The sequence below is a fragment of the Ranitomeya imitator genome, chromosome 1 (assembly GCF_032444005.1).
Source record: "Ranitomeya imitator isolate aRanImi1 chromosome 1, aRanImi1.pri, whole genome shotgun sequence".
Classification (NCBI taxonomy): Eukaryota; Metazoa; Chordata; class Amphibia; order Anura; family Dendrobatidae; genus Ranitomeya; species Ranitomeya imitator.
In genome coordinates, this window is record NC_091282.1 from 2,154,347 (window position 1) to 2,396,797 (window position 242,451).

The 242,451-nt window shown below is 47.1% G+C and overlaps 2 protein-coding genes across 2 annotated transcripts; one reads left to right on the forward strand and one right to left on the reverse strand.

Moving 5' to 3' along the window:
• Positions 1-19,924: 19,924 nt before the first annotated feature.
• Positions 19,925-140,529, forward strand: TMEM8B (transmembrane protein 8B). Its single transcript, XM_069745419.1, has 12 exons — positions 19,925-20,166; positions 40,672-40,879; positions 42,896-43,029; positions 96,283-96,554; positions 96,623-96,963; positions 97,374-97,470; positions 99,399-99,522; positions 99,618-99,760; positions 100,451-100,629; positions 100,710-100,856; positions 119,893-120,009; positions 139,884-140,529. Exons 1-12 carry the CDS (start codon positions 19,955-19,957, stop codon positions 140,217-140,219), a joined length of 2,310 nt encoding a protein of 769 aa, XP_069601520.1. The 5' UTR covers positions 19,925-19,954; the 3' UTR covers positions 140,220-140,529.
• Positions 140,530-158,405: 17,876 nt separating this feature from the next.
• On the reverse strand, positions 158,406-197,821 carry LOC138657557 (glutathione hydrolase 6-like). Its single transcript, XM_069745324.1, has 4 exons — positions 197,745-197,821; positions 195,407-195,702; positions 183,784-183,897; positions 158,406-160,775 (listed from the first exon to the last, which is right to left on the reverse strand). Exons 1-4 carry the CDS (start codon positions 197,819-197,821, stop codon positions 159,589-159,591), a joined length of 1,674 nt encoding a protein of 557 aa, XP_069601425.1. The 3' UTR covers positions 158,406-159,588.
• Positions 197,822-242,451: the final 44,630 nt, after the last annotated feature.

The following is a 242,451-nucleotide window of genomic DNA, read 5'->3' on the forward strand; positions in this document are numbered from 1 at the left end:
ACTACTCCTCCATCATCACTATAGAGGTCTGCTGGGGGTCATCCCTGTATATTATAGAGGTAATATCCTCTGTATAATGACATCACACAGGACTACTCCTCCATCATCACTATAGAGGTCTGCTGGGGGTCATCCCTGTATATTATAGAGGTAATATCCTCTGTATAATGACATCACACAGGACTACTCCTCCATCATCACTATAGAGGTCTGCTGGGGTCATCCCTGTATATTATAGAGGTAATATCCTCTGTATAATGACATCACACAGGACTACTCCTCCATCATCACTATAGAGGTCTGCTGGGGGTCATCCCTGTATATTATAGAGGTAATATCCTCTGTATAATGACATCACACAGGACTACTCCTCCATCATCACTATAGAGATCTGCTGGGGGTCATCCCTGTATATTATAGAGGTAATATCCTCTGTATAATGACATCACACAGGACTACTCCTCCATCATCACTATAGAGATCTGCTGGGGGTCATCCCTGTATATTATAGAGGTAATATCCTCTGTATAATGACATCACACAGGACTACTCCTCCATCATCACTATAGAGGTCTGCTGGGGGTCATCCCTGTATATTATAGGGGTAATATCCTCTGTATAATGACATCACACAGGACTACTCCCTCCATCATCACTATAGAGATCTGCTGGGGGTCATCCCTGTATATTATAGAGGTAATATCCTCTGTATAATGACATCACACAGGACTACTCCTCCATCATCACTATAGAGATCTGCTGGGGGTCATCCCTGTATATTATAGGGGTAATATCCTCTGTATAATGACATCACACAGGACTACTCCTCCATCATCACTATAGAGATCTGCTGGGGGTCATCCCTGTATATTATAGGGGTAATATCCTCTGTATAATGACATCACACAGGACTACTCCTCCATCATCACTATAGAGATCTGCTGGGGGTCATCCCTGTATATTATAGGGGTAATATCCTCTGTATAATGACATCACACAGGACTACTCCTCCCATCATCACTATAGAGATCTGCTGGGGGTCATCCCTGTATATTATAGGGGTAATATCCTCTGTATAATAACATCACACAGGACTACTCCTCCATCATCACTATAGAGGTCTGCTGGGGGTCATCCCTGTATATTATAGAGGGTAATATCCTCTGTATAATGACATCACACAGGACTACTCCTCCATCATCACTATAGAGATCTGCTGGGGGTCATCCCTGTATATTATAGAGGTAATATCCTCTGTATAATGACATCACACAGGACTACTCCTCCATCATCACTATAGAGATCTGCTGGGGGTCATCCCTGTATATTATAGAGGTAATATCCTCTGTATAATGACATCACACAGGACTACTCCTCCATCATCACTATAGAGATCTGCTGGGGGTCATCCCTGTATATTATAGAGGTAATATCCTCTGTATAATGACATCACACAGGACTACTCCTCCATCATCACTATAGAGATCTGCTGGGGGTCATCCCTGTATATTATAGAGGTAATATCCTCTGTATAATGACATCACACAGGACTACTCCTCCATTCATCACTATAGGGATCTGCTGGGGGTCATCCCTGTATATTATAGAGGTAATATCCTCTGTATAATGACATCACACAGGACTACTCCTCCATCATCACTATAGGGATCTGCTGGGGGTCATCCCTGTATATTATAGGGGTAATATCCTCTGTATAATGACATCACACAGGACTACTCCTCCATCATCACTATAGAGGTCTGCTGGGGGTCATCCCTGTATATTATAGGGGTAATATCCTCTGTATAATGACATCACACAGGACTACTCCTCCATCATCACTATAGAGGTCTGCTGGGGGTCATCCCTGTATATTATAGGGGTAATATCCTCTGTATAATAACATCACACAGGACTACTCCTCCATCATCACTATAGAGGTCTGCTGGGGGTCATCCCTGTATATTATAGAGGTAATATCCTCTGTATAATGACATCACACAGGACTACTCCTCCATCATCACTATAGAGATCTGCTGGGGGTCATCCCTGTATATTATAGAGGTAATATCCTCTGTATAATGACATCACACAGGACTACTCCTCCATCATCACTATAGAGATCTGCTGGGGGTCATCCCTGTATATTATAGAGGTAATATCCTCTGTATAATGACATCACACAGGACTACTCCTCCATCATCACTATAGAGATCTGCTGGGGGTCATCCCTGTATATTATAGAGGTAATATCCTCTGTATAATGACATCACACAGGACTACTCCTCCATCATCACTATAGAGATCTGCTGGGGGTCATCCCTGTATATTATAGGGGTAATATCCTCTGTATAATAACATCACACAGGACTACTCCTCCATCATCACTATAGAGGTCTGCTGGGGGTCATCCCTGTATATTATAGAGGTAATATCCTCTGTATAATAACATCACACAGGACTACTCCTCCATCATCACTATAGAGATCTGCTGGGGGTCATCCCTGTATATTATAGAGGTAATATCCTCTGTATAATGACATCACACAGGACTACTCCTCCATCATCACTATAGAGATCTGCTGGGGGTCATCCCTGTATATTATAGAGGTAATATCCTCTGTATAATGACATCACACAGGACTACTCCTCCATCATCACTATAGAGATCTGCTGGGGGTCATCCCTGTATATTATAGGGGTAATATCCTCTGTATAATAACATCACACAGGACTACTCCCCCATCATCACTATAGAGATCTGCTGGGGGTCATCCCTGTATATTATAGGGGTAATATCCTCTGTATAATGACATCACACAGGACTACTCCTCCATCATCACTATAGAGATCTGCTGGGGGTCATCCCTGTATATTATAGGGGTAATATCCTCTGTATAATGACATCACACAGGACTACTCCTCCATCATCACTATAGAGATCTGCTGGGGGTCATCCCTGTATATTATAGAGGTAATATCCTCTGTATAATGACATCACACAGGACTACTCCTCCATCATCACTATAGAGATCTGCTGGGGGTCATCCCTGTATATTATAGGGGTAATATCCTCTGTATAATGACATCACACAGGACTACTCCTCCCATCATCACTATAGAGATCTGCTGGGGGTCATCCCTGTATATTATAGAGGTAATATCCTCTGTATAATGACATCACACAGGACTACTCCTCCATCATCACTATAGAGATCTGCTGGGGGTCATCCCTGTATATTATAGAGGTAATATCCTCTGTATAATGACATCACACAGGACTACTCCTCCATCATCACTATAGAGATCTGCTGGGGGTCATCCCTGTATATTATAGGGGTAATATCCTCTGTATAATAACATCACACAGGACTACTCCCCCATCATCACTATAGAGATCTGCTGGGGGTCATCCCTGTATATTATAGGGGTAATATCCTCTGTATAATGACATCACACAGGACTACTCCTCCATCATCACTATAGAGATCTGCTGGGGGTCATCCCTGTATATTATAGGGGTAATATCCTCTGTATAATGACATCACACAGGACTACTCCTCCATCATCACTATAGAGATCTGCTGGGGGTCATCCCTGTATATTATAGAGGTAATATCCTCTGTATAATGACATCACACAGGACTACTCCTCCATCATCACTATAGAGATCTGCTGGGGGTCATCCCTGTATATTATAGGGGTAATATCCTCTGTATAATGACATCACACAGGACTACTCCTCCCATCATCACTATAGAGATCTGCTGGGGGTCATCCCTGTATATTATAGAGGTAATATCCTCTGTATAATGACATCACACAGGACTACTCCTCCATCATCACTATAGAGATCTGCTGGGGGTCATCCCTGTATATTATAGAGGTAATATCCTCTGTATAATGACATCACACAGGACTACTCCTCCATCATCACTATAGAGATCTGCTGGGGGTCATCCCTGTATATTATAGAGGTAATATCCTCTGTATAATGACATCACACAGGACTACTCCTCCATCATCACTATAGAGATCTGCTGGGGGTCATCCCTGTATATTATAGAGATAATATCCTCTGTATAATGACATCACACAGGACTACTCCTCCCATCATCACTATAGAGATCTGCTGGGGGTCATCCCTGTATATTATAGAGGTAATATCCTCTGTATAATAACATCACACAGGACTACTCCTCCATCATCACTATAGAGATCTGCTGGGGGTCATCCCTGTATATTATAGGGGTAATATCCTCTGTATAATGACATCACACAGGACTACTCCTCCATCATCACTATAGAGATCTGCTGGGGGTCATCCCTGTATATTATAGAGGTAATATCCTCTGTATAATGACATCACACAGGACTACTCCTCCATCATCACTATAGAGATCTGCTGGGGGTCATCCCTGTATATTATAGGGGTAATATCCTCTGTATAATGACATCACACAGGACTACTCCTCCATCATCACTATAGAGATCTGCTGGGGGTCATCCCTGTATATTATAGAGGTAATATCCTCTGTATAATGACATCACACAGGACTACTCCTCCATCATCACTATAGAGGTCTGCTGGGGGTCATCCCTGTATATTATAGAGGTAATATCCTCTGTATAATGACATCACACAGGACTACTCCTCCATCATCACTATAGAGATCTGCTGGGGGTCATCCCTGTATATTATAGGGGTAATATCCTCTGTATAATGACATCACACAGGACTACTCCTCCATCATCACTATAGAGGTCTGCTGGGGGTCATCCCTGTATATTATAGAGGTAATATCCTCTGTATAATAACATCACACAGGACTACTCCTCCATCATCACTATAGAGATCTGCTGGGGGTCATCCCTGTATATTATAGAGGTAATATCCTCTGTATAATAACATCACACAGGACTACTCCTCCATCATCACTATAGAGGTCTGCTGCGGGTCATCCCTGTATATTATAGAGGTAATATCCTCTGTATAATGACATCACACAGGACTACTCCTCCCATCATCACTATAGAGATCTGCTGGGGGTCATCCCTGTATATTATAGAGGTAATATCCTCTGTATAATGACATCACACAGGACTACTCCTCCATCATCACTATAGAGATCTGCTGGGGGTCATCCCTGTATATTATAGAGGTAATATCCTCTGTATAATGACATCACACAGGACTACTCCCCCATCATCACTATAGAGATCTGCTGGGGGTCATCCCTGTATATTATAGAGGTAATATCCTCTGTATAATGACATCACACAGGACTACTCCTCCCATCATCACTATAGAGATCTGCTGGGGGTCATCCCTGTATATTATAGAGGTAATATCCTCTGTATAATGACATCACACAGGACTACTCCTCCCATCATCACTATAGAGGTCTGCTGGGGGTCATCCCTGTATATTATAGGGGTAATATCCTCTGTATAATGACATCACACAGGACTACTCCTCCATCATCACTATAGAGATCTGCTGGGGGTCATCCCTGTATATTATAGAGGTAATATCCTCTGTATAATGACATCACACAGGACTACTCCTCCATCATCACTATAGAGATCTGCTGGGGGTCATCCCTGTATATTATAGAGGTAATATCCTCTGTATAATGACATCACACAGGACTACTCCTCCATCATCACTATAGAGATCTGCTGGGGGTCATCCCTGTATATTATAGAGGTAATATCCTCTGTATAATAACATCACACAGGACTACTCCTCCATCATCACTATAGAGATCTGCTGGGGGTCATCCCTGTATATTATAGAGGTAATATCCTCTGTATAATGACATCACACAGGACTACTCCTCCATCATCACTATAGAGATCTGCTGGGGGTCATCCCTGTATATTATAGAGGTAATATCCTCTGTATAATGACATCACACAGGACTACTCCTCCATCATCACTATAGAGATCTGCTGGGGGTCATCCCTGTATATTATAGAGGTAATATCCTCTGTATAATGACATCACACAGGACTACTCCTCCATCATCACTATAGAGATCTGCTGGGGGTCATCCCTGTATATTATAGAGGTAATATCCTCTGTATAATGACATCACACAGGACTACTCCCCCCATCATCACTATAGAGGTCTGCTGGGGGTCATCCCTGTATATTATAGAGGTAATATCCTCTGTATAATGACATCACACAGGACTACTCCTCCCATCATCACTATAGAGATCTGCTGGGGGTCATCCCTGTATATTATAGAGGTAATATCCTCTGTATAATGACATCACACAGGACTACTCCTCCATCATCACTATAGAGGATCTGCTGGGGGTCATCCCTGTATATTATAGAGGTAATATCCTCTGTATAATGACATCACACAGGACTACTCCTCCATCATCACTATAGAGATCTGCTGGGGGTCATCCCTGTATATTATAGAGGTAATATCCTCTGTATAATGACATCACACAGGACTACTCCTCCCATCATCACTATAGAGATCTGCTGGGGGTCATCCCTGTATATTATAGAGGTAATATCCTCTGTATAATAACATCACACAGGACTACTCCCCCATCATCACTATAGAGATCTGCTGGGGGTCATCCCTGTATATTATAGAGGTAATATCCTCTGTATAATGACATCACACAGGACTACTCCCCCATCATCACTATAGAGGTCTGCTGGGGGTCATCCCTGTATATTATAGAGGTAATATCCTCTGTATAATGACATCACACAGGACTACTCCTCCCATCATCACTATAGAGGTCTGCTGGGGGTCATCCCTGTATATTATAGAGGTAATATCCTCTGTATAATGACATCACACAGGACTACTCCTCCATCATCACTATAGAGGTCTGCTGGGGGTCATCCCTGTATATTATAGGGGTAATATCCTCTGTATAATAACATCACACAGGACTACTCCTCCATCATCACTATAGAGATCTGCTGGGGGTCATCCCTGTATATTATAGAGGTAATATCCTCTGTATAATGACATCACACAGGACTACTCCTCCATCATCACTATAGAGGTCTGCTGGGGGTCATCCCTGTATATTATAGAGGTAATATCCTCTGTATAATGACATCACACAGGACTACTCCTCCATCATCACTATAGAGGTCTGCTGGGGGTCATCCCTGTATATTATAGGGGTAATATCCTCTGTATAATAACATCACACAGGACTACTCCTCCATCATCACTATAGAGGTCTGCTGGGGGTCATCCCTGTATATTATAGAGGTAATATCCTCTGTATAATAACATCACACAGGACTACTCCTCCATCATCACTATAGAGATCTGCTGGGGGTCATCCCTGTATATTATAGAGGTAATATCCTCTGTATAATGACATCACACAGGACTACTCCTCCATCATCACTATAGAGGTCTGCTGGGAGTCATCTCTGTATATTATAGGGGTAATATCCTCTGTATAATAACATCACACAGGACTACTCCTCCATCATCACTATAGAGGTCTGCTGGGGGTCATCCCTGTATATTATAGAGGTAATATCCTCTGTATAATAACATCACACAGGACTACTCCTCCATCATCACTATAGAGGTCTGCTGGGGGTCATCCCTGTATATTATAGAGGTAATATCCTCTGTATAATGACATCACACAGGACTACTCCTCCCATCATCACTATAGAGGTCTGCTGGGGGTCATCCCTGTATATTATAGAGGTAATATCCTCTGTATAATGACATCACACAGGACTACTCCTCCATCATCACTATAGAGGTCTGCTGGGGGTCATCCCTGTATATTATAGGGGTAATATCCTCTGTATAATGACATCACACAGGACTACTCCTCCCATCATCACTATAGAGGTCTGCTGGGGGTCATCCCTGTATATTATAGAGGTAATATCCTCTGTATAATGACATCACACAGGACTACTCCTCCCATCATCACTATAGAGATCTGCTGGGGGTCATCCCTGTATATTATAGAGATAATATCCTCTGTATAATGACATCACACAGGACTACTCCTCCATCATCACTATAGAGATCTGCTGGGAGTCATCCCTGTATATTATAGAGGTAATATCCTCTGTATAATGACATCACACAGGACTACTCCTCCATCATCACTATAGAGATCTGCTGGGAGTCATCCCTGTATATTATAGAGGTAATATCCTCTGTATAATGACATCACACAGGACTACTCCCCCATCATCACTATAGAGGTCTGCTGGGGGTCATCCCTGTATATTATAGAGGTAATATCCTCTGTATAATGACATCACACAGGACTACTCCTCCATCATCACTATAGGGATCTGCTGGGGGTCATCCCTGTATATTATAGAGGTAATATCCTCTGTATAATGACATCACACAGGACTACTCCTCCATCATCACTATAGAGATCTGCTGGGGGTCATCCCTGTATATTATAGAGGTAATATCCTCTGTATAATGACATCACACAGGACTACTCCTCCATCATCACTATAGAGGTCTGCTGGGGGTCATCCCTGTATATTATAGGGGTAATATCCTCTGTATAATAACATCACACAGGACTACTCCTCCATCATCACTATAGAGATCTGCTGGGGGTCATCCCTGTATATTATAGAGGTAATATCCTCTGTATAATGACATCACACAGGACTACTCCTCCCATCATCACTATAGAGGTCTGCTGGGGGTCATCCCTGTATATTATAGGGGTAATATCCTCTGTATAATGACATCACACAGGACTACTCCTCCATCATCACTATAGAGATCTGCTGGGGGTCATCCCTGTATATTATAGAGGTAATATCCTCTGTATAATGACATCACACAGGACTACTCCTCCATCATCACTATAGAGGTCTGCTGGGGGTCATCCCTGTATATTATAGGGGTAATATCCTCTGTATAATAACATCACACAGGACTACTCCTCCATCATCACTATAGAGATCTGCTGGGGGTCATCCCTGTATATTATAGAGGTAATATCCTCTGTATAATGACATCACACAGGACTACTCCTCCATCATCACTATAGAGGTCTGCTGGGGGTCATCCCTGTATATTATAGGGGTAATATCCTCTGTATAATAACATCACACAGGACTACTCCTCCATCATCACTATAGAGATCTGCTGGGGGTCATCCCTGTATATTATAGAGGTAATATCCTCTGTATAATGACATCACACAGGACTACTCCTCCATCATCACTATAGAGGTCTGCTGGGGGTCATCCCTGTATATTATAGAGGTAATATCCTCTGTATAATGACATCACACAGGACTACTCCTCCATCATCACTATAGGGATCTGCTGGGGGTCATCCCTGTATATTATAGAGGTAATATCCTCTGTATAATGACATCACACAGGACTACTCCTCCATCATCACTATAGAGGTCTGCTGGGGGTCATCCCTGTATATTATAGAGGTAATATCCTCTGTATAATGACATCACACAGGACTACTCCTCCCATCATCACTATAGAGGTCTGCTGGGGGTCATCCCTGTATATTATAGAGGTAATATCCTCTGTATAATGACATCACACAGGACTACTCCTCCATCATCACTATAGAGGTCTGCTGGGGGTCATCCCTGTATATTATAGAGGTAATATCCTCTGTATAATGACATCACACAGGACTACTCCTCCATCATCACTATAGAGGTCTGCTGGGGGTCATCCCTGTATATTATAGAGGTAATATCCTCTGTATAATAACATCACACAGGACTACTCCTCCATCATCACTATAGAGGTCTGCTGGGGGTCATCCCTGTATATTATAGAGGTAATATCCTCTGTATAATGACATCACACAGGACTACTCCTCCCATCATCACTATAGAGATCTGCTGGGGGTCATCCCTGTATATTATAGGGGTAATATCCTCTGTATAATAACATCACACAGGACTACTCCCCCATCATCACTATAGAGATCTGCTGGGGGTCATCCCTGTATATTATAGAGGTAATATCCTCTGTATAATGACATCACACAGGACTACTCCTCCATCATCACTATAGAGGTCTGCTGGGGGTCATCCCTGTATATTATAGAGGTAATATCCTCTGTATAATGACATCACACAGGACTACTCCTCCATCATCACTATAGAGATCTGCTGGGGGTCATCCCTGTATATTATAGAGGTAATATCCTCTGTATAATGACATCACACAGGACTACTCCTCCCATCATCACTATAGAGGTCTGCTGGGGGTCATCCCTGTATATTATAGAGATAATATCCTCTGTATAATGACATCACACAGGACTACTCCTCCCATCATCACTATAGAGATCTGCTGGGGGTCATCCCTGTATATTATAGAGGTAATATCCTCTGTATAATGACATCACACAGGACTACTCCTCCATCATCACTATAGAGATCTGCTGGGGGTCATCCCTGTATATTATAGAGGTAATATCCTCTGTATAATGACATCACACAGGACTACTCCTCCCATCATCACTATAGAGGTCTGCTGGGGGTCATCCCTGTATATTATAGAGATAATATCCTCTGTATAATGACATCACACAGGACTACTCCTCCCATCATCACTATAGAGATCTGCTGGGGGTCATCCCTGTATATTATAGGGGTAATATCCTCTGTATAATGACATCACACAGGACTACTCCTCCATCATCACTATAGAGGTCTGCTGGGGGTCATCCCTGTATATTATAGAGGTAATATCCTCTGTATAATGACATCACACAGGACTACTCCTCCATCATCACTATAGAGATCTGCTGGGGGTCATCCCTGTATATTATAGAGGTAATATCCTCTGTATAATGACATCACACAGGACTACTCCTCCATCATCACTATAGAGATCTGCTGGGGGTCATCCCTGTATATTATAGAGGTAATATCCTCTGTATAATGACATCACACAGGACTACTCCTCCATCATCACTATAGAGGTCTGCTGGGAGTCATCCCTGTATATTATAGAGGTAATATCCTCTGTATAATGACATCACACAGGACTACTCCTCCATCATCACTATAGAGGTCTGCTGGGGGTCATCTCTGTATATTATAGAGGTAATATCCTCTGTATAATAACATCACACAGGACTACTCCTCCCATCATCACTATAGAGATCTGCTGGGGGTCATCCCTGTATATTATAGGGGTAATATCCTCTGTATAATAACATCACACAGGACTACTCCTCCATCATCACTATAGAGATCTGCTGGGGGTCATCCCTGTATATTATAGAGGTAATATCCTCTGTATAATGACATCACACAGGACTACTCCTCCCATCATCACTATAGAGATCTGCTGGGGGTCATCCCTGTATATTATAGGGGTAATATCCTCTGTATAATAACATCACACAGGACTACTCCTCCATCATCACTATAGAGGTCTGCTGGGGGTCATCCCTGTATATTATAGAGGTAATATCCTCTGTATAATGACATCACACAGGACTACTCCTCCCATCATCACTATAGAGATCTGCTGGGGGTCATCCCTGTATATTATAGGGGTAATATCCTCTGTATAATAACATCACACAGGACTACTCCCCCATCATCACTATAGAGATCTGCTGGGGGTCATCCCTGTATATTATAGAGGTAATATCCTCTGTATAATAACATCACACAGGACTACTCCCCCATCATCACTATAGAGATCTGCTGGGAGTCATCTCTGTATATTATAGGGGTAATATCCTCTGTATAATAACATCACACAGGACTACTCCTCCATCATCACTATAGAGGTCTGCTGGGGGTCATCCCTGTATATTATAGAGGTAATATCCTCTGTATAATAACATCACACAGGACTACTCCTCCATCATCACTATAGAGGTCTGCTGGGGGTCATCCCTGTATATTATAGAGGTAATATCCTCTGTATAATGACATCACACAGGACTACTCCTCCATCATCACTATAGAGGTCTGCTGGGAGTCATCCCTGTATATTATAGAGGTAATATCCTCTGTATAATGACATCACACAGGACTACTCCTCCATCATCACTATAGAGATCTGCTGGGGGTCATCCCTGTATATTATAGGGGTAATATCCTCTGTATAATAACATCACACAGGACTACTCCCCCATCATCACTATAGAGATCTGCTGGGGGTCATCCCTGTATATTATAGAGGTAATATCCTCTGTATAATGACATCACACAGGACTACTCCTCCCATCATCACTATAGAGGTCTGCTGGGGGTCATCCCTGTATATTATAGAGGTAATATCCTCTGTATAATGACATCACACAGGACTACTCCTCCATCATCACTATAGAGGTCTGCTGGGGGTCATCCCTGTATATTATAGGGGTAATATCCTCTGTATAATGACATCACACAGGACTACTCCTCCCATCATCACTATAGAGGTCTGCTGGGGGTCATCCCTGTATATTATAGAGGTAATATCCTCTGTATAATGACATCACACAGGACTACTCCTCCCATCATCACTATAGAGGTCTGCTGGGGGTCATCCCTGTATATTATAGAGGTAATATCCTCTGTATAATGACATCACACAGGACTACTCCTCCATCATCACTATAGAGATCTGCTGGGAGTCATCCCTGTATATTATAGAGGTAATATCCTCTGTATAATGACATCACACAGGACTACTCCTCCATCATCACTATAGAGGTCTGCTGGGGGTCATCCCTGTATATTATAGAGGTAATATCCTCTGTATAATAACATCACACAGGACTACTCCTCCATCATCACTATAGAGGTCTGCTGGGGGTCATCCCTGTATATTATAGAGGTAATATCCTCTGTATAATGACATCACACAGGACTACTCCTCCATCATCACTATAGAGATCTGCTGGGAGTCATCCCTGTATATTATAGAGGTAATATCCTCTGTATAATGACATCACACAGGACTACTCCTCCATCATCACTATAGAGATCTGCTGGGAGTCATCCCTGTATATTATAGAGGTAATATCCTCTGTATAATGACATCACACAGGACTACTCCCCCATCATCACTATAGAGATCTGCTGGGAGTCATCCCTGTATATTATAGGGGTAATATCCTCTGTATAATAACATCACACAGGACTACTCCTCCATCATCACTATAGAGATCTGCTGGGAGTCATCCCTGTATATTATAGAGGTAATATCCTCTGTATAATGACATCACACAGGACTACTCCCCCATCATCACTATAGAGGTCTGCTGGGGGTCATCCCTGTATATTATAGAGGTAATATCCTCTGTATAATGACATCACACAGGACTACTCCTCCATCATCACTATAGGGATCTGCTGGGGGTCATCCCTGTATATTATAGAGGTAATATCCTCTGTATAATGACATCACACAGGACTACTCCTCCATCATCACTATAGAGGTCTGCTGGGGGTCATCCCTGTATATTATAGGGGTAATATCCTCTGTATAATAACATCACACAGGACTACTCCTCCATCATCACTATAGAGATCTGCTGGGGGTCATCCCTGTATATTATAGAGGTAATATCCTCTGTATAATGACATCACACAGGACTACTCCTCCATCATCACTATAGAGGTCTGCTGGGGGTCATCCCTGTATATTATAGGGGTAATATCCTCTGTATAATAACATCACACAGGACTACTCCTCCATCATCACTATAGAGATCTGCTGGGGGTCATCCCTGTATATTATAGAGGTAATATCCTCTGTATAATAACATCACACAGGACTACTCCTCCATCATCACTATAGAGATCTGCTGGGGGTCATCCCTGTATATTATAGAGGTAATATCCTCTGTATAATGACATCACACAGGACTACTCCTCCATCATCACTATAGAGGTCTGCTGGGGGTCATCCCTGTATATTATAGAGGTAATATCCTCTGTATAATGACATCACACAGGACTACTCCTCCATCATCACTATAGGGATCTGCTGGGGGTCATCCCTGTATATTATAGAGGTAATATCCTCTGTATAATGACATCACACAGGACTACTCCTCCATCATCACTATAGAGATCTGCTGGGGGTCATCCCTGTATATTATAGAGGTAATATCCTCTGTATAATGACATCACACAGGACTACTCCTCCATCATCACTATAGAGGTCTGCTGGGGGTCATCCCTGTATATTATAGAGGTAATATCCTCTGTATAATGACATCACACAGGACTACTCCTCCATCATCACTATAGAGGTCTGCTGGGGGTCATCCCTGTATATTATAGAGGTAATATCCTCTGTATAATGACATCACACAGGACTACTCCTCCATCATCACTATAGAGGTCTGCTGGGGGTCATCCCTGTATATTATAGAGGTAATATCCTCTGTATAATGACATCACACAGGACTAGTCCTCCCATCATCACTATAGAGGTCTGCTGGGGGTCATCCCTGTATATTATAGAGGTAATATCCTCTGTATAATGACATCACACAGGACTACTCCTCCCATCATCACTATAGAGGTCTGCTGGGGGTCATCCCTGTATATTATAGAGGTAATATCCTCTGTATAATGACATCACACAGGACTACTCCCCCATCATCACTATAGAGGTCTGCTGGGGGTCATCCCTGTATATTATAGAGGTAATATCCTCTGTATAATGACATCACACAGGACTACTCCTCCCATCATCACTATAGAGATCTGCTGGGGGTCATCCCTGTATATTATAGAGGTAATATCCTCTGTATAATAACATCACACAGGACTACTCCTCCATCATCACTATAGAGATCTGCTGGGGGTCATCCCTGTATATTATAGAGGTAATATCCTCTGTATAATAACATCACACAGGACTACTCCTCCCATCATCACTATAGAGATCTGCTGGGGGTCATCCCTGTATATTATAGAGGTAATATCCTCTGTATAATGACATCACACAGGACTACTCCTCCATCATCACTATAGAGATCTGCTGGGGGTCATCCCTGTATATTATAGAGGTAATATCCTCTGTATAATGACATCACACAGGACTACTCCTCCATCATCACTATAGAGATCTGCTGGGGGTCATCCCTGTATATTATAGAGGTAATATCCTCTGTATAATAACATCACACAGGACTACTCCTCCATCATCACTATAGAGGTCTGCTGGGGGTCATCCCTGTATATTATAGAGGTAATATCCTCTGTATAATGACATCACACAGGACTACTCCTCCCATCATCACTATAGAGGTCTGCTGGGGGTCATCCCTGTATATTATAGAGGTAATATCCTCTGTATAATGACATCACACAGGACTACTCCCCCATCATCACTATAGAGGTCTGCTGGGGGTCATCCCTGTATATTATAGGGGTAATATCCTCTGTATAATGACATCACACAGGACTACTCCCCCATCATCACTATAGAGGTCTGCTGGGGGTCATCCCTGTATATTATAGAGGTAATATCCTCTGTATAATAACATCACACAGGACTACTCCCCCATCATCACTATAGAGATCTGCTGGGGGTCATCCCTGTATATTATAGAGGTAATATCCTCTGTATAATGACATCACACAGGACTACTCCTCCATCATCACTATAGAGATCTGCTGGGGGTCATCCCTGTATATTATAGAGGTAATATCCTCTGTATAATGACATCACACAGGACTACTCCTCCCATCATCACTATAGAGGTCTGCTGGGGGTCATCCCTGTATATTATAGAGGTAATATCCTCTGTATAATGACATCACACAGGACTACTCCTCCATCATCACTATAGAGGTCTGCTGGGGGTCATCCCTGTATATTATAGAGGTAATATCCTCTGTATAATAACATCACACAGGACTACTCCTCCATCATCACTATAGAGATCTGCTGGGGGTCATCCCTGTATATTATAGAGGTAATATCCTCTGTATAATGACATCACACAGGACTACTCCTCCCATCATCACTATAGAGGTCTGCTGGGGGTCATCCCTGTATATTATAGAGGTAATATCCTCTGTATAATAACATCACACAGGACTACTCCTCCCATCATCACTATAGAGGTCTGCTGGGGGTCATCCCTGTATATTATAGAGGTAATATCCTCTGTATAATGACATCACACAGGACTACTCCTCCCATCATCACTATAGAGGTCTGCTGGGGGTCATCCCTGTATATTATAGAGGTAATATCCTCTGTATAATGACATCACACAGGACTACTCCTCCATCATCACTATAGAGATCTGCTGGGGGTCATCCCTGTATATTATAGGGGTAATATCCTCTGTATAATGACATCACACAGGACTACTCCTCCCATCATCACTATAGAGATCTGCTGGGGGTCATCCCTGTATATTATAGAGGTAATATCCTCTGTATAATGACATCACACAGGACTACTCCTCCATCATCACTATAGAGGTCTGCTGGGGGTCATCCCTGTATATTATAGAGGTAATATCCTCTGTATAATGACATCACACAGGACTACTCCTCCCATCATCACTATAGAGATCTGCTGGGGGTCATCCCTGTATATTATAGGGGTAATATCCTCTGTATAATAACATCACACAGGACTACTCCTCCATCATCACTATAGAGATCTGCTGGGGGTCATCCCTGTATATTATAGAGGTAATATCCTCTGTATAATGACATCACACAGGACTACTCCTCCATCATCACTATAGAGGTCTGCTGGGGGTCATCCCTGTATATTATAGGGGTAATATCCTCTGTATAATGACATCACACAGGACTACTCCCCCATCATCACTATAGAGGTCTGCTGGGGGTCATCCCTGTATATTATAGGGGTAATATCCTCTGTATAATAACATCACACAGGACTACTCCTCCATCATCACTATAGAGATCTGCTGGGGGTCTTCCCTGTGTATTATCGGGGTAATATCCTCTGTATAATGACATCACACAGGACTACTCCTCCATCATCACTATAGAGATCTGCTGGGGGTCATCCCTGTATATTATAGAGGTAATATCCTCTGTATAATGACATCACACAGGACTACTCCTCCATCATCACTATAGAGGTCTGCTGGGGGTCATCCCTGTATATTATAGGGGTAATATCCTCTGTATAATGACATCACACAGGACTACTCCTCCATCATCACTATAGAGATCTGCTGGGGGTCTTCCCTGTGTATTATCGGGGTAATATCCTCTGTATAATGACATCACACAGGACTACTCCTCCATCATCACTATAGAGATCTGCTGGGGGTCATCCCTGTATATTATAGAGGTAATATCCTCTGTATAATGACATCACACAGGACTACTCCTCCATCATCACTATAGAGGTCTGCTGGGGGTCATCCCTGTATATTATAGGGGTAATATCCTCTGTATAATGACATCACACAGGACTACTCCCCCATCATCACTATAGAGGTCTGCTGGGGGTCATCCCTGTATATTATAGGGGTAATATCCTCTGTATAATAACATCACACAGGACTACTCCCCCATCATCACTATAGAGATCTGCTGGGGGTCATCCCTGTATATTATAGAGGTAATATCCTCTGTATAATAACATCACACAGGACTACTCCTCCCATCATCACTATAGAGGTCTGCTGGGGGTCATCCCTGTATATTATAGAGGTAATATCCTCTGTATAATGACATCACACAGGACTACTCCTCCCATCATCACTATAGAGGTCTGCTGGGGGTCATCCCTGTATATTATAGAGGTAATATCCTCTGTATAATGACATCACACAGGACTACTCCTCCATCATCACTATAGAGATCTGCTGGGGGTCATCCCTGTATATTATAGAGGTAATATCCTCTGTATAATGACATCACACAGGACTACTCCTCCCATCATCACTATAGAGATCTGCTGGGGGTCATCCCTGTATATTATAGAGGTAATATCCTCTGTATAATGACATCACACAGGACTACTCCCCCATCATCACTATAGAGGTCTGCTGGGGGTCATCCCTGTATATTATAGAGGTAATATCCTCTGTATAATGACATCACACAGGACTACTCCCCCATCATCACTATAGAGATCTGCTGGGGGTCATCCCTGTATATTATAGAGGTAATATCCTCTGTATAATGACATCACACAGGACTACTCCCCCATCATCACTATAGAGATCTGCTGGGGGTCATCCCTGTATATTATAGAGGTAATATCCTCTGTATAATGACATCACACAGGACTACTCCCCCATCATCACTATAGAGGTCTGCTGGGGGTCATCCCTGTATATTATAGAGGTAATATCCTCTGTATAATGACATCACACAGGACTACTCCTCCCATCATCACTATAGAGGTCTGCTGGGGGTCATCCCTGTATATTATAGAGGTAATATCCTCTGTATAATGACATCACACAGGACTACTCCTCCATCATCACTATAGAGGTCTGCTGGGGGTCATCCCTGTATATTATAGAGGTAATATCCTCTGTATAATAACATCACACAGGACTACTCCTCCCATCATCACTATAGAGGTCTGCTGGGGGTCATCCCTGTATATTATAGAGGTAATATCCTCTGTATAATAACATCACACAGGACTACTCCTCCCATCATCACTATAGAGATCTGCTGGGGGTCATCCCTGTATATTATAGAGGTAATATCCTCTGTATAATAACATCACACAGGACTACTCCTCCATCATCACTATAGAGATCTGCTGGGGGTCATCCCTGTATATTATAGAGGTAATATCCTCTGTATAATGACATCACACAGGACTACTCCTCCCATCATCACTATAGAGGTCTGCTGGGGGTCATCCCTGTATATTATAGAGGTAATATCCTCTGTATAATAACATCACACAGGACTACTCCTCCATCATCACTATAGAGATCTGCTGGGGGTCATCCCTGTATATTATAGAGGTAATATCCTCTGTATAATGACATCACACAGGACTACTCCCCCCATCATCACTATAGAGGTCTGCTGGGGGTCATCCCTGTATATTATAGAGGTAATATCCTCTGTATAATGACATCACACAGGACTACTCCTCCATCATCACTATAGAGATCTGCTGGGGGTCATCCCTGTATATTATAGAGGTAATATCCTCTGTATAATGACATCACACAGGACTACTCCTCCCATCATCACTATAGAGATCTGCTGGGGGTCATCCCTGTATATTATAGAGGTAATATCCTCTGTATAATGACATCACACAGGACTACTCCTCCATCATCACTATAGAGGTCTGCTGGGGGTCATCCCTGTATATTATAGAGGTAATATCCTCTGTATAATGACATCACACAGGACTACTCCTCCATCATCACTATAGAGGTCTGCTGGGGGTCATCCCTGTATATTATAGAGGTAATATCCTCTGTATAATGACATCACACAGGACTACTCCTCCATCATCACTATAGAGGTCTGCTGGGGGTCATCCCTGTATATTATAGAGGTAATATCCTCTGTATAATGACATCACACAGGACTACTCCTCCCATCATCACTATAGAGATCTGCTGGGAGTCATCCCTGTATATTATAGGGGTAATATCCTCTGTATAATGACATCACACAGGACTACTCCTCCATCATCACTATAGAGGTCTGCTGGGGGTCATCCCTGTATATTATAGGGGTAATATCCTCTGTATAATGACATCACACAGGACTACTCCCCCCATCATCACTATAGAGGTCTGCTGGGGGTCATCCCTGTATATTATAGGGGTAATATCCTCTGTATAATAACATCACACAGGACTACTCCTCCATCATCACTATAGAGATCTGCTGGGGGTCATCCCTGTATATTATAGAGGTAATATCCTCTGTATAATGACATCACACAGGACTACTCCTCCCATCATCACTGTCGCGGTCTGCTGGGGGTCTTCCCTGTGTATTATCGGGGGTAATGTCGTCTCTTCCCCCCACAGACGGCCTCTTTGTCACGGATTACTTTACCCGGACTCCTCGGAAGCTCAGTCCTTTCCGTTCGGTCGGCAGCGTTGAGCTTTTCCACTTCCACATCCCAGAAGACACCGTCATCGCCGTGTGGAACCTCATTACCTTCAAGGAGCAGGGAGGAACGTTTGGTGACCACTGTCCAGACCGCAGCGTGACGGTGTAAGTGGCAGGAGTGGACGGTGTCAGGAGGAGGCAGCAGACCGTGGTCTCCTCAGAGAGGTTGTCGGCTCTGTCAGTTTTGCAGGGTCGTCGTTGTTGGAGATAATCTGCTTTGTGTCGGTTTCGCAATCCCCGGCCGGCAATTACCGGTGGAAATGCTGAGGGTGAGATGGTGACAGGTGTGCGGACCCACACGACGGTGCCAGAGAAGGAAAATGCCTACAGGTAGGTCCATATATATTTGGACAGAGACAACATTTCTCTAATTTTGGTTATAGACATTACCACAATGAACTTTAAACAAAACATTTCAGATGCAGTTGAAGTTCAGACTTTCAGCTTTCATTTGAGGGTATCCACATTAAAATTGGATGAAGGGTTTAGGAGTTTCAGCTCCTTAACATGTGCCACCCTGTTTTTAAAGGGACCAAAAGTAATTGGACAGATTCAATAATTGTATATAAAATGTTCATTTCTAGTACTTGGTTGAAAACCCTTTGTTGGCAATGACTGCCTGAAGTCTTGAACTCATGGACATCACCAGACGCTGTTTCCTCCTTTTTGATGCTCTGCCTTCACTGCGGTGGTTTTCAGTTGCTGTTTGTTTGTGGCCTTTCTGTCTGAAGTTTAGTCTTTAACAAGTGAAATGCTGCTCAGTTTGGTTGAGATCAGGTGACTGACTTGGCCATTCAAGAATATTCCACTTCTTTGCTTTAATAAACTCCTGGTTGCTTTGGCTTTATGTTTTGGGTCATTGTCCATCTGTAGTATGAAACGACGACCAATCAGTTTGGCTGCATTTGGCTGGATCTGAGCACACAGTATGGCGGCTCTGAAGACCTCAGAATTCATTCCTGTGTCACATCATCAATAAACACTAGTGACCCAGTGCCACTGGCAGCCATGCATGCCCGTGCCATCACACTGCGTCCACCGGGTTTATGCATGCCCGCGCCATCACACTGCCTCCGCCGGGTTTATGCATGCCCGCGCCATCACACTGCCTCCGCCGGGTTTATGCATGCCCGCGCCATCACACTGCCTCCACCGGGTTTATGCATGCCCGCGCCATCACACTGCCTCCGCCGGGTTATACAGATGATGTGGTATGCTTTGGATCATGAGCTGTACCGCGCCTTCACCATACTTTTCTCTTTCCATCATTCTGGTAGAGGTTGATCTTGGTTTCATCTGTCCATAGAATGTTGTTCCAGAACTGTGCTGGCTTTTTTAGATGTTTTTTAGCAAAGTCCAGTCTAGCCTTTTTCTTCTTGATGCTTATGAGTGACTGCACCGTGCAGTGAACCCTCTGTAGTTACTTTCATGCAGTCTTCTCTTTATGGTAGATTTGGATATTGATACGCCGACCTCCTGGAGAGTGTTGGTCACTTGGTCGGCTGTTGTGAAGGGGTTTCTCTTCTCCATGGAGATTATTCTGCGATCATCCACCACTGTTGTCTTCCGTGGGCGCCTAGGTCTTTTTGCATTGATGAGTTCACCAGTGCTTTCTTCTTTCTCAGGATGTACCAAACTGTAGATTTTGCCACTCCTAATATTGTAGTAATTTCTCGGATGGGTTTTTTATGTTTTCGCAGCTTAAGGATGGCTTGTTTCACCTGCATGGAGATCTCCTTTACCGCATGTTTACTTCACAGCAAAACCTTCCAAATGCAGCACCGCACCTCAAATCAACTCCAGGCCTTTTATCTGCTTAATTGAGAATGACATAACGAAGGGATTGCCCACACCTGTCCATGAAATAGCCTTGGAGTCAATTGTCCAATTACTTTTGGTCCCTTTAAAAACAGGGTGGCACATGTTAAGGAGCTGAAACTCCTAAACCCTTCATCCAATTTTAATGTGGATACCCTCAAATGAAAGCTGAAAGGGAAAAATGGTAACAAAATTCTCATTGGGGTCTGTTACAAACCCCCAAATATAACAGAAAGCATGGAAAGTCTACTTCTAAAGCAGATAGATGAAGCTGCAACCCATAATGAGGTCCTGGTTATGGGGGACTTTAACTACCCGGATATTAACTGGGAAACAGAAACCTGTGAAACCCATAAAGGCAACAGGTTTCTGCTAATAACCAAGAAAAATTATCTTTCACAATTGGTGCAGAATCCAACCAGAGGAGCAGCACTTTTAGACCTAATACTATCTAATAGACCTGACAGAATAACAAATCTGCAGGTGGTCGGGCATCTAGGAAATAGCGACCACAATATTGTACAGTTTCACCTGTCTTTCACTAGGGGGACTTGTCAGGGAGTCACAAAAACATTGAACTTTAGGAAGGCAAAGTTTGAACAGCTTAGAGATGCCCTTAATCTGGTAGACTGGGACAATATCCTCAGAAATGAGAATACAGATAATAAATGGGAAATGTTTAAGAACATCCTAAATAGGCAGTGTAAGCGGTTTATACCTTGTGGGAATAAAAGGACTAGAAATAGGAAAAACCCAATGTGGCTAAACAAAGAAGTAAGACAGGCAATTAACAGTAAAAAGAAAGCATTTGCACTACTAAAGCAGGATGGCACCATTGAAGCTCTAAAAAACTATAGGGAGAAAAATACTTTATCTAAAAAACTAATTAAAGCTGCCAAAAAGGAAACAGAGAAGCACATTGCTAAGGAGAGTAAAACTAATCCCAAACTGTTCTTCCACTATATCAATAGTAAAAGAATAAAAACTGAAAATGTAGGCCCCTTAAAAAATAGTGAGGAAAGAATGGTTGTAGATGACGAGGAAAAAGCTAACATATTAAACACCTTCTTCTCCACGGTATTCACGGTGGAAAATGAAATGCTAGGTGAAATCCCAAGAAACAATGAAAACCCTATATTAAGGGTCACCAATCTAACCCAAGAAGAGGTGCGAAACCGGCTAAATAAGATTAAAATAGATAAATCTCCGGGTCCGGATGGCATACACCCACGAGTACTAAGAGAACTAAGTAATGTAATAGATAAACCATTATTTCTTATTTTTAGGGACTCTATAGCGACAGGGTCTGTTCCGCAGGACTGGCGCATAGCAAATGTGGTGCCAATATTCAAAAAGGGCTCTAAAAGTGAACCTGGAAATTATAGGCCAGTAAGTCTAACCTCTATTGTTGGTAAAATATTTGAAGGGTTTCTGAGGGATGTTATTCTGGATTATCTCAATGAGAATAACTGTTTAACTCCATATCAGCATGGGTTTATGAGAAATCGCTCCTGTCAAACCAATCTAATCAGTTTTTATGAAGAGGTAAGCTATAGGCTGGACCACGGTGAGTCATTGGACGTGGTATATCTCGATTTTTCCAAAGCGTTTGATACCGTGCCGCACAAGAGGTTGGTACACAAAATGAGAATGCTTGGTCTGGGGGAAAATGTGTGTAAATGGGTTAGTAACTGGCTTAGTGATAGAAAGCAGAGGGTGGTTATAAATGGTATAGTCTCTAACTGGGTCGCTGTGACCAGTGGGGTACCGCAGGGGTCAGTATTGGGACCTGTTCTCTTCAACATATTCATTAATGATCTGGTAGAAGGTTTACACAGTAAAATATCGATATTTGCAGATGATACAAAACTATGTAAAGCAGTTAATACAAGAGAAGATAGTATTCTGCTACAGATGGATCTGGATAAGTTGGAAACTTGGGCTGAAAGGTGGCAGATGAGGTTTAACAATGATAAATGTAAGGTTATACACATGGGAAGAAGGAATCAATATCACCATTACACACTGAACGGGAAACCACTGGGTAAATCTGACAGGGAGAAGGACTTGGGGATCCTAGTTAATGATAAACTTACCTGGAGCAGCCAGTGCCAGGCAGCAGCTGCCAAGGCAAACAGGATCATGGGGTGCATTAAAAGAGGTCTGGATACACATGATGAGAGCATTATACTGCCTCTGTACAAATCCCTAGTTAGACCGCACATGGAGTACTGTGTCCAGTTTTGGGCACCGGTGCTCAGGAAGGATATAATGGAACTAGAGAGAGTACAAAGGAGGGCAACAAAATTAATAAAGGGGATGGGAGAACTACAATACCCAGATAGATTAGCGAAATTAGGATTATTTAGTCTAGAAAAAAGACGACTGAGGGGCGATCTAATAACCATGTATAAGTATATAAGGGGACAATACAAATATCTCGCTGAGGATCTGTTTATACCAAGGAAGGTGACGGGCACAAGGGGGCATTCTTTGCGTCTGGAGGAGAGAAGGTTTTTCCACCAACATAGAAGAGGATTCTTTACTGTTAGGGCAGTGAGAATCTGGAATTGCTTGCCTGAGGAGGTGGTGATGGCGAACTCAGTCGAGGGGTTCAAGAGAGGCCTGGATGTCTTCCTGGAGCAGAACAATATTGTATCATACAATTATTAGGTTCTGTAGAAGGACGTAGATCTGGGGATTTATTATGATGGAATATAGGCTGAACTGGATGGACAAATGTCTTTTTTCGGCCTTACTAACTATGTTACTATGTTATGTAAAGTCTGAACTTCAACTGCATCTGAATTGTTTTGTTTAAAATTAATTGTGGTAATGTCTATAACCAAAATTAGAAAAATGTTGTCTCTGGCCAAATATATATGGACATAACTGTATAATGGTTACTGGGGATGTGTAAATGGACTCGTATGATGGTGCCTAGGAAAGACAGACCCATGCGGTAGTTTCTGGGGGAGTGTGCGCAGACTCGTATGATGGTGCCCGGGAAGGACAGACCCATGTGGTAGTTTCTGGGGCAGTGCGTGGACTCGTATGATGGTCCCGGGGAAGGACGGACCCATGTGGTAGTTTCTGGGGGAGTGTGCGCGGACTCGTATAATGGTGCCCGGAAAGGACGGACGTATGCAGTCGTTTCGAGGGAGTGTGCACGGACTCGTATGCTGGTCCCTGGGAAGGACAGACCCATGCGATAGTTTCTAAAGCAGAGTGCGCGGAGTTGAATGATGGTGCCCGGGAAGGACGAACCTATGCAGTCGTTTCTGGGGTACTGTGTGCGCGAACTCGTATGATGGCTCCCGGTAAGGATGGTCCCATGCGGTAGTTTCTGGGGGAGTGTGTGCGGACTCGTATGATGGTGCCCCAGAAGGATGGTCCCATGCGGTAGTTTCTGTGGGAGTGTGTGCGCAGACTCGTATGATGGTGCCTAAGAAGGACGGACCCATGCGGTCGTTTCTGGGGGAGTGTTTGATGGTGCACAGGAAGGGCGTTCCCATGCGGTAGTTTATGGGGGAGTGTGTGCGCAGACTCGTATGATGGTGCCCGAGGAGGACGGACCCATGCGGTCGTTTCTGAGGGAGTGTCACGATAATGTAAAATACCATGGTCTGAGGGATATTTGCACATGTGACCATGGTCCTAGACACCCACGCTGCAGTTTCGACCCCCTTTTCTCTCCCCCCTCTGCACTCACACAAACAAAGCCCTACGAGGATACACTGTGCAACTCCATACTAGTGTGTGAGCAGGTTGTGGCTATTAAACTGCAGGCGACCAATCCTGTAAAGCCCCTCATTCGCTCCTCCCCTTGGCAAAAGAATGCCTTTGTTAGGTGGACTCCAAAACATAAATTCTGAGAAAAGCAGTGCATATCATTACTCAGCCCACTTAGTGATGTCACAACCAGAGGGCATATCTTTTACGCCTGCTGAGTAGTGGTTTAGTCTTGGTCCAAGAAGCGAGCTAATAGCAGCTCAGCAAAGCTCTGCTAATGCACCTGGATGTATCTCCTGAGCACACGGCCGCCATGCTGATTTGAAATGAGCTGAACGACCTGTAAGTGTGTTTTTCTTCTATTAATCCTATTTTATTTTGTAATCTGTAATGTATGCATATACTGTCTCCTTTATAATATCTTTTTAATACTTTGTAAACATTGCCTACCTCTTTATGGAGTAAAATAGAAAATTACTAGTTTGTCTCTTCGTGCTCTATAACGAACTGTGTGTCCTCTGAGGTGAATTACGCTACTGATTTGGTTTGGCTCCAGACCCGTTATCCTTGGGTGAAAATCGGAGCTGGTGGCAGCATACTTTGTTCTGTGCGATTGGAAGCTTTCTAGCGATGGTGGCGTTGATAATTATTGTTACTGTCTGTGTGGGAGTAGTTATATCGCCCTTGCTGCAGTGAGCCCAATAGCAAGTACATGGCAGGCAGCCTTTCCGGCGACTAATTACCCTAGGTGGAGTACCTAATTAGACCTGAGGGTAAGGGGGGCGCCAGAGAGCTGCAAGTTCCAAACCGGAACTGGGAAGTGGGATATAGATAAATCCCCTTCAAAGAAGGAACCAGGGGCAACCAAACAACCCCGGTTCGTGACAAACTGGTGTGAGTAGTGGGGACGATAAAGGTATCCTCCCCGGGATCCCTGACATATTGCTGGGATCAGTGACATAGTGTTGGCAGCACGGTGTGAACATATTGGTGGCCGAGCTTTGGGATAATAGAGCATTAGTGATCTGGTTTGAGCAATCATTCCTCTCACTAAAAACTTGCCCAGTTCTTGCGAGGACTCAGCGCAATAAGTTTGGAGAGCAAGCTCAGTGTTTACTAGTGTTGAGACATTACCTTCTGTACTTGCGATTACCCCCTACCCTTCTCTTTGTTTTTCTATCCTATCTTTTCTTTGGCAATGATGGCTGCAAGAGGAGAAGGCTGGTATAAGCAGCATAACAAGGGCTAATAGGCAAAGCTCTGAAGGCGTTTGTTTCTCTCCCGCCAGACCAAGATGATGACTGAGGCCATCAAGCAGGCCCTGATAACCAATTACCAGCTCACACCTGAGGTTTACCGTAGAAAGTTCCGGAACCTCCAACGTGGCCCACATGACAGCTACGGCGATGTGGTGCATGGACTCAGGACCCACTTTTACCAGTGGATCCAAGGACTGTCAGTGACCACCTTTGTGCAGCTGGGAGACCTGATCATCAAAGACCAGTTCTTTCATCTTTGCCCAGCTGAGGTGCGACAGTTCGTGATGGACAGAGAACCCAAAGACGTGACTAAAGCAGTGCAGATTGCCGATGCCTATGTGGCTTCTAGACTTTCAATCTACGGTTGGCCTGTCACCGCCAGCTGGAGAGGGGGTAAGCCTGCAACCAACGCCAGTTCCCCTGCCAGCCATCTCACCAGAGGCCCTGTCCTCGTTGCCAACAGCACCAGACCTACCACCGACCTTCGCCATTGTTTTTCCTGCAAACGGACTGGTCATATCAGCGCCAACTGTCCAGAGAAGCAGAAGAATCCCTCAGCCAAGGCCCCAGGGCCTAATGCACCAGTTCTTTTGCTGGGTGTTGTGGTTGGGAGGGTGTGTGACAATGTGCAGCACGTCACCGTGGGGGGGTCTCGTTGCTACAGGCCTCAAGGACACCGGGGCTGAACGGACCCTCATCCGACCCGAACTGGCGGCCCCTGAAGAAATCATTCCGTGGGAAACCCTGACTGTCACTGGGATTGGAGGCATCAGCTGTCCCCTGCCAATGGCCCGGGTGTATCTAGATTGGGGTGCCGGGAGCGGGGTGAAGGAAGTGGGGTTGTCTGATAATTTGCCCACTGATGTTATGTTGGGGACTGATCTGGGAGAACGGTTACATACTACGTCCCTGACACCCCTCCCCAATCGAATGCTGATAATAGCAATGGGAAATTGCAGGTGTTACCTGACAATATTTTACCGGTTAATGATGTGCCTGATAATAATTTTTCTGAAAATGCCGAGGGTAATACCGATAATGCTAATGATGAAAATATGCGTATTTTACCTGATAACCATTAACAAATGGAATAATGTGTTCACGTGTGCAGGAGTGCTCAGCCACATCACTCTGCGGGTGGGATGGCTGAGGAACCCCTAACAGGAGTCAGCGATGGTGCTCAGAGAAATGGGGAGATGCATGGGAACCATGAGGAAGGTGATGCCATGCAACTGATCAGTGCCACAGAGGAAGGTAACTGGCCCATAAGTAGCACTGCCCCTGGAGTGTTGGGGGTGGATGGGGAGGTAGAGCCCATGGCAGTGCCGGCTGATGGGTCTGTAAAGATCTTGGGGAGACAGCCTACATAGCTGCTGTCACCCACAGTCAGAGTGCCCGGAATGCAGATAAGATTCTGCCCTCTGGACCCTCAGTCTCAGGCGTGACTGAATCAGAGATGGATCCAGAGCAGGTCCCAGAGGGTTCCCGTGGGGAAGGGACCCTGACATCGCTTCTGGCTTCCCCTAGCCAGGAGTTTTAGGCCGTTCTGCACTCAGATGCGAGCCTGGAGAGTTTGAGACAACTCGCCGAGACGCCCACCTCCGTGACGGATAAGGAGAGGGTGTTCTGGGAACGAGGGAGGTTGTACCTGGGACAGTACCCGGAAATTCCAAAAGGAGTGGTTGAGGAAAAGACAGCTGGTCGTCCCGCAGCAATTCCGGGGTGAGTTGTTGCGGATTTCCCATGAGATCCTGCTCGCTGGACACTTGGGGGTCAGCAAAACTAAGGCCCGGCTGTCTCAACACTTCTATTGGCCTAAGATGGGGACAGATGTGTCAAACTACTGCCGCTCTTCTATCACCTGTCAAAGAGTGGGGAAGGCGGGGCCGGCTCTTAAGGCTCCCCTGATCCCTTTACCAGTGATAGAGGAGCCTTTCCAGAGGATCGCGGTGGACATTGTGGGCTCGCTGGCCATCCCCAGCAGTTCTGGAAAGCAATACATCCTTACTGTGGTAGACTATGCTACCCAGTATCCAGAAGCAGTGGCACTGTCCTCAACTAGGGCAGATAAGGTAGCGGATGCACTGTTGGCCATCTTTTCAAGGGTAGGATTTCCCAGGGAGATGCTTACCGATCAAGGGACCCAATTCATGTCTCGCCTAATGGAGGCTCTCTGTAAGAGAATGCAGGTGAAGCGTCTGGTATCGAGTGCGTATTACGCACAGACCAAAGGCTTGTGTGAGCGCTTCAATGGTACCCTCAAACAGATGCTACGCATGCTGGTTGAGACCCAAGGATGTGATTGAGAGCGGTACCTCCCACACCTGCTATTTGCTTGCCGAGAGGTTCCGCAGGCCTCGACGGGGTTCTCCCCCTTCGAGCTCCTGTATGGCAGGCGAGTCCGGGGACTCCTTGTGTTGGTAAGGGAATCCTGGGAAGAGGAGCCGAACCTGTCTGAAGTGTCCATAGTGGAGTATGTCATGCTCTTCCATGACAAAATGTAGACCTTGACTCAGTTGGTGCATGACAACATGACGCAGGCTCAGGCTGACCAGAAGCACTGGTACGACCCAAACGTACGGGAGCGGACCTACCATGTGGGTCAAAGGTGTGGGTGCTGGTCCCCATACAAAAGGATAAGTTTCAGGCAGCCTGGGAAGGCCCGTACGTCGTCCACCAACAGCTCAACCCAGTCACCTATGTGGTCATGCTTCACCACGCACGAGGTAGGCGCAAGGCCTTTAACGTCTACTTGATGAAGGCTCATCACGAACGTAACGTGAACCTTATGTCCTACTGGTCTGCAGCCTGCCCGAAGACGGGGAGGAAGACCCCCTCCTGGACATTCTGGCCCAAGCCAAGGCTGGTGGGTCCATTGAGGACGTGGAGGTAAGCACTTCGCTAACCGAACCCCAGCGGTTGCAGTTGCAGACCAAGCTGGAACCCTTCCGGGCCATGTTCACCTAACCGACCTGGAAGGACTGAGTTAGCGGTCCACGAGGTGGACACCAAGAATCATGCCCCACTACTACCAGGGATTCAAGCTTGAGGAGGCTAATTTGCATATTCCAGGTGCCTTCTGGGAAAGCGAAGAGTCTCCCTAAGCTAGAAGATCGTTGGGTACAGCCGGGACCAGCTGCTTGGAAAGAATCATCAAACCAGGGATTCAAGCTTGAGGAGGCTAATTTGCATATTCCAGGTGCCTTCTGGGAAAGCGAAGAGTCTCCCTAAGCTAGAAGATCGTTGGGTACAGCCGGGACCAGCTGCTTGGAAAGAATCACCAAACCAGGGATTCAAGCTTGAGGAGGCTAATTTGCATATTCCAGGTGCCTTCTGGGAAAGCGAAGAGTCTCCCTAAGCTAGAAGATCGTTGGGTACAGCCGGGACCAGCTGCTTGGAAAGAATCATCAAACCAGGGATTCAAGCTTGAGGAGGCTAATTTGCATATTCCAGGTGCCTTCTGGGAAAGCGAAGAGTCTCCCTAAGCTAGAAGATCGTTGGGTACAGCCGGGACCAGCTGCTTGGAAAGAATCACCAAACCAGGGATTCAAGCTTGAGGAGGCTAATTTGCATATTCCAGGTGCCTTCTGGGAAAGCGAAGAGTCTCCCTAAGCTAGAAGATCGTTGGGTACAGCCGGGACCAGCTGCTTGGAAAGAATCACCAAACCAGGGATTCAAGCTTGAGGAGGCTAATTTGCATATTCCAGGTGCCTTCTGGGAAAGCGAAGAGTCTCCCTAAGCTAGAAGATCGTTGGGTACAGCCGGGACCAGCTGCTTGGAAAGAATCACCAAACCAGGGATTCAAGCTTGAGGAGGCTAATTTGCATATTCCAGGTGCCTTCTGGGAAAGCAAAGAGTCTCCCTAAGCTAGAAGATCGTTGGGTACAGCCGGGACCAGCTGCTTGGAAAGAATCACCAAACCAGGGATTCAAGCTTGAGGAGGCTAATTTGCATATTCCAGGTGCCTTCTGGGAAAGCGAAGAGTCTCCCTAAGCTAGAAGATCGTTGGGTACAGCCGGGACCAGCTGCTTGGAAAGAATCACCAAATTTTTGCCTGTAGGACATTATTGCAAGAGAGCTTGGCTGAGTAGATTACACAAGAAGGAAAACACACAGCAAGTCAGCAGGATCTAGGAGCAACATGGCAGATGTGACAACCTACATGGTGAGCTGCAGCATGTGCTACATGTTCACAGATCGACCAGAAGAAGAATTAAATTTCACCTGTCAGAAGTGTAGACTAGTGGCCCTTTTAGAAGAAAAGGTGCGGGGTCTGGAAGAAAGAATAGCAACCTTGAAACTCATCAAAGAGAATGAAGACTTTCTAGACAGAACAGAAGCATCTCTACTGGTCACAGAAGGTGAAAAAAGTGTCAGAGAACCTCCAAAAGCAGATGAGTGGAAGCATGTGACCAAAAGAAGCAAGAAGACCATGGAGAAATCACCAACCACACAACTGAAGAACCGATATCAAATCTTTGTAGAGGATGAAGATGGCACACCTAAGGATGAAGCAATACCAGCAAGCAAAAAAGAAAAGGGCACACAGCAACAAGTGACAGCAAAAAGTACAGCCAAGAAGCAACGAAGAGTGGTGGTGGTGGGAGACTCACTACTGAGAGGCACCGAAGCAGCCATCTGCAGACCGGACATAACTGCAAGAGAAGTATGCTGCCTTCCAGGTGCGATGATCAAGGATGTGACCGATAGGATACCAAAGCTGTTCAGCTCCAAGGACGTCCACACATTTCTTCTGATACATGTTGGCACCAATGACACGGCAAGGAAAGACCTACCGACAATCTGCAAAGACTTTGAAGAGTTGGGGAAGAAAGTAAAGGAACTGGATGCACAGGTAGTTTTTTCTTCTATCCTTCCAGTAGACGGGCATGGCACCAGGAGATGGAACAGGATCCTTGATGCAAACAACTGGCTAAGACGATGGTGCAGACAACAAGGATTTGGATTCCTGGACCACGGTGTGAATTACTGGTATGATGGACTCCTCGCCAGAGACGGACTACACCTCAACAAACCTGGGAAACACACATTCGCCAGAAGACTCGCTACACTCATCAGGAGGGCGTTAAACTAGAAGAAGAGGGGACGGGAAGAAAAACATTAGACTTGAACAAAGAAGACCCAGGAAAACTTACTCAGAAGGGAGGTAAGAACATTTCTAAAACAATCCACAGTGAGGAGATTGGAACAAAACAAAATCCTCTAAACTGCATGCTCGCAAACGCCAGAAGCCTGACAAACAAGATGGAAGAACTAGAAGCAGAAATATCTACAGGTAACTTTGACATAGTGGGAATAACCGAGACATGGTTAGATGAAAGCTATGACTGGGCAGTTAACTTACAGGGTTACAGTCTGTTTAGAAAGGATCGTAAAAATCGGAGAGGAGGAGGGGTTTGTCTCTATGTAAAGTCTTGTCTAAAGTCCACTTTAAGGGAGGATATTAGCGAAGGGAATGAGGATGTCGAGTCCATATGGGTCGAAATTCATGGAGGGAAAAATGGTAACAAAATTCTCATTGGGGTCTGTTACAAACCCCCAAATATAACAGAAACCATGGAAAGTCTACTTCTAAAGCAGATAGATGAAGCTGCAACCCATAATGAGGTCCTGGTTATGGGGGACTTTAACTACCCGGATATTAACTGGGAAAGTGAAACCTGTGAAACCCATAAAGGCAACAGGTTTCTGCTAATAACCAAGAAAAATTATCTTTCACAATTGGTGCAGAATCCAACCAGAGGAGCAGCACTTTTAGACCTAATACTATCTAATAGACCTGACAGAATAACAAATCTGCAGGTGGTCGGGCATTTAGGAAATAGCGACCACAATATTGTGCAGTTTCACCTGTCTTTCACTAGGGGGACTTGTCAGGGAGTCACAAAAACATTGAACTTTAGGAAGGGAAAGTTTGACCAGCTTAGAGATGCCCTTAATCTGGTAGACTGGGACAATATCCTCAGAAATAAGAATACAGATAATAAATGGGAAATGTTTAAGAACATCCTAAATAGGCAGTGTAAGCGGTTTATACCTTGTGGGAATAAAAGGACTAGAAATAGGAAAAACCCAATGTGGCTAAACAAAGAAGTAAGACAGGCAATTAACAGTAAAAAGAAAGCATTTGCACTACTAAAGCAGGATGGCACCATTGGAGCTCTAAAAAACTATAGGGAGAAAAATACTTTATCTAAAAAACTAATTAAAGCTGCCAAAAAGGAAACAGAGAAGCACATTGCTAAGGAGAGTAAAACTAATCCCAAACTGTTCTTCAACTATATCAATAGTAAAAGAATAAAAACTGAAAATGTAGGCCCCTTAAAAAATAGTGAGGAAAGAATGGTTGTAGATGACGAGGAAAAAGCTAACATATTAAACACCTTCTTCTCCACGGTATTCACGGTGGAAAATGAAATGCTAGGTGAAATCCCAAGAAACAATGAAAACCCTATATTAAGGGTCACCAATCTAACCCAAGAAGAGGTGCGAAACCGGCTAAATAAGATTAAAATAGATAAATCTCCGGGTCCAGATGGCATACACCCACGAGTACTAAGAGAACTAAGTAATGTAATAGATAAACCATTATTTCTTATTTTTAGGGACTCTATAGCGACAGGGTCTGTTCCACAGGATTGGCGCATAGCAAATGTGGTGCCAATATTCAAAAAGGGCTCTAAAAGTGAACCTGGAAATTATAGGCCAGTAAGTCTAACCTCTATTGTTGGTAAAATATTTGAAGGGTTTCTGAGGGATGTTATTCTGGATTATCTCAATGAGAATAACTGTTTAACTCCATATCAGCATGGGTTTATGAGAAATCGCTCCTGTCAAACCAATCTAATCAGTTTTTATGAAGAGGTAAGCTATAGGCTGGACCACGGTGAGTCATTGGACGTGGTATATCTCGATTTTTCCAAAGCGTTTGATACCGTGCCGCACAAGAGGTTGGTACACAAAATGAGAATGCTTGGTCTGGGGGAAAATGTGTGTAAATGGGTTAGTAACTGGCTTAGTGATAGAAGGCAGAGGGTGGTTATAAATGGTATAGTCTCTAACTGGGTCGCTGTGACCAGTGGGGTACCGCAGGGGTCAGTATTGGGACCTGTTCTCTTCAACATATTCATTAATGATCTGGTAGAAGGTTTACACAGTAAAATATCGATATTTGCAGATGATACAAAACTATGTAAAGCAGTTAATACAAGAGAAGATAGTATTCTGCTACAGATGGATCTGGATAAGTTGGAAACTTGGGCTGAAAGGTGGCAGATGAGGTTTAACAATGATAAATGTAAGGTTATACACATGGGAAGAGGGAATCAATATCACCATTACACACTGAACGGGAAACCACTGGGTAAATCTGACAGGGAGAAGGACTTGGGGATCCTAGTTAATGATAAACTTACCTGGAGCAGCCAGTGCCAGGCAGCAGCTGCCAAGGCAAACAGGATCATGGGGTGCATTAAAAGAGGTCTGGATACACATGATGAGAGCATTATACTGCCTCTGTACAAATCCCTAGTTAGACCGCACATGGAGTACTGTGTCCAGTTTTGGGCACCGGTGCTCAGGAAGGATATAATGGAACTAGAGAGAGTACAAAGGAGGGCAACAAAATTAATAAAGGGGATGGGAGAACTACAATACCCAGATAGATTAGCGAAATTAGGATTATTTAGTCTAGAAAAAAGACGACTGAGGGGCGATCTAATAACCATGTATAAGTATATAAGGGGACAATACAAATATCTCGCTGAGGATCTGTTTATACCAAGGAAGGTGACGGGCACAAGGGGGCATTCTTTGCGTCTGGAGGAGAGAAGGTTTTTCCACCAACATAGAAGAGGATTCTTTACTGTTAGGGCAGTGAGAATCTGGAATTGCTTGCCTGAGGAGGTGGTGATGGCGAACTCAGTCGAGGGGTTCAAGAGAGGCCTGGATGTCTTCCTGGAGCAGAACAATATTGTATCATACAATTATTAGGTTCTGTAGAAGGACGTAGATCTGGGGATTTATTATGATGGAATATAGGCTGAACTGGATGGACAAATGTCTTTTTTCGGCCTTACTAACTATGTTACTATGTTACGGCGAACACCCTATTGGATCTCGGACGAGGTGCAGCAGGTTATGTGTTGTGAATCCTGTTGTCGAACTCCCTCCTGTGGTCGTGAATGGTACTTCGGCGAGTTCTGTCTATGGGCTCCCTCTGGTGGCTGTGAGTGAAGCTGCTGCTTCTGAGGTTCCTTACACAGGTGACGTGGTTTATCCTTTGGTTGGCTGCTCTATTTAACTCCTCTCAGATCGTTACTCCATGCCAGCTGTCAATGTTTTTGCATTTGTTCAGTTCGCTCCTGGATCTCTCTGGTGACCTGCCTTCTCCTGCAGAAGCTAAGTTCCTGATAGTAATTATTTGTTCACTGTTTTCTTGTCCAGCTGGTTATCATGATTTTGTCTTGCTAGCTGGAAGCTCTGGGATGCAGAGTGGCTCCTCCGCACCGTGAGTCGGTGTGGAGGTCTTTTTGCACACTCTGCGTGGTCTTTTGTAGGTTTTTGTGTCTATTTAGTAAGTCTGGCCTCCCTTTGCTGAAACCTGTTTCATTTCTGCGTTTGTGACTTTCATCTTTACTCACAGTCAATATATGTGGGGGGCTTCCTTTACCTTTGGGGAATTTCTCTGAGGCAAGGTAGGCTTTATTTTCCATCTCTAGGGCTAGATAGCTCTTAGGCTGTGACAAGGTGCCTAGGTCTGGTCAGGAGCGCTCCACGGCTATTTCTAGTGTGTGTGATAGGATTAGGGCTTGCGGTCAGCAGAGTTCCCACATCCCAGAGCTCGTCCTGTATGAGGTTTAACTATCAGGTCATTCCGGGTGCTCCTAACCACCAGGTCATAACAGTTATGTGCCAGGAGATCGATGAGATGTTACAGCTGGGGTTGATTCAATGGTCAAAGAGCGCATGAGCCTCACCTGTAGATCTCGTGCCAAAGAAGGATCAGACCACCCGGTTATGCATGGACTACAGGGGACTCAACGCCATCACTGCCTCTGACGCACACCCAATGTCACGCATCGAGGAGCTGCTTGAGCGGTTGGCTGGGGCAGAATATTTGACCATAATGGGTCTGAGTCGAGGATATTGGCAGATTCCGCTGAGCCCCGAGGCACAGAAGTCCGTCTTTATCACATCCTTCGGACTGTACGAGTCCACGGTCATGCCCTTCGGCATGAAGAATGCCCCTGCCCCTTTCCAGCAGACGGTCAACCACCTGCTTCAGGGACTGGAGAAGTACGCGTTGGCGTACTTGGATGTCATTGCCATCTTCAGTTCCTCCTGAGGTGACCACCTGCAGCATCTTGAGGAGGTGCTCAGGCGAATTCACCAAGCAGGACTGACTATCAAGCCGGAAAAGTGTCAGATGGGCATGATAGCGTTTGATACCGTGCCGCACAAGAGGTTGGTACACAAAATGAGAATGCTTGGTCTGGGGGAAAATGTGTGTAAATGGGTTAGTAACTGGCTTAGTGATAGAAAGCAGAGGGTGGTTATAAATGGTATAGTCTCTAACTGGGTCGCTGTGACCAGTGGGGTACCGCAGGGGTCAGTATTGGGACCTGTTCTCTTCAACATATTCATTAATGATCTGGTAGAAGGTTTACACAGTAAAATATCGATATTTGCAGATGATACAAAACTATGTAAAGCAGTTAATACAAGAGAAGATAGTATTCTGCTACAGATGGATCTGGATAAGTTGGAAACTTGGGCTGAAAGGTGGCAGATGAGGTTTAACAATGATAAATGTAAGGTTATACACATGGGAAGAGGGAATCAATATCACCATTACACACTGAACGGGAAACCACTGGGTAAATCTGACAGGGAGAAGGACTTGGGGATCCTAGTTAATGATAAACTTACCTGGAGCAGCCAGTGCCAGGCAGCAGCTGCCAAGGCAAACAGGATCATGGGGTGCATTAAAAGAGGTCTGGATACACATGATGAGAGCATTATACTGCCTCTGTACAAATCCCTAGTTAGACCGCACATGGAGTACTGTGTCCAGTTTTGGGCACCGGTGCTCAGGAAGGATATAATGGAACTAGAGAGAGTACAAAGGAGGGCAACAAAATTAATAAAGGGGATGGGAGAACTACAATACCCAGATAGATTAGCGAAATTAGGATTATTTAGTCTAGAAAAAAGACGACTGAGGGGCGATCTAATAACCATGTATAAGTATATAAGGGGACAATACAAATATCTCGCTGAGGATCTGTTTATACCAAGGAAGGTGACGGGCACAAGGGGGCATTCTTTGCGTCTGGAGGAGAGAAGGTTTTTCCACCAACATAGAAGAGGATTCTTTACTGTTAGGGCAGTGAGAATCTGGAATTGCTTGCCTGAGGAGGTGGTGATGGCGAACTCAGTCGAGGGGTTCAAGAGAGGCCTGGATGTCTTCCTGGAGCAGAACAATATTGTATCATACAATTATTAGGTTCTGTAGAAGGACGTAGATCTGGGGATTTATTATGATGGAATATAGGCTGAACTGGATGGACAAATGTCTTTTTTCGGCCTTACTAACTATGTTACTATGTTACTATGAGTGAGCTCCTCTACCTGGGGCACCGATTAGGCGGGAGCTCCATAAAGCCAGAGCCTGGGAAAGTGGACGCAATCGTGTCCTGGCCCACCCCCAGGACCAAGAAACAGGCGTTGTCCTTCCTGGGCACTGCAGGATACTATAGGCACTTCGTACAGCACTATAGTAGCCTGACAAAACCCTTGACGGATCTCACCAAGAAGAAGCTACCCCACATAGTCAACTGGACCAACGGCTGTGAGGGGGCCTTCCAGGCGTTGAAAACAGCACTGTGCAATGCCCCTGTGTTGAAAGCAGTCGACAGCAGTGGAGACCGACGCCAGAGAGTTAGGCCTCGGTTCTGTGCTCAGCCAGGTCGACTCTGGAAACCACGAGCACCCCGTGTTGTATCTGAGCTGGAATCTTCTGCCGAGGGAAGTGGCCTATTCCACCATCGAGAAGGAGTGCCTGGCCATACTCTTGGCCCTGCAATGCTGGCAGCCCTACTTGTACGGTCACACTTTCACTGTGGTGACCGACCACAATCCTCTTCCCTGGCTACACGCCATGTGTGGAACCAACGGAAGGTTGCTACGCTGGAGCCTTGCCCTCCAGCAGTATGACTTTACCATCGAACACAAAACGGGCAGGGAACATGGCTATGCAGATGGGTTGTCCCGCCATGCTGAGGTGCGCATGGAGGAGTACCGAGAGGTTCTGCCTCTGTAGCGCCGTCCAAAAGGGTGAGGTGTCACGATAATGTAAAATACCATGGTCTGAGGGATTTTTGCACATGTGACCATGTTCCTGGACACACCCGCTGCAGTTTTGACCCCCCCTTTCTCCCCCCTCTGCACTCGCACAAACCACGCCCTATGGCGATACACTGTGCAACTCCATACTAGTGTGTGAGCAGGGTGTGGCTGTTAAACTGCAGGTGCCCAATCCTGTAAAGCCCCTCATTCTCTCCTCCCCTTGGCAAAAGAATGCCTTTGTTAGGTGACTCCAAAATGTAAATTCTGAGAAAAGCAGTGCATATGATTACTCAGCCCACTTAGTGATGTCACAACCACAGGACGTATATTTTACGCCTGCTGAGTAGTGGTTTAGTTTTGGTCCAAGAAGCGAGCTAACAGCAGCTCAGCATAGGCTCTGCTAATGCACCTGGATGTACAGTATCTCCTGAGCACACGGCCGCCATGCTGATTTGAAATGAGCTGAACGACCTGTAAGTGTGTTTTTCTTCCGTTGGTCTTATTTTATTTTGTAATCTGTAATGTATGCATGTATTGTCTCCTTTATAATATCTTTTTAATACTTTGTTAACACTGCCTACCTCTTTATGGAGTAAAATATAAAATTACTAGCTTGTCTCTTCCTGCTCTATAACGAACTGTGCATCCTCTGAGATGAATTACGCTACTGATTTGTGTTGGCTCCGCACCTATTAACCTTTGGTGAAAATCGGAGCTGGTGGCAGCATACTTTGTTCTGTTCGATTGGGAAGCTTTCTAGCGATGGCGGCGTTGTTGATTATTGTTCCCGCCTGTGTGGGAGTAGTTAATTGCCCTCACTGCAGTGAGCCCAATAGCCAGTACATAGCAGGTAGCCTTTCTGGCGACTAATTATCCTAGGTGCAGTACCTAATCTTACCTGAGGGTAAGGGGGCGCCAGAGAGATGCAAGTTCCAAACCGGGACTGGGAAGTGGGATATAGATAAATCCTGTTAAAAGAAGGAACCAGGGGCAATCAAACAACGCCGATTTGTGACAAACTGGTGTGAGTAGTGGGGACGATAAAGATATCCTTCCTGGGATCCCTGACATATTGCTGGGATCCGTTGCATAGTGTTGGCAGCACGGTGTGAACCATGACAGGGAGTGTGAGCGCAGACTCGTATGATGGTGCCCGGGAAGGACGGACTTATGCAATCGTTTCTGGGGGAGTGTGTGTGTGGACTGGTATGATGGTGTCCGGAAACGACGGACCCATGCGGTAGTTTCTAAGGGTGTGTGAGCACGGACTCGTATGATGGTGCCCAGGAAAGTTGGACCCATGCGGTAGTTTCTGGTGGAGTGTGGGCATGGACTCGTATGATGTTGCCCGAGAAGGATGGACCCATGCGGTAGTTTCTGGAGGAGTGTGGGCACGGACTCGTATGATGGTGCCCGGGATGGACGGACTGATGTGGTCTTATCTGGGGGAGTGTGCGCGGACTCGTATGGTGGTGCCCGGGAAAGACGGTCCCATGCGGTAGTTTCTGGAGGAGTGTGTGCGCGGACTCGTATGATGGTGCCCGAGAAGGATAGACCCATGTGGTAGTTTTTGGTGGAATGTGCGCGGACTCGTATGATGGTGCCCTGGTAGGATGGACCCATGTGGTGGTTTCTAGGGAAGTGTGTGTGCGGACTCGTATGATGGTGCCTTGAAAGGACAAACCCATGCGGTAATTTCTGGGGCAGTGTGCATGAACTCGTATGATGGTCCCCGATAAGGATGGACCCATGTGGTAGTTTGTGGGGGAGTGTGTGCGTGGTCTCGTATGATGGTGCCTGAGAAGGATGGAACCATGCTGTGGTTTCTGGGGGAGTGTGTGCAGACTCGTATGATGGTGCCAAGGAAGCTCGGACCCATGCGGTAATTTCTGCGGGTATGTACGCGTGAACTCATATGATGGTGCCCGGGAAGTTCAGACCAATGCGGTAGTTTTTGGAGGAGTGTGCGTGGACTCGTATAATGGTGCCCGGGAAGGACGGACCTATGCGGTAGTTTCTGAGGGATTGTGTGGAGACTCGTATGATGTTGTCCAGTAAGGACAGACCCATGCGGTAGTTTCTAGGGGAGTGTGGGCGTGGACTCGTATGATGGTGCCTGGGAAGGACGGGCCCATGCATTTGTTCCTGGGTGTGTGTGAATGGACTCGTATGATGGTACCGGCGAAAGACGGAACCATATGGCAGTTTGGTAGGGGGGAAAGACCTGTATAGCAATGTCAGTCGAGGGTGTGTGGCAACATACAACGGTGCTGGGAGTAGGTGTACAGAAATGTTTGACATCATCGAGATTTTGAAGACTGGGCCGCCGGCAGCCATTGTGGTGTGGATACAGGGTGCAGGTCTCTGATGCTCTGTCATTTCTGAGTGTTTTTTACATGAACCGTTCGATCTCTTTCTTCTCCTCTTGTAGATACTTCAGACCCGGTGCACCCCCTGTGATTAACCCCCTGGGCGCACACTTCCCTCGTGACACTGCCGTTCCGGGGTCTTTCACACTGACGCTCACCTGGACTCTTCCCAACCGAACCACTGGAGTCTTTAACATCACTAGCCCCCTTCCCGGAGACTGGTTCCTGGCTGCCCACCTGCCAAAGGATGAGGGGAAAATTACAATCAAGGTGCGTCCTCCAGCCATGGCCGCACACAACAGCACTGATGTCATGGGGGTCTCACATATACAGTGGGGCAAAAAAGTATTTAGTCAGTCAGCAATAGTGCAAGTTCCACCACTTAAAAAGATGAGAGGCGTCTGTAATTTACATCATAGGTAGACCTCAACTATGGGAGACAAACTGAGAAAAAAAAATCCAGAAAATCACATTGTCTGTTTTTTTAACATTTTATTTGCATATTATGGTGGAAAATAAGTATTTGGTCAGAAACAAAATTTCATCTCAATACTTTGTAATATATCCTTTGTTGGCAATGACAGAGGTCAAACGTTTTCTGTAAGTCTTCACAAGGTTGCCACACACTGTTGCTGGTATGTTGGCCCATTCCTCCATGCAGATCTCCTCTAGAGCAGTGATGTTTTTGGCTTTTCGCTTGGCAACACGGACTTTCAACTCCCTCCAAAGGTTTTCTATAGGGTTGAGATCTGGAGACTGGCTAGGCCACTCCAGGACCTTGAAATGCTTCTTACAAAGCCACTCCTTCGTTGCCCTGGCGGTGTGCTTTGGATCATTGTCATGTTGAAAGAGCCAGCCACGTTTCATCTTCAATGCCCTTGCTGATGGAAGGAGGTTTGCACTCAAAATCTCACGATACATGGCCCCATTCATTCTTTCATGTACCCGGATCAGTCATCCTGGCCCCTTTGCAGAGAAACAGCCCCAAAGCATGATGTTTCCACCACCATGCTTTACAGTAGGTATGGTGTTTGATGGATGCAACTCAGTATTCTTTTTCCTCCAAACACGACAAGTTGTGTTTCTACCAAACAGTTCCAGTTTGGTTTCATCAGACCATAGGACATTCTCCCAAAACTCCTCTGGATCATCCAAATGCTCTCTAGCAAACTTCAGACGGGCCTGGACATATACTGGCTTAAGCAGTGGGACACGTCTGGCACTGCAGGATCTGAGTCCATGGTGGCGTAGTGTGTTACTTATGGTAGGCCTTGTTACATTGGTCCCAGCTCTCTGCAGTTCATTCACTAGGTCCCCCCGCGTGGTTCTGGGATTTTTGCTCACCGTTCTTGTGATCATTCTGACCCCACGGGGTGGGATTTTGCGTGGAGCCCCAGATCGAGGGAGATTATCAGTGGTCTTGTATGTCTTCCATTTTCTAATTATTGCTCCCACTGTTGATTTCTTCACTCCAAGCTGGTTGGCTATTGCAGATTCAGTCTTCCCAGCCTGGTGCAGGGCTACAATTTTGTTTCTGGTGTCCTTTGACAGCTCTTTGGTCTTCACCATAGTGGAGTTTGGAGTCAGACTGTTTGAGGGTGTGCACAGGTGTCTTTTTATACTGATAACAAGTTTAAACAGGTGCCATTACTACAGGTAATGAGTGGAGGAAAGAGGAGACTCTTAAAGAAGAAGTTACAGGTCTGTGAGAGCCAGAAATCTTGATTGTTTGTTTCTGACCAAATACTTATTTTCCACCAAAATATGCAAAAAAAATGATAAAAAAACAGACAATGTGATTTTCTGGATTTTTTTTCTCAGTTTGTCTCCCATAGTTGAGGTCTACCTATGATGTAAATTACAGACGCCTCTCATCTTTTTAAGTGGTGGAACTTGCACTATTGCTGACTGACTAAATACTTTTTTGCCCCACTGTATTTGTGTGTTTGCCTCCTAACCTATGGTGTACAGCGCCCCCCATTGTGTGCGACCCATCCTGTGAAGGTGCTGTGTGGTCAGACCCCTCTTACATGTAAAGGCTGCCCCCCCAGTGTGTGCGGCCCATCCTGTGAAGGTGCTGCAGAAGAGTGCTAGTGAATGGAGCATAATTTTCAATCTGTACGTGTGCAGTGTTTCTTCATGAACTACTGTGAAGGTGCCGAGTGGTCAGACCCCTCATGCATGTTATGTCTGGCCATCCCCACTATGTTGATTCTTGTGTGACATTCTGGTTGCTATGGACTCAGTCTGGGGGCTGTTGCCTAGTAACCAGTACTTTTCTTTCAGGGGCTCCATGATGAGTGTCAGTATCTCTTCCAGCCGCAGCTCATTGTGCAGCGGGCAGTAGCGGTGCCCGTCCTGTACCCGGGATACGTCACCGAGCAGGTGCTGCCACCGCACAACCGCTCAGCTCTGTACAAGTAAGTGCTATGGTGCTCGACTCAGGGAACCGGTCCATGGGTGTAACAGATGAATGATGGCTCGTGATAGTTCGGCAGGCATCTGATGGGTGTGGGACGGGTCAGGGTCAGTGATGTGTGTGTGACGGGTTAGGGTCAGTGTCAGGAAATAAGAATTTCTTATTATTTCAATTACACATACAGAGCTTTCAGCTGCAGTTTCCTCTGCCTGCATGTGCCTGTGTACGATTTCACCTTCCCCCTCCCCCCCGCTATTCAGCTCTAATGTGAGACCAGCGTGCCAGCAACCTTCACTGAGCAGTGTTTATGGATTGAAGCTGGAAAAGCCAGTGCCTTGTCTGAAAACATGAGGTTCTTTGTGTATCAGAGAGTTATTCAAGATGGAATAATTCCACCCCAATTAGTGACAGAGATATGAAAGTTACATATTTGGTATGTGCGACAATAGGGCTACACGCCGGTGCGTTTTCTGAGCGCAGCGCCTCGCAGGGACTAAGAGACGAATTGCAGTTTAAGCGGGTCATATATCTACCCCATGTTTACACTTAAAGGGACCCCCATGATCATCGTGTCATCTTTCTATGAGGTTCATACGCCAAGATATGTGGGATGATGATTTTTCATATTCTCACGAAAGAGGAGTGCATTCCACAGCTCTGCCCACCCCATTAGGTCATCCGGGGGGACCCTTAGTTTTGGGCAAAGGCATAAGACTCAGAGGCCCAGACAAGGGGGTCTTTTGCTGGGGGATTCAGCTACGACAGGCTGTGCAATCTGACCTGAAGGTAAAAGGGGAAGGTCCCCTCCCCCGCCACAACATGGCGTACCATTGAATGATATGAAAGAACTGTAAGTGTTTTTTTTCAACTTTAATCCCTTTTTATTTGTAATCATCTGTATATACAAAATCGTCTCATTTTATAATATCTTTTTACCCTTCTGTAAACACTGCCTATCTTTTTGGAGAAAAATATATAAAATTACTAGCTTCATTTCTCCTTGTTATTAGTGTTGAGCAATACCTTCCGATATCCAGAAGTATCGGTATCGGATTGGATCGGCCGATATCCAAAAAATATCGGATATCGCCAATACCGATACCCGATACCAATGCAAGACAATGGGACACAAATATTGGAATTTAAATAAACCCTTTCTGTCCTTCTACATCCTGTTCCGGAGGGGGGAAGAGTATGGGCGGACACTGTGCGTGTCTGTGTGTGCGTGCGGGGTCTGTGCGGGCCTGCCGGGGATCTATACGGGCCTCTCTGAGCTCTGTGCGGGCTGCTGGGCATCTGTGCGGGCTGCCAGGGGTCTGTACGAGCCTGCTGGGGCTCTGTGCGGGCTGCCAAGGGTCTGTACGAGCCTGATGGGGCTCTGTGCGGGCTGCCTGGGCTCTGTGTGAGCTGCCGGGGGTCTGTACGGGCCTGCCGTGGCTATGTGTGCGCCTGCCGGGGCTCTGTGTGGGCTGCCGGGGGTCTGTACGGGCATGCCGGGGGTCTGTGTGGGCTGCGGGGGCTCTGTGCGGGCTGCCGGGGGTCTGTACGGGCCTGCCGGGGGTCTGTGCGGGCTGCCTGGGCTCTGTGCGGGCTGCCGGGGGTCTGTACGAGCCTGCTGGGGCTCTGTGCGGGCTGCAGGGGGTCTGTGCGAGCCTGCTGGGGCTCTGTGCGGGCTGCAGGGGGTCTGTGCGGGCTGCCAGGGAGCTGTGCGGGTTGCCGGGGGTCTGTGCAGGCCTGCTGGGGCTCTGTGCGGGCTGCTGGGGCTCTGTGCGGGCTGCAGGGGGTCTGTGCAGGCTGCAGGGGTCTGTGCGGGCTGCCAGGCGTCTGTGCGGGCCTGCCGGGGCTCTGTGCGGCCTGCCGGGGATCTGTGCGGCCTGCCAGGGCTCTGAGCGGGCTGCCGGGGGTCTGTCCGGGCCTGCCGGGGGTCTGTCCGGGCCTGCCGGGGCTCTGTGCGGCCTGCCGGGGCTCTGAGCGGGCTGCCGGGGGTCTGTACGGGCCTGCTTGGGGTCTGTACGGGCCTGTCGAGGCTCTGTGCGGGCTGCCGGGGCTCTGTGCGGGCCTCCAGGGGTCTGTGCGGGCCTGCTGGGGCTCTGTGCGGCCTGCCAGGGCTCTGAGCGGGCTGCCGGGGTTCTGTACGGGCCTGCTGGGGGTCTGTACGGGCCTGCCGGGGCTCTGTGCGGGCTACCGGGGCTCTGTGCGGGCTGCCGGGGATCTGGGCGTGTGTGCAGGCATCGTCCGATGGGACTACAAGTCCCATCAGACGATGCCTGCTACAGTGACAGTGATTGACACATTAGCCAATGATGGGACAGTAGTAGTCCCATCATCCGGCTAATGTGTTGAATGAAAAAAAAAAAACATACATACTACATACATACAACATACATACAACATACTACATACATACATACATACATACTACATACATACATACATACTACATACAATACATACACATAGACATACAGTACATTAAACATAGAGTACATACTCACCATTACTTGTCATTTTGATCCCCTAAAACCAGTGTCACCTGTAAAAAATATTAAAATAACAAATAACCAATATACTCCCTGTCCGCAGAAATCCACGAGTGTCTCACGACGATCTCCCGTGGAGAACGGCAGCATCAGCTGATACGACCGCTCTACAGGGGCCCCAGGAACACAATGACGGGAGGAAGGTATCCTTACGCACTGTATTCCTCCGCCGCTGTAAAAATATAGTCCCTACTCTCACTTTTGGCATTGCTGTGTGAGACATTTTCCCATGCAGCAATTGCCATAAAGTGAGACTTTGAACTATAGTAACCTCTCAGTGATGCACTGCAGGGGCCATTGTCTCCTGTCAGTGTGTCACTGAAGAGAGAAAACACCGTGTGCACTGCTACAAAACTGGTGCTAAGACTTAGGTTCCCAAACCATCAATATACATATAACATAGAAGTCTAGCACTCAACTTCAGTAACCGTAGAAACGATTTTTATTGGTAGCACAAGAAACGTTTCAGTCCCTTGGGACTTTTATCAGTCACGTGCCTATGAAGGCCAATAGGGTCAGTAGGAGTAAACTGAAAAAATGTCGCTGACTATGGCGCATAGGTAAAACGCCCTAGTAGCATAGATACAAGGCTTGAGAGCACAGGAAATATGGTAGGGAATGATCACCTATCGGGTAGAACACCCGCAATGCTGAGGATGCTGGATGGGGAGGGGAAGACGAACCACCTCTAGACACGGCGTCCACCGCAAGTGACTTGCGGTGGACGCCGTGTCTAGAGGTGGTTCGTCTTCCCCTCCCCATCCAGCATCCTCAGCATTGCGGGTGTTCTACCCGATAGGTGATCATTCCCTACCATATTTCCTGTGCTCTCAAGCCTTGTATCTATGCTACTAGGGCGTTTTACCTATGCGCCATAGTCAGCGACATTTTTTCAGTTTACTCCTACTGACCCTATTGGCCTTCATAGGCACGTGACTGATGAAAGTCCCAAGGGACTGAAACGTTTCTTGTGCTACCAATAAAAATTGTTTCTACGGTTACTGAAGTTGAGTGCTAGACTTCTATGTTATAAGTGTGTCACTGAAGGTCCTATAGAGCAGTGACATCACCCGATGTCACTGTTCTATAGGGGAGATCGTCGTGGGACACTCGTTATTAATTGGACTACAGCGGACAGGTAGTATACGGTTTATTATTTTATATTTTTTGCAGGAGCTGAAGTATGGTAAGTTGTTGTGAATTCTGCTTTTGGGCTCCCTCCGGTGGTTGTAGGTGGTAATGCAGTTGTCCCTGGGCTGCAGTCATGGTCAGGTGTATCTGCTGATTGCAATTCTGACTGGGGTATTTAGGTTTGCAGGATTCATTAGTCCTTTCCAGTTGTCAATGGTTTTTGGGAGGTGTTGGACCTCTGTCTGGTTTCTCCTGCTTGCTGCCAATTCAGCAAAGATAAGTGTCTGTTTTTTTTTCTATGGCACACATGCTGTGTGCTGGATTTTTGATTGTATTTCTGCTCTGTGTGTAGGATTCTCTGGAGTTGCAGATATACGTTCCACGTCTTTAGTTAGATGGAGGAATTTTTTGTATAATCTGCTGTGGATATTTTTGGAAGGGTTTTAATACTGACCGCACAGTATTCTGTCCTATCCTTTCCTATTTTAGCTAGAGTGGCCTCTTTTGCTAAATCCTGTTTTCTGCCTACGTGTGTCTTTCCTCTCCTACTCACAGTCAATATTCGTGTGGGGCTGCCTATCCTTTGGGGTTCTGCTCTGAGGCAAGATAGTATTCCTTTTTCCATCAGTACAGTTACCACCTACTCCAGTGAAAGTTATTCATGCGGCTCCAAGGTCACCGACCGGATCATAACAGCACAACTGGCCCATAATGAGTTAAATGCATCTCAGAAGAAGGGAAGAAAGATGTTGAGCAATTTTTTTTCTGCAGTCTGCTTTGTCTTTTCTTTTCCCTTTATCTCTGGGTGGCTGAGGAGTCTTGTGTTAGCATGAATGTTTAGCTTCTCGTGTAGACCAGCTTGCTGCTAGGGTACAGGGTATTTCTGATTATATTGTTCAGACTCCTGTTTTAGAGCCGAAGATTCCTACTCCTGATTTGTTTTTTGGTGACAGATCCAAATTTTGGAGTTTTAAAAACAACTGTAAACTATTTTTTGCTCTGAGACCTCGATCCTCTGGTGATTCCATTCAGCAAGTTAAAAACGTCATCTCCCTGCTGCGTGGCGATCCACAGGATTGGGCATTTTCCCTGGAATCTGGGAATCCGGCTTTGCTTAATGTAGACTCCTTTTTTCAGGCTTTGGGATTATTATATGATGAACCTAATTCTGTGGATCAAGCTGAGAAGACCTTGTTGGCCCTGTGTCAGGGGCAAGAGGCGGCAGAATTGTATTGTCAGAAATTTAGAAAATGGTCTGTGTTGACTAAATGGAATAATGATGATTTTCAGAAAGGGTCTTTCTGAATCCGTTAAAGATGTTATGGTGGGTTTTCCCACGCCTTTCGGTCTGAGTGATTCTATGTCTCTGGCCATTCAGATTGATCGGCGCTTGCAGGAGCGCAGAACTGTGCGCGCTGTGGCGTTGTCCTCAGAGCAGATTCCTGAGCCAATGCAGTGTGATAGGATTCTGTCTAGAACGGAACGACAAGGATTCAGACGTCAGAATAGGTTGTGTTATTATTGTGGTGACGCTTCTCATGTAATTTCAGTCTGCCCTAAGCGGACAAAGAGGATCGCTAGTTCATTTACCATCAGCACTGTACAACCTAAATTTCTGTTATCTGTGTCCTTGATCTGCTCATTGTCATCATTTTCTGTCATGGCGTTTGTGGATTCAGGCGCCGCCTTGAATTTAATGGACTTTGAGTTTGCCAGGCATTGTGGTTTTCCCTTGCAGCCTTTGCAGAACCCTATTCCTTTAAGGGGCATTGATGCTACACCCTTGGCTAAAAATAAGCCCCAGTTTTGGACACAGGTGACCATGCGCATGGCGCCAGCCCATCAGGAAGATTGTCGATTTCTGGTGTTGCATAATTTGCATGATGCTTTTAGGAGCTTAGGGACTGCGGTCAGTACAGTTACCCCTTCCTTCAGAGCTCGTTCCATGTTGCTCCTAAACCACCGCATCATAACACAGGTGTATCTGCTGATTGCAATTCTGACTGGGGTATTTAGGTTTGCAGGATTCATTAGTCCTTGCCTGTTGTCAATGATTTTTGTGAGGTGTTGGACCTCTGTCTGGTTTCTCCTGCTTGCTGCCAATTCAGCAAAGATAAGTGTCTGGTTTTTTTCTATGGCACACATGCTGTGTCTGTGTGCTGGATTTTTGATTGTATTTCTGCTCTGTGTGTAGGATTCTCTGGAGTTGCAGATATACTTTCCACGTCTTTAGTTAGATGGAGGAATTTTTTGTATAATCTGCTGTGGATATTTTTAGAAGGGTTTTAATACTGACCGCACAGTACTCTGTCCTATCCTTTCCTATTTTAGCTAGAGTGGCCTCTTTTGCTAAATCCTGTTTTCTGCCTACGTGTGTCTTTCCTCTCCTACTCACAGCCAATATTTGTGGGGGGCTGCCTATCCTTTGGGGTTCTGCTCTGAGGCAAGATAGTATTCCTTTTTCCATCTATAGGAGTATTTAGTCATCCGGCTGTGACGAGGTGTCTAAGGTTTGTTAGGCACACCCCACGGCTACTTCTAGTTGCGGTGTTAAGATCAGGATTTGCGGTCAGTATAGTTACCACCTACTCCAGTGAAAGTTATTCATGCGGCTCCAAGGTCACCGGTTCATAACAGTAAGTATGGTAAATGAAGAATATTAAATTACTTTTTTCCTAATGTGTGTGTTTTTTTAACCCTTTATTACTATTGGATTAATAATGGATAGGCGTCTTATTGACGCCTTTCCGTTATTAACCCGGCTTAACCCCTTTCTGACCTCGGACAGGATAGTACGTCCGAGGTCAGATCCCCTGCTTTGATGCAGGGCTCCGCGGTGAGCCCGCATCAAAGCCGGGACATGTCAGCTGTTTTGAACAGCTGACATGTGCCCGTAATAGGCGCGGGCAGAATCGCGATCTGCCCGCACCTATTAACTAGTTAAATGCCGCTGTCAAACGCAGACTGCAGCATTTAACTACCGCTTCCAGCCGGGCGGCCGGAAATGACGTCATCGCCGACCCCCTGTCACATGATCGGGGGTCGGCGATGCGTCTCCATTGTAACCATAGAGGTCCTAGAGACCTCTATGGTTACTGATCACCGGTGGCTGTGAGCGCCACCCTGTGGTCGGCGCTCACAGCACACCTCCATTTCTGCTACATAGCAGCGATCAGCAGATCGCTGCTATGTAGCAGAGGCGAACGAGTTGTGCCTGCTTCTAGCCTCCCATGGAGGCTATTGAAGCATGGCAAAAGTAAAAAAAAATGTGAAAAAAATAAAAAAAATATAAAAGTTTAAATCACCCCCCTTTCGCCCCAATCAAAATAAATCAATAAAAAAATACCAAATCTACACATATTTGGTATCGCCGCGCTCAGAATCGCCTGATCTATCAATTAAAAAAAAAGCATTAACCTGATCGCTAAACGGCGTAGCGAGAAAAAAATTCGAAATGCCAGAATTACGTTTTTTAGGTCGCCACAACATTGCATTAAAATGCAATAATGGGCGAACAAAAGAACGTATCTGCACCAAAATGCTGTAATTAAAAACGTCATCTCGGCACGCAAAAAATAAGCCCTCAACCGACCCCAGATCATGAAAAATGGAGACGCTACAAGTATCGGAAAATGGCGCAATTTTTTATTTTTTTTTAGCAAAGTTTGGAATTTTTTTTCACCCTTTAGATAAAAAAATAACCTAGTCATGTTAGGTGTCTATGAACTCGTACTGACCTGGAGAATCATAATGGCAGGTCAGTTTTAGCATTTAGTGAACCTAGCAAAAAAGCCAAACGAAAAACAAGTGTGGGACTTTTTGCAATTTCACCGCACTTGGAATTTTTTTCCCGTTTTCTAGTACACAACATGCTAAAACCAATGATGTCGTTCAAAAGTACAACTTGTCCCGCAAAAAATAAGCCCTCACATGGCCAAATTGACGGAAAAATAAAAAAGTTATGGCTCTGTGAAGGAGGGGAGTGAAAAACGAACACGGAAAAACGAAAAATCCCAAGGTCATGAAGGGGTTAATGTCACCTTACAACAGCAAGGTGACATTAACCCCTTATTACCCCATATCCCACCGCTACACGGAAGTGGGAAGAGAGGGGCTAAGTGCCGGAATTGGCGTGTTAAATATGCTTATTTTGCACATTTATTTAATCAAGACTTTACCAGGTGCGTTACTCTTAAAGAAAAATGTCATGATATTTTCATAAAAAATGTAGTGGTTTATTAAATTGTCCACAGAAAAACCACATTGCAGCAAAATATAAAAATAAAGTTCTGAATGGTAAAATCCGTCTGTCTGTGTGAAGTCTGAAGTCATCATGGCTACCAGCTGTTCCTTCCTCGTGTGACTTGTCTGATGTCCATGGAGAATGATGGTGAAGGCCGGAGGTGACAGCCCCCACGTGACAAGTCCCCACACCCTCCTAAGAGACGTTATTTATATGTCCCACAGATCACGTGTTCCCTCTATATGGTGTTGACTTATACTCTGAGCTATATATATACAAATAGCTTTTTGTAACGTCAGCAAGAAGCAATGTGCTCAGTACAGAATTGAGAATAAGAATAATTCAATTAATAATTAATATTTAACAATTCCCCTTTTGAGGGTGACAGACATTGATTGGAACGCTCAAATTAGACATATTAATAAGATCTTTCTTCTTTTTCTTCTTCTTTGGTAAAATAATTTAATAAATAATAATAATATTATTATACGTACTCAATAACATAATGATATGTAAATTCATGTTATGGTAAGCCGTGACTAATTCATATAAAATATATAATTATACTTCCCTATATATATATATATTTGAAGCATCTCAGATCTGATCATCATCTGATGTCATCTGGTCTTCATCTTGGTTCTTCTTCTTGATTCTTTTAAAACAATCTTTATTATAATTCTTTTGAAATAGTTGATGGCATGTAGATATGTAGAGACTGTGTGTCATGTGTCAATCAAAGTCCATAAATTCAAATGTTCATAAGAAAACAAAGTCCATAGATGAAATGTCACTTTAATATCTGTGCAGTGTCACCTTTAGAGACCTGGACTTACATTGGCTCGCCTTGGAAATCATCTGGAATCCTCATATCGTCCGCACTGGTCTTGGAACAGGTGTGACGTCTTTGGTCAGCACAGCAAGGGTTACATTGACTCTTCCTTGCCAAATATAGCACCATAACCAGTCCTTAGTGCACAGGACACATGTCAGGGTTATTACCTGAGTGTTCACCAGCTTTCATGGAAGTCTTATAGGTGATAGGAAACCACTGGTGTTATGAACAGGTAATTCAGAACCACAGTGGACCTTGAAGTTCAGAGCACACAAGGTGACCTGACATTTACCAAAAACATAGGACAAGCTCTGAGACGTGGAAACTCTGCTGACCGCAATCCCTAATCCTAACACACCACACTAGAGGTAGCCGTGGATTGCGCCTAACGCTCCCTATGCAACTCAGCACAGCCTGAGAAACTAGCTAGGCCTGAAGATAGAAAAATAAGCCTACCTTGCCTCAGAGAAATTCCCCAAAGGAAAAGGCAGCCCCCCACATATAATGACTGTGAGTAAAGATGAAATACAAACACAGAGATGAAATAGATTTAGCAAAGTGAGGCCCGACTTACTGAATAGACCGAGGATAGGAAAGATAGCTTTGCGGTCAACACAAAAACCTACAAACAACCACGCAGAGGGGCAAAAAGACCCTCCGCACCGACTAACGGTACGGAGGTGCTCCCTCTGCGTCTCAGAGATTCCAGCAAGCAAGAAAAAACCAATATAGCAAGCTGGACAGAAAATATAGCAAAAAATAACACAAGCAGAACTTAGCTTATGCAGGATAGAGAGGCCACAGGAATGATCCAGGAGGAAGCAAGACCAATACTAGAACATTGACTGGAGGCCAGGATCAAAGCACCAGGTGTAGTTAAATAGAGCAGCACCTAACGACTTAACCTCATCACCTGAAGAAGGAAACTCAGAAGCCGCAGTACCACTCTCATCCACCAAAGGAAGCTTATAGACAGAACCAGCCGCAGTACCACTCACGACCACAGGAGGGAGCTTGGCCACAGAATTCACAACACACTGGAACGTGATAAACACATAATAACACAGTTATAGGATCATCATCCTCTCCAATTGTGGTTGTCAGTTTAGATACTGTACTCATAGTTGTCAGTGATGGATGCTGCAGTTGTTGTCAGTAGTGACATGAATTGCAATTGACACAGTCTATTATTATTCAGAAATCAGAGCATTGTTACCTTGTGGAACTTCTGGATAACTGCTTTTCTTCTTGCAACTTTTAATAATCAATTGAATTTAGATATATGAAAAGTCTTTATTAACGGAACTTCAGTATCTTGATTGAAGTCTTCATTCCCTATTCTATACCAAATCTGGCAATTTTCCTCACTTATAATATCACAGCGTACCATAGCAATCAATACTATCCATATAATTATTATCAAAATATTAATATGGAATTTATATTTGGAAAAATTAAATAATACATTATTAACCATATTCTTCATGTGATTGGACATTTTTATGTCCTAGGTGTAATTTCTTTTTGAACCCATAGATGTCAGTGTGTCTTTTTATGTAACAAGTATTTTCATCTTTATTACTAAAACTTTATTAATAAACTATATTTATTAGACCAATAATATGTAAGAATGTATAGCCATGAACCAAAATAAGAATATATATGAATAAATGAGTGAAAGAATTGTTGTATTTAACTCAGAATTGAAACACTTCTCTTATAATGAAACCATATGATCACTATATTTAATAAAGCAATATTCTTGTAGACATTACTTTATTAAATATTGATTTTTTTTTTCTTCTTGAGATAAAAAATAAAAATTAAGAATAAAAAAATGAAGTAAGAAAAAATTAGTGTTAAATATATATACTGGTAATCATGCAATTATTATAACTTCCTGTATAAATAAAGACATAAATCCATGTAAGAGGTTTTTTTTTTCAATTCCTGCTTTGAAATGAAAATTCTAAAGAAAAATAAAAGATAAAGGTTAATTTCTTATTTATTTAAAAACAAAATAATTTAAATATCTTATACATCTGTATATATTTAATAAATGTATTTAATGTAATTCTAAATATTATTACTGGAGTAAATTTTAATTATTTCACTATACATATAAAAATACAGTTAATATAATCTCTACTTATACAAATGTTACAATATTTACTGTATATTATAGTAATATATATATAACTGCAGAATTATATTGTATAAAATAATTACATATTAATAAATAATACATTGCATAACTCATTTTCACATCATATAATATAATTACATTTTTAGCCAATTTCTAAACCTAAATTCAACTCTCTGTCGATAATTTGTTGAAAATCCCTATTTAAAGGGAAGGTGCCATCAAAAAAATTTTTTTTTCAGAAATTGTAAAAATGTAAAGAATTAATGATTACATTTTCTTAAAAAATATTATCATTTGTTTATAATTTAGTAAAGTATGAAAAATAATTTGAAAAGTTTTGGAATTTCCACTTTTAAACACTAGGGGGAGCAGCTGCTGAAATTTCAGAAAAACCTAGTGTAGAACTAGCTCACATTACTGCACTGCAGTAAATATGGGCGGAGTCTGCTGACCTGTGTGATGTCTCCTCCCCTCCTGGGTGTTTGCTAAGGGATTAGAGAGGATGAGATTCAGGAACCCAGTGAGCAGCCATTTTGTTGGTGACTGCAGAGTATGGCTGCCGTCACACTATCAGTATTCGGTCAGTATTTTACCTCAGTATTTGTAGCCAAAACCAGGAGTGGAACAATCAGAGGAAAAGTCTAATAGAACCATCTGCATCACTTCTGGATTTATCACCCACTCCTGGTTTTGGCTACAAATACTGAGGTAAAATACTGACCAAATACTGATAGTGTGAAAGCAGCCTTATACTGACAAGTAGACAGTCACCGAGGATGGCAGGCAGCAAGGATTCTGGGAGATATGTGGTGGAGGGAGCAGGGTGACAGCAGCACAGAGTATTTCAGGAGAGCAGTGTGCTGGTCTATGGGGGCCCCCTGTTCGGTGTGCGGAGCAGCCAGGGATTGTACATAGGGCGCTGTCTTTTATACTCATGGATGGACCGTCTGCTCCACAGAAATCCAGGAAACATTTCTGCGGATTGATGGCCTGGTCTGATCCAGACTTTGCATGCAGACCCCATTCCCCTCCTCAGATCCTGTCTTCTCCATCCTGTCCTGGCGATGTGTGAAAGCGAGGTGACAGGCGAAGTACGGGGTGACGCTGGGAAGGAAATGTAGCCATATAGTAACAATAAAAATGAGACCCCTCTCTTCAGCCGCCTCACCAGCCCTGACTGCACCTAACTGGAGGTCCTGCTGCCCCCTCTATTACCCCAGACCCGCGTGCAGGTGCTCAGCCAGAACCACCATAGAATGGGTCCGCTTTCTGAAGATAATACTGCCATAGTGTTCTCGCATAATACCGCCATATAGATCACACATAATACTGCCATAGTGTTCTCACATACCGCCATATAGATCACACATAATACTGCCATAGTGTTCTCACATAATACCGCCATATAGATCACACATAATGCTGCCAGTGTTCTCACATACCGCCATATAGATCACACATAATACTGCCAGTGTTCTCACATACCGCCATATAGATCACACATAATACTGCCAGTGTTCTCACATAATACCGCCATATAGATCACACATAATACTGCCAGTGTTCTCACATACCACCATATAGATCACACATAATACCACCAGTGTTCTCACATACCACCATATAGATCACACATAATACCACCAGTGTTCTCACATAATACCGCCATATAGATCACACATAATACCACCAGTGTTCTCACATACCACCATATAGATCACACATAATACCACCAGTGTTCTCACATACCACCATATAGATCACACATAATACCGCCAGTGTTCTCACATACCACCATATAGATCACACATAATACCGCCAGTGTTCTCACATACCACCATATAGATCACACATAATACCGCCAGTGTTCTCACATAATACCGCCATATAGATCACACATAATACCACCAGTGTTCTCACATACCGCCATATAGATCACACATAATACCGCCAGTGTTCTCACATAATACCGCCATATAGATCACACATAATACCACCAGTGTTCTCACATACCGCCATATAGATCACACATAATACCGCCAGTGTTCTCACATAATACCGCCATATAGATCACACATAATACCACCAGTGTTCTCACATACCGCCATATAGATCACACATAATACCGCCAGTGTTCTCACATAATACCGCCATATAGATCACACATAATACCACCAGTGTTCTCACATACCGCCATATAGATCACACATAATACTGCCAGTGTTCTCACATACCACCATATAGATCACACATAATACCACCAGTGTTCTCACATACCACCATATAGATCACACATAATACCACCAGTGTTCTCACATACCACCATATAGATCACACATAATACCACCAGTGTTCTCACATACCACCATATAGATCACACATAATACCGCCAGTGTTCTCACATACCACCATATAGATCACACATAATACCGCCAGTGTTCTCACATACCGCCATATAGATCACACATAATACCGCCAGTGTTCTCACATACCACCATATAGATCACACATAATACCGCCAGTGTTCTCACATACCACCATATGCTTCTCACATAATACCGCCATATAGATCACCCATAATGCCGCCACATAGATCTCACATGTATTGTAAATAAATACTCGGCCAGAATAAAGTCCTTTATTAATCTTTTTTATACCATACTGAGCGCATAATCCTCGACTCCCTCATCTCCCACAACAAAAATTATAAACCACAATGGGGAAAGACACGCAGGGGGGAGAGGAGTGCATAGGAGAGGATTAGATACTGACTGCTGAGCCGTGTATCTAATCCTGTCCTGTGTGATACTGTGCTGCGCCGTGTATCTAATCCTATCTTGTGTGATACTGTACACAGGACAGGATTAGCTACACAGGACAGAGGTAGCAGTGGTAGATGGTATATAGAGGCAGGCAGCAGTGGTAGATGGTATATAGAGGCAGGCAGCAGTGGTAGATGGTATATAGAGGCAGGCAGCAGTGGTAGATGGTATATAGAGGCAGGCAGCAGTGGTAGATGGTATATAGAGGCAGGCAGCAGTGGTAGATGGTATATAGAGGCAGGCAGCAGTGGTAGATGGTATATAGAGGCAGGCAGCAGTCGTAGATGGTATATAGACGCAGGCAGCAGTGGTAGATGGTATATAGAGGCAGGCAGCAGTGGTAGATGGTATATAGAGACAGGCAGCAGTGGTAGATGGTATATAGACGCAGGCAGCAGTGGTAGATGGTATATAGAGACAGGCAGCAGTGGTAGATGGTTTTTAGAGGCAGGCAGCAGTGGTAGGTGGTATACAGAGGCAGGTAGCGGTGGTATACAGAGGCAGGTAGCGGTGGTATACAGAGGCAGGTAGCGGTGGTATACAGAGGCAGGTAGCGGTGGTATATTTGGGCAGGTAGCAGTGGTATATAGGGGCTAGTAGCAGTGGTATATAGGGGCAGGTAGCAGTGCTATATAGGAGCAGGTAGCAGTGGTATATAGGGGCTAGTAGCAGTGGTATATAGGGACAGGTAGCAGTGGTATATAGGGGCTAGTAGCAGTGGTATATAGGGGCAGGTAGCAATGGTATATAGGGGCTGGTAGCAGTGGTATATAGGAGCAGGTAGCAGTGGTATATAGGGGCAGGTAGCAGTGGTATATAGGGGCTAGTAGCAGTGGTATATAGGGACAGGTAGCAGTGGTATATAGGGGCTAGTAGCAGTGGTATATAGGGGCAGGTAGCAGTGGTATATAGGGGCTGGTAGCAGTGGTATATAGGAGCAGGTAGCAGTGGTATATAGGGGCAGGTAGCAGTGGTATATAGGGGCAGGTAGCAGTGGTATATAGGGGCAGGTAGCAGTGATATATAGGGGCAGGTAGCAGTGGTATATAGGGGCTGGTAGCAGTGGTATATAGGGGCAGGTAGCAGTGGTATATAGTGGCTGGTAGCAGTGGTATATAGGGGCAGGTAGCAGTGGGATATAGGGGCTAGTAGCAGTGGTATATAGGGGCTAGTAGCAGTGGTATATAGGAGCATGTAGCAGTGGTATATAGGAGCAGGTAGCAGTGGTATATAGGGACAGGTAGCAGTGGTATATAGGAGCAGGTAGCAGTGGTATACAGGGGCAGGTAGCAGTGGTATATAGGGGCAGGTAGCAGTGGTATATAGGGGCTAGTAGCAGTGGTATATAGGGGCTAGTAGCAGTGGTATATAGGAGCAGGTAGCAGTGGTATATAGGGGCAGGTAGCAGTGGTATATAGGGGCAGGTAGCAGTGGTATATAGGGGCTAGTAGCAGTGGTATATAGGGGCTAGTAGCAGTGGTATATAGGGGTAGGTAGCAGTGGTAGATGCATAAGAAAATAAAAACTCTGTACTTACCTTCAGTCCTCTTCCAGGAAGTGCTGAGTCATGTTCAGGGCAGAGCAGTGTGACGATCTCCCTGCTCTGAACAGGTCGGCAGTGAGCAGTGATTGCAGCCTGTGCTGTAATACTAAGTACAGGCTGCAATCACAGCTCCTGGCTGCAGATACTCACCCCGACCCTCGCTCCCAGCAGCAGCTTCTCCCTGGCAGCTCCTGCTATGATCGCACACACTCGGCTGTGTGTGCGATGACAGAGGAAAAAAACAAAATGGCCGCGATCTCCTCTCACAGCTGTGACGTAGCAGCCCAGGGGGCGTGCCCAGGTCCCAGCTGAGAGGCAGGAGGAGCGGTCGGAGCCCGACTGTTGGCTCCTATGTCCATGGCTGCCGTAAGTGAGGTGTGCAAGTGTCGTGTCCAGACACTTACACCCACACTAATGAAAATGGCGGCCTCCAGTGGCAAAAGTAAAAATGAATAAATAAAAAAGTATTAAAGTACTACATTTACTTTTGTATTAAAAATAATTGATTATATAATCAATAATTATTAATACAAAAACTAAAATCACGGCACCCTCCCTTTAACCCCTTCATGACCCAGCCTATTTTGACCTTAAAGACCTTGCCGTTTTTTGCAATTCTGACCAGTGTCCCTTTATGAGGTAATAACTCAGGAACGCTTCAACGGATCCTAGCGGTTCTGAGATTGTTCTTTCGTGACATATTGGGCTTCATGTTAGTGGTAAATTTAGGTCAATAAATTCTGCGTTTATTTGTGATAAAAACGGAAATTTGGCGAAAATTTTGAAAATTTCGCAATTTTCACATTTTGAATTTTTATTCTGTTAAACCAGAGAGATATGTGACACAAAATAGTTAATAAATAACATTTCCCACATGTTTACTTTACATCAGCACAATTTTGGAAACAAAATTTTTTGTTTGCTAGGAAGTTATAAGGGTTAAAATTTGACCAGCGATTTCTCATTTTTACAACGAAATTTACAAAACCATTTTTTTTAGGGACCACCTCACATTTGAAGTCAGTTTGAGGTGTCTATATGGCTGAAAATACCCAAAAGTGACACCATTCTAAAAACTGCACCCCTCAAGGTACTCAAAACCACATTCAAGAAGTTTATTAACCCTTCAGGTGCTTCACAGCAGCAGAAGCAACATGGAAGGAAAAAATGAACATTTAACTTTTTAGTCACAAAAATTATCTTTTAGCAACAATTTTTTTATTTTCCCAATGGTAAAAGGAGAAACTGAACCACGAAAGTTGTTGTGCAATTTGTCCTGAGTACGCTGATACCTCATATGTGGGGGTAAACCACTGTTTGAGCGCACGGCAGGGCTTGGAAGGGAAGGAGCGCCATTTGACTTTTTGAATCAAAAATTGGCTCCACTCTTTAGCGGACACCATGTCACGTTTGGAGAGCCCCCGTGTGCCTAAAAATTGGAGCTCCCCCACAAGTGACCCCATTTTGGAAACTAGACGCCCCAAGGAACTTATCTAGATGCATAGTGAGCACTTTGAACCCCCAGGTGCTTCACAAATTGATCCGTAAAAATGAAAAAGTACTTTTTTTTCACAAAAAAATTCTTTTAGTCTCAATTTTTTCATTTTCACATGGGCAACAGGATAAAATGGATCCTAAAATGTGTTGGGCAATTTCTCCTGAGTACGCCGATACCTCATATGTGGGGGTAAACCACTGTTTGGGCACACGGCAGGGCTCGGAAGGGAAGGCGCGCCATTTGACTTTTTGAATGGAAAATTAGCTCCAATTGTTAGCGGACACCATGTCGCGTTTGGAGAGCCCCTGTGTGCCTATGCATTGGAGCTCCCCCACAAGTGACCCCATTTTGGAAACTAGACCCCCCCAAGGAACTTATCTAGATGCCTAGTGAGCACTTTAAACCCCCAGGTGCTTCACAGAAGTTTATAACGCAGAGCCATGAAAATAAAAAAAAAAAAATTATTTTCTCAAAAATGATCTTTTAGCCTGCAATTTTTTATTTTACAAAGGGTAACAGGAGAAATTTGACCCCAAAAGTTGTTTTCCAGTTTCTCCTGAGTACGCTGATACCCCATATGTGGGGGTAAACCACTGTTTGGGCACATGCCAGGGCTCGGAAGTGAAGTAGTGACATTTTGAAATGCAGACTTTGATGGAATGCTCTGTGGGCGTCACGTTGCGTTTGCAGAGCCCCTGATGTGGCTAAACAGTAGAAACCCCCCACAAGTGACCCCATTTTGGAAACTAGACCCCGAAAGGATCTTATCTAGATGTGTGGTGAGCACTTTGAACCCCCAAGTGCTTCATAGAAGTTTATAATGCAGAGCCGTGAAAATAATAAATACGTTTTCTTTCCTCAAAAATAATTATTTAGCCCAGAATTTTTTAATTTTCCCAAGGGTAACAGGAGAAATTTGACCCCAATATTTGTTGTCCAGTTTCTCCTGAGTACGGTGATACCCCATATGTGGGGGTAAACTACTGTTTGGGCACATGCCGGGGCTCGGAATTGAAGTAGTAACGTTTTGAAATGCAGACTTTGATGGAATGCTCTGCGGGCGTCACGTTGCGTTTGCAGAGCCCCTGATGTGCCTAAACAGTAGAAACCCCCCACAAGTGACCCCATTTTGGAAACTAGACCCCGAAAGGAACTTATCTAGATGTGTGGTGAGCACTTTGAACCCCCAAGTGCTTCATAGAAGTTTATAATGCAGAGCCGTGAAAATAATAAATACGTTTTCTTTCCTCAAAAATAATTATTTAGCCCAGAATTTTTTATTTTCCCAAGGGTTACAGGAGAAATTGGACCCCAAAAGTTGTTGTCCAGTTTCTCCTGAGTACGCTGATACCCCATGTGTGGGGGTAAACCACTGTTTGGGCACACGTCGGGGCTCAGAAGGGAAGTAGTGACTTTTGAAATGCAGACTTTGATGGAATGGTCTGCGGGCGTCACGTTGCGTTTGCAGAGCCCCTGGTGTGCCTAAACATTAGAAACCCCCACAAGTGACCCCATTTTAGAAACTAGACCCCCCCAAGGAACTTATCTAGATATGTGGTGAGCACTTTGAACCCCCAAGTGCTTCACAGACGTTTACAACGCAGAGCCGTGAAAATAAAAAATCATTTTTCTTTCCTCAAAAATGATGTTTTAGCAAGCATTTCTTTATTTTCACAAGGGTAACAGGAGAAATTGGACCCCAGTAATTGTTGCGCAGTTTGTCCTGAGTATGCTGGTACCCCATATGTGGGGGTAAACCACTGTTTGGGCACACGTCGGGGTTCGGAAGTGAGGGAGCACCATTTGACTTTTTGAATACAAGATTGGCTGGAATTAATGGTGGCGCCATGTTGCGTTTGGAGACCCCTGATGTGCCTAAACAGTGGAAACCCCTCAATTCTACCTCCAAAACTAACCCCAACACACCCCTAACCCTAATCCCAACTGTAGCCATAACCCTAAACACAACCCTAACCGCAACACACCCCTAACCACAACCCTAACCATAACCACAACCCTAATTCCAACCCAACCCTAGCCCTAAGGCTATGTGCCAACGTTGCGGATTCGTATGAGATTTTTCAGCACCATTTTTGAAAAATCCGCGGGTAAAAGGCACTGCGTTTTACCTGCGGATTTACCGCGGATTTCCAGTGTTTTTTGTCCGGATTTCACCTGCGGATTCCTATTGAGGAACAGGTGTAAAACGCTGCGGAATCCGCACAAAGAATTGACATGCTGCGGAAAATACAACGCAGCGTTCCCGCGCGGTATTTTCCGCACCATGGGCACAGCGGATTTGGCTTTCCATATGTTTACATGGTACTGTAAACCTGATGGAACACTGCTGCGGATCCGCAGCGGCCAATCCGCACCGTGTGCACATAGCCTAATTCTAAAGGTATGTGCACACGCTGCGGAAAACGCTGCAGATCCGCAGCAGTTTCCCATGAGTTTACAGTTCAATATAAACCTATGGGAAACAAAAATCGCTGTACACATGCTGCGGAAAAACTGCACGGAAACGCAGCGGTTTACATTCTGCAGCATGTCATTTCTTTCTGCGGATTCCGCATCGGTTTTACAACTGCTCAAATAGAAAATCGCTGTTGTAAAACCGCATTGAAATGCGTAGAAAAAACGCGGTAAATCCGCCATAAATCCGCAGCGGTTTAGCACTGCGGATTTATCAAATCCGCAGCGGAAAAATCCGCAGAGGACCAGAATACGTGTGCACATACCGAAACCCTACCCCTACCCCTACCCCTACCCCTAGCCCTACCCCTAACCCTACCCCTAGCCCTACCCCTAACCCTAACCCTAACCCTAGTTCTTACCCCAACCTTAGTGGAAAAAAAAATATATATATATTTTTTTAATTGTCCCTACCTATGGGGGTGACAAAGGGGGGGGGGGTCATTTACTTTTTTTTTTTTATTTTGATCACTGAGATAGGTTATATCTCAGTGATCAAAATTCACTCTGCAACGAATCTGCCTGCCGGCAGATTCGGCGGGCGCACTGCACATGTGCCCGCCATTTTGGAAGATGGCGGCGCCCAGGAAAGAAGACGGACGGTCCCCGGGAGGCCAGGTAAGTATAAGGGGGGGAGATCAGGGCACAGGGGGGGGCGTCGGAGCACTGGGGGGGTGGACCAGAACACGGGGGGGTGGATTGGAGCACGGAGTGGGGGATCGCTGTGCGGGCGGGTGAATCGCTGTGCGGGGGGGATCGCTGTGCGGGGGGGTTTGATTGGAGCACGGGGGGTGTGATTGGAGCATGGGGGGAGCGGGCAGGAGGACGGGGGAGCGGAGCACAGGACGGAGGGGAGCAGACCGCAGATCGGGGGGCTGGGGGGGCGATCGGAGGAGTGGAGTGGGTGCACATTAGTGTTTCCAGCCATGGCCGATGATATTGCAGCATCTGCCATGGCTGGATTGTAATATTTCACAATTTTTTTAGGTGAAATATTACAAATCGCTCTGATTGGCAGTTTCACTTTCAACAGCCAATCAGAGCGATCGTAGCCACGGGGGGGTGAAGCCACCCCCCCTGGGCTAAACTACCACTCCCCCTGTCCCTGCAGATCGGGTGAAATGGGAGTTAACCCTTTCACCCGATCTGCAGGGACGCGATCTTTCCATGACGCATATGCTGCGTCATGGGTCGGAATGGCACCGACTTTCATGACGCAGCGTATGCGTCAAAGGTCGGGAAGGGGTTAATAATGTCATTTTTAGCCCTATGGATTCTTTGAAGAGCTGTGATAATGGAGGGTTCAGCTCACCCCCTATGCTCACCTGTTTCTGTCTGTCAATTTCCGCCATCTTTACAGACAGATCTGAACCTTCAGCTTTTAACCCTTTCAGTGGAGGACTCCTGCATTGTTTTTATAGGGCTTATAACAAATATGTAATTTTCTTCGTACTTCATAGATGTGATTTTGGGATTAACTCAGATCTGGAAATGTTGATTTTGGCTTCTGATAAGATTTAATTGTATCTGTTTTAGTATAATTCGATTTCCTTTCAAAATTCTCATGTTTTCTAGAAAAATCAAGGGATTGCGCACATTCAAATAAAGAATCTTTTTGTGACGCAATAACACGAGATGAAGGATTTAGGAATCCAAATTTGTTTACAAAACAATTTATCATTGATTTGTTTATTGAAATTAGTAATTACCGTTTTCTGCATCCTTTCAAATATGGACATGAATGTAAAAGTACATTCTTTCCGGCCAATCCTTAATTTTAGAAGAATATCAATATCTGGATGATTTTCTTTTAATCCACAGAATATCAACATTTTTAATCTTTCTATATCAGTCATTTCTTCATGGAACTCATCATTCTGCATTTTTAATGAGAACCTTCTGGAAAAAATTACTGGAAGCCACATTTTAAACAACTGATTTTTCTCCTCATTAGTCAAATCAAACTCATCAGCAAAACTCTCAAATATCTCTGAATTTCTGCACACATGGATTTTATCATCATATGCAGGAATGATTTTGCATAATTTTAACAAGTTTTTCCTAACTTTAATTTGGAGTTGGGCTTCTGAGTTGTCTTCTATTTTTAGTGGCCCTTGTACATCTGTTCCTTGTACATCATCTTTGTCAGTTGTCATGTCTCCTACGTTTCCTCCATATTGTTTTTCATCATGAGACACAAGGTCACCTTGAGTGGCCATTACGGACACGTGTGTCATATCTTGTTCACTCTCCACATTACAGTCAATCTTGGGAACATCATTAATTTCCTTAGAAATTCTTTCTACACTGTCTTTTTTGGACTTCTCTGTCATAATCTTGTTAAATACATAAACCATATGTAAAACATTTTTAATTTGCTCTTTTTCTTTTTTCCTAGATATTAGCTTAGAATCTATCTTTAGATTTGCTATCTTGCATTCTGCAAATAAAGAAAGCCAAAATATTTCTAAGCTAGATTTGTACAAACTTACAAATTCCATCTGACTTGATTTAGCATACGAATTAATTAAATCCATTTTTCTTACCTTGAAATATATCCGCTTGTAGTTCCTTTGTTAAACAACGCTGGGCTCTGATAATCAGCACGTCTTTTTTCAGCACTTCCAATGCTAGTGCTTGTCAATCCGTCTGGCACCTGCTAATCTCTGTTACTCATAGGTTCTCTGAGATCTTTGTGACTTGAAGTTTTGAAGTGGAATTCCTGAAAACTTGCACAATTAACGTTTAGCGAAGCTTTTCTTTTCCCCCCGTGTGCAAGGTGAAGGAAGTTCACACAAAAATATCTCAAAAAATCAAAACTGGCTGGCTTGGCCAATGTTAAATATGCTTATTTTGCACATTTATTTAATTAGGACTTTACCAGGTGCGTTACTCTTAAAGAAAAAATATCATGATATTTTCATAAAAAATGTAGTGGTTTATTAAATTGTCCGCAGAAAAACCACATTGCAGCAAAACATAAAAATAGATGAAATAGTTACGAACAGATTGTCCATATGTAAATATCAGTGCTTGTTACTCATCTTTCCCAAAGTTCTGAATGGTAAAAGCCGTCTGTGTGAAGTCTGAAGTCATCATGGCTACCAGCTGTTCCTTCCTTGTGTGACTTGTCTGATGTCCATGGAGAATGATGGTGAAGGCAGGAGGTGACAGCCCCCACGTGACAAGCCCCCACACCCTCCTAAGAGACGTTATTTATATGTCCCACAGATCACGTGTTCCCTCTATATGGTGTTGACTTATACTCTGAGCTATATATATAGAAATAGCTTTTTGTAACGTCAGCAAGAAGCAATGTGCTCAGTACAGAATTGAGAATAAGAATAATTCAATTAATAATTAATATTTAACATGGCGCATCCGTTTTTTTCAAAACTTGTCGGATTGTCCCTGACGGCAAAAACCTGATGTGTGAAAGCAGCCAGATATATTTATAGATAGATATATCTATAGATACATTGATGTATCTATAAATATATCTATAGATAGATATATCCATAGATATATAATAGAAAGGCCGATGATTCTAAGGCTACTTTCACACTTGCGTTTTTAGCAATCCGTCGCAATCCGTCGTTTTGGGAAAAAAACGGATCCTGCAAATGGGATTGTAGACTTGTATTAGCGATGGATGGCCACACGTCGCGTCCGTCGTTCAAAGGATCCGTCGTGTTTTGGCGGATGGTCGGTACGAAAAAACGTTCAAGTGAACTTTTTTTTGTCCGTCGTGTCCGCCATTTTCTACCACGCATGCGTGGCCGAAACTCTGCCCCCTCCCCCCGGACTTCAGAATGGGCAGCGGATGCGTTGAAAAACTGCATCCGCTGCCCACTTTGTGCACAAATTTCACAACGTGCGTCGGTACGTTGGCCCGACGCATAGCGACGGACCCCTACTGACGCAAGTATGAAAGAGGCCTCAACCCCTTCCTGACCTGTGACGCCACGTAGGCATCATGAAAGTCGGTGCCAATCCGACCTGTGATGCCTATGTGGCGTCATGGAGGGATCGCGTCCCTGCAGATCGGGTGAAAGGGTTAACTCCAATTTCACCCAATCTGCAGGGACAGGGGGAGTGGTACTTCAGCCCGGGGGGGGGGAGAGGGGGTGGCTACAATCGCTCTGATTGGCTGTTGAAAGTGAAACTGCCAATCGGAGCGATTTGTAATATTTCACCTATGAAAATTGATATTGCAGCATCGGCCATGGCTGGAAACCCTGATCTGCCCCCACCCCCCCACCGATCTCCTCCGAAGTCCTCCGTCCTGTGCTCCGCTCCCCTCCGTCGTCCTGTCTGCCCCCCCCCGTTTTCCTGTCTGCTCCCCCCAAGCTCCGATTCCCCCCCCCCGTGCTCCGATCTCCCCCACCCCCTCATATTTACCGAGCCTCCCGGTGTCCGTCCGTCTTCTCCATGGGCGCCGCCATCTTCCAAAATGGCGGGCGCATGCGCAGTGCGCCCGCCGAATCTGCCGGGAGCCAGATTCTTTCCAGGTACATTTTGATCACTGTGACAAAACCTATCACAGTGATCAAAATAAAAAAAATAGTAAATGAACCCCCCCTACCTTTATCACCCCCATAGGTAGGGACAATAATAAAATAAAGAAAATATATATATATATTTTTTTTTTCCACTAGGGTTAGGGTTAGAACTAGGGTTAGAATTAGGCTATGTGCACACGGTGCGGATTTGGCTGCGGATCCGCAGCGGATTGGCCGCGGATCCGCAGTGGATCTGCAGCAGTGTTCCATCAGGTTTACAGTACCATGTAAACCTATGGAAAACCAAGTCCACTGTGTGTATGGTGCGGAAAATACCGCGCGGAAACGCTGCGTTGTATTTTCCGCAGCATGTCAATTCTTTGTGCGGATTCCTCAGCGTTTTACACCTGTTCCTCAATAGGAATCCGCAGGTGAAATCCGCACAAAAAACACTGGCAATCCGCTGTAAATCCGCAGGGAAAACGCAGTGCCTTTTACCCGCGGATTTTTCAAAAATGGTGCGAAAAAATCTCACACGAATCCGCAACGTGGGCACATAGCCTTAGGGTTAGGGTTGGAATTAGGGTTAAGATTAGGCTTGTGGTTAGGGTTATGGATAGGGTTAGGGGTGTGTTGGGGTTAGGGTTGTGGTTAGGGGTGTGTTGGGGTTAGGGTTGGAGGTAGAATTGAGGGGTTTCCACTGTTTAGGCACATCAGGGGTCTCCAAACGCAACATGGCGCCACCATTGATTCCAGCCAATCTTGTATTCAAAAAGTCAAATGGTGCTCCCTCACTTCCGAGCCCCGACGTGTGCCCAAACAGTGGTTTACCCCCACATATGGGGTACCAGCATACTCAGGATAAACTGGGCAACAACTATTGGGGTCCAAATTCTCCTGTTACCCTTGCGAAAATAGAAAATTGCTTGCTAAAACATCATTTTTTAGGAAAGAAAAATGATTTTTTATTTTCACGGCTCTGCGTTATAAACTTCTGTGAAGCACCTGGGGGTTCGAAGTGCTCAACACACATCTAGATAAGTTCCTTGGGGGGTCTAGTTTCCAAAATGGGGTCACTTGTAGGGGAGCTCCAATGTTTAGGCACACAGGGGCTCTCCAAACATGACATGGTGTCCGCTAAAGATTGGAGACAATTTTTCATTGAAAAAGTCAAATGGCGCTCCTTCCCTTCCTAGCCGTATTGTGCGCCAAAACAGTGGTTTACCCCCACATATGAGGTATCGGCGTACTCAGGACAAATTGTACAATAACGTTTGGTGTCCAGTTTCTCCTTTTACCATTGGGAAAATAAAAAAATTGTTGCTAAAAGATAATTTTTGTGACTAAAAAGTTAAATGTTCATTTTTTCCTTCCATGTTGCTTCTGCTGCTGTGAAGCACCTGAAGGGTTAATAAACTTCTTGAATGTGGTTTTGAGCACCTTGAGGGGTGCAGTTTTTAGAATGGTGTCACTTTTGGGTATTTTCAGCCATATAGACCCCTCAAACTGACTTCAAATGTGAGGTGGTCCCTAAAAAAAATGGTTTTGTAAATTTTGTTGTAAAAATGAGAAATCGCTGGTCAAATTTTAACCCTTATAACTTCCTAGCAAAAGTTTTTTTTTCCAATATTGTGCTGATGTAAAGTAAACATGTGGGAAATGTTATTTATTAACTATTTTGTGTCACATAACTCTCTGGTTTAACAGAATAAAAATTCAAAATGTGAAAATTGTGAAATTTTCTAAATTTTCGCCAAATTTCCATTTTTTTCACAAATAAACGCAAAAATTATCGACCTAAATTTACCACTAATATGAAGCCCAATATGCCACGAAAAAACAATCTCAGAACCGCTAGGATCCGTTGAAGCGTTCCTGAGTTATTACCTCATAAAGGGACACTGGTCAGAATTGCAAAAAATGGCCAGGTCATTAAGCTCAAAATAGGCCGGGTCATGAAGGGGTTAATGAGCGTTGAATTTAAAAAAAACAAAAAAAGAAACGGCGGGGCCAATATTTGTAGCCTGCTATGAACATCAGCCCGCAGCTGTCTGCATAGCCTTTACTGGCTATTAAAATAGAGGGACCCCCCAAAAAATGACGTGGGGTCCCCCTATATTTTTTATAGCCAGAAAGGCTACGCAGACACCTGCGGGCTGATATTCATACCCTAGAGAGGGGTCATGGATATTGCTTCCCCCCCCCCCCCCGGCTACAAACACCAGTCCGCAGCCGCCCCAGAAATGGCGCATCTGTAGGATGCGCCAATTCCGGCACTTATCCCCTCTCTTCCCACTCCCGTGTAGTGGTGGGATATGGGGTAATAAGGGATTAATGTCACCTTGCTATTGTAAGGTGACATTAGGCCTGGTTAATAACGGAGAGGCGTCAATAAGACGCCTATCCATTATTAATCCAATAGTAAGAAAGGGTTAATAAAACACGCACACATTAGAAAAAAGTATTTTAATATTCTTCATTTAACCATACTTACCATACTTCAGCACCTGCAAAAAACGTAAAATAATAAACCATATACTACTTGTCCGCCGTAGTCCAATTAATAACGAGTGTCCCACGACGATCTCCCCTATAGAACAGTGAAATCGGGTGATGTCACTGCTCTATAGGACCCTCAGTGACACACTGACAGGAGACAATGGCTCCTGCAGTGCATCACTGAGAGGTTACCTTAGGACAAAGTCTCACTTTAGGCTAGGTTCACATTGCGTTAGTGCAATTCGTTTAGCGCGTACGCTAACGGAATGCACTAACGCAATGTCCAAAAAGGGATTGCATTTAGCGATCCTACTAGCGCAGATGCCTGATCTGCGCTAGCGAGAACGGACCAAAAAACGCTGCAAGCAGCGTTCGAGGTACGTTGGATAATAACGGGACATCGCTAGCGCACGCCAAAAATGGCATACGTTAGCGATGCGTTACTTACATTGCGGTCAATGGGTGCGCTAACGGATCCGTTACATTGCGTTAGTGGCGCTATGTAACGGATCCCGTTAGCGGACTGCCACTAACGCAATGTGAACCCAGCCTTATGGCAATTGCTGCGTGGGAAAATTTCTCACACAGCAATGCCAAAAGTGAGACTAGGGACTATTTTTTTTTACAGCGGCGGAGGAATGCAGTGCGGAAGGATACATTCCTCCCGTCATTGGTTTCTTGGAGCCACTGGAGAGCGGTCGCATCAGCTGATGCTGCCGTTCTCCACAGGAGATTGTCGTCGGACACTCGTCGATTTCTGCGGATCAGGGAGTATATTGGTTGTTTGTTATTTTAATATTTTTTGTAGATGATACTGGCTTCAGGGATCAAAGTCACAAGTGATGGTGAGTATGTACTCTATGTTATATGTACTGTATGTCTGTATGTATTGTATGTAATGTATGAATGTATTGTATGTAGTATGTATGTAGTATGTATGTTGTATGTATGTAGTATGTATGTATGTATGTAGTATGTATGTTGTATGTATGTAGTATGTATGTAATATGTATGTATGTAGTATGTATGTATGTATGTAGTATGTATGTATGTAGTTTTTTTTTTTTACATTCAACACATTAGCCGGATGATGGGACTACTACTGTCCCATCATTGGCTAATGTGTCAATCACTGTCAATGTAGCAGGCATCGTCCGATGGGACTTGTAGTCCCATCGGACGATGCCTGCACACACGCACAGAGCCCCGGCAGCCCGCACAGAGCCCCGGCAGCCCGCACAGAGCCCCGGCAGGCCCGTACAGACCACCGGCAGCCTGCACAGAGCCCCGGCAGGCCCGTACAGACCACCGGCAGCCTGCACAGAGCCCCAGCAGGTCCGCACAGAGCCCCAGCAGCCCGCACAGAGCCGCGGCAGGCCCATACAGACCACCGGCTGTTGTGAATTCTGTTGTCAAGCTCCCTCCTGTGGTCATGAATGGTACTTCGGCTGGTTCTGTCCATGGGCTTCCTCTGGTGGTTGTGAGTGGGGCTGCGGCTTCTGAATTTCCTTCCACAGGTGACGAGGTTAATTCGTTAGCTGCTGCTCTATTTAACTCCACTTAGATCATTGCTCCATGCCACCTGTCAATGTTCCAGTATTGGTCTGTTCGCTCCTGGATCGTTCTTGTGACCTGTCTTCTCCAACAGAAGCTAAGTTCCTGCTTGTTTTTCTCTTGTTTGCTATTTTTCTGTCCAGCTTGCTATTTTGATTTTTGTCTTGCTTGCTGGAAGCTCTGGGACGCAGAGGGAGCGCCTCCGCACCGTGAGTCGGTGCGGGGGTCTTTTGCGCCCTCTGCGTGGTTTTTTTTGTAGTTTTTGTGCTGACCGCAAAGTCACCTTTCCTATCCTCTGTCTGTTCAGTAAGTCGGGCCTCTCTTTGCTAAATCTATTTCATCTCTGTGTTTGTGAGTTTAATCTTAACTCACAGTCATTATATGTGGGGGGCTGCCTTTTCCTTTGGGGAATTTCTCTGAGGCAAGGTAGGCTTTATTTTTCTATCTTTAGGGCTAGCTAGTTTCTTAGGCTGTGACGAGTTGCATAGGGAGCGTTAGGCGCAATCCACGGCTATTTCTAGTGTGTGTGATAGGATTAGGGATTGCGGTCAGCAGAGTTCCCACGTCCCAGAGCTTGTCCTGTATTATTATTAACTATCAGGTCTTTCCGTGTGCTCTTTACCACCTGGTCCATTATTGTCCTGTTACTATTTTTTTTATTGTTTTTTTTTGGAGCTAGTATTTATATTAATAAGATCCGATCTTTGTTTGGTATCCACTATATTAAAGGCACGTTCTATGCTCCAATTCGGATAATGTCTGGTATTTAAACGTTTCTTAATGGTGAGTTTTTCTTGTTCAAAGGCTTTATTATTGTTGCAATTTCGTTTGGCTCTAAGTGCTTCACCCAGTGGAATGGATTGTATGGTGTGAATGGGGTGAAAGCTTTTAGCATGTAAAATGGTATTACCTGCAGTCCTCTTACGATAGGTATGGGTTTGAATTGAATCATCATGTGTGCCTGTGAGAACTAAATCCAAAAAAGTTATACATGCTTTGTCACAAACATAAGTAAATTTGAGATTAAAAGGATTATTATTGATGTAAGAGACAAATTGTAACATGGAGTTATGATTACCAGACAAAACCAGCAATAAATCATCTATATATCTAGAATACCACTTAATGTGTTCAAAAAATGGATTATTGGAAGAATAAATATAGCTCTCCTCCCACCAAGACATTACCAAATTTGCTACGGATGGGGAAAATTTCGCCCCCATAGAAACTCCATTGTTCTGAATGAAATATTTCCTGTCAAACATAAAATAATTATGTGATAATAAAAATGCGAGCACAGAAATGATAAATGATTGAAACTCCTGAGAAAAGTCGCTATATTTAGCCAAATGAAATTGAATTGCATATAATGCGACTTTATGGGGAATTGAAGTGTACAATGCAACAATATCACAAGACAACCATGTCCACTGTGAATCCCATACAATGCCCTCGAACATATATAAGACATCCCTAGAGTCTTTCAAATAACCCGGGACTCTTTGCGCCAGAGGTTGCAATATAGTATCCAGCCATTCACCTAGGTGCTCACTATATGAGCCAATTCCCGAGATTATAGGTCTCATGGGAGGTGGAAAAATGTTCTTGTGTGTTTTAGGTAGAGCATGTAGAAAAGGAATCATAGGATTGTCAATGTAAAGGTAATCAGCCTGTTTTTGAGAGAAAAAACCTTGATTGAGACCATTGTCAATGATTTTTTTTAGATAATGCTAAATATTCTGTAGTTGGATCAGATTTCAATTGACTATAGTCATTATTCGCTGATAACATGCTATAGATGGCTTCAAAATAATCACTTTTATTCAAAACAACAACAGATCCTCCTTTGTCTGACATTTTTATAACGATGTCAGAAATATTTTTGATTTTTTTCCAAGGATTCACGTTCCAGTTTAGATAAATTAAACTTGTGAAATTGATGCGAAGAATTAGACATGAGTTTACGAATATCCCGTTCAATGTTCTCCTGAAACCGATCCATGGAATCTGTTCGTGTGTGTACAGGGTAGAACATTGGATTTTTTGTTTTGAAAAAGGATAAACAGTTAATATCCTGTTTTTGTTTATTTTCCGTATCCATGAATCTCCACGAATCTTCCATGAATCTCATGTATAACATTGAGAAATTGTCTCTGAACGAGACACATATTTGGTGGGATTACACACCCTTACAGAATTACTTAGAACAAAATATAATTCCAAGGGGTCTGAGAATTAAAAAAATTCCAACTACTGTATATAATGATACGTTTGTAATGGAGTGGAATTCAATATTATCCACATGTTCCTTACAACTCATGCAACTTATAACCAAATATGAAAATGAGGAATTATTAAGAATTAAAAGCAGTCTGGATAAAGATCTTACATCCTATAAATCTGCTGTTTCTGACCAAGAGTTCAAAGACTTTCAAAAAGACCTCAAAGCAAAATTACATGCTTTAGAAGAATCTATTATAGTGGTCAAGAAACGGAAATTTAACAGAGACATATTTGATTATACCAACAATCAGATCTATGAGTGGGGCAGATGGGACAAACAACCATTTACTCCAAAGCCAATTTTGAAGAAACGTAATCGCACTTTTTTTCCAGCAATCGCAATCAAGTTACTTTTTCTTCCTCTGATGTGGAAACTTCTGACGCTTCAGGGGATTCATCTCATCAGGATACAAGTCTACCAGATATGGCCACACAGACAGGCTCTAGCTATTATCGCAAGCCTAGACAAAATCGCTCTGGTTTTTCAAAAAACGGATCAAGAAACGCACGAGGAGGAGCGGCAGGAAACACCACAAGCACTCCTGTTCCTCCCGTCTTTCAGAATCGACTGAGGAGCCACAACAGGACACCACATTAGATGTCCTGAATTTATCTGTGTATACCTTTTCGGACATAGAAATAAAACTTTTGTAACGTGGTTTGAACTTTGCTCCAACTAATATGAGTCTTAATATTTTTTCCACTCTTAAAGACATAAATAAATTTGTCAGAGATCTAACAGTCAAGAAGCATTTTTTTTCTACAGAAAAACAAGAATTGGTCACACCTAATGCTTCATCTTCAACTAATAATGAATTTTCAGGAATGGATTTCTCCGAACAAAATTGTCTATCGTCTCTTTTAGAGTTGGATACGGAAAATAAACAAAAACAGGATATTAACTGTTTATCCTTTTTCAAAACAAAAAATCCAATGTTCTACCCTGTACACACACGAACGGATTCCATGGATCGGTTTCAGGAGAACATTGAACGGGATATTCGTAAACTCATGTCTAATTCTTCGCATCAATTTCACAAGTTTAATTTATCTAAACTGGAACGTGAATCCTTGGAAAAAAATCAAAAATAATTCTGACATCGTTATAAAAATGTCAGACAAAGGAGGATCTGTTGTTATTTTGAATAAAAGTGATTATTTTGAAGCCATCTATAGCATGTTATCAGCGAATAATGACTATAGTCAATTGAAATCTGATCCAACTACAGAATATTTAGCATTATCTAAAAAAATCATTGACAATGGTCTCAATCAAGGTTTTTTCTCTCAAAAACAGGCTGATTACCTTTACATTGACAATCCTATGATTCCTTTTCTACATGCTCTACCTAAAACACACAAGAACATTTTTCCACCTCCCATGAGACCTATAATCTGGGGAATTGGCTCATATAGTGAGCACCTAGGTGAATGGCTGGATACTACATTGCAACCTCTGGGGCAGAGTCCCGGGTTATTTGAAAGACTCTAGGGATGTCTTATATATGTTCGAGGGCATTGTATGGGATTCACAGTGGACATGGTTGTCTTGTGATATTGTTGCATTGTACACTTCAATTCCCCATAAAGTCGCATTATATGCAATTCAATTTCATTTGGCTAAATATAGCGACTTTTCTCAGGAGTTTCAATCATTTATCATTTCTGTGCTCGCATTTTTATTATCACATAATTATTTTATGTTTGACAGGAAATATTTCATTCAGAACAATGGAGTTTCTATGGGGGCGAAATTTTCCCCATCCGTAGCAAATTTGGTAATGTCTTGGTGGGAGGAGAGCTATATTTATTCTTCCAATAATCCATTTTTTGAACACATTAAGTGGTATTCTAGATATATAGATGATTTATTGCTGGTTTGGTCTGGTAATCATAACTCCATGTTACAATTTGTCTCTTACATCAATAATAATCCTTTTAATCTCAAATTTACTTACCGTATATACTCGAGTATAAGCCGACCCGAGTATAAGCCGACCCCCCTAATTTTGCCACAAAAAACTGGGAAAACTTATTGACTCGAGTATAAGCCTAGGGTGGAAATGCAGCATTTACCGGTGAATTTCAAAAATAAAAATAGATCATTATTTCCCCATAGCTGTGCCATATAGTGCTCTGCACCGTTCATATTTCCCCATAGGTGTGAACCATATAGTGCTCTGCACCGTTCATTGTGCCCCCTAGCTGTGCCATATACGGTGCTCTGCACCGTTCACTGTGCCCCATAGATGTGCCATATACGGTGCTCTGCACCGTTCACTGTGCCCCATAGCTGTGCCATATACGGTGCTCTGCACCGTTCACTGTGCCCCATAGCTGTGCTGTGCCATATACGGTGCTCTGCACCGTTCACTGTGCCCCATAGCTGTGCTGTGCCATATACGGTGCTCTGCACCGTTCACTGTACCCCATAGCTGTGCTGTGCCATATACGGTGCTCTGCACCGTTCACTGTGCCCCATAGCTGTGCTGTGCCATATACGGTGCTCTGCACCGTTCACTGTGCCCCATAGCTGTGCTGTGCCATATACGGTGCTCTGCACCGTTCACTGTGCCCCATAGCTGTGCTGTGCCATATACGGTGCTCTGCACCGTTCACTGTGCCCCATAGCTGTGCTGTGCCATATACGGTGCTCTGCACCGTTCACTGTGCCCCATAGCTGTGCTGTGCCATATACGGTGCTCTGCACCGTTCACTGTGCCCCATAGCTGTGCTGTGCCATATACGGTGCTCTGCACCGTTCACTGTACCCCATAGCTGTGCTGTGCCATATACGGTGCTCTGCACCGTTCACTGTGCCCCATAGCTGTGCTGTGCCATATACGGTGCTCTGCACCGTTCATTGTGCCCCATAGCTGTGCTGTGCCATATACGGTGCTCTGCACCGTTCACTGTGCCCCATAGCTGTGCTGTGCCATATACGGTGCTCTGCACCGTTCACTGTACCCCATAGCTGTGCTGTGCCATATACGGTGCTCTGCACCGTTCACTGTGCCCCATAGCTGTGCTGTGCCATATACGGTGCTCTGCACCGTTCACTGTGCCCCATAGCTGTGCTGTGCCATATACGGTGCTCTGCACCGTTCACTGTGCCCCATAGCTGTGCTGTGCCATATACGGTGCTCTGCACCGTTCACTGTGCCCCATAGCTGTGCTGTGCCATATACGGTGCTCTGCACCGTTCACTGTGCCCCATAGCTGTGCTGTGCCATATACGGTGCTCTGCACCGTTCACTGTGCCCCATAGCTGTGCTGTGCCATATACGGTGCTCTGCACCGTTCACTGTGCCCCATAGCTGTGCTGTGCCATATACGGTGCTCTGCACCGTTCACTGTACCCCATAGCTGTGCTGTGCCATATACGGTGCTCTGCACCATTCACTGTGCCCCATAGCTGTGCTGTGCCATATACGGTGCTCTGCACCGTTCACTGTGCCCCATAGCTGTGCTGTGCCATATACGGTGCTCTGCACCGTTCACTGTACCCCATAGCTGTGCTGTGCCATATACGGTGCTCTGCACCGTTCACTGTGCCCCATAGCTGTGCTGTGCCATATACGGTGCTCTGCACCGTTCACTGTGCCCCATAGCTGTGCTGTGCCATATACGGTGCTCTGCACCGTTCACTGTGCCCCATAGCTGTGCTGTGCCATATACGGTGCTCTGCACCGTTCACTGTGCCCCATAGCTGTGCTGTGCCATATACGGTGCTCTGCACCGTTCACTGTGCCCCATAGCTGTGCTGTGCCATATACGGTGCTCTGCACCGTTCACTGTGCCCCATAGCTGTGCTGTGCCATATACGGTGCTCTGCACCGTTCACTGTGCCCCATAGCTGTGCTGTGCCATATACGGTGCTCTGCACCGTTCACTGTGCCCCATAGCTGTGCTGTGCCATCTACGGTGCTCTGCACCGTTCACTGTGCCCCATAGCTGTGCTGTGCCATATACGGTGCTCTGCACCGTTCACTGTGCCCCATAGATGTTCCACATAAATTTGTGCCGCCGCTGCCGCAATAAAGAAAAAAAAACACATACTCACCTCCCTTGATTGCAGCTCCCGGCGTCTCGTTCCGGCGCCTCCATCTTCCCGGCGTCTCTGCTCTGACTGATCAGGCAGAGGGCGCCGCGCACACTATATGCGTCATCGCGCCCTCTGACCTGAACAGTCAGAGAGCAGACGCCGGGAAGATGGAGGCGCCGGCCGGGAAGATGGATCGGCGCCCGGCGGCTGGAACGAGGACAGGTGAATATGCTATACTTACCTAGTCCTGGCGATCCTCGCGCTGTCCCCTCCTGTCTTCGGTGCCGCAGCTTCTTTCTCTATCAGCGGTCACCGGCACCGCTGATTAGAGAAATGAATAAGCGGCTCCGCCCCTATGGGAGGTGGAGCCGCTTATTCATTTCTGTAATGAGCGGTCCCACGTGACCGCTGAAGAGAGGAAGAAACTGCAGCGCCGAAGCCCGTGGGACGGCAGGGACAGCGCGAGGATCGCTGGGACTAGGTAAGTATACCTCAGCGCCCTCACCCCCTCACCCGCCGACCCCACCGCTACCGTGACTCGAGTATAAGCCGAGGGGGGCACTTTCAGCCCTAAAATTTGGGCTGAAAATCTCGGCTTATACTCGAGTATATACGGTATGTTTGTGACAAAGCATGTATAACTTTTTTGGATTTAGTTCTCACAGGCACACATGATGATTCAATTCAAACCCATACCTATCGTAAGAGGACTGCAGGTAATACCATTTTACATGCTAAAAGCTTTCACCCCATTCACACCATACAATCCATTCCACTGGGTGAAGCACTTAGAGCCAAACGAAGTTGCAACAATAATAAAGCCTCTGAACAAGAAAAACTCACCATTAAGAAACGTTTAAATACCAGACATTATCCGAATTGGAGCATAGAACGTGCCTTTAATATAGTGGATACCAAACAAAGATCGGATCTTATTAATATAAATACTAGCTCCAAAAAAAACAATAAAAGAAATAGTAACAAAACATCTGTGGATCCACCAACTTTAATACTTACATATAGTACATATTTTAAATCCATTTCGGATATTGTTTTTCGTAATCTTAATATTCTCAGAGATGATGACATCATGGATACCATTCTTCAAAACGGTATTAAAATTGTACCAAGACGAGCCCCTACTTTGGGCAACGTCTTATCTCCCAGTTATTTAGATTCCAAAATTAGTAAAAACTCTACCACTTGGTTATCCACTAAGGGATTTTATGGTTGTGGTTCACACCCATGCAAAACTTGTCCATATATCAAAAAAACTGCTACATTCACTTGTTCTGACAATCAAAACATTTTTTCCATCAAAAGCTTTCTTAATTGTAACACAAATTTTATTGATTATGTAATTGAATGTACTGAGTGCAAACTATTGTATATTGGATCTACCATTAGAAGACTCGAGGACAGATTTCGTGAACATCTTTATGATATCACACAACCAACATTGAGACATGTATCAAATGTTTCTAATCATTTCATTAAAATTCATAACAGGCAAACCAAAAGTTTAAAAGTCTATGCGATTGAACAGATCTATAGGAACAACAGAGGAGGAGACAGAGAAAGGAAATTACGCGATAAAGAAGCATTTTGGATTTATTTGCTTAATACCCGTGTACCCACAGGATTAAATCTGAGGAAGGAAGCGATCTTGCATTATTAACTTGTGTTTTACAATGTTTTCTTGCATTTGTTTCATATATGTTTGTCATGCCCTTTTTTTTTTTTTTTTTTAAGTTGGTTCTGGATTTCTTTCTCGCCGCTGATAATGATTCACATTAGACTGATTATACTCACCTGTTGTATTGCTTTTTATATCCGGGACTTTTCTGTTCATTCTTATGCTGAAGTTTAAGAGCGCTTTTGGCGCTCAAAACGCGTCCAGCGAATTGATGTTTGTCTTCATCCTTATTTTGTGATTTATATTTTTGGTAAGCAGCTTTCCAATTTTTAAAGATATTTAATAAAAATTTTTGTTTAATTTTACTCCTGGAGCTGGATTTTTTTTTCTTTTTTGCTCATTTACCTCAGCGTTGGACAGAGACGCTTTCCGTGCTCGGATTACATTTGGACTATGATAAATTCTGCCATGCGGGTGAGCTGAAATACAATGTTTTTTTCTTTTCATTATTGTCCTAACCACCAGGTCATAACAGTACAGGTGGCCCAAAGTATTAATATGTCTCAATAGAGGGATAAGAGAAGTTCTGAGACCATTTTTTTTTCTTTGCAGTGTGTTTTGCCTTTCTTTTATCCTAGACCTCTGGGTGGTTCAGGACACAGGTGTAGATATGGACATTCAAGGTCTGTCCTCTTGGATGGATAATCTCACTACAAGGATACAAAACATCCAAGATTTTGTGGTTCAGAATCCTATGTTAAAGCCTAGAATTCCAATTCCTGATTTGTTTTTTGGGGATAGATCTAAGTTTCTGAATTTCAAAAATAATTGTAAACTGTTTCTAGCTTTGAAACCCCGCTCCTCTGGTGACCCTGTTCAACAAGTGAAAATCATTATTCCTTTGTTACGTGGCGACCCTCAAGACTGGGCATTTTCCCTTGCGCCAGGAGATCCGGCATTGCGTGATGTTGATGCGTTTTTTTCTGGCGCTTGGATTGCTTTATGATGAACCAAATTCAGTGGATCAGGCAGAGAAAATCTTGCTGGCTCTGTGTCAGGGTCAAGATGAAGCGGAGATATATTGTCAGAAGTTTAGAAAGTGGTCTGTGCTCACTCAGTGGAATGAATGTGCCCTGGCAGCAATTTTCAGAAAGGGTCTCTCTGAAGCCCTTAAGGATGTCATGGTGGGATTTCCCACACCTGCTGGTCTGAATGAGTCTATGTCTTTGGCCATTCAGATCCATCGACGCTTACGTGAGCGTAAAGCTGTGCACCATTTGGCGGTACTATCTGAGCAATGGCCTGAGCCTATGCAATGTGATAGAACTTTGACCAAAGCTGAACGGCAAGAACACAGACGTCGGAATGGGCTGTGTTTTTACTGTGGTGATTCCACTCATGCTATCTCCGATTGTCCTAAGTGCACTAAGCGTTTCGCTAGGTCTGCCACCATTGGTACGGTACAGTCGAAATTTCTTTTGTCCGTTACTCTGATTTGCTCTTTGTCATCCTATTCTGTTATGGCATTTGTGGATTCAGGCGCTGCCCTGAATTTGATGGACTTGGAGTATGCTAGGCGCTGTGGTTTTTTCTTGGAGCCCTTGCAGTATCCTATTCCATTGAGAGGAATTGATGCTACCCCTTTGGCCAAGAATAAGCCTCAGTACTGGACCCAATTGACCATGTGCATGGCTCCTGCACATCAGGAGGATAGTCGCTTTTTGGTGTTGCATAATCTGCATGATGTGGTCGTTTTGGGGTTGCCATGGCTACAGGTTCATAATCCAGTATTGGATTGGAAATCTATGTCTGTGTCCAGCTGGGGTTGTCAGGGGGTACATGGTGATGTTCCATTTTTGTCTATTTCGTCATCCACCCCTTCTGAAGTCCCGGAGTTTTTGTCGGATTACCGGGATGTATTTGATGAGCCCAAATCCAGTGCCCTACCTCCTCATAGGGATTGCGATTGTGCTATTAATTTGATTCCTGGTAGTAAGTTTCCTAAGGGTCGACTGTTTAATTTATCTGTGCCAGAACACGCTGCTATGCGGAGTTATATAAAGGAATCCTTGGAGAAAGGTCATATTCGCTCGTCGTCATCACCGTTAGGAGCAGGGTTCTTTTGATTATTGATTACCGCCTTCTTAATAAAATTACAGTCAGATTTCAGTATCCTTTGCCGCTGCTGTCTGATTTGTTTGCTCGTATTAAAGGGGCTAGTTGGTTCACCAAGATAGATCTTCGAGGGGCGTATAATCTTGTGCGTATTAAACAGGGCATTTAATACGCCCGAGGGCCATTTTGAGTACCTGGTTGTGCCATTCGGGCTTTCCAATGCTCCATCAGTATTTCAGTCCTTTATGCATGACATCTTCCGAGAGTACCTGGATAAATTCCTGATTGTATATTTGGATGATATTTTGGTCTTCTCGGATGATTGGGAGTCTCACGTGAAGCAGGTCAGAATGGTGTTCCAGGTCCTTCGTGCTAATTCTTTGTTTGTGAAGGGGTCAAAGTGTCTCTTTGGAGTTCAGAAGGTTTCATTTTTGGGTTTCATTTTTTCCCCTTCTACTATCGAGATGGACCCTGTTAAAGTCCAGGCCATTTATGATTGGACTCAGCCGACATCTGTGAAGAGCCTGCAAAAGTTCCTGGGCTTTGCTAATTTTTATCGTCGCTTCATCAGTAATTTTTCTAGTGTTGCTAAACCGTTGACTGATTTGACCAAGAAGGGTGCTGATGTGGTCAATTGGTCTTCTGCGGCTGTGGAAGCTTTTCAGGAGTTGAAGCGTCGTTTTTCCTCTGCCCCTGTGTTGTGCCAGCCAGATGTTTCGCTCCCGTTTCAGGTCGAGGTTGATGCTTCTGAGATTGGAGCAGGGGCTGTTTTGTCGCAAAGAAGTTCTGATGGCTCGGTGATGAAACCATGTGCCTTCTTTTCTAGAAAGTTTTCGCCTGCTGAGCGCAATTATGATGTTGGCAATCGAGAGTTGTTGGCCATGAAGTGGGCATTCGAGGAGTGGTGTCATTGGCTTGAAGGAGCCAAGCATCGCGTGGTGGTCTTGACGGATCATAAGAATTTGACTTATCTCGAGTCTGCCAAATGGTTGAATCCTAGACAGGCTCGTTGGTCGCTATTTTTCTCCCGTTTTGATTTTGTGGTTTCGTACCTTCCGGGCTCTAAGAATGTGAAGGCTGATGCCCTGTCAAGGAGTTTTGTGCCCGACTCTCCGGGTGTTCCTGAGCCGGCGGGTATTCTCAGAGAAGGGGTAATTTTGTCTGCCATCTCCCCTGATTTGCGGCGGGTGCTGCAAAAGTTTCAGGCTGATAGACCTGACCGTTGCCCAGCGGAGAAACTGTTTGTCCCTGACAAATGGACTAGTAGAGTTGTCTCTGAGGTTCATTGTTCGGTGTTGGCTGGTCATCCTGGAATCTTTGGTACCAGAGATTTGGTGGCTAGATCCTTTTGGTGGCCGTCTTTGTCACGGGATGTGCGTTCTTTTCTGCAGTCCTGTGGGACTTGTGCTCGGGCTAAGCCCTGCTGTTCTCGTGCCAGTACTGTTATGAACAGGTAATTCAGAACCACAATGGACCTTGAAGTTCAGGGCACACAAGGTGACCTGACATTTGCCAAAAACATAGGACGAGCTCTGAGACGTGGAAACTCTGCTGACCGCAATCCCTAATCCTAACACACCACCCTAGAGGTAGCCGTGGATTGCGCCTAACGCTAAGACACCACCCTAGAGGTAGCCGTGGATTGCGCCTAACGCTCCCTATGCAACTCGGCACAGCCTGAGAAACTAACTAGCCCTGAAGATAGAAAAATAAGCCTGCCTTGTCTCAGAGAAATTCCCCAAAGGAAAAGGCAGCCCCCCACATATAATGACTGTGAGTTAAGATGAAATACAAACACAGAGATGAAATAGATTTAGCAAAGAGAGGCCCGACTTACTGAATAGACCGAGGATAGGAAAGATAGCTTTGCGGTCAACACAAAAACCTACAAACAACCACGCAGAGGGGCAAAAAGACCCTCCGCACCGACTAACGGTACGGAGGTGCTCCCTCTGCATCTCAGAGCTTCCAGCAAGCAAAAAAACAATATAGCAAGCTGGACAGAGAATATAGCAAAACAAAAATAACACAAGCAGAACTTAGCTTATGCAGGATAGAGAGGCCACAGGAATGATCCAGGAGGAAGCAAGACCAATACTAGAACATTGACTGGAGGCCAGGATCAAAGCACCAGGTGGAGTTAAATAGAGCAGCACCTAACGACTTAACCTCATCACCTGAGGAAGGAAACTCAGAAGCCGCAGTACCACTCTCATCCACCAAAGGAAGCTTATAGACAGAACCAGCCGCAGTACCACTCACGACCACAGGAGGGAGCTTGGCCACAGAATTCACAACACAGTGGGTTGCTTTTGCCCTTGCCGGTCCCGAAGAGGCCCTGGACGCATATTTCTATGGATTTTATTTCAGATCTCCCTGTCTCTCAAAAGATGTCGGTCCCTTGAGGAGGGGTCACCGAACCCTCACCAGAGCCCCCAGGCCGACCAGGATGAGCCACATGAAAGGCACGAACCAGATGGGCAGCATGGACATCAGAGGCAAAGCCCCAGGAATTATCTTCCTGACCATAACCTTTCCACTTAACCAGATACTGAAGTTTCCGTCTCGAAACACGAGAATCCAAAATCTTCTCCACAATATACTCCAATTCCCCTTCAACCAAAACCGGAGCAGGAGGATCAATAGATGGAACCACAGGTGCCACGTATCTCCGCAACAATGACCTATGGAACACGTTATGGATGGAAAAAGAAGCCGGAAGAGTCAAACGAAAAGACACAGGATTAAGAACCTCAGAAATCCTATATGGACCAATGAAACGGGACTTAAATTTAGGAGAGGAAACCTTCATAGGAATATAACGAGATGACAACCAAACCAAATCCCCAACACGAAGTCGGGGACCCACACAGCGCCTGCGGTTAGCGAAACGTTGAGCCTTCTCCTGGGACAAAGTCAGATTGTCCACTACATGAGTCCAAATCTGCTGCAACCTATCCACCACAGTATCCACACCAGGACAGTCAGAAGACTCAACCTGCCCTGAAGAGAAACGAGGGTGGAACCCAGAATTGCAGAAAAACGGCGAAACCAAAGTAGCCGAGCTGGCCCGATTATTAAGGGCGAACTCAGCCAAAGGCAAAAAGGACACCCAATCATCCTGATCAGCAGAAACAAAACATCTCAGATATGTTTCCAAGGTCTGATTGGTTCGTTCAGTCTGGCCATTAGTCTGAGGATGGAAAGCCGAGGAAAAAGACAAATCAATGCCCATCCTAGCACAAAAGGCTCGCCAAAACCTCGAAACAAACTGGGAACCTCTGTCAGAAACGATGTTCTCTGGAATGCCATGTAAACGAACCACATGCTGAAAAAACAATGGCACCAAATCAGAGGAGGAAGGCAATTTAGACAAGGGCACCAAATGGACCATCTTAGAGAAGCGATCACAAACCACCCAAATGACCGACATTCTTTGAGAGACGGGGAGATACGAAATAAAATCCATAGAGATATGCGTCCAAGGCCTCTTCGGGACCGGCAAGGGCAAAAGCAACCCACTGGCACGAGAACAGCAGGGCTTAGCCCGAGCACAAATCCCACAGGACTGCACAAAAGAACGCACATCCCGCGACAGAGACGGCCACCAAAAGGATCTAGCCACCAAATCTCTGGTACCAAAGATTCCAGGATGATCAGCCAACACCAAACAATGAACCTCAGAGATAACTTTATTCGTCCACCTATCAGGGACAAACAGTTTCTCCGCTGGGCAACGGTCAGGTCTATTAGCCTGAAATTTTTGCAGCACCCGCCGCAAATCAGGGGAGATGGCAGACAAAATCCCAGAGAATCGGGCACAAAACTCCTAGACAGGGCATCCGCCTTCACATTTTTAGAGCCTGGAAGGTACGAAACCTCAAAGTCAAAACGGGAGAAAAACAGCGACCAACGAGCCTGTCTAGGATTCAACCGTTTGGCAGACTCGAGATAAGTCAAGTTTTTGTGATCAGTCAGGACCACCACGCGATGCTTAGCTCCTTCAAGCCAATGACGCCACTCCTCGAATGCCCACTTCATGGCTAGCAACTCTCGATTGCCAACATCATAATTTCGCTCAGCAGGCGAAAATTTCCTGGAAAAGAAGGCGCATGGTTTCATCACCGAGCAATCAGAACTTCTCTGCGACAAAACAGCCCCTGCTCCAATTTCGGAAGCATCAACCTCGACCTGGAACGGAAGCGAAACATCTGGTTGGCACAACACAGGGGCAGAAGAAAAACGACGCTTCAACTCCTGAAAAGCTTCCACAGCAGCAGAAGACCAATTGACCACATCAGCACCCTTCTTGGTTAAATCAGTCAACGGTTTAGCAATGCTAGAAAAATTAGCAAATCCCATGAACTTCTGCAGACTCTTCAGAGATGTTGGCTGAGTCCAATTATAAATGGCCTGAACTTTAACAGGGTCCATCTCGATAGTAGAAGGAGAAAAAATGAACCCCAAAAATGAAATCTTCTGAACACCAAAGAGACACTTTGACCCCTTCACAAACAAAGAATTAGCACGCAGGACCTGGAACACCGTTCTGACCTGCTTCACATGAGACTCCCAATCATCCGAGAAGACCAAAATATCATCTAAGTATACAATCAGGAATTTATCCAGGTACTCTCGGAAGATGTCATGCATAAAGGACTGAAACACTGATGGAGCATTAGAAAGTCCGAATGGTATAACCAGGTACTCAAAATGGCCTTCGGGCGTATTAAATGCTGTTTTCCATTCATCGCCCCGTTTGATACGCACAAGATTATACGCACCACGAAGATCTTGGTGAACCAACTGGCCCCCTTAATCCGAGCAAACAAATCAGACAGCAGCGGCAAGGGGTACTGAAATTTGACCGTAATTTTATTTAGAAGGCGGTAATCAATACAAGGTCTCAGCGAAACATCCTTCTTGGCCACAAAAAAGAAACCCGCTCCCAGTGGCGACGATGACGGGCGAATATGACCCTTCTCCAAAGACCCCTTCACGTAACTTCGCATAGCGGCGTGCTCAGGTACAGATAAATTAAACAGTCTACCCTTAGGAAACTTACTACCAGGAATCAAATCGATAGCACAATCACAATCCCTATGCGGAGGTAGGGCATTGGACTTGGGCTCATCGAATACATCCCGGTAATCAGAGAAGAACTCTGGGACCTCAGAAGGGGTGGATGATGAGATAGACAGAAATGGAACATTACCATGTACCCCCTGACAACCCCAGCTGAACACAGACATTGATTTCCAATCTAATACTGGGTTATGGACTTGTAGCCATGGCAACCCCAACACGACCATATCATGCAGATTATGCAACACCAGAAAGCGAATATCCTCCTGGTGCGCAGGAGCCATGCACATGGTCAGCTGGGTCCAATACTGAGGCTTATTCTTGGCCAAAGGCGTAGCATCAATTCCTCTCAATGGAATAGGACACTGCAAGGGCTCCAAGACAAACCCACAGCGCCTAGCATACTCCAAGTCCATCAAATTCAGGGCAGCGCCTGAATCCACAAATGCCATGACAGAATAGGAAGACAAAGAGCAGATCAAAGTAACGGACAAAAGAAATTTCGACTGTACCGTACCAATGGTGGCAGACCTAGCGAACCGCTTAGTGCGCTTAGGACAATCAGAGATAGCATGAGCGGAATCACCACAGTAGAAACACAGCCCATTCTGACGTCTGTGTTCCTGCCTTTCAGCTCTGGTCAAAGTCCTATCGCACTGCATAGGCTCAGGTTTATGCTCAGATAATACCGCCAAATGGTGCACAGATTTACGCTCGCGCAAGCGTCGACCGATCTGAATGGCCAAAGACATAGACTCATTCAGACCAGCAGGCATAGGAAATCCCACCATGACATCCTTAAGGGCTTCAGAGAGACCCTTTCTGAAAATAGCTGCCAACGCACCTTCATTCCATTGAGTGAGCACGGACCACTTTCTAAACTTCTGACAATAAATCTCTATCTCATCCTGACCCTGACACAGGGCCAGCAAATTTTTCTCTGCCTGATCCACTGAATTAGGTTCGTCGTACAGCAATCCAAGCGCCAGAAAAAACACATCAATGTTACATAATGCAGGATCTCCTGGCGCAAGGGAAAATGCCCAGTCTTGAGGGTCGCCACGTAATAAAGAAATAATGATTTTAACTTGTTGAACTGGGTCACCAGAGGAGCGGGGTTTCAAAGCCAGAAACAGTTTACAATTATTTTTAAAATTCAAAAATTTAGCTCTATCTCCAGAAAATAACTCAGGAATAGGAATTCTTGGTTCTAACATAGGATTCTGAACCACTAAATCTTGAATGTTCTGTACTCTTATAGTGAGATTATCCATCAAAGAGGACAGACCCTGAATGTCCATGTCCACACCTGTGTTCTGAACCACCCTGATGTATAGGGGAAAAGAAAGACAGAACACAGTGCAAAGAAAAAAAAATGGTCTCAGAACTTCTCTTTTCCCTCTATTGAGAAGCATTAGTACTTTGGGCCTCCAGTACTGTTATGAACAGGTAATTCAGAACCACAATGGACCTTGAAGTTCAGGGCACACAAGGTGACCTGACATTTGCCAAAAACATAGGACAAGCTCTGAGACGTGGAAACTCTGCTGACCGCAATCCCTAATCCTAACACACCACCCTAGAGGTAGCCGTGGATTGCGCCTAACGCTCCCTATGCAACTCGGCACAGCCTGAGAAACTAACTAGCCCTGAAGATAGAAAAATAAGCCTACCTTGCCTCAGAGAAATTCCCCAAAGGAAAAGGCAGCCCCCCACATATAATGACTGTGAGTTAAGATGAAATACAAACACAGAGATGAAATAGATTTAGCAAAGAGAGGCCCGACTTACTGAATAGACCGAGGATAGGAAAGATAGCTTTGCGGTCAACACAAAAACCTACAAACAACTACGCAGAGGGGCAAAAAGACCCTCCGCACCGACTAACGGTACGGAGGTGCTCCCTCTGCATCTCAGAGCTTCCAGCAAGCAAAAAACCAATATAGCAAGCTGGACAGAGAATATAGCAAAACAAAAATAACACAAGCAGAACTTAGCTTATGCAGGATAGAGAGGCCACAGGAACGATCCAGGAGGAAGCAAGACCAATACTAGAACATTGACTGGAGGCCAGGATCAAAGCACCAGGTGGAGTTAAATAGAGCAGCACCTAACGACTTAACCTCATCACCTGAGGAAGGAAACTCAGAAGCCGCAGTACCACTCTCATCCACCAAAGGAAGCTTATAGACAGAACCAGCCGCAGTACCACTCACGACCACAGGAGGGAGCTTGGCCACAGAATTCACAACACAGTGGGTTGCTTTTGCCCTTGCCGGTCCCGAAGAGGCCCTGGACGCATATTTCTATGGATTTTATTTCGGATCTCCCTGTCTCTCAAAAGATGTCGGTCATTTGGGTGGTTTGTGATCGCTTCTCTAAGATGGTCCATTTGGTACCCTTGTCTAAATTGCCTTCCTCCTCTGATTTGGTGCCGTTGTTTTTCCAGCATGTGGTTCGTTTACATGGCATTCCGGAGAACATCGTTTCGGACAGAGGTTCCCAGTTTGTTTCGAGGTTTTGGCGATCCTTTTGTGCTAGGATGGGCATAGATTTGTCTTTTTCCTCGGCTTTCCATCCTCAGACAAATGGCCAAACCGAACGAACTAATCAGACTTTGGAAACATATCTGAGATGCTTTGTTTCTGCTGATCAGGATGATTGGGTGTCCTTTTTGCCTTTGGCTGAGTTCGCCCTTAATAATCGGGCCAGCTCGGCTACTTTGGTTTCGCCATTTTTCTGCAATTCTGGTTTCCATCCTCGTTTCTCTTCAGGGCAGGTTGAGTCTTCGGACTGTCCTGGTGTAGATACTGTGGTGGATAGGTTGCAGCAGATTTGGACTCATGTGGTGGACAATTTGACATTGTCCCAGGAGAAGGCTCAATGTTTCGCTAATTGCCGGCGCTGTGTGGGTCCCCGACTTCGTGTTGGGGATTTGGTTTGGTTGTCGTCTCGTTATGTTCCTATGAAGGTTTCCTCTCCTAAGTTTAAGCCTCGTTTCATTGGTCCGTATAAGATTTCTGAGGTTCTTAATCCTGTGTCTTTTCGTCTGACCCTTCCAGCTTCTTTTTCCATCCATAATGTATTCCATAGGTCGTTGTTGCGGAGATACGTGGCGCCTGTGGTTCCATCCGTTGATCCTCCTGCCCCGGTGTTGGTTGAGGGGGAGTTGGAGTATGTGGTGGAGAAGATTTTGGATTCTCGTATTTCGAGACGGAAACTCCAGTACCTGGTCAAGTGGAAAGGTTATGGTCAGGAAGATAATTCCTGGGTCTTTGCCTCTGATGTTACATAGTAACATAGTAACATAGTAACATAGTTAGTAAGGCCGAAAAAAGACATTTGTCCATCCAGTTCAGCCTATATTCCATCATAATAAATACCCAGATCTACGTCCTTCTACAGAACCTAATAATTGTATGATACAATATTGTTCTGCTCCAGGAAGACATCCAGGCCTCTCTTGAACCCCTCGACTGAGTTCGCCATCACCACCTCCTCAGGCAAGCAATTCCAGATTCTCACTGCCCTAACAGTAAAGAATCCTCTTCTATGTTGGTGGAAAAACCTTCTCTCCTCCAGACGCAAAGAATGCCCCCATGTTCATGCTGCCGATCTGGTTCGTGCCTTTCATTTGGCTTGTCCTGGTCAGCCTGGGGGCTCTGGTGAGGGTTCGGTGACCCCTCCTCAAGGGGGGGGGTACTGTTGTGAATTCTGTTGTCAAGCTCCCTCCTGTGGTCATGAATGGTACTTCGGCTGGTTCTGTCCATGGGCTTCCTCTGGTGGTTGTGAGTGGGGCTGCGGCTTCTGAGTTTCCTTCCACAAGTGACGAGGTTAATTCGTTAGCTGGCTGCTCTATTTAACTCCACTTAGATCATTGCTCCATGCCACCTGTCAATGTTCCAGTATTGGTCTGTTCGCTCCTGGATCGTTCTTGTGACCTGTCTTCTCCAACAGAAGCTAAGTTCCTGCTTGTTTTTCTCTTGTTTGCTATTTTTCTGTCCAGCTTGCTATTTTGATTTTTGTCTTGCTTGCTGGAAGCTCTGGGACGCAGAGGGAGCGCCTCTGCACCGTGAGTCGGTGCGGAGGGTCTTTTGCGCCCTCTGCGTGGTTTTTTTTTAGTTTTTGTGCTGACCGCAAAGTCACCTTTCCTATCCTCTGTCTGTTCAGTAAGTCGGGCCTCTCTTTGCTAAATCTATTTCATCTCTGTGTTTGTGATTTTAATCTTAACTCACAGTTATTATATGTGGGGGGCTGCCTTTTCCTTTGGGGAATTTCTCTGAGGCAAGGTAGGCTTTATTTTTCTATCTTTAGGGCTAGCTAGTTCCTTAGGCTGTGACGAGTTGCATAGGGAGCGTTAGGCGCAATCCACGGCTATTTCTAGTGTGTGTGATAGGATTAGGGATTGCGGTCAGCAGAGTTCCCACGTCCCAGAGCTTGTCCTGTATTATTAACTATCAGGTCTTTCCGTGTGCTCTTTACCACCTGGTCCATTATTGTCCTAACCACCAGGTCATAACACCTGGCAGCCCGCACAGAGCCCCGGCAGGCCCGCACAGACCCACGGCAGGCCCGCACAGACCCCCGGCAGCCCGCACAGAGCCAGGGCAGGCCCACACAGAGCCACGGCAGGCCCGTACAGACCCCCGGCAGCCCGCACAGAACCTCGGCAGGCACGCACAGACCCCCGGCAGGCCCGTACAGACCCCCCACGGTCACGCACAGACCCCGCCCACACACACAGACACGGTCTCCGCCCACACTCCATTATAGTGCATCATTGCACTATGGGAACTTCCGATTCCGGTATCCGATATCGCAAAAGTATCGGAACTCGGTATCGGAATTCTGATACAGCGAATATCGGCCGATACCCGATATTTGCAGTATCGGAATGCTCAACACTACTTGTTATATAACGTACTTTCACGCCCTCTGAAGTGAATTATGCTACTAATTGGGATTGGCTCCGGACCCTTTATTATTTAAGAATCGGAGCTGGTGGCAGCAGAAATTGTCCTGTGCTTTTGGGGAAAAGTGGCAGCGACGGACGCCGTTGATAATTATTGTTCCTGCCTGAGTGGAAGTAGTTATATCGCTCTTGCTGCAGTGTGCCCAATAGCCAGTACATAGCAGGCAGCCTTTCTGGCGACTAATTATCCTAGGTACAGTACCTAATCTGACCTGAGAGTAAGGGGGGCGCCAGAGAGCTGCCAGTTCCAAACCGGAACTGGGAAGTGATAAATAGATAAATCGCCTTCAGAAAAGAACTGGTCAACCAAACAACCCCAGTTCATAACACATTAATGTGAACGGCGTGGATGATAAAGATATCCTCCCTGGGATCCGTGACAGTTAGTGATGGGTGTGTGATGGGTCAGGGTCAGTGATGGGTGTGTGATGGGTCAGGGTAAGTGATGGGTGTGTGACAGGACAGGGTCAGTGATGGGTGTGTGACTGGTCAGGGTCAGTGATGGGTGTGTGACAGGTCAGGGTCAGTGATGGGTGTGTGAGAGGTCAGGGTAAGTGATGGGTGTGTGACAGGTCAGGGTCAGTGATGGGTGAGTGACAGATCAGGGTCAGGGATGGGTGTGTGACAGGTCAGGGTCAGTGATGGGTGTGTGACAGGTCAGGGTCAGCGATGGGTGTGTGACAGATCAGGGTCAGTGATGGTGTGTGAGAGGTCAGTAAGTGATGGGTGTGTAACAAGACAGGGTCAGTGATGGGTGTGTGACAGGTGAGGGTCAGTGTCACGGTTCACTGGGAGGATACCTTTATCTTCCCCCACCACTCACACCCATTTGTCTTGAACCGGGGTTGTTTGGTTGCCCCTGGTTACTTTCTGAACCGGATTTATCTATATCCCAGTTCCGGTTTGGAACTTGCATCTCTCTGGCGCCCCCTTACCCTCAGGTCACACGGGGTACTGCACCTAGGATAATTAGTCGCCAGAAAGGCTGCCTTACTTTGTACTGACTAATGGTCACACTGTAGCGAGGGCAATATAACTACTCGCACTCAGGCAGGAACAATAATTATCAATGCCGCCAGTTGCTACAAAGCCTCCCAAACGCACAGGACAAATCCGCTGCCACCAGCTCCGATTCCTCAATTATTAATGGGTCCGGAGCCAACCCAAATTAGTAGCGTAATTCACTTCAGAGGACGTGACTGTACATTATAGAGCAAGGAGAGACAAAGCTAGTCATTTTATATATTTTACTCCAAAAAAAGGTAGAAAGGTAGGCAGTATTTACAGAAGTATAAAAAGATATTATAAAGAAGACAGGTATCATATGTACAGTACATTTACAAATAAAATGTAATTAAAGTTGAAAAAACACTTAGATTTCACTCAGATCATTTAATCTCATGACTGACCATGTGCTCAGGGGACACATCAAGATGCATTACATCCCTGTCTCACAGCTAGACCCTGGACAAAAGACACGTGAAGACTGCTGTCTCACTCACTTATCTCCCAGCCTAAAACCAAGGCACTCCCCCTGTGGTGACCTCACTCAGAGGCTGAATACTCCCTTTTCTTAGAATTATGACAAACCATTTCTATACATAACTCGCTGTATGAACCTCGTATGAGAACGACACTATGATCAGGATGTTCACCACGTCAGGGGGGTTCTTTTAAGTATAAACTCGGTGTAGATACATGACATGCTTACGGAGAATTTCGCTCCTTGCATTTCGTTGTTTTAGATCCTAGTGATTTCAGTGAGTTATAGATTTCTCGGTGGACATCCGGAATATGTAACTTGTATATCTCTGTCACCACCTGGGGTCGAATTATTCATCATGAAAAACTCACACAAATCAGGAAGCACATGGCTGCAAACAAAAGAGCTGAACTCTGCTAATTAACATTCCTGAAGGAAGGGGGAAGGGGTATAGGATTACACACACAGGCAGAGTGAGAAGGAAAAAAGCTATTTTTTCCTCAGGCAAAGGGGTGCTGCCATCACCCACAGGCATGTGCCTGCCATAGGGCTTTGCTTTTGTAACAGGAAATGCAGTGGAAAGTTCCAGAAGTGCAATTGGGACAACAAGACATTCTCAGGTCAGGGTAAGTGATGGGTGTGTAACAGGACAGGGTCAGTGATGGGTGTGTGACGGGTCAGTGATGCGTGTGTGACAGGTCAGGGTCAGTGATGGATGTGTGAAAGGTCAGGGTCAGTGATGGGTTTTTGACGGGTCAGTGATGGGTGTGTGACAGGACAGGATAAGTGATGGATGTGTGAAAGGTCAGGGTCAGTGATGGGTGTGTGATGGTTTGGGGTCAGTGATGGGTGGTCGATGGTTTAGGGTTAGTGATGGGTGTCGCAGGAGTGTGTAATGGCTCTGGGTCAGTCACTGGTGTTTGATGTGTCAGGGTCAGTGGTGGGTGTGTGATGAATGTGGTGGCTTTGTATGCAGTGGATGTGTGACAGGTGTTTGGATTGTGGCCACTTTGCCCGTACTCCGTCCCCTCTCTCTAGTCCTGTATAAACAGTGCTGTGCAGTGATAAGGAAAAAATTGTCACCTCCATCTTCAGTATCTGGTGACCATCCTTCGCTTCCATCATCAATATCTGGTTACCGCCTGTCGCTTCCATCATCAGTATCTGGTGACCGCCCGTCTCCTCTATCATCAGTATCTGGTGACCGCCCATCACCTCCATCATCAGTATCTGGTGACCGCCCATCACCTCCATCATCAGTATCTGGTGACCGCCCGTCACCTCCATCATCAGTATCTGGTGACCGCCCATCACCTCCATCATCAGTATCTGGTGACCGCCTGTCGCTTCCATCATCAGTATCTGGTGACCGCCCGTCTCCTCCATCATCAGTATCTGGTGACCGCCTGTCACCTCCATCATCAGTATCTGGAGACCGCCCGTCTCCTCCATCATCAGTATCTGGTGACTGCTCGTCGTCTCCATCATCAGTATCTGTTGACTGCTCGTCGCCTCCATCATCAGGCGCATGTCTTTTTTAAATCATTTTGTTGATAATATAAATAACTTCTTATTGGGAAGATTTTCCTTCTTCCTCCTTACTTCCTCCTTCCCTCCCTCTCTCCTTCCTCCCTCTCTCCTTCATCCCTCTCTCCTTCCTTCCTCTCTCTTTTCTCCCTCCCTCTCCCTTCACCCTCCCTGTCCCCTCTCCTTCCTCCCCCCTCCCTTTCTCCATCCTCCCTCCCTCCCTCTCTTTTTCCTCCCTCCCCTCCCTTCTTCCTCCCTCCCTCTCTCCTTCCTTCCTCTCCTTCCTCCCTCTCCCGTCTCTCTCTTATTCCTCCCTCTGTCCTCCCTCCCTCTCTTCTCCCTATACCCTCCCTCTCTCCCTCTCCCCCCTCTCCCTTCTCCATCCCTCACCCCCCTCTCATCCCCCTCTCCTTCCTCCCTCTCTACTTCCTCCCTCCATCTCCCCTCTCTCTCTTATCCCTTCCTCTCTCATCTCTCCCTCTCTCTCCTCCCTGTATCTTTATCTCCTCAATCTCTCCTCCCTCCTTCCTCTCTCTCTCTTCTTCCTTCTTTTCTCTATCTCCTCCCTCTCCTGTCTCCCTCTCTCCTCCCTCCCTCCCACTCTTTTCTTCCTCCCTATCTCCTTTTCCTCCCTGTCTCCTTTTCCTCTGTCTCCTCTTCCTCCCTCCCTCTCTCCCCTTCCTCCCTCCCTCTCCTCTTCCTCCGTTTCCCTCTCTCCACTTCCTCCCTCTCTCCTGACTCCCTCCCTCCGTCAGCTATCCCTCTCCTCTTCCTCCCTCCCTGCTCTTCATCTCACCTTTCCTTCATCTTTTCCTCTCTCTTCCTCCCTCCATCTTTCCCTCTCTCCTCTTTCCCTCTCTTTATCTCTCTTTCCCTCTCTTCTTCCTCCCTCTTTCCCTCTCTCTCCTTTTTCTCCCTCCCTCTCTCCTCTTCCTCCACCACTCCCTCCTCTCCTTTCCCCACTCCCTCCTCTTCCTTCCTCTTATCTCCTTTTCTAATCTCTCCCTCTCTTTTCTCTCCCTCTCCTCCCTCACCCCTCTCCCATCCCTCCCCTCATCCTTCCCCTCTCTCTCCTTCCTCCCTCTCCCCTCTCCCTCAAACTTACCTCTCTTGTATCCCTTCTATCTCTCAACCCTCCTTCCTCTCCCCCTCCCTGCTTCCCTTCCTCTTGTTCCTCTCTCCCTCCTCCCCTGTCTCCTTTTCCTCCGTTTCCTTTTCCTCCCTGCCTCCTTTTCTTCCCTGTCTCCTTTTCCTCCCTCCCTCTCTCCTCTTCCTCCCTTTCGCCCTCTCTCCTCTTCCTCCCTTTTTCCCCCTCTCCTCTTGCTCCCTCTTCCTCTCCTCCCTCTTTCATCCCTCTCTCTCCTCTTCCTCCCTCCCTTTCAGCTCTTCCTCCTCTTCCTCCCTCCCTCTCATCCTTCCTCCATCTTTCCCTCTCTCCTCTTCCTCCCTCCTATTCCCCTCTCTCCTTTTTTTCCTCTCTCTCCGCTTCCTCCCTCACTCCCTCTTCTTCCTTCCTCCTCTCTCCTTTTTCCCCCTCCCGCTTTCCTTTTCCTCCCTCCTTTTCCTCCCTCCCCCTCTATCCCTCTACTCCCTCCAGCTCTTTCTTCCCTCCCCCTTTTGTCAGCCTGACCTAAAGCAGGCCATTAGGGTGATAACTGTGCAGAGACAGACTAAAAGCAATAATAATTAGAATTATGGTCCTATAGTAATAAAGATTATAACATAGATCAATAGTGACTTGTGATAATTATTAAATTGGAAAAACCCATGATGTAATGTACTAAGACCACCTGATTTTTCTTATAAAAGAGCTGTATTCGCCAGGCAATAAATCAGAAATAATTTGAGACACGATTGCTTGCATTTGTACTCTGATTTCTCCGGCCATAAACATACATTCAATTTGGCAGCAGACTATTAAGATGAGAACACTCGCATCCCGTGTGCCCTAACACTTCATCCTTCTCTCCTCCTCTAATCTCGCTCTTTTCTCCCCCTCTCCTCCCTCAATCTCTCTCCTCCCTCAATCTCTCTCCTCCCTCTCTCTGTTTCCTCCCCTCTCTCCTCCTCACTCTCCTACTCAACTCCACACCCTCTCTCCTCCCTCTTCTCTCCTCCCTTCCCCTCTCTACTTTCTCCTTTCCCTTTTTGTCCTCCCTCCTTCTCTACTCTTCCTCTCTTCCTCCCTCCCTCCTCTTCCTTCGTCCCTCTTCTTCCTTCTCTTTATTTATATATATATATATATATATATATATATACATACACACACGCACATATAGCATGTATATGGTGGGGTAATTATACGTGGCTTTTTTTCCAGGGTCTTCGTTCCTCAGTTTACCTCTGGGCTGCGGGTCCAGCTTCTCAGTTGCCACATTGGTCAGCGATCCGTTGAGAGCTGCCCCCTTCTCCTGAAGCTCCGCTCCAAGGCTCCCCCTTTACATAACTCCTCCAGCCAGGAGTGCTCGGGCCTCATGCCATGTCAGCTGCTGGTGGCTTTGCCCTTGTGGCAGCACTGGTATTACGTGCTGGTGGAGCGGGCGGCCCTCTCTGCTGCTGCCGTTTACTTCCAGCTGACTGCACAGCTACAAGGTGGGTACGGTATTCTTTGCGATGTGGGTTGGATCGGGCTGTCTCACATTCATGTCGTCTCTTTCTAGACTGCTCTCGGCCCGGGCTGTCTCGTTCCTCCGGCTCTTCTCTGAACATGCCGCAGTCTTTTGGTGCTGCGGGTGGGCTGTCCTCACTAGATGGCCTCCCTGCCCCTGGCTTCTCTCTCTCGGCAGTCAACATGTCCTGGGCTGACCCCGTCCCCCTGCGCTCCTGCTGGCCAGTGCGCCCCACCTTGAGGAATGAGCTGGACACTTTCTCCGTTCACTTCTACATCTTTTTTGGGCCCAATGTGGCCGTTCCACCCGATCGGCCGGCAGTGTTTAGTATTAATCTGCTGCCAGTCCTGGACAGTGGTGGGGTGCTGAATATGGAGCTGCGTCTCAATGTCGTGAGTAAGGGATGGGGAAGGGGTATGGAATGGGGCAAGATGTGATGAGAATGGGAGAAGGGCAAGATTAAAAAAAGGAAGCAAACAAAATGCAGGAGGGCACGGAAAGAATTAGGAGAGGAATAGGGTTTTGTGTAAGGAATAAGGGATGGGTGAGAAAAGAAATGGGGGAGAGAAGGGGGTAGGTGTAGTTATGTGGGAGGGACAAGTAATGGGAAAAAGCAATGAAAGTTATAGGGGAGGGACGATGGGAGGAATGTGAGAGAAACAAGAATGGACGGGGCGAGGAAATGAATGGGCCATACTTGGGATAGCAGGAACACTGAGCCAGGATTGTTGAGATTATGGGGTTCTTCTCTGGTTGTTTGAGATTGTTGTGTTTGGTGGATTCCAACTCTCTTGTCTTGTAGACGTCGGCTCAAGGTGAGAATATGACCATTTTTGGGTGTCTGAACCATGGAGTCCCACTGATTTCTGGAGATTACTTGTCAATCAACTGCAAATCAGGTCAGTCAACACAATGGCTAGACAGCCTGCAACCGTCTATCTAGTATCAAGACCACAGGAAGAATGAAAATAGGAACCCTAACTTTGTACTGCTGATTCCTGCTGTCCCTAGGATTACTGCTGGTTCCCGCCCCCTCCTTAGGTCTCCACTGGTTCCCGCGCTCATTCTCTAGTTCCTGCCCTCCTCTTGGGGTCTCTGGTGGTATCTGCACTCGTCCTGGGGATTCCACTGGTTCTCGCCCTCGGGTTCCAGCCCCCTCTTCGTGTCGCCTTTTGGTTCTCGCCCTCCTCGGATCTCCGCTAGTACCTGCCTCCTCTTCTGGTTTAGACCTCTTCCAATGCTCTCAGCTGGTTGCTATCCACCTTATCAGATCCCCAGTGGTTTCTGCTCTTCGCTGGCTCTTGCCTCCTCTGTTCTCTCTGATACCTGCCCTTGTTTTTGGGTTCCTACTTTCCTCATCGGGATCCCACCTTTCACATAAGTTTCCTGCCCTCTTCTGCTTCCTGGCCGCCTCCTCGGGTCCCTGCTAGTTCTTGCCCTCCTCCCCAGTCCACGCTGTTTCTTGCCCTCCTCCTCAGATCTCTGCTGGTTCCCGCCATATTCTTTGGGTCCCCGCTCATTCCTGCCCTCCTCCTTGGGTGTCCGCTTGTTCCCACCTTTCCTCTTGGGCCTCCTCTGGTTTCTGCTCTCCTTTCTGGGCTCCTGCTAATTTCTGCCCTCCTCCTTGGTTTCCTGCTGTTTCCCCCCTCCCTTTCAGGTTCCCGCCATTTCCCATTCTCCTCTTGGGTTCCTTACTTGTTCCTTCCTTCCTCAAAGGTTTCCTGCTTGTTCCCGCCCTCCTCCTGGGGTCATTTACTTGAGGTTCCTGCTGGTTCCCGTCCTCTAATCGGGTCCCTGCTGGTTCCTACACTTCCTGGGATTCTGACCCTCCTCCTGGGGTCCCCACTAGTTCCCATCTTTCACCTTAGTTCCATGCTGACTCTCATCCTCCTCTGGTCCCCACTGGTTCCCTTCTTCCTCCTCCTCTGGTTCCCTTCCTCCTCCTCCTCTGTTTTCCTTCCTCCTCCCTCTCTTATCCCCCCTGGTTCCTTTCCTCCTCCTCCTCTGGTCCCCAATGGTTCCTTTCCTCCTCTGGTTCCCTTCCTCCTCTTTCTATCATCCCCAATGGTTCCCTTCCTCTTCCTCCTCTGGTTCACTTCCTCCTCCTCTTCTGCTCCCCTGCTGGTTCCCTTCCTCCTCCTCCTCGGGTTCCCTTTTATCTCCTCCTCTGGTCCCCACTGGTTCCCTTCCTCTTCTTCTGGTTCCCGTCCTCTCCCTATGGTCCCCGATTCAGTCCTTCTCCTCTGTGCTCAGCTGGCTTTCACCCTCCTCCTCTTCTGCTCCCCTGCTGGTTCCCTTCCTCCTCCTCTGGTTCCCTTTTATCTCCTCTTCTGGTCCCTGCTGGTTCCCTTCCTCCTTTTTTCATCCCCACTGGTTCCCTTCCTCCTAATTCTCTCTTTCCCGCTGGTTCCCTTCTTCTTCCTCTGGTCCTTACTGGTTCCAATCCTCTCCCTATGGTCCCTGAGTCAGTCCTTCTCATCTGTGTTCAACTGGCTTTCACCCTCCTCCTCTGAGCTTTGCTGGTTCCCGTCCTTCTCCTTGGGTCACTGCTGGATCTCATCCTTTGTCATCGGGTCCCTACTGGATTTCACCTTTGTCCTCTGGTCCCTGTCCTGCTCCTCGAGTTCCTGCTGGATCTCACCTTTGTCCTCTGGTCCCTGTCCTGCTCCTCGAGTTCCTGCTGGATCTCACCTTTATCCTTGAGTCCTCGCCCTGCTTCTCGGGTCCCTGCTGGATCTCACCTTTGTCCTCGGATCCTTGCCCTTCTCCTGTGCTCCTGCTCATGCTAGGAGCTGCTCTCATATCCATGTGATGCTTTTCTCTTTAGCTTCACTCTCTGGCTTTTCCTTATCGGTAAACACAACAAATGGCATCAGCCGCTTGCGAATCCCGTACCCCCAGACCGGCACCTGGTACCTGAGCCTACACTCCCTCTGCAGCTCCGAGCATGGGTGAGGACTCCGGACATGCATGATTGTAACGCTCATCATGGACTGCTCCCCTGTGTGATTCTGACTCTCATGGTGGACCTTTCCTGTTTTGGTAGGTGGCGACAGTGCGGTAACATCAGTGCTGAGCTCAGCCTTCGCACCTTCCTGTCTCCGTGTATCAGTGAATGTGGCCCCTACGGACAGTGCAAACTGCTGCGCACCAACAACTACCTGTTCGCTGCCTGCGAGTGTCGAGCAGGTAAAAGTTGGTTAAACCAGGAGGTTGTGATGTCACAGAGAAGTGATGATGTCAAGACTAGTGTGTGGGGTTGCTGGATGCAGGCACTCTGTGGGATGCGGGAAGTCTGGGGGCCGGGGGATTCGGGCGGTCTGTGGCCCGGGGAATGCAGGTGGTCTGTGGGCTAGGGAACGCATGCGGTCTGTGAGTCTGGGGGACAGCAGGGGTCAGAGGGACCGCGGTCAGTAGGTCCGGGGGACCGTGGGCGGTCTGTGGAGACTGCGGGTGGTCTGTGGGTCTGAGGGACTGCGGGCGATCTGTGGGGACAGCGGGCGGTCTGTTGGCCTGGGAACACAGGCGGTCTCTGGGGACAGCAGGCGGTCTGTGGGCCTGAGAACATAGGTGACCTGTGGGTCCGGGGGACCGCAGGTGGTCTGTAGGACCATGGGCGGTCTTTTGGTCCTCGGGTGACCTGTGGGGATTGCGGGCGGCATGTGGGTCTGGGGGACCATGAGCGGTCTGTGGGGACTGTGGGTGGTCTGTGGATTTAGGGTCCCGCAGGCGGTCTGTGAGTCTGGGGTAACCACAGGCACAGTCAGTCTATGGGCTGGTCTCAGAGGAGCAAGCCGGCAGTCTGGGGGCCTGTGGACGCGGGCGGTCTGGGGGTCGGGTTGGGGGTGCAGGCAGTGACTCCCTCATTGTGTATCGCAGGTTGGAATGGCTGGGGCTGCACAGATAACTCTCAAGCCTTCACTTATGGCTTCCAGCTTCTGTCCACACTGCTCCTCTGCCTCAGTAACCTGATGTTCCTCCCGCCCGTTCTCATCGCCCTGCGTGGTCGTTACCTCCTGGAAGCCTCCGTCTACATTTTCACCATGTTCTTTTCCACAGTGGGTATTAGACAATGGTTACAGCTCCAGTGTCCCCTGAGCAGTATGGTCACCGCCATCATCCTCTTCCTCTCTTGCAGTTCTATCACGCTTGTGACCAGCCGGGCATCGTTGTCTTCTGTATAATGGAGTATGACGTGCTGCAATTCTGTGATTTCCTCGGTTCCCTCATGTCTGTGTGGGTGACGGTCATCAGCATGGCGCGGCTACAACCAATCATCAAACAGGTAATGAGCTGTGTATGTGTGTGCACCCGTATGTAGGGAATGAGCATATGTTTGTGCACCCGTATGTAGGGTGTGTGCATACGTGTGTTGTAGTGCGACGGTGTTCACACAGTGCGGTAATGACCCAGTTTAGTTCAAAGCAAAATGTCTTTAATGTCCAAAAACTCACAAATGAAAAGCAAACGGTATCCTCTGGATCGCATCCGGGGCATCAAAACAGTCCGTTTCCGAGACCGGTTGCCGTGGACGACTGCACCACCGTGTCATGCTGAGGGGGCGCCAGGCATACCCTTCCCTTGGCTCTGTGTTGACTGCACACATAAGACGTATGTTGCGGAGTCACTTGCTTTACAGTTTGCAAACCAACACTGACACTCCCAACCCTTTGCTGCAGGGTTTTTAAATGGAATCTGTGACCATGGGCCACGTATAAGACCTGGCTGGAGGGAGCAAACCGCGCCACTACCATCCTGTAGTTCACTCCAAAAATAAAATCCCATACCAGGTTTTCTTAAATCTTCCTTGGGCAAATAGCTTGTCCAAGACCAAACTTACTTTTTTCTGCACTTCAGCCGGCCTCAATACATTTCTATGCGCATTCTGGGGGATGCATACCTTCCCTCGCGTATGATCCCACTCACTGCCTCACATATCCTCCCCTCTGTTCAAACTTGTGAGGTTGAACATTTGGCACCTTACAGGGGGCCCGTGACAGGGCATCCGCATTTCCCTGCGACTTTCCTGCCCGATGTTCCACCGAAAAACTAAAATTTTGTAGAGACAGGAACCATCTGGTGACCTGTCCATTGCTCTTCTTTGCATTATTCATCCAGACGAGGGGTGAATGGTCCGTTAGCAAACAAAACTAACGCCCGAGTAAAAAGTAGCGTAGAGACTCCAAAGCCCACTTAATCGACAAGGTCTCCTCCTCTACGCTAAAATTTTTCTCAGCTGGGGTCAGTTTCCAGCTCAAGTAGATGACTGGATCTTCATCCCCATTCACCTAAGCGTAAGTGTGGACGGCGGTAAGTGTGACTTGTGATTCAGTGACTTTGGAGTCAGGGAGTTTTCAGGGGAGGAATTACTGAATTGCTGTCTGATTTTTATTAATACTTTGTATTTATTTATTTTTTTTATTGAACTGTTCTGTCTGGTGCAATCCCCATTAGGAAATGTGCTCCACGATTGTTAATGCCATCCAGTGCACATCTTGCCACATGTATGCAGTCCTTGAGCAGCCGATCGAGGGTGCATACTGCTGTGCGAGATGTGAGCACGTTGTGCATTTGGAAACCCAGATTTTGACTCTAAATGTGCAGCTGGCAACACTGAGATCCATAGACAACATGGAGAGGAGTCTTCTGCTCACGGAGCAGACGCTCAATGGGACAGATGAGGGGGGGGATGGTGGGATGGAGCTGCAGGACAGTGAAGTAGCAAGCTGGGTGACAGTTAGGAAGCGGGGTAGAGGGAAGAGTGCCAGGGAGGCTAGTCCTGATCTGGAACACCCCAATAAGTTTGCTAAGTTGGCAGATGAGGGGGGTGCCAGTACAGGGGTAGCACTGCTGCAGCCAGGCATGTCCTCTGAAAGCCGGAGGAGTGACTGCTCCAGTAAGGAGGGAAATAGGAGAGCAGGGCAGGCCAGACAGGTGCTGGTAGTGGGCGACTCAATTATTAGGGGAACAGATAGGGCAATCTGTCACAAAGACAGGGATCGTCGAACGGTGTGCTGCCTACCTGGCGCTCGAGTCCGACACATCGCTGATCGGGTGGACAGATTATTGGGAGGGGCTGGTGAGGACCCAGCGGTCATGGTGCACATTGGCACTAATGACAAAGTTAGAGGTAGGTGGAAGGTCCTTAAAGATGATTTCAGGGAATTAGGCTGCAAGCTGAAAGCAAGGACCTCCAACGTGGTATTTTCCGAAATACTACCTGTACCACGTGCCACGCCAGAGAGGCAACGGGAGATTAGGGAGGTTAATAAGTGGCTCAAGAATTGGTGTAGGAAAGAGGGGTTTGGGTTCCTGCAGAACTGGGCCGACTTCTCAGTTGGCTACAGGCTCTACGCTAGGGACGGGCTGCACCTCAATGGGGAGGGTGCAGCTGTGCTGGGGGAGAAAATGGCTAGAAGGTTGGAGGAGTGTTTAAACTAGGAATTGGGGGAAGGGTATTCATTTTATAGGAGGGGAAGATAGTGCAGACAGAGACCTGGGCACAAATAAGGAAGTTGGGGGTGGCGGTGGCATGGGGGGTGGGGTCAGAACAGTTAATAATTTAAGAAATAGAAGTACAGAGAGGAACATAAAGTGCATGTATACTAATGCCAGAAGCCTCGCCAACAAAATGGACGAATTAGAACTAATGTTGTTGGAGCATAATGATGACATGGTGGGGATATCTGAAACGTGGCTGGATGAGAGCCATGACTGGGATGTTAACTTGCAAGGCTATAGCCTGTTCAGAAATGACCGTACAGATAAGCGAGGGGGTGGGGTGTGTCTATATGTAAAATCGTCCTTAAAACCCATCCTGCGCGATAATATAGGTGAATCTAATGAAAATGTAGAATCCTTGTGGGTGGAGATAAGGGGAGGGGGAAAAAATAATAAATTACTGATAGGGGTTTGTTATAAATCTCCAAAAATAATGGAAGCAATGGAGAATATCCTAGTAAAGCAAATAGATGAAGCTGCGACTCAAGGAGAAGTCATTATTATGGGGGACTTCAACTACCCTGAAATAGATTGGGGAACAGAAACCTGCAGTTCCAGCAAAGGTAATCGGTTTTTGACAATTATGAGAGACAATTACCTTTCACAACTGGTTCAGGACCCAACAAGAAGGGGGGCACTGCTAGACCTAATATTAACCAACAGGCCAGACCGCATATCAAATATAAGGGTTGGGGGTTACTTGGGAAATAGCGATCACAAAATAATAAGTTTTCATGTATCCTTTAAAAAGATGTGTAGTAGAGGGGTTACAAGGACACTAAACTTCAGGAGGTCAAATTTCCAACGGATGAGAGAGGATCTTGGTGCAATTAACTGGGACGATATCCTGAGACACAAAAATACACAGAGAAAATGGGAGACGTTTATTAGCATCCTGGATAGGACCTGTGCACAGTATATACCGTATGGGAATAAACATATTAGAAATAGGAGGAAATCAATATGGCTAAATAGAGCTGTAAGGGGCGCAATAAGGGACAAAAAGAAAGAATATAGAGAATTAAAGGAAGTAGGTAGTGAGGAGGCATTAAATAAATACAGAAAATTAAATAAATTCTGTAAAAAGCAAATCAAGGCAGCAAAGATTGAGACAGAGAGACTCATTGCCAGAGAGAGTAAAAATAATCCTAAAATATTCTTTAACTACATAAATAGTAAGAAACTAAAAAATGATAGTGTTGGCCCCTTAAAAATAGTCTGGGTGAGATGGTGGATGAGGATGAGGAAAAAGCCAATATGCTAAATGACTTTTTTTCATCAGTATTTACACAAGAAAATCCCATGGCAGACAAAATGTCTAGTGATAAAAATTCCCAATTAAATGTCACCTGCTTAACCCAGCAGGAAGTGCGGCGGCGTCTAAAAATCACTAAAATTGACAAATCTCCGGGCCCGGATGGGATACACCCTCGAGTACTGCAGGAATTAAGTACAGTCATTGATAGACCATTATTTTTAATCTTTAAAGACTCCATAATAACAGGGTTTGTGCCACAGGACTGGCGTATAGCAAATGTGGTGCCAGTATTCAAAAAGGGAACAAAAACTGAACTCGGAAACTATAGGCCAGTAAGCTTAACCTCTACTGTGGGTAAAATCCTGGAGGGCATTCTAAGGGATGCTATACTGGAGTATCTGAAGAGGAATAACCTCATGACCCAGTATCAGCACGGGTTTACTAGGGACCGTTCATGTCAGACTAATTTGATCAGTTTCTATGAAGAGGTAAGTTCCGGATTGGACCAAGGGAACCCAGTGGATGTAGTGTATATGGACTTTTCAAAAGCTTTTGATACGGTGCCACACAAAAGGTTGATACATAAAATGAGAATAATGGGGATAGGGGAAAATATGTGCAAGTGGGTTGAGAGCTGGCTCAGGGATAGGAAACAAAGGGTGGTTATTAATGGAGCACACTCGGACTGGGTAGCGGTTAGCAGTGGGGTACCACAGGGGTCAGTATTGGGCCCTCTTCTTTTTAACATATTTATTAATGACCTTGTAGGGGGCATTCAGAGTAGAATTTCAATATTTGCAGATGACACTAAACTCTGCAGGGTAATCAATACAGAGGAGGACAATTTTATATTACAGGATGATTTATGTAAACTAGAAGCTTGGGCTGATAAATGGCAAATGAGCTTTAATGGGGATAAATGTAAGGTCATGCACTTGGGTAGAAGTAATAAGATGTATAATTATGTGCTTAATTCTAAATCTCTGGGCAAAACCGTCAATGAAAAAGACCTGGGTGTATGGGTGGATGACAAACTCATGTTCAGTGGCCAGTGTCAGGCAGCTGCTACAAAGGCAAATAAAATAATGGGATGCATTAAAAGAGGCATAGATGCTCATGAGGAGAATATAATTTTACCTCTATACAAGTCACTAGTTCGACCACACTTAGAATACTGTGCGCAGTTCTGGTCTCCGGTGTATAAGAAAGACAGAGCTGAACTGGAGCGGGTGCAGAGAAGAGCGACCAAGGTTATTAGAGGACTGGGGGGTCTGCAATACCAAGATAGGTTATTACACTTGGGGCTATTTAGTTTGGAAAAACGAAGACTAAGGGGTGATCTCATTTTAATGTATAAATATATGAGGGGACAGTACAAAGACCTTTCTGATGATCTTTTTAATCATAGACCTGAAACAGGGACAAGGGGGCATCCTCTGCGGTTGGAGGAAAAAAGGTTTAAGCATAATAACAGACACGGATTCTTTACTGTAAGAGCAGTGAGACTATGGAACTCTCTGCCATGTGATGTTGTAATGAGTGATTCGTTACTTAAATTTAAGAGGGGACTGGATACCTTTCTGGAAAAGTATAATGATACAGGGTATATACACTAGATTCCTTGATAGGGCGTTGATCCAGGGAACTAGTCTGATTGCCGTATGTGGAGTCGGGAAGGAATTTTTTTCCCCAATGTGGAGCTTACTCTTTGCACATGGGTTTTTTTTGCCTTCCTCTGGATCAACATGTTAGGGCATGTTAGGTTAGGCTATGGGTTGAACTAGATGGACATATAGTCTTCCTTCAACCTTAATAACTATGTAACTATGTAACCTCTTGCGACAGCACCGCTCCTAAGCCTACCTCTCAGGCATATGTTTGCACGATAAAGATTTTCCTGAAGTTGGGGCTTATGAGGACCGGCTGTCCACACAATGCCGACTAAAGGGACTGGAATGCTTTCTCCGCTCGAGGGTTCCACCAGACCATAACTGACTTCTTACCCTTTAATAGGTCAGTTAGGGGTGCTGATCTCCCAGCAAAATTGTGTGTAAACGTAAAGAAGTACCCAATAATTCCAAGGAACGCTCTCATCTGTTTTGTACTTACAGGCCTGAGCCAGTTTTGGATGGCCTCAATCTTATTTATTTGGGGTTTGATAATCACACGGCCGATCACGTACCCTAAGCACCGGGCTTTCGTGAGTCCTATCGCACATTTTCGCTGTTAAACCCATGATTCTGAGAGAATTCAACACTTCCTTGTACCTGGAACAGATGGGTATGCCAGTCGGTACTGAAGATGACGATATCATCTATATACGCCGACGTGTACTTCCGATGAGGCTCTAACACTATGTCCATCAGCCTCTGAAATGTAGTTGGAGGGCCGTGTAATCCAAAAGGCAAGATGACATAGTGATAGAGACCCTCGGGCGTTGTAAAGGCGGTCTTTTCTTTTGTCGATTCTGTCAGTGGCACCTGCCAGTAACCTTTGGTGAGATCGAGTGTGGTGAAGTACTGGGCTTTCCCCAGTCTGTCAATTAGCTCTTCCACCTGGGGCATTGTATAGAGGTCAAATTTTGACACCTCATTCAATTTCCGGAAGTCATTACAAAATCGTAATGACCCATCTGGCTTCAGAATTAGCACATTGGGCTAGCTCACTCACTCCGGAAATTCGCAGTGAGTGTGGTGAGTTGACAGTCGGGGCATGACTCACAATACCTCTGCACTTCAGCATAAACCCAGGGGCAAAAAAAGCTGCAGTATTCGTTCTTGGGTTTTCTTTCCCCCCAAGTGTTCACCCAGAATGTGTGTGTGCCATCTCTAGCACTGCCCGACTGTATTACTGGGGTACCACCAGCTGTTCTGCCACTTCATCCCAGATTTTATCAAACCCGTATAACAACTCCTGGTTGACAGCCATGCGGGGGAAGACAGCCTCTGCATCCGGTTGCCTAGGCACCCCATTTCTATCACCCTTACTCGTGCCCGGTCCAGGGTGGGATCCTGGAGCTAAGCTGTCCAACATACCATGGAATACTTCAAGCTCGGGGATTGTCGGGGTCTCCTTGATCTCTCCTGCCAATACCTCTAGGGAAAACCTATTGGGGTTACACTCTGTCCCTAGGTTGGTGACCCCTATGGCAGGAACCCCTGATTTCAAATCTTCGGGTTCCGCTCCCAGTATCACACTTATCCTGTTCTCCCACAGGGACCAGAACAGGGGTGTGAGGACAATGTATAAAATCGGTAGTAGTTTCTCTGCCTTCTAGCACCATAGCTGAGGGAATTCGGCACCGCTAACCATGGTGCTGTGAAACACATGGTCGCTGTAAAACCCCCCCTCTTTTTTCCCTTCCTGAATACAACCAATCAGCTCTAGGACAAACATTGGGTAACCTGAAGCTGTGTGTGAGCAGGGTGTGGCCTTACACTGCAGGTGACCAATCATGCAAAGCCACCGGTGGTCCCTCCCTTCTTAGTCAGGAATGTCTTTGTCCTGAGAGTCTCACAACGTAAATATCTCGGAGACCTCAGTGAATATCATTAGTGATGCCCCAAGGCTGGAGTATATAAGCCCCCACACTTAACCCAGCCAGCAGTTGGAGTTTTGTTGCCTGAGGACTTGATCTGTACTATGCATTGGGACATCTGGGGGTCTGCCTGCTGCATGGTTTTGCCTGACCTGAACTGAGAACATGTGAGTGTTACCTTTTCTTATTTACTCCCTGTTTATTTCATAATTACCCTTGTACATATTTGCAATTGTCTCATTTATAACATCTTTATAAAATATTTTTGATAAAGCACTGCCTAATTTTTTATGGGATATAATATTATATATTAGTCCGTTCTCCTGTTCTAAACCGTACCCTAAGTCTCTTGAAGGGAAAATACGCTACTGTTACTGTTGTGTTAGCTTCGGACCCGTTTAATCGAAGCTGGTGGCGGCGATACCGTGTGCAGACTGTTGAGTGATGCTGCAGTGACTGCGGCGTTGATAATTATTGTTCCTGCCTGAGTGGGAGTAGTTATCGCGTCGCTGCAGCGTGCCCAATAGCCAGTACATAGCAGGCAGCCTTTCTGGCGACTAATTACCCAGGGTGCAGTACCTAATCTGACCTGAGAGTAAGGGGGCGCCAGAGAGCTGCAAGTGTTAAGTGGAACTGTAAGCGGGATATACATAAATCCCTGCAGTTCGTGGTATATAGAAAACAGTGGGATACCTAGAATAAGCCCCTGCTGTAAGCTAAGAGGTCAATAGCCCTGTGTGTGGTTTTTCATCACATCGTGGAGTGGAGGGATAACTAAGATAAGCCCCCCTGCACATGTGATAGCCGTCTGTTGGCCTAAAGTCACCTCAATCCGTGACGTAGGGGTGACGGTCACGGTGTGAATCCTGACCCATTGGTGGCAGCGGTCAGGGGAATCGTGACAAGGGGCAAGTCTCTTCCCAACCCAGTCCCATATGGAAGGATTAACGACCCATGTACCAGTGTTTATGGATTGGCGCACTGTGGTTGTTATTGTTTATGGGTGTGGGGCACTGTGGTTGTTATTGTTTATGGGTGGAGGGTACTGTGGTTGTTATTGTTTATGGGTGGGAGGCACTGTGGTTGTTTATGGGTGGAGGGCACTGTGGTTGTTATTGTTTATGGGTGGAGGGTACTGTGGTTGTTATTGTTTATGGGTTGGGCACTGTGGTTGTTGTTTATGGGTGGAGGGCACTGTGGTTGTTATTGTTTATGGGAGGAGGGCACTGTGGTTGTTATTGTTTATGGGTTGGGGCACTGTGGTTGTTATTGTTTATGGGTTGGGGCACTGTGGTTGTTATTGTTTATGGGTTGGGGCACTGTGGTTGTTATTGTTTATGGGTGGAGGGCACTGTGGTTGTTATTGTTTATGGGTGGGAGGCACTGTGGTTGTTTATGGGTGGAGGGCACTGTGGCTGTTATTGTTTATGGGTGGAGGGCACTGTGGTTGTTATTGTTTATGGGTGGAGGGTACTGTGGTTGTTATTGTTTATGGGTGGGAGGCACTGTGGTTGTTTATGGGTGGAGGGCACTGTGGTTGTTCTTGTTTATGGGTGTGGGGCACTGTGGTTGTTATTGTTTATGGGTGTGGGGCACTGTGGTTGTTATTGTTTATGGGTGGAGGGCACTGTGGTTGTTCTTGTTTATGGGTGTGGGGCACTGTGGTTGTTCTTGTTTATGGGTGCGGGGCACTGTGGTTGTTATTGTTTATGGGTGTGGGGCACTGTGGTTGTTATTGTTTATGGGTGGGAGGCACTGTGATTGTTGTTTATGGGTGGAGGGCATTGTGGTTGTTATTGTTTATGGGTGTGGGGTACTGTGGTTGTTATTGTTTATGGGTGTGGGGCACTGTGGTTGTTATTGTTTATGGGTGTGGGGCACTGTGGTTGTTATTGTTTATGGGTGGAGGGCACTGTGGTTGTTATTGTTTATGGGTGGGAGGCACTGTGATTGTTGTTTATGGGTGGAGGGCACTGTGGTTGTTATTGTTTATGGGTGTGGGGTACTGTGGTTGTTATTGTTTATGGGTGGAGGGCACTGTGGTTGTTATTGTTTATGGGTGGAGGGCACTGTGGTGGTTGTTATTGTTTATGGGTGGGAGGCACTGTGGTTGTTTATGGGTGGAGGGCACTGTGGTTGTTAATGTTTATGGGTGGAGGGTACTGTGGTTGTTATTGTTTATGGGTGGGAGGCACTGTGGTTGTTTATGGGTGGAGGGCACTGTGGTTGTTATTGTTTATGGGTGGAGGGCACTGTGGTTGTTATTGTTTATGGGTGGGAGGCACTGTGGTTGTTGTTTATGGGTGGAGCGCACTGTGGTGGTTGTTATTGTTTATGGGTGGGAGGCACTGTGGTTGTTTATGGGTGGAGGGCACTGTGGTTGTTAATGTTTATGGGTGGAGGGTACTGTGGTTGTTATTGTTTATGGGTGGGAGGCACTGTGGTTGTTTATGGGTGGAGGGCACTGTGGTTGTTATTGTTTATGGGTGGAGGGCACTGTGGTTGTTATTGTTTATGGGTGGGAGGCACTGTGGTTGTTGTTTATGGGTGGAGCGCACTGTGGTTGTTATTGTTTATGGGAGGAGGGCACTGTGGTTGTTATTGTTTATGGGTTGGGGCACTGTGGTTGTTATTGTTTATGGGTTGGGGCACTGTGGTTGTTATTGTTTATGGGTTGGGGCACTGTGGTTGTTATTGTTTATGGGTGGAGGGCACTGTGGTTGTTATTGTTTATGGGTGGGAGGCACTGTGGTTGTTTATGGGTGGAGGGCACTGTGGTTGTTATTGTTTATGGGTGGAGGGTACTGTGGTTGTTATTGTTTATGGGTGGGAGGCACTGTGGTTGTTTATGGGTGGAGGGCACTGTGGTTGTTCTTGTTTATGGGTGTGGGGCACTGTGGTTGTTATTGTTTATGGGTGTGGGGCACTGTGGTTGTTATTGTTTATGGGTGGAGGGCACTGTGGTTGTTATTGTTTATGGGTGGGAGGCACTGTGGTTATTGTTTATGGGTGGAGGGCACTGTGGTTGTTATTGTTTATGGGTGTAGGGCACTGTGGTTGTTATTGTTTATGGGTGGGAGGCACTGTGGTTGTTGCTTATGGGTGGAGGGCACTGTGGTTGTTATTGTTTATGGGTTGGGGCACTGTGGTTGTTATTGTTTATGGGTGGAGGGCACTGTGGTTGTTATTGTTTATGGGTTGGGGCACTGTGGTTGTTATTGTTTATGGGTGGAGGGCACTGTGGTTGTTATTGTTTATGGGTGGGAGGCACTGTGGTTGTTTTATGGGTGGAGGGCACTGTGGTTGTTATTGTTTATGGGTGTGGGGCACTGTGGTTGTTATTGTTTATGGGTGTGGGGCACTGTGGTTGTTTTATGGGTGGAGGGCACTGTGGTTGTTATTGTTTATGGGTGTGGGGCACTGTGGTTGTTATTGTTTATGGGTGGGAGGCACTGTGGTTGTTGTTTATGGGTTGGGGCACTGTGGTTGTTATTGTTTATGGGTGGAGGGCACTGTGGTTGTTATTGTTTATGGGTTGGGGCACTGTGGTTATTGTTTATGGGTGGGAGGCACTGTGGTTGTTGCTTATGGGTGGAGGGCACTGTGGTTGTTATTGTTTATGGGTTGGGGCACTGTGGTTGTTATTGTTTATGGGTGCAGGGCACTGTGGTTGTTATTGTTTATGGGTTGGGGCACTGTGGTTGTTATTGTTTATGGGTGGAGGGCACTGTGGTTGTTATTGTTTATGGGTGGGAGGCACTGTGGTTGTTTTATGGGTGGAGGGCACTGTGGTTGTTATTGTTTATGGGTGTGGGGCACTGTGGTTGTTATTATTTATGGGTGGGAGGCACTGTGGTTGTTGTTTATGGGTGGAGGGCACTGTGGTTGTTATTGTTTATGGGTGTGGGGCACTGTGGTTGTTATTGTTTATGGGTGGGAGGCACTGTGGTTGTTGTTTATGGGTGGAGGGCACTGTGGTTGTTATTGTTTATGGGTGGGAGGCACTGTGGTTGTTGTTTATGGGTGGAGGGCACTGTGGTTGTTATTATTTATGGGTGGGAGGCACTGTGGTTGTTGTTTATGACCTTAGCGACCGCCGATACGCCTTGTAACTAACGGCGCTGTGGAAAAAGTAAATAGCGCCCCCCAGAGTTAGATTTTCTCCTGGGTCTCGGCTGCCGGGGGTAGCCGAGACCCCAGAGAACATGATTCGGGGTTTTTTTTACCGACCCCGCTTTTGCGATCGCCGGTAATTAACCGTTTACCGGCGATCGCAAAAAAAAAAAAGCGATTTCTTTTTAATTTCTCTGTCCTCCAATGTGATCGCACATCAGAGGACAGAGAAAAGGGGTCCCCGATCGCCCCCCGATACTCACCTATCTCACCCGATGCTCCTCGTGGCTCCCGGTGGGCGCCGCCATCTTCAAAATGGCTGGCGCATGCGCAGTGCGCCCGCCGGCCGGCCCCGGGTGAATCTTTGGGGTCTCGGCTACCGGGGGTAGCCGAGACCCCAAAGAGCATGATCGGGGTCGGTTTTAGCGACCCCTGCTTTGCGATCGCCGGTAATTAACTGTTTACCGGCGACCGCAAAAAAAAAAAAAAAAGCAAAGTGTAATTCTCTGTCCTCTGATGTGATCGCACATCAGAGGACAGAGAAATAGGGGGATTCGGGGACCCAATTATACTTACCGGTGTCCCTGGGTCCTCCTGCTGCTCCTCCTGGCCGCCGGCGTCTTCTGGGGAAAAGAAAATGGCGGGCGCATGCGCAGTGCGCCCGCCATCTGTCTCCGTCTGCCGGCCGGCAGGAGAAAGCAGTTGGGGCTAAAATTAGGGTTAGGGTTAGGGCTAGGGTTAGGGCTAAATTTAGGGTTATGGTTGGGGCTAAATTTAGGGTTAGGGTTGGGGCTAAATTTAGGGTTAGGGTTGGGGCTAAATTTAGGGTTAGGCTTCTTTCACACTTACGTCGGTACGGGGCCGTCGCAATGCATCGGCCCGACATACCGACGCACGTTGTGAAAATTGTGCACAACGTGGGCAGCGGATGTAGTTTTTCAACGCATCCGCTGCCCAATCTATGTCCTGGGGAGGAGGGGGCGGTGTTACGGCCACGCATGCGTGGTCAGAAATGGCGGATGCGACGTACAAAAAAACGTTACATTGAATGTTTTTTGTGCCGACGGTCCGCCAAAACACTGATCCAGTGCACGACGGACGCGACGTGTGGCCATCCGTCACGATCCGTCGGCAATACAAGTCTATGGGCAAAAAACGCATCCTGCGGGCACATTTGCAGGATCCGTTTCTTGTCCAAAACGACGGATTGCGACGGATGCCAAACGACGCAAGTGTGAAAGTAGCCTTAGGGCTAGGGTTAGGGTTGGGGCTAAAGTTAGGGCTAGGGTTGGGGCTAAAGTTAGGGTTAGAGTTGGGATTAGGGTTAGGGTTTGGATTAGGGTTGGTATTAGGGTTAGGGTTGGTATTAGGGTTAGGGTTGGCATTAGGGTTACGCTTGGGATTAGGGTTAGGTTTGGGATTAGGGTTAAGGTTAGGGTTGTGATTAGGGGTGTATTGGGATTAGGGTTAGGTTTGAGGTTAGGGTTGAGATTAGGATTAGGGGTGTGTTGGATTTAGGGTTTTGATTAGGGTTATGGTTAGGGTTGACATTAGGGTTGTTTTGGGGTAAGGGTTGTGATTATGGTTAGGGTTAGTGATTAGGATTATGGATCAGGTTGGGATTAGGGTTAGGGGTGTGTTGGGGTTAGGGTTGGAGCTAGAATTGGGGGGTTTCCACTGTTTAGGTACATCAGGGGGTCTCCAAACACGACAGCCAATTTTGCGCTCAAAAAGTCAAATGGTGCTCCCTCCCTTCTGAGCTCTGCCGTGCGCCCAAACAGTGGTTTACCCCCACATATGGGGCATCAGCGTACTCGCGATAAATTGAACAACAACTTTAGTGGTCCAATTTCTCCTGTTACCCTTGTGAAAATAAAAACTTGGGGGCTACAATATCTTTTTTGTGGAAAAAAAAATATTTTCTATTTTTACGACTCTGCATTCTAAACTTCTGTGAAGCACTTGGGCATTCAAAGTTCTCACCACACATCTAGATAAGTTCCTTGGGGGGTCTAGTTTCCAAAATGGGGTCACTTGTGGGGGGTTACTACAGTTTAGGTACATCAGCGGCTCTGCAATCGCAACATAACGCCCACCGACCATTCTATCAAAGTCTGCATTCCAAAACGGCGCTCCTTCCCTTCCGAGCTCTGCCGTGCGCCCAAACAGTGGTTTACCCCCACATATGGCGCATCAGCATACTCGGGGTAAATTGGACAACAACTATTGCAGTCCAATTTCTCCTGTTACCCTTGTGAAAATAAAAACTTGGGGGCTACAATATCTTTTTTGTGGAAAAAAAAATATTTTCTATTTTCACGACTCTGCATTCTAAACTTCTGTGAAGCACTTGGCCATTCAAAGTTCTCACCACACATCTAGATAAGTTCCTTGGGGGGTCTAGTTTCCAAAATGGGGTCACTTGTGGAGGGTTTCTACTGGTTAGGTACATCAGGGGCTCTGCAAACGCAACATAACGCCCGCAGACCATTCTATCAAAGTCTGCATTTCAAAACGGCGCTCCTTCCTTCCAAGCTCTGCCGTGCGCCCAAACAGTGGTTTACCCCCACATATGGGGTATTGGCGTATTAAGGAGAAATTGCATAACAAAATTTATGGTTACATTTCTGTTTTTACACATGTCAAAATAAAAAAAATGGTTCTGAATTAAGATGTTTGCAAAAAAAAGTTAAATGATCATTTTTTCCTTCCACATTGTTTCAGTTCCTGTGAAGCACGTAAAGGGTTAATAAACTTCTTGAATGTGGTTTTGAGCACCTTGAGGGGTGCAGTTTTTAGAATCGTGTCACACTTCATTATTTTCTATCATATAGACCCCTCAAAATGACTTCAAATGTGATGTGGTCCCTAAAAAAAATGGTGTTGTAAAAATGAGAAATTGCTGGTCAACTTTTAACCCTTATAACTCCCTAACAAAAAAAAAATTTTGTTTCCAAAATTGTGCTGATGTAAAGTAGACATGTGGGAAATGTTATTTATTAACTATTCTTTGTGATATATTTCTCTGATTTAAGGGCATAAAAATACAAAGTTTGAAAATTGCAAAATTTTAAAAATTTTCGCCATATTTCCGTTTTTTTCATAAATAATCGCAAGTAATATAGAAGAAATGTTACCACTAACATGAAGTACAATATGTCACGAAAAAACAATCTTAGAATCAGTGGGATCCGTTGAAGCGTTCCAGAGTTATAACCTCATAAAGTGACAGTGGTCAGAATTGTAAAAATTGGCCTGGTCATTAAGTACCAAATTGGCTCTGTCACTAAGGGGTTAAGGGTGTGGGGCACTGTGGTTGTTGTTTATGGGTTGGGGCACTGTGGTTGTTATTGTTTATGGGTTGGGGCACTGTGGTTGTTATTGTTTATGGGTTGGGGCACTGTGGTTGTTATTGTTTATGGGTGGAGGGCACTGTGGTTGTTATTGTTTATGGGTGGGAGGCACTGTAGTTGTTGTTTATGGGTGGAGGGCACTGTGGTTGTTATTGTTTATGGGTGGAGGGCACTGTGGTTGTTATTGTTTATGGGTGGAGGGCACTGTGGTTGTTATTGTTTATGGGTGGGAGGCACTGTGGTTGTTTATGGGTGGAGGGCACTGTGGTTGTTGTTGTTTATGGGTGGAGGGCACTGTGGTTGTTATTGTTTATGGGTGGGAGGCACTGTAGTTGTTGTTTATGGGTGGAGGGCACTGTGGTTGTTATTGTTTATGGGTGGAGGGCACTGTGGTTGTTATTGTTTATGGGTGGGAGGCACTGTGGTTGTTGTTTATGGGTGGAGGGCACTGTGGTTGTTATTGTTTATGGGTGTGGGGCACTGTGGTTGTTATTGTTTATGGGTGGGAGGCACTGTGGTTGTTATTGTTTATGGGTGGAGGGCACTGTGGTTGTTATTGTTTATGGGTGTGGGGCACTGTGGTTGTTATTGTTTATGGGTGGGAGGCACTGTGGTTGTTTATGGGTGTAGGGCACTGTGGTTGTTATTGTTTATGGGTGGGAGGCACTGTGGTTGTTATTATTTATGGGTGGGAGGCACTGTGGTTGTTTATGGGTGGAGGGCACTGGTTGTTATTGTTTATGGGTGTGGGACACTGTGGTTGTTATTGTTTATGGGTGGGAGGCACTGTGGTTGTTGTTTATGGGTGGAGGGCACTGTGGCTGTTATTGTTTATGGGTGTGGGACACTGTGGTTGTTATTGTTTATGGGTGGGAGGCACTGTGGTTGTTGTTTATGGGTGGAGGGCACTGTGGCTGTTATTGTTTATGGGTTGGGGCACTGTGGCTGTTATTGTTTATGGGTGGAGGGCACTGTGGTTGTTGTTTATGGGTGGAGGGCACTGTGGTTGTTATTGTTTATGGGTTGGGGCACTGTGGCTGTTATTGTTTATGGGTGGAGGGCACTGTGGTTGTTATTGTTTATGGGTGGAGGGCACTGTGGTTGTTATTGTTTATGGGTGGGAGGCACTGTGGTTGTTTATGGGTGGAGGGCACTGTGGTTGTTGTTGTTTATGGGTGGAGGGCACTGTGGTTGTTATTGTTTATGGGTGGGAGGCACTGTAGTTGTTGTTTATGGGTGGAGGGCACTGTGGTTGTTATTGTTTATGGGTGGAGGGCACTGTGGTTGTTATTGTTTATGGGTGGGAGGCACTGTGGTTGTTGTTTATGGGTGGAGGGCACTGTGGTTGTTATTGTTTATGGGTGTGGGGCACTGTGGTTGTTATTGTTTATGGGTGGGAGGCACTGTGGTTGTTATTGTTTATGGGTGGAGGGCACTGTGGTTGTTATTGTTTATGGGTGTGGGGCACTGTGGTTGTTATTGTTTATGGGTGGGAGGCACTGTGGTTGTTTATGGGTGGAGGGCACTGTGGTTGTTATTGTTTATGGGTGGGAGGCACTGTGGTTGTTATTATTTATGGGTGGAGGGCACTGTGGTTGTTATTATTTATGGGTGGGAGGCACTGTGGTTGTTTATGGGTGGAGGGCACTGTGGTTGTTATTGTTTATGGGTGTGGGACACTGTGGTTGTTATTGTTTATGGGTGTGGGGCACTGTGGTTGTTATTGTTTATGGGTGTGGGGCACTGTGGTTGTTATTGTTTATGGGTGGGAGGCACTGTGGTTGTTTATGGGTGTAGGGCACTGTGGTTGTTATTGTTTATGGGTGGGAGGCACTGTGGTTGTTATTATTTATGGGTGGGAGGCACTGTGGTTGTTGTTTATGGGTGGAGGGCACTGTGGCTGTTATTGTTTATGGGTGTGGGACACTGTGGTTGTTATTGTTTATGGGTGGGAGGCACTGTGGTTGTTGTTTATGGGTGGAGGGCACTGTGGCTGTTATTGTTTATGGGTTGGGGCACTGTGGCTGTTATTGTTTATGGGTGGAGGGCACTGTGGTTGTTGTTTATGGGTGGAGGGCACTGTGGCTGTTATTGTTTATGGGTTGGGGCACTGTGGCTGTTATTGTTTATGGGTGGAGGGCACTGTGGTTGTTATTGTTTATGGGTGGAGGGCACTGTGGTTGTTATGGTTTATGGGTGGGAGGCACTGTGGTTGTTTATGGGTGGAGGGCACTGTGGTTGTTGTTGTTTATGGGTGGAGGGCACTGTGGTTGTTATTGTTTATGGGTGGGAGGCACTGTAGTTGTTGTTTATGGGTGGAGGGCACTGTGGTTGTTATTGTTTATGGGTGGAGGGCACTGTGGTTGTTATTGTTTATGGGTGGGAGGCACTGTGGTTGTTGTTTATGGGTGGAGGGCACTGTGGTTGTTATTGTTTATGGGTGTGGGGCACTGTGGTTGTTATTGTTTATGGGTGGGAGGCACTGTGGTTGTTATTGTTTATGGGTGGAGGGCACTGTGGTTGTTATTGTTTATGGGTGTGGGGCACTGTGGTTGTTATTGTTTATGGGTGGGAGGCACTGTGGTTGTTTATGGGTGGAGGGCACTGTGGTTGTTATTGTTTATGGGTGGGAGGCACTGTGGTTGTTATTATTTATGGGTGGAGGGCACTGTGGTTGTTATTATTTATGGGTGGGAGGCACTGTGGTTGTTTATGGGTGGAGGGCACTGTGGTTGTTATTGTTTATGGGTGTGGGACACTGTGGTTGTTATTGTTTATGGGTGGGAGGCACTGTGGTTGTTGTTTATGGGTGGAGGGCACTGTGGCTGTTATTGTTTATGGGTGTGGGACACTGTGGTTGTTATTGTTTATGGGTGGGAGGCACTGTGGTTGTTGTTTATGGGTGGAGGGCACTGTGGCTGTTATTGTTTATGGGTTGGGGCACTGTGGCTGTTATTGTTTATGGGTTGGGGCACTGTGGTTGTTATTGTTTATGGGTTGGGGCACTGTGGTTGTTATTGTTTATGGGTGGAGGGCACTGTGGTTGTTATTTTTTATGGGTTGGGGCACTGTGATTGTTATTGTTTATGGGTTGGGGCACTGTGGTTGTTATTGTTTATGGGTGTGGGGCACTGTGGTTGTTATTGTTTATGGGTTGGGGCACTGTGGTTGTTATTGTTTATGGGTGTGGGGCACTGTGGCTGTTATTGTTTATGGGTGGAGGGCACTGTGGTTGTTATTGTTAATGGGTGGGGCACTGTGGTTCACAGTGTTTATGGGTGGAGGGCACTGTGGTTGTTATTGTTTATGGGTTGGGGCACTGTGGTTGTTATTGTTTATGGGTGGGGCACTGTGGTTGTTATTGTTTGTGGGTTGGGCACTGTGGCTGTTATTGTTTATGGGTGTGGGGCACTGTGGTTGTTATTGTTTATGGGTTGGGGCACTGTGGTTGTTATTGTTTATGGGTGTGGGGCACTGTGGCTGTTATTGTTTATGGGTGGAGGGCACTGTGGTTGTTATTGTTTATGGGTTGGGGCACTGTGGCTGTTATTGTTTATGGGTGGGGCACTGTGGTTGTTATTGTTAATGGGTGCAGGGCACTGTGGTTCACAGTGTTTATGTGTGGAGGGCACTGTGGTTGTTATTGTTTATGGGTTGGGGCACTGTGGTTGTTATTGTTTGTGGGTGGGGCACTGTGGTTGTTATTGTTTGTGGGTGGAGGGCACTGTGGTTGTTATTGTTTATGGGTGCAGGGCACTGTGGTTCACAGTGTTTATGGGTGGAGGGCACTGTGGTTGTTATTGTTTGTGGGTGGGGCACTGTGGTTGTTATTGTTTGTGAGTTGGGCACTGTGGTTGTTATTGTTTATGGGTTGGGGCACTGTGGCTGTTATTGTTTATGGGTGGGGCACTGTGGTTGTTATTGTTTATGGGTTGGGGCACTGTGGTTGTTATTGTTTATGGGTTGGGGCACTGTGGTTGTTATTGTTTATGGGTGGGGCACTGTGGTTGTTATTGTTTATGGGTTGGGGCACTGTGGTTGTTATTATTTATGGGTTGGGGCACTGTGGTTGTTATTGTTTATGGGTGGAGGGCACTGTGGTTGTTATTGTTTGTGGGTGGGGCACTGTGGTTGTTATTGTTTATGGGTGGAGGGCACTGTGGTTGTTATTGTTAATGGGTGGAGGGCACTGTGGTTGTTATTGTTTATGGGTGGAGGGCACTGTGGTTGTTATTGTTTATGGGTGTGGGGCACTGTGGTTGTTGTTTATGGGTGGAGGGCACTGTGGTTGTTATTGTTTATGGGTTGGGCACTGTGGTTGTTATTGTTTATGGGTGTGGGGCAGTGTGGTTCACAGTATTTGTGGGTGTGGGGCACTGTGGTTCACAGTGTTTATGGGTGTGGGGCACTGTGGTGGCACAGGAGGCGCCATGCAGTTGTGTGACCGGAGGCCAGTGTGGGTGTACTAGTCTTTCTCGTTTTTGGACAGATGACTGGTAAGGTGATTTGTCGCTCAGTTACTGATAAAAATCCGATTGCTCTTCTCTTTTTGTTCCAGGTTCTTTACCTCCTTGGGGCCATGTTGTTGTCCATGGCTCTCCAGCTGGATCGACATGGCTTGTGGAACCTCCTCGGGCCCAGTTTGTTTGCTGTGGGCATCATGGCCATTGCATGGGTAAGTGAAACACTTTTCCTGGTCAGACATTTGGGCAAATGAGTGGGGTAAAAAACCCAGAACAAAAAAATTTAGGGGTATATTCAATATAGCAACCAAAAAAGAAAAATGACCCTAAAAAATACCTTTTACTGAATAATATATAAAATCTGATAAATCATAAACACATAATAACTACCAACACCATAAACGCCAGTCCTGTGCGGGGTATGATAGGTCGCTGGAGGAACTCTTAATGAAGAGATATATTCCTGACTCAGACCCTATTGATCACCCTAATGGACCTCACTCCTTCCTGACAGCCGAGGTTGGCACCCTAAAATTCGATGTGGCGCCCCCACTCAGCGACAGCTGCCCCTTCTTGCCCTAGTCGGGCCCTAACTACCCACACACCATGCACACAACTATCCAGGTCATGCTATCAATGTGAAAAGTGATATAAAAGCAGCACAAGGTTTGTTGCTGCAACAACTAAATATAAAGCCGTGCACAATAATATGAACCCTATCAACAATATACTCTGTACATTAGAGGCCAAAACAACCAGTATAGTTTGTATCAGTCAACTCTTAATAGTCATCTCCAAAATCTGTATAGTGATGAGATATTTATTACTCAAAGGTACAGATGTGTCACGATTCCCCTGACCGCTGTCACCACTGGGTCAGGATTCACACCGTGACCGTCACCCCTACGTCACGGATCAGGGTGACTTTAGGCCAACAGACGGCTATCACATGTGCAGGGGGGCTTATCTTAGTTATCCCTCCACTGCTAACAATGTGATGAAAAACCACACACAAGGCTATTGACCTCTTAGTTTACAGCAGGGGCTTATTCTAGGTATCCCACTGCTTTTCTATATACCACGAACTGCAGGGATTTATGTATATCCCGCTTACAGTTCCACTTAACACTTGCAGCTCTCTGGCGCCCCCCTTACTCTCAGGTCAGATTAGGTACTGCACCCTGGGTAATTAGTCGCCAGAAAGGCTGCCTGCTATGTACTGGCTATTGGGCACGCTGCAGCGACGCGATAACTACTCCCACACAGGCAGGAACAATAATTATCAAACCCGCAGTTGCTTCAGCATAATCCAACCGTCAGCACACTTTCGCTGCCACCAGCTTCGATTAAACGGGTCCGAAGCTAACCCAACACAACAGTAACAGTAGCGTATTTTCCCTTCAAGAGACTTAGGGTACGGTTTAGAGCAGGAGAACGAACTAATATATAATAGTATATCCCATTCAAAATAACTAGGCAGTGCGTTATTAAAAATAGTTTATAAAGATGTTATACATGAGACAATTGCAAATATGTACAAGGGTAATTATAACATAAAGGGAATAAATGAGAAAAGATAACACTCACATATTAAAAGCATTGCAGGCATCCAGGCTAGTGCAGTTTCCATACATCCCAGTCCATGGGAGGTACTCAGCTCTTCCAGGACAATAGGACAAAACAGTCCAGAAGGAGAAATCAGCAAAAAGTCACTCCTCAGAGCCTGCCAGACACTTAAAACATTAAGGCTGTGACATCACAGAAAGGCTGGCTTATCCAGACCCTCCTCTCTCTACATTCTGCCTAAACTTTAAACTATTTCCTCTGATTTCTATAACTTCACTACAAAACATGACAGAGTCATACCAAACTCATAAATCATCTCGGATTAACGTGAGCATTCTAATGAGATCAAATATGTCCTATCTGGGATACATATTTACAGAGAAAACCCTACTTCTTTACCAGATGGAGTTAGAAGCCCGAGATTCATGGGATGTGTAAATACACGGAGTGAGACTAAGAATATATATTTTCGTATTTCTAGCTTAAATCGTTTGCCTAATATCTAACAAAAACTAAACAAAGAATCTTTCATGAATTTTTGGAGCCATTTTCCTGTTCTAGCTGGAGCGAGATTCTACCCTGGCCGTAAATTCCTCTCGGCCATAAAACTTCCCCCAGTGCAGGGGCAAAGCAGCTCTTGGCTGAATGAAAGGGAAGGGGGGCTTGTTAGCCCACAGCCTTGAGCAAGAGAACTACTTATGATATTTCATACCATATCGTGACACCTCCCCCTTTTGGTGTGCGCTAGGGAGGCAGGACCTGATGGTTCTCCTCCATGCGCACCTCAGCAGGTTCACCCTGGTGGGCCAACCCATCACCATTGCCATGCTCTGGCTCCATGGTGCCTTCGCCTACCCGGTGCCCCAGGTAGGGAACCTCCCTCATGCCCATCTGACACTTTCCCGGCTTGATAGTCAGTCCTGCTTGGTGAATTCGCCTGAGCACCTCCTCAAGATGCTGCAGGTGTTCCTCCCAGGAGGAACTGAAGATGGCAATGTCATCCAAGTACGCCACGGCGTACGTCTCCAGTCCCTGAAGCAGGAGGTTGACCATCCGCTGGAAAGTGGCAGGGGCATTCTTCATGCCGAAGGGCATGACCGTGGACTCGTACCGTCCAAAGGGTGTGATAAAGGCGGACTTTTCCTGCGCCTCGGGGCTCAGGGGAATCTGCCAGTATCCTCGACTCAGATCCATTATTGTTAGGTAATCGGCGCCAGCTAACTTCTCAAGCAGTTCCTCCATGCGCGGCATTGGGTGCGCCTCCGAGGCTGTGATGGCGTTGAGCCCCCTGTAGTCCACGCAGAACCGGGTGGTCCGGTCCTTCTTTGGCACGAGAACTACAGGTGATGCCCACGCGCTCTTTGACCGCCGAATCACCCCCAGCTGTAACATCTCATCGATCTCTTGGCGCATAGTCTGCTGCACCTGGTCAGAGATTCGATAGGGTGTTCGCCGTAGTGGGGCGTGATTCCCGGTGTCCACCTCGTGGATGGCTAACTCAGTCCTCCCAGGTCGGTTGGAGAACACGACCCGGAAGGGTTCCAGTGTGGTTTGCAACTGCAACCGCTGGGGTTCAGTTAACGAGGCGCTTACCTCCACGTCCTCAATGGACCCATTGGCCTTGGCTTGGGCCAGCATGTCCAGGAGGGTGTCTTCCTCACCGTCTTCGGGCAAGCTGCAGACCGGTAGGACGAAAGGTTCACGTTCGTGATGAGCCTTCATCATGTTGACGTGAAAGGCCTTTCGCCTACCCCGAGCGTGGTCAAGCGTGACCACGTACGTGACCGGGTTGAGCTGTTGGTGGACGACGTACGGGCCCTCCCAGGCTGCCTGAAGCTTATCCGTTGGTACGGGGACCAGCACCCACACCTTTTGACCCACGTGGTAGGTCCGCTCCCGGGCGTTCTGGTCGTACCAGTGCTTCTGATCAGCCTGAGCCTGCGTCATGTTGTCATGCACCAACTGCGTCAAGGTCTGCATCTTGTCACGGAAGCGCATGACATACTCCACTATGGACACTTCAGAAGGGTTCGGCTCCTCTTCCCAGGATTCTCTTACCAACCCAAGGGGTCCCCGGACTCGCCTGCCGTACAGGAGCTCGAAGGGGGAGAACCCCGTCGAGGCCTGCGGAACTTCTCGGTAAGCGAACAGCAGGTGTGGGAGGTACCGCTCCCAGTCGCGCCCTTGAGTCTCAACCAGCATGCGTAGCATCTTTTTGAGGGTACCATTGAAGCGCTCACACAAGCCATTGGTCTGTGGGTGATACGCACTCGATACCAGGTGCTTCACCTGCATTCTCTTACAGAGAGCCTCCATTAGGCGAGACATAAATTGGGTCCCTTGATCAGTAAGCATTTCCCTGGGAAATCCTACACGTGAAAAGATGGCCAACAGGGCATCTGCCACCTTATCTGCCCTAGTTGAGGACAGAGCTACTGCCTCTGGGTACCGGGTAGCGTAGTCTACCACAGTAAGGATGTATTGCTTTCCAGAGCTGCTGGGGACGGCCAGCGGGCCCACAATGTCCACCGCGATCCTCTGGAAAGGCTCCTCTATCACTGGCAAAGGGATCAGGGGAGCCTTAATAGCAGGCCCCACCTTCCCCACTCTTTGACAGGTGACACAGGAGCGGCAGTAGTTTGACACATCTGTCCCCATCTTAGGCCAATAGAAGTGTTGAGACAGCCGGGCCTTAGTTTTGCTGATCCCCAAGTGTCCAGCTAGCGGGATCTCATGGGCAATCCGCAACAACTCACCCCGGAATTGCTGCGGGACGACCAGCTGTCTTTCCCTCAACCACTCCTTTTGTGATTCTCCGGGTACTGTCTCCCGGTACAACCTTCCTTGTTCCCAGAACACCTTCTCCTTATCAGTCTCGGAGAAGCGCGTCCCGGCGAGTTGTCTCAAACTCTCTAGGCTCGCATCTGTGTGCAGAGCGGCCTGAAACTCCTGGCTAGGGGAAGCCAGAAGCGACGTCAGGGTCCCTTCCCCACGGGAACCCTCTTGGACCTGCTCTGGGTCCACCTCTGGTTCAGTCACAGTGATGACTGAGGAGGGTCCGGAAGGCAGACAGTTATCTGCGTTCCGGGCACTCTGACTGCGGGTGACAGCAGCTACATAGGCTGTCTCCCCGGGGGTTTCTACAGGCCCATCAGCCGGCGCTGCTATGGGCTCTACCTCCCCATCCACCCCCAACACTCCAGGGGCAGTGCTACTTATGGGCCAGTTACCTTCCTCTGTGGCACTGGTCACTTTCATGGCGTCACCTTCCTCACGGTTCCCATGCATCTCCCCATTTCCTGTAGCACAGACACTTGCCCCTGTTAGGGGTTCCTCAGCCGTCTCACTCCGCAGAGCGACGTGGCTGGGCACGCCTGTACCTATGGACACATTAACCTTCACAGAAAAATCATTATCAGGTTCCGCTGGCACAGGTACAACATTTTCACCCTCAATCCTAGGGAAAAAATGGTTATTAGATGCATCATTACAAGATAAAGCATGGTCAGGTAACACATGCGATTTCCCATCATCATCATCATCATCAGGGTTAACGTCACCCTTATTAGTAGATTGGGGAGGGGTGTCAGGGACGTAGTATGCAAACATCCTCCCCAAATCAGTTCCCAACAAAACATCAGTGGGCAAATTATCCGACAGCCCCACTTCCTTCACCCCGCTCCCAGCACCCCAATCAATAAAAACCCGGGCCATCGGTAAGGGACAGCTGATGCCCCCAATCCCAGTGACAGTTAGGGTTTTCCCCGGAATGATTTCTTCAGGGGCCGCCAGTTCGGGTCGGATGAGGGTTCGTTCAGCCCCGGTGTCCTTGAGGCCTGTAGCAACATGGCCTCCCACAGTGACGGGCTGCACGTTGTCACACACCCTCCCAACCACACCACCCACCAAAAGAACTGCTGCATTAGGCCCTGGGGCCTTGGCTGGGGTGTTCTTCGGCCTGTCTGGACAGAAGGTACTGATATGCCCAGGCCGCTTGCAGGTGTGACACGTGCGAGGTTCGGTGGTAGGTCTGGTGCTGTTGGCCACAGGGCCAGGACCTCGGGTGTGCTGGCTGGCAGGGGTACTGGCGTTGGTTGCAGGCTTACCCCCTCTCCAGCTGGTGGTGACTGGCTTCCGCACTTCCGATCTACGGTTGGCCTCATAGGCATCGGCAATCTGCGCTGCTTTCGTCACGTCTTTGGGTTCTCTGTCCATCACGAACTGTCGCACCTCAGCTGGGCAAAGATGAAAGAACTGGTCTTTGATCATCAGGTCTCGCAGCTGCGCAAAGGTGGTCACTGACAGTCCTTGGGTCCACTGGTCAAAGTGGGTCCCCAGTCCATGCACCACATCACTGTAACTGTCGTGTGGGCCACGTTGGAGGGTCCGGAACTTTCTACGGTACACCTCGGGTGTAAGCTGGTACTTGGCTATCAGAGCCTTTTTGATGGCCTCATAGTCGCCATCTTGTTCTTGAGGGAGGGCAGCAAACGCCTCCAGAGCTTTACCTCTCAGCCCTGGTGTCAGGTATCGGGCCCATTCATCTGTAGGCAGCTGGTACTGCCTGCAGGCTTTCTCAAAGGCCCGCAGAAAAGTGTCCAAATCTCCGTCCTTCTCCATAACAGGAAAGTGATCAGGCCGGGGCTTCGGTGTCTGAGCGCTGCTAGGCTCACGGTTGGTCTGAGACAACCCCTGCATTTGCAGTCGGGCTAACTGCAGCTGGTACTCCCGCTCAGCTTGCCGCTCGGCTCGCTGGGCCTGTGCCTCTCTCTCAGCTCGGGCCTCTCTCTCAGCTCGGGCCTCTCTCTCGGCTTGCTGGGCCTGGGCCTCCTGCCGGTATTGCTGAATCAGCTGCCGACGTCCCTCATGGTCGTCAATGGGGAATTCTTTCAAGGCCGCCTGCAGGTGGGGGTCCAATTCGCCCGGATTGCTAACAGGGCCAGCATTCAGTGGTTGGACCTCTGCTGCAGCACCATGTTCGCTTGTGCTGGCTTCTGCGGCCTCTGAGCTCTGAGATTGGTCTCGAGCGGCTTCCCATTGCACCAGATCTGCGACCAGTTGGGCTTTGTTTTTGCTTGCAGAGTCAATGTGCTGTGACTTGCATAAGGCGACAAGGGTGTCTCTGGTCTGCTGCTCATAGAAGGTTTCTCCCAGCACAACCATGGTTGCCAAATAAAAGATAGGATAGAAAAACGAAGAGAAAGGGAGGGGATAATTACCAGTACGCAATTGTCTCACAACTAAAAAGCACTGAGTTCGTTCTCCAAACTTATTTGCGCAGAGTCCTCGCAAGAACTTTCTGCAAGTTTTTAGTGAGAGGAATGATTACTCAAACCAAATCACTAATGCTCTAAGATATCCCACCGCCTTGCCACCAATTGTCACGATTCCCCTGACCGCTGTCACCACTGGGTCAGGATTCACACCGTGACCGTCACCCCTACGTCACGGATCAGGGTGACTTTAGGCCAACAGACGGCTATCACATGTGCAGGGGGGCTTATCTTAGTTATCCCTCCACTGCTAACAATGTGATGAGAAACCAAACACAAGGCTATTGACCTCTTAGTTTACAGCAGGGGCTTATTCTAGGTATCCCACTGCTTTTCTATATACCACGAACTGCAGGGATTTATGTATATCCCGCTTACAGTTCCACTTAACACTTGCAGCTCTCTGGCGCCCCCTTACTCTCAGGTCAGATTAGGTACTGCACCCTGGGTAATTAGTCGCCAGAAAGGCTGCCTGCTATGTACTGGCTATTGGGCACGCTGCAGCGACGCGATAACTACTCCCACACAGGCAGGAACAATAATTATCAAACCCGCAGTTGCTTCAGCATAATCCAACAGTCAGCACACTTTCGCTGCCACCAGCTTCGATTAAACGGGTCCGAAGCTAACCCAACACAACAGTAACAGTAGCGTATTTTCCCTTCAAGAGACTTAGGGTACGGTTTAGAGCAGGAGAACGAACTAATATATAATAGTATATCCCATTCAAAATAACTAGGCAGTGCGTTATTAAAAATAGTTTATAAAGATGTTATACATGAGACAATTGCAAATATGTACAAGGGTAATTATAACATAAAGGGAATAAATGAGAAAAGATAACACTCACATATTAAAAGCATTGCAGCCATCCAGGCTAGTGCAGTTTCCATACATCCCAGTCCATGGGATGTACCAGCTCTTCCAGGACAATAGGACAAAGCAGTCCAGAGGGAGAAATCAGCAAAAAGTCACTCCTCAGAGCCTGCCAGACACTTAAAACATTAAGGCTTTGACATCACAGAAAGGCTGGCTTATCCAGACCCTCCTCTCTCTACATTCTGCCTAAACTTTAAACTATTTCCTCTGATTTCTATAACTTCACTACAAAACATGACAGAGTCATACCAAACTCATAAATCATCTCGGATTAACGTGAGCATTCTAATGAGATCAAATATGTCCTATCTGGGATACATATTTACAGAGAAAACCCTACTTCTTTACCAGATGGAGTTAGAAGCCCGAGATTCATGAGATGTGTAAATACACAGTGAGACTAAGAATATATATTTTCGTATTTCTAGCTTAAATCGTTTGCCTAATATCTAACAAAAACTAAACAAAGAATCTTTCATGAATTTTTGGAGCCATTTTCCTGTTCTAGCTGGAGCGAGATTCTACCCTGGTCGTAAATTCCTCTCGGCCATAAAACTTCCCCCAGTGCAGGGGCAAAGCAGCTCTTGGCTGAATGAAAGGGAAGGGGGGCTTGTTAGCCCACAGCCTTGAGCAAGAGAACTACTTATGATATTTCATACCATATCGTGACAAGATGTGACCTCCAAAATCTGTACAATACAGAAGATCTAGAAAAGTACAGATGAGCAAAAAAGAGTCTCCCAATGTCCAATAATTGGAGACTATAGTAGTATTAAAGTGCTCTTGTGTAAATGGCATTATCCTACCATCATAGTTGTACAGTACTTAGCTCTGCCCCAGTAATAACCATCGCAGGCATGGACCGAGAATGGTCACTGGTTACTCATCGCCATAATGTTCCGTTTGCTCCCATTTATTGTTACATTACTGCAACCACAGGTGACTATTACATTTATCGATATAGCACCATAAATAACATGTCGGTGCCAAATCGCAAACATGCACAAACAAGCCTCATATTGAGCCGTATCACTGGTGTCTCGTGGCCACCACGCCGTAGAGCAGTGGTCCCCAACTCCAGGCCTCAAGGGCCGCCAACAGTGCAGGTTTTCAGGATTTCCTTAGTATTGCACAGGGGTTGGAATCATCACCTGTGCAGATGATCACATTACCACCGATGCAATACTAAAGAAATCCTGAAAACCTGCACTGTTGGCGGCCCTCGAGGCCTGGAGTTGGGGACCCCTGCCGTAGAGTAAGGCGCTGAATATACTCCTGCCATGATGAGCCAGGCACAGTCTGCTAGGATTCTACTTATCTGAATATATATGACCTCGTGTGTCCCATATCACCATCCCTACGCGTTTCGCCCTTTCCCAGTGTAGGGGCTTATCGGGGGACCATTGGGGATATAGCAGCAATGGCTTCAGAAGTGGATGTGGACGGATCGAGGATAAGAGCCTGCCTTTAGAGAGTTTATTACCGTAATTGCTCTAGATAGCTGCCGTTTGGGGAACGTAGTAGGCACATACCGTAATAGTATCAAATGTCTGCGCCGCTACTATATTCAAAAAGCGCACACTTGCCTTGTATAGTGAGATGGAACGCACGCCACCTCATGTTCCAGACCTCGCTCTGTATCGTACTTCCGCAGATGCGTCTGAAGGAACAGGGCATGCGCGATACTCTGTCTTAGACCACGCCTCCTCCTAGGACTCCTATCTCCCAGGAGTCCGCTCATGCGCACAACGCTTGCCCGCAATCAGTGGACGCGCAGCCAGAAATGATCCTAGCCTTGCAGCCCCGATGCCAGGCTCAAAGTACATCTCATATCTTCCCGCAACACAGAGCAAACGCACAGACTCAAAAGGTGCAGATTTAACTGTAAAGCACCCCAAAATAGGTAAACCTCGATCATAGAGTATATAGACCCATTATACACACCCATAATCAGTGTGTTGTGCATATCGTGCTGTGCACTCCAGGGCAAACTTGCCCAGACCATTAAACGCCCTCAAGCCATTGTACTGATGAAGGTACTACTGCATGGATACCTTCTTGAACTGGGGCTTTGGATAAGGGGGTGGCAATTATGAACAGAATAAATATCAATCAAATTTACCCTTTTGGCCTCTGCTGAAAAGCTGAAGATGAGGAGGAATTTCACCTTTCAGCGCAACAATGACCCTAAGTGACCTCCAAATCACCAAAAGAATGGCTTCTCTAGAAGAAGATGGAAGTTCTGGAACAGCCGATCCCAACCCAGATCTGAACTTATGTGACAATCTGTGGTGACCTGAAGAGGGCGCTGTACACGGGAGATGCCCCTGCAATCTGACACGTGGAGCTACTACGAGGAGAAGCCAGCGAAAATCACCATTTCTAGATGTGCTGCGATGGTAAATTCTGACCCAAAAAGACTGAACACTGCCAGAAATTCACAGGAGACTGCAACAAAGTATTAGTGTAAGGTTTTGCAGATTTATGCTACCACATTATTTTACAGAATTTTTCTTTTTTCACCTGAAAAGATTTTAATTTAATTTTTAATCGAATTGTACAGATTAAGGGTGATATTAAAGGAGGAAAAGAAGATCTGAAATTATTCTTCTTTGTAGTGTTTTTTTACATGACAAAAATATCGGGAACACCTACTGACAGCACTCTGGTCAGTTCATGTGTCCAGCTGGGTGCAAGACAAGCGGCGCTCGTAGCTCATGGAGAGTCGGCCGGGTTGAGACGCGACTGCCGGCATGCAGGACCTGCAGCACGTGACCGCAGATGGAGGGACTGGGGCGGAGCCAACACATTCCCGAAGGAGGTAGCGGAGAGCGGCAGGGACCAGGAGGACAGAAGGGAGGTCAGGAGAGCTGAGGTCAATACCGGGAGGACAGCGAGGTACAAGCGCGAGATACAGAAGAGAGGTCAGGTACAGGCCAAGTGTCAGAAACCGTGGAGGGCAGCAGAGGTAATGGAAATATGCAAAATGGGCAGTCAAGGCGGAGCAAAAGTCAGAAACCAGGTAAACAAACAGACAATACTGACTCAACAGACAAAAGCCAAACGGGGAGACAGACCAAGTCAGAAACAGGAGATCATACCAGAAGCATGCACAAGCACACAGGGGTCAAATAACTCAGCCGAGGGCAGAAGTAAAACTGACAAGGAACGAAGCCCAATAGAGGCTATTTAAAGCCCTCCCATAGCCAGAAAGAGACAAACAGCATTAACCCCTGACGCACAAGCCAAGAACTTTCACACAAACTGTCACGGATCCCTACTCCATGGTGTCACTAATTCGTCACGTGCCTGCTCTCACACATGACTTAAGTTAACCCTTGCAGGCACAACCCCATCTCCCCACTCTCAGTCCAGCATTCAACATCTGTCCTTTGCTTTAATGGGAGCATAAATCACACACCGACCCAGGCCACACACCCGCTCATACGCGCTGCCACCACTCACCGAATACACAGGCGATGAGTCCCAGAAATAATAATACTAATAAAAATATGTCTATCACTCATAAGGCTCACACACCTTAGGCTATGGATTCTTTTAGAACATTCAAGGTTCAACTTGTTAAAGTTTTATACTTTAATAACAAAAGGGTCAGTGCTTCCAATAAGAAAAGGTATAAAAATATGACAATAAAAAGACATACAACTTATGCAAAACAGTATCAAAATAAACAGGAGAAAACTTACAGAAATTATCTAACTGGTAGTTGCTTTCTGCTCCCTAAGGGGGGTGAATGGAGTTTGTGGAACACATCAGCTTCTCAGGCTGCCCTCACATGTGAACACAATTCTCTGTCGGCAGCCTAAATTTATAACTTTGGTCTGAGGTCAGGTTTCTAGACTGGCCCCTCAGGTTAATATCATAATTGCAGTCTGTTTGATTGGCCACGGCTGCTCTACTAATGAATATATTATTTTTTCTTTTGAGATACTTGTGAAAAGGTTCTCAGGAATAGATCACCTCAGGCCGCAATTAGCATCTCCCCACCAAGACCTAAGAGGTGCCAAATGTTACCTTCTTCTTGGCTCTAGCTAGACCTCCTGTTGAGATATGGAGATGCAATTTCTACTAGTCCCAAGGAAGTACCTATTAACACCTAGGTGCGACTTGCCTTCAGGACAGATGTTACATTATCACTAGTCACACATATAACCCTAGACATATGTCACTACACACATATAAATATATATACACATATTTCACCACACAAACCATGACAAAATCTTTGATTTTAACAAAAGGGGTGTAGATTTTTTTATATCCACTGTAGGCTAGAAATCACCCTTTGTGTCTCTCCTAGTGATGTAGGCTGAACATAAACCTTGTGTGTCCCTCTCTCAGTAATATAGGCTGGATGTAAGGCATTCATGTCTCCCTCCCAGTAATGTAGCCTGGATGTGAGACCTGTGTTTCTACCAGTAATATAGACTGTATGTGAGGCTATGTCTCTCTGACAGCAATACAGATAGGACAAGAATTCTGTGTGTCTTTCACAGTAATACAGGCTGGATGTGAGATCTGTGTTTTTCTCAGTTATATAGGCTGGATGTGAGATCTGTGTGTTTTTCTCAATAATACAGGCTGAATGTGAGATCTGTGTGTTTTTCTCAATAATACAGGCTGAATGTGATATCTGTGTGGTTTTTCTCAGTAATACAGGCTTGATGTGAAATCTGTGTGTTTTTCTCAGTAATACTGGCTGGATGTGAGATCTGTGTGTTTTTCTCAGTAATATAGACTGAATGTGAGATCTGTGTTTTTCTCAGTAATATAGACTGGAGGTGAGGCCTGTGTCTCTCCCAGTAATGTGGACTGAACATGAGGTGTGTGTATCTCTCTCTTAGTAATATAGGCTGGATGTGAGACCTCTATATCTACCAGTATTACAGGCTGGATGTGAGGTGTGTGTAATATAGACTAAATGTAAGGCCTGTCTCACATCCAGCCTATATTACTGGGAGAGACACACACCTCACATCCAACCAATATTACTTTGAGAGAAGCATGTGTGTCTCTCCCAGTAATACAGGCTAGATTTGAGGCTATGTCTCTCTCCCTTAGTACCATAGGCTGGATGTAAGGGCTATGTCTCTCCCAGTAATAATACAGGCTGGACGTGAGGCCCGCATATCTCGAGGTAATAATACCGGATGGACACGAGGCCCGTGTATCTCGCTGTAAAAATACAGGATGGACTCAAGGCCTGTGCATTTTGCAGGAATAATACCAGATGGATGTGAGGCCCACGTATTTACCAGTAATAATACTGGATGGATGTGAGATCCGCATATCTTGCAGTAATAACACAGGATGGACTCCAGTCCCGTACATAACGCGGTAATAATACTGGATGGACGTGAGACCCGTGTATCTTCTGGTAATTATACCAAATGGACGTGAATCCCCATGTATCTCCCGGTAATAATACAGGATTAATGTGAGACCTGTGTATCTCGTAGTAATAATACCGGATGCACACCAAGCCAGTGCATCTTGCGGTACCAACACCGGATGTATGCGAGGCCTGTGTATCTCTCGGTAATGATGCTGGATGGACGTGAGGCCCGAGTATCTCGCAGTAATAAAACCGGATGGACGCAATACCCGTGGATCTCGTGGTAATAATACCGGATGGACACGAGGCCAGTGCATATGGCAGTAATAATACCGGATGGACGTGAGGCCCGAGTATCTTGCGGTAATAAAACCGGATGGACGCGAGTCCCATGTATCTCGTGGTAATAATACCGGATGGACACGAGGCCAGTGCGTATGGCGGTAATAATACCGGATGGACGTGAGGCCCGAGTATCTTGCGGTAATAAAACCGGATGGACGCGAGTCCCATGTATCTCGTGGTAATAATACCGGATGGACACGAGGCCAGTGCGTATGGCGGTAATAATACTAGATGGACGTGAGGCCCGAGTATCTTGCGGTAATACAGGATGGATGTGAGGCCCGTGTATCTTGCGGTAATATATGATGGATGCGAGGCCAATGTATCTCCTGGTAATACATGTTGGATGTGAGGCCCACGTATCTCGCTGTATGTCACGAATCCCACCGTGCTGCCACCAATATGTCACGGATCGTGGGTGACGTTTGGCCAGCACATGGCTATCACATGTGCAGGGGGGCTTATCTTTGTTATTCCACCACTGCTAACGTGATGAAAACACAACCAAGGCTATTGACCTATCAATTTACCGCAGGGGCTTATTTTAATTATCCACTGCTGCTACAACATAACACGAACTGCAGGGATTTATGTATATCCCACTTTCCAGTTCTGCTTCGGAACTTGCAGCTCTCCGGCGCCCCCCTTACCCTCTGGTCAGTCAGGGAACTACACCTAGGATAATTGGTCGCCGGATGGGCCACTTCACTGTGGACTGGCTAGCAGGCACGCTGCAGCAAGAGAATTATAAATGCTCAGGCCACAGCCAGACGATAGCTTATAAAACCCCGTTCCGTCGCTGCCAGCTCACCTGCCTAGCCCAGAACACACTTTGCTACCACCAGCTCAGATTTCTCCAGAGGGGTTTAGAGCCAACCCAAATTAGTAGCGTAATTAACTTCAGAAGACTTAGGGTACGTTTTAGAGCAAGGTAACGAAGGTAGTAAATATTTAACTTTTACTCCATAAAAAGATTAGGCAGTGTTTATAAAAGGTATATCAAGATTTTACAAGATGAGAATTTAAAGTATGTACAGCAATTATAAAAAAAACAAACAGGGATTAAAACAGAAAGTAACACTCACATGTGCTCAGATCATTTCAGCTAACCAGGCTGTAACAGCTCCTCAGGCAAGACTTGCTTAATACTTGCAGGCCTGTGACATCACTAAAGGGGCTGGTTTACCTGCACCCTCTCCTCAAAGTTACAGATTTTACCAGCAATACTTATAATTCTCATAACTTGGCTTGCGTATCTAGCAGAGTAACGGCACACACCTCACTCATCTTATTTTGAAATTAGCTTTCTAATGATACCACATTTGTACTCAGTGTTCCACACGGTTGAGGAGAAATCCGCACTTTGTACTCATTGTGTTTAGCTGCTAGCACTTACAGTGGTTGACAGATCTATGGAAATTCGCAATATGTACTCCTTATTTTTCTAGCCCAAATCGGTGGCCCAATATCTTACTATAATAGAACAAAGAACCTCATGTCTTTTGAGAGAGACTATACCAGTTTTAGGTGGTACTAGATGGGAGAATTGTCTACCGCAGCTACAAGAGCAATAAACATTCTTTTAGTGGGAGGGACTGAGAGGTTTGGGATTCACACACACACACAGCAGCAGAAGCGAAGAGAGACGGAGGGGTCAGAGCCCACAGCATGTGTGATAATGGGGAAAATGAAAAATCCTGCTCCATTTGTGACGATATTGTATGAAATATAATATGATGTTGTAGCTTTGCCCTTCAGCCCATGCTGGGGGCTAAACCCCCCCCCCCCCTTCTCTCTCTGGCTCTCTTTGCCTCTTTGTGTCGGAATGTATGGTAGAAGAGGGTTTTATTGCCCTGGCCATAAATTTCAGGTTAGGAGCAACTTACTCGCCCCTCCCATCTGTACTAGCTGAAACTGGTATAGAAGTTCTTTTAAAACATAGGCTCTTTGTTCTAATATGATAAGATTCTGGGCCAACGACTTGGGCTAAGAGAATAATAAATACATATTGCTAACGTCCATCGGCGCATCTATCCATCACTGTAAGCAGGAGTCTCCAAGTCCAACAGGGACAGAGTACGGATTTCTCTGGAACGGAGTGTCCCCACTAGCCTGAATTTAGTATCTATAGAGGGCAGATCCTAATAAAAGATGAATGCTGGGTGTGTTATGATTCTGACATGTTCTGGACTGAAAATACACAAATTATAAGAATTGTTGGAGAAAACTAGAAGGCTGAAGATAGAGGAGGGTCTGGGTAAGCCAGCCCTGGTGGTGATGTTTATAAGTTTCTGACAGACCCCAGCAGTTAGTTTTTTCACCTGAGGAGCCTGACTGCCATTCCTAATGCATTGGGACATATGGGAACTAGCCTGGTTGCCTGCAATGTCCTGAACACATGTAAGTGTTAATTTCTCATTTAACCCGTTATTTTTATAATTACCTTGTACATATTTTCAATTGTCTCATATTGTAACATCCTTTATATAACGGTTTATAAACACTGCCATAAACCTTTGATGGAGTATAATATTTAATACTAAATTCATTCTTCCTGCTCTAAAACGTACCTTAAGTCTTCTGAAGGGAATTACGCTACTGTTTTGGGTTAGCTTTGGACCCGCTTAATCTAAGCTGGTGGCAGCATACCGTGTGCGGGCCTTTGGGTGTCGTTTTAGCGACTGCGGCGTTGATAATCATTGTTCCTGCCTGAGTGGGAGTAGTTAATCGCGTCGCTGCAGCGTGCCCAATAGCCAGTACATAGCAGGCAGCCTTTCTGGCGACTTAATTACCCTAGGTGCAGTACCAAATCTGACCTGAGAGTAAGGGGGCGCCAGAGAGCTGCAAGTTTCAAGTGGAACTGTAAGTGGTATATACATAAATCCCTGCAGTTCGTGGTATATTGAAGAGCAGTGGGATACCTAAAATAAGCCCCTGCTGTAAACTAAAAGGTCAATAGTCTTGTGTGTTTTTCCATCACATTGTAGCAGTAGAGGGATAAGCCCCCTGCACATGTGATAGCCGTCTGTTGGCCTAAAGTCACCCAGATCTGTGACGTGGGGGGGTGACGGTCACGATTCACCATTTTATACATTAACGCCACAATTCATAATGGATGTGAGGCCCATGTATCTCCCGGTAATACATGATGGATGAGAGGCCCGCGTATCTCACGGTAATACATGATGAATGTGAGGCACGCGAATCTCGCAGTAAGGCCGGGATCACACATGCGAGAAACACGTCCATGTCTCGCATGTGAAATCCAAGCTCTGACGCCGGCACTGTGGAGCGGAGCGTGCGGCCGCATAGGAAAACATGGAGCCACACGCTCTGCTCTGAAGTGCCGGCGCCAGAGCTTGGATTTCACATGCGAGACACGGACGTGTTTCTCGCATGTGTGATCCCGGCCTAATACAGGAAAGACATGAAGCCCGCATCTCTCCTGCTAATACAGGATGGATTTGAGGCCCCTGTATCTCCCGGTAATACAGGATGGATGTGAGGCCTGCGTATCTCCCGGTAATACATGAAGGATCTGAGGCCTGCGTATCTCCCGGTAATACATGAAGGATGTGAGGCACGCGAATCTCCCGGTAATACATGAAGGATGTGAGGCACGCGAATCTCGTGGTAATACAGGAAAGACACAAAGCCCACATCTCTCCTGGTAATGCAGGATAGATTTGAGGCCCCGCGTATCTGACAGTAATACATGATGGATGTGAGGCCCGAGTATGTCGGGATAATAATACAGGATGGATGGGAGGCCTGCGTGTCTTCTGGTAATACATGATGGATGTGAGGCCCGTGTATCTAGCCGTAATATATTATGGATGCGAGGTCCATGTATCTCCTGGAAATACATGTTGGTCGTGAGGCCCGCGTATCTCGAGGTAATACATGATGGATGTGAAGCCCATGTATCTCCCAGTAATACATGATGGATGAGAGGCCCGCGTATCTCACGGTAATACATGATGGATGTGAGGCCTGTGTATCTTGCGGTAATACATGATGGATGTGAGGCCCATGTATCTTGCGGTAATACATGATGCATGTGAGGCCCATGTATCTTGTAGTAATTCATGATGGATGTGAGGCACGCGTATCTCACGGTAATACATGATGGATGTGAGGCCTGTGTATCTTGCGGTAATACATGATGGATGTGAGGCCTGTGTATCTTACGGTAATATATGATGGATGTAAGGCCCGTATATCTCCCGGTAATAATACATGATGGATGTGAGGCCCGAGTATGTCGGGATAATAATACATGATGGATGAGAGGCTCGCCTATCTCACGGTAATAATACAGGATGGACATGAGGCCCGCGTATCTCGCTATAATGCATAATGAATGAGGCCCATGTATCTCGCTATAATAATACAGGATGGATGTGAGGCCCGTGTATCTCGTAGTAATTCATGATGGATGTGAGACCCGCGTATCTCACGATAATACATGATGGATGTGAGGCCCGTGTATCTTGCGGTAATATATGATAGATGTAAGGCCCGTATGTTATGATCTGGTGGCCTTGGAGCAGCATGAGACGTACTCTGGAGAAGGTGGTCCCTGTACAGACCGCAAACCCTGAACCTAGCAGCGCAACTAGAAGTAGCCGTGGGGGGTACCTAACACTCCCTAGACCCCTCGGCACAGCCTAAGATCTAACTACCCCTAAAGACAGAAACGGGAAAACTATCTTGTCTCAGAGAAAATCCCCAAAGGATAGACAGCCCCCCACAAATATTGACTGTGAGAGGAGAGGGAAAAAACATACGCAGACATGAAATCAGTTTTTAACATAGGAGGCCATACTAGCTAAAAAGAAAGAATAGGACAGAGTACTATGCGGTCAGTATTAAAACACTAGAAAATATCCACCACAGAAAATACAAATCACCACATCTGACTAAAGACATGGAGGGTATATCTGCATCTCCAGAGACACAGCTTGGCTGCAAAAAATCCTAACACAGACAAAGCTGGACAAGACAAAACATGAAAATGCACAGAACTATAAGGTCCACAGCAGGTGGACAGCAAAAACAAAGCCAGGACTTATCTTTGAAGAAATGTAAAAAAGAGGGACAGCACCACAGCAGTTGTGAAAAAAGAACCACTTGTTTATTCCACCTCTTGCAACGTTTCGGTCCTTAAGACCTTTGTCAAGCATAAATCATCAGCATCAATCCATAAAGATAGCACATGTTTAGGGTGCGGCTGGACTACTATTCTGTGGAGTATTATCTTTGAAGAAAAGCACAGCGAACAGGAGAGACCAGAAGGGATGTGAATACTCCAAAAACAATGGACAACTGGCACAAACTAAAGGATCAAGCAAGGCTATATAGCCCAGCCCAAATTGCAAAAAATAGATACACCTGATAAATGGTGCGAAACTACCGCAGCACTACCACTCATAACCACCGGAGGGAGCCCAAGAGCAGAATTCACAACACCCGTATATCTCACGGTAATACAGGATGGATGTGAGGCCTGAGTGACGGGATAATACATGATGGATGAGAGGCTCGCGTATCTCATGGTAATAATACAGGATGGATGTGAGGCCCGAGTATGTCGGGATAATAATACATGATGGATGAGAGGCTCGCGTATCTCGCTGTAATACATGATGGATGTAAGAACCGGATCTCTCCCAGTAATACATTATTATTATTATTATACATTTTTATAGCGCCATTTATTCCATGGCGCTTTACATGTGAATACGGGGCAAATATAGACAAATACATTAAACATGAGCAGATAACAAGGCACACAGGTACATAAGGAGGGAGGACCCTGCCCACGAGGGCTCACAGTCTGCAGGGGATGGAGGATACACTAGGAGAGGGAAGAGCTGGCCGTGCGGCTGTTCAGTAGGTTGAGATGATGGATGTGAGGCCTTTCGGTCATGTGAACTGTGTGTAAATCCAGGGCACTGTCGTTACTGTTTATGTAACTCCACTCCTTCTACCCTGTACCTACCTTCTGTGCTTTTCTCCTTGTCCATTGCGTATGTGGTTCATCCACCCTGCAATACTTTCTCCCCTCTCCACTATCTCATCACAGAGAGCAGTCAGGCCTGGGCAGTTGTGACAGATTAGCATTCGACTTCAAAACTGTATCCACAAAACAGTAGAACATTTTTCATGAAGACAATCTAGAAAGTTGCTTAAAGCCCAGTATGTGGAGAAACCTTTTAAAATTCTTTTTCACGTCTTGTAAAATAAAACAGCGAGTACTCACCACCCTATTATTGCTGTTCCAGCAACATTGGGTTTTCTGGCATTTGTGTGACATTTATATGCCACGTGAACAGTGCAGGCCATTAGAGGTCGCTGATCGTCTGCAGCGTTCGTGTGACATTTCAGGAGGGTCAGGAGCCCCTGCACCCAATGCCAGAGGGGTGGGCTCTTTTGCGGTGAGGGAATACATCATCTAAGAAGGGGTTGACCAAGTAGTGGACAGTCCTCTGAACCGTGCCTTTAAGGCTCATGTACATTAGTGTAATCCGGGCCATAGATTCCTTGGCAGAGATCCCCGTTCTCAGCACTATGCAGTATAATGAGCAGGACCCTTCATCTAGAGCTCGGGGGTCTCACGGATATGTCAGGAGGTAGCGGGACCAATAATGCTCTTCTCTTTCAGACTTTCCGCACCATCCGGAGACGGCACTGTTACCCACCCACCTGGAAGCGATGGCTCTTCTACCTGTGCCCAGGGACCCTCATTGCCAGCTCCGCTGTTGCGCTCTATGCCTTTGTGGAGACGGAGGAGAACTACTTCTACATCCACAGCATCTGGCACATGCTGATCGCAGGCAGCGTGGGCTTCCTTCTGCCTCCACGGGCCAAGCCTGATGGGAGGGTGGCCCCCTTGGCTCGCAGGAAGGGCTGTGGGTACCAGCTGTGTGTAAATGAGCAGGAGGAGCTAGGACTGGTGGACCCCGGCGCCGTCTCCATCAACAGCATCTGCACCAGCTGACATGTGCGGAGTGAGGACACGTGCGATGTTAGTGCCACAGATGGCGTTCCGCCATCAGTATTACCTCATTCCGGCTGTGCCTGGTGGCGGAGGACATCGGAGGGATGCGCTGCGCCTGGGACAGACCTGAACTCTTCATCTCTTCCACATTTACTTGAATAGAAGGCTCCATGGACTCCAGGTCTTCATGTCCTGCACACGGCTGGTGGTCGGGGTCCACCAGTGCCAGACACAGTCTTGTGTGACACTCGGATGAGCCGCATGTTGGGGCAAATGTTTACATTTTACAATAAAACCAGACAGTGTAATAAATGGCGGCAGCGCCTTTAATTGTGTTCTGCTCACCCCTGTACACACCCGTCGTGGCGTCACTAGTGGGGAAAGCCGCTGCAGGGTAAGAAATGGGAGACTGTGCTGTCGGGCAGGGTAAGTAATGGGGGACTGTGCAGTCAGGCAGGGTAAGTAATGGGAGACTGTGCTGTCGGGCACGGTAAGTAATGGGAGACTGTGGTGTCGGGCATGGTAAGTAATGGGGGACTGTGCTGTCGGGCATGGTAAGTAATGGGGGACTGTGCTGTCAGGCAGGGTAAGTAATGGGGGACTGTGGTGTCGGGCATGGTAAGTAATGGGGGACTGTGCTGTCGGGCATGGTAAGTAATGGGGGACTGTGCTGTCGGGCAGGGTAAGTAATGGGGGACTGTGCAGTCAGGCAGGGTAAGTAATGGTGGACTGTGCTGTCGGGCAGGGTAAGTAATGGGAGACTGTGCTGTCGGGCACGGTAAGTAATGGGAGACTGTGGTGTCGGGCAGGGTAAGTAATGGGGGACTGTGCTGTCGGGCAGGGTAAGTAATGGGGGACTGTGCTGTCGGGCAGGGTAAGTAATGGGGGACTGTGCTGTCGGGCAGGGTAAGTAATGGGGGACTGTGCTGTCGGGCAGGGTAAGTAATGGGGGACTGTGCTGTCAGGCAGGGTAAGTAATGAGGGACTGTGCTGTCGGGCAGGGTAAGTAATGGGGGACTGTGGTGTCGGGCAGGGTAAGTAATGGGGGACTGTGCTGTCGGGCACGGTAAGTAATGGGAGACTGTGCTGTCGGGCAGGGTAAGTAATGGGGGACTGTGCTGTCGGGCACGGTAAGTAATGGGAGACTGTGCTGTCGGGCAGGGTAAGTAATGGGGGACTGTGCAGTCAGGCAGGGTAAGTAATGGTGGACTGTGCTGTCGGGCAGGGTAAGTAATGGGGGACTGTGGTGTCGGGCAGGCATGGTAAGTAATGGGGGACTGTGCAGTCAGGCAGGGTAAGTAATGGTGGACTGTGCTGTCGGGCAGGGTTAGTAATGGTGGACTGTGGTGTCGGGCAGGGTAAGTAATGGTGGACTGTGGTGTTGGGCAGGGTAAGTAATGGGGGACTGTGCTGTCGGGCAGGGTAAGTAATGGGAGACTGGTGTCGGGCAGGCATGGTAAGCAATGGGAGACTGTGCTGTTGGGCAGGGTAAGTAATGGGGGACTGTGGTGTCGGGCAGGGTAAGTAATGGTGGACTGTGGTGTTGGGCAGGGTAAGTAATGGGGGACTGTGCTGTCGGGCAGGCATGGTAAGTAATGGGGGACTGTGCAGTCAGGCAGGGTAAGTAATGGTGGACTGTGCTGTCGGGCAGGGTTAGTAATGGTGGACTGTGGTGTCGGGCAGGGTAAGTAATGGTGGACTGTGGTGTTGGGCAGGGTAAGTAATGGGGGACTGTGCTGTCGGGCAGGGTAAGTAATGGGAGACTGGTGTCGGGCAGGCATGGTAAGCAATGGGAGACTGTGCTGTTGGGCAGGGTAAGTAATGGGAGACTGTGCTGTCAGGCAGGGTAAGTAATGGGGGACTGTGCAGTCAGGCAGAGTAAGTAATGGGGGACTGTGGTGTCGGGTAGGGTAGATAATAGGGGACTGGGCTGTCGGGCAGGGTAAGTAATGGTGGACTGTGCTGTCGGGCAGGGTAAGTGATGGGAGACTGTGCTGTCGGGCAGGGTAAGTAATGTGGGACTGTGCTGTCGGGCAGGGTAAGTAATGGGGGACTGTGCTGTCGGGCAGGGTAAGTAATGGGGGACTGCTGTCGGGCAGGGTAAGTAATGGGACACTGTGCTGTCGGGCAGGGTAAGTAATGGTGGACTGTGGTGTCGGGCAGGGTAAGTAATGGTGGACTGTGGTGTCGGGCAGGGTAAGTAATGGTGGACTGTGCTGTCGGGCAGGGTAAGTAATGGTGGACTGTGGTGTCGGGCAGGGTTAGTAATGGTGGACTGTGGTGTCGAGCAGGGTAAGTAATGGTGGAATGTGGTGTTGGGCAGGGTAAGTAATGGGGGACTGTGCTGTCGGGCAGGGTAAGTGTTGTGAATTCTGTGGCTGAATTCACTCCTGTGGTCACAAGTGGTACTGCAGCTTCTGAGCTTCCTCCCTCAGGTGTTCTGGTGAGCTCGTTAACTGCTTCATTACTTAACTCCGCCTGATGCTGCTATCCTTGCTCCTTGTCAATGTTTCAGTGTTGGATCTGAGCTTCTCCTGATTGTTCCTGTGACCTGCTGCTCTGTATAGCTAAGTGCTTTTTGCTTTTTTGTTGCTTTTTTTCTGTCCAGCTTGTCTTTTGTTTTGCTGGAAGCTCTGAGACGCAAAGGGTGTACCGCCGTGCCGTTAGTTCGGCACGGTGGGTTTTTTTTGCCCCCTTTGCGTGGTTTTGCTTTAGGGTTTTTTGTAGACTGCAAAGTTCACTTTACTGTCCTCGCTCTGTCCTAGAATATCGGGCCCCACTTTGCTGAATCTATTTCATCCCTACGTTTTGTCTTTTCATCTTACTCACAGTCATTATATGTGGGGGGCTGCCTTTTCCTTTGGGGAATTTCTCTGGGGCAAGTCAGGCCTATTTTTCTATCTTCAGGCTAGCTAGTTTCTTAGGCTGTGCCGAGTTGCCTAGGTAGTTGTTAGGCGCAATCCACAGCCGCTTTTAGTTGTGTTTAGGATAGGATTAGGTGTGCAGTCTACAGAGTTTCCACGTCTCAGAGCTCGTTCTTGTATTTTTTGGTATTTGTCAGATCACTGTGTGCGCTCTGATCGCTAAGCACACTGTGTTTCTGGATTGCCTTCATAACACCTGTCATTAGCAAACATAACAGTACAAGGAGCCAAAACTAATGATTCTCAATAGAGGGAAAGAAAAAGTTCTGACATTTTTTTTTTTTTTTCTGCTCTGTGTTCACTTTTTTTTTTTCCCCTAGACATTTGGGTGATTCTGGACACAGGTGTGGACATGGATATTCAGGGTCTGTGCTCTTCAATGGATAATCTCGTTATAAATGTACAAAAGATTCAAGATACTATTGATCAGAAATCTATGTTAGAACCAAGAATTCCTATTCCTGATTTGTTTTTTGGAGATAGAACTAAGTTTCTAAGTTTCAAAAATAATTGTAAGCTATTTCTGGCCTTGAAACCTCATTCTTCTGGTAATCCTATTCAACAGGTTTTGATTATTATTTCTTTTTTGCGCAGCGACCCTCAAGACTGGGCATTTTCTCTTGCGCCAGGAGACCCTGCATTGAGTAGTGTCGATGCGTTTTTCCTGGCGCTCGGATTGCTGTATGATGAGCCTAATTCAGTGGATCAGGCTGAGAAAAATTTGCTGGCTTTGTGCCAGGGTCAGGATGATATAGAAGTATATTGTCAGAAATTTAGGAAATGGTCAGTACTCACTCAGTGGAATGAATCTGCGCTGGCAGCTTTGTTCAGAAAGGGTCCAAGCCATCCAGGATTGGATTCAGCCGACATCTCTGAAAAGTCTGCAAAAGTTCCTGGGTTTTGCTAATTTTTATCGTCGCTTCATCTGTAATTTTTCTAGTATTGCCAAACCATTGACCGATTTGACCAAGAAGGGTGCTGATTTGGTTAATTGGTCTTCTGCTGCTGTGGAAGCTTTTCAGGAGTTGAAGCGTCGTTTTTGTTCTGCCCCTGTGTTGTGTCAACCAGATGTTTCTCTTCCGTTCCAGGTCGAGGTTGATGCTTCTGAGATTGGAGCAGGGGCGGTTTTGTCACAGAGAGGTTCTGATTGCTCAGTGATGAAACCATGTGCTTTCTTTTCCAGGAAGTTTTCGCCCGCTGAGCGTAATTATGATGTGGGCAATCGAGAGTTGCTGGCCATGAAGTGGGCATTCGAGGAATGGCGTCATTGGCTTGAAGGAGCTAAGCATCGCGTGGTGGTATTGACTGATCATAAGAACTTGACTTATCTCGAGTCTGCCAAGCGCTTGAATCCTAGACAGGCCCGTTGGTCGTTATTTTTTGCCCGCTTCGACTTTGTGATTTCGTACCTTCCGGGCTCTAAAAATGTGAAGGCGGATGCTCTGTCTAGGAGTTTTGTGCCCGACTCTCCGGGTTTATCTGAGCCAGCGGGTATCCTCAAGGAAGGAGTCATTGTGTCTGCCATCTCCCCTGATTTGCGGCGGGTGCTGCAAAAATTTCAGGCGAATAAACCTGATCGTTGTCCAGCAGAGAAACTGTTCGTCCCTGATAGGTGGACTAATAAACTTATCTCTGAACTTCATTGTTCGGTGTTGGCTGGTCATCCTGGAATCTTTGGTACCAGAGAGTTAGTGGCTAGATCCTTCTGGTGGCCATCTCTGTCACGGGATGTACGTACTTTTGTGCAGTCCTGTGGGATTTGTGCTAGGGCTAAGCCCTGCTGTTCACGTGCCAGTGGGTTGCTTTTGCCCTTGCCGGTCCCAAAGAGGCCTTGGACACATATTTCGATGGATTTCATTTCTGACCTTCCCGTTTCTCAAAAGATGTCAGTCATTTGGGTGGTCTGTGATCGCTTTTCTAAAATGGTCCATCTGGTGCCCTTGGCTAAATTGCCTTCCTCCTCTGATTTGGTACCTTTGTTCTTTCAGCATGTGGTTCGGTTGCATGGCATTCCTGAGAATATTGTTTCTGACAGAGGTTCCCAGTTTGTTTCAAGGTTTTGGCGAGCCTTTTGTGGTAGGATGGGCATTGACCTATCCTTTTCCTCGGCTTTCCATCCTCAGACTAATGGCCAGACCGAACGAACCAATCAGACCTTGGAAACATATCTGAGATGTTTTGTTTCTGCAGACCAGGATGATTGGGTGTCCTTTTTGCCGTTGGCTGAGTTCGCCCTTAATAATCGGGCCAGCTCGGCTACCTTGGTTTCTCCATTTTTTTGCAATTCTGGGTTCCATCCTCGTTTCTCTTCAGGACAGGTTGAGTCTTCGGACTGTCCTGGTGTGGATTCTGTGGTGGATAGGTTGCAGCAGATCTGGACTCAGGTAGTGGACAATTTGATCTTGTCCCAGGAGAAAGCTCAACTTTTCGCTAATCGCAGACGCCGTGTGGGTCCCCGACTTCGTGTTGGGGATCTGGTTTGGTTATCTTCTCGTCATATTCCTATGAAGGTTTCCTCTCCTAAATTTAAACCTCGTTTTATTGGTCCGTATAGGATTTCTGAGGTTCTCAATCCTGTGTCTTTTCGTTTGACCCTCCCAGACTCCTTTTCCATACATAATGTATTCCATAGGTCGTTGTTGCGGAGATACGTGGCACCTATGGTTCCATCTGTTGAGCCTCCTGCTCCGGTTTTGGTGGAGGGGGAATTGGAGTATATTGTGGAGAAGATTTTGGATTCTCGTGTTTCTAGACGGAAACTCCAGTATCTGGTTAAATGGAAGGGTTATGCTCAGGAAGATAATTCCTGGGTTTTTGCCTCTGATGTTCATGCTTCCGATCTTGTTCGTGCCTTTCATGCGGCTCATCCTGGTCGGCCTGGGGGCTCTGGTGAGGGTTCGGTGACCCCTCCTCAAGGGGGGGGTACTGTTGTGAATTCTGTGGCTGAATTCACTCCTGTGGTCACAAGTGGTACTGCAGCTTCTGAGCTTCCTCCCTCAGGTGTTCTCTGGTGAGCTCGTTAACTGCTTCATTACTTAACTCCGCCTGATGCTGCTATCCTTGCTCCTTGTCAATGTTTCAGTGTTGGATCTGAGCTTCTCCTGATTGTTCCTGTGACCTGCTGCTCTGTATAGCTAAGTGCTTTTTGCTTTTTTGTTGCTTTTTTTCTGTCCAGCTTGTCTTTTGTTTTGCTGGAAGCTCTGAGACGCAAAGGGTGTACCGCCGTGCCGTTAGTTCGGCACGGTGGGTTTTTTTTGCCCCCTTTGCGTGGTTTTGCTTTAGGGTTTTTTGTAGACTGCAAAGTTCACTTTACTGTCCTCGCTCTGTCCTAGAATATCGGGCCCCACTTTGCTGAATCTATTTCATCCCTACGTTTTGTCTTTTCATCTTACTCACAGTCATTATATGTGGGGGGCTGCCTTTTCCTTTGGGGAATTTCTCTGGGGCAAGTCAGGCCTATTTTTCTATCTTCAGGCTAGCTAGTTTCTTAGGCTGTGCCGAGTTGCCTAGGTAGTTGTTAGGCGCAATCCACAGCCGCTTTTAGTTGTGTTTAGGATAGGATCAGGTGTGCAGTCTACAGAGTTTCCACGTCTCAGAGCTCGTTCTTGTATTTTTTGGTATTTGTCAGATCACTGTGTGCGCTCTGATCGCTAAGCACACTGTGTTTCTGGATTGCCTTCATAACACCTGTCATTAGCAAACATAACAGGTAAGTAATGGGAGACTGGTGTCGGGCAGGCATGGTAAGCAATGGGAGACTGTGCTGTTGGGCAGGGTAAGTAATGGGAGACTGTGCTGTCGGGCAGGCAGGGTGAGTAATGGGGGACTGTGCTGTCGGGCAGGGTAGGTAATGGGAGACTGTGCTGTCGGGCATGGTAAGTAATGGGAGACTGTGGTGTCGGGCAGGGTAAGTAATGGGAGACTATGCTGTCGGGCAGGGTAAGTAATGGGAGACTATGCTGTCGGGCAGGGTAGGTAATGGGAGACTGTGCTGTCGGGCAGGGTAAATAATGGGAGACTGTGCTGTCGGGCATGGTAAGTAATGGGAGACTGTGCTGTCGGGCATGGTAAGTAATGGGAGACTATGCAGTCGGGCAGGGTAAGTAATGGGAGACTATGCTGTCGGGCAGGGTAAGTAATGGGAGACTGTGCTGTCGGGCAGGGTAAGTAATGGGGGACTGTGGTGTCGGGCAGGGTAAGTAATGGGGGACTGTGGTGTCGGGCAGGGTAAGTAATGGGAGACTGTGCTGTCAGGCAGGGTAAGTAATGGGGGACTGTGCTGTCGGGCAGGGTAGATAATGGGAGACTGCTGTCGGGCAGGGTAAGTAATGGGAGACTGTGCTGTCGGGCAGGGTAGGTAATGGGGGACTGTGCTGTCGGGCAGGGTAAGTAATGGTGGACTGTGGTGTCGGGCAGGGTAAGTAATGGTGGACTGTGGTGTCGGGCAGGGTAAGTAATGGTGGACTGTGCTGTCGGGCAGGGTAAGTAATGGTGGACTGTGGTGTCGGGCAGGGTAAGTAATGGTGGACTGTGCTGTCGGGCAGGGTAAGTAATGGGGCACTGTGGTGTTGGGCAGGGTAAGTAATGGGAGACTGTGCTGTCGGGCAGGGTAAGTAATGGGGGACTGTGGTGTCGGGCAGGGTAGATAATGGGAGACTGCTGTCGGGCAGGGTAAGTAATGGGAGACTGTGCTGTCGGGCAGGGTAGGTAATGGGGGACTGTGCTGTCGGGCAGGGTAAGTAATGGTGGACTGTGGTGTCGGGCAGGGTAAGTAATGGTGGACTGTGGTGTCGGGCAGGGTAAGTAATGGTGGACTGTGCTGTCGGGCAGGGTAAGTAATGGTGGACTGTGGTGTCGGGCAGGGTAAGTAATGGTGGACTGTGCTGTCGGGCAGGGTAAGTAATGGGGGACTGTGGTGTTGGGCAGGGTAAGTAATGGGAGACTGTGCTGTCGGGCAGGGTAAGTAATGGGGGACTGTGGTGTCGGGCAGGGTAAGTAATGGGAGACTGCTGTCGGGCAGGGTAAGTAATGGGAGACTGTGCTGTCGGGCAGGGTAGGTAATGGGGGACTGTGCTGTCGGGCACGGTAGGTAATGGGGGACTGTGCTGTCGGGCAGGGTAAATAATGGGAGACTGTGCTGTCGGGCATGGTAAGTAATGGGAGACTGTGCTGTCGGGCATGGTAAGTAATGGGGGACTGTGCTGTCGGGCAGGGTAAGTAATGGGAGACTGGTGTCGGACAGGCAGGGTAAGTAATGGGGGACTGTGCTGTCGGCCAGGGTAGGTAATGGGAGACTGTGCTGTCGGGCAGGGTAAATAATGGGAGACTGTGCTGTCGGGCAGGGTAAGTAATGGGGGACTGCTGTCGGGCATGGTAAGTAATGGGAGACTGTGGTGTCGGGCACGGTACGTAATGGGAGACTGTGCTGTCGGGCAGGGTAAGTAATGGGAGACTATGCTGTCGGGCAGGGTAGGTAATGGGGGACTGTGCTGTCGGGCACGGTAGGTAATGGGGGACTGTGCTGTCGGGCAGGGTAAATAATGGGAGACTGTGCTGTCGGGCATGGTAAGTAATGGGAGACTGTGGTGTCGGGCAGGGTAAGTAATGGGAGACTGTGCTGTCGGGCAGGGTAAGTAATGGGAGACTGTGCTGTCGGGCAGGGTTAGTATTGGGAGACTGTGCTGTCGGGCAGGGTAAGTAATGGGAGACTGTGCTGTCGGGCAGGGTAAGTAATGGGAGACTGTGCTGTCGGGCATGGTAGGTAATGGGAGACTGTGCTGTCGGGCACGGTAGGTAATGGGAGACTGTGCTGTCGGGCAGGGTAAGTGATGGACTGTTCTGTTACATTTCAAAAAACTGACCATCACATCCAAACATAGACTAAGTGTGAACAGGTGCTGAACCTAGAGTCGCCAACTCGTATACAGTCAAATAAATAAGGCAGCACACTGCAGCGCTGAAACATGCAAACATGAAACACGAAAATTGAACTGCATTACTGCACTAGAAATATGAAAAATGAGAGCGTTTAGCGCATAAATTGGCCAATTTTATGTGTACCTGGTAGCCACATTAGAGCATCTCTCTTATACCAGGTCCTACACTTTCCTTTCCTCGCTGAGAATAAACGTCTCCATCTGAATGGGTACCTGTGAAACCTCTTCTTAGACTAAGACTAGAGAGAGAGAATTTTAGTCTAAGAAGAGGTTTCACAGGTTCCCATTCAGATGGAGACGTTTATTCTCAGCGAGGAAAGGAAAGTGTAGGACCTGGTATAAGAGAGATGCCCTAATGTGGCTACCAGGTACACATAAAATTGGCCATTTTTATGCGCTAAACGCTCTCATGTTTCATATTTCTAGTGCAGTAATGCAGTTCAATTTTCGTGTTTCATGTTTGCATGTTTCAGCGCTGCAGTGTGCTGCTTTATTTACTGGACTGTTCTGTTAGGCATGGTAAGTAATGGGAGACTGCTGTCAGGCAAGCATGGTAAGTAATGGGAGACACTGGTGTCGGGCAGGGTAAGTAATGGGAGACTGTGCTGTCAGGCAGCAAAAGTAATGGGAGACTGTGCTATCGGGCAGCGTAAGTAATGGGAGACTGTGCTGTCAGGCAGGGTAAGTAATGGGAGATGGTGCTGTCGGGCATGGTAAGTAATGGTGGACTGTGCTGTCAGGCAGGGTACGTAATGGGGGACTGTGCTGTCGGGCACGGTAGGTAATGGGAGACTGTGCTGTCAGGCAGGGTACGTAATGGGAGACTGTGCTGTCAGGCACGGTAGGTAATGGGAGACTGTGCTGTCAGGCAGGGTAAGTAATGGGAGACTGTGCTGTCGGGCAGGGTACGTAATGGGGGACTGTGCTGTCGGGCACGGTACGTAATGGGAGACTGTGCTGTCGGGCAGGCACGGTAAGTAATGGGAGACTGTGCTGTCAGGCAGGGTACGTAATGGGGGACTGCTGTCGGGCATGGTAAGTAATGGGAGACTGTGCTGTCGGGCACGGTAAGTAATGGGAGACTGTGCTGTCAGGCAGGGTACGTAATGGGGGACTGTGCTGTCAGGCAGGGTAAGTAATGGGAGACTGTGCTGTCGGGCAGGGTACGTAATGGGGGACTGTGCTGTCGGGCACGGTACGTAATGGGAGACTGTGCTGTCGGGCAGGCACGGTAAGTAATGGGAGACTGTGCTGTCGGGCAGGGTACGTAATGGGGGACTGCTGTCGGGCATGGTAAGTAATGGGAGACTGTGCTGTCAGGCAGGGTATGTAATGGAGGACTGTGTTGTTGGGCCAGGTACGTAATGGGGTTCTGTGTTGTCGGGCCAGGTACGTAATGGGGGACTGTGCTGTCGGGCACGGTACGTAATGGTGGACTGTGCTGTCGGGCACAGTAAGTAATGGGAGACTGTGCTGTCGGGCAGGGTACGTAATGGGAGACTGTGCTATCGGGCAGGGTAAGTAATGGGAGACTGCTGCCAGGCAGGCATGGTAAGTAATGGGAGACTGTGGTGTTGGGCAGGCATGGTAAGTAATGGTGGACTGTGCTGTCAGGCAGGGTAGGTAATGGGGGACTGTGCTGTCGGGCACGGTAGGTAATGGGGGACTGTGCTGTCGGGCAGGCAGGGTAAGTAATGGGGGACTGTGCTGTCGGGCAGGGTAGGTAATGGGAGACTGTGCTGTCGGGCAGGGTAAATAATGGGAGACTGTGCTGTCGGGCATGGTAAGTAATGGGAGACTGTGGTGTCGGGCACGGTACGTAATGGGAGACTATGCTGTCGGGCATGGTAAGTAATGGGAGACTGTGCTGTCGGGCAGGGTAAGTAATGGGAGACTATGCTGTCGGGCAGGGTAAGTAATGGGAGACTGTGCTGTCGGGCAGGGTAAGTAATGGGAGACTATGCTGTCGGGCAGGGTAAGTAATGGGAGACTGTGCTGTTGGGCATGGTAGGTAATGGGAGACTGTGCTGTCGGGCACGGTAGGTAATGGGAGACTGTGCTGTCGGGCAGGGTAAGTGATGGACTGTTCTGTTACATTTCAAAAAACTGACCATCACATCCAAACATATGTAGACTAAGTGTGAACAGGTGCTGAACCTAGAGTCACCAACTCGTATACAGTCAAATAAATAAAGCAGCACACTGCAGCGCTGAAACATGCAAACATGAAACACGAAAATTGAACTGCATTACTGCACTAGAAATATGAAACATGAGAGCGTTTAGCGCATAAAAATGGCCAATTTTATGTGTACCTGGTAGCCACATTAGGGCATCTCTCTTATACCAGGTCCTACACTTTCCTTTCCTCGCTGAGAATAAACGTCTCCATCTGAATGGGTACCTGTGAAACCTCTTCTTAGACTAAGACTAGAGAGAGAGAATTTTAGTCTAAGAAGAGGTTTCACATGTACCCATTCAGATGGAGACGTTTATTCTCAGCGAGGAAAGGAAAGTGTAGGACCTGGTATAAGAGAGATGCCCTAATGTGGCTACCAGGTACACATAAAATTGGCAATTTTTATGCGCTAAACGCTCTCATGTTTCATATTTCTAGTGCAGTAATGCAGTTCAATTTTCATGTTTCATGTTTGCATGTTTCAGCGCTGCAGTGTGCTGCTTTATTTATTGGACTGTTCTGTTAGGCATGGTAAGTAATGTGAGACTGCTGTCAGGCAGGCATGGTAAGTAATGGGAGACACTGGTGTCGGGCAGGGTAAGTAATGGTAGACTGTGCTGTCAGGCAGGCTAAGTAATGGTGGACTGTGCTATCGGGCAGCGTAAGTAATGGGAGACTGTGCTGTCAGGCAGGGTAAGTAATGGGAGACTGTGCTGTCGGGCAGGGTAAGTAATGGGAGACTGTGCTGTCGGGCACGGTACGTAATGGGAGACTGTGCTGTCGGGCAGGCACGGTAAGTAATGGGAGACTGTGCTGTCAGGCAGGGTAAGTAATGGGAGACTGTGCTGTCGGGCAGGGTACGTAATGGGGGACTGTGCTGTCGGGCACGGTACGTAATGGGAGACTGTGCTGTCGGGCAGGCACGGTAAGTAATGGGAGACTGTGCTGTCAGGCAGGGTACGTAATGGGGGACTGCTGTCGGGCACGGTAAGTAATGGGAGACTGTGCTGTCGGGCACGGTAAGTAATGGGAGACTGTGCTGTCAGGCAGGCATGGTAAGTAATGGGAGACTGTGGTGTCAGGCAGGCATGGTACGTAATGGGGGACTGTGTTGTCGGGCCAGGTACGTAATGGGGTTCTGTGTTGTCGGGCCAGGTACGTAATGGGGGACTGTGCTGTCGGGCACGGTACGTAATGGGAGACTGTGCTGTCAGGCAGGCATGGTAAGTAATGGGAGACTGTGGTGTTGGGCATGGTAAGTAATGGGGGACTGTGCTGTCGGGCACGGTACGTAATGGTGGACTGTGCCGTCGGGCACGGTAAGTAATGGGAGACTGTGCTGTCGGGCACGGTAAGTAATGGGAGACTGTGCTGTCAGGCAGGGTACGTAATGGGAGACTGTGTTATCGGGCAGGGTAAGTAATGGGAGACTGTGCTGTCAGGCAGGCATGGTAAGTAATGGGAGACTGTGGTGTTGGGCAGGCATGGTAAGTAATGGTGGACTGTGCTGTCAGGCAGGGTAGGTAATGGGGGACTGTGCTGTCGGGCACGGTAGGTAATGGGGGACTGTGCTGTCGGGCAGACAGGGTAAGTAATGGGGGACTGTGCTGTCGGGCAGGGTAAATAATGGGAGACTGTGCTGTCGGGCATGGTAAGTAATGGGAGACTGTGGTGTCGGGCACGGTACGTAATGGGAGACTGTGCTGTCGGGCAGGGTAAGTAATGGGAGACTAAGCTGTCGGGCAGGGTAAGTAATGGGAGACTGTGCTGTCGGGCAGGGTTAGTATTGGGAGACTGTGCTGTCGGGCAGGGTAAGTAATGGGAGACTATGCTGTCGGGCAGGGTAAGTAATGGGAGACTGTGCTGTCGGGCATGGTAGGTAATGGGAGACTGTGCTGTCGGGCACGGTAGGTAATGGGAGACTGTGCTGTCGGGCAGGGTAAGTAATGGGAGACTGTGCTGTCGGGCAGGGTAAGTAATGGGAGACTGTGCTGTTGGGCAGGGTAAGTAATGGGAGACTGTGCTGTCGGGCAGGGTTAGTATTGGGAGACTGCTGTCGGGCAGGGTAAGTAATGGGAGACTATGCTGTCGGGCAGGGTAAGTAATGGGAGACTGTGCTGTTGGGCATGGTAGGTAATGGGAGACTGTGCTGTCGGGCACGGTAGGTAATGGGAGACTGTGCTGTCGGGCAGGGTAAGTGATGGACTGTTCTGTTACATTTCAAAAAACTGACCATCACATCCAAACATACTGTAGACTAAGTGTGAACAGGTGCTGAACCTAGAGTCACCAACTCGTATACAGTCAAATAAATAAAGCAGCACACTGCAGCGCTGAAACATGCAAACATGAAACACGAAAATTGAACTGCATTACTGCACTAGAAATATGAAACATGAGAGCGTTTAGCGCATAAAAATGGCCAATTTTATGTGTACCTGGTAGCCACATTAGGGCATCTCTCTTATACCAGGTCCTACACTTTCCTTTCCTCGCTGAGAATAAACGTCTCCATCTGAATGGGAACCTGTGAAACCTCTTCTTAGACTAAGACTAGAGAGAGAGAATTTTAGTCTAAGAAGAGGTTTCATAGGTTCCCATTCAGATGGAGACGTTTATTCTCAGCGAGGAAAGGAAAGTGTAGGACCTGGTATAAGAGAGATGCCCTAATGTGGCTACCAGGTACACATAAAATTGGCAATTTTTATGCGCTAAACGCTCTCATGTTTCATATTTCTAGTGCAGTAATGCAGTTCAATTTTCGTGTTTCATGTTTGCATGTTTCAGCGCTGCAGTGTGCTGCTTTATTTACTGGACTGTTCTGTTAGGCATGGTAAGTAATGGGAGACTGCTGTCAGGCAGGCATGGTAAGTAATGGGAGACACTGGTGTCGGGCAGGGTAAGTAATGGTGGACTGTGCTATCGGGCAGGGTAAGTAATGGGAGACTGTGCTGTCAGGCAGGGTAAGTAATGGTGGACTGTGCTATCGGGCAGGGTAAGTAATGGGAGACTGTGCTGTCGGGCAGGGTAAGTAATGGTGGACTGTGGTGTTGGGCAGCGTAAGTAATGGGAGACTGTGCTGTCAGGCAGGGTAAGTAATGGGAGACTGCTGTCGGGCAGGGTAAGTAATGGGAGACTGTGGTGTTGGGCAGGGTAAGTAATGGTGGACTGTGCTGTCGGGCACGGTAAGTAATGGGAGACTGTGCTGTCAGGCAGGGTAAGTAATGGGAGACTGTGCTGTCAGGCAGGGTAAGTAATGGGAGACTGTGCTGTCGGGCACGGTAAGTAATGGGAGACTGTGCTGTCAGGCAGGGTAAGTAATGGGAGACTGTGCTGTCGGGCAGGGTAAGTAATGGGAGACTGTGGTGTTGGGCAGGCATGGTAAGTAATGGTGGACTGTGCTGTCGGGCACGGTACGTAATGGGGGACTGTGCTGTCGGGCACGGTAAGTAATGGGAGACTGGTGTTGGGCAGGGTAAGTAATGGTGGACTGTGGTGTTGGGCAGAATTAGTAATGGTGGACTGTGCTGTCGGGCAGGGTAAGTAATCGGGGACTGTGGTGTCGGGCGGGGTAAGTAATGGTGGACTGTGGTGTCGGGCAGGGTAAGTAATGGTGGACTGTGGTGTCGGGCAGGGTAAGTAATGGTGGACTGTGCTGTCGGGCAGGGTAAGTAATCGGGGACTGTGGTGTTGGGCAGCGTAAGTAATGGGAGACTGCTGTCAGGCAGGGTAAGTAATGGGAGACTGCTGTCGGGCAGGGTAAGTAATGGGAGACTGTGGTGTTGGGCAGGGTAAGTAATGGTGGACTGTGCTGTCGGGCACGGTAAGTAATGGGAGACTGTGATGTCAGGCAGGGTACGTAATGGGGGACTGTGCTGTCGGGCACGGTAAGTAATGGGAGACTGTGCTGTCAGGCAGGGTAAGTAATGGGAGACTGTGCTGTCGGGCAGGGTAAGTAATGGGAGACTGTGGTGTTGGGCAGGCATGGTAAGTAATGATGGACTGTGCTGTCGGGCACGGTACGTAATGGGGGACTGTGCTGTCGGGCACGGTAAGTAATGGGAGACTGGTGTTGGGCAGGGTAAGTAATGGGGGACTGTGCTGTCGGGCAGGGTAAGTGATGGACTGTTCTGTTAGGCATGGTAAGTAATGGGAAAAAATATATATATCCACTTATAGTGTTACTGAACATGGTACATTAATAATAGTAAAATATTTTTAGTACCACAGATAGGACTATACAACACCCTATCATCGAATATCAAAACCATACCAAGAAAAAGATGACATAAGGTGAAAATTAGAGTATAAAAAACAATACTTTATTGATTAAAACATTATAGACCATTAATGATTGGAGACAACAAAACAAGCTGAGTGTCACAAAACAATGGCAGGAGACGGATTATGTACTAGGACCTTTCTCTAACCCAACAATAAAAGGGATAGAGTCCTCATATAATTACTACTACAGACGGCGGGATGCCCACTCCCATAAAATCGGAAGTAAGTGGTAAGAACAACAGTTACCAAAACTAGCAACATACGGAGTAATCCCCACACATAATAAGTATGAGCGGCCAAATGTAAACCCTAAGTGGTTATGCTGCCGCAAAATATACCGCTGTTAATACCACTTGCATACTAATAATGTGCGCATACCAAAGTCAATAAATAACCATGAGGCTTACCCACCGCAATGTAGGGACCTTCCACGAACCTGCCTCCGCCCCAACGCGCGTTTCGGCAAAAACAACCTTCGTCAGGGGGCATTGAAGTAAACTACAGCCGTGTATATATAGGAACAACCCCGGAAGTCAAAATCGGCAATGAACCGGATGTGACAGACGCCGCCATAGCAACCACCAAAGCCGAACACTACAGGAACTCCAGGCAGAGACCAGCGACCACGGGGACCATGGTAAGTAATGGGAGACTGTGGTGTTGGGCAGGGTAAGTAATGGTGGACTGTGCTGTCGGGCACGGTAGGTATGGGGGACTGTTCTATTAGGCATGGTAAGTAATGGGAGACTGTTCTGTTAGGCATGGTAAGTAATGGGAGATGGTGCTGTCGGGCACGGTAAGTAATGGGAGACACTGGTGTTGGGCAGGGTAAGTAATGGTGGACTGTGCTGTCGGGCACGGTAGGTAATGGGGGACTGTGCTGTCGGGCACGGTAGGTATGGGGGACTGTGCTGTTGGGCAGGGTAAGTGATGGACTGTTCTGTTAGGCATGGTAAGTAATGGGAGACTGTGCTGTCGGGCAGGCATGGTAATTAATGGGAGACTGTGCTGTCAGGCAAGCATGGTAAGTAATGGGAGACACTGGTGTTGGGCACGGTAAGTAATGGTGAACTGTGCTGTCGGACAGGCTAAGTAATGGGAGACTGTCCTGTCAGGCAGGGTAAGTAATGGTGGACTGTGCTGTCGGGCATGGTAAGTAATGGGAGACTGTGCTGTCAGGCAGGCATGGTAAGTAATGGGAGACACTGCTGTCGGGCAGGCATGGTAAGTAATGGTGGACTGTGCTGTCGGGCAGGCATGGTAAGTAATGGTGGACTGTGCTGTCGGGCATGGTAAGTAATGGGAGACTGTGCTGTCAGGCCGGGTAAGTAATGGGGGACTGTGCTGTCGGGCACGGTAGGTAATGGGGGACTCTGCTGTCGGTCAGGGTAAGTAATGGGAGACTGTGCTGTCAGGCAGGCATGGTAAGTAATGGTGGATTGTGCTGTTGGGCTGGGTAAGTATGGGGGACTGTACTGTCAGGCATGGTAGGTAATGGGGGACTGTGCTGTCGGGCAGGCATGGTAAGTAATGGTGGACTGTGCTGTCGGGCAGGCATGGTAAGAAAATGGTGGACTGTGCTTTCGGGCATGGTAAGTAATGGGAGACTGTGCTGTTGGGCCGGGTAAGTAATGGGGGACTGTACTGTCGGGCACGGTAGGTAATGGGGGACTGTGCTGTCGGGCAGGGTAAGTAATGGGAGACTGTGCTGTCGGGCAGGCTAAGTAATGGGAGACTGTGCTGTCGGGCAGGGTTAGTAATGGTGGACTGTGGTGTCGGGCAGGGTTAGTAATGGTGGACTGTGGTGTCGGGCAGGGTTAGTAATGGTGGACTGTGGTGTTGGGCAGGGTAAGTAATGCAGGACTGTGCTGTCGGGTAGGGTAAGTAATGGGAGGCTGTGGTGTTGGGCAGGGTAAGTAATGGTGGACTGTGCTGTCGGGCACGGTAGGTAATGGGGGACTGTGCTGTCCGGCAGGGTAAGTGATGGACTGTTCTGTTAGGCATGGTAAGTAATGGGAGACTGTACTGTCGGGCAGGCATGGTAAGTATTGGGAGACACTGCTGTCGGGCAGGCATGGTAAGTAATGGTGGACTGTGCTGTCGGGCAGGCATGGTAAGTAATGGTGGACTGTGCTGTCGGGCATGGTAAGTAATGGGAGACTGTGCTGTCAGGCAGGCATGGTAAGTAATGGTGGACTGTGCTGTCGGGCAGGGTAAGTAATGGTGGACTGTGCTGTCGGGCAGGGTAAGTAATGGGAGACTGTGCTGTTGGGCTGGGTAAGTAATGGGGGACTGTACTGTCGGGCAGGTAGGTAATGGGGGACTGTGCTGTCGGGCACGGTAGGTAATGGGACACTGTGCTGTTAGGCAGGCATGGTAAGTAATGGGAGACTGTGCTGTCAGGCAGGGTAAGTAATGGTGGACTGCTATCGGGCATGGTAAGTAATGGGAGACTGTACTGTCAGGCAGGCATGGTAAGTAATGGGAGACTGTGCTGTCGGGCAGGGTTAGTAATGGTGGACTGTGTTGTCGGGCAGGGTTAGTAATGGTGGACTGTGGTGTTGGGCAGGGTAAGTAATGCGGGACTGTGCTGTCGGGTAGGGTAAGTAATGGGAGGCTGTGGTGTTGGGCAGGGTAAGTAATGGTGGACTGTGGTGTCGGGCAGAATTAGTATTGGTGGACTGTGGTGTCGGGCAGGGTAAGTAATCGGGGACTGTGGTGTCGGGCAGGGTAAGTAATGGGAGACTGTGCTTTCGGGCAGGGTAAGTAATGGAGTGTGGTGTCGGGCAGGGTTAGTAATGGTGGACTGTTGTGTCGGGCAAGGTAAGTAATCGGGGACTGTGGTGTCGGGCAGGGTAAGTAATGGGAGACTGCTGTCGGGCAGGGTAAGTAATGGTGGACTGTGTTGTCGGGCAGGGTTAGTAATGGTGGACTGTGGTGTTGGGCAGGGTAAGTAATGCGGGACTGTGCTGTCGGGTAGGGTAAGTAATGGGAGGCTGTGGTGTTGGGCAGGGTAAGTAATGGTGGACTGTGGTGTTGGGCAGAATTAGTAATGGTGGACTGTGCTGTCGGGCAGGGTAAGTAATCTGGGACTGTGGTGTCGGGCGGGGTAAGTAATGGTGGACTGTGGTGTCGGGCAGGGTAAGTAATGGTGGACTGTGGTGTCGGGCAGGGTAAGTAATGGTGGACTGTGCTGTCGGGCAGGGTAAGTAATGGTGGACTGTGGTGTCGGGCAGGGTTAGTAATGGTGGACTGTGGTGTCGGGCAGGGTAAGTAATGGTGGACTGTGGTGTCGGTTAGAATTAGTAATTGTGGACTGTGGTGTCGGGCAGGGTAAGTAATGGGAGACTGTGCTGTCGGGCAGGGTAAGTAATCGGGGACTGTGGTGTCGGGCAGGGTAAGTGATGGTGGACTGTGGTGTCGGTTAGAATTAGTAATGGTGGACTGTGGTGTCGGGCAGGGTAAGTAATGGTGGACTGTGGTGTCGGTTAGAATTAGTAATTGTGGACTGTGGTGTCGGGCAGGGTAAGTAATCGGGGACTGTGGTGTCGGGCAGAGTCTGCTTCTCACCATAACATTCTACTGTTCCTGTTTTCGAAGACAAGCAGATATGTGAATACAGCACACCCCCCCCCCCCATGTCCGGGTTGTAACAGAGTAGAACGGTACTAGAGGAAAGCGAGAGGGGGAAGTAGGTGACACCATCGAGGAGAGGCTGGTAGGAGGTGGCTAATAGCAGCGAGAGCGGGGTGGATAAACCTGGTGGTGGTTGATGTCTGAGGAGGGGGAGTCAGCAGTCTCACAGGTGGGATTAGTATTATTATATGCTTGTGGACCATATAAATGAGCGTCATGGTCTTTTATATCAGCTCTTACAGCCCTGAGAAGATGATGGGAGTGGTTGTACAGTTTAGCACCCAGACGCCCTCTGTACCAGCAGCCACATCCAGCCCTCAGCCTCATCGTCCTGAGGAGATGATGGGAGTGGTTGTACAGTTTAGCACCCAGATGCCCTCTGTACCAGCAGCCACATCCAGCCGCCTTCCTCACAGTCCAGCATGGTGGCAGGAGCAGCTTGGTGCCATCACCACGTGTATATGCTCTGCCCGCACCTCTATGGCTATAGGTGCCTCGGGTTCACTGCCCTGCAGACCAAAGTACCTCAGCCATGGGTCAGAGTCTGCAGGGGTAACATTCGGCACAGTCCTGTTGATGGATTCTGGAAGGTCTGTCTGCAGTAGAATCTGACTTAAAAGGACTTGTGCCAAAGAGAAAGGCAGAGAGCTTCCCCCTCGCCCGGCCAGGCCCATCACCTCATTATCGCTTCCTAATAAAACTGAGGGACAGGCCCAGAACGAGACGGTGGATGACGCCACAGAAGCCGCCCCCTGCACAAAGTCACTGAGGAGGATTCCTGTGGATGGAGACAGAAATCCAGAACCAAATGTGCTGTTGAGTGTGAGGGAAATCACCAGAATGTCTCCATGAGAGTCTGCTACTAGGACATTACTTCCCACTGGGGCCATGTCCTGCTGCCTCCGTACCCCCGCTGAGCCATTGTCAGTAGTGCCTGGAGGCCACGCACCGACCACCCTGTACATGGTTTTCAAGGTATTGATGAGCATCTCGGAGATGGTGGCAGAAGACATATTCTTGTGTTTCTGGTACACATCCTGGACAGAACTGGAGAGTATTCCCCCCGATGAGGGCACAGAGGAGCTGAATAGCGTCATCCCATCGAGATGAAGTCCTATCGGATCTGAACTCATTGGGTGCACCATGGAAAGTGTGTCTCGGAACATCTCTCTGTCGGTGTCAATGTCACTCAGTAATTTCTGGATGAGTGTGTCAGGCAGGGCCGCATCAACCATGGTGCGGGCAATCTCCAGTACATTTGCCAGCTGGACATTTGCAACTGTTGCACCAACACTTTTGAGGCCATTATGATCATAGAAGAGATGCTGCAGACCCTTGGATGACGTGGTCTTCATCTGATTCTTCTGCAATGCTGCATGTAGGTTGTTGTCCATCAAGAAGCCCTGACTGGCCAGATGGATTGCTGGACTAAACAGCTCTGACCACGGCATCCTGCCATGTGCCTGGTGGAGCGACCACAGACCCTGGAGCACAGTGGGAATCCCATATGGAATGGGGGAGGCATCAATGGGAATTGCATTCAAAACCGATGCATTCTGGGTTATTCCATTAAAATAAACGGAGGTAAAAACACCACCTGTAATGAAAAATATAGAAGAAACTTGGAATCAGAAGCAAAACTTGTAGGTGATGAAACCGCTAATCTCTGCTTGGCCTACTAACCTCATCTAATGAGGAGCCACTATCTAAGTACCCAAAGTCCGGAGGAATGAAAGACATCAGAAAAAGTGATGACTATGGGCGGTCTACTGCCACGGAAGGTAATGAAGATAAAAGTTATTAGGCAATGTGTTTCAGAGGAGAATGGTAATGGTGGAGGATGCCCGTGGACCTCCGACAACTACAGCCATTCTATGCACATATCTGTACAGGGAAATGTGATCCTACAGAAAGTGAAGACCCTAAAAACTCATCTGTGCAATGACGAGGATCGGATACATTATATAATAAACCTCTATTAATATGGAGAAGCTTGTCTGCCCCTGAACTGTCCCGTCACCAACCTGCTCTTTTACTGGGTCAGACGCGTTCCATATTTAATCTCGGATAAGCCGAATGGATCACATTTGCTGTAGATCAGTGTTCTGTGCAGTAAGGATCCACTCCTCAGATAGGATCATTCCGTTACTTCTCCATATTAACATCGGGATTCGGATCTTATCTTTATCACTCAAACAACAAGGAGGTTTATGAAGATCGTTCCAGTACAAACCATGGAGAGACCGTCTCAGCCAGAAATCACACCAATGTGAACGCGGCTCTACGGGACTTCATATTTTGGATGGATGCCTTGTAACCGGGTGGACCCTCTCTCAGAGATAGCAATAGTGTGACCACAGGTCTGTACAATCTGCCCCTTCTCTAGCATTGAATGGACTCAACGGTTTAATCCAATGGGTATGAGACCTTGAGAAGAGGAGAATCTTCTCGAATATTGTGATGGCCTCATGTTCTTGTATCTGCTCGATAGGAGTTACAGTGATATTAGAAAAGTCTTCATTGTGATCATTCGTTACATGTTTAGGTTACAGAACCCTCTCCCGTTCTAGTTGTCGGCTTTCACATTCGTGTCCGTACAGTCTTCCCGGGGCATCCACTGTATGTAGTCTGCAGCGGCTATAACTGGACTACACACTGCGACCGCCATCCATCTGGGACTTCCAGGTCTATATTCCGGTCAGGTTGCCATCTACAGCCCACATTGGTGGTAGATGCTCTCGCAGTCCCCGGAGTTACATTTATAAGACCCTTTCCCTCGGAGTTGTAAACCTTATAGACGTTTTAGGCGACTAGTAGCATCTGCACATTGGCTGCTCTGTCGGTTACTCTGGGATTTGGTTTCACAATCTGCTTTAATAATGGCTCCTTTAGGATTAGTGACCAATGCTATTTTTTCATTATTGCAGATATACTCGTGTGCAGAATTTAATGTGGTAACAAAATTACAAGTATAATCCGCTCCCATCAGTTTAATGAGTTTGTATTTCTCCATTAATACCTCCCTGGATAATCCCTTTGCTTTATGATCGGCTCCTTCTACCAGTTTTTTAGGGTACTTTTGTTCATTATCTAATTCTTGATAATTTTCACTCAAGATTCAAAACCCTGCCATTGGGAAGAATTCTTACAGGTATACTGGAGTTGCCTCAATGGTTTATTATTTATCCGAGGCTTATAATGCGCCCTTGTAAATTCCAGATCATTATTCACATCCAACTCCTTTAAATGGGTCTTACAAAGGATTTGAAATCCTGGAATATTTCCTGATCAAGATACAATTCAGTCTTGCAACATGTGAATGCTGGACCCCAGCTAATCTACATTCAATTCTACCAGTTGTCCTCTCCAAGTCAAGAAGAGGTCATCTCTGAACCTCCAATAATAAATTGTGCCATGCGTAAAGAAGAAGGTATTTAATGGGGGGACTTGAAACGCTTCATACAGAAGTTTGCAAAGCGAGTCCCCATCGCTGTCCCACAAGTCCCCACGTGTCCATTTGTAAATATGGGACTGAACAGAAAATGTCTTGAGTTCATGAAGTGAATACACTAACAGAAATTCGAACACGGGTGGATACTGATCCAAAAGATATGCCACTGCTTCTATGCCTTGGATATGTGAATAACGTGCTGCCATATCTACTGTGACACACGGTATGTCCGCTAACTCGTAAATAAATTGAATACTAATTTTTAGGTAAGAAGATAGTCCCCCAAAATAGTCTCATAGTTATAAATCTAAAAAATTGTGGAGCTTACTGCTCATGGTATTAATTCCTGAAATAATAGGGCACCCTGGAAAGTTAGATTAGACTGTTATAGAGTTTTAGGAGGTGGTAGAAAAAGGCTAGTAGAGGTCCCAGTATTATCAAGAAAATGGAGTTAATTCTTATTAAAGGGAAACTGTCAGCAATATTTGCTATGTAATCTGAGAGCAGAATAATATAGGGATGTCTCACTTAAGAGGCTGCATGTGGTAGTTTCAATACAATCACCTTGTTTGGAGAGCGTGCTTCGTTCCACGGGCCAACCTTGTTTGGAGCGCGCTTCATTCCACGGGCCTGCCTTGTTTGGAGTGCACACTTCGTTCCACGGGCACACCTTGTTTGGAGCGCACTTCGTTCACGGGTCCGCCTTGTTTGGAGCACATTTCCTTCGTGGGCCCACCTTGTTTGGAGCGTGCTTCTTTCACAGTCCCACCTTGTCTGGAGCACACGCTTCATTCCACGGGCTCACCTTGTCTGGAGCGCACGCTTCATTCCACAGGCCCACCTTGTTTGGAGCACGCTTCGTTCCACGGGCCCACCTTGTTTGGAGCGCACTTCGTTCCATGGGCCCACTTTGTTTGGAGCGCGCTTCATTCCACGGGCCTACCTTGTTTGGAGTGCACACTTTGTTCCACGGGCACACCTTGTTTGGAGCGCACTTCGTTCACGGGTCCGCCTTGTTTGGAGCACATTTCCTTCGTGGGCCCACCTTGTTTGCAGTGCGCTTCGTTCACAGTCCCACCTTGTCTGGAGCACACGCTTCATTCCACGGGCACACCTTGTTTGGAGCGCGCTTCGTTCACGGGTCTGCCTTGTTTGGAGCGCGCTTCGTTCACAGTCCCACCTTGTCTGGAGCACACGCTTCATTCCACGGGCACACCTTGTTTGGAGCGCGCTTCGTTCACGGGTCTGCCTTGTTTGGAGCGCGCTTCGTTCACAGTCCCACTTGTCTGGAGCACACGCTTCATTCCACGGGCCCACCTTGTTTGGAGCGCGCTTCGTTCACGGGTCTGCCTTGTTTGGAGCGCGCTTCATTCCACGGGCCTACCTTGTTTGGAGTGCACACTTCGTTCCACGGGCACACCTTGTTTGGAGCTCGCTTCATTCCACGGGCCTACCTTGTTTGGAGTGCACACTTCGTTCCACGGGCACACCTTGTTTGGAGCGCACTTCGTTCACGGGTCCGCCTTGTTTGGAGCACATTTCCTTAGTGGGCCCACCTTGTTTGGAGCGTGCTTCGTTCACAGTCCCACCTTGTCTGGAGCACACGCTTCATTCCACGGGCTCACCTTGTCTGGAGCGCACGCTTCATTCCACGGGCCCACCTTGTTTGGAGCACGCTTCGTTCCACGGGCCCACCTTGTTTGGAGCGCACTTCGTTCCACGGGCCCACCTTGTTTGGAGCGCGCTTCATTCAACGGGCCTACCTTGTTTGGAGTGCACACTTCGTTCCACGGGCACACCTTGTTTGGAGCTCGCTTCATTCCACGGGCCTACCTTGTTTGGAGTGCACACTTCGTTCCACGGGCACACCTTGTTTGGAGCGCACTTCATTCACGGGTCCACCTTGTTTGGAGCACATTTCCTTCGTGGGCCCACCTTGTTTGCAGTGCGCTTCGTTCACAGTCCCACCTTGTCTGGAGCACACGCTTCATTCCACGGGCACACCTTGTTTGGAGCGCGCTTCGTTCACGGGTCTGCCTTGTTTGGAGCGCGCTTCTTTCACAGTCCCACTTGTCTGGAGCACACGCTTCATTCCACGGGCCCACCTTGTTTGGAGCGCGCTTCGTTCACGGGTCTGCCTTGTTTGGAGCGCGCTTCGTTCACAGTCCCACCTTGTCTGGAGCACACGCTTCATTCCATGGGCCCACCTTGTTTGGAGCGCGCTTCGTTCATGGGTCTGCCTTGTTTGGAGCGCGCTTCGTTCACAGTCCCACCTTGTCTGGAGCACACGCTTCATTCCACGGGCCCACCTTGTTTCGATCGTGCACTGCGTTCCAGAGCATATTAAGTATATAGGTCATTAGGTGACGTTGCAGAAACGACATCACTTCCACAGCATGTCATTGTATCTCCTTGCGGCCAAAGGAGAATACATTCTTACGGACAGCATTTCTCTATTCATTAGTCCTCTGATGAACTCAGACTCTTGGGGGAGGGAGGAAACGTCGGGACGAGGGACATAAGGAATATGCATTATTTCAGATCACATTGGTGCGATTTCCGGCTGAGACGGTCTCTCCACGGTTTGAAATAGAACTATCTTAATAAAGCTCCTTGTTGTTTGAGTGATAAAGATTAGATCAGAATCCCGATGTTAACATGGAGAAGTAACGGAATGATCCTATCTGGTGAGTGGATCCTTACTGCACAGAACACTGATCCGGTGATCCACTCAGATTATTAGAGACTGAAGATGGAACTTGTCGAATCCAGCAGAAGAGCAGGATGGTGATGGGACATACTAGAACCTTCTACATATTAATATTGATTTAACCCCTGAGTGACCAATAACTCTGGAAGGTTTCAGGACACATTGTATTTTATGTTAATGGTAGAATTAGGTTGATATGTTTTGCATTTATTTATAAAAACATCAGAAATTTGACAAATTCCTAAAAATTAGTTTAATAATTATCACTTTTGTCCAGACAGAACACAAAATAGTTAATCCCATTTCCCTCATGTTGGCTTCACATATAATATTGAAATAAGGCGCACAACCCAAATAAACGCAATTGAAGGGAGGTGTAAAAAAGCCGGTAGTGCTTTTCTGTCCCTTTTTCTTATACATTGTTATTTACTACCGTAGTGCCTGCACACTACACCACACAAATAGAATATGAAAAAATGTAATAAGCTTTATTCGGCACACAATAACAAAAAAGCATAAAACATAAGTAAAACCATATGGGAACCCCCCACAATAGACCATATAAACATATATATAGGATGCCAAAAAGGCAATCAAATAAATACATAGAAGATAAGTATATGACGGTAAAAGACACATACAGACCAGACATGTGTATATCTGATGCACCCAAGACAATATATAGATATGATAATACGGTGGACCTCCAAAATGACCCCGGAAAAAACTCCGAACAAGTTATAGCATACGCCAGTAATGTAATGTCATCTGTAATCTTGCCTGAAGAAGGAGCCTCTGTGCTCTGAAAGCTGCAAACATATTTTCTGGTTAGCCAATAAAGGTATCACTCCGAGAATACTTCTGTCATCATTGGGCAGAAAATTATTCACATCCATACGCCAGTAGGAAATTCCTGCATGAGCGTCACCTAATAAACATGGAAACTATATCCAGACCTTGCCCAAACTTAATGCTGGTGCATGTGAGATGGCCAAAAAACAGTAGCACATGTGCGGATAGGGCCAGAAAGTTATAAACGGTGGTAACCACCCATAGTATTAAGAAGGACACTTGCCAGAGACAAGTGGAGCGTCCAACCGGATGGGGGACCAAGCAGGATGGATCAAGGAGCCGGCGCCATCGGCACCATCTGTAAAAAGGACTTTGTTGCTAGGATAAAAACAATGAGAAAAGAGCCTGCAGTAAATAAAAAGCAACAGTACATGGAACTAATATAGGGGGCTTAATGTAAAAGCCATCCCACCCCATCACGGTGACCCTATTTGGGGTGGTCCTGACCTCTAGTATTAAAACCTTATTATTTGTCAGGTGACGTACCTGTGAATAAGGGCCGAGCAGGACCGAGATCCGGCTAATGAACACCCGGTCATGGGGAACTAGATGAATGGAATGTCCAGCTCAAAAAAAAAAAAAAAGAGGGCAGGCACCACGGTCCTAAATAGGGTCACCGTGACATGGTGGGATGGCGTTTACATTTTTTGGATAAATTATGTTATCTAAGCCCCCTCTATTATTTTCATGCACCATTGCGGTTTAGTTACTGCAGGATGTTTGCTCATTATGTGTTTATCTTGGGTTTCGTCTGTTTCCCAGTGTGAACATGCACCTACACTGAATGCATGCCAACTTATATTCCAGCTCATCTCTTTACGTTTTCTGTTTTATTAGGATCTCAAACGCTTTAAAATTGTAGCAGCATCATCTCATTTTTTCAAGGAAATTTACAAAACTTATTTTTCTATGGGCCATTTCAGCTTTGAAGTAAAATTGGGGTCCTATATATTGGAAACCCCCCAAAGTGATTCAATTGTACTAACCATTTAGGGGCTTTTTAGGAATTAATGCAAAGTGGTATGAAGGGAATGATAAATGTTATTTTTACCACCTAAGTGTTGCTAATGTCTGAACAGGTCCCTACAGCTGGCAGACTCCAAGGCCGGTATTTAGCCAGGAATTGCCATGATCGCCATCAGAACCAGACAGTCATGATCTCAGGCTGTAGCCACTATTGACAGCAGCATCTAAGTGGTTAAACAGCCATGGTCCGTGCTAACATTCATCGTGGCCGATGCAGCAAGATGTCGGATACCGTGGACAGCCGCTGCATTTGCACCCATCTGGGGCACTATTCTCAGTCAGTAAAAAGACGTATTGGTTGTCATTACGGGGTTAATAGAGATACTACTTTGACACTGACATCTTTCCATTAGCGATGATCGGATATATAATGGGTTTTTAGGATTCGAACTCTCTGTATAAACACATTGCCTAATAAGTTTTATCTTCATTACCTTCCTTTGGAAGCAGACGTGGAGGACATTGGCCTCTCAGTTTTCTCTCTATTCCACATCTCTTGCCATTACGGGGTTGAACGCGACCACCGGATTCCCCGAGTCGGAGCTTCCACTAGCTGTGTTCAATGGAACGTTTTTAACTGTGAATACCTTGGTCAGATAAGCGGTAAACCACCGCACCTTGGTACATAGAGTATCCGGCCTACATTGACTACCTTAGAAAAGCACTGCAGCTTTGATTGGGGGGGAAAGCTGTAAAGACATTTCTACAACACCACATACGAGAAACAACATCACCAGCTCTCTAGACACTGCCCATCATGTCACAGTCACCTCCCGCTATAATCAACCCATCATGTCACAGTCACCTCCCGCTATACTCGGCCTATCAAGTCACCATCACCTCCCGCTATACTCAGCCCATCATGTCACTTTCCCCTCCCTCTAGACTCGGTCCATCAAGTCACCGTCGCCAGTCCTCTGCCGCTATACTCAGCCTTCATGTCACAGTCACCTCCCCCTCCCTCTAGGCTCTGCCCATCAAGTCACCGTCACCTTGCTCCACTCGGCCCAGCACATCACCATCAACCCTCCTTCTATACTTGGCCCATCAAATCACCATCACCTCCCTCCAGACTCGGCCCATCACGTGACAGTCACCTCCTCCTCCCTCTAGACTCAGACCATCAAGTCACTGTCACCACTCCCCTCCCGCTATAGTCAGCCCATTATATCACCGTCATCTACCCCCCATCTAGACTCGGCCCATCAAGTCACAGTCACCTCCCCCCTACCTCTTGACTCGGCCAATCAAGTCACTGTCACCACTCCCCTCTAGACTCGGCACATCAGTCACCACTGCCCCTCTCTCCAGACTCTGCCCATCACATCACCATCACCTTCCCCCTCCCTTCAGACTGGGCTCATCACATTACCGTCCCCTCTTCCTCCCTCTAGACTCCGCCTATCAAGTCACCGTTCCCTCTTCCTCCCTGTAGGCTTGGCCTATCAAGTCACGGTCACCACTCTTCTCCCGTTATATTCAGCCCATCATGTCACCTACCCCTTCCTAGAGACTTGGCCTATCAAGTCACCATCACCACTCCCCTCCCGCTATACTCAGCCTATCATGTCACCTCCCCCTCCCTCTAGACTGGGCCCATCAAGTCACGGTCTCCACTCTTCTCCCGTTATATTCAGCCCATCGTGTCACCTACCCCTCCCTCTAGACTGGGCCCATCAAGTCACCATCACCACTCCCCTCCTGCTATACTCAGCCTATGATGTCACCTCCCCCTCCCTCTAGACTGGGCCCATCAAGTCACGGTCTCCACTCTTCTCCCGTTATATTCAGCCCATCGTGTCACCTACCCCTCCCTCTAGACTCGGCCCATCAAGTCACCATCACCACTCCCCTCCCGCTATACTCAGCCTATCATGTCACCTCCCCCTCCCTCTAGACTCGGCCCATCACGTCACCGTTAGCGTTGAGCAAATTTGTTCGGATTCGGTCGCCAAATCTGAATTTGCCATATTCGTGCCATATTGGTTCCCTATTCATGCAAAATGTATGTTTATTGATCAGTTCCGAACATATTCGGTAATTTCTACTCCCATTGATTCTAATGACGTTCGTTTGTGCTCGACAAATATTGCAAAAACAATATTCGCTGCCAATCATATTCGGAACCAAATCCGAACAAGTTCGCTCAACTCTAATCACAGTCACCACTCTTCCCTCCAGATTCGGTCCATCACATCACCTCCCCCTCCCCCACGTTTTAGACATGGCTCATCGCATCACCATCACCCTCCACGCGCTCTAGACTCAGCCCATCATGTCACAATCACCTCCAATGTCCTCTAAACTCAACCCATCTCTTTGCCATGACCCACCCCTAGGATGAGGGGCAGGCACCTGCCTAGGGCACTACCTCCTGCCTACCCATGGCGGGGAAGGGGGGCATTTCGGGTAAGAAATAAAAAACTTTGACATAGTTGAATGATGCCGGTCAGTCCAGTGACGGCCGAGACATGGGCACACAGGGAAGCAGTGTTATCACTGACACCGCTCACCCCTGTCTCTGCCTGTGCCCCCGCTGTAACTCCTTCCCTGCATTCAATTGTACGTGCATCAGTAAGACGCAAATACAATTAATGTCGGCGCTGCCCTGGACAGGAACAGAGGGAGCTCTGGCACATGCAGAGGACATTGTTTTGCAATGAAGTCAATGCGACGTCCAGTGCCCACAGCAGCACCAGATGGAAGAGGAGACGGTGCTGCCCTGGACAGAGCCTGGGGGTGTGATGAATACACTGGGTGGGGACATTATACTGTATCAGTGACTGTGGGGGACATTATACTGTGTCAGTGACTGTGGGGGACATTATACTGTATCAGTGACTGTGGGGGACATTATACTGTATCAGTGACTGTGGGGGACATTATACTGTGTCAGTGACTGTGGGGGACATTGTGCTATATATAAGGGGCTGTGTGCCCATTATACTGTAACAGTGACTTGGGGCCATAATATTGTATCAGGTGCTGCGGAGACCACCACACTATGTAATAGGAGTCTGTAGTAGACATCAAAGTAAGCAAGTGCTTCTCACTAAATTAGAATATCAAAAACTTAATTTATTTCAGTTCTTCAATACGAACAGTGAATCTAATATATAGAGTCATTACAAACAGTGATCTATTTTACGTGTTTATTTCTGTTAATGTTGCTGATTATGGCTTACAGCCAATGAAAACCCAAAAGTCATTATCTCAGTAAATTAGAATACTTTATAACACCAGCTTGAAAAATGATTGTAAAATCTGAAATGTTATCCTACTGAAATGTCTGTTCAGTAAATGCCCTCAATACCAACCTCTATTGTTGGTAAAATATTTGAAGGGTTTCTGAGGGATGTTATTCTGGATTATCTCAATGAGAATAACTGTTTAACTCCATATCAGCATGGGTTTATGAGAAATCGCTCCTGTCAAACCAATCTAATCAGTTTTTATGAAGAGGTAAGCTATAGGCTGGACCACGGTGAGTCATTGGACGTGGTATATCTCGATTTTTCCAAAGCGTTTGATACCGTGCCGCACAAGAGGTTGGTACACAAAATGAGAATGCTTGGTCTGGGGGAAAATGTGTGTAAATGGGTTAGTAACTGGCTTAGTGATAGAAAGCAGAGGGTGGTTATAAATGGTATAGTCTCTAACTGGGTCGCTGTGACCAGTGGGGTACCGCAGGGGTCGGTATTGGGACCTGTTCTCTTCAACATATTCATTAATGATCTGGTAGAAGGTTTACAGAGTAAAATATCGATATTTGCAGATGATACAAAACTATGTAAAGCAGTTAATACAAGAGAAGATAGTATTCTGCTACAGATGGATCTGGATAAGTTGGAAACTTGGGCTGAAAGGTGGCAGATGAGGTTTAACAATGATAAATGTAAGGTTATACACATGGGAAGAGGGAATCAATATCACCATTACACACTGAACGGGAAACCACTGGGTAAATCTGACAGGGAGAAGGACTTGGGGATCCTAGTTAATGATAAACTTACCTGGAGCAGCCAGTGCCAGGCAGCAGCTGCCAAGGCAAACAGGATCATGGGGTGCATTAAAAGAGGTCTGGATACACATGATGAGAGCATTATACTGCCTCTGTACAAATCCCTAGTTAGACCGCACATGGAGTACTGTGTACAGCTTTGAGCAGCGGTGTGTTGTGAATTCTGTTCTCAAGCTCCCTCCTGTGGTCATGAATGTTACTTCGGCTGGTTCTGTCCATGGGCTTCCTCTGGTGGTTGTGAGTGGGGCTGCGGCTTCTGAGTTTCCTTCCACAGGTGACGAGGTTAATTCGTTAGCTGGCTGCTCTATTTAACTCCACTTTGATCATTGCTCCATGCCACCTGTCAATGTTCTAGTATTGGTCTAGTTCGCTCCTGGATCGTTCTGATGACCTGTCTTCTCCAGCAGAAGCTAAGTTCCTGATTTTCTCTTGTTTGCTATTTTTCTGTCCAGCTTGCTATTTTGATTTTTGTCTTGCTTGCTGGAAGCTCTGGGATACAGAGGGCGCGCCTCCGCACCGTGAGTCGGTGCGGAGGGTCTTTTGCGCACTCTGCGTGGTTTTTGTAATTTTTGTGCCGACCGCAAAGTTACCTTTCCTATCCTCTGTCTGTTCAGTAAGTCGGGCCTCTCTTTGCTAAAATCTATGTCATCTCTGTGTTTGTGATTTTCATCTTTACTCACAGTCATTATATGTGGGGGGCTGCCTTTTCTTTTGGGGAATTTCTCTGAGGCAAGGTAGGCTTTATTTTTCTATCTTTAGGGCTAGCTAGTTCTGAGGCTGTGCCGAGTTGCATAGGGAGCGTTAGGAGCGCTCCACGTCTATTTCTAGTGTGTGTGTGATAGGATTAGAGATTGCGGTCAGCAGAGTTCCCACTTCCCAGAGCTCGTCCTGTATTATTGTAACTATCAGGTCATTCCGTGTGCTCTTAACCACCAGGTCCATTATTGTCCTAACCACCAGGTCATAACACCGGTGCTCAGGAAGGATATAATGGAACTAGAGAGTACAAAGGAGGGCAACAAAATTAATAAAGGGGATGGGAGAACTACAATACCCAGATAGATTAGCGAAATTAGGATTATTTAGTCTAGAAAAAAGACGACTGAGGGGCGATCTAATAACCATGTATAAGTATATAAGGGGACAATACAAATATCTCGCTGAGGATCTGTTTATACCAAGGAAGGTGACGGGTACAAGGGGGCATTCTTTGCGTCTGGAGGAGAGAAGGTTTTTCCACCAACATAGAAGAGGATTCTTTACTGTTAGGGCGGTGAGAATCTGGAATTGCTTGCCTGAGGAGGTGGTGATGGCGAACTCAGTCGAGGGGTTCAAGAGAGGCCTGGATGTCTTCCTGGAGCAGAACAATATTGTATCATACAATTATTAGGTTCTGTAGAAGGACGTAGATCTGGGGATTTATTATGATGGAATATAGGCTGAACTGGATGGACAAATGTCTTTTTTCGGCCTTACTAACTATGTTACTACTATGTATGTTACTTGGTCGGGGCTCCTTTTGCATCAATGCGGCGTGGCATGGAGGCGATCAGCCTGTGCACTGCTGAGGGGTTATGGAAGCCCAGGTTGCTTTGATAGCAGCCTTCAGCTCGTCTGCATTGTTGAGTCCGGTGTCTCATCTTCCTCTTGACAATACTCCATAGATTCTCTGAAGGGATAAAGTCAGGCGAGTTTGCTGCCAATAAAGCCCAGTGATACTGCTGTCTGTAAACCAGGTATTGGTACTTTTGGCCGTGTGGACAGGGGCCAAGTCCTGCTGGAGAATGACATTTCCATCCCCAAAAAGCTTGTCGGAAGAGGGAAACATGAAGGGCTCTACAATGTCCTGGTAGACGGCTGCGTTGACTTTGCTCTTGATAAAACACAGTGGTCCTACATCAGCAGATGACGTGGCTCCTCAAACCATCACTGATTGTGGAAGCTTCACAATAGAACTCCAGCAGCTTGGATTGTGGCCTCCACTCTTCCTCCAGACTCTGGGACCTTGATTTCCAAATGAAATGCTAAATTTACTTTCATCTGAAAACACCTTGGACCACTGACAACAGTCTGGTTCTTTTTTTCCTTGGCCCCGGTAAGAGGCTTCTTACGTTGTCTATTGGGCGACAAGTGTCACATTCCTTGTGTCAAGCCACTCATGACCATGTCCTGGATGCCTCTGTGTGTGGTGGTCTTGAAGCAATGACTCCAGCAGCAGCCCACTCCTTGTGAATCTCCCCCACATTTTTGAATGGCCTTAACAATATTTTCCAGGCTGCGGTTATCCCGGTTGCTTGTGCACCTTTTCTAACCACACTTTTTTCTTCCACTCCACTTTCCATTAATATGCTTGGACACAGTACTGTGAACAGCCGGCTTCTTTAGCAATCACCTTTTGTGGCTTATCCTCCTTGCGGAGTGTGTCAATGGCTTGCCTTCTAAGGATAATGAATATAAGTGGTGCACCCCTGCACAACACATGGAGACGGGTGCAAAAACCTGGTCAGTAAATAGAATGCTATAAACACAAAAGAAAAAAGACTCGACCAATAATGGTATGCACCCCTATAAAATATGTGAAAATATCAAAATATGTTTAATTACACCTCAAAGAACATGACAAACATATAAAACCATTTAAAAAGGTCTGAATACAGAACCACAAGTCACCACCCCTAAGCACAAATATCATGAAATAACAACACTGCATAGATAAAGTGCTATATATGTACAAGATGTGTCCTGTGTAAACATGTAACAGTCCAATATGACATACATGAATATATAAAGGCCGAAACAAATGCAGACGTAAACCGGTAGTCGCACACTGACAGATAATCCAGCAAATTACTGCAATTCAGTGTTTGGTATATAACAATGTGAAGTGTTATATCAGCATGCTGTTTGGCCAAGATGATGGCAGTACCAGGATGGGTATATAAATGCGGGGTACAGGCATGTGCCAGAAAGCCTCGAATAGGCATAAACTGCTGCTCCCCTGCAATCAAATAATAACCCAATGGGTGCCAAGATGTAAGAAAAAATGAGGGGAGTAAAGAGAGGAAAAAATGTTCCAAAGGAACAGCATGAACACTGAACAATGGTATACCATGAGCCCAGATGCCTAATGGAGACAGGCTTAAGGGGTGAGGCGAGAGCCCCACGCGTATCGCTGCGGACACAGCCTGTTCGGAGGTATATATAGATGCGATAATGATAGAAATGAGTCAAGTACTAACCGGTGTGTAGTGCTGACGAGACGCACACAGGAGGCCGCCGCATGGAGTGTGCAGGAAATGGCTATAGCCAGGAAGTGTACACCGTCGTCATGGTGCAAATAATGTTATTCCATTATTATATGGATGCCAGTTCATTTTTGTAACCACCGCATTATGGTTTTTCTCTTTGATTTATTGTTTTTCCAATATATGTTACAGGTTTTTACATTATGTCATCCTATTTCTTATTTTCAAACATGAACTGATAGTGCATCTATGGTCCGCATGCATTTATTTGGACCTAGTTTCCCAATTTCTTTCACCTGCGGCCTATGTATGCCGTCCTCCATCATGCAGGGATTTCTGCGCATACATCTGTCTCCCCCTAGTGTTGCCGTCTCGCATGTGCATCTGCAGCATGACGACGGTGTACACTTCCTGGCTATAGCCATTTCCTGCACACTCCATGCGGCGGCCTCCTGTGTGCGTCTCGTCAGCACTACACACCGGTTAGTACTTGACTCATTTCTATCATTATCGCATCTATATATACCTCCGAACAGGCTGTGTCCGCAGCGATACGCGTGGGGCTCTCGCCTCACCCCTTAAGCCTGTCTCCATTAGGCATCTGGGCTCATGGTATACCATTGTTCAGTGTTCATGCTGTTCCTTTGGAACATTTTTTCCTCTCTTTACTCCCCTCATTTTTTCTTACATCTTGGCACCCATTGGGTTATTATTTGATTGCAGGGGAGCAGCAGTTTATGCCTATTCGAGGCTTTCTGGCACATGCCTGTACCCCGCATTTATATACCTATCCTGGTACTGCCATCATCTTGGCCAAACAGCATGCTGATATAACACTTCACATTGTTATATACCAAACACTGAATTGCAGTAATTTGCTGGATTATCTGTCAGTGTGCGACTACCGGTTTACGTATGCATTTGTTTCGGCCTTTATATATTCATGTATGTCATATTGGACTGTTACATGTTTACACAGGACACATCTTGTACATATATAGCACTTTATCTATGCAGTGTTGTTATTTCATGATATTTGTGCTTAGGGGTGGTGACTTGTGGTTCTGTATTCAGACCTTTTTAAATGGTTTTATATGTTTGTCATGTTCTTTGAGGTGTAATTAAACATTTTTTGATATTTTCACATATTTTATGGGTGTGCATACCATTATTGGTCGAGTCTTTTTTCTTTTGTGTCAATGGCTGCCTTCTAGACATCTGTCAAGTCAGCAGTCTTCCCCATGATTGTGGAGCTACTGAAACAGACTAAAGGACCTTTATAAACGCTTAGGAAGACTTTGTGGGTGTTTTTGTTAATTATTCTAATTTACTGAGACAATGACTTTTGGGTTTTCATTGGCTGTAAGCCATAATCATCAACATTAACAGAAATAAACATGTGAAATAGATCAGTGTGTGTAATGACTCTATAGAATATATGAGATTCACTTTTTGTATGGAAGAACTGAAATACATTAACTTTTTGATGATATTCTAATTTAGTGAGAAGCACTTGTATATTGGGGGAGGCTGTGGTGACCATCATACTGCCTAGGTGGACAGTGTGAGGAGGGGGTACAGTTTGGAGAGGATAATGTGGTGGGCAGGATGAGGACAGTCTAAAACAAGGGGCACAATATGGAGAGCGGGAAATGGGACACAGTATGGAGAGAGGTTAGCATGCGGGGGAACAATGTGGACATATAGAGAGCGTGTAAGGGAAAACTGGAGAGGGGACAGCCATTATATAGGCCATGGTCATATATGGGCAGAAGGTGTGGCGGGTCTAACTGATAATGGCAGACAGTGGGGCGGTTATACCTCGTTAAGGTGGACAGTGTGGATACCATAGGTGGCTTATTTAGGTCATAATATGGACAGATTTTTATGCAGAGGGCATTTTAATACTTATTTTTAAGGGCACTGTGTCGGGATGTACTACAGAAGACCTGACAAGAGGGAGGTCTGCAGAGAAAAGCTGTGAAAGTGAAAAGTTTCCATAGCATCTGGACAATATGGAGACGAAAAGAAAGAAACTACTCAGAGAAGATCTCGCCTATAAAAAGGTACCTGAATGTAATGTTTACTTCTTGATACTGACTAGATCTCATCAGTGCTTCGATTCCTGTACTGTCCACAGTCTGATAATGACCGATAACAATAGTAATGAGATGCTGGGAGTTGTAGGTTTATGATATACACATGTGAAGGAGCGACCCTGCCTGCCATCAATATTACGTCAGGAGGATGACTGGGTGAGGTCTACCAACTTGGACCAACGTGATGTTCCGCACCCCTAGGGACACGTAAGGTCAGCTTGGTACAGTTTTACACAGACACCTCCCTGTCCACACAGGCCTAGGGATGCATGGGGAGTGACAGAAAGTGGCCCAAGCAGTCACTGACTGACACCACTCTCGCCCACAGCCCTGACAGGCTGAGAGGCCCGTTTCACTAGCCCCAGTGAAGCAGAACCTTAAGTAAGACTGCCACCAGTTGGTGGGGTTGCCACATTTGAGACTTGTGTTCCCCTCTGTGTGGAACTTGTCCTCACACTATGTCCTTGTGACCTCCTAGAGAAAAAGCTGCACACAAGCATTAAACCCTCTAGGTCACTCCTCTTCTGCCCTCTGCGGTGAACTTAAATCTCATCCCCTGGAGGTTTGGAGCTAAATCTCCCAAAACCTACGAAAGATCATACAGTAAGTCCTTTCTGGGCTTTCCTAGGGCAGCGTTCTGACGCCATCGGATCCGACCGGGCCCCTGCTACTCAGACTAAACACAATTTTGCTACCTAGCTGCTAGTGGCTGTTCTATATATCTTCATTCCCATGCATGTTAGAATGACTCGAAAACTAGGCAGGAGCTTGCCCTGGTCTGGGGATCTCAGAAATATGTACGATGTACACCTAGGATCTATGGTATTTCCATACCTCCTTTCTGAAATCCTAGCTGGCTGAATAAAGGACTCAGGCCTCATGGTTTGGATCCACAGGGGGTCTGCCTTCTGAAGGTTGCATACCAGCTGCTAGTGAGGGTGTGAATCCTTTGTTTGAGCTGGCCAGGTGTCTTGTTACCACACCATGGGATGAAGGATTTTTCTTTTATAATTCTGTGCCCAATAGTATACAGATGATTGACATGGAATTAGGTCTCCAATAATCTTCACATCTCTCCTTCCGAGGGTGCTGGGGAGCAGCACTTCCAGGTATACCAGCGTGCGCTCGTCCGCAACCTATCCTCGGCAAGATAACTCGTCATCAATACTATGGTCACGGCCCTTCTTGTGGTAAATGGCAAAGTGGTACTACTGGAGCGCAGAGCTCCAGCGTTGCAACCTCCCATTCATTCTGGATATGGTGTGTAATCAGCTGAGGGGGTTGTGAATTGGCATCCGTACAAGTATGGCTGCAGACACTGCAGGGCCCACACAATTGCAAGACATTCCTTCTCCATCGTGGAGCAGGCCACCTCCCTTGGCAGGAGCTTTCAGATCAGGTACAAAATGGGGTGTTCATGACCCATAGTGTCTACCTGGCTGAGCACAACACTGAGGCTGTCTGTACTGCAAACGGCCATGTTAAGTCTGTTATCGGGAAGCTGGAAATGGCAGTCTTCAGTTCTCGGAAGGCCGTCTCACATTCATTTGTCCAATCGACTGCGGAGGGCAGCTTCTCTGTGAGGTTAGTCAGGGACATTGCCAGGCTACTATAAGTGAGGGATGAAACTCCTATAATACTCGGCGGTGCCCAAGAAGGACATCACCTGTTTCTTGGTCCTGAGGGTGGGGGACAGGTTGCGATAGCATCCACCTTCCCGGGCTCTGACTTTAGAGCCCCCCGCCTACCCAATGTCCCTGGTAATGGATCTCACTCATGCCCAGCTGACACTGCTCCGTCTTGATGGTCCTGTTCGAAGGATCTGCCGAAGTACCTGCACCATACGCTCTAGGTGATCCTCTCAGGTGGAACTGAAGATGGCAATGTCGCCCAGGTAAACTGCCGTTCAAGTCCTTTGAGCAACATGTTGGCCATCCACTGAAAAGTGGCAGGGGCATTCTTCATCTCGAATGGCATGACCGTACAGTCCAAATGGTGTGATAAAGGCAGAGCGTGCTCAGGGTCAGGGAAATCTGCCTATATCCCTGGCTCAGATCCATGGTTCTCAGGTACTTGGCCCCGGCCCACTGGTCGAGCAGGTCATCGATGGCTGGCATTGGATACGCATCAGTGACCGTAACAGCGTTGAGCACCCTGTAGTCCACGCAGAACCGGGTTCACCAGTCCTTTGGGATGATGATTGCAGGTGAGGTCCATGCGCTGCTGGATGGTTGGATGACCCCCAGCATTTTGTCAATCTCCTGGCACATGTTCTGCTGTAGCTCCAGGGAGACCCAATATGCTGAACATCGGATAGGGAGGTGATCCCCAATGTCCACGTGATGGACAGCAGACTTTGTTCTTCAGGGCTTATTGCTGAACAAATCCTAGAAGGGGTTCAGGGTTGCCCACAGCTGGGACCATTGGTCTGACAAAAGTTGGTTGCAAACCTCCACCTCTCCGATGCTCCCACCCATCTTAGCTTGGGCGGGCAAATCCAGGAGGGTCTCAGCCTCTCCCTCTTCTGGTAGGTTGCATATGGGGAGGGTGCAGGCTCTTCCATTAATGATGGGCTTTCATCATGTCCACTTGGAAGGCCTTCCGCCTTCCCCGGGTGTGGTTCAGAGTGACCAGGTACGTTATGGCATTGAGCTGCTGGTGCATGAGATACGGGCCCTCCCAGGTCGCATGAAGCTTGTCCTGGGGTACAGGGACCAGTACCCACACCTTTTACCCAACCTGGTAGGTCCTCTTATGAGCATTCTGTTTGTACCGTCGCTTCTGATCGGCCTGGGCTCGCGTTATTATCATACACCAGCTGCGCCAGGGATTGAAAGTTGTCACGAAAGCGCATGACATACTCGACGACCGACACTCCAGGAGTTGCCAAGTCTCCTTCCTAGACGTCTTTCACCAGAACTAGGGGCCCTCCTTTGTACTCACAGTACTCCATGTGCGGTCTAACCAGGGACTTGTACAGAGGCAGTATAAGGCTACTTTCACACATCCGTCCCGCGCCATCAGGCATAATTTTCCGCTGGATCCAGAATACTCACCTTCCGGTGGCGCCAGCACCCTTCCCGATCCTCACGATGCACCCGTTCCCAGGGATGCATTGCGCGATGACCTGTGATGACGTAGCAGTCTGGCGTGATGCCAAGTCATCTGGGGTCATTTCGCAATGCATCCCTGGGAACGGGAGCATCGCAAGGAGCGGGAAGGCTGCTAGGGCCGCCGGAAGGTGAGAATATCACGATTTTTAAATTTTATTTTTAACATTATATCTTTTTACTATTGATGCTGCATATGCGAAGAGGGCATGCTCAGTCTGGAAGGTGGACTCCGGTGCCGGAAACCATCATATGATGTATCCGACGCCCATAGGCGTCCATTGTAAGAAAAGCGAGACGGCGCGGTCAGGTTTTTTGCTGAAACAAAAAGACGTTCCTCTGTACGTTTTCTTAATCTGCCGGAAACCGCTTTTTTGACGGATCTGGCAAAATACGGATGAAACATGTGGCCATCAGGCGCAGTCCAGCACTAATACAACTCTGAGAAAAAAACGTATCCTGCGGAGAAAAAAAAACGGATCCGTTTTTTCAAAACTCGACGGATTGTGCCCGACGGCAAAAACCTGATGTGTGAAAGTAACCTAATGTTCTCATCATGTGTACCCAGACCTCTTTTAATGCACCGCATAATCCTGTTTGCCTTGGCAGCTGCTGCCTGGCACTGGCTGCTCCAGGTAAGTTTATCATTAACTAGGATCCCCAAGTCCTTCTCCCTGTCAGATTTACCCAGTGGTTTCCCGTTCAGTGTGTAATGGTGATATTGATTCCTTCTTCCCATGTGTATAACCTTACATTTATCATTGTTAAACCTCATCTGCCACCTTTCAGCCCAAGTTTCCAACTTATCCAGATCCATCTGTAGCAGAATACTATCTTCTCTTGTATTAACTGCTTTACATAGTTTTGTATCATCTGCAAATATCGATATTTTACTGTGTAAACCAGAGGTGTCAAACTGCATTCCTCAAGGGCTGCAAACAGGTCATGTTTTCAGGATTTCCTTGTACTGCACAGGTGATTATTACAGCACCTTGTGCAATGCTAAGGAACTCTTGAAAACACGCATGGTTTGCGGCCCTCGAGGAATGCAGTTTGACACCCCTGGTGTAAACCTTCTACCAGATCATTAATGAATATGTTGAAGAGAACAGGTCCCAAAACTGACCCCTGCGGTACCCCACTGGTCACGGCGACCCAGTTAGAGACTATACCATTTATAACCACCCTCTGCTTTCTATCACTAAGCCAGTTATTTACCCACATTTTCCCCCAGACCCAGCATTCTCATTTTGTGCACCAACCTCTTGTGTGGCACGGTACCTCTCACAATCGCGCCCATGGGAGTCGGCCAACATCTTAACCGTTAGCAGCAGGGTGCCATTAAACCGTTCAACTCCATCAGCTGACAGTGGCCACCTTTCTGGCCTGAATAGACAACAAGGCTACCGATTCCGGGGTCCAGGTGGCCCAAGCCTGCCTGGCTAGGGGGATGGGCAGGTGGTGAGTGGCCCACTGCAGGACCGACTGCCAGTGACGGACTTCTTGGGGATCCTGGGCTGAACTCCCCCTCTGTTTGAGCAACATCGACTTTCATCTCCTCTCCACCTTTCATGGCATTGGCCATCTCCCTGGCTTTAACCTTGGTGCCACTGGCCATCCTTGCACTGGTTACTGACACAGAGTTGCAACCTGATGCACCACAACACCTAACAGTATTTGCACTCGGACTGTCTACTGCTGTTAGTCCTTAGTGTCTAGGAGTATGCGTCACACACACTATTCTCTTGATCCCATCATGCTGCCACCACTTGTGAAGGAGCCACAACTCGCCACCCCGCCTGACGTCAATATTACATCAGCGGGATCACATGGTAAGGTCTCCCCAACTTGTACCAACATGATGTCCCGCACCCCCTGGGGATATGTAAGGTCAGCTTGGAACAGTTTTACACAGACACACCCCTGTCCACACGCACCCAGGGAGAGACGGAGAGTGAGAAGGTGGCCCACACAGTCACTGGTGTGGCACCACTCTCGCCCACAACCCTGACAGGCCCTTTGCACTAGCAACAATAAGACTGCCACCAGTTCCACGTTCAATTCAGGGTTATTTCGGGCCAGGAACCAGCCCCCAGTAACATGCGAGATTAGGCCGAGAAGCAGACGTGTGGATTAGTGGATAGAGATAAGAGACCAGCCCAAGGATAAATTATATATTTAATCGCCTTAAGGGCACACTAGATAATACACTATATGCACAATGGCTGTACGTATAGAATGGTCAGATATGCAAATACAATGGTGGTAGGACAAAGGGAATAAACAGAACATATAGTCAGTTACCAGTTAGATGAAAGGCCTGGTTGCAGGGGAGAGGCTGCCACATAGGAGGCTTGTGTTCCCCTCCGTGTGTCCTCACATTATGTCCTTGTGTCTCCAAACTTCTTCACAACATGGATATGGGCCTCACTTAGCATTACAATTGATTGCTGCATTGGTGATGTAATCAGGTATGGATGGTGGTTGTGGTCACATGTTCATGTACTGATGATGGTACTGGTGTATTTATTTATCGACAGTGCTGGATGTGATGTATTCATGCATCGATAGAGGTTCTGGTGATGCATTTATCTACTGTTGGTGGTTCTAGTGACCTATTAATTTACAGATGCTGGCTCTTGTTCAGTTTTTATACACTGCTGCTGGCTCTAGTGATGTATTCATAGTGATGGTGGTTTTGGTGCTGTATTCATCACCAGAACCATCATTAGTACATGAATACAGGACACAAACAACCATCAGTACATTAAGATGTCACCACAACCACGATCAGTACAGGAATAAGAGACCAGAACCACTATCAGTGCATGATTATGTCACCAAAACAACTATCCATACAGGAATATGGCACCAGAACCCCCATCAGTTTTATTACAAACCGTATTTGTTGAATGACTGACATAGGCAAACTTATGTTTTTTGTTTTTTTTTTTTATAATGGGGTTGCTTCCATTAGGATATCAACCAAATGCATACCCATAAGGAAACAACCTTACCAAAACTTGTCAGAAGACAAATATACTAGCAGGATTGCACACAGGTTGCACACATTATCATCACTGTCCCCGTTGGGGCTCACAATCTAAATTCCCTATCAGTATGTCTTTGCATAGTGCCCAGAGGAAAGTGCCCGGAGGAAACCCACGCAAACACAGAGAACATACAAACTCTTTGCAGATGTTGTCCAAGGTGGGATTTGAACCCAGGACTCCAGCGCTGCAAGACTGCTGTGCTAACCACTGCGCCACCGCGCTGCCCTGACAGGTTTTGGGGAGGCTGTTTCCTTATGGTAGGTTTTTCTCAATTTTTGCTATGTTAGATATCCGCCAAATACTGCACAACTTAAATGGAATCAAACAGCCCCTTTATATAGTTAAGTAAAAGTAGTTTCCATGACTGGTTTGATATTTAAAAAATAGGATATCGGGGATGAATTTCGTTATTTTTCGCTGGAATCATATAAGTGGTCTGCAACCAATGAAAACACACTTATTGTGCCTCGCCTCTAAAATACTCTTTTTTTACTTTTGCTGTTTTGTTTGTTAAAAACAGGTAACAATTCTAGTGGAAGTGGTCGTCAGAGATTGTTATCTGACTCATTGGAGGGGAGCTGCCTTAAAGGTCCTGTTGAATTAGTCTTTGACCCATCCCTTTACATAGGTCCTCTACATAGTGCCCTCTAGACTCAGCCCATCAAGTCACCTCCCCCCACCCAATAGTCTTGGCCAATCAAGTCACCTCCCACCACCCTATAGCCTTGACCAATCAAGTCACCTCCCCCGGCCCTATAGCCTTGGCCCATCACGTCAGTCATCTCCTCCGCCCTATAGCCTTGGCCCATCAAGTCACCTCCCACCACCCTATAGCCTTGGCCCATCAAGTCACCTCCCACCACCCTATAGCCTTGGCCCATCAAGTCACCTCCCCTGCACTCTAGACTCGGCCCATGCCGTCACCATTACATACCCCTCCCCATCACATTTCCACAGAATACACCCATCTTTTATATGTTTAGTAACCATCCACTGTGGTTACTGTAATCTAACAATGGGATTCTGTAGACAACTTACCTAAACTTACGGAGTGTGAATGCAAAACAGCAAGACACAGGACGGCAGCAACACCAGCGTCAACCACTGAGCCTTCAGACTCCAAGACATCTCGAGCCACCCGGGAACATGACTCTGTGATCAAGGAACATAAGAGGAGACATCACTATACAATACAGAGCTAGATACACGAGGAGTCCTGACCACAGGAGCTTACACTCTATAGATACAGGAGGAGGAGGAGTCCTGACCACAGGAGCTTACACTCTATAGATACAGGAGGAGGAGTCCTGACCACAGGAGCTTACACTCTATAGATACAGGAGGAGGAGGAGGAGTCCTGACCACAGGAGCTTACACTCTATAGATACAGGAGGAGGAGGAGTCCTGACCACAGGAGCTTACACTCTATAGATACAGGAGGAGGAGGAGTCCTGACCACAGGAGCTTACACTCTATAGATACAGGAGGAGGAAGAGTCCTGACCACAGGAGCTTACACTCTATAGATACAGGAGGAGGAGGAGTCCTGACCACAGGAGCTTACACTCTATAAATACAGGAGGAGGAGGAGTCCTGACCACAGGAGCTTACACTCTATAGATACAGGAGGAGGAGGAGTCCTGACCACAGGAGCTTACACTCTATAGATACAGGAGGAGGAAGAGTCCTGACCACAGGAGCTTACACTCTATAGATACAGGAGGAGGAGGAGTCCTGACCACAGTAGCTTACACTCTATAGATACAGGAGGAGGAGGAGTCCTGACCACAGGAGCTTACACTCTATAGATACAGGAGGAGGAAGAGTCCTGACCACAGGAGCTTACACTCTATAGATACAGGAGGAGGAGTCGTCCTGACCACAGGAGCTTACACTCTATAGATACAGGAGGAGGATTCCTGACCACAGGAGCTTACACTCTATAGATACAGGAGGAGGAGGATTCCTGACCACAGGAGATTACACTCTATAGATACAGGAGGAGGAAGAGTCCTGACCACAGGAGCTTACACTCTATAGATACAGGAGGAGGAGGAGTCCTGACCACAGGAGCTTACACTCTATAGATACAGGAGGAGGAGGAGTCCTGACCACAGGAGCTTAAACTCTATAGATGCAGGAGGAGGAAGAGTCCTGACCACAGGAGCTTACACTCTATAGATACAGGAGGAGGATTCCTGACCACAGGAGATTACATTCTATAGATACAGGAGGAGGAAGAGTCCTGACCACAGGAGCTTACACTCTATAGATACAGGAGGAGGAGGAGTCCTGACCACAGGAGCTTACACTCTATAGATACAGGAGGAGGAGGAGCAGTCCTGACCACAGGAGATTACACTCTATAGATACAGGAGGAGGAGGAGTCCTGACCACAGGAGTTTACACTCTATAGATACAGGAGGAGGAAGAGTCCTGACCACAGGAGCTTACACTCTATAGATACAGGAGGAGGAAGAGTCCTGACCACAGGAGCTTACACTCTATAGATACAGGAGGAGTCCTGACCACAGGAGCTTACACTCTATAGATACAGGAGGAGTCCTGACCACAGGAGCTTACACTCTATAGATACAGGAGGAGGAAGAGTCCTGACCACAGGAGCTTACACTCTATAGATACAGGAGGAGGAGGAGTCCTGACCACAGGAGCTTACACTCTATAGATACAGGAGGAGGAAGAGTCCTGACCACAGGAGCCAACACTCTATAGATACAGGAGGAGGAGTCCTGACCACAGGAGCTTACACTCTATAGATACAGGAGGAGGAAGAGTCCTGACCACAGGAGCTTACACTCTATAGATACAGGAGGAGGAGGAGTCCTGACCACAGGAGCTTACACTCTATAGATACAGGAGGAGGAAGAGTCCTGACCACAGGAGCCAACACTCTATAGATACAGGAGGAGGAGTCCTGACCACAGGAGCCAACACTCTATAGATACAGGAGGAGGAGTCCTGACCACAGGAGCTTACACTCTATAGATACAGGAGGAGGAGGAGGAGGAGTCCTGATCCCAGGAGCTTACACTCTATAGATACAGGAGGAGGAGGAGTCCTGATCCCAGGAGCTTACACTCTATAGATACAGGAGGAGGAGGAGTCCTGATCCCAGGAACTTACACTCTATAGATACAGGAGGGGGAGGAGTCCTGACCACAGGAGCTTACACTCTATAGATACAGGAGGAGGAGGAGTCCTGACCACAGGAGCTTACACTCTATAGATACAGGAGGAGGAAGAGTCCTGACCACAGGAGCTTACACTCTATAGATACAGGAGGAGGAGGAGTCCTGACCACAGGAGCTTACACTCTATAGATACAGGAGGAGGAGGAGTCCTGACCACAGGAGCTTACACTCTATAGATACAGGAGGAGGAGGAGCAGTCCTGACCACAGGAGATTACACTCTATAGATACAGGAGGAGGAGGAGTCCTGACCACAGGAGTTTACACTCTATAGATACAGGAGGAGGAAGAGTCCTGACCACAGGAGCTTACACTCTATAGATACAGGAGGAGGAAGAGTCCTGACCACAGGAGCTTACACTCTATAGATACAGGAGGAGTCCTGACCACAGGAGCTTACACTCTATAGATACAGGAGGAGTCCTGACCACAGGAGCTTACACTCTATAGATACAGGAGGAGGAAGAGTCCTGACCACAGGAGCTTACACTCTATAGATACAGGAGGAGTCCTGACCACAGGAGCTTACACTCTATAGATACAGGAGGAGGAGGAGTCCTGATCCCAGGAGCTTACACTCTATAGATACAGGAGGAGGAGGAGTCCTGATCCCAGGAGCTTACACTCTATAGATACAGGAGGAGGAGGAGTCCTGATCCCAGGAGCTTACACTCTATAGATACAGGAGGGGGAGGAGTCCTGACCACAGGAGCTTACACTCTATAGATACAGGAGGAGGAGGAGTCCTGACCACAGGAGCTTACACTCTATAGATACAGGAGGAGGAAGAGTCCTGACCACAGGAGCTTACACTCTATAGATACAGGAGGAGGAGGAGTCCTGACCACAGGAGCTTACACTCTATAGATACAGGAGGAGGAGGAGTCCTGACCACAGGAGCTTACACTCTATAGATACAGGAGGAGGAAGAGTCCTGACCACAGGAGCTTACACTCTATAGATACAGGAGGAGGAGTCCTGACCACAGGAGCTTACACTCTATAGATACAGGAGGAGGAGTCCTGACCACAGGAGCTTACACTCTATAGATACAGGAGGAGGAGGAGGAGTCCTGACCACAGGAGCTTACACTCTATAGATACAGGAGGAGGAGTCCTGACCACAGGAGCTTACACTCTATAGATACAGGAGGAGTCCTGACCACAGGAGCTTACACTCTATAGTGTTCCCAACAAAATCTTCAAATCAATTCCCAAAAAAAGCACGTTGGTCATCAGTTAACGGATATATAGAGGACTTCCATGTCACTGGTAGCACAAAGACTCTGGAAAAGCTAAATGGCTCCTTGACCCCAAAAGAGATTCAGCAAATTCTGTGCTCCCAAATCCACATGCTCTCCTCCTTCTGAGCCCCAGTGTGTCTAAACCACATTTAGTGCCCACATGTTTGGAATTTCTGTAGCTATGACAGGGCACCTAATCTACAGGTGCATGTGCTGGGCACAATATATACGGGCACTACAATGTACTGTGCAGGGGCGGACATGCAGCCGACGCAACTGCACCGGGGCCCGGAGGTGGAGGGGGGCTCCTGCAGGCAGCGGTCGAGTATGTAGCCGCTATGGGGCCACTGAATCAAGTGAGAGGGGCCCAGTGTCATGCAGCATCGGGCCACTGTCAATCCCTCCATTACTCATGCGAATACCCAGAGCCAAGGAGAGAGTGGTGCGCAGAGTGCAAGGAGTTCAAAAAGGGGGCGTGTCAAGGAGGGAGAGACGCTGACCAATGAACACTTTCCTCACCAGACTGAAGAGAGCGCTCACTGGCTGTCTGTCCTCCTGCATGGTGCGTCCCAATGGTGAGTACTCATAACTAGTAAGGGGCCGCACAGCACAGAGGAGACAGCAGTGGAGGAAGAGCAGGGCTTACAGGGGGTCCGGGCCGCACAGCACAGAGGAGACAGCAGTGGAGGAAGAGCAGGGCTTACAGGGGGTCCGGGCCACACAACACACAGGGGACAACAGTGGAGGAAGAGCAGGGCTTACAGGGGGCCCGGGCCACACAACACACAGGGGACAACAGTGGAGGAAGAGCAGGGCTTACAGGGGGCCCGGGCCACACAGCACACAGGGGACAACAGTGGAGGAAGAGCAGGACTTACAGGGGGCCCGGGCCACACAGCACACAGGGGACAACAGTGGAGGAAGAGCAGGGCTTACAGGGGGCCCGGGCCACACAACACACAGGGGACAACAGTGGAGGAAGAGCAGGGCTTACAGGGGGCCCGGGCCGCACAGCACACAGGGGACAACAGTGGAGGAAGAGCAGGACTTACAGGGGGCCCGGGCCACACAGCACACAGGGGACAACAGTGGAGGAAGAGCAGGACTTACAGGGGGCCCGGGCCACACAACACACAGGGGACAATAGTGGAGGAAGAGCAGGGCTTACAGGGGGCCCGGGCCACACAACACACAGGGGACAACAGTGGAGGAAGAGCAGGGCTTACAGGGGGCCCGGGCCACACAACACACAGGGGACAACAGTGGAGGAAGAGCAGGGCTTACAGGGGGCCCGGGCCACACAGCACACAGGGGACAACAGTGGAGGAAGAGCAGGACTTACAGGGGGCCCGGGCCACACAGCACACAGGGGACAACAGTGGAGGAAGAGCAGGGCTTACAGGGGGCCCGGGCCACACAACACACAGGGGACAACAGTGGAGGAAGAGCAGGGCTTACAGGGGGCCCGGGCCACACAGCACACAGGGGACAACAGTGGAGGAAGAGCAGGACTTACAGGGGGCCCGGGCCACACAGCACACAGGGGACAACAGTGGAGGAAGAGCAGGGCTTACAGGGGGCCCGGGCCACACAACACACAGGGGACAACAGTGGAGGAAGAGCAGGGCTTACAGGGGGCCCGGGCCACACAGCACACAGGGGACAACAGTGGAGGAAGAGCAGGACTTACAGGGGGCCCGGGCCACACAGCACACAGGGGACAACAGTGGAGGAAGAGCAGGGCTTACAGGGGGCCCGGGCCACACAACACACAGGGGACAACAGTGGAGGAAGAGCAGGGCTTACAGGGGGCCCGGGCCGCACAGCACACAGGGGACAACAGTGGAGGAAGAGCAGGACTTACAGGGGGCCCGGGCCACACAGCACACAGGGGACAACAGTGGAGGAAGAGCAGGACTTACAGGGGGCCCGGGCCACACAACACACAGGGGACAATAGTGGAGGAAGAGCAGGAGTTACAGGGGATCGGGCCACACAGCACACAGGGGACAACAGTGGAGGAAGAGCAGGACTTACAGGGGATCGGGCCACACAGCACACAGGGGACAACAGTGGAGGAAGAGCAGGACTCACAGGGGGCCCGGGCCTCACAGCACACAGGGGACAACAGTGGAGGAAGAAAATCATTCTCTTTACCACATAAAGATAACAAGGTGATTAACCTGACTCAACATGTATTGTCTGCTACTGATCTATCTCTACTTGGGAGAGGCCTGTCCTTTGCTCCCACCTCGGGTTTCGATTTATTTTCTACAATCAAGGATTTGCACATTTTTGCGAGGTCATTGTTGTTCAAAAGATATTTTAACACCAATAATTTACATTCTCTTTTTCCCACAGAGGAGGCACAGGAGGCTCTAAGGATACTCGAGGAATTGGCCAGTGAACATATAGGTGAAGGAGGTAAGGTTCCACCTTCTATTCGTCCACGGTCCACAAGGTTCCCTCCGCTGTCATCTTGTTCCAGCATTGACTTGTTTGTCCGGGTGGTGATGGAGGACTTGTATAAAATACCACACTTTCGTGTTAATGATAATCTGACACGGGAGGAGAGGCTGAGGCTAAGTTATCTGCAGGGACTACCTGATACAGTGATTAAACCTGCCGACAAAGGTGGCAATGTCGTCCTGTGGCCCACCAATATGTACGAGAGGGAGGCATATCGTCAACTCAATAATACAACTTGCTATAGACGGCTTACATATAATCCCCTCTTGGCATATTGTGGTCAACTAGATAATATTCTTTAACGGGCCCTCCAGGATGGCATTGTCACCAAAGAACTAGCATCGGCGTTGGTGGTCCCTGAGCCAACTGTTGCCACTTTGTACCTCCTCATGAAGATACACAAGAATACCTCCTCACCGCCCGGCAGACCTATTGTGTCTGGCAGAGGGAACTTCTTGGACCACATTAATAAGTGGATTGATCACCACCTCCAACCTCTTGTGGTGAGCCTCCCTTCCTTTCTGCAGGATACGGGCGATCTTTTGCGCAGGGTCGACGGGTTGTGCTTGGAGGGTGATTCTCTTTTGGTTTCAGCAGACGTTGAATCGTTATATACTAATATCAGGCATAAGGATGGCATTTCTGCCGTACGGTATTTTTTGGGTACATCATCTTTACCAATTGGCCTACGAGAGCTTCTGCTGGAACTTCTGAAGTTCACCCTCACCCACAATTTTTTCGTGTTTAAGGGGTCCTTCTACCTTCAGCTCCAGGGGACCGCTATGGGTGCGGCCTTTGCGCCCGCCTATGCCGGTCTTTTCCTGGGGCTCTGGGAGAGGGACCTCTTCCTGTCAAATGAACAGGGGTTAATGGACCGTGTCCCTTTTTGGACACGGTACATTGACAACATCTTCTTCATTGGGCAGGGCACCCCCGTCGACCTTGGGCAATTGATACAGACCCTGAACAACAATGACCTCAATGTGCATTTGACGTTTACCTTTGATTGTAGGTCTCTTGATTTTCTGGATGTCACCATCAGGCGGGACAGTTCTGGTTGTTTACAAACGGATATTTATAGAAAAGAGACGGCCACTAACACACTACTTCTTGCCTCCTCGGGTCATCCTAAGCACATGATTCGTTCTGTGCCAGTGGGGCAATTCCTCCGTCTTCGCAGAATATGCTCGTCTGATGGTGACTTCGAGACTCGGGCTGAGGAGCTTAGGCAGCGCTTTTACGCACGTGGTTATAGTCATAGGATGGTGAAGGTGGCATACCATCGAGCTAAATATGCTTCTCGCCACAACCTCCTATATAATAATACACCTAGGCAGAAGGCGGATGATACTGTGAGGTTTGTAACTACATTTAGTTCTCGTGCTGACATGGTTCGCTCCAGTTTGCAAAGGGCATGGCCGATTCTGAAGGTTGACCCTGTTCTTAAGAAATTGATTCCTCCGGCACCATTGATGTCCTTTAGGAGAGCTAAGATTCTGAGAGACCATTTGGTCTCCAGCCATTATCCTGAACAGGTGATGCCTACCTTTTTGGACAAATTTCCTATCAGGGGTGGGTGTGTTCCGTGTGGCCGATGTGTTGCCTGTCCCAATGTGGTGCGGTGTGATAGGTTTGTTAACGCTGATGGTACAAAATCTTTCAACATTCGTCAGCGTATCACATGCACCACAAGATACGTCATCTACTACGCTACGTGCCCATGTAACCTTATTTACGTTGGGTTAACCACACGCCAACTTAAGGTGAGAATTCGTGAGCACGTATTGGGTATTCAGGCGGCAGGCGGTCACGCGGACACCTCTACCCTGAAAACAATACCACGCCACTTTAAAGATTTCCACAATTGTGATGGTACTCTCTTGAAGGTGCGTGGTATTGAGTCCTTGAAAATTAACATTCGTGGTGGCGGATTATCTAAGCGTCTGTCTCAGCTTGAGACTAGATGGATTTGGGCTCTGAATACTGTTCATCCCAATGGTTTGAATGAGTGTCTCTCATTTGCTCCCTTCCTGGGGTCCCCCTGCTGATGTATTATACGGGTGGTGCTGCATATTCACTTCCGTGTTTTTATTACTTTTTTACTAATTTTGTTTTTTATTGTAGTGTTTTCATTGATCTTGATGTCTTGCGGTGCCCATGATGGATGGCTGAACTATCAAGATGAAGATGTGTCGCAATTTTTGCAATTTTGTATATGCTTTTTTGTATATTTATGTATTATTCTTTCTGCTTATAAAATTGACGTGTCTGATTATTCTATGTAGCGGATTGTGTACTTTTGTACACTATTGTATTTTTATCTCATCTTGTAACTATACTGGTTTGCTTAATTCGGCCATATTGGCCGTTTGGCTTACAGTATAGAGAAACATATAAAGTGAAATACACGCTCAGGTACCGATATAATGTATGGGTTTATTCTGTGGATTTTTTTCATTATTTCATTTTTTTCGATATTTTCTATGTGGGTATTTATGTTTCTTATGTTTATCATGTTTGCATTATTGTCTCCTTGCATATACAGTAAGTGTTTATCCTTTGTTATGTGTCCTGTTTTATTATATGTTGCGGTGCAGTGCCGAGCTGCGATCTGCAGCGAGGTACTGGCAGGTTCCCCATAGTTAATATGGCCGCCAATTGCTGTGAGGTTCCTCCTCTTGCCCATCGCTGCTCGCCGCTTGGTGTCATGGTCACATGGGGCCCCATGTGATCTCGCATCAGCGGTGATGTCAGCGCAGGGCGGTGGGGGAGTGTGTCTCCAGCGTCTTACAGGTGCGATCATATCCGGCCCCTCTTGCTCATATACCGCTCTGTTGTCCTGCATGGCACACCCCCTGAGGAAGGAAGTCTTGCACTTCCGAAACGCGCGTCGGGGGAGGGTGTGAGCCCACACGTGCCGGGTCTACATACCACTGGGTAGGTCACACTAATGCCTTGATTATTGTGCTGCGCACTTGTGCTAGTGACCGATCTTTACTATGTGTAGGCTCTCGCCGGTGACGTGGTGATGTGTTTTATTGCCTGTTCTAGTCTCGCCCCTGTCTTATACCTGTATGTATGTTTTATTAATAAAGTTGTTTCTACTTTGGGTTAATTGTGGACGGTTTCCACCATTTTTTCTGTGGTTGTTTTCAGTGGTTTCTGGTGGGTCCTTATTGTCCTATTATCTGGGTGTGCATGCCTCCTATTCACTACATTTGTAGTTACGTAGATTTACTATGAGGTATTCCTCCCACTGTGTGCGTTTTTCTGCTTGTTATTAACCACGTAGTATGTAGCAGCCATGTAGTATATAGTACTGCTCACGTAGTATATAGCAGCCATGTAGTATATAGTACTGCCCACGTAGTATGTACCAGCCATGTAGTATATAGTACTGCCCACGTAGTATATAGCAGCCATGTAGTATATAGTACTGCCCACGTAGTATATAGCAGCCATGTAGTATATAGTACTGTCCACGTAGTATACAGCAGCCATGTAGTATATAGTACTGTCCACATAGTATATAGCAGCCATGTAGTATATAATACTGCCCACGTAGTATACAGCAGCCATGTAGTATATAGTACTGCCCATGTAGTATACAGCAGCCATGTAGTATATAACACTGCCCACGTAGTATGTAGCAGCCATGTAGTATATAGTACTGCTCACGTAGTATATAGCAGCCATGTAGTATATAGTACTGCCCACGTAGTATGTAGCAGCCATGTAGTATATAGTACTGCTCACGTAGTATATAGCAGCCATGTAGTATATAGTACTGCCCACGTAGTATGTAGCAGCCATGTAGTATATAGTACTGTCCACGTAGTATATAGCAGCCATGTAGTATATAGTACTGCCCACGTAGTATATAGCAGCCATGTAGTATATAGTACTGTCCACGTAGTATACAGCAGCCATGTAGTATATAGTACTGTCCACGTAGTATACAGCAGCCATGTAGTATATAGTACTGTCCACATAGTATATAGCAGCCATGTAGTATATAGTACTGCCCACATAGTATATAGCAGCCATGTAGTATATAGTACTGCCCACATAGTATATAGCACAGCCATGTAGTATATAGTACTGCCCACGTAGTATATAGCAGCCATGTAGTATATAGTACTGTCCACGTAGTATACAGCAGCCATGTAGTATATAGTACTGTCCACATAGTATATAGCAGCCATGTAGTATATAGTACTGCCCACATAGTATATAGCAGCCATGTAGTATATAGTACTGCCCACGTAGTATATAGCAGCCATGTAGTATATAGTACTGCCCACATAGTATATAGCAGCCATGTAGTATATAGTACTGCCCACGTATATAGCAGCCATGTAGTATATAGTACTGTCCACATAGTATATAGCAGCCATGTAGTATATAGTACTGCCCACGTAGTATATAGCAGCCATGTAGTATATAGTACTGTCCACGTAGTATATAGCAGCCATGTAGTATATAGTACTGCCCACGTAGTATATAGCAGCCATGTAGTATATAGTACTGCCCACATAGTATATAGCAGCCATGTAGTATATAGTACTGCCCACGTAGTATATAGCAGCCATGTAGTATATAGTACTGCCCACATAGTATATAGCAGCCATGTAGTATATAGTACTGCCCACGTAGTATATAGCAGCCATGTAGTATATAGTACTGTCCACATAGTATATAGCAGCCATGTAGCCCACGCAGTATTTAGCAGAGTGGGCACATATCCCTGTTAAAAAAAAAAAAAAAAAAAAAAGGAATTAAAATAAAAAAAAGTTACATACTCATCCCCTGGGTTCCAACGGCACTGTGGCGATGGGCGCGCGGCTGCCGCCATCTTCCATTCCCAGGATGCATTGTGAAATTACCCAGAAGACTTAGCGGTCTCGCAAGACCGCTACGTCTTCTGGGTAATTTTGCAATGCATCTCTGGGACCAGAAGCTGGCGGAAGGCGAGAGCGCATCCTCGGACTACGGAAGGTGAGTATAGCAGGTTTTTTTTGTTTTTTTATTATTTTTAACATTAGATTTTTTATTACTATTGACGCTGCATAGGCAGCATCAATAGTAAAACGTTGGGGACACACAGGGTTAATAGCGGCGGTAACGGAGTGAGTTACCCGTGGCATAATGTGGTCCGTTACCGCCGGCATTAACCCTGTGTGAGCGGTGACTGCGGGGAGTATGCGGGCGACATGCACTGACTGCGGGGGAGGGACTAATCGGACTGTGGCTGTCGTTGATTGATCCCGGCAGCCATGACAGACAGAGGCCGCGACCAATGAATATCCGTGACAGACAGACAGACGGAGGTGACCCTTAGACAATTCTACAGTAGATTAGTTGACCGATGCCTTGGGCATCCCATTTACTCCACAGCCTGGCACCGGATCATCTGTCCTACTACTAAACCTTCTCTTTCTGGATCTCTCAATATCAATATGATTTATTACTCTGTTATGATTTTAGCATTTCCCTCATTATTCAGGATTTTAGTGATCACACAATTTTCCTAGCGTGGTTTAGGATTCTATATACATTGATATCAGGGACTTTGCGGTGTGCCGTGGTCACACGGTGTGGGGTGACGAGGTTGTCACTGGCGCCGACCTGCTGTCGATAACACGGTCACCCTGTAAAATCTGGAGAATGATGACATAAGAAACAAGCGGGAATGGTTCTGGAAGCGGAAGACACACGGTCCGTATGATGGGTACTCACCAGAATCGGTGACCGCGGCAGCCCGGTGGTACGTGCCTGCAGAATGACTGTGCTCATCGTCTCCACGCGGATGATGGGAGTTAGGACTTATGGTGACAGTCGAGGAGCTTTCCAGGTCGCTGATGTTCCGGGGTTCGCCCTTCTGGCCATAGAAGCTTGGCTGTGCCGAGGGAGCAGCAAAAGCCCCAGATTCATACAGGACAAAACCAACGGCTACAGCCAAAAGGAGCAAAGAAGAGCAGATCCGAAGACTGGCATCTCTGCCGTGGGCACCAGCAACCGGGCGCGATGAACGACTGCAAAACAATACAATGAACGGGTATTAGAACCTGCCTATGGGGGGCACCACATAATAAATATATTCATTATACAGCTCGGTGCAACCAATACGCTGAAATATGAAAGCAGGACAAGAGGAAGAAAGAGCGCAAAATAGTGCAAGAATGGTGAACAAGAAAGGAGACCAACACTAAAAACAACTAAAACCATCGATGGAGCGATGCAAAGAAGTGGTGAAGAAATGCACCTCATGTACAATATAGAAACAATAATGCAACAATGAAAGATCACGAATAATGCAAAGAGTGCACCGTTAGGGGAAACAATGAAGCCACGGAAAAAAATAACAGGAAGGCAAAAATCTGCGCAGGGTTCGCTAAATGCACTTATTCCTCACTAGATGGTGGCCCAGATCTATCGCATCGGGTATTCTACAATATGCATGTCCACGTAGTATATTGCCCAGCCACGTAGTATATTGCCCAGTCACGTAGTATATTGCCCAGTCACGTAGTATATTGCCCAGCCACGTAGTATATTGCCCAGTCACGTAGTATATTGCCCAGTCACGTAGTATATTGCCCAGTCACGTAGTATATTGCCCAGTCACGTAGTATATTGCCCAGTCACGTAGTATATTGCCCAGCGACGTAGTATATTGCCCAGCGACGTAGTATATTGCTCAGTCACGTAGTATATTGCTCAGTCACGTAGTATATTGGCCAGACACGTAGTATATTGCTCAGTCATGTAGTATATTGCTCAGTCACGTAGTATATTGCCCAGTCACGTAGTATATTGCCCAGCCACGTAGTATATTGCCTAGCCACGTAGTATATTGCCCAGCCACGTAGTATATTGCCCAGCCACGTAGTATATTGCCCAGCCACGTAGTATATTGCCCAGTCCACGTAGTATATTGCACAGCCACGTAGTATATTGCCCAGTCACGTAGTATATTGCCCAGCCACGTAGTATATTGCCCAGCCACGTAGTATATTGCCAAACCACGTAGTATATTGCCCAGCCACGTAGTATATAGCACAGCCCACGCAGTATATTGCCCAGCCACGTAGTATATTGCCCAGCCACGTAGTATATTGCCCAGCCACGTAGTATATTGCCAAACCACGTAGTATATTGCCCAGCCACGTAGTATATTACCCAGCCACGTAGTATATTGCCCAGCCACGTAGTATATTGCCAAACACGTAGTATATTGCCCAGCCATGTAGTATATAGCACAGCCCACGCAGTATTTAACAGTGGCCACGTAATATATAGCACAGACCACGGAGTATATCACACAGTATATAACACTGCCTATGTAGTATACAGCTCAGAGCCACACGGTATGTAACACAGCCAACGTGTATACAGCAGTGTGGGCACCATATTCCTGTAAAAAAAAAAAAAAAAAAGTTATATACTCACCCCTGGGATCCAGCGGAGCTCCGGCGATAGGCGCGCGTCTGCCGCCATCTTCCGTTCCCAGGATGCATTGCAAAATTACCCAGATGACTTAGCGGTCTCGGTCTTCTGGGTTATTTCGCAATGCATCGCCAGGAACGGAAGATGGCGGCAGGCTCTGCGGACAATGGAAGGCGAGTATAGCAGGTTTTTTGCTTTTTTAAATTATTTTTAACATTACATTTTTTGCTATTGATGCCGCATAGGCAGCATCAATCGTAAAAAGTTGGTGATACACAGGGTTAATAGCAGCGGTTATGGAGTGCGTTACTCGCGGCATAATGCAGTCCGTTACCGCCGGCATTAACCCTGTGTTAGCGCTTAGCGGTGACTGGAGGGAAGTATGCGGGCGCCGGGCAGTGACAGCGGGGAGTAAGGAGCGGCCATTTTCTTCCGGACTGTGCCCGTCGCTGATTGGTCGTGGCTGTTTTGCGGCGACCAATCAACGACTTGGATTCCATGACAGAGGCCGTGCCCAATGAATATCCGTGACAGACAGAAGGACAGACAGACGGAAGTGACCGTTAGACAATTATATAGTAGATAAAGGTCCTATAACCAGGCAAAAGACGCTAACAATCATATTTACCCAGTGGAGTGTAACACTGTCCGCTCTACCCAACGCGTGTCGCTGCCTATAGCAGCTTCGTCAGGGGAAGTCGTCATGGTCATTGTCAGGCGACTATAAATACCGTGCAAGTATTCCCTTAACACATGGGAAGTACTGACACCTGTGTGCGGCATTAGCTGCGTGTTCCAGTCCGGAAGAGTCATAATACAGGTGGTAGATTGTGCTTGCGCAGACATACTATATACGTTCCAAATCACAGGAGATGTCGCGCTTGTATTCCACAAACCTGAAGGAACGTCCGGATTCAAGCTGCAGAGGCGCAGACGTGCTATATGCGTTCCAAATCACAGGAGATGCCGCGCTTGCATTCCACAAACCGTAAGGAACATCTGGATTCAAGCTGCAGAGGTGCAGACATGCTATATGCGTTCCAAATCACAGGAGATGTCGCGCTTGCGTTCCACAAACCGTAAGGAACGTCTGGATTCAAGCTGCAGAGTCGCAGACATGCTATATGCGTTCCAAATCACAGGAGATATCGCGCTTGCATTCCACAAACCGTAAGGAACGTACGGATTCAAGCTGCAGAGGCGCAGACGTGCTATATGCGTTCCAAATCACAGGAGATGTCGCGCTTGCATTCCACAAACCGTAAGGAACGTCCGGATTCAAGCTGGACAGGCGCAGATGTGCTATATGCGTTCCAAATCACAGGAGATGCCGCGCTTGCTTTCCACAAACCGTAAGGAACGTCTGGATTCAAGCTGCAGAGGCGCAGACGTGCTATATGCGTTCCAAATCACAGGAGATGTCGCGCTTGCGTTCCACAAACCGTAAGGAACGTCTGGATTCAAGCTGCAGAGTCGCAGACATGCTATATGCGTTCCAAATCACAGGAGATATCGCGCTTGCATTCCACAAACCGTAAGGAACGTACGGATTCAAGCTGCAGAGGCGCAGACGTGCTATATGCGTTCCAAATCACAGGAGTTGTCGCGCTTGCATTCCACAAACCGTAAGGAACGTACGGCTTCAAGCTGCAGAGGCGCAGACGTGCTATATGCGTTCCAAATCACAGGAGATGTCGCGCTTGCATTCCACAAACCGTAAGGAACGTACAGATTCAAGCTGCAGAGGCGCAGACGTGCTATATGCGTTCCAAATCACAGGAGATGCCGCGCTTGCGTTCCACAAACCGTAAGGAACGTCTGGATTCAAGCTGGACAGGCACAGACGTGCTATATGCGTTCCAAATCACAGGAGATGTCGCGCTTGCATTCCACAAAACGGAAGGAACGTCTGGATTCAAGCTGCAGAGGCGCAGACGTGCTATATGCGTTCCAAATCACAGGAGATGTCGTGCTTGCGTTCCACAAACCGTAAGGAACGTACGGATTCAAGCTGCAGAGGCGCAGACGTGCTATATGCGTTCCAAATCACAGGAGATGTCGCGCTTGCATTCCACAAACCGTAAGGAACGTCCGGATTCAAGCTGGACAGGCGCAGATGTGCTATATGCGTTCCAAATCACAGGAGATGTCGCGCTTGCATTCCACAAACCGTAAGGAACGTCCGGACTCAAGCTGGACAGGCGCAGATGTGCTATATGGGTTCCAAATCACAGGAGATGCCGCGCTTGCTTTCCACAAACCGTAAGGAACGTCTGGATTCAAGCTGCAGAGGCGCAGACGTGCTATATGCGTTCCAAATCACAGGAGATGTCGCGCTTGCGTTCCACAAACCGTAAGAAAAGTCTGGATTCAAGCTGCAGAGTCGCAGACATGCTATATGCGTTCCAAATCACAGGAGATATCGCGCTTGCATTCCACAAACCGTAAGGAACGTACGGATTCAAGCTGCAGAGGCGCAGACGTGCTATATGCGTTCCAAACCACAGGAGATGTCGCGCTTGCATTCCACAAACCGTAAGGAACGTACGGATTCAAGCTGCAGAGGCGCAGACGTGCTATATGCGTTCCAAATCACAGGAGATGTCGCGCTTGCATTCCACAAACCGTAAGGAACGTACAGATTCAAGCTGCAGAGGCGCAGACATGCTATATGCGTTCCAAATCACAGGAGATGTCTGTCACGATATGGTATGAAATATCATAAGTTTAGTTGCTCGTCAGCCCATGAGGTGGGCTAAACCCCCCCTTCACTAGCTGACTCTACTTGTTTCTCTTTGGGCTACGGACTGTATGCTAGAAGGGGGTTTTATTGCTCTGGGGTCGTAAATTCCAGGCTCAGAGGAAAGTCCCTCACCCCTCCCACATTCTCTAGTTCAAACTGGAAAAGTGGCTCCAAGATTCAGGAAAGATTCTTTGTTTAGTTTTTGTTAGATATTAGGCAAACAATTTAAGCTAGGAACATGAAAATATATATTCGTAGTCTCACTCGGTGTATCTGCACCTCCCATGAGACTCGGGTTTCTAACTCCGTCTGGTAAAGAAGTAGGGTTTTCTCTGTAAATATGTATCCCAGATAGGACATATTTGATCTCATTAGAATGCTCACGTTAATCCGAGATGAATGATAGGTTTGGTCTGACTCTGACACGTTTTGTAGTGAAGTTATAGAAATTAGAGAGAATAGTTTAAAGTTTAGGCAGAATGTAGAGAGAGGAGGGTCTGGATAAGCCAGCCTTTCTGTGATGTCACAGCCTTAATGTTTTAAGTGTCTGGCAGGCTCTGAGGAGTCGCTTGCTGCTTGATTTCTTGTCTTGTCCTGGAAGAGCCCTGCTCACGTCCAAATGAGCTGGGACGTATGGGAAAAACTGCCCTAGCCTGGTTGCCTGTCATGCTTTGAACATGTAAGTGTTGCTTTTTCTCATTTATTCCCTTTATGTTATAATTACCCTTGTACATATTTGCAATTGTCTCATTTGTAACTTCTTTATAAAATATTTTTGGTAAAGCACTGCCTAATTAATTTCAATGGAATATACTATTATATATTAGTTCGTTCATCCATGCTCTAAACTTACCCTGTCTTCTGAAGGGAAATCCGCTACTGTTACTGTTGTGTTGGGTTAGCTTCGGACCCGTTTAATCGAAGCTGGTGGCAGCGAAAGTGTGCTGACTGTTGGATTATGCTGAAGCAACTGCGGGTTTGATAATTATTGTTCCTGCCTGAGTGGGAGTAGTTATCGCGTCGCTGCAGCGTGCCCAATAGCCAGTACATAGCAGGCAGCCTTTCTGGCGACTAATTACCCAGGGTGCAGTACCTAATCTGACCTGAGAGTAAGGGGGGCGCCAGAGAGCTGCAAGTGTTAAGTGGAACTGTAAGCGGGATATACATAAATCCCTGCAGTTTGTGGTATATTGAAAGCAGTGGGATACCTAGAATAAGCCCCTGCTGTAAGCAAGAGGTCAATAGCCTTGTGTGTGGTTTTTCATCACATCGTGGAGTGGAGGGATAACTAAGATAAGCCCCCCTGCACATGTGATAGCCGTCTGTTGGCCTAAAGTCACCCCAACCCGTGACGGTCACGGTGTGAATCCTGACCCATTGGTGACAGCGGTCAGGGGAATCGTGACAATTGGTGGCAAGGCGGTGGGATATCTTAGAGCATTAGTGATTTGGTTTGAGTAATCATTCCTCTCACTAAAAACTTGCAGAAAGTTCTTGCGAGGACTCTGCGCAAATAAGTTTGGAGAACGAACTCAGTGCTTTTTAGTTGTGAGACAATTGCGTACTGGTAATTATCCCCTCCCTTTCTCTTCGTTTTTCTATCCTATCTTTTATTTGCAAACCATGGTTGTGCTGGGAGAAACCTTCTATGAGCAGCAGACCAGAGACACCCTTGTCGCCTTATGCAAGTCACAGCACATTGACTTTGCAAGCAAAAACAAAGCCCAACTGGTCGCAGATCTGGTGCAATGGGAAGCCGCTCGAGACCAATCTTAGAGCTCAGAGGCCGCAGAAGCCAGCACAAGCGAACGTGGTGCTGCAGCAGTGGTCCAACCACTGAATGCTGGCCCTGTTAGCGATCCGGGCGAATTGGACCCCCACCTGCAGGTGGCCTTGAAAGAATTCCCCACTGACGACCATGAGGGACGTCGGCAGCTGATTCAGCAATACCGGCAAGAGGCCCGAGCTGAGCGAGAGGCCCAGCGAGCCGAGCGGGAGGCTGAGAGAGCCGAGCGCGAGGCTGAGAGAGCCGAGCGCCAAGCCCAGCGAGCTCATGAACTGGAGATGCTCCGGCAGGGGGGGATGCCCTCCACCGCCCAGAGACGTGAGCCCAGCAGCGCTCAGATACCTAAGCCCCGGCCCGATCACTTCCCTGTTATGGAGAAGGACGGGGACTTGGACACTTTTCTGCGGGCCTTTGAGAAAGCCTGCAGGCAGTACCAGCTGCCTACAGATGAATGGGCCCGATACCTGACACCAGGGCTGAGAGGTAAAGCTCTGGAGGCGTTTGCTGCCCTCCCTCAAGAACAAGATGGTGACTATGAGGCCATCAAAAAGGCTTTGATAGCCAAGTACCAGCTTACACCCGAGGTGTACCGTAGAAAGTTTCGGACCCTCCAACGTGGCCCACACGACAGTTACAGTGATGTGGTGCATGGACTGGGGACCCACTTTGACCAGTGGACCCAAGGACTGTCAGTGACCACCTTTGCACAGCTGCGAGACCTGATGATCAAAGACCAGTTCTTTCATCTTTGCCCAGCTGAGGTGCGACAGTTCGTGATGGACAGAGAACCCAAAGACGTGACGAAAGCAGCACAGATTGCCGATGCCTATGAGGCCAACCGTAGATCGGAATGGCGGAAGCCAGTCACCACCAGCTGGAGAGGGGGTAAGCCTGCAACCAACGCCAGTACCCCTGCCAGCCAACACACCAGAGGTCCTGGCCCCGTGGCCAACAGCACCAGACCGACCACCGAACCTCGCACGTGTTACACCTGCCATCAGACTGGTCATATCAGTCTCTCCTGCCCAACCAAGCAGAAGAACACCCAAGCCAAGGCCCCAGGGCCTAATGCAGCAGTTCTTTTGGTGGGTGGTGTGGTTGGGAGGGTGTGTGACAACGTACAGCACGTCACTGTGGGAGGCCATGTTGCTACAGGCCTCAAGGACACCGGGGCTGAACGAACCCTCATCTGACCCGAACTGGCGGCCCCTGAAGAAATCATTCCGGGGAAAACCCTAACTGTCACTGGGATTGGGGGCATCAGCTGTCCCTTACCGATGGCCCGGGTTTTTATCGATTGGGGTGCCGGGAGCGGGGTGAAGGAAGTGGGGCTGTCTGATAATTTGCCCACTGATGTTTTGTTGGGGACTGATTTGGGGAGGATGGTTGCATACTACGTCCCTGACACCCCTCCCCAATCTACTAATAAGGGTAAAGTTAACCCTGATGATGATGATGATGGGAAATCGCATGTGTTACCTGACCATGCTTTATCTTGTAATGATGCATCGATTAACCATTTTTTCCCTAGGATTGATGGTGAAAATGTTGTACCTGTGCCAGCTGAACCTGATAATGATTTTTCTGTGAAGGTTAATGTGTCCATAGGTACAGGCGTGCCCAGCCACGTCGCTCTGCGGAGTGAGACGGCTGAGGAACCCCTAACAGGGGCAAGTGTCGGTGCTACAGGAAATGGGGAGATGCATGGGAACCGTGAGGAAGGTGATGCCATGAAAGTGACCAGTGCCACCGAGGAAGGTAACTGGCCCATAAGTAGCACTGCCCCTGAAGTGTTGGGGGTGGATGGGGAGGTAGAGCCCATAGCAGCGCCGGCTGATGGGTCTGTAGAAACCCCCGGGGAGACAGCCTACGTAGCTGCTGTCACCCGCAGTCAGAGTGCCCGGAACGCAGATAACTGCCAGCCTTCCGGACCCTCCTCAGTCACCACTGTGACTGAACCAGAGGTGGACCCAGAGCAGGTCCAAGAGGGTTCCCGTGGGGAAGGGACCCTGACGTCGCTTCTGGCTTCCCCTAGCCAGGAGTTTCAGGCCGCTCTGCACACAGATGCGAGCCTAGAGAGTTTGAGACAACTTGCCGGGACGCACTTCTCCGAGACTGATAAGGAGAAGGTGTTCTGGGAACAAGGAAGGTTATACCGGGAGAGAGTACCCAGAGAATCACAAAAGGAGTGGTTGAGGGAAAGACAGTTGGTCGTCCCCCAGCAATTCCGGGGTGAGTTGTTGCGGATTGCCCATGAGATCCCGCTAGCTGGACACTTGGGGATCAGCAAAACTAAGGCCCGGCTGTCTCAACACTTCTATTGGCCTAAGATGGGGACAGATGTGTCAAACTACTGCCGCTCCTGTATCACTTGTCAAAGAGTGGGGAAGGCGGGACCTGCTATTAAGGCTCCCCTGATCCCTTTGCCAGTGATAGAGGAGCCTTTCCAGAGGATCGCGGTGGACATTGTGGGCCCGCTGGCCGTCCCCAGCAGCTCTGGAAAGCAATACATCCTTACTGTGGTAGACTACGCTACCCGGTACCCAGAGGCAGTAGCTCTGTCCTCAACTAGGGCAGATAAGGTGGCGGATGCCCTGTTGGCCATCTTTTCACGTGTAGGATTTCCCAGGGAAATGCTTACTGATCAAGGGACCCAATTTATGTCTCGCCTAATGGAGGCTCTCTGTAAGAGAATGCAGGTGAAGCACCTGGTATCGAGTGCGTATCACCCACAGACCAATGGCTTGTGTGAACGCTTCAATGGTACCCTCAAAAAGATGCTACGCATGCTGGTTGAGACTCAAGGGCGCGACTGGGAGCGGTACCTCCCACACCTGCTGTTCGCTTACCGAGAAGTTCCGCAGGCCTCGACGGGGTTCTCCCCCTTCGAGCTCCTGTACGGCAGGCGAGTCCGGGGACCCCTTGGGTTGGTAAGAGAATCCTGGGAAGAGGAGCCGAACCCTTCTGAAGTGTCCATAGTGGAGTATGTCATGCGCTTCCGTGACAAGAAGCAGACCTTGACGCAGTTGGTGCATGACAACATGACGCAGGCTCAGGCTGATCAGAAGCACTGGTACGAGCAGAACGCCCGGTAGCGGACCTACCACGTGGGTCAAAAGGTGTGGGTGCTGGTCCCCGTACCAACGGATAAGCATCAGGCAGCCTGGGAGGGCCCGTACGTCGTCCACCAACAGCTCAACCCGGTCACGTACGTGGTCACGCTTGACCACGCTCGGGGTAGGCGAAAGGCCTTTCACGTCAACATGATGAAGGCTCATCACGAACGTGAACCTTTCGTCCTACCGGTCTGCAGCTTACCCGAAGACGGGGAGGAAGACACCCTCCTGGACTTGCTGGCCCAAGCCCAATGGGTCCATCGAGGATGTGGAGGTAAGCGCCTCGTTAACTGAACCCCAGCGGGTGCAGTTGCAACCACACTGGAACCCTTCCGGGTTGTGTTCTCCAACCGACCTGGGAGGACTGAGTTAGCCGTCCACGAGGTGGACACCGGGAATCACGCCCCACTACGGCGAACACCCTATCGAATCTCTGACCAGGTGCAGCAGATTATGCGCCAAGAGATCGATGAGATGTTACAGCTGGGGGTGATTCGACGGTCAAAGAGCGCGTGGGCATCACCTGTAGTTCTCGTGCCAAAGAAGGACCGGACCACACGGTTCTGCGTGGACTACAGGGGGCTCCACGCCATTACAGCCTCTGACGCGCACCCCATGCCGCGCATCGAGGAGCTGCTTGAGAAGTTAGCTGGCACAAATTACCTAACAATAATGGATCTGAGTCGAGGATACTGGCAGATTTCCCTGAGCCCCGAGGCGCAGGAGAAGTCCGCCTTTATCACACCCTTTGGACTGGACGAGTCCACGGTCATGCCCTTCGGCATGAAGAATGCCCCTGCCACTTTCCAGCGAATGGTCAACCTCCTGCTTCAGGGACTGGAGACGTACGCCGTGGCGTACTTGGATGACATTGCCATCTTCAGTCCCTCCTGGAAGGAACACCTGCCGCATCTCGAGGAGGTGCTCAGGCGAATTCACCAAGCAGGACTGACTATCAAGCCGGGAAAGTGTCAGATGGGCATGAGGGAGGTTCACTACCTGGGAAACCGGGTAGGCGAAGGCACCATGAAGCCAGATCATGGCAATGGTGATGGGTTGGCCCACCAGGGTGAACCTGCTGAGGTGCGCATGGAGGAGAACCATCAGGTCCTGCCTCCCTAGCGCACACCAAAAGGGGGAGGTGTCACGATATGGTATGAAATATCATAAGTTTAGTTGCTCGTCAGCCCATGAGGTGGGCTAAACCCCCCCCTTCACTAGCTGACTCTACTTGTTTCTCTTTGGGCTACGGACTGTATGCTAGAAGGGGGTTTTATTGCTCTGGGGTCGTAAATTCCAGGCTCAGAGGAAAGTCCCTCACCCCTCCCACATTCTCTAGTTCAAACTGGAAAAGTGGCTCCAAGATTCAGGAAAGATTCTTTGTTTAGTTTTTGTTAGATATTAGGCAAACGATTTAAGCTAGGAACATGAAAATATATATTCGTAGTCTCACTCGGTGTATCTGCACCTCCCATGAAACTCGGGTTTCTAACTCCGTCTGGTAAAGAAGTAGGGTTTTCTCTGTAAATATGTATCCCAGATAGGACATATTTGATCTCATTAGAATGCTCACGTTAATCCGAGATGAATGATAGGTTTGGTCTGACTCTGACACGTTTTGTAGTGAAGTTATAGAAATTAGAGAGAATAGTTTAAAGTTTAGGCAGAATGTAGAGAGAGGAGGGTCTGGATAAGCCAGCCTTTCTGTGATGTCACAGCCTTAATGTTTTAAGTGTCTGGCAGGCTCTGAGGAGTCGCTTGCTGCTTGATTTCTTGTCTTGTCCTGGAAGAGCCCTGCTCACGTCCAAATGAGCTGGGACGTATGGGAAAAACTGCCCTAGCCTGGTTGCCTGTCATGCTTTGAACATGTAAGTGTTGCTTTTTCTCATTTATTCCCTTTATGTTATAATTACCCTTGTACATATTTGCAATTGTCTCATTTGTAACTTCTTTATAAAATGTTTTTGGTAAAGCACTGCCTAATTAATTTCAATGGAATATACTATTATATATTAGTTCGTTCATCCATGCTCTAAACTTACCCTGTCTTCTGAAGGGAAATACGCTACTGTTACTGTTGTGTTGGGTTAGCTTCGGACCCGTTTAATCGAAGCTGGTGGCAGCGAAAGTGTGCTGACTGTTGGATTATGCTGAAGCAACTGCGGGTTTGATAATTATTGTTCCTGCCTGAGTGGGAGTAGTTATCGCGTCGCTGCAGCGTGCCCAATAGCCAGTACATAGGCAGCCTTTCTGGCGACTAATTACCCAGGGTGCAGTACCTAATCTGACCTGAGAGTAAGGGGGGCGCCAGAGAGCTGCAAGTGTTAAGTGGAACTGTAAGCGGGATATACATAAATCCCTGCAGTTTGTGGTATATTGAAAGCAGTGGGATACCTAGAATAAGCCCCTGCTGTAAGCAAGAGGTCAATAGCCTTGTGTGTGGTTTTTCATCACATCGTGGAGTGGAGGGATAACCAAGATAAGCCCCCCTGCACATGTGATAGCCGTCTGTTGGCCTAAAGTCACCCCAACCCGTGACGTAGGGGTGAATCCTGACCCATTGGTGACAGCGGTCAGGGGAATCGTGACAATGTCGTGCTTGCGTTCCACAAAACGGAAGGAACGTCTGGATTCAAGCTGCAGAGGCGCAGACGTGCTATATGCGTTCCAAATCACAGGAGATGCCGCGCTTGCGTTCCAGATGCCGGGAGTGGCGTGTACCACCATCTCCAAGGATACGCAACACATTAGAAAGCATCAAGATTTAAACTGCGCATAAATATACGACATACGCCAATCATAAAACAACAAATGTTAAGTAGATATGGGGCACATGAATGGTATATAAATAATCCCAATGCGCTTCACACCGCCGGGGATAAGGTGTCAACGTTCCATATGTGGTAAATCATTACCAGAGTTACACCACAGAACTGAAACCTATGTGTTACTCATTCATGGCACATTCACATTATCGTATGTACCTAAAAGTACCTTGGCTTTTCAGACACACGCTGTGGGCCTTTCCGACCCCCCTCTGCCTGTGTGTGTAATCCAAAACCCCTCATTTCCCCCCTTCCTCAAGATTTTATATGGCTTCAAAGTGAAAGCACAAGTAGAAACACATGGGAAAAAAACACACCAAAAAACAAGTTTCTTTGTCTCTGGTAATGTAAATATCAGCACCAATTAATGATATAAGTCGGACAAATACATTTTTTGACATGGGCTTTGGTAGAACTATCAGTCAGTGAGTTTTCTAGGTTCCAGAACAAGCACAATTAAGAAAAGGATTACTACGGAACTGGGTCACCCAGCCACCCCATATACTTAAACAAATCCCTATACCACGCTGAGCACAACAACACGGGTGTCGTCTTTTTACGAGGTTTCTAGGCCAAGATATGTGTGATGAGGATTTTTCATACTGCTAAGACAGGGGAGTATCCAGCCTCTAAGTGAAGTCACCACAGGGGGAGGGCTTTGGTTTTAGGCTGAGAGATAACAGAGATGCAGGAGTCTTCACGTGTCTTTGTCCGAGGTCTAACTGCTATAAAGATGTGCTATGCATCTAGATGTGTGTCCCCTCCTCCACAGCACACGGTCGGCCATGAGAAGATGACTTAAAATGTGTTTATGTTTAACCTTAATCCCATTTTAGGGTGGTTTCACATTTGCGTTTTTTTTTTTGCGTTTTTGCGGTAAACGCAAAAAAACGCATGCGTTTTTTCCCCCTATACGTAACATTAAAAACGCATGCGTTTTTTGCATGCGTTTTGACGCGTTTTTGCAACGCATGCGTTTTTTCTCTGCATGCGTTTTGTTGCAGAAATGCAACATGTAGTAATTTTAGCAGCGTTTAGCGGCGTTTTTTTGCCGCGAAAAAAAACGCATGCGTTTTTTCGCGGTAAAAAAACCCATTGATGTCTATGGCAACGCATGCGTTTTTAAGCACATGCGTTTGCATGCGTTTTTATAGAAAAACACAAGAATACACACTTATAAGCCATCCCCCAACCCTAACCCAAACCCTAACCCAAACCGTAACCCAAACCCTAACCCTAACCCTAACCCTAGGTATCCTAACCCTAACCCACAAACTGTAACACAAACTGTAACACAAACTGTAACACAAACTGTAACACAAACTGTAACACAAACTGTAACACAAACTGTAACACAAACTGTAACACAAACTGTAACACAAACTGTAACACAAACTGTAACACAAACTGTAACACAAACTGTAACCCTAACCTTAACCCTAGGGATCCTTAACCCTAACCTTAACCTAGGGATCCTTAACCCTAACCTTAACCCTAGGGATCCTAACCCTAACCTTAACCCTAGGGATCCTAACCCTAACCTTAACCCTAGGGATCCTAACCCTAACCCACAAACTGTAACACAAACTGTGACACAAACTGTAACCCTAACCTTAACCCTAGGGATCCTTAACCCTAACCTTAACCTAGGGATCCTTAACCCTAACCTTAACCCTAGGGATCCTAACCCTAACCTTAACCCTAGGGATCCTAACCCTAACCTTAACCCTAGGGATCCTAACCCTAACCCACAAACTGTAACACAAACTGTGACACAAACTGTAACCCTAACCTTAACCCTAGGGATCCTTAACCCTAACCTTAACCCTAGGGATCCTAACCCTAACCCACAAACTGTAACACAAACTGTAACACAAACTGTAACACAAACTGTAACCCTAACCTTAACCCTAGGGATCCTTAACCCTAACCTTAACCCTAGGGATCCTTAACCCTAACCTTAACCCTAACATAGTAACATAGTTAGTAAGGCAGAAAAAAGACATTTGTCCATCCAGTTCAGCCTATATTCCATCATAATAAATCCCCAGATCTACGTCCTTCTACAGAACCTAATTGTATGATACAATATTGTTCTGCTCCAGGAAGACATCCAGGCCTCTCTTGAACCCCTCGACTGAGTTCGCCATCACCACCTCCTCAGGCAAGCAATTCCAGATTCTCACTGCCCTAACAGTAAAGAATCCTCTTCTATGTTGGTGGAAAAACCTTCTCTCCTCCAGACGCAAAGAATGCCCCCTTGTGCCCGTCACCTTCCTTGGTATAAACAGATCCTCAGCGAGATATTTGTATTGTCCCCTTATATACTTATACATGGTTATTAGATCGCCCCTCAGTCGTCTTTTTTCTAGACTAAATAATCCTAATTTCGCTAATCTATCTGGGTATTGTAGTTCTCCCATCCCCTTTATTAATTTTGTTGCCCTCCTTTGTACTCTCTCTAGTTCCATTATATCCTTCCTGAGCACCGGTGCCCAAAACTGGACACAGTACTCCATGTGCGGTCTAACTAGGGATTTGTACAGAGGCAGTATAATGCTCTCATCATGTGTATCCAGACCTCTTTTAATGCACCCCATGATCCTGTTTGCCTTGGCAGCTGCTGCCTGGCACTGGCTGCTCCAGGTAAGTTTATTATTAACTAGGATCCCCAAGTCCTTCGCCCTGTCAGATTTACCCAGTGGTTTCCCATTCAGTGTGTAATGGTGATATTGATTCCTTCTTCCCATGTGTATAACCTTACATTTATCATTGTTAAACCTCATCTGCCACCTTTCAGCCCAAGTTTCCAACTTATCCAGATCCATCTGTAGCAGAATACTATCTTCTCTTGTATTAACTGCTTTACATAGTTTTGTATCATCTGCAAATATCGATATTTTACTGTGTAAACCTTCTACCAGATCATTAATGAATATGTTGAAGAGAACAGGTCCCAATACTGACCCCTGCGGTACCCCACTGGTCACAGCGACCCAGTTAGAGACTATACCATTTATAACCACCCTCTGCTTTCTATCACTAAGCCAGTTACTAACCCATTTACACACATTTTCCCCCAGACCAAGCATTCTCATTTTGTGTACCAACCTCTTGTGCGGCACGGTATCAAACGCTTTGGAAAAATCGAGATATACCACGTCCAATGACTCACCGTGGTCCAGCCTATAGCTTACCTCTTCATAAAAACTGATTAGATTGGTTTGACAGGAGCGATTTCTCATAAACCCATGTTGATATGGAGTTAAACAGTTATTCTCATTGAGATAATCCAGAATAACATCCCTCAGAAACCCTTCAAATATTTTACCAACAATACAGGTTAGACTTACTGGCCTATAATTTCCAGGTTCACTTTTAGAGCCCTTTTTGAATATTGGCACCACATTTGCTATGCGCCAGTCCTGCGGAACAGACCCTGTCGCTATAGAGTCCCTAAAAATAAGAAATAATGGTTTATCTATTACATTACTTAGTTCCCTTAGTACTCGTGGGTGTATGCCATCCGGACCCGGAGATTTATCTATTTTAATCTTATTTAGCCGGTTTCGCACCTCTTCTTGGGTTAGATTGGTGACCCTTAATATAGGGTTTTCATTGTTTCTTGGGATTTCACCTAGCATTTCATTTTCCACCGTGAATACCGTGGAGAAGAAGGTGTTTAATATGTTAGCTTTTTCCTCGTCATCTACAACCATTCTTTCCTCACTATTTTTTAAGGGGCCTACATTTTCAGTTTTTATTCTTTTACTACTGATATAGTTGAAGAACAGTTTGGGATTAGTTTTACTCTCCTTAGCAATGTGCTTCTCTGTTTCCTTTTTGGCAGCTTTAATTAGTTTTTTAGATAAAGTATTTTTCTCCCTATAGTTTTTTAGAGCTTCAATGGTGCCATCCTGCTTTAGCTGTGCAAATGCTTTCTTTTTACTGTTAATTGCCTGTCTTACTTCTTTGTTTAGCCACATTGGGTTTTTCCTATTTCTAGTCCTTTTATTCCCACAAGGTATAAACCGCTTACACTGCCTATTTAGGATGTTCTTAAACATTTCCCATTTATTATCTGTATTCTTATTTCTGAGGATATTGTCCCAGTCTACCAGATTAAGGGCATCTCTAAGCTGGTCAAACTTTGCCTTCCTAAAGTTCAGTGTCTTTGTGACTCCCTGACAAGTCCCCCTAGTGAAAGACAGGTGAAACTGTACAATATTGTGGTCGCTATTTCCTAGATGCCCGACCACCTGCAGATTTGTTATTCTGTCAGGTCTATTAGATAGTATTAGGTCTAAAAGTGCTGCTCCTCTGGTTGGATTCTGCACCAATTGTGAAAGATAATTTTTCTTGGTTATTAGCAGAAACCTGTTGCCTTTATGGGTTTCACAGGTTTCTGTTTCCCAGTTAATATCCGGGTAGTTAAAGTCCCCCATAACCAGGACCTCATTATGGGTTGCAGCTTCATCTATCTGCTTTAGAAGTAGATTTTCCATGGTTTCTGTTATATTTGGGGGTTTGTAACAGACCCCAATGAGAATTTTGTTACCATTTTTCCCTCCATGAATTTCGACCCATATGGACTCGACATCCTCATTTCCTTCGCTAATATCCTCCCTTAAAGTGGACTTTAGACAAGACTTTACATAGAGACAAACCCCTCCTCCTCTCCGATTTTTACGATCCTTTCTAAACAGACTGTAACCCTGTAAGTTAACTGCCCAGTCATAGCTTTCATCTAACCATGTCTCGGTTATTCCCACTATGTCAAAGTTACCTGTAGATATTTCTGCTTCTAGTTCTTCCATCTTGTTTGTCAGGCTTCTGGCGTTTGCGAGCATGCAGTTTAGAGGATTTTGTTTTGTTCCAATCTCCTCGCTGTGGATTGTTTTAGAAATGTTCTTACCTCCCTTCTGAGTATGTTTTCCTGGGTCTTCTTTGTTCGCGTCTAATGTTTTTCTTCCCGTCCCCTCTTCTTCTAGTTTAACGCCCTCCTGATGAGTGTAACCCTAACCTTAACCCTAGGGATCCTAACCCTAACCTTAACCCTAGGGATCCTAACCCTAACCTTAACCCTAGGGATCCTAACCCTAACCTTAACCCTAGGGATCCTAACCCTAACCTTAACCCTAGGGATCCTAACCCTAACCTTAACCCTAGGGATCCTAACCCTAACCTTAACCCTAGGGATCCTAACCCTAACCTTAACCCTAGGGATCCTAACCCTAACCGTAACCCTAACCGTAACCCTAATCGTAACCCTAACCGTAACCCTAACCGTAACCCTAACACAAACCCTAACACAAACCCTAACACAAACAATAACCCAAACAATAACCCTAACCCTAGGGATCCTAACCCTAACCCTTAGGGTTAGGGTTAGGATCCCATAGGGTTAGGGTTACGGTTAGAGTTAGCGTTTGTGTTAGGGTTAGGTTCCCTAGGGTTAGAGTTTGTGTTAGGGTTAGAGTTTGTGTTAGCGTTTGTGTTAGGGTTAGGATCCCTAGGGTTAGGGTTTGTGTTAGGGTTAGAGTTTGTGTTAGGGTTAGGATCCCTAGGGTTAGGGTTTGTGTTAGGGTTAGGATCCCTAGGGTTAGGGTTTGTGTTAGGGTTAGGATCCCTAGGGTTAGGGTTAGAGTTTGTGTTAGGGTTAGGATCCCTAGGGTTACTAGGGATCCTAACCCTAACCCTAAGTATTTATGTTTATAGTGGGTTTTCTAGTTGATTTTGATGATTGGCAGCTGTCACACACTTCTCATCATGCGTTTCAAAAACGCAAACGCAGGAAAAACGCGATTAAACGCAAAAAATGCATGCGCTTAAAAAACGCTGCGTTTAAACGCGTTTTTGCACCAAATGCGTTTGCGTTAAAAACGCTGCGTTTTAAAACGCAAGTGTGAAACCAGCCTTATTTGTAATTGTAAATGTGAAATTTGTCGTCTTTATGATATAATATCTTTTTATACTTCTGTAAAAACTGCCTACTTTTTTTTTTTAGAGTAAAATGTATAATTACTAGCTCGTCTCTCCTTGCTCTATAACAGACTGTCACGTCCTCTGAAGTGAATTACGCTACTAATCTGTGTTGGCTCCGGACCCGTTAATAATTAGGAAATCAGAGCTGGTGGCAGTATAATTTGTCCTGTGCAACTGGGAGTCTTTGCAGCGACCGGCAGCGTTGATAATTATTTTTCTGCCTGAGTTGAAGTAAGTATATCACCCTCGCTGCAGCGTGCCCATTAGCCAGTATAAAGTAAGGCAACCTTTCTGGTGACTAATTAGCCTAGGTGCAGTACCCTGACTGACCTGAGGGTAAAGGGGCCCCCAGAGAGCTGCAAGTTCCAAACCAGAACTGGGAAGTGGGATATAGATAAATCCCCTTCAGAAAGAACCAGGGGCAACCAACAACCCCGGTACACTCCTGTATATATACAGTCTTCCTCCTCCTCCCCGTACACTCCTGTATATACACTCCTCCTCCTCCCCGTACACTCCAGTAAATATACACTCCTCCTCCTCCCCGTACACTCCTGTGTCACGATATGGTATGAAATATCATATAAGTTTAGTTGCTCTTCAGCTCATGAGGTGGGCTAAACCCCCCCATTACTAGCTGACTCTCCTTGTTTCTCTCTGGGCTACGGACTGTATGCTAGAAGGGGGTTTTATTGCCCTGGGGTCATAAATTCCAGGCTCGGAGGAAAGTCCCTCGCCCCTCCCACCTGCACTAGTTGGAAACTGGAAAAGTGGCTCCAAAACTCATGAAAGATTCTTTGTTTGGTTTTTATACGATATTATGCACCATATTTACGGTAAGAACACGAAAATATATATTCGTATTCCCACTCGGTGTATGTACCCATCCCTTGAAACTCGGGCTTCTAACTCCGTCTGGTAAAGAAGTAGGGTTTTCTCTGTAAATATGTATCCCAGATAGGACATATTTGATCTCATTAGAATGCTCACGTTAATCCGAGATGATTGATGGGTTTGTTTGAACTATGACGTGTTTTGTAGTGAAGTTATAGAAATTAGAGAAAATAGTTTAAAGTTTACTCAGAATGTAGAGAGAGGAGGGTCTGGATAAGCCAGCCTTTCTGTGATGTCACAGCCTTAAGGTATTAAGTTTGTGGCAGGCTTCCCCAGCTCAGATTTCTTCCTGACTTCTTGTCTTCTCCTGAAGCCAGCAGCACGTCCAATGAGTTGGGACGTATGGAAAACTGCCCTAGCCTGGTTGCCTGTCATGCTTTGAACATGTGAGTGTTGCTTTTTCTCATTTATTCCCTTTATGTTATAATTACCCTTGTACATATTTGCAATTGTCTCATTTGTAACATCTTTGTAAAAATTTTGATAAAACACTGCCTAAAACTTTTGATGGGGTATATTATTTAATACCAGTTCTTTCTCCTGTTCTAAACCGTACCCCAAGTCTCTTGAAGGGAAAATACGCTACTGTTGTGTTGGGTTAGCTTCGGACCCGTTTAATCGAAGCTGGTGGCAGCGAGAGTGTGCTGACTTTTGGGGTTATGCTGAAGCGACTGCGGCGTTGCTAATTATTGTTCCTGCCTGAGTGGGAGTAGTTATCGCGTCGCTGCAGCGTGCCCAATAGCCAGTACATAGCAGGCAGCCTTTCTGGCGACTACTTACCCAGGGTGCAGTACCTAATCTGACCTGAGAGTAAGGGGGCGCCAGAGAGCTGCAAGTCTTAAGTGGTACTGTAAGTGGGATATACATAAATCCCTGCAGTTCGTGGTATATAGAAAAGCAGTGGGATACCTAGAATAAGCCCCTGCTGTAAACTAAGAGGTCAATAGCCTTGTGTGTGTTTTTTCATCACATCGTGGAGTGGAGGGATAACTAAGATAAGCCCCCCTGCACAGGTGATAGCCGTCTGTTGGCCTAAAGTCACCTCAATCCGTGACGTAGAGGTGACGGTCACGGTGGGAATCGTGACAATTGGTGACAGCGGTCAGGGGAATCGTGACATCCTGTATATATACAGTCTTCCTCCTCCTCCCCGTATACTCCTGTATATATACACTCCTCCTCCTCCTCCCCGTACACTCCTGTATATATACACTCCTCCTCCTCCTCCCCTGTTGTGAATTCTGTGATCAAGCTCCCTCCTGTGGTCACGAGTGGTACTGCAGCTTCTGAGTTTCCTTCCTCAGGTGATGAGGTTAAGTCGTTAGGTGCTGCTCTATTTAACTCCACCTAGTGCTTTGATCCTGGCCTCCAGTCAATGTTCTAGTATTGGTCTTGCTTCCTCCTGGCTCGTTCCTGTGGCCTGTCTGCTCAGCATAAGCTAAGTTCTGCTTGTGTTTCTTTTGTTGCTATATTTTCTGTCCAGCTGGCTTTTTTGGGTTTGCTTGCTTGCTGGAAGCTCTGAGATGCAGAGGGAGCACCTCCATACCGTTAGTCGGTGCGGAGGGTCTTTTTGCCCCTCTGCGTGGTTGTTTGTAGGTTTTTGTGTTGAGCGCAAAGCTATCTTTCCTATCCTCGGTCTATTCAGTAAGTCGGGCCTCACTTTGCTAAATCTATTTCATCTCTGTGTTTGTATTTTCATCTTTACTCACAGACATTATATGTGGGGGCTGCCTTTTCCTTTGGGGAATTTCTCTGAGGCAAGGTAGGCTTATTTTTCTATCTTCAGGCCTAGCTAGTTTCTCAGGCTGTGCCGAGTTGCAAAGGGAGCGTTAGGCGCAATCCACGGCTGCCTCTAGTGTGGTTTGATAGGTTTAGGGATTGCGGTCAGCAGAGTTCCCACGTCTCAGAGCTCGTCCTATGTTTTGTGGTTTTTGTCAGGTCACTTGTGTGCTCTGAACTTCAAGGTACATTGTGGTTCTGAATTACCTATTCATAACATAGTAACATAGTAACATAGTTAGTAAGGCCGAAAAAAGACATTTGTCCATCCAGTTCAGCCTATATTCCATCATAATAAATCCCCAGATCTACGTCCTTCTACAGAACCTAATTGTATGATACAATATTGTTCTGCTCCAGGAAGACATCCAGGCCTCTCTTGAACCCCTCGACTGAGTTCGCCATCACCACCTCCTCAGGCAAGCAATTCCAGATTCTCACTGCCCTAACAGTAAAGAATCCTCTTCTATGTTGGTGGAAAAACCTTCTCTCCTCCAGACGCAAAGAATGCCCCCTTGTGCCCGTCACCTTCCTTGGTATAAACAGATCCTCAGCGAGATATTTGTATTGTCCCCTTATATACTTATACATGGTTATTAGATCGCCCCTCAGTCGTCTTTTTTCTAGACTAAATAATCCTAATTTCGCTAATCTATCTGGGTATTGTAGTTCTCCCATCCCCTTTATTAATTTTGTTGCCCTCCTTTGTACTCTCTCTAGTTCCATTATATCCTTCCTGAGCACCGGTGACCAAAACTGGACACAGTACTCCATGTGCGGTCTAACTAGGGATTTGTACAGAGGCAGTATAATGCTCTCATCATGTGTATCCAGACCTCTCTTAATGCACCCCATGATCCTGTTTGCCTTGGCAGCTGCTGCCTGGCACTGGCTGCTCCAGGTAAGTTTATCATTAACTAGGATCCCCAAGTCCTTCTCCCTGTCAGATTTACCCAGCGGTTTCCCATTCAGTGTGTAATGGTGATATTGATTCCTTCTTCCCATGTGTATAACCTTACATTTATCATTGTTAAACCTCATCTGCCACCTTTCAGCCCAAGTTTCCAACTTATCCAGATCCATAACAGATCCATAACAGTACTGGAGGCCTAAGTACTATGCTTCTCAATAGAGGGAAAAAAGAAGTTCTGAGACCATTTTTTTTTCTCTGCACTGTGTTTTGCCTTTTTTTTCCCCTAGACATTTGGGTGGTTCAGGACACAGGTGTGGTGATGGACATTAAAGGTCTGTCTTCATGTGTGGATCTTCTCACTGCAAGAGTACAAAATATTCAAGACTTTGTGGCTCAGAATTCTATGTTAGAACCAAGAATTCCTATTCCTGATTTGTTTTCTGGAGATAGAGCTAAATTTCTGAGTTTCAAAAATAATTGCAAACTGTTTCTGGCGTTGAAACCTCGCTCCTCTGGTGACCCAGTTCAACAAGTTAAGATCATTATTTCTTTATTACGTGGCGACCCTCAAGACTGGGCATTTTCCCTTGCGCCAGGAGATCCTGCATTATGTAATATTGATGCGTTTTTTCTGGCGGTCGGATTACTGTATGATGAACCTAATTCAGTGGATCAGGCAGAGAAAAATTTGCTGGCTCTGTGTCAGGGTCAGGATGAGATAGAGATTTATTGTCAGAAGTTTAGAAAGTGGTCTGTGCTCACTCAATGGAATGAATGTGCGCTGGTAGCTATTTTCAGAAAGGGTCTCTCTGAAGCCCTTAAGGATGTCATGGTGGGATTTCCTATGCCTGCTGGTCTGAATGAGTCTATGTCTTTGGCCATTCAGATCGGTCGACGCTTGCATGAGCGTAAATCTGTGCACCATTTGGCGGTATTATCTGAGCCTACTGAGCATAAACCTGAGCCTATGCAGTGCGATAGGACTTTGACCAGAGCTGAAAGGCAAGAACACAGACGTCAGAATGGGCTGTGTTTCTACTGTGGTGATTCCACTCATGCTATCTCCGATTGTCCTAAGCGCACTAAGCGGTTCGCTAGGTCTGCCACCATTGGTACGGTACAGTCGAAATTTCTTTTGTCCGTTACTTTGATCTGCTCTTTGTCTTCCTATTCTGTCATGGCATTTGTGGATTCAGGCGCTGCCCTGAATTTGATGGACTTGGAGTATGCTAGGCGCTGTGGGTTTGTCTTGGAGCCCTTGCAGTGTCTTATTCCATTGAGAGGAATTGATGCTACGCCTTTGGCCAAGAATAAGCCTCAGTATTGGACCCAGCTGACCATGTGCATGGCTCCTGCGCACCAGGAGGATATTCGCTTTCTGGTGTTGCAAAATCTGCATGATGTGGTCGTGTTGGGGTTGCCATGGCTACAAGTCCATAATCCAGTATTAGATTGGAAATCCATGTCTGTGTCCAGCTGGGGTTGTCAGGGGTACATGGTGATGTTCCATTTCTGTCTATCTCATCATCCACCCCTTCTGATGTTCCAGAGTTCTTGTCGGATTACCGGGATGTATTCGATGAGCCCAAGTCCAATGCCCTACCTCCGCATAGGGATTGTGATTGTGCTATCGAGTTGATTCCTGGTAGTAAGTTTCCTAAGGGTCGACTGTTTAATTTATCTGTGCCTGAGCACGCCGCTATGCGGAGTTACGTAAAAGAATCCTTGGAGAAGGGTCATATTCGGCCGTCGTCATCGCCATTGGGAGCAGGGTTCTTTTTTGTGGCCAAGAAGGATGGTTCGTTGAGACCTTGTATTGATTACCGCCTTCTAAATAAAATCACGGTCAAATTTCAGTACCCCTTGCCGCTGCTGTCTGATTTGTTTGCTCGGATTAAGGGGGCTAGTTGGTTCACCAAGATAGATCTTCGTGGTGCATATAATCTTGTACGTATTAAACGGGGCGATGAATGGAAAACTGCATTTAATACGCCCGAGGGCCATTTTGAGTACCTAGTTATGCCATTCGGACTTGCCAATGCTACATCAGTATTTCAGTCCTTTATGCATGACATCTTCCAAGAGTACCTGGATAAATTCCTGATTGTGTACTTGGATGATATTTTGGTCTTCTCGGATGATTGGGAGTCTCATGTGAAGCAGGTCAGAATGGTGTTCCAGGTCCTGCGTGCTAATTCTTTGTTTGTGAAGGGATCAAAGTGTCTCTTTGGTGTTCAGAAGGTTTCATTTTTGGGGATCATTTTTTCCCCTTCTACCATCGAGATGGACCCCGTTAAGGTCCAGGCCATTTATGATTGGACTCAGCCGACATCTCTGAAGAGTCTGCAAAAGTTCCTTGGCTTTGCTAATTTTTATCGTCGCTTCATCTGTAATTTTTCTAGTATTGCTAAACCATTGACCGATTTGACCAAGAAGGGTGCTGATGTGGTCAATTGGTCTTCTGCTGCTGTGGAAGCTTTTCAAGAGTTAAAGCGTCGTTTTTCTTCTGCCCGTGTGTGGTGTCAACCAGATGTTTCGCTTCCGTTCCAGGTTGAGGTTGATGCTTCTGAAATTGGAGCGGGGGCTGTTTTGTCGCAAAGAAGTTCTGATAGCTCAGTGATGAAACCATGCGCCTTCTTTTCCAGGAAGTTTTCGCCTGCTGAGCGAAATTATGATGTTGGCAATCGAGAGTTGCTGGCCACGAAGTGGGCATTCGAGGAGTGGCGTCATTGGCTTGAAGGAGCTAAGCATCGCGTGGTGGTCTTGACTGATCACAAGAACTTGACTTATCTCGAGTCTGCCAAACGGTTGAATCCTAGACAGGCTCGTTGGTCGCTGTTTTTCTCCCGTTTTGACTTTGTGGTTTCGTACCTTCCGGGCTCTAAAAATGTGAAGGCGGATGCCCCGTCTAGGAGTTTTGTGCCCGACTCTCCGGGTTTGCCTGAGCCGGCGGGTATTCTCAAAGAGGGAGTAATTGTGTCTGCCATCTCCCCTGATTTGCGGCGGGTGCTGCAAAAATTTCAGGCTAATAGACCTGACCGTTGCCCAGCGGAGAAACTGTTTGTCCCTGATAGGTAACATAGTAACATAGTTAGTAAGGCCGAAAAAAGACATTTGTCCATCCAGTTCAGCCTATATTCCATCATAATAAATACCCAGATCTACGTCCTTCTACAGAACCTAATAATTGTATGATACAATATTGTTCTGCTCCAGGAAGACATCCAGGCCTCTCTTGAACCCCTCGACTGAGTTCATAGTAACATAGTTAGTAGTAGACGAATAAAGTTATCTCTGAGGTTCATTGTTCGGTGTTGGCTGGTCATCCTAGAATCTTTGGTACCAGAGATTTGGTGGCTAGATCCTTTTGGTGGCCGTCTCTGTCGCGGGATGTGCGTTCTTTTGTGCAGTCCTGTGGGATTTGTGCTCGGGCTAAGCCCTGCTGTTCTCGTGCCAGTGGGTTGCTTTTGCCCTTGCCAATCCCGAAGAGGCCTTGGACACATATCTCTATGGATTTTATTTCGGATCTCCCCGTCTCTCAAAAAATGTCGGTCATTTGGGTAGTTTGTGATCGCTTCTCTAAGATGATCCATTTGGTACCCTTGTCTAAATTACCTTCCTCCTCTGATTTGGTGCCATTGTTCTTCCAGCATGTGGTTCGTTTACATGGCATTCCAGAGAACATCGTTTCTGACAGAGGTTCCCAGTTTGTTTCAAGGTTTTGGCGAGCCTTTTGTGCTAGGATGGGCATTGATTTGTCTTTTTCCTCGGCTTTCCATCCTCAGACAAATGGCCAGACTGAACGAACCAATCAGACCTTGGAAACATATCTGAGATGTTTTGTTTCTGCTGATCAGGATGATTGGGTGTCCTTTTTGCCGTTGGCTGAGTTCGCTCTTAATAATCGGGCCAGCTCGGCTACCTTGGTTTCACCATTTTTCTGCAATTCTGGGTTCCATCTTCGTTTCTCTTCAGGGCAGGTTGAGTCTTCGGACTGTCCTGGTGTGGATACTGTGGTGGACAGGTTGCAGCGGATTTGGACTCATGTAGTGGACAATTTGACCTTGTCCCAGGAGAAGGCTCAATGTTTCGCTAATCGCAGACGCTGTGTGGGTCCCCGACTTCGTGTTGGGGATTTGGTTTGGTTGTCATCTCGTTATATTCCTATGAAGGTTTCCTCTCCTAAGTTTAAGCCTCGTTTCATTGGTCCGTATAGGATTTCTGAGGTTCTTAATCCTGTGTCTTTTCGTTTGACCCTTCCAGATTCTTTTTCCATCCATAACGTGTTCCATAGGTCATTGTTGCGGAGATACGTGACGCCTGTGGTTCCATCTGTTGATCCTCCTGCCCCGGTTTTGGTGGAGGGGGAGTTGGAGTATATAGTGGAGAAGATTTTGGATTCTCGTGTTTGGAGTCGGAAACTCCAGTATCTGGTTAAGTGGAAGGGATATGGTCAGGAAGATAATTCCTGGGTCTTTGCCTCTGATGTCCATGCTGCCGATCTTGTTCGTGCCTTTCATATGGCTCATCCTGGTCGGCCTGGGGGCTCTGGTGAGGGTTCGGTGACCCCTCCTCAAGGGGGGGGTACTGTTGTGAATTCTGTGATCAAGCTCCCTCCTGTGGTCACGAGTGGTACTGCGGCTTCTGAGTTTCCTTCCTCAGGTGATGAGGTTAAGTCGTTAGGTGCTGCTCTATTTAACTCCACCTAGTGCTTTGATCCTGGCCTCCAGTCAATGTTCTAGTATTGGTCTTGCTTCCTCCTGGATCGTTCCTGTGGCCTGTCTGCTCAGCATGAGCTAAGTTCTGCTTGTGTTTCTTTTGTTGCTATATTTTCTGTCCAGCTGGCTTTTTTGGTTTTGCTTGCTCGCTGGAAGCTCAGAGACGCAGAGGGAGCACCTCCGTACCGTTAGTCGGTGCGGAGGGTCTTTTTGCCCCTCTGCGTGGTTGTTTGTAGGTTTTTGTGTTGAGCGCAAAGCTATCTTTCCTATCCTCGGTCTATTCAGTAAGTCGGGCCTCACTTTGCTAAATCTATTTCATCTCTGTGTTTGTATTTTCATCTTACTCACAGTCATTATATGTGGGGGGCTGCCTTTTCCTTTGGGGAATTTCTCTGAGGCAAGGTAGGCTTATTTTTCTATCTTCAGGCTAGCTAGTTTCTCAGGCTGTGCCGAGTTGCATAGGGAGCGTTAGGCGCAATCCACGGCTACCTCTAGTGTGGCGTGATAGGATTAGGGATTGCGGTCAGCAGAGTTCCCACGTCTCAGAGCTCGTCCTATGTTTTTGGTAATTGTCAGGTCACTTGTGTGCTCTGAACTTCAAGGTCCATTGTGGTTCTGAATTACCTGTTCATAACACTCCCCGTACACTCCTGTATATATACACTCCTACTCACCCCGTACACTCCTGTATATATACACTCCTCCTCCCCGTACACTCCTGTATATATACACTCCTCCTCCCCCCGTACACTCCTGTATATATACACTCCTCCTCACCCCGTACACTCCTGTATATATACACTCCTCCTCCTCCTCGTACACTCCTGTATATATACACTCCTCCTCCTCCCCGTACACTCCTGTATATATACACTCCTCCTCCTCCCCGTACACTCCTGTATATATACACTCCTCCTCCTCCCCGTACACTCCTGTATATATACACTCCTCCTCCTCCCCGTACACTCCTGTATATATACACTCCTCCTCCTCCCCGTACACTCCTGTATATATACACTCCTCCTCCTCCCCGTACACTCCTGTATATATACACTCCTCCTCCTCCCCGTACACTCCTGTATATATACACTCCTCCTCCTCCCCGTACACTCCTGTATATATACACTCCTCCTCCTCCCCGTACACTCCTGTATATATACACTCCTCCTCCTCCCCGTACACTCTTGTATATATACACTCCTCCTCCCCCCGTACACTCCTGTATATATACACTCCTCCTCCTCCCCGTACACTCTTGTATATATACACTCCTCCTCCCCCCGTACACTCCTGTATATATACACTCCTCCTCCTCCCCGTACACTCCTGTATATATACACTCCTCCTCCTCCCCGTACACTCCTGTATATATACACTGCTCCTCCTCCCCGTACACTCCTGTATATATACACTCCTCCTCCTCCCCGTACACTCCTGTATATATACACTCCTGTCACGATATGGTATGAAATATCATAAGTAGTTCTCTAGCCTGTGTGGGCTAAGCCCCCTTCTTGGAGTAACAGTTTGTAGCTGCAAATTCCTGGCTTTCCTTCTCAGAGAGTGTGGGGGTTAGAAGTTTTATGGCCGAACGGAATTTACGACTGGCATTTCCTGTGTAAGCTCTTGTCCAGCTAGAACAGGAAAAATGGCTCCAAAAATTCATGAAAGATTCTTTGTTTAGTTTTTGTTAGATATTAGGCAAACGATTTAAGCTAGAAATACGAAAATATATATTCGTAGTCCCACTCGGTGTAGGTACCCATCCCTTTAAACTCGGGTTTCTAACTCCATCTGGTAAAGAAGTAGGGATTTCTCTGTAAATAGGTATCACAGATAGGACATATTTGATCTCATTAGAATGCTCACGTTAATCTGAGATGAATGATGAGCTTTTTAGGATGCTGACATGTTTTGTAGTGAAGTTATAGAAATCAGAGAGAATAGTTTAAAGTTTAGGCAGAATGTAGAGAGAGGAGGGTCTGGATAAACCAGCCTTTCTGTGATGTCACAGCCTTAATGTTTTAAGTGTCTGGCAGGCTCTGAGGAGTCACTTTTTGCTGATTTCTCCTTCTGGACTGCTTTGTCCTATTGTCCTGGAAGAGCTGAGTACATCCCATGGACTGGGATGTATGGAAACTGCACTAGCCTGGATGCCTGCAATGCTTTTAATATGTGAGTGTTATCTTTTCTCATTTATTCCCTTTATGTTATAATTACCCTTGTACATATTTGCAATTGTCTCATGTATAACATCTTTATAAACTATTTTTGATAAGGCACTGCCTAGTTATTTTGAATGGGATATACTATTATATATTAGTTCTTCTCCATGCTCTAAAAGCCGTACCCTGTCTCTGAAGGGAAATACGCTACTGTTACTGTTGTGTTGGGTTAGCTTCGGACCCGTTTAATCGAAGCTGGTGGCAGCGAGAAGTGTGCAGACTTTTGGGTTATGTGGTAGCGGCTGCAGTTTTAATAATTATTATTCCTGCCTGTGTGGGAGTAGTTATCGCGTCGCTGCAGCGTGCCCAATAGCCAGTACATAGCAGGCAGCCTTTCTGGCGACTAATTACCCAGGGTGCAGTACCTAATCTGACCTGAGAGTAAGGGGGGCGCCAGAGAGCTGCAAGTGTTAAGTGGAACTGTAAGCGGGATATACATAAATCCCTGCAGTTCGTGGTATATAGAAAAGCAGTGGGATACCTAGAATAAGCCCCTGCTGGAAACTAAGAGGTCAATAGCCTTGTGTGTGGTTTTTCATCACATTGTTAGCAGTGGAGGGATAACTAAGATAAGCCCCCCTGCACATGTGATAGCCGTCTGTTGGCCTAAAGTCACCCTGATCCGTGACGTAGGGGTGACGGTCACGGTGTGAATCCTGACCCAGTGGTGACAGCGGTCGGGGGAATCGTGACAATTGGTGGCAAGGCGGTGGGATATCTTAGAGCATTAGTGATTTGGTTTGAGTAATCATTCCTCTCACTAAAAACTTGCAGAAAGTTCTTGCGAGGACTCTGCGCAAATAAGTTTGGAGAACGAACTCAGTGCTTTTTAGTTGTGAGACAATTGCGTACTGGTAATTATCCCCTCCCTTTCTCTTCGTTTTTCTATCCTATCTTTTATTTGGCAACCATGGTTGTGCTGGGAGAAACCTTCTATGAGCAGCAGACCAGAGACACCCTTGTCGCCTTATGCAAGTCACAGCACATTGACTCTGCAAGCAAAAACAAAGCCCAACTGGTCGCAGATCTGGTGCAATGGGAAGCCGCTCGAGACCAATCTCAGAGCTCAGAGGCCGCAGAAGCCAGCACCAGCGAACATGGTGCTGCAGCAGAGGTCCAACCACTGAATGCTGGCCCTGTTAGCAATCCGGGCGAATTGGACCCCCACCTGCAGGCGGCCTTGAAAGAATTCCCCATTGACGACCATGAGGGACGTCGGCAGCTGATTCAGCAATACCGGCAGGAGGCCCGAGCTGAGAGAGAGGCCCGAGCTGAGAGAGAGGCACAGGCCCAGCGAGCCGAGCGGCAAGCTGAGCGGGAGTACCAGCTGCAGTTAGCCGGACTGCAAATGCAGGGGTTGTCTCAGACCAACCGTGAGCCTAGCAGCGCTCCGACACCGAAGCCCCGGCCTGATCACTTTCCTGATATGGAGAAGGACGGAGATTTGGACACTTTTCTGCGGGCCTTTGAGAAAGCCTGCAGACAGTACCGGCTGCCTACAGATGAATGGGCCCGATACCTGACCCCAGGGCTGAGAGGTAAAGCTCTGGAGGCGTTTGCGGCCCTCCCTCAAGAACAAGATGGAGACTATGAGGCCATCAAGCAGGCCCTGATAGCAAAGTACCAGCTTACTCCCGAGGTGTACCGTAGAAAGTTCCGGACCCTCCAACGTGGCCCACACGACAGTTACAGTGATGTGGTGCATGGACTGGGGACCCACTTTGACCAGTGGACCCAAGGACTGTCAGTGACCACCTTTGCACAGCTGCGAGACCTGATGATCAAAGACCAGTTCTTTCATCTTTGCCCAGCTGAGGTGCGACAGTTCGTGATGGACAGAGAACCCAAAGACGTGACGAAAGCAGCACAGATTGCCGATGCCTATGAGGCCAACCGTAGATCGGAAGGGCGGAAGCCAGTCACCACCAGCTGGAGAGGGGGTAAGCCTGCAACCAACGCCAGTACCCCTGCCAGCCAACACACCAGAGGTCCTGGCCCCGTGGCCAACAGCACCAGACCGACCACCGAACCTCGCACGTGTTACACCTGCCGTCAGACTGGTCATATCAGTCTCTCCTGCCCAACCAAGCAGAAGAACACCCAAGCCAAGGCCCCAGGGCCTAATGCAGCAGTTCTTTTAGTGGGTGGTGTGGTTGGGAGGGTGTGTGACAACGTACAGCCCGTCACTGTGGGGGGCCATGTTGCTACAGGCCTCAAAGACACCGGGGCTGAACGAACCCTCATCCGACCCGAACTGGCGGCCCCTGAAGAAATCATTCCGGGGAAAACCCTAACTGTCACTGGGATTGGGGGCATCAGCTGTCCCTTACCGATGGCCCGGGTTTTTATTGATTGGGGTGCTGGGAGCGGGGTGAAGGAAGTGGGGCTGTCTGATAATTTGCCCACTGATGTTTTGTTGGGGACTGATTTGGGGAGGTTGGTTGCCCACTACGTCACTGATACCCCTCCCCAATCTACTAATGAGGGTAAAGTTAACCCTGATGATGATGATGATAGGAGATCGCATGTGTTACCTGACCATGCTTTATCTTGTAATGATGCATCTAATAACCATTTTTTTCCTAGGATTGATGGTGAAAATGTTGTGCCTGTGCCAGCTGAACCTGATAATGATTTTTCTGTGAAGGTTAATGTGTCCATAGGTACAGGCGTGCCCAGCCACGTCGCTCTGCGGAGTGAGACGGCGGAGGAACCCCTAACAGGGGCAAGTGTCGGTGCTACAGGAAATGGGGAGATGCATGGGAACCGTGAGGAAGGTGACGCCATGAAAGTGACCAGTGCCACCGAGGAAGGTAACTGGCCCATAAGTAGCACTGCCCCTGGAGTGTTGGGGGTGGATGGGGAGGTAGAGCCCATAGCAGCGCCGGCTGATGGGCCTGTAGAAACCCCCGGGGAGACAGCCTATGTAGCTGCTGTCACCCGCAGTCAGAGTGCCCGGAACGCAGATAACTGTCTGCCTTCCGGACCCTCCTCAGTCATCACTGTGACTGAACCAGAGGTGGACCCAGAGCAGGTCCAAGAGGGTTCCCGTGGGGAAGGGACCCTGACGTCGCTTTTGGCTTCCCCTAGCCAGGAGTTTCAGGCCGCTCTGCACACAGATGCGAGCCTAGAGAGTTTGGGACAACTTGCCGAGACGCCCACCTCCGTGACTGATAAGGAGAAGGTGTTCTGGGAACAAGGAAGGTTGTACCGGGAGACAGTACCCGGAGAATCACAAAAGGAGTGGTTGAGGGAAAGACAGCTGGTCGTCCCGCAGCAATTCCGGGGTGAGTTGTTGCGGATTGCCCATGAGATCCCGCTAGCTGGACACTTGGGGATCAGCAAAACTAAGGCCCGGCTGTCTCAACACTTCTATTGGCCTAAGATGGGGACAGATGTGTCAAACTACTGCCGCTCCTGTATCACTTGTCAAAGAGTGGGGAAGGCGGGGCCTGCTCTTAAGGCTCCCCTGATCCCTTTGCCAGTGATAGAGGAGCCTTTCCAGAGGATCGCGGTGGACATTGTGGGCCCGCTGGCCGTCCCCAGCAGCTCTGGAAAGCAATACATCCTTACTGTGGTAGACTACGCTACCCGGTACCCAGAGGCAGTAGCTCTGTCGTCAACTAGGGCAGATAAGGTGGCAGATGCCCTGTTGGCCATCTTTTCACGTGTAGGATTTCCCAGGGAAATGCTTACTGATCAAGGGACCCAATTTATGTCTCGCCTAATGGAGGCTCTCTGTAAGAGAATGCAGGTTAAGCACCTGGTATCGAGTGCGTATCACCCACAGACCAATGGCTTGTGTGAACGCTTCAATGGTACCCTCAAACAGATGCTACGCATGCTGGTTGAGACTCAAGGGAGCGACTGGGAGCGGTACCTCCCACACCTGTTGTTCGCTTACCGAGAGGTTCCGCAGGCCTCGACGGGGTTCTCACCCTTCGAGCTCCTGTATGGCAGGCGAGTTCGGGGACCCCTTGGGTTGGTAAGAGAATCCTGGGAAGAGGAGCCGAACCCTTCTGAAGTGTCCATAGTGGAGTATGTCATGCGCTTCCGTGACAAGATGCAGACCTTGACGCAGTTGGTGCATGACAACATGACGCAGGCCCAGGCTGATCAGAAGCACTGGTACGACCAGAACGCCAGGGAGCGGACCTACCACGTGGGTCAAAAGGTGTGGGTGCTGGTCCCCGTACCAACGGATAAGCTTCAGGCAGCCTGGGAGGGCCCGTACGTCGTCCACCAACAGCTCAACCCGGTCACTTACGTGGTCACGCTTGACCACGCTCGGGGTAGGCGAAAGGCCTTTCACGTCAACATGATGAAGGCTCATCACGAACGTGAACCTTTCGTTCTACCGGTCTGCAGCTTGCCCGAAGACGGTGAGGAAGACACCCTCCTGGACTTGCTGGCCCAAGCCAAGGCCAATGGGTCCATCGAGGATGTAGAGGTAAGCGCCTCGTTAACTGAACCCCAGCGGGTGCAGTTGCAAACCACACTGGAACCTTTCCGGGTCGTGTTCTCCAACCGACCTGGGAGGACTGAGTTAGCAGTCCACGAGGTGGACACCGGGAATCACGCCCCACTACGGCGAAGACCCTATCGAATCTCTGACCAGGTGCAGCAGACTATGCGCCAAGAGATCGATGAGATGTTACAGCTGGGGGTGATTCGAAGGTCAAAGAGCGCGTGGGCATCGCCTGTAGTTCTCGTGCCAAAGAAGGACCGGACCACACGGTTCTGCGTGGACTACAGGGGGCTCAACGCCATCACAGCCTCGGATGCGCACCCAATGCCGCGCATCGAGGAGCTGCTTGAGAAGTTAGCTGGCGCAAATTACCTAACAATAATGGATCTGAGTCGAGGATACTGGCAGATTCCCCTGAGCCCCGAGGCGCAGGAAAAGTCCGCCTTTATCACACCCTTTGGACTGTACGAGTCCACGGTCACGCCCTTCGGCATGAAGAATGCCCCTGCCACTTTCCAGCGGATGGTCAACCTCCTGCTTCAGGGACTGGAGAAGTACGCCGTGGCGTACTTGGATGACATTGCCATCTTCAGTCTCTCCTGGGAGGAACACCTGCAGCATCTCGAGGAGGTGCTCAGGCGAATCCATCAAGCAGGACTGACTATCAAGCCGGGAAAGTGCCAGATGGACATGAGGGAGGTTCACTACCTGGGGCACCGGGTAGGCGGGAACACCCTGAAGCCAGAGCCTGACAAAGTGGGAGTGATCGTGAACTGGCCCACTCCCGTGACCAAGAAACAGGTGATGTCCTTCTTGGGCACTGCAGGGTACTATAGGCGCTTCGTAAAGCACTATAGTAGCCTGGCAAAACCTTTGACGGACCTCACCAGGAAGAAGCTACCTCACATTGTCAACTGGACAGATGGCTGTGAGGGGGCCTTCCAGGCGTTGAAAACCGCACTGTGCAACGCCCCTGTGTTGAAAACAGTCGACAGCAGTCGACCGTTCTTGGTGCAGACCGACGCCAGCGAGTTTGGCCTTGGTGCTGTGCTCAGCCAGGTTGACTCGGAGGACCAAGAGCACCCCGTGTTATACCTGAGCCGGAAACTTTTGCCGAGGGAAGTGGCCTACTCCACAATTGAGAAGGAGTGCCTGGCCATAGTCTGGGCCCTGCAGCGCTTGCAGCCCTACTTGTATGGTCACACTTTCACTGTGGTGACCGACCACAACCCTCTTCGCTGGCTAAACGCCATGTGTGGAACCAACGGCAGGTTGCTACGCTGGAGCCTTGCCCTTCAGCAGTTTGACTTCACCATTGAACATAAAACGGGCAAAGAGCATGGGAATGCAGATGGACTCTCCCGCCAGGGTGAACCTACTGAGGTGCCCATGGAGGCATACCGTGGGGTACTGCCTCCCTAGCGCACACCAAAAGGGGGAGGTGTCACGATATGGTATGAAATATCATAAATAGTTCTCTAGCCTGTGTGGGCTAAGCCCCCTTCTTGGAGTAACAGTTTGTAGCTGCAAATTCCTGGCTTTCCTTCTCAGAGAGTGTGGGGGTTAGAAGTTTTATGGCCGAACGGAATTTACGACTGGCATTTCCTGTGTAAGCTCTTGTCCAGCTAGAACAGGAAAAATGGCTCCAAAAATTCATGAAAGATTCTTTGTTTAGTTTTTGTTAGATATTAGGCAAACGATTTAAGCTAGAAATACGAAAATATATATTCGTAGTCCCACTCGGTGTAGGTACCCATCCCTTTAAACTCGGGTTTCTAACTCCATCTGGTAAAGAAGTAGGGATTTCTCTGTAAATAGGTATCACAGATAGGACATATTTGATCTCATTAGAATGCTCACGTTAATCTGAGATGAATGATGAGCTTTTTAGGATGCTGACATGTTTTGTAGTGAAGTTATAGAAATCAGAGAGAATAGTTTAAAGTTTAGGCAGAATGTAGAGAGAGGAGGGTCTGGATAAACCAGCCTTTCTGTGATGTCACAGCCTTAATGTTTTAAGTGTCTGGCAGGCTCTGAGGAGTCACTTTTTGCTGATTTCTCCTTCTGGACTGCTTTGTCCTATTGTCCTGGAAGAGCTGGTACATCCCATGGACTGGGATGTATGGAAACTGCACTAGCCTGGATGCCTGCAATGCTTTTAATATGTGAGTGTTATCTTTTCTCATTTATTCCCTTTATGTTATAATTACCCTTGTACATATTTGCAATTGTCTCATGTATAACATCTTTATAAACTATTTTTAATAACGCACTGCCTAGTTATTTTTAATGGGATATACTATTATATATTAGTTCTTCTCCATGCTCTAAAAGCCGTACCCTGTCTCTGAAGGGAAATACGCTACTGTTACTGTTGTGTTGGGTTAGCTTCGGACCCGTTTAATCGAAGCTGGTGGCAGCGAGAAGTGTGCAGACTTTTGGGTTATGTGGTAGCGGCTGCAGTTTTAATAATTATTATTCCTGCCTGTGTGGGAGTAGTTATCGCGTCGCTGCAGCGTGCCCAATAGCCAGTACATAGCAGGCAGCCTTTCTGGCGACTAATTACCCAGGGTGCAGTACCTAATCTGACCTGAGAGTAAGGGGGCGCCAGAGAGCTGCAAGTGTTAAGTGGAACTGTAAGCGGGATATACATAAATCCCTGCAGTTCGTGGTATATAGAAAAGCAGTGGGATACCTAGAATAAGCCCCTGCTGTAAACTAAGAGGTCAATAGCCTTGTGTGTGGTTTTTCATCACATTGTAGCAGTGGAGGGATAACTAAGATAAGCCCCCCTGCACATGTGATAGCCGTCTGTTGGCCTAAAGTCACCCCAACCCGTGACGTAGGGGTGACGGTCACAGTGTGAATCCTGACCCAGTGGTGACAGCGGTCGGGGGAATCGTGACAACACTCCTCCTCACCCCGTACACTCCTGTATATATACACTCCTCCTCCTCCTCCCCGTACACTCCTGTATATATACACTCCTCCTCCTCCCCGTACACTCCTGTATATATACACTCCTCCTCCCCCCGTACACTCCTGTATATATACACTCCTCCTCCTCCCCGTACACTCCTGTATATATACACTCCTCCTCCTCCCCGTACACTCCTGTATATATACACTCCTCCTCCTCCTCCCCCGTACACTCCTGTATATATACACTCCTCCTCCTCCCCGTACACTCCTGTATATATACACTCCACCTCCTCCCCGTACACTCCTGTATATATACACTCCTCCTCCTCCTCCCCCCGTACACTCCTGTATATATACACTCCTCCTCCCCCCCGTACACTCCTGTATATATACACTCCTCCTCCTCCCCGTACACTCCTGTATATATACACTCCTCCTCCCCCCGTACACTCCTGTATATATACACTCCTCCTCCCCCCCGTACACTCCTGTATATATACACTCCTCCTCCCCCCCGTACACTCCTGTATATATACACTCCACCTCCTCCCCGTACACTCCTGTATATATACACTCCTCCTCCTCCTCCCCGTACACTCCTGTATATATACACTCCTCCTCCTCCCCGTACACTCCTGTATATATACACTCCTCCCCCCACCCGTACACTCCTGTATATATACACTCCTCCTCCTCCCCCCGTACACTCCTGTATATATACACTCCTCCTCCTCCCCCCGTACACTCCTGTATATATACACTCCTCCTCCTCCCCGTACACTCCTGTATATATACACTCCTCCCCCCACCCGTACACTCCTGTATATATACACTCCTCCTCCTCCCCCCGTACACTCCTGTATATATACACTCCTCCTCCTCCCCCCGTACACTCCTGTATATATACACTCCTCCTCCCCGTACACTCCTGTATATATACACTCCTCCTCCTCCTCGTACACTCCTGTATATATACACTCCTCCTCCTCCCCGTACACTCCTGTATATATACACTCCTCCTCCTCCTCGTACACTCCTGTATATATACACTCCTCCTCCTCCCCGTACACTCCTGTATATATACACTCCTCCTCCTCCCCCCGTACACTCCTGTATATATACACTCCTCCTCCTCCCCGTACACTCCTGTATATATACACTCCTCCTCCTCCTCCTCCCCCCGTACACTCCTGTATATATACACTCCTCCTCCTCCCCGTACACTCCTGTATATATACACTCCTCCTCCCCCCGTACACTCCTGTATATATACACTCCTCCTCCCCGTACACTCCTGTATATATACACTCCTCCTCCCCGTACACTCCTGTATATATACACTCCTCCTCCCCCCCGTACACTCCTGTATATATACACTCCTCATCCCCCCATACACTCCTGTATATATACACTCCTCCTCCGTACACTCCTGTATATATACACTCCTCCTCCCCGTACACTCCTGTATATATACACTCCTCCTCCTCCCCCCCGTACACTCCTGTATATATACACTCCTCCTCCCCGTACACTCCTGTATATATACACTCCTCCTCCGTACACTCCTGTATATATACACTCCTCCTCCTCCTCCCCCCGTACACTCCTGTATATATACACTTCTCCTCCTCCCGTACACTCCTGTATATATACTCCTCCTCCTCGTACACCCCTGTATATATACTCTACTCCTCCCCCCCGTACACTCCTGTATATATACACTACTCCTCCCCCCCGTACACTCCTGTATATATACACTCCTCCTCCTCCCCGTACACTCCTGTATATATACACTCCTCCTCCTCCCCCGTACACTCCTGTATATATACACTCCTCCTCCTCCCCGTACACTCCTGTATATATACACTCCTCCTCCTCCTCCCCCCGTACACTCCTGTATATATACACTCCTCCTCCTCCCGTACACTCCTGTATATATACACTCCTCCTCCGTACACTCCTGTATATATACACTCCTCCTCCGTACACTCCTGTATATATACACTCCTCCTCCCCGTACACTCCTGTATATATACACTCCTCCTCCTCCCCCCCGTACACTCCTGTATATATACACTCCTCCTCCTCCCGTACACTCCTGTATATATACACTCCTCCTCCTCCCGTACACTCCTGTATATATACACTCCTCCTCCCCGTACACTCCTGTATATATACACTCCTCCTCCCCGTACACTCCTGTATATATACACTCCTCCTCCCCGTACACTCCTGTATATATACACTCCTCCTCCCCCGTACACTCCTGTATATATACACTCCTCCTCCTCCCCGTACACTCCTGTATATATACACTCCCCCTCCTCCCCGTACACTCCTGTATATATACACTCCTCCTCCCCCCGTACACTCCTGTATATATACACTCCTCCTCCTCCTCGTACACTCCTGTATATATACACTCCTCCTCCTCCTCGTACACTCCTGTATATATACACTCCTCCTCCCCCCGTACACTCCTGTATATATACACTCCTCCTCCTCCTCCCCGTACACTCCTGTATATATACACTCCTTCTCCTCCCCGTACACTCCTGTATATATACACTCCTTCTCCTCCCCGTACACTCCTGTATATATACACTTCTCCTCCTCCCCGTACACTCCTGTATATATACACTACTCCTCCCCCCCGTACACTCCTGTATATATACACTCCCCCTCCTCCTCCGTACACTCCTGTATATATACACTCCTCCTCCTCCCCGTACACTCCTGTATATATACACTCCTCCTCCTCCCCGTACACTCCTGTATATATACACTCCTCCTCCCCCCGTACACTCCTGTATATATACACTCCTCCTCCTCCCCGTACACTCCTGTATATATACACTCCTCCTCCCCGTACACTCCTGTATATATACACTCCTTCTCCTCCTCGTACACTCCTGTATATATACACTCCTCATCCCCCCGTACACTCCTGTATATATACACTTCTCCTCCTCCCCGTACACTCCTGTATATATACACTCCTCCTCCTCCCCGTACACTCCTGTATATATACACTCCTCCTCCTCCCCGTACACTCCTGTATATATACACTCCCCCTCCTCCCCGTACACTCCTGTATATATACACTCCTCCTCCTCCTCGTACACTCCTGTATATATACACTCCTCCTCCCCGTACACTCCTGTATATATACACTCCTCCTCCTCCTCCCCGTACACTCCTGTATATATACACTCCTCCTCCCCCCGTACACTCCTGTATATATACACTCCCCCTCCTCCCCCGTACACTCCTGTATATATACACTCCTCCTCCCCGTACACTCCTGTATATATACACAACTCCTCCTCCCCGTACACTCCTGTATATATACACTCCCCCTCCTCCCCGTACACTCCTGTATATATACACTCCCCCTCCTCCCCGTACACTCCTGTATATATACACTCCTCCTCCTCCCCGTACACTCCTGTATATATACACTCCTCCTCCTCCCCGTACACTCCTGTATATATACACTCCTCCTCCTCCCCGTACACTCCTGTATATATACACTCCTCCTCCTCCCCGTACACTCCTGTATATATACACTCCTCCTCCCCGTACACTCCTGTATATATACACTCCTCCTCCTCCTCCCCGTACACTCCTGTATATATACACTCCTCCTCCCCCCGTACACTCCTGTATATATACACTCCCCCTCCTCCCCCGTACACTCCTGTATATATACACTCCTCCTCCCCGTACACTCCTGTATATATACACTCCTCCTCCTCCCCGTACACTCCTGTATATATACACTCCTCCTCCTCCGTACACTCCTGTATATATACACTCCTCCTCCCCCCCGTACACTCCTGTATATATACACTCCCCCTCCTCCTCCGTACACTCCTGTATATATACACTCCTCCTCCTCCCCGTACACTCCTGTATATATACACTCCTCCTCCTCCCCGTACACTCCTGTATATATACACTCCTCCTCCCCCCGTACACTCCTGTATATATACACTCCTCCTCCTCCCCGTACACTCCTGTATATATACACTCCTCCTCCCCGTACACTCCTGTATATATACACTCCTCCTCCTCCCCGTACACTCCTGTATATATACACTCCTCCTCCTCCCCGTACACTCCTGTATATATACACTCCTCCTCCTCCCCGTACACTCCTGTATATATACACTCCTCCTCCCCGTACACTCCTGTATATATACACTCCTCCTCCTCCCCGTACACTCCTGTATATATACACTCCTCCTCCTCCTCCTCCTCCCTGTACACTCCTGTATATATACACTCCTCCTCCTCCCCGTACACTCCTGTATATATACACTCCTCCTCCTCCGTACACTCCTGTATATATACACTCCTCCTCCTCCCCGTACACTCCTGTATATATACACTCCTCCTCCCCGTACACTCCTGTATATATACACTCCTCCTCCTCCCCGTACACTCCTGTATATATACACTCCTCCTCCTCCTCCCCGTACACTCCTGTATATATACACTCCTCCTCCCCGTACACTCCTGTATATATACACTCCTCCTCCCCGTACACTCCTGTATATATACACTCCTCCTCCTCCCCGTACACTCCTGTATATATACACTCCTCCTCCCCGTACACTCCTGTATATATACACTCCTCCTCCTCCCCGTACACTCCTGTATATATACACTCCTCCTCCTCCTCCCCGTACACTCCTGTATATATACACTCCTCCTCCTCCTCCCCGTACACTCCTGTATATATACACTCCTCCTCCCCCCGTACACTCCTGTATATATACACTCCTCCTCCTCGTACACTCCTGTATATATACACTCCTCCTCCTCCCCCCGTACACTCCTGTATATATACACTCCCCCTCCTCCTCGTACACTCCTGTATATATACACTCCTCCTCCCCCCGTACACTCCTGTATATATACACTCCACCTCCTCCCCGTACACTCCTGTATATATACACTCCACCTCCTCCCCGTACACTCCTGTATATATACACTCCTCCTCCCCCCGTACACTCCTGTATATATACACTCCACCTCCTCCCCGTACACTCCTGTATATATACACTCCTCCTCCTCCTCGTACACTCCTGTATATATACACTCCACCTCCTCCCCGTACACTCCTGTATATATACACTCCTCCTCCTCCCCGTACACTCCTGTATATATACACTCCTCCTCCTCCCCGTACACTACTGTATATATACACTCCTCCTCCCCCCCGTACACTCCTGTATATATACACTCCTCCTCCTCCCCGTACACTCCTGTATATATACACTCCCCCTCCTCCCCGTACACTCCTGTATATATACACTTCTCCTCCTCCCCGTACACTCCTGTATATATACACTCCCCCTCCTCCCCGTACACTCCTGTATATATACACTCCTCCTCCTCCCCGTACACTCCTGTATATATACACTCCTCCTCCTCCCCGTACACTCCTGTATATATACACTCCTCCTCCTCCCCGTACACTCCTGTATATATACACTCCTCCTCCCCGTACACTCCTGTATATATACACTTCTCCTCCTCCCCGTACACTCCTGTATATATACACTCCTCCTCCCCGTACACTCCTGTATATATACACTCCTCATCCCCGTACACTCCTGTATATATACACTCCCCCTCCTCCCCCCGTACACTCCTGTATATATACACTCCTCCTCCCCGTACACTCCTGTATATATACACTCCTCCTCCCCGTACACTCCTGTATATATACACTCCTCCTCCTCCTCGTACACTCCTGTATATATACACTCCTCCTCCTCCCCGTACACTCCTGTATATATACACTCCTCATCCCCCCGTACACTCCTGTATATATACACTCCTCCTCCTCCTCGTACACTCCTGTATATATACACTCCTCCTCCTCCCCGTACACTCCTGTATATATACACTCCTCCTCCTCCCCGTACACTCCTGTATATATACACTCCTCCTCCTCCCCGTACACTCCTGTATATATACACTCCTCCTCCTCCCCCGTACACTCCTGTATATATACACTCCTCCTCCTCCTCGTACACTCCTGTATATATACACTCCTCCTCCTCCCCGTACACTCCTGTATATATACACTCCTCCTCCTCCCCCCGTACACTCCTGTATATATACACTCCTCCTCCCCCCGTACACTCCTGTATATATACACCTCCTCCTCCCCCGTACACTCCTGTATATATACACTCCTCCTCCTCCCGTACACTCCTGTATATATACACTCCTCCTCCTCCCCCCGTACACTCCTGTATATATACACTCCTCCTCCCCCCGTACACTCCTGTATATATACACTCCTCCTCCCCCGTACACTCCTGTATATATACACTCCTCCTCCTCCTCGTACACTCCTGTATATATACACTCCTCCTCCTCCCCGTACACTCCTGTATATATACACTCCTCCTCCCCGTACACTCCTGTATATATACACTCCCCTCCTCCCCGTACACTCCTGTATATATACACTCCCCTCCTCCCCCGTACACTCCTGTATATATACACTCCTCCTCCTCCCCCGTACACTCCTGTATATATACACTCCTCCTCCCCGTACACTCCTGTATATATACACTCCTCCTCCCCGTACACTCCTGTATATATACACTCCTCCTCCTCCTCGTACACTCCTGTATATATACACTCCTCCTCCTCCCCCGTACACTCCTGTATATATACACTCCTCCTCCTCCCCGTACACTCCTGTATATATACACTCCTCCTCCTCCCCGTACACTCCTGTATATATACACTCCTCCTCCTCCCCGTACACTCCTGTATATATACACTCCTCCTCCTCCCCCGTACACTCCTGTATATATACACTCCTCCTCCTCCCCCCCGTACACTCCTGTATATATACACTCCTCTCCTCCCCGTACACTCCTGTATATATACACTCCTCCTCCTCCTCGTACACTCCTGTATATATACACTCCTCCTCCTCCCCGTACACTCCTGTATATATACACTCCTCCTCCTCCCCCGTACACTCCTGTATATATACACTCCTCCTCCTCCTCGTACACTCCTGTATATATACACTCCTCCTCCTCCTCGTACACTCCTGTATATATACACTCCTCCTCCTCCTCGTACACTCCTGTATATATACACTCCTCCTCCTCCCCGTACACTCCTGTATATATACACTCCTCCTCCTCCCGTACACTCCTGTATATATACACTCCTCCTCCTCCCTCGTACACTCCTGTATATATACACTCCTCCTCCTCCCCGTACACTCCTGTATATATACACTCCTCCTCCTCCCGTACACTCCTGTATATATACACTCCTCCTCCTCCTCGTACACTCCTGTATATATACACTCCTCCTCCTCCTCGTACACTCCTGTATATATACACTCCTCCTCCTCCCCGTACACTCCTGTATATATACACTCCTCCTCCTCCCCGTACACTCCTGTATATATACACTCCTCCTCCTCCCCGTACACTCCTGTATATATACACTCCTCCTCCTCCCCGTACACTCCTGTATATATACACTCCTCCTCCTCCCCGTACACTCCTGTATATATACACTCCTCCTCCTCCCCGTACACTCCTGTATATATACACTCCTCCTCCTCCCCGTACACTCCTGTATATATACACTCCTCCTCCTCCCGTACACTCCTGTATATATACACTCCTCCTCCTCCTCGTACACTCCTGTATATATACACTCCTCCTCCTCCCCGTACACTCCTGTATATATACACTCCTCCTCCTCCCCGTACACTCCTGTATATATACACTCCTCCTCCTCCCCCGTACACTCCTGTATATATACACTCCTCCTCCTCCCCGTACACTCCTGTATATATACACTCCTCCTCCTCCTCCGTACACTCCTGTATATATACACTCCTCCTCCTCCCCCGTACACTCCTGTATATATACACTCCTCCTCCTCCCCGTACACTCCTGTATATATACACTCCTCCTCCTCCCCGTACACTCCTGTATATATACACTCCTCCTCCTCCCCGTACACTCCTGTATATATACACTCCTCCTCCTCCCCGTACACTCCTGTATATATACACTCCTCCTCCTCCCTCGTACACTCCTGTATATATACACTCCTCCTCCTCCTCCCCCGTACACTCCTGTATATATACACTCCTCCTCCTCCCCGTACACTCCTGTATATATACACTCCTCCTCCTCCTCCCGTACACTCCTGTATATATACACTCCTCCTCCTCCCCGTACACTCCTGTATATATACACTCCTCCTCCTCCCCGTACACTCCTGTATATATACACTCCTCCTCCTCCCCGTACACTCCTGTATATATACACTCCTCCTCCTCCTCGTACACTCCTGTATATATACACTCCTCCTCCTCCTCGTACACTCCTGTATATATACACTCCTCCTCCTCCTCGTACACTCCTGTATATATACACTCCTCCTCCTCCCCGTACACTCCTGTATATATACACTCCTCCTCCTCCTCCCGTACACTCCTGTATATATACACTCCTCCTCCTCCCTCGTACACTCCTGTATATATACACTCCTCCTCCTCCCCGTACACTCCTGTATATATACACTCCTCCTCCTCCCGTACACTCCTGTATATATACACTCCTCCTCCTCCCCGTACACTCCTGTATATATACACTCCTCCTCCTCCCCGTACACTCCTGTATATATACACTCCTCCTCCTCCTCCGTACACTCCTGTATATATACACTCCTCCTCCTCCCCCGTACACTCCTGTATATATACACTCCCTCCTCCTCCCCGTACACTCCTGTATATATACACTCCTCCTCCTCCCCGTACACTCCTGTATATATACACTCCTCCTCCTCCTCGTACACTCCTGTATATATACACTCCTCCTCCTCCCCGTACACTCCTGTATATATACACTCCTCCTCCTCCCTCGTACACTCCTGTATATATACACTCCTCCTCCTCCTCCTCCCCCGTACACTCCTGTATATATACACTCCTCCTCCTCCCCGTACACTCCTGTATATATACACTCCTCCTCCTCCCCGTACACTCCTGTATATATACACTCCTCCTCCTCCCCGTACACTCCTGTATATATACACTCCTCCTCCCCCGTACACTCCTGTATATATACACTCCTCCTCCTCCTCGTACACTCCTGTATATATACACTCCTCCTCCTCCCCGTACACTCCTGTATATATACACTCCTCCTCCTCCTCCCCGTACACTCCTGTATATATACACTCCTCCTCCTCCCCGTACACTCCTGTATATATACACTCCTCCTCCTCCTCGTACACTCCTGTATATATACACTCCTCCTCCTCCTCGTACACTCCTGTATATATACACTCCTCCTCCTCCCCGTACACTCCTGTATATATACACTCCTCCTCCTCCCCCCGTACACTCCTGTATATATACACTCCTCCTCCTCCTCGTACACTCCTGTATATATACACTCCTCCTCCTCCTCCCCGTACACTCCTGTATATATACACTCCTCCTCCTCCCCGTACACTCCTGTATATATACACTCCTCCTCCTCCCCGTACACTCCTGTATATATACACTCCTCCTCCTCCTCCCCGTACACTCCTGTATATATACACTCCTCCTCCTCCTCGTACACTCCTGTATATATACACTCCTCCTCCTCCTCCCCGTACACTCCTGTATATATACACTCCTCCTCCTCCTCGTACACTCCTGTATATATACACTCCTCCTCCTCCCCGTACACTCCTGTATATATACACTCCTCCTCCTCCCGTACACTCCTGTATATATACACTCCTCCTCCTCCTCGTACACTCCTGTATATATACACTCCTCCTCCTCCTCGTACACTCCTGTATATATACACTCCTCCTCCTCCTCGTACACTCCTGTATATATACACTCCTCCTCCTCCTCCGTACACTCCTGTATATATACACTCCTCCTCCTCCCCCGTACACTCCTGTATATATACACTCCTCCTCCTCCTCCCCGTACACTCCTGTATATATACACTCCTCCTCCTCCTCCTCGTACACTCCTGTATATATACACTCCTCCTCCTCCTCCCCGTACACTCCTGTATATATACACTCCTCCTCCTCCCCGTACACTCCTGTATATATACACTCCTCCTCCTCCTCCCCGTACACTCCTGTATATATACACTCCTCCTCCTCCTCGTACACTCCTGTATATATACACTCCTCCTCCTCCTCCCCGTACACTCCTGTATATATACACTCCTCCTCCTCCCCGTACACTCCTGTATATATACACTCCTCCTCCTCCTCCCCGTACACTCCTGTATATATACACTCCTCCTCCTCCTCCGTACACTCCTGTATATATACACTCCTCCTCCTCCTCCCCGTACACTCCTGTATATATACACTCCTCCTCCTCCTCGTACACTCCTGTATATATACACTCCTCCTCCTCCTCCCCGTACACTCCTGTATATATACACTCCTCCTCCTCCTCCCGTACACTCCTGTATATATACACTCCTCCTCCTCCCCCGTACACTCCTGTATATATACACTCCTCCTCCTCCCCGTACACTCCTGTATATATACACTCCTCCTCCTCCTCCCCGTACACTCCTGTATATATACACTCCTCCTCCTCCTCGTACACTCCTGTATATATACACTCCTCCTCCTCCCCGTACACTCCTGTATATATACACTCCTCCTCCTCCTCCCCGTACACTCCTGTATATATACACTCCTCCTCCTCCCCGTACACTCCTGTATATATACACTCCTCCTCCTCCTCCGTACACTCCTGTATATATACACTCCTCCTCCTCCTCCGTACACTCCTGTATATATACACTCCTCCTCCTCCTCCCCCGTACACTCCTGTATATATACACTCCTCCTCCTCCCCGTACACTCCTGTATATATACACTCCTCCTCCTCCTCCCCGTACACTCCTGTATATATACAC

Coding starts and splice junctions, on each gene's coding strand:
- TMEM8B (XM_069745419.1), top strand. CDS start 19,955: ATGTCGTCTCTTCCCCCCACAGACGGCCTCTTTGTCACGGATTACTTT. Junction 40,880..42,895: donor AGGGGAAAATTACAATCAAG/GTGCGTCCTCCA, acceptor CTTTTCTTTCAG/GGGCTCCATGATGAGTGTCA. Junction 99,761..100,450: donor TGCCTGCGAGTGTCGAGCAG/GTAAAAGTTGGT, acceptor TGTGTATCGCAG/GTTGGAATGGCTGGGGCTGC.
- LOC138657557 (XM_069745324.1), bottom strand. CDS start 197,821: ATGACGACTTCCCCTGACGAAGCTGCTATAGGCAGCGACACGCGTTGG. Junction 183,898..195,406: donor TGCCGCGGTCACCGATTCTG/GTGAGTACCCAT, acceptor CCTTGATCACAG/AGTCATGTTCCCGGGTGGCT. Junction 160,776..183,783: donor TTCACACTCCGTAAGTTTAG/GTAAGTTGTCTA, acceptor TTTTCATTACAG/GTGGTGTTTTTACCTCCGTT.